We start from the raw sequence: 288,358 nt of genomic DNA, 5'->3' as shown, positions 1-288,358 counted from the left end.
CTATCCGGTCATATCCGGCCCCGGCCGGATATCAAAAAGTATTATCCGGTGCACCCCTACTAATAGTGAATAGTTGTTAAAATAGTGTATCGTTATGTTAAAACTGCTTGCATAGTTGATTTAAAAAAAATAATTTTCGCTTTCAGAAATAAGAAAAAAATAGCCATTGAATCAAAACTTTGAATGTTCTAAAATATTAGGATGTCGGATTTTCAATATATTTTCTAGTTTACGAGATCTAAACGGGACAGACGGACGGACAGACCACACAAAGCTTATAACGTATTTTCCCCTTTCAGGTGTTGCCAAAAAGTTGTGTTCTTTGGTGAACAATAAAAATGATTTTTCCTCCACTAGTGCGTCACACCCTGATGGGTTCCACTCGGTGTGGTTCGCACCCCCCCCCCCAAATTCCCCCAATGACGCTAGAGTAAGGGAGTGTAAGGGAGAGTGTGTGAAAGAGAAAGGAATAAAAAGGTATGGAGGCGGCTATTTTCACACAGAAGTTTTTTTTTGTGCTGAACTTAAAGAAATTTAAATGACCGTAAAAGAAGTGGATTTGATGTTCTGTTGTGTGTGTAGCCAGCTCTAAGATGCAGACAGTCAAACTAGGTTTCCATGTTATTGAGAAAGACATTGTGAGTAAAGTGAAATTCCCATTTCAGACCTTGCGATCTATAGGGCGGGTGATGTTGAGGTCATCTGTTTCTTTGGCCAATGGTTGACGAGCAGCATAACAACCAACCACCTTACTTACCCCAACTAAGGTCAGGTGGACTCAGGGGCGCCATAAGGATTCCAAAATTCAAAATAGAATGTACAATAAGCCTTCCGAACTGCCTTAAAGAGAATATGCTTCTATTCAATCTTTCTTTTAATTGAATTACTTCGGTTCAGAGTAATTCATGTGATAGGTTTAACTCGTATGTCAGATTTATTTCGTTTATCCGAGTTCAACCTACATAAATAAAATGTCTTCCCATAAATGTTTTATTTAGATTTGCAGGTGATAGAGCTCTTTTGAGCGTTAGTGTCAGAAGCACTAGGATTCATTTAAAGACAAACCAAAAATTCTTAGTTTTTTCATTTCATTGCTCTGTACGCTGTGCTCTTAGCAAGGCTTACGTGAACTCACTCTGTCTGTCTCGTACAAATCTTGTACAGGTTATTTCTACCACTTCCCATTTTCGGATCAAGTTGAAACTTTGCACATTTATTCTTTGTCGATGAAAATAGGCGAACCAATAAAATAAAATTAACCAATTAGTTAATAAATGATTAGTGGTCATTAATTACTTTTGTTTTATGTAGAAAAAAATAAATCTAGCAATATTAAGATTAATGTCTGTAATTGTGCGGTTCTTTGCATTATATAAGGTTTGGTTTTGATTTTGAAAATTTTGAATATTTTGCTTGTCCATTAACAATTGAAAACATGTTATCAAAGTAAAAAAAAAAAAAAAGTTAAACAAATGTCTACGGCTAATACATTCATATATTTTCGGGATCTTTAGCAGAGAGCGAACTTACTAACTAACACGTTTAGAATATATCAGCCACTAACTTGAGAGCCTGGTAATGACGAATTATTAAGTTACCCTGAAGTGTTCATTGTTTATTTAAGTTCTCGACTTCAGAAAGTCTACAATGTGGACTGCGTCAGGTCAAACCAGGGAGTCAATTTTGATAAATTCATTTGCTGTTTGCCAATCATTATTTATTGAGATATGAATCTATAGAATAGCGCCCCTTTAGACAGGTACCAATTACTACCAATGATTTACTTTTGATTGTTTAGTTTTAAAATTTGAGTGGAGCTCCAATTTTTTTTTTAGCTTTGAGTGTGGCTGAATGGTAAAGCGCTTGGTTTCATGTCGCGCACCAAAAAAACTATTTTTTTTGTCTGCTGATTTTAAGACTCACAGAAAGCTATAGCGTGTTACAGAAATTTCCCAAGGTTTTTTTTTTTTTTTTTTTTTTTAAAATTTGTAACATACTTTCTCCGAAACAAAAAGTTTTCTTAACAAACTTCATCATACGATTAGACGTGTGCTATGTATTTATAGAATATCTTTTGTTTAAAAACGTATTTATTTGGTGAATTATCACTTTGCTTCTTTATTATCTTTTCAAATCACAGAGGGGGTGTGCTTAAATAGTGTAATTTCGAAATACCAGCAAGGTAGTAGAATAGCCCAGTGTGACGAAATTCAAGCGCTTGGCCTATTTGTGTCGTTGAATGGGTCTCCTGGACGTCAACTAAATAAATATTTCCGTCTTCTGGTGGTGTTTAAGTTTTCACAATTTTGAGTTTAATCAAATACGGCTACTGACTATTTTCTATCAAGATTTTCTTCCTATAAAGACTTAGACCTACATTCGGAATGTCTTGCTGGAAATAGAAGCTAGTCGCATTTTTAGCGGCCCCCGTAAGGGAAAAAAGACGCTATTAGGTTTGTGCAAAATGTCCGTCTGTCCGTCTGTCACACTCAGATCTCGAAAACTAGAAGAGATATGAAAAATATTATTTCATCATTAAATCCGGCTTGAAAAGTTTAGGTGCAACGGCTACTTTTGGTTTTCTAAAAGCAAACCGTTTAATTTATAAAATTAATTATGCAAGCGATTTTTTCATAAAAATACACCAATTCTAAAACAATTACGTAAATGTAAGGGAGGCAATGTTACAATATGCTAACAAAGATAGACAATTTTTGTGTATTTTCAGTATCACTAAGTCAAATATATTTTAAAAATGTACACGAAATGTTTACAACAAATATAAATAATAGTTAAAGATGTTTTTTCTGGTCAACTAGCTGCTAAAATTAAAAGAAAACATTTCTGTTTGTTTATAAAGGCTAATAATGCACCTTGTATGTAAATATAACGCACATTTTTTTAAATGGACTTTTTACGCAGCGATTTTCGTGCAGTAGCGTAACGTCGCTACATGATCAGATGCTAAACCAATTCCTTAAACTTTAAAAAAAAAATCAGATTTTATTTATTTATTGTTTAGTGCCCCCATCCAAATAACAGAAGCTTATTTTTGTGCGTTTTGTCTGTTGGTCGGTCTGTCCGTCACGATTAGATAAAAAAAAACTAGAACTCTAAAAGCTATTGAAAATCTGATTTACACTTTAATGTTCCTCCCGTAACATCTCAATAGTTTTAAGTATCTAAAAATTGATTGTTCCGGATTTTTTTGTGCAAAACTAATCAACACCAAAAAATGTTTGTTTGCTCTTCTAATTTATATTACATTCAATTTCCATGCTTAAACGTTGCAAAACACATTATCAATAATATGTTGTTCCGTTTTTTATGTAAATAGCATATTAATGCTAAATCAAAATCTCTATACTGACTTATATTTCATTAAGTGTAAAAATGTTCCGGATATTGTTTTATTAAGCATGAATTATGCCTAATGATTGTTTGAAATCGCATAATTTACTAATATTACACTTATATTATTTGACAATGCGTCACTATAATTTGGTTATCAATATCAAATTGTTCCGTATTTTCATCTTTAAACAAATTTTAAAAATATCGACAATAGGTTGTTCAGGGCTTTAAAAAAAAGTAATTTACTAGAATTGATTACTGAAAATTACTTTTTAGACATTTATTTTTCTTGCTAAAACATAACATAGAAGTTTTGTAATCGATAAAGAAAGTTCCGGATTTTGTTTCTTACAAATCGTCGCCAGAAATTTCCGAATTTATTTAAAAATCTACTATCGCCAAATAATTGTTTGAACTCCCTCTTCTAATTAATTAACAAATAATCTTCTCATTTACGAAATAATGTTTTTACGGATTTTTATGAAAAATATTTTAACTCACTACTCTCTTACAGTACATTTAACTTTCTACCTAAAACATTATAAAATCTAATTATCGTTAATATTATGTTCCGATTTTTAAGGAAAACAGAATCCAAACACCAAAGTAAGGTATGAAAATCTCTCCACATGGCTGTAGTACATCTAATTTTTATACGAGACCATCCAAAAAATTTAATTAACGGTATTACATTTAACTGAAATTCTCTTTTTCTTTTATTATTTATACAAACATCCGGAACAATCTATTATATAAACTTTTCAATTGTGTTCATACCTAAAAATTATTGCGATGTTTTGAAACGTAAAATAAAGGTTAATCAATTTTTAATAACTTTTAGTTGTTGTTTTTTTATATTAAGATGACGGACAGACCGACTGACAGACAAAACGCAAAAACAATGCGGCTTTGATCCTCTTTAAATAAATTCTATTACAACTCAGTGCACCAATGTCTATGAACCCTCGTTAAATATCTCGTGTAAATAAAGACATTTTTTTATGGTACCGGTACTAGTCTATTGTGAGGTAATGGAATTTTTTTTCTTTGACGTCATATGAATGGACTCTTTAAATGTAATGTTAAAAGAACGCACTCGGTGCACCAATGTCTATGAACACTCGATAAATGGCTCGTAATAATAAAGGCGATTTTTAGTCTAGCTAGGCCGTGTGACGTAGTGTTTTTTTTCCTTTGACGTCATATGGAATGAATTCTTTAAATGAAATGCTTAAAGAACGCACTCGGTGCACCAAAGTCTATGAACACTCGATAAATGGCTCGTAATGATGAAGGCGATTTTTAGTCTAGCTAGGCCGTGTGACGTAGTGTTTTTTTTTCCCTCTGACGTTATATGGAATTAATTCTTCAAATGAAATGAAAAAAGAACTCGGTATAGTAATGTTTATTAAGCCTCGTTATGTGATTCGCGTTTAAAAAAGGAATGATATCTTGATTTAGATCTAATCTAGATTTTTTAAACTAGATCTAGATTTTTATTACAGTATATCTAGATCTGGATTTATATTCTAATTAAAATTATTCTAGATTCTAGATCTAGAATTTCTAGATCTAGTTTAGACTAAAATAGACTAGATTAAGATGTAGAATTTCAATTTCTAAACTTAAAGTGTAAAAAAAAAGTGTAGATTTTCATTTCCAAACGTTTTGATCAAAATTGTAATGTTTTAATATACTAAAACTAATCTACTATTTTTTATTTAATTTAAATTTAAATTTACGGCAAATGAATCTTTGAAACATTATTACTTTTGTCTATCAAAATTAAATCACCTTTTGAATATTATTTGCGAATATGCAGATCCGACAGGGATCCGACTTCGACGGGGGCCGCCTCTGAGTTTGTGTAACACAAACTCTCTTTGTAATCTTGTTTTTTTTAACATACTTTGTTTTCTTTAAACATATTTTTTGTTATCTAGATAGTTACGATTTATCAACCTCTTAGTTCTTTTCCAGTTAGTTGAAAATACAAGAGAACAGATTATACGATAGTCTTCAAAAGTATCATTAAAAACTATGAATAGTATGGTTAAAAATGCTTACAAAATGAATGTATGTATGTATGTATGTATGCATGCATGTATCTGTCTATCTATCTATCTTTCTATCTTTCTATCTATCTATCTATTAAAGGGAGAGAGGGATAGAGATAGAGAGAAAGATAAAGAGAGAGAGAGAGAAAGAAAAAGAGATAGAGAGACAAAGAGAGAGAAAGACAAAGGGAGAGAGAAAGACAAAGAGAGAGAGAGAGAGAGAGAAACACAAAGGGAGAGAGAGAGAAAGACAAAGGGAGAGAGAGAAAGACAAAGAGAGAGAAAGATAGACAAAGGGAGAGAGAGAGAAAGATAAAGAGAGAGAGAAAGACTAAGAGAGAGAGAGAGAAAAAGACAAACAGAATGAGAAAGACAAAGAGAGAGACAAAAAGAGAGTGAGAAAAACAAAAAGAAAGACAAAGAGAGAGAGAGAGAAACACAAAGGAAGAGAGAGAAAGACAAAGAAAGAGAGAGAAAGACAAAGGGAGAGTAAGAAAGACAAAGAGAGAGAGAGAGAGAAAGACAAATAGAGAGGGAAAAAACAAAAAGAAAGACAAAGAGAGAGAGAAAGGCAAAGGTACAGAGAGAAAGACAAAGAGAGAGAGAAAGTTAGAGAGAGAAAGACAAAGCGAGAGAGAGAGAGAGACAAGAAGAGAGAGAGAGACAAAAAGAGAGAGAAATACAAAGAGAGAGAGAGAAAGACAAAAAGAGAGAGAAAGACAAAGAGAGAGAGAGAAAGACAAAGGGAGATAGAGAGAAAGACAAAGAGAGAGAGAAAGACAAAGGGAGAGAGAGAGAAAGACAAAGAGAGAGAAAGACAAAGAGAGAGAGAGAGAGACAAAAAGAGAGAGAAAGACAAAGAGAAAGAGAGTAAGACAAAGGGAGAGAGAGAAAAACGAAGAGAGAGAGAGAAAGACAAAGAGAGAGAGAAAGACAAAGGGAGAGAAAGACAAAGAGAGAGAGAGAGAGAAAGACAAAGGGAGAGAGAGAAAGACAAAAAGAGAGGGAGAAAAACAAAGGTAGAGAGAGAGAGAAAGACAAAGAGAGAGAGAGAGAGAAAGACAAAGCGAGAGAGAAAGAGACAAAAAGAGAGAGAGACAAAAAGAGAGAGAAAAACAATGAGAGAGAGAACGACAAAGGGAGAGAGAGAAAGACAAAGAGAGAGAGAAAGACAAAGGGAGAGAAAAGAGAGAAAGACAAAGGGAGAGAAAGACAAAGAGAGAGAGAGAGAAAGACAAAAGGGAGAGAGAGAGAAAGACAAAGAGAGAGGGAGAAAAACAAAGTTAGAGAAAGACAAAGAGAGAGAGAGAGAAAGAGAGAGAGAGAGAAAGAGAGAGAAAGACAAAGAGATATAGGTAAAGACAGAGAGAGAGAGAAAAAGATAAAGAAATAGAGAGAAAAAGAAAGAGAAGTCAAAAGCTCATTGAATTATAGTGAATGTAAGCCTTTGTATAAAGGACGACTCTTGTTAAACGGTGAGTAAAACTTTAATATATTGTGCTGGTTTGCCGATTCGTAACAACAACAATATCAGTTCGCCTTGAGGAAGACCTTATAATATTCTCCTCTTTGTAAGTTCTTTGTTTTTCCCCTTCTTTGAACAGATCTACTATCTACTATCTATATTCTATATTGACAGAATGGTGACTGTTAAGGATAATATATAATATAATAATAATATAATTCATTACATTAATTGCTATATTTATTCGTAAGGGTGAGGTGCGGTGGCTGAGCGGTAAAGCGTTTGACTTCCGTACCGGGGTCCGAGGTTCGAATCCTGGTGAACTTTTTAATTTCGGGATCTTCGGGCGCCTCTGAGTCAAGCTCTTATTAGTTGAGGAAAAGTAAATGCTGGCCACACGACACCGTAGGTCATTGAAAAAGATGACCTTTACGTCATCTACGGATTCTACGCCATAGACGACAAGGTCTGATTTGTAAGGAATCGCCTTTGTGTCAAAGGTTTGTACTGTAATTGTAAGTTTAACATTGGCGAGTACCATGTGAGTCATTGATGGCAACTACGTCATTGAAACAATTGGTACTTTTTACAAAGCTTTTATCAACTCATTCTGTCTGATTGGATTATTTTACACGTCAGTTTTCCCCATTCCCATTCTACGATCAATTTGAAACTTTCCACAATTATTTATTGGTGATCACAACACACGAATAAATTATAAACGTAATCAGATTGTTAATCTATTAACTGTTATTAATTTTTGTATAGAATATATGGGAGATAAACCTTGTATAGAGAATTAGGTCGTTTACTAAAAGTTTAAACTAACAACAGACTATAAAACCTTCTAATTTTCAAAGGTACTTGAATAGCTAAGTGGCTAGCACATCGGTCTTCAATCACGGAGGCTTGAAACCTCTAGTTCGAATTCTGACTCGTTGACTCGAGCGACTTAAAAAAAAAAGAACAACAGCGCGTAAACCTTTTCGAAGATACTTATTCCCTTATTATTTAGTACTAAATGATTAGATGTTTTTTTTATTTTTAAATTGATTCGTGTATTGTTATCGACTATAAATATTTATGCAAACTTTCAACTTGTTCCGAGAACGGGAAGTGAGAGAAAAACGTGTTAAAATGTAAAAAGGGGACTAAATCCATATATATATATATATATATATCTTCTCTTCTCTTATATAATACAGACGTTACTTCAAAAAAGGAGATGATTACGTCCTACGCGTCATGCATTCAGTCATGCATGTTAACCAATGACTTAAATTCAGCCAAGTCACTGGTTTTCCTGGCTAGCTCAGGTAACCCATTCCATGCTCTAATAGCACTAGGGAAGAAGGAGTATTTGTACATGTTTGTCCTAGCATATGGGATGAGGAATGTGCCTAGGAATTATATACACATCTCTCACTAAGTAGCATTTTATTCCCCTTATTTCGAAATCAAACAATTTAATTAATCACCAACAATTAATAAACTAATTGTTTAATTTTTTGATTGATTCATGTCAAGTCATTGAATAGTTGCGTAAAGTTTTAACTTGATCCGAGAATGAGAAATGGCTGAAAAACATGTTCAAACTTTTTACCATATAGACAGACAGACAGACAGAGTTGATATTAATTTTGTAAAAAAAAATGATTTAAAGGATTTCAATAATTAACAAAATAAAATATTGGTAATATCGTAGCATATTCCCTGAAGGGAGGTGGTCCGAAAATCCCGGAAGAAAATGAGGGACACTTCTGAGCCCCCCCCTCCCCCATGCACGAGGCTCATCAGACCTGGACAAGCTTTTATAGCCCAATGCTATATTTAGGATATTGCTCTGTCGGTTTCTATTTTGTAGTCTTCATGCCAAGTCTCACGATGACACCTACATCAAGAAGAAAGAAAACAAAACATAACTCACGTTCCTTAAAACTATCCAAGACTTGTCGAATTCTGATTTGACATGTCGGTCAAGTCACTTAACCTTTATCTTTACCGAAATAGGGCCGGTTTATTTGCGTGAAAATAAAGAGCATTTGTTTAACTAGAGAATTTGAGACTCTCACTCCAACGGAATTTGATAATTAATAATTTTCAAAGGAAAGACATTTTCATTTAAATTGAAAAATACATTTGTGTGTTAGTTCAATACAAAACAAAATGACCGCCTATAAGTAAAGATCTGCATACTAGGCCTAACATTCGAGGTGAACAATGGTCCCTGAAACTTGATAGTTGAACTTTCACGCTTGTGAAATACCAACTTTTTGTCAACTGTTCTGAATAGTCGCTGGGCAACCAGAGATTGAATGCTGCTGCATTTGTTTGGGGGACACTATATATACGGCATCGCAATGACTAGAAATGTGGATGTACCTTGACTCTCAAGTAGCACCCTTGTGGTAAGTGTTTAAATCGTGTACATAAAAATGGTTAAAACTTAGATTTAGATTAATAGCTTTAGAGAAAGATAGACACAGAGAATAAACTTATATATTTTGTATATTGCGCTCAGTGCGCTATGGTCCAATCTCGTTTGTGTACCAGTGGGGGAGGGGGGAGGAGAAGTTTTTCCTTCGAGTCGGATGTCGAACCTCGAGCCCCTTCATAGGTAGCCAAGCCACACACACACACACACATATAAGAGAGAAAGAGATAGATAGATAGATAGATAGATAGATAGATAGATAGATAGACCTTAGCATTTTGTGGAGAGAGAGAGAGAGAGAGAAAAAAAAATCCAATTGTATATGTTTAAAAAATACACAGTACTCGTATTTCCATATTATGAATTTGATGCATCCTTTCATTTTTTTCCTACGATGTCACCCTTAGAATAATACTCAGAATGTTATTATTAGACCTATATTAAAAGGTATTATTAAATATAAAATTACTTACATAAGTATACGTCACATCTTCGTTGTTATATGTACAATAGAGACCATTTTGTAGATAGGCTTATTGTGGATAGTCATATAAAAATACAATGTTATATTTTAGATCGCCGAAGAACAGTCATGGCTAAATTGTTAGTCCTTGCTTTGGTCATAGCTGCAGGTAATTGGTTTCGTTACCTTTTCTTATTTTTTTTTAAATTTTAAAATACAGATTTTATGTCTCGTTTGCATTATTCATTCATTGAAAGAGCAATAGTAATCAGTGAATCATTCATCCTCTCAGTCCTTTAATCACTAATACTGAGTCAAGTCAGCGAGGCAGCCACTATTCAGGCAGTTTCAAATTGAATAGTTATTTTCTAACATACTTTTAAAATTACTTCTACTAAACCATTATCAACGTCATCAACACCATTAGCCTGATCATCCTATTGAACATTATTGACAATAGGAACTCATCAGTATCACCAATTGCAGCACGAATATCATCTGTTGAATATCATCTGTTGAATATCATCTGTTCTATCGAAACGTTGACTTACTTACACTTAGCTCCTCCTACGCCGTTCGGTGCACTGGGCGGCCAGCTGTTTCCACAAAGATCTGTCACTGGCAATATCTGAAGCCTCTTCCTACCTGGTGTCCACTGCCCTGGGGTCCTCTATGAAAGTGTGGCGCCAAGTTATACATCAGCGTCCCTGTTAGCGCTTTCCTCATATTGACTTCCATGCAGAGGCGGAGTGAGCAAAACGTGCAATTGGGTCAAGTTACTTTATTGGCGCCCCCCCCCTCCAGTTTCCATGAAAATCGCAAAGAAATATAAGCTTATACATAAAAGGTATTTAATAATATGGTACAACTAATCTTACAATGTAATACTTAACTAAAATATCTACAACAATTTTATTTTTTGGCTTCTTTCTGCGTGTTGCGCCCCCCTGAAGGTGTAGCTTTGGGCATTGTGCCCCCCTTTGCCCCCCCCCCTCACTACGCTTCTGCCTCCATATCATTGCAACTCTTGGTATGCGTAATTCATTTTGTCATAAAATATGACCTGAAAACCTCTTGCGACGTTCTGTCACAATCTCACTAAGTGGTCGACTCCCAGTTCGGCATAGGATTTCCTTGATTGAGACCCGATCAACAAAGCACCATGGCTAGAAATGGCGTCAGCAGAAATGCTATAAGAAGGGGCACAATGCATTGTCAATAGAATGACTGATCCTCTCTGTTGGCGAACTTCTAAAGTCCCTGAGGACTGGCAGAAAGAAGTGATTGAAACTTTGAGCTCGTAGAATGACTGATCCTCTCTGTTGGCGAACTTCTAAAGTCCCTGAGGACTGGCAGAAAGAAGTGATTGAAACTTTGAGCTCGTGTATTAAGGCCAGACTCCTCTCCACAGTTTATGGATAAAAACAAACATATTTTGTAGCTAAATGTGAACGATGGTGTTGAGGAATCAGCACAACGACCAACCTCCTTTACGTATTCTAACACGTCTCTGGGTACAGCCAATAAAATTTAAAATCCTAAAACGTTCAGATCCCTGCCAACTATAAGGATTCGAACAACTAAGCAATGGTCTTGAAACCTTACCACAAGGCCGATATTGGATAAAGATCATGGCTTTGATCTATACACACACTTAAGTGCCTTTCAATTTTGGTTGCTATGTGTAAACTAAATATATCAACTCTAACGGAAGTATTCTAATATTCTTAACAGTTGTGTTAGAGTCAGCGCATGCCGCCTGTCCTACCTGTACTTTCCCCACCTCAGTTACATGCACGTGAGTAGATATAGTTTCAGTATTTAGTGAAGTACTTACGCGATCTTACTGTATTGTGTCAATATATATTTGTGAATGGTTTTAAGAAGTGAGATGTTGTTTGTAAAATACCTCTATTCAAGTCAGATCTTCATGGAACCTGAACCAGGAACCTGGAAGGCTGATCTAAAAAACGGCTCTAACGATTTTCCTATAAATTTAACAATTAATATATGTCGCTGAGAAAATAATTACTAGCTCGTTGGACATTTGGGAAAACTCAATTTTGACCGTTATATTGTTTTCAAATAAAAAAAAATTGGCTAGATAGAGACCTAGATCAAGATCCAACATTGGTTTTGAAATGACTTTCGTGTTATTAAAGGGACAATTTCGGGCATTTCCGAATGTAAGCTTTAATGTTCAGGAAACTTGAGAGCATCGTCATCAAGGTCTGGATTTAAAGGTAAAGGCTAAGATTTATAGCATTGGAATAATCCAATAGAAACGTATGTTATAGATAATTGTGGTGTACCGATAAGAAAGTTTTATATTTTTTATTATTAAACTTAAAATTGCTGTAATGTATTGATAGATTATCTAAGCTTTACTTATATTTTACGTAAATCTAGGTTCTAGATATAGAAGTAGATCTAGAACTAGACTAGATCTCAAAGAGTTCTAAATCAGATACGAGTAATGAAGCTACCAATAAATAATGGCTTTCTCATATAACGACCACTGGCTTAATTGACAGAATCATTTAATTACGAAGCTGTGTTTCTAAATCACGAGTTTGATACCCGATTTGAGCTACATAAAAAAATAATTAACAAATATTTTATTTTAAGTTGCATACTGGATGTATTTGTCTTTTTAAAAATTATTTTAAAAAGTTTTTCTTGTTAGCTAATGATCAAATAGTTTATTTAAAACTGAATGGGCGGGGCATAGACCGGAAAAGGAAAAGCTGATGAAAGAAGAGTCAAGTGAAGATGGCGAAAGCAAGTAGACTTGAATGAGTTAAAAGTAGAATCCTATAACATCTTGTATTATACTTGTGTTTTGAATATTAATATACTGATGCGAAAATTATATGCATATTTCTAAATAAAATGTAAGTTTTATTCATTGTTAAATATAATCTGAAATTAAATGGATTTTGTTTTTAAATTTTACTTTTATGCCGACAACTAGTGCTTTTTTTTGTGACGGTACGCACTAGTACGGCGTACCGGAACCTTTTTAAATGTGAGGAACATTTTTTAATTTTTTGTATTTTAACGTTTATTTTTAATTTATTAGTAGTTCAAAGTTAGGCAATCCATCACTAAATACCGGCACCTATTTGTTTTCCACAAAAAAAGCAATGCGAGACAACAATATGTGAGATAGGATTAACGCTATTGACTTTGTTTACAGCCTGAGCACATTATGCATATTCTTTTCCAATTTGAAATACTGGAGCTCCAAACCTCACGCTTGCAAACCAGCTCCCCGCCCTCCCCCTTTTCAGCACTGTTTAAAAAAAAATAGGTTGTTTAAAAGAAGACATATGCTTAACAAACTGATTAATCCTTATTTCATTGATCTATATGCTTAATGAAAGCCCCGATCAATTGCCGCTAGTGGGTTTGTTAGGCGCCGTAATGAATCACCTCTTTCAGCTTTCTTATACACATCCCCCCTCTTTTGGAGTGTTATGTGCATGTTTCCAAGGTAACAATGAGGAAAAGAAAGCTGTTGTTTTCGGCTGACTGGTTTCTGATTTAAACCACGGCATGGTCTGTCATAATTAACGTTATTAGGAGAGTGGATCGAGAGACAAATCGGAAACAGTTCAGTGCAGATGTGTGTTTGTTGTGATTCTTGTGCAAATAATCATTTCATAAGTGTTACTACTAGATCTCCATCTAAGCTGAGTCTTTGTATAAATATAAATTAAACTTCAATTCAAGTTTGTTGACAAAGAGATATATTCATGCTTATTTCAAGTTATTGTAAGTTCAACATTTCAAATGTAACACACCTATAACTATAATTAGTTTGGTAGTACTAGCCGTTAATGTTTACAATACAAAGACCGAGTAATAACTCCTCCCAGGCGATCTTTAGTCGCCTACCTCTTTGGTATTAGTATTCCATTTTTAGGGCAATTCTAAATACTGGGGTGTCTGTATATTTCTGTATCTGAAGATTTAATTTGTAGAATGTCATTAAAAAAAGGGAGAATTTCCTTGTATGCTTTTAAATTTGTTTCTGTCCATTTTCAGTGCATTCAGCAGTTACCTAACTTGTTTAAAGACAATTACAACTGCCAATGGTTGCACAGATGCAGAGGTCACAGCTGCTACTACCGCTAGTACTAACACCCAGAACGCAATGAACGGCATGAAATGTTCAGGTAATTGTCTTCTATTGTCTTTCAGTTTAGTATTGAACACGAATAGATCGTTATCTTAACATGAGATGTGCTAAGTGAAACGATGCCAAACAGTATAGAACAGTGATGCCAAAAATACTTACCCCGGGCCACATCCGGCAAGCGATGCAGGTCTATCCGCCCCGTCAGAATGTCTCTCCATAATACAATAAATGGGAATGTAAAATATATCATTGTGAGTCATGGGCGTAGCCAGGATTTTTTTTCGGGGGGGGGGGGTTAGGGGAGGGATTTTTTCTCCCCCCTTCCCGCCCCCCTTCCCACACGAAAACAAAATATTTGTATGTATGTACGTGTGTGTGTACATAATCTTTATTACATTCTGACCCTTCATTCTTTCGGAACACGTTTATTGTGCCCTAGAAAAATTGTTGACTCCCAGCCATTGCTAGCAAGGTGGTCTGGGGGAGCGCTAGGAGCTCCCCTCCAGCGCGGGGCGGAGCCCAGCCGCCAAGAGCACTATTTCTGGTATTGAATGATAACAAAATGCATATTCTGAGGTAACAACAGTGCATTTTCCTGCTATTAAAAAGTCTTATTTCAAACCTAGTGTGCTATTCTTACTGACTTAGACCCTCCCGCACCGTTCGGCGCATTTGCCGTCAAGCTGTTTCCACAAAAAACTGTCACTGGCAATGTCTAAAGCCTATTCCCACCTTCTCTGAGGACCTCCATGAAAGAGTGGCTCCAAGTTGTCAGAGAGCATGTCCCTCAAACCTCATGCGACGCTCTGTCACAATCTTACTAAGGGGTCAACTTCCAGTTCGGCATATGATTTCCTTTATTTAGACCCGATCTCTATAACTGACTCCTAAAATCTGTCTTAGCCATCTTTGTTGAGCCACATTTAGTGTTTTTCAATTTCGGCAGATGACTATTCACTGCACTTTATTAATGGAGTCCCACCACTGGTATAAATGTGTAACCTCTCTTGAATACGCTCTTGGAATTAGGTGACTGTAGTTTGCTTTAGATTTTTTATCGAAAAGGGAAGTTTTATCATCTGTTGGGGGTTTTAAACTAAAAAATCTTTGGAGTTCTTATATTTATTTTTTTTTTTCAAAACCCAAATTTAGCTACGTTCATAGAATTTGATAACTGTAGTTTGCTTTAGAATAATATTGAAGATAGAGGTTTTCCACCTGAAAATGCTCTGTAGGGGGATTTTAATCTGGAGGAGAGGAGTTTAAACTCAAAACCCCCATATTGGCTTGGCTACGCTCAAATAATTTTACTGTTTAATTTGCTTTTTTTATATTGAAGAGGTATTTTTTAGCATCAAACCCTTCTGAAGAGGGATTTAAACTCAAAACCTCTTTTGGCAACGCTCATAGCATTTGCTTTTTTTTTTTTACATTGAAGTATTTTTTAGCTTCAACCCCTTTGGCTACGCTCATAGACTTTAGAGTGAGTAAATTGTTTTTTTTTTTATATTTTTTTTGAAGATGTATTTTTTCGCTTCAAACATTTGGAGTGCATAATTTGTTTTTTTTTGTTATTGAAGAGGGGTTTATCGTTAATTTTGGAGGGGGTTTTAAAATCAAAATCTTCCTTAACTGTGCTCATGGAATTTCGGGATTGTCGTTTGCATTTTTTTTTTGGTTTTGTTTGATAGAAGAGGGGGATTTAACTGCAGAAATCCCTGGTAGGGGGTTTTAAACTCAAAACCCCCTTGTAGGGTGTTTTAAATTCAAAACCCCCGGTAGGGGTTTTAAACTCAAAACCCCTTGTTAGGGGGTTTTAAACTCAAAACCCCCGGTAGGGGTTTTAAAATCAAAACCCCCTTGGCTGTGCTGGGGCAAGTGATGGTTTAGCATTAAAATCTCACCTAAAATAAACAAAATCAAAGCAAAAAATCAGTCACTAAAGTCCGTCTCCCTTTGAACCCCAACCCCCCCCGGCTACGCCCATGTTGTGAGTACACAATAAATAGAAAAACAAAATACAAAAAGTATGTCTGTGTGAATGCAGTGTTTGCATTGCAGCTTGTCATTCAGAAGTTTGTTTTGGTAAAGCAATTTGAAGCATCCAACTAGTTGCCATAGAGATAATGTGGATTACAATTTATTTCTAATCAAAATGTCGTCTGCTCTATTGCTTTTCCATTTTCGCAATGATGTGGCCCGCGACATGAATTCGGTCAATTTATTTGGCCCGCGGGCTGAAGAAAGTTGGGCGTCACTTAATTAGAATGCTTGAAGTTAAAAATGACTAGTGAGTCTAATATGCGTAGTTCCTTTCAATAGGCAGCTCACATTTTTACAAACTTTTTGCTTTGATACGAGAGTATCAAATCTGAAGCGGTTAACTTAATTTAATTTAACCTTTAATTCTTTTGACTTCCAATGGGGCCTAGGGCCGCAACAGTTCTTCACAATCGAACTATGTTCTGGGCGGTTCTCCTCAGCTGTGTCCTTGTCTAGCCTGCCGTCTTGTTCAAACGCGATAAGGTTAAATTTAAATATATTAATACAAACATAATGATGAAAGGCAATTGGACTACACAGGCTGGTAGACTGCGTCTGCACCTAACAGATACTCACGCCTAAACGACAGTCACTATCATGAAAAGAAAGTTAATCATTAGCAGACTTAGTGGGAGATTTTGTCGACTTAACTCTTTCTCTCCTAACTGACAATACCAACGTTGATTCCACCAGAATGTGGTAAATAATTACGGAGAGAAGGAGTTAATATCTTTTTTTTTAATTACAAAGCTTATATCCTATCCTTCAGTTTGTCTGTCTGATAAAAAAGTTTGAACACGTTTTTCTCATGTGCTCGTAGTTGTTCCATGTCTGTATCTATGTATAACAATTTGTGTTAGTAAGTGTGTCAATATGTGTATCTAGGTGTGTCTATATGTGCAAGTAGGCGTGTCTATGTGAGGGTCAAACAATTAATGAACAATTTAAACAAAATATTTTAATTTGCAAGTCCGGTCAATGTCTTTTTAGCTGCCCCCCAAATAGCCGCTATTATTTTGTACGGTCTGTCTTCCTTCCGTCTGTCTGTCTTTCCCATTTAGATCTCAAAAACTTAAAAAGGTAAAAAAAAAGTCGACATCCTCTTGAGCAAACAAATCAATAAATGTACTATAAGCAGAAAGCAGAAATTCTGGTACATTTGTTGTCTTTCTATCGAAAATTGTATTGCTTTAGAGAATCAAAACAAAATCATGGCTAGAATATTCATTGCACGTTGGCGGATCCGATGTGGCCCGCCTCTGAGTTTATGAGATAATACAAACTCTATTTGTAATATTGTAAAAATGAAATTTTGTTTCTCTTTCTTAGGTATTACTTTATAACATATAGACATATAATAAACATTAATTCTTCTTCTTCTTCATCGTTCTCATTGTTATGTTGGAGTGTTCATATGACTAGACCAATACATGAGATGAACTGCGCAGTGGTTTCCAAATCAGGGAGCTCTCCATATAGTTTTCTTTCTATTGGGGTGATTTGGGGCCAATGTCTTATACGGGCCTCTTGGTAGAGAGAGCAGTTTTGGAGGACGTGGTCGGCATTTTCTGGTGATACTCCACATGGGCAGATTTCACTGGTTCCAATTTTGAGCTTCCGGAACATGTGTTGTCGCATTCTGTTGTGTCCGGTCCTGAGTCGAAAGATTAGACGTTGGTCTTGTCGGGATAGCTTATAGTAAGCATCATCTTTCTTGTGATTTGGATGGGAGCTCGTCCATTTCTCATTTATTTTATTTACAATTAATTTCTTCATTTCTTCTGGATAGAGTGCAGAGTTTACTTGTGAGTTTGTTCTCCCACTCTTGGCGAGTGGGTCAGCCTTCTCATTTCCTGCTAGTTGTATGTGAGCTGGTATCCATTGAATAACAGTTAACAGTTAATAACATTAATTAATATTACATGTAATTTTTTTCTTATAGGTGCTGGCACAATTATGACCTCAATGGGACTTGTTCTTCTCTTCAGCTATCTTGCCCAATGGATCAGTGGAAAGACCAAATAAACTTTTTCTTAGTTCTAGATATAAAAAAAAGAAGGTCAAAACTGTTTCTGTTTAGAGTACATGATTTTAAATCTCTTTAAGTTTCTTCTCAGCTGGTTCTAAATGTTAACAATTAAAAAAAAATTATACTTACAAAAGTGTTTGTGATAAATATGTAATTTAAATAAAATATTTTATTTATAAATTGAAATGTAATTTTGTAAAATGTTTTCTTTCGCTTAATGAAAGGATAATTATTATCCTAGAAATGCGAAACAAAAAAAAAGTGTCAGACATACTTTTTGGACTTGTAATAAAACAAACGAACAAACAAACAAACAAACAAACAAAGGCTTGCTCTGTCTATTAATTTTATTTCATATTTTTTAAGGAATTATCCTTTTTCTTTTGGTGTAAATATTTACTACAGTGTCTTACCGAAGGTGGACGGGCGGGGCAGCCGCCACGTTTGTTGGAGCACCGGAAGCGCCAAAATGGGTATCACACCCGCTACATCAAATATACATTCTGTAGCTATGTTAGTCAACTTTGTGTTGTATTGCTGACTGGGGATTACAGTAGACACACTATTTGAACAAGGAGTGGAGGGGGGGGGGGTACGGCTGGCAGCCTCTGCACCTCATTGGTGGAGTGTGCAATAAAGTTAAGTGTTTTTGGTTTGGTTCATGAGAACAGATTTTAAAACAAGCAATAGAAAAAATAATACTTTTTAAAAAGCAAATCTTATCTAAGGCGAAAAAAAAAGGTTCATAACTGTAATTTATCTGAAAATTACATTGTGCCCTTCCATTTCTGTTATATAAATCAAAATTAATTAATTAGCTAACTGGTTCATTTTTGGATTGATTCGTGTATTGTTATCGACTTTGAATAATTATGCACAATTTTAACTTCATCCGAGAATGGAAAGGGTGTAATCGTGTCCAAACATAAAACGGGACTACAATCATATTTGTAAATCCACATCTCTCATTAAGTAACATTGATTCCCCTTATTCCAATATCAAATAAAATAATTAATCACCAACAATTAATTAATTAATTATTTTTTTATCGATTCATGTCTTTCAGGTTCAACAAAAAATTGTGCGAAGTTTTAACTTCATCCAAGAATGGGAAATTGGAGAAAAACTTGTTTAAACTTGTTACCATATAGACCAACAGACAAAGTTTTGTAAAAATGACACAAATACAATTTAAAAAATAGCGAAAAACATACACTCATAAAGTACCATTATTACCAAAATTATATTAACTCACTCCGACTATCGGACTGTCTAGGACTATCTAGGAGTATTTTTTTAATAATACTTTCTTTCTTTCAATCCCCATTCGGATGGAGTTGAAATTTTGCATAATTTTTACTGTTATATTTGGAAACACATTCCACACAAAACTAATAGCGTCTTTTCCCTTTTCGGGGCTGCTAAAAAGAACCATTTATTTAATGAACTATTTGTAAAAATAATTATTTTGTTTGGTATCTCGAACAAGGGAAAGAAATTGTACTTGGCTGAAGTCCCCATTAAATGTCGACGCTTTAAAGTAAGTTTGAAACAAACTAGATAATTATAGGTCTTCTGTTTTCATACACACCTCTTTAGCATATTGGTTCGAATGTCGGCTTGAGGAGGTTTGAGTCATGAGTTCGAATGTCGGCTTGAGGAGGTTTGAGTCATGAGTTCGAATGTCGGCTTGAGGAGGTTTGAGTCATGAGTTCGAATCCAGATAGTTCCACCTTTTTTTAATGCTTTTGAAAAACAATTACGTTAAAATTCCCCCAGATATCCCTCCCCCCCAACCGCCCATTTTCCCAACTGGTCAAGATAAGTGATAGGATATTGAGAAGGCTAAAAGCATGAAACAGAGCTAATCAAAACAATTGGTAATTTTTTTAAAATTCGAACTAATTTATTTTTGTAGGTCTAGATCTATTAGAAATTTAATTACATGACTGATTCAAACTAATTGATACTGCTACACTTTATAGGATGGCTGCCTGGTCGTGCGGTTTGTGCGCTGGACTGTCGTTCGGATTTATCGACCGTCGAGGGTTCAAACCCTGCCCGCTCCCATCTCCCGTCGTCCTGCGGGAGGTTTGGACTAGGAAGTAAACTATCTTCAACTCTGAAGGAACATCCGAAACATGCTTGCAAGAGAAAGTATTGATTGACATCTCAATAAATTTTCTTTTAAATTCGATAATATTATATAAAGTAAAATGGCGGCATTTTGTGTGAAGTTTAATGACATATTATGTATCTGTACAAAAGATTTAGTAAATGCTGGCAACTGACCACGCAGACACATTCGAGCCCCAAAACATCCCTAAGAAGATTCTCGTCACCCGAAAAAAAGGCAGTACTGCCGCTACTGCAGACCTGCCACATTCAGAGGCGTAGGGAGCAAAACGTGAGCCAGGGGTAAGAAACCTTATTGGCGCCCCCCCCCTCATTTTCCATGAACATCACATAGAAATATAAGTTTATAAATAAAAGTATTTAACTCTTTTTCTCCTAATCGACGATACCATCGTTGATTTTGACCTCATTAAATTGAATTAATGTTTAATGTTTTAAACTTGACTTTGAATTATATAAAAAGAGCATTCACAGCATTCATTTCCCTTTAATTTTATACCAAAATACAACATTTCCTGATAACAAACAACAAAGCTATTGAAGCCCAATCATAACAGGGGTAGTGAAATAGTAATGAGCAAATAAAGAATTCCTTCAAAATGTGGAAAACTAATTATGGAGAGAAAGAGTTAATAATAATATAATACAAATATCCTTAGAATGTATTACCTGATTAAAATATGTATAATAATAATTTTTTGGCGCCTCTCTGCGTGTGGAGCCCTTCTGATGATGGATCCCGGGGCATCGTGCCCCCTGCCCTCCCCTCACTACGCCTCTGGCCACATCATGAAAAAGTTTTTCAGTGGACGCTGTAATGAATTTTGTTTCTCTTTAACAAAGAAAGCTCGACCCTGGCAGTGCCAGAGATTGAGAATAAGTTCCTTTCAATTAAAATAATAATACACTGTTGAATCAAAGAAATATAAAAATGTTAAAGACATCAGAAATCTTCCATTTTTTATAGACGGCATGCTTTGACTACTAGATACTATAACGTAGCAAAGACCTACAGCCCAATATTTGACTCGGTAGGAACGGTCTGCGGCGCTTGCCCAGAATGTACCCTTGCTCGTCTTCTCTGAGCGTCTTCTTTACAAATGTAACCAAGACAAAAATACTGGAGGTCAGAACCGAACAGTTGAAATTGAAGTCGTCCTTTCGGACAACTGTAAGTCTTGAGCTTTACGTTCTGTTCTTTGATCATCTGGGGTGAGTACATGGCGCCAATCGTCTGTTGGTCAGTACTAGCCATGCTGTGGTTTAATAGGTTCTGGAATGCTCTTTTGAAATTTTTTATAAACTTCTGAATAACCTAGAGGCCAAACAAATATACATAAATACAAAATATCTATCTATCTATCTATCTATCTATCTATCTATCTATCTATCTATCTATCTATCTATCTATCTATCTATCTATCTATCTATCTATCTATCTATTGTTATATTGCCCTCACCGGTTTCTTCCCCAGTACAAATCCTCCTGCTACCCATACGATATTGTGACGGATATAATCCCACGGTGTCGTGTGAGAAACTCTAGGTCCGACTTCACTAAATCCTATCTTTGTGTCCTCAAAGTCTAAAGGTATTTCCAGGGTAAATGAGTAGTTTTTAGGTGTCTTGACATACAATAGGTTTCTGAAAAAAAAACAATAGCAACACAAATTTATAAATTGTTAATAATAATTGTTTCTTGATTGAGAATATCTTGTTGTGATAATATATCTTAGAAAATGATTTTTACAATACCTCTATTCAAGTCAGAACTTCATGGAGCCTGGAACCAAGAACACAGAACCAGGACGCGTCGCGGTTCTTACATACATATATAGCTGAGAAAAGAATTACTAGCTCGTTGGCTACATGTACAAACTCTAGCTTGACCAGGTTAATTTTTAAAGGAAAAAAAAAAGTAAATTTGGCTCAAGAACTAGATCTAGAGCAAACATCGGTCTTAAAAAAACTATCGCATTCTTGAATTTCCGAATGTAAGCATGATTGATTCAAGAGTTGAATAAATTAATGTTCAGGACAATTGTACGCTGTCTTCTAACTCTAAATTTAGAGACTTATCATTGGAGTTATTATATAAAAAGAATAACATGGCGTAGTCAGCCGTAGTGTACGGATAACTGAGATGTTTATTAAATATAATTACACTTAATATAAGCTTTGTTTTTTTAAAGTGTTTTGTTGTGTATCGCTTTTCTTATTTAAACTTAAATATAGTTACCTGAAGTAGCCAATGTCCACCCAAGCAATGTAATCAGTGTCCACGTGACCCATGTCCATGGCCATTTGTAGTGCGTCATATTTGGCGTTCATAGTGATGGGATATTCGGCTTTGACAGTGTTCGGTTTATGTATCGGATAATGAGGCTGAGAGAAAATCTTTTTGACCCTGTCCAAGTCTTTGAAAGAACCGAATTGAGACCTGTTGACTCTAATCAGCACAGTTCTTTCCGGAGGGAGATGAGATCGAATCTTTCTAAAGGAAATTTACATGTTTTGAAACAAAAACAGTTATGAACGTAAAAGAATGTAACCCTAACAATAGCACCTAACAATAGCACCTAATAATAGCACCTAACAATAGCACCTAACAATAGCACCTAACAATAGCACCTAACAATAGCACCTAACATTAGCACCTAACAATAGCACCTAATAATAGCACCTAACAATAGCACCTAACAATAGCACCTAACAATAGCACCTAACAATAGCACCTAACAATAGCACCTAACAATAGCACCTAACAATTACACCTAACAATAGCACCTAACAATAGCACCTAACAATAGCACCTAACAATAGCACCTAACAATAGCACCTAACAATAGCACCTAACAATAGCACCTAACAATAGCACCTAACAATAGCACCTAACAATAGCACCTGACAATAGCACCTGACAATAGCACCTGACAATAGCACCTAACAATAGCACCTAACAATAGCACCTAACAATAGCACCTAACAATAGCACCTAAAAACAAACAAACAATAGCACCTAAAAACAAACAAACAATAGCACCTTAAAACAAACAAACAATAGCACCTAAAACAAACAAACAATAGCACCTAAAAACAAACAAACAATAGCACCTAAAACAAACAAACAAAAATAAATTATTCCATCATACGCCTAAGCATAAGATTAAATTGATATGTTGTGCAGAACAGCTGAGGTGCCTTTTTCTACATTCAACTGTTTACACTTCTACACATCATCCTATAAAAGAACTGAAACAGACCCCTGTTAGATTATTGACAGTAAGTATATTCAGAGCACTGGTCTGTTGAAACAGCTAGCTAATTATAGTTATCCCCCATAGTCAAAAATCTATGAATTGAATTCTTTTTGACAACATTAACAAACTGTTCGTACAGAGAAGATCGTCATGTTTTGGCAGTAAGGACCATGAAACACTGACTATTTAATGCTGTTTTAGTTCATGTAAGCACGAGGGAGGTTTCATAAGGTTGCTATTGCCGGAAGTGCTAATGGATGTAAGCACTAGACTATCTATAGAATGCTTTCAATCTCATGCGACTCTAATTGCTTCTAACAACCAGTCCAACTCCCGCCTTTCACGTACCGCAGAGGCGTAGAGAGTGGGGCAAGGTGGCACGATGCTCTTGGAGCCCCCTTCGGGGGAGGAGGGCGCCACACGCAGCCTATATTTCTATTTGATATTCATAAAAAGGATGGTGGTGGCGCCAATAATGTACCTTACCCAGGGCGCACGTTTTGCTCACTACGCGTCTGAGGTGTGGCTCAGATATTTGTCCGGGGGAACTTATATTTCTGACAGAGGTATTGGCAAAGGCTACTGGCGCTTAAACCAGTAAGCTTCGGACGAATGGGGCACGTTAGCCTTGGTTGGCTACCCAACTAGATGAAGGTTAAATCTGAATCCAAAACTCTGCTGCTTTGTGATGTTCATGGAAAATGTGGTGGGGGCGCCAATAAAGTACCTTGCCCCGGGCGCACGTTTTACTCACTACGCCTCAGTAAGCTTCGGATAAAAGGTAAAAGGCTACCCAACTAGGTAAAGGTTAACTCAGAATCCAAAATTCTGCTGCCCTGTTAGTTGATCCCAACATGGGAAAGTCTGTCGTCTCATTAGTTGAGATGAAGCATAGTTGTCCACTACATGAAGCCAAGCCTAGGGAAAGACCATATGTACATAGACTCCAATGTAATGGGGTTTAAAAGAGCTAACTGGGTTATATACTAGTAAAACAAAAGTAAATTTCCCCATTCAGTCCTGGTGGTCTATAAGGCAGATGATGTAAAGGTCATCTGTTTCTGTGGCCTACGGTTAACAAAGGTGTCATGTGGCCAGAACAACGACCAACCGCCTTTACTTTTCGACCTACTAATGTCCACTAGCGGATCCAGAACTTTGGAGTGGGGGAGCGATTTTTTTCCAAACCCTAACGCCCAGTAAAGCCTAACCCTATGCATAAACGTGCGTACAGCACACACACACACACACACACACACACACACACACACACACACACACCACACACACACACACACATACGTGTGTATATATATATATATATATGAGAATAAAAAAAGCAGCATTTCTCAACCTTCGGCGAAAAACAAAACAACTGGCGCTATAAGGGGTTGTGGGTTCCGACGACAAAAGCGTTTTCTTCCTTATTTCACTGCAGAAACGCATTCTCCTGACAAGTACAGCTCATTATTAATCAATGGAGTTCGGGGCGAAGCCCCGACGCCAAAAGTATTTTCTCGCATTCTTCTCTGCAGAAACGCATTCTCTTGACATCTACAGCTCATTATTTATCAATGGAGTTCGGGGCGAAGCCCCGACGCTAAAAGCGTTTTCTTACATTCTTCACTGCAGAAAAGCATTCTCCTGTGAAGTACAGCTCATTATTCATCAATGGAGTTCGGGGCAAACCCCGACGACAAAAGCATTTTCTTGCTTTTTTCACTGCAGAAACGCATTCTCCTGACATCTACAGCTCATTATTCATCAATTCATCATTATTCATTCATTATTCATCAATGGAGTTCGGGGAGAAGCCCCGATGCTAAAAGCGTTTTCTAACATTCTTCACTGCAGAAACGCATTTTCCTGACAAGTAAAGCTCATTATTCATCAATGGAGTTCGGGGCGAAGCCCCGACGCCAAAAGTGTTTTCTTGCATTTTTCACTGCAGAACTTCTCCTGACCCAAAGCTCATTATTCGTACTATTCAAAAAGGACATTTTGAATAATGTTGTACTTGAAAAATATTGTAATATGAATTTATAGGCCCTTAATACATAGCAAAAAAAAAACAAAACGATTTGTTCCTTGAGAAGATAAGATACGCCACACATTTATATTTGGCCTTGAGGATCGCCGCCGAAAAAAAAATAATTCGATAAATAGTATTTAATAAAATGGAGGTATAAATTGTGAGTTATAGTCCCAAATTTATATAACTAGAAAAATATCAGATTGAGTAAAGTTTGTGAAAAGGCGACTATGAAAAGATTTCTGGGTTTATAACTCATCTCAATGATGACTCTTATACTTTAATAATTTCTGCTAAAGAATGCATTTGGGTGGGGAGACTCGATATAAGAATTTAATTTCTAGTATATATAAATTATATTAGTGACAGACGGGTTTTTAAATTTTGTAATTTCTTAACTACAATGCAAAAAGAAAAAGTATTGATATCGCCCCTCCCACCTGGTACAACCCTTTTTTATTTAAATTTGCTAATAATACAATTTGAGACTAGAGTGTGGTACGACGTAATATACAATGGGTCACATATCAATACGTAGTTTATATTATATAGATATTCAACTAATTTTGTTCACAAACTATGATTTCTCCATAAAAACGGACCGCCCACCCACACAAAGGGCTAAGGTGGGAAGGGCAGTAGAGGTATTCGCCCCCCCCCCCCACCAATCGACAAACAGGGAACGACATAATATAAAGATCGGTTAAATTATCAATATCATATGGATATATAATTGATTCTCGAAAGTGTATGGGGGGGGGCGGGATTGATACCATCGCCCCCTCCCGACCCCACCAAATCGGGTCGGCCGAGTGGGGGGGGGGGGGCGATCGCCCCTACCGCCCCCCCCCCTGTATCCGCCAGTGCTAATGTCAGGTACCCAATAGAGCTGGGTGGACTCAGAGGCGCCCAAAAAATCCCGAGATTAAAAATACCAGTCTTCAGCAGGATTCAAACCCAGGACCCCGGTTCGGAAACCAAGCGCTTCACCGCTCAGCCACTGCGCCTCCGGGTTATATACTAAAAACGGATCAATTTTTTGGACGAATGATAATATGCTCGGCTCAGTGGGTCTTGAGTTTGAGACTTGAAGAGGATTATCTTAAGACGTCTCGGGTATCTATCAAATTTAATTCGGGAAAATGTGAAGCATTTGGCTGTTGTGTTGCCCTCGTGACCTTCTCGTTTATTACTGAACTTAAGTGCCAATCAGAAACTTTATATAATTTACTTGCTCAAATTTTACCCCCACCCCGCTCTTTTTGGAAATGTGATACGTCCCTCTGTTGGTACACATGTACTTACTTGAGATGATTCATTGTTGTGTCATCTGTGACAAGAGCCACCAGTTTATTAGACATCCAACCGAAGGTTCTCATCCAAATTCTGTAAGTGTCAGTCGTGAATTTATTTTGCGACTTATCAAGTGGAATGTATAGTGTAACCATAGTAATCTCGTAAGGATTAGGATTCGACTTTTTGGTTTGCTAAAAATTGTAAAAGGAATTCGGATTTAGATTAAAATACAAAGAAAGCAACAAAAAACAAAATAAAAGCTTAGAAAAGTCAAGGACAAATACTTATCTTCTTCTTATATAATACAGACGTTACTTCAAACAAAAAGATGATTACGCCCTAAGCGTCATGCATTTAGTCATGCATAATTAACCAATGACCTAAATACTGCCAAGTCACTGGTTTCCTGGCTAGCTCAGGCAACCCATTCCATGCTCTAATAGCACTAGGGAAGAAGGAGCATTTGTACAAATTTGTCCTAGCATATGGAACGAGAAATGTGCCTTTTTCTTTGTGTCTTTCTGAGTATTTTATTAAATTTTGTTTTTGTATTTGAAGTATATGGTTCAGTGTTTTATGTAATGTATAATTGCTACTTTACTTTGAAGTCTTCTATCCTGAAGGCTTTCTAAATTTAGTGATTTTACTAAAGGTGTTATTCTAGTCAAATGTGAATATTTGTTTGTTATAAATCTCTGTTCTTTTTTTGTGTCTGTTCCAGTTTCTTAATGTTTTCTTGAGTTAAGGTGTCCCAAACAGAGGATGCATATTCTTTTATTGGCCTAACAAAGGTTAAATAACATTTTAGCTTTATGTTCTTATTTGATTTATAATTTATAGAAATTTCTGTTAATAAACCCTAATGCTTTGTTTGATGTTTTGATAAATTCATCAATATGGGGATTCCATGACAGTTTTTCATTTATTATAACACCTAGGTATTTGCGTTTTTAGTCTGTGTTACTGGTTTGCCATGAATAAGATAAGTGGAATTAATTTGTTTTAGTTTTTTTGTTACTCTTAACAACTGACATTTTTCTGGGTGGTAAGATATGATTCAATTTGATTCCCATTTCTGTAATTCATCTAATTCTCTTTGTAAAATTTCTGTACCTTGTGTTGTTTTTATTGTTCTAGAAAGTATGCAATCGTCTGCAAATAATCTGACTTTTGTTCCAAAACTAATGCAATTTTGTAAATCATTAATGTAAATTAAAACTATACTATATCAATGTAGCTGCAATATAAATGGCGGGAATGTTTGAACCCCAGTTGCTACAGACACATTATTTTTGTCTCAATTTATGACATGAATAGTAGATTAGGACATAGATTACCTCTTGATGTAATTTATGACATGAATAGTAGATTAGGACATAGATTACCTCTTGATGTAATTTATGACATAAATAGTAGATTAGGACATAGATTACCTCTTGATGTAATTTATGACATGAATAGTAGATTAGGTCATAGATTACCTCTTGATTAAATTTATGTTATGCATAGTAGATTAGGACATACATTACCTCGTGATGTAATTTGTGACATGAATAGTAGATTAAAACATAGATTAACTCTTGATTAAATTTATGACATGAATAGTAGATTTAAACATAGATTAGGACATAGATTAGGACATAGATTAGAACATAGATTAGGACATAGATTAGAACATAGATTAGAACATAGATTAGGACATAGATTAGAACATAGATTAGGACATAGATTAGAACATAGATTAGGACATAGATTAGGACATAGATTAGGACATAGATTAGAACATAGATTAGAACATAGATTAGGACATAGATTAGAACATAGATTAGAACATAGATTAGAACATAGATTAAGACATAGATTAGAACATAGATTAGAACATAGATTAGGACATAGATTAGAACATAGATTAGGACATAGATTAGGACATAGATTAGAAAATAGATTAGAACATAGATTAGGACATATATTAGAACATAGATTAGAACATAGATTAGGACATAGATTAGAACATAGATTAGGACATAGATTAGAACATAGATTAGAACATAGATTAGGACATAGATTAGGACATAGATTAGAACATAGATTAGGACATAGATTAGAACATAGATTAGAACATAGATTAGGACATAGATTAGAACATAGATTAGGACATAGATTAGGACATAGATTAGGACATAGATTAGGACATAGATTACCTCTTGATATAATTTATTTTTCTTTAAAATAGAAATCAATGAGCCACGAAAATCTGAAAACAAGAAAATCAAAAAATACTTAAAAATAAAACAATATCTCCTTTATGCAACTTATTGCTTTTCTCTTCAAAATAAATAAATGCTAGATTAAAAACAATGACATTTTTTTTACCTCGCCCGTTCTCCCAGAGAAAGAATCCTGGTTAAACGAAAGTATAGATCATAGACTTATATATTATATCTTGACTGGAAACCGGAAACACATTCCTATCCGCGATTGATCGATTCACAGACCTATAAATAAAGATTTTTATGTATGTAACTCTTTTTCAAGCTGTAAGGAAAGTCGCCACAATCAATCTTTTCTGTCTTAGAAAAGTAATGATTTATAATTTTTAAAGTTTAGAAATAATGCAAAATCATTTCTCGGATTTTCTTTAGAATCACAATACTATATATTCACGCAAATATATCAAACAAAGCCATTTCCTGTTGTTTTTCATTGAGATAACGTTTTAAAAATCCCGGAAATCGAAATAATTTATGTCTGTTATTTAATCATCTTATGTACATTTAAATAGATTGATTACCTAGACCTTTCTAGATGATGTATCTAAATAATAATTATGAGACGATAGCACTCTTATTTTTGATGTTCAATTACTAGATCTAGATCTAAAAATTAAATTACATGTTACATAGGTTAGGGTTGAAAAAAAGCTTTACTTCCTTTAGCTACTTTACAAAACAACGCCCTGTTTCAACTTTTAAAAAACATTTTCACGACATTATTTGTAGTTTTAAAACATCTCCATGTCCAGTCTAGATACAATATATATATAATCTATGGTAGAGATCTAGTACACTTTATAATATTCCAATGAAAAGCATTTAGATCTCGACTTAGAAGACGATACGCCAAATTGTCAGAAAAGCCTTGCATTTGGTAATGCCCGAAAGCGATAGTCAATTCAAAACCGATGTTGGATATAAATCTTCACCACTAGCCAAATTTGAATTTATTTAATGTTTTTTATTAAAAAAAAGATAACGGTCAGACTAGAGTTGATCCCCGTGTGTTCAACGAGCTAGTCATTCTTTCTCAGCATAATCCATCAACTGCTAAATTCTTAGAAAAATCGTTAGAGCCGTTTTAGAGATCATCGTCCAGGTTCGGCTCTCCATGAAGTTATGACTTGAATTGTAAATTTAAGACAATAAGTAGAATACATGTATTGGTGGATTTTGTCGTTGAGGGATTCTGTGACTTAAGCCCAGAGTCATTAAATAAAGTAGGGAAGGAACCATTCCCAAAAAGAAGAATGCGTGCTGTAATTCACGTGACCACAATAATCCAGCTGTGATTTGCTGTGACCTAGTATTTTGATTAGGTCATAAGACCAGTGACTTCTGCTGTACTGGCATGTTAGTCCAGTGGTACTCTGTGGTCCCAAAATATATTATCTAGGCTATTAACTAGAGCCTCTAGATAGACATCATTACTGAGACAGATAAGTAAATAATACTAAGATTTCAGTTGCAACAAAAAACAAAGAGTTGATTTAGAAACAAAAGGAATAGATCATGTAAAATAAAACAACGGAAATAAAGGCTATCAAAAGAAAATGAAATAATGAAACAAATCAAAATAGTAGGACAGGTTCAGTTCAAAATAATCAAAGAACCAGCATCACAGAGGCACAATAGAGGCTCATCTAAAAAAAACAAAAGGATGGTTTACAATACTATAATACATGTCATGACAATTAAATGACGTCATCCATGAGACACACTACAGTCTCGTATCAAAACAAAAGATGTCTTTTACAACAAAAATATATAGGGGAGGATAAGAGACAAAGTAGACTTTAGTTATACTATTTACATAAACCAACTTATTACTAACAAATAAATAAAGTCTACATAGCTCATTATCGAAACACTCTTCCCATAACAGTGGCACACTCCTCTTGAGTAATACAGTTAGAGCACAACAACACAAGAATTAGTTAAACATTATGGAGACTTAGTTCAAAATACACTGGTTAGCTCAAGGACTCAAGAGAGAGTGGCAATTGTAAACAGTTAACAGGGACTTAAATCAAGTACTAAAGGGGACTAACTCTTATTGAAAAAAGAGTAGCTACTTCTATTGTCCTTCTTGTCACACTTGCATATTTCACGATATAATTTTTTTTTAAACGTATATAAAGTAGTTTTGTGAACTATAATAATAATAAGAAGAATTACACCAAAGCTTGTCCTCGAGTCCCAAGATAGAGGAGGAGTCTAGTATTTCACTTGGCTATGTAACCCAGATGTAAAATTCTCCTTTCAGACCTTCTGGTCTATAGGGCAGAAGATCTAAAGGTCATCTATTTCTGTGGCCTACGGTTTATGGTGGCCAGCACAACGAGCCACCGACTTTACTTTTTCCTCAACTAAGGTCTGGTACCCATTAGAGCTGGGTGGACTCAGAGGCGAACAGGGATCCAGAAAATAAAAATCCCAGTCTTCACCAATATTCGAACCTGGGACCCCGGTCACTAGCGGATTCAGAACTTTAATCGCGTGTAGGATTGGCGTTTTCCATATTGAATGACACCCCGAAATGACAATTTTGTCTGTTTTAAGGAGATTTGCATCAGTTTTCCAAAGATTTTAATAATTTCAGGAGATTTTCATGACTTTTTCTTATATTTTATAATTTCAGTAGAATTCCAGGAGCCCTTTAATAAGTTAAAATGGTTTAATTTAATAATTTACACCTAGAATTCGCATCGCGCGGGGCCTATGAAAGTGCGGGGCCTACTGCGGCCGCATAGGCTGCAGTGGCCTAAGTAAGGCCTGAAGTTTGTAACCCTAGAGTAGCCAAAAGTGGTCGTGTTTCGACCTGAGGCCTGTGACCTTCAGTTGGCTGTGTAAGCCGGAAGTTTGTAACCCAGTGGTCAAAGGTGGTCATGTGTTGACCTGAGGCCTGTGACCTTTATTTTACTCTTGTAAATGTGTACTCTCCAGAATGAGACGATAATGTAACATATGACTAGGGCTGTGTGCCATATTATTTTTGAGTATCTTTTGTTTACTTTTTGTTGTGTCGGCCTGTGAGCTGATGGCCATTTATTTTTCTGATGTAAATAAACTTTGTAAATATGTTTACCTGCGACTTTGTAAAGTCTTTTGTTGCATACATTAGTTGAATTGTATACCTGGAGGTTATACCTAATAACCTAGGCATTACAAGAAGGGACGAACGTGCCAGCACACTTTTAACACTGATCTGTTGATCTAAAGTACCTCAGTCTAGCTATAATTCTAATAGAATATTTTTAGCTATACCCGCTACTAGGTAATGTGAACTGATTATATTTGTTCATGAATCCTCTTTAGGTCACATGGGGGCTCGTCACTTTTCAACATGACTCCTCTTTAGGTCACACGGGGTTCGGGGCGGAGTTCCGCTGTCAAACACTATTTCCGGTATTGAAAGCCAACAAAATGCATATTCTGAGGTATATACAGTGCACTATCCTGCTGTTAAAAATTTTAGTTCAAAAACCTAATCTGCTATTCATACATATTTAGATCCTCAGGCGCAGTTCGGCGCATAGGGCAGTCAGCTGCTTCCACAAAAATCTGTCCCTGGCAATGTCTGGAGCCTTTTTTCACCTGCTCTGAGGTCCTCCATGAAAGTGTGGCGCCAAGTTATACTAGGATTTCCCTGTTTGCGCTTTCCTCGTAATTGCCTCTATGTCAACGCAACTCTTATTATGGAGTCATTCATTTGGTTGGAGAACATGTCCCGCAAACCTCATGCGACGCTCTGTCATAACCTTATTAAGGGGTCGACTCCCAGTTCGGCAAAGGATTTCCCTGATTGAGACCCTATCTCTATAATTGACTCCTAAAATCCATCTTAGCCATCTTTGTTGAGTCACATTTTTCAATTTCGACATATTACTATTCACTACACTTTATTAATGGAGCCCACCCCCTGGTAGACATGTGTAACCTCTCTTGGCTACGCTCTTGGAATTAGGTGACTGTAGTTTGCTTTAGACTTTATATCGAAAAGGGAAGTTTTATCGTCAAGATCATCTGTTGGAGGTTTTTAAACTAAAAAATCTCTGGAGTTTGTTTTTTTTAACAAATTAAAAACCCTTTTAGCTACGCGCATAGAATTTGGTGAATTTAGTTTGCTTTAGAATAATACTGCAGAGAGAGGTTTTAACTTCAAAACTCTTAGTAGGGGGATTTTAAACTCGAAACCATCTCGAGGGTTTTTAAACATAAAAAGCCCTCTGGTGGAGGGGGGTTTAAACTCACCCCCCTCATGGCATGGCTAGGCTGATAGAATTTAGAGTGTGTAATTTGCTTTTTTTTTTTTTAATAAAAGCTATTTTTTAACTTCAAACCCCGCTAAAGGGGGATTTAAACTGAAACCCCCCTGTCTACGCTCATAGCATTTTTGAATGTGTAATTAGCTTATTTTATATTGAAGAGGTGTATATTTCTTTGACAAGATCTATTATCTCTATATCTATAAGATATGGCCATATTACAAGATCCCAGGGCTTGCAAAGACCTTCCTTCAGGAAACACTGGAAAAAAAACAACTTAAAAAACAACTTATATTAAGCGTAGTTATATCAATTAGTTTCGATCAGTCATGTAATTAAATTTGTAATAGATCTACAATAATGATAGTAAATTTTTGCGATTAGAAATATTTTTTATCAATTGTTTTTGTGAAGCGCGATTTCCAGCTGTTAACTTTCTGAATAAGCTATGATGCTATCGCTTGTCTGGACCAGTTGGAAAGGGGTGGGGGGGGGGGAGAAAGGAGGGGATATCTGGATGATCGCTTTTCAAATGCGTTGATTTAAAAAAAAAAGGTAAACGGCCTGAATTCCGACTCGAGAGCTAAAGCCTCAGTTTTAATAAGTCAATACACTAACCATTGTGCCAGGAAAAATAGAAGGTTTTATAGTTATCTATTGTTAGTTTCAAACTTTTCTCTCTACAAAGTATTAGGAGGACTAATTCAACTAATACCACTTTATCAGTTAAATACCATTGCTTTCCCTTGTTCGAGACACCAAACAAAATACTTAACAGTTAATAAAGCTAAAGGGTAGGAGAAGGTGTGAAGAGCGGATTAGATCATTAGACGAACAATAGTATCTGATAGATATCTGATAGATACCTGATAGATACCTAATAGATACCTGATAGATATTTGATAGATATCTGATAGATACCTGATAGATACCTAATAGATACCTGATAGATATTTGATAGATATCTGATAGATACCTGATAGATACCTGATAGATACCTGATAGATATCTGATAGATACCTGATAGATACCTGATAGATATTTGATAGATACCTGATAGATACCTGATAGATACCTGATAGATACCTGATAGATACTATACTGCTATGTTACAAGCTGACTAGAACTGGGTTCGTGGTCGAGAGGCTAAGTACGCTTGAACTTGGCTTGGCTTGGATACCTATGAAGGGGGCTCGAGGTTTGACACCCGACTCGGGCAGACTTGTGTTTACTGAGCACGGGTAGGTCCCTAGATACCCCCTCCCCCCACCCACTGGTCCCCAACTGAGATTGGACCAAAGCGCTCTGAGCATGCTATGAGCATGAAAGTAGCACTAAATAAAAGCCATAATTTATTTATTATTATATCGTCTCAAAATCATCTATATTATCTACTCTTTTTTGGGTTAAACATGTAACATACAATAGCAGCACGAAGGTACCAAGGTTATAAAGAGAAGAAGGTGACCCGACCTTCGCCCAGCAGTGACAGGGTACCAAACTAAGATCCACTTTCACACTCCCGCTCTCCCAAAAGAGCGTTACCGTTATAGAGTCGGACCTATGCAATGTTTTTATAATATTACACATTATAATTATGTTAATTATCTAGAAAACTCTTTAAAATAAATTTAAATTAGGTGTTTAAAACTGTAATCAAATAAGATCTCAGAAGTTTTAATAAACTTTACAATTCGATTGTTGTATCGGTGATAATGTAGAATTTAAAAGTCTATAAAGTTGGCAAAAAGTTGACAGCGTTTTGTTAATAGAATCTGATTGGTCGACCTGATTTATTTTCCGTCTTCTGAATTTATTTCTGTGTGTGCTCAGCGCTTGTATTATAGTTCTTTAACAAAATGAAGTTCAAAACAGGCGTATTGAACTAAATTAATAACTTATATATTAATTTTTAATGTTTTTTTTCAAAGACATTATTTTCGGCGGCGATCCTTAAAGCCTTAATCTAAATCTGTGGAGTATCTTATCTTTCAAGAAACACAACTGTTGTATTTGCAATGTACTTAGGGCCTATAAATTCACATAATAATTTTTAAAAGTAAAAACATTATTCCAAGAAGTCTTACCAATGAAACATGCGTCAAACTAGTCGAAAAACTGAAGAGCGTTTAACCCTCGTGCTGCTGGCGTCTTATACTGACCAAACGTTCTGTTGGCGTCTTATTCTGACCAAACGTTCTGTTGGCGTCTTATTCTGACCAAACGTACTGTTGGCGTCTTATTCTGACCAAACGTTCTGTTGGCGTCTTATTCTGACCAAACGTACTGTTGGCGTCTTATTCTGACCAAACGTTCTGTTGGCGTCTTATTCTGACCAAACGTTCTGTTGGCGTCTTATTCTGACCAAACGTTCAGTTGGCGTCTTATTCTGACTACAAAAGCCTACTACAAGAGGTCTCGCTTAACATGAAGATAATATTACGAGAAATACGCGTAATAAAGATTATCACTCACATTTCAGTATCGGCCATTTCCACCACGTACTTTATATAAACTAAATTTGACCTGCCTTTTTGAATAGGATGAACAATGAGCTGTGGATGTCAGGAGAATGCGTTTCTGGCAGTGAAGAGCGCAAGTAGACGCTTGAAAATAAACAAGTGTAGGAACAGGTCGATGCTGACTGCGTGTTATTTGATAGCAGTCACAAGGATAACTAGTAAGTTAGTTCCACAATTCTGGAACATTATGCACGAGTGTCATCAGTTAAGTACAAGTGTTTATTTGTGGTGAAATGGTGTAATGTAAACAGACGATAACAAAATTTTAAAATAAAATTTCGGAAAATTATTTTCAGAAATCGCTAACTCCCTCAACTGGGAGTGTAAAAAAATTAAATGTAAATTTATAACACAGCATGAATGTAAATTTAAAGACATTATACACAGTTAGCATATATATATGAGGCCCCCCATTCCCAAAATTTTGTGTAATGAGGCCCTCGATATGAAAAGGTTGCCCACACCTGCACTAGATGGACACACAACTTCTGAGCTACTTTACACACTATTAGCTTACCATGATGAGATAAATAGAAGTTTAGAATCCATACAAATGTTCCAAAGCTGGCCAAAAGTATGACAAAGTAGCTCCATTTTATTTTCCTATTCATATTTACATTACAAATACAAACTGGACAGTCTCTCGGACTCGCTCTCTTTCAACGTATAGAAGACACGTGCACTGTACGGGCTTGAAGAACGAATTCGTTGCCTGACCAATCCAGTCTTCACATCCAATAGTCTAAAACTAATAAAGAAGGAAAAAAAAATAGCTTCAACAAAAAGGACAATAATAACATCACAGCAGGTGACACGCCAACACCCCACCGAATGTGTAAACCAACTATTGTGGTCTACAGTCAAATAGGAACAAACAGAGAATCACATCAGACATGCAATACTTTGTCCGTTTTTGTTTGGTTACTTTGCATATTTGCCTTGCTCTGAAACAAAAAAGGGGGCTTGTTTAAAGAGGATCTATTTCAACTATGTCATTGGATCTAAGCCTAACCAAGTCTAGATAAATGTATTCTAGTTCTGGAGTCTGACGATAAACTCAACAAAGGCAAGAAGGCTTACTTGACTACGATTTTGTCAACTAAAAAAAAACGAAATGCTTAGAAAGTTTTATTCTGCAAATCTAAAAATTGCCAAAAAAAAGTGTCATATAACTTTAACAAAAAAGCATAGCTTATCAACACTTATCCTGTACACCGAATACACCAACAAAGCATAGCTTATCAACACTTATCCTGTACACCGAATACACCAACAAAGCATAGCTTATCAACATTTATCCTGTACACCGAATACACCAACAAAGCATAGCTTATCAACACTTATCCTGTACACCGAATACACCAACAAAGCATAGCTTATCAACATTTATCCTGTACACCGAATACACCAACAAAGCATAGCTTATCAACACTTATCCTGTACGCCGAATACACCAACAAAGCATAGCTTATCAACACTTATCCTGTACACCGAATACACCAACAAAGCATAGCTTATCAACACTTATCCTGTACACCAAATACACCAACAAAGCATAGCTTATCAACATTTATCCTGTACACCGAATACACCAACAAAGCATAGATTATCAACACTTATTCTGTACGCCGAATACACCAACAAAGCATAGCTTATCAACACTTATCCTGTACACCGAATACACCAAAAAGCATAGCTTATCAACACTTATCCTGTACACCGAATACACCAACAAAGCATAGCTTATCAACACTTATCCTGTACACCGAATACATCAACAAATCATAGCTTATCAACACTTATCCTGTACACCGAATACACCAACAAAGCATAGCTTATCAACACTTATCCTGTACACCGAATACATCAACAAATCATAGCTTATCAACACTTATCCTGTACACCGAATACACCAACAAATCATAGCTTATCAACACTTATCCTGTACACCGAATACACCAAAAAAGCTAGCTATTTATGTATTTTGCACTATGGATGAAAATCTCTGTTATTTTATTGATGAAAAGTAATGTGTATTCTTTTATGTATTGAACATGTCAGGCGCAGTACCAGAATGCGGATTCTTTTAGCAGTGATGCCCAAAATACCGCCCGATGGCCACATCCGCACTTTCATAGGTCCCGCGCTAACTTCACTAGTAAATTATTAAATTTAACCATTTTAACTTTTAAAATGTCCAGAAAAATAGACAAAATGGCCATTTTTGGTTGCCATTTAATATGGAAAACGCTAATTCTACTCGCGATTAAAAAACAACAACAAACATTGTCAGCTATCATTTAATACAAATAAAAGGGCGAATTTCAACCAAAACAGGAAGTTCCAATACTTAATTTACTGTAATAGTCACTGGCATATGAATATAAATCTTAATCTATCTAGATCTCTTACAAAAAAAAAAAATCAAAAGTGATATTTTGCTAGTCGATATTAAATCTAAAAGGCAGATCTGAATGTTTATCGGCTTTTTGTTGGAAAACTACCTTCTATTGTAGATGGATCGTAAAGTTAATTTGATTGTGATTTTGCACTTTGTAAAGTATGATTGATTTTTTGTAGACGTGGCCCGCAACACGATTGTCGGAAATAAAAATGGTCCGACGGCCGAATAAGGTTGAGCATCACTGCTATGAGTGAATATTAGTTGCATAGCAGATTACTAAGTAGAACAAAATTAGAAAGGTATTACTAGTTCAAGAAGCAAATGAACAAGCTATCTGATAGATGTGAATACATGTCAAGGTAAATCTGTTAGTAATGAAAATCATTAGCTGAGAAATATAACAAAGAGAAGAACTGATAGTTTGAAAAACTCCCCCCCCCCCAAAAAAAAAAACAACAAAACACTTCTCTCTTATAAAAGGCCGGAACACTGACCTGCAACGTCATTACCTGTCGGCAGTTTAGACCAATAGCTACATCGTACAGACCTGTGACGTGGCAACGAGCTATTGGTCTAAACTGCCCACAGGATGTGACGTTGCAGGTCAGTGTTCAGGTCTTCCATAACCATTGGTCTCGTTTAACCTGACCTGATTTCTGTAAAAATAAATTTCAAACAGATCTCCCATCCCCCTCTCGCTCTGCTTCTATCTCTCTCTGTCTCTATCTCTCTCTGTCTCTCTATCTCTCAAAAGAGAGAGATACAAACAAAGTCCATATCAATGTATATGCTAGCTTACCGCATGCTGCAAAACAATTGACTTGACAACACAATCCCGCAACAGGTGGGCTTGCAAATTGAAAGGCTATTTGCACAATCAACAAAGAAACGTAACTCCTTTGTTGAGAAGACCAAAGAGAAGACAACCTTACAACTGCTACTGAATCTACCACTATTCAGTGTTGAGAACATGTTAATGTGTACGATCTCAGCTACACGTTGTGTTGACACTCCACCAAGCGTAAAGTGAATAGTTTTAAATGTATTGCGGGTTACGAATATTTATTAGAATTCTATATGAAAGCTTAGCGTCATGTTTTATATGTGCTTTAAAAGTACAAATAGTAAACTGTATGATGGTATGTACATGATGTAGCCTAAGAAAAGCTTAGGCGCCAACTTGCCTTAGCTGACATAGAAGAGAGCACCTGGTGGCATGCTCAGAAAAGAGATACCTGGAGGTCACTCACAAAATCCGTTCCTGAAGACAGACGTATACGGCGAAAATAAAATCTTAATCGACTCCTGGTGGACAATGGTTATGCTTGCTCCGATTGTGTCAAAATATGTAGGTCGCAGCTGGGGCTGCATAGCCACGGGAAATACTGCGTTCCTCAGTAATCTTCGGACTAGAAGACATGTCTTATTGGTCTAAGCCAGTAGTTCCCAATTTTTCAAAAAAGGTTGTTGTTTTGACACAAAAAGGCGTAGACGTAGACGTTTTGGCGCAGACGTTTTGGCGCAGACCTTTTGGCGCAGACGTTTTGGTGCAGAAGTTTAGGCTCGCTTGTCAAGGGAGGCATCAACGAAAAATAAAAAGCCTTGGATCCTAAGCGGCTTCATTATGTACTTTTGTTGAAGTTTCGGAGGGCCGGGAAAGACCGCGTCACAAGCAGGATGCCGTGCTATGGCAGTAGTTTGGACATCCCTGGTCTAAATATTTTAAAGCTTGGCCTAATTTTAGTGCTTTATTATTATATTTGGTTTGTCAAGAATGGCTTTTGCTAGTTTAAGTGGTTGGTTGTTTGGAGGGGGGGTTGTCAAGGATAGCTTGGGTTAGTTTGAATTGTTGGGGCTTTTTATTTTTTTCAAGATTAGGTGGAAGATTTGTGTGATAATACTATTTACCATAGTAGTTGTTCTTATGATTATACTATTGACCATAGCAGTTGTTCTTATGATTATACTATTGACCATAGCAGTTGTTCTTATGATTATACTATTGACCATAGCAGTTGTTCTTATGATTATACTATTGACCATAGCAGTTGTTCTTATGATTATACTATTGACCATAGCAGTTGTTCTTATGATTATACTATTGACCATAGCAGTTGTTCTTATGATTATACTATTGACCATAACAGTTGTTCTTATGATTATACTATTGACCATAGCAGTTGTTCTTATGATTATACTATTGACCATAGCAGTTGTTCTTATGATTATACTATTGACCATAGCAGTTGTTCTTATGATTATACTATTGACCAATAGCAGTTGTTCTTATGATTATACTATTGACCAATAGCAGTTGTTTTTATGATTATACTATTGACCAATAGCAGTTGTTCTTACTTGTGCTAAATTTAATTTCGTCTTTGTTCCTTAACAATTAAAAATAATTAAATAAAATAGCTACAAAGCTTCAGAAATTCATTCTTCTGGCTTCTACAGTGCAAGAAGTTAGAGTACAAGTCAAATAAATGATTATAAGTGGGGAAAAGGCCGATACTTAGATATAACAGATATTCGAAGCAGTAGAGCTTTTAGCTTAGTAATGGGCTTGATTTCCGTAAGATTATCTTGTTAAGCAAGAAGTTTAGTGGCGAGTGTGTTTCGTTAGCGCCAATGAAGACAGCGGAACAAAGGTACTTCACTTGTTAGAAATTTGATCATTCTGACGAAAGAAAGACCTGTACATTCCTCGTTCCATATGCTAGGACTAATTTGTACAAATGCCTCTTCTTCCCTATTGCTAGTGGAGCATGGAATGGGTTGCCTGAGCTAGCCAGGAAAACCAATGTCTTGGCTGAATGTAAGTCATTAGTTAACATGAATGACTAGATGCATGACGCGTAGTACGTAACCATCTTCTTTTTTAAATGTATTATATAAGATAATATAAGAAGACTTTACGCATTGTCGCAGGCGTAATGAAATGTAGGCCTATTATTTATTTTTCTTTCTAAACATCTAAATACAATTAAATTTAAACATACATAATTTAAGACTGACTTAATGGTTCAATATTTGGCTTTGTAAACATGATCCAAGATCATGTTTATCTCGTACAAGGTAGATAACAATGACATTGTCATGCTCATTCAGTTTGCGACTCTCTTGATAATCACGTTAGTTCCACATATGGGCCTTTTTAAATAGCACATTATATTAAGGACATTGTAACAAGGAATGCCAAATGCTAGTTATCTCAGTTCTTCTATTCTGAAACCTCCACATGCAAACATAATCCCCCATACCAATCCATTCACTTTTTGTCTGAAATTTTAGAATCATGAAATTATTGTTTTCTATAGTCCTATTATATTTTTTAAAAAAAGTTAAAGAATAAATCTATAATTTGTCATTTATTAACCAATATAAATTTATACACACCTACACGATAATAAAGAATGTTATATATCAGTGGCGTCACTGTAATCGGTGTCACCTGAAACAGATCCCAACCCCAATATTACACTCCTTAGTGACGCCACTGTTATATATCATTTATCTTTACTATGTATTGTAACTCGTACTTCCTTAGATCACAAGATGATCACTAAATCACTCCAGTTACTTGTACATATGATCTCCTTCATTTTTATAACTATTATATTTTAATGTACAACATTTTGAAAATGTCAAAGGCGTTACACTTCTTTTTTCCAGATATAAAATATTGTACAATACATTCATAACATTTAATATCGCGTACAGAATCTCCACATAGTGAACGTCTGTTAGAATTATGTGATCGTCTTTTATCTAGTCAAGGGGGCACAAAAAGGAGATTGCTTCGTTTCGAGAATATTTGTCTTGGTTACCTCTCTTGGGTCCATAATCAATAGTAATATTAATTACATTAAGACTAAAAAAAAAAGAACTAGGATATAATTTGATATTTTAAAGTATTCAACCAAGTGGTATGTAAACGACATAATTAATATCTCTGGTTTTCATGTCTCTAGCATACACGCTGTGTTACTGACACTAGAAAGCTAGCAAATCGTTGCCAACTTTAAAAATTCTTAATAAACAACCAATTTAAACAGATACAATGTAAAGAACAGGTATGTCATACTATTAAATAAAGCTGAAGTATTTAATTAGAAGACTATATGGAAATCATATAATTCCAGAAAACAATTCTGTAAATGGATATTTAATTATTTACTCTCCCATCATTGGCCAATAAATCTGCTTTTTCATTTCCTTCTAGTTCCATTGTAGATAATAACTAATAGCCTCTTTTATAAACAATACATTTTATTACTATCCGCAATATGAAACTTTTTTTTTGACCTTCCGCCTCTCCAGACCCAAGAAGCTTTACTAATATTCATGTCACCACATGAGCTATCTATTGTCTTGTACATATTGACTAATTTAAGCTCTTCAAAAGATAATTTCGTCCCACGCATTTCATGTGTCAATCTAGTCATACGTGTTAATCGGTGAATTAAACTCTGCCAAGTCTTTGGCTTTCCTGGCAGTTTCATGTTGTAACGGCACTGGGGAAGAAGGAGTACTTGTACAAACTTGTCCTAGCATATGGGATAAGAAATAAGCCTTTATCTTTGTGTCTTTCCAAGCATTTTATTTTATCTCGCCAACCCCTCCCCCTCCACAGACTTATGCAAATATTCATCCGAGCGAGAAGAACTTCACAATTGTACTGTAGTTATCTAATGTAATTTAGTTATTTCTATGAATGCGATTTTTAAAAATACATTTTTAGCAGTTTTTTTTAAATTAATTTCATAGTTTGATAGTTCTAGAACAGTGATGCCCAACCCAATTCGATCTGCGGGCCATTTTAATTTCCAACTCTAGTGTCGCGGGCCACATGATAGAAAAGATACAAAAAAAGTAAGGAAATTGACTTGAAACTCTTTTATTTGAGATCCGAGGATCTAGTACTTACACTGAATTATTGGGATATATTTGAATTTTCTTTGTACGCTTCAGAAAATCGCGTTAAGTTCTGTGTATGTTTTGTTGTTATTGGTTTTTAATACAGCCACACTTTTCTTTCTCAAAACAAACATGTCGGCTAGCATGGTATGATGTTCTACAAAAAGGTAAAGATCCGTTCACTTTTCCTAGTAGATTCTATATTCTGAGTCCTATTTCATGAACACACTAATGTAAAATACAGTTTCAACATTTATTTTAGGGTGGGAAGGGGGGATTTTCTATATTTTGTGCCGACATTTCGGCGGGCCGGAAGGAAGCACGTCACGGGCCGGATCTGGCCCGCGGGCCGTATTTTGGGCATCACTGTTCTAGAAGATAAAAAAAAAATTTTTGAACATATCTGTAATCTTCTGGTACTTATTATGACCTAAACTTTAATCAAGTTTTTCTTTGTGGCAATATTGTTGTCTAGAACTAGACTATCTAAACTTTGCACCAATTACAACACTGGCTCAAACAAGACTATACGGATAATTAATTGGTCTGGAAACCACTGCTTGGTACATCTCAGCTATAGGATGGCTGATGTAAACCCTCCGACGTGTCAAATGAGAACGAGGAAGGAGAAGAAAAAGCGGCAACACTGTTATTCTTGAAAAATGCTTGACTTCAATTTTGTTCCCTACCTGGAGAAACGCCTCCGAATCGATCAAAGTGATATGAAAGATGAATAGAGATTTTATAGAAGGATCCATTGGTATCACTTACAAAGATATTATGAATGTCAGGTCTTGAGGTATGCGCCTTGGACTGTCGTTCGGACTTCTCGATGATTCATACCCTGCAGTGGCGTAACTAAGGGGGGGGGGATGGGGGGGAGAATTTTAAAATCCCCCCGGGCCCCCACCTTGGGGGGGGGCCCCAAATGGGTTTCCGAAATTTATTTGTAAATACATAAATTAATATATTTGATTGACAAATAGTGTCAACGGGTGTCTTTTTTTTTTTCAACATTTATGGATTAAATTTATCACAAAGACTAAACCTAGATCTTGGTCTATCAGTACGTTGACTTTGTTGACATTTTAAAAATATCTTTTCCCACAGAGATCAAATTAAAAAAAAAAATTAGTCCTACATTTTAAACTTTGTTGACACGAATAAAACTGCTTGATATACAGAAATTCCAGGTATTTTGTTACCTTTACTAATAATAGATCTAAATGGCGAGTATTTTGTGGCTACACTAATTAACCTTGAAGCAAAATTTACAGAATCGAGTATAACAGATCTTAATAATGCTAAAATTGTCCATTATTCGAGTTTGGCGTCTATAATTTCAGAATTAAGCTTCACACTCGAGTTATTACCCCTCTATTCATCTTTCCTCAATCCAATGGAAACTCTATTTTTATTTCCATCTAATCCTTTTGCTTTCGTACAAAAAATAAACAACAAACAATGACGTAATATCATAAAATATTAGCACATACTTCCTTTTGAAGTTATTATCACACCCTTCCGTTTAAAGTTTTTAAGAGTGATATCTACTAGCAGGGCCGGCCCTAGCATTTGCGGGGCCCTATGCGAAACGGCCTAGTCTGGGTAGGGATAAGCATAATGTCAAAATAATTTTTTTTTAATTAGAAAATAGGCCTACTTTCGTCTTTGCAATAAATTTTTATCAAATGAAAGCTCGCATTGCCACTTTTTATATATTGGCACCCCAAAATGTCAATTTCGTCTATTCTTCAGGAGATTTGAATAAATTTTGAAGAAGTTCAGGACTTTATCGTATATTTTGCCTTTTCATGAGATTTCCTGGAGGCCCTGGAAAATCAGGAGGTCGCGAAAACCCTGTTATTTTATATACGTTATAATGGTTTAATTTAATAATGTACACTTGGAATTAGCGCGGGGCCCATGAAAGCGCGGCGCCCACTGCGACCGCATAGGCTGCAGTGGCCTAAGACCGGCCCTGTCTACTAGGAACTTTAACAATTCGTCCATTTCTGGTTGTCTTGACTGGCACAACAAGTTCTCTAGACGTTGGTCTATAACTGTCTGTTTCGTTTGTTCCAACAGTTTGCAGTTCTTTGTCTTCATTGGTATCATAGTACCCAGAGATGTCTTCATCGAAACTCTTATTCAAAAAGCGTTGATTTCTTCTGTATGTTTTTTCATCGTTTGTCTTTATGATGTAAAATCTGGGTGCTGAATGTTTTTTTTATGACAACTGCTTTCTGCCATGTTTGACCTAGACGAACTCTCCGACAGAATAGTCTTTAGGTAGTCTTGCTTTTGCATCGTATTTCACTTTGCTTTTCATCTGTCGTTCGTTGAGTAATGTCTCTGCATTTTCAGCTACCGATGGTTTCAATAGTTTGTGATCAGTTGGAATGATTCCCTGATTCACGACTCGTCAGCAGTTGTGATGGTGAATACGGCAGTCCACTTATCGGAGTATTTCTATACTCGAGCATAACGAGATATGGATCTTTCCCAATTTTGTATGCTCTGAATCCTTTTGCTTTCGCACAAAACATAAACAACCAACTATAACGTAATACCATATAATATTAGCACAGAATCTTCTTCATGCAGTGGAAAATTAAGAATTTTTTGTCTATCTTGAATTCTGGTCAAAGCTCCTGCGCCCAATTAATATAGTTCGGAAGAAGCTACAAAAGTCTGGACTGCACATACGGGAAGCTGCTAAAGAAATTAGTACCCTTTCATGCTTTCTGCAAAATGATGACAAACTGATAAAAACCCAATCCATCGAAAAAGCAAAAGAAGGTAGTGAATATTATGGATTCCCTGAATTCAAACGTGTTGCGACAGAAGTGCTGGGCAGATTTCATATGGAGATGAAGGGCAGATTCCAAAGGCTGGAAAGAAAATGAATACCTTTGGCTTTCTTCTTGAACCAAGACACCTGTTAGAAGACACGCTTGTGACAAACTGTGCTACTTTTCCTGTTTGTATGATGAAATAAATGGAAAATCGCTTTTTCAATGATGTCGTTGATGCACGAGCACTTTTCATCAACAAACCAGTAATACAATCACCAATAGACATATTGAGGAAACAGGCTTCATATGGTAATTACGTGTGCTTAAACTTTGCAACCTCCTCCGAATACCGCTAACTCAGGCCACTTCCATTACGTCATATGAGAGATCATTCTCAAAGCTCAAGTTCATTAAAAACTATTTCAGGAGCACATTGACGCAAGAAAGGCTTATCATGGTTTTAATGTCAGTGAAGTCACAAATACTAGAAATTATCGATGTAGTTGATATTATAGATGTATTTGCTGCACAGAATGCACGACGTGAAGCGATATCAATTTAGATTTGTCACTTGTGAATTATTTAACTAACAAACAACGGTATTATTCATTAAAAGAGTCTTGATGATTACTTTTTGTTAAGTTTACTGATATACTGAACCAATTTGATTTGGGGCTTATTTATTTTTGCGTACATTATCTCATGTCATATGTCGAATGTCAAAATGCAAGGGGCCCCCAAAGATGTCAATCCCCCCGGGCCCCCAAATCCCTAGTTACGCCCCTGATACCCTGACGCTGCCATCCCCCGTCGTCCTGCGGGAGGTTTTGGACTAGTATGTAGATTATCTTCATCTCTGAAGGAACATCCGAAACATGTCAAACAAACAAAACAAACAAAACAAACAAAACAAACAAAACAAACAAAACAAACAAGACCTCACCTCGAATGAGGAAATTCGAAAAGGGATCATAACGCAATAGGACCTTACAATGAACTGGTGAGCGAAATACAAACCTGAACTTTAGGACGCTACGTTCACAGGGCTTTACTGGGAAACAATACCATAGAGGAATAGAGGAATAGATAGAGAAAGCGTGAGGAAGAAAACATCACAGAGTGGACAGGCCTGGTCAATCAAAGAGTTTTTGTCAAGGCTAAAAAAGGAGAACAAATAAATAAAATATGTTGAAAACAAATAACAATAACAAAGCTAACATTAAGCATACTTATATCAATTAGTTTAGATTAGTCATGTGATTACATGTTTAAAAATAACAAGGTTACAAAGACAGTTTGTGTGGAAACACAAACTAAAAATCGGACCCTGAAGTGGTCCACCCAGGCAGGTAAAATGGCAGGTTTCAATAATTTCAGAAAGAATATCAAAATGAAATTCTATCAAAGGCAAATGACAGAGAAGAATGGAGAAAGAAGGCTGACAGATCTTGTGTGGTGCCCCAGCGGTCAAGCAGACCAAAGGATAGGTGAAAGTGAATGTGAAGTTAGATGTGAACCTGGTTAAACTGATGTCTTATAATAAATTGAATGAATTGATTTAATTGTTTTGTAAAGGGACAATCTCTTATTCAAATCCTCAAGGAAATATAATGCTAGTGTTGCAGAAGAATTAATTTATCTCTATTTGCTAGTGTTCCTTAGCCACTATGCAGCGCTTAATTACTAATATTAATTGTTGTTTTAAATTATGTTCAGCTTAAATGCATACTAAATAGATTTTTTTCTCTTTAAAAATAAGTAAACAATTTTGTGCGTGTTTGAATGTAGTAGTATGACAGAACTTATTTAACTTAGCAATACAAATAAAAAAAAAAGGTAAATAGTCATCTCCCCTACTAAAGAGTTTTTTTTCTCTATTAGATTGTTTTGGGGCCAGTGTCTTGAGACAACTCTAGCCTTTGACCCTTGGGCTTCATTTCTGACTAGCACAATGTAAGTCTCGGTCTGTTAGAGAATAGCTCAGGTAGCAGGACACAAGTGGAAGTCACTGACAACACAAAAACTTGTTCAAAATTGACATTAGCTGAATGGAAATGTATATCTATGGTAATGAAATACCCCCTGTACGGTTTATGGCCATTGTAATAGGTTTATTTATTTTTCAAACCCTGGTGTTTACATACAGTTTTAAAAAAGATTTGAACAGTTATGAATTTAATCTGCAACACTGCGTGGCGAAAGACCAACGAAGTAGGAATAAGTAACAATGTATTATCTTTATATGTTGTGACAGGTGGGGAAATGTGACGTGTGTTTGGCGCGTTTTATGTCTAGGGGATGATTATTTTTAAAGCTATCACACACCAACCTATCAGCATATGAATCGGGAGCAGACACGCAACGAGACAAAGCAATGAAAGATAGATACAAAAGTTAAAAATGAAGAATATTTATTTACATAAATATACATATAAGAATAAAAGGGGGGAGGGTTTGCATCTATCTCTAATTAGTAAGGTATTTTGATCATCACTCTAGCACTTAATAAGAGAGCATGTCACTTTGTCCTCTGACTTAGCTGGTTGTCCTGTTGATGTCGCAGCTGGCTGTGTCCTAGCTTGAGGTTCTGCAGCTGGAGGTGGCGCTCTAGCGGATAGAGGGACGCCGGTGATATAGTTCTTGTGGAGTCTCAATCCCAAGTCCTAATATCTGTAGTGGGCACAGTAGGGCGGGTGGCCGGCTACCGTGGGCACAAGGTTACTGCGGGCAGAGCGGATCTGCCGTGGGCAGCGTAGTTGACAGGATATGTCCAGTGAGTTGCAGAGGGTTGGCGTAGCTATGACGTCTCACACAGACCTGAGTTCATAGGGACGTCGCACCTAATAGCTTGACAGGTGGGCTGTCGAATAGGCGGGCAATGCCGATAGCGCCAAGTGGTAGAGTTGAGTAGATCTCAGTAGGCAAGTGCAGTGCTGGATAGCACTAAGCACAACTGCAGGTAAATAGATCGTTGATCCAATAACTAGGCAATAGATGATTCTCGATAGCAAGTAAATAGGCAGGTAAGTAGGTAATAGGCAGACACCTGAGGGAGGCTGCGGATAAATAAAGAAAAGTTAGGACATGTCTCTCATACATCTTATCGATGCCCTCGACTGAGGTGCATTCGTCAGATTGGTAAAATTGCTTTAGAGCACAAGGGGGAGGTGATGACAAATGGGATTTGGAAAATAGATGGAAGATAGTAGCAATATAGAAATGTGCATAAAAGGGAAAGTAATAATATAAAAATGTACATAGAAGGGGAAATAATAATCTCAAATAAACAACACAGGTGGATAGAGAAAGAAAAGTGGGGGGGGGGTTGAATTGGGCGGTGGTCAGCGACCCAGATGATTGTTTACATATGACCGTGGGTCGAGAACAATGGAGCGCGCTTGAATGGTGTGTCCGTTCAAGCGGCGCAACTCTCATTAGGGTAAAATGAGTAAAGGGGAGATAATTCAATACAGGGGAGATAACTCATATCTCCTTTCTAAGCGCAGTATTAGTGCGATAGTAAAATCATCAAGGCGATCAACCGAGATAAAGGAAATAAAATAAGGTGTACAAATATATACACGGTTGCATCAACGATCAATTGAGCAACGTAGCATTAATAGATTAATGTAATACTAAATAAATACATAGGGCATGTTTATGTTTTCTACTTACGCCAGTGAGAAATACACAATGCACTAATTAAATATAAATGAACTAGGCAAAATACACATGATGATATCCAATGGAAATAGCACAAAAGTAATTAAGATGGAACTTGTGATTAAGTTCGGCTTACCACCAGGTATTCCTCTAGGAGTGAGAATAAATGAGATAGTCCAGACTCGATAGCTCAGCTCGAATGAGAAATGAAAGAGAGTCTGATTTGAGTTGGTTTACTTTATATAAGCCTGGAAAGTGCGGGCGGACACAGGAAATGCCCTAGGCTAAGATTTATCATACACGTGGGTGGATTTGACTCGAGGTGGGAGCCGCACCTTGGAATATCACGCGGTGTGTTGACCAGGGTAATCTCTTAGATCAAAGAGAGACGTGAGAGAAGGGGGGGGGAAAGGATTAGCTTGCATTCAATCCAAGGTGGTGTCAACCGCGACCGTCCTTCAGACATCCGGCGGGCAAGACAAAAGAGATTGTGTGTTTACCTTTCCCCGATCAAGGGCAGATAAATGAAAGGACGCGCATTACCTATCTCCAAGGTGGTCAACTAAGTCTAGCCTGGAGCGGAAAAGGTGGTGCGGGTGAAGAAATTGGGGTTAGGACGGGGAAATAATTGAAATAAAATAAATAAATAATGAAAAATAATAATTAATGCTGTGATAAATTTGAGTGACTCTGACAGCGAGTTTTTGACTTGTCACATACGCCGCCGCCAAGAAGGATCTATCGCAGAAAGATCCATAAAGTGCGAGCAGACTGATGTCACTCTAACTTTAAGATCAGTTGTTATCACAGCATTAGAAAAAAAAAACTGAAAAATAGGGGTAGTCATGCCAGGAGGAGGGTCTGTCCAAGATTGTCCGTGGTCTACTTCCCGTCCCTGAGTACGGAGTCACCTGGGTGAAACCTTTGGGGTTGCTTGGGAGAGTAGATTGGGCGATTGGATGAGTAATGGTTCCTTCCTGGGGCGGATTGGGGAGCGTGATTGGGGCTTAGGCGGGGTGCCCAAGGCACGTGTGCTCGTTGGGGCTTACCTCCGAAGCCGCTGTGAGGCGCTTCTTCACGAGAGTAAGTAGTCAGCTTACCTCGGTATCGTCTGACACGATCAATGTCGGAGAAGAGTGGCCTGATAAAGAATGTGGAGTTCTGCCTGAGAACGTCCCCACGAGTGCAATAATGTGGCTTACATCTTGGCTTCCTGACATGGTCAATGCCAGGGGAAGGTCGATATTGAATGGTGGCTGAGGAGCCATGGTGAGAAGTGTTTTCACGAGCGCGAGGGTTCGGCTTATCTCGTGACTTCCTGACACTATCAATGCCAGTGAGAGGTTGATTCGGAGTAGTGGCTGATGAGCCATGGAGAGGAGTGAGTCCACGATAGCAAGGGTTAATCTTACCTCGGGGCATTCTGACACTGTCAATGTCAGAGGAATGTTGCATGATTTTGGCTGAGTAGCCTGTGTCAAGTAGACCCTCACGAGCGCGGGTAAACGACTTAACTCGTGACTTCCTAGCAACGTCAATGCCAGGGTGGAGTGGTCTGAGCTTTGCTGATGAGTCGGGACTAGGCGTATTAGTGTGGCGACCAGGGCTTCCAACCTGCTGGTTGCTGCCACGTTTCTGCTTCGTCGATCTACCAATGGGCAGAGAGAAGTAAGGTTTGTTGACTACTCCAAGAGGAACATATTTTGAGCCTAGAATGAAGTCATACACTGGCGTGTCCATGACGGCGGCGTCAATGGTGCCATGTACGTATCTGCACTCCACGTGGACCCTCGCGACAGGTAGAACCTGCGGGGGAGTGCCACGGTCTATGGACTGGATTGTCACTGTTCCACCAGTGAGATCCGATGGGTCAATCAGCGTCTTATTGATAACCGCGCCGAACGAACAGCCTGAGTCGTATAGGCCCAAAACTTCGACACCGTTAGCCAGAATGTTCTCTACTCCCGGAGGAGAAGAGATGGGGTGAGGTAGCACTGGTGGGAGTTCTGGTTGGCCGAGATAAATGGCAGTGGGTTGAGGAACCACGGCCATCGTGGAGACGACGTATGTGTCCTCCTCTGGTTGGTCAAATGGATCAATCACAGAGGGTTGAGGGACTGGCGCCACCATTGATAGGGTCCGTGGGGCCTGCTGCTGCCGGTGTGGAGTGGGTCTACTGTCACGCGCGCCATGACGTGAGTCACGCTGAGAGTAGTTGGCCTGGTTATAGCGAGACTGGTGGTTGGGGCGGTTATTGTGGTTATGAGGGACTGATTGCCGGCCTGGTGCCTGGTTGGGCTGGGGAGTTTTAGGAGCAAGGTTGGATTGAGCAGGAGAAGTGGGTTGGTCTGTTTGCTGGTCTGTCGCGGTTGCTTTACCTTTTAAGTCCTTACGGGCGTTCAAGTACCGGTCAGCGGCGGAAGCTATGTCAGCGGGAGCTGTTGCTTGTTGCTCCTTGACATAAACTCTGACCTCTGGGGACATGCATTCCAGCAGCTGCTTAGAGAGTACGAGGCATGCTAGGCGATCAAAAGTCTCTGGCAATTGGCTGAGAGCGTGCCACCTGATAAGGTACTTGTCCAGCCTTTCGCAGAGGTTACCGTAGGTCTCTCTGCGTTCGAGGCGGGACCCTCTGAACTTTTTGTGGTAGGCCTCGGCGGTCAACTCGAACTGGACGAGTAGCGCCTGTTTGAGGGCTGTGTAGTCCTCTCGCTGGCCGGAGGGAAGTTTGGAGTAAACCTCGTAGGCTTTGCCTCGGAGGCATTGGGATAGCCGGAAGCACCATTTCTCCTCGGGCAGACCGTAGAAGCGTGCTACTTCCTCAAATCGGACAAGATAAACTTCGATGTTCTCTGTCTTGTCGTCGAAGTGCTCCATTGGCATGTGGGGCAGGCCGTTCAAGGAACTTTGAAAGGATGCTGGGCTAGCCGGGCGAGACTCGGAAGAAGCCTGGCGGGCGGCCTCGTTCTCTTTGTCCGCGGCTATCTTTTCTCTCGCTGTAATTTGTTGCTCTTTTTCTCTTTCTCGCTCTGTGACTTCTTTAGCAATAGCTATTTCAGCTTCCTTTCTTTCTCTTTCTTTAGCAATAGCTATTTCAACTTCCTTTTTTTCTCTTTCTTTAGCTATAGCTATTTCATTATCCTTTTCCTTCATTGCTAGCTCATGCTCCCTTGCTAATCTTCGTTCTTCCTTTTCGTCTTCCTTTCTTTTTTCTTCCTTTTCGTCTTCCTTTCTTTTTTCTTCTTCTCTTTTATGCGCCTCAAATTGTGCTCTCACGTATTCTTTCCGTTCCGCCTCATCGTCAAATATGGAGGCTGCGGTATCTTTCCATTCAGCTATTTTGTGCTTCATGTCAGAGTCCGCTTTCGAGCGTGTGCCGCTGGCCATAATGATGAGGGGTGGGTAATGAGAGGTACTAGGCTGGTGGAAGGGCAGATAGAATGGATAATAGGATTGAGCTAGAATTAAAGAAAGTGGGTTAGGGAGAGTGAGTCGCTGGATATAGGAAAGAGTGCAAAAGGAATGCGGTGTCTGCCTACGTTAATCACAAAATTCCTGCAAGAAAATATTACACATGAAATGCAATAATAATAAGTAAATAAAATATGACAGAAGTGACACTCTTGATAATGCGAAGTGATGATACTTATAAATATTCTAAGAAAAAATATTGATATGGAATTTAGTTATTGCTGCCTGTTCGTGCCTGCTGTACTAATGGGTTAAATCCCGGACGGGCCCCCAAAATGTGACGTGTGTTTGGCGCGTTCTATGTCTAGGGGATGATTATTTTTAAAGCTATCACACACCAACCTATCAGCATATGAATCGGGAGCAGACACGCAACGAGACAAAGCAATGAAAGATAGATACAAAAGTTAAAAATGAAGAATATTTATTTACATAAATATACATATAAGAATAAAAGGGGGGAGGGTTTGCATCTATCTCTAATTAGTAAGGTATTTTGATCATCACTCTAGCACTTAATAAGAGAGCATGTCACTTTGTCCTCTGACTTAGCTGGTTGTCCTGTTGATGTCGCAGCTGGCTGTGTCCTAGCTTGAGGTTCTGCAGCTGGAGGTGGCGCTCTAGCGGATAGAGGGACGCCGGTGATATAGTTCTTGTGGAGTCTCAATCCCAAGTCCTAATATCTGTAGTGGGCACAGTAGGGCGGGTGGCCGGCTACCGTGGGCACAAGGTTACTGCGGGCAGAGCGGATCTGCCGTGGGCAGCGTAGTTGACAGGATATGTCCAGTGAGTTGCAGAGGGTTGGCGTAGCTATGACGTCTCACACAGACCTGAGTTCATAGGGACGTCGCACCTAATAGCTTGACAGGTGGGCTGTCGAATAGGCGGGCAATGCCGATAGCGCCAAGTGGTAGAGTTGAGTAGATCTCAGTAGGCAAGTGCAGTGCTGGATAGCACTAAGCACAACTGCAGGTAAATAGATCGTTGATCCAATAACTAGGCAATAGATGATTCTCGATAGCAAGTAAATAGGCAGGTAAGTAGGTAATAGGCAGACACCTGAGGGAGGCTGCGGATAAATAAAGAAAAGTTAGGACATGTCTCTCATACATCTTATCGATGCCCTCGACTGAGGTGCATTCGTCAGATTGGTAAAATTGCTTTAGAGCACAAGGGGGAGGTGATGACAAATGGGATTTGGAAAATAGATGGAAGATAGTAGCAATATAGAAATGTGCATAAAAGGGAAAGTAATAATATAAAAATGTACATAGAAGGGGAAATAATAATCTCAAATAAACAACACAGGTGGATAGAGAAAGAAAAGTGGGGGGGGGGTTGAATTGGGCGGTGGTCAGCGACCCAGATGATTGTTTACATATGACCGTGGGTCGAGAACAATGGAGCGCGCTTGAATGGTGTGTCCGTTCAAGCGGCGCAACTCTCATTAGGGTAAAATGAGTAAAGGGGAGATAATTCAATACAGGGGAGATAACTCATATCTCCTTTCTAAGCGCAGTATTAGTGCGATAGTAAAATCATCAAGGCGATCAACCGAGATAAAGGAAATAAAATAAGGTGTACAAATATATACACGGTTGCATCAACGATCAATTGAGCAACGTAGCATTAATAGATTAATGTAATACTAAATAAATACATAGGGCATGTTTATGTTTTCTACTTACGCCAGTGAGAAATACACAATGCACTAATTAAATATAAATGAACTAGGCAAAATACACATGATGATATCCAATGGAAATAGCACAAAAGTAATTAAGATGGAACTTGTGATTAAGTTCGGCTTACCACCAGGTATTCCTCTAGGAGTGAGAATAAATGAGATAGTCCAGACTCGATAGCTCAGCTCGAATGAGAAATGAAAGAGAGTCTGATTTGAGTTGGTTTACTTTATATAAGCCTGGAAAGTGCGGGCGGACACAGGAAATGCCCTAGGCTAAGATTTATCATACACGTGGGTGGATTTGACTCGAGGTGGGAGCCGCACCTTGGAATATCACGCGGTGTGTTGACCAGGGTAATCTCTTAGATCAAAGAGAGACGTGAGAGAAGGGGGGGGGAAAGGATTAGCTTGCATTCAATCCAAGGTGGTGTCAACCGCGACCGTCCTTCAGACATCCGGCGGGCAAGACAAAAGAGATTGTGTGTTTACCTTTCCCCGATCAAGGGCAGATAAATGAAAGGACGCGCATTACCTATCTCCAAGGTGGTCAACTAAGTCTAGCCTGGAGCGGAAAAGGTGGTGCGGGTGAAGAAATTGGGGTTAGGACGGGGAAATAATTGAAATAAAATAAATAAATAATGAAAAATAATAATTAATGCTGTGATAAATTTGAGTGACTCTGACAGCGAGTTTTTGACTTGTCACATATGTAATCATGATCAAGTCGTTTAATGGTGTTTGTTGCTGAACATAAAATTTATATATGTGTCAGACTCGAATAGCCCAAATTTCAGTAAAAGAAATTATAAAAAGTCATTTCTCTATAGAAGAAGTTACGAAGGCTATATAAAATACAACCACAGACCTATATATACTACAATAAATATAGGTTTTTGATAGCTTGTTACGATTTATTTAGGTAGGTGCTGTTTTACTATTACATACCAAGTATCAGAGTTTAGAAAAACCCAGGTTTGTTTCTTGAGCAACGCTATTAGCTAACACCTCATATCATCTATCCATTATCTTATCTTATCTTATATAATACAGACGTTACTTCAAAAATATAAAAATCGAATAGATCTAGTAATAGTATAGATTCTATCTTGAGACTAGATTGCCGAGTCTAGCCTATGCTATGCCTATAGTCAGTTTTTATAAGAAAAAAGTCTAGATATTAATAAAGACTAAAGTTTTTTAATTATTAGATTATTAGAATTTTTAATTAGATATAGACATAGACATAAGACATAGATCTAATAATACTGTAATACGTTTACTATACTCTATACTTAATCTACTAAACTAGAGATCTATAGATCTATCTATAATATAGTCAATCTAGATCTATACAATATTCATTATAATACTTCTACTTATAATGACTTATTTAAAAAGTTAGTACTTAGACTTAGATCGATTTTAGTTTATTAATAGATTTACTTTGCAATGCCTAGACCTAAGAATAAAATTGCGAATGATGTCTATAATGACTGATTATTTTTTTTTTATTTTTTTTTTATAATAATAGGCCTATTTTTTTAAGTACAAAGTTTTATGGAAGAGGCAATATATTAGTTGTTTGAAGATTGTAACTTCTTAAATTCAGGCTAAAAATATCGAAGCCTACATTTTTACTCTCATTTCTAAATAGTCAGAAGAGATGGACTGACTCATAGTGTAGCTTGTGTACATCTGCAAAAACACAAACTCAGTTAGACTTTCAAAACTATTAAAAGAAAAACTTAGTGATTATTTTTACTGTATAATTCTATTAATATTCCTTTTTAGAATTAGGATATAAACAAAAATTTGTCATAAGACTATATCTAACAGAAAAAAAAAAATTAAACTTACATCTATTTATGCGGTTATTTATAGTTACCTAGTGTCACAACATGCAGATGGTATGACGTGTTGTTATGCCGGGGATTTTACTTGAATTCAATAATTAACAAAAAATGACGATCTAGAATCACAATTCACGATTCTTTGATAAAAAAAAACTCTGGAACTTTATTTAAATATAACGTAAGTACAGTTTATGTACAAATTACAAATCAATGAGCATGAAACATATTACAAAGGCTTTTCAAACAGAGCTCTTAGAAACGTGACTGTCTACAAGGACATTATTTTATCCACTGGCCTTACTTTCTTGCTCCCCCCCAATTCTCTGGCGCTAACTCTTTTCAAAAAATGTCTTTGTTTAATTTCAAATCAACCAATAGATTTCAGACATACTAATCACGTCCCTTGGGTAAATCCTGACGTGCTGTCAAGTGTCTAAATTTGAGGGGTAAATCCCGAGGCTCATGTCGAGGGCTTATATTTTCTTTTAAAAGTGAAATGTACAAACAATTCTATAATGTAATCTGTGACATATCCCCCCCCCCTCCATTTAGCATTTGTATGGTAATGGAAATGCTCATATGTATTAAAATTATTTAAATATACACAAAATACCATACATGAAATTATAGAAAAATGGTTGAGGTAACATATGACAAAATAAAGTCAACTTGGAGATAAAAAAAATGTAAATGCAGTGAATAAAATTATTGATGACTTTGGACACCTGTTTCACTATTCAAGTGGTTATGAAAATGAGACAATGCTTGTCATGAACAATATCAAAAGTTGTATAAAGCATAATACTTGGATAAATTAAATCTTGAATTGAATAGGTTACTTCTCTTCATGGTGCCTTATGATGAAATTAAAATATGACAATACAAAACTGATATACTACACCTGTGGAAGAAATATATATATACAATTATGTTAAGAATTAAATACATCTGGAAAGTGTGTCAGCGAAGACATTCTCACGTCCAGGAATTGTCTTGACCTCAAATTGGTAGTCTGTGAGTTGTAGACTCCAACGAGTTAAACGACTGTTCGCTAACTTCTTTGAGTTCAGAAATGCTAGTGGTGCATGATCAGTTAGGAGTGTGAAATGAGCACCTAGTAGATATCTGGAGAACTTGGCTATGGCCCATACAATGGCTAGACATTCACGTTCGATGGTTGAGTATCTGGTTTCAGCTGGTGACAACTTCCTGCTGATGAAAAATACTGGGTGCAAAGTCTCTTGGCATTTCTGTGAAGTGTCTTGGTATTTCTGCATTAGGCATGCACCTATAGCTGAAGATGAAGCATCTGTGGCGAGTTAAAATTGCTTCTCTGGATTCGGAAGTTTGAGAATAGTGTCTCTTGAGAATACAGCTTTAATGTTCTCAATAGTGGTATGTAACTTTGTAGACCATGGAATCTTCGTTGGCTGTCCTTTCTTAGTGAGTTCAATCAATGGAGCTATGAGTGCTGTGTAACCTGGTATGAAATGTCTGTAGAAATTACACAGACCCAAAATACTTCTCACTTGCTTTTTACTGGTGGGGACTTTGATGTCTAGTATGCGTTGAATAATGTTCTCTTGAGGTCTCAGCGAATTGTAGCTGACTTTATAACCCAGGAAGGATATTTCTGACATGGCTAGTTCTACCTTATTAGGCTTTATGGTAAAACCATGTTGTTTCAGTATGCTGAAAACTTCTTGTAGTCCTTTGATATGTTCGTTCCATGTCTTATGGAATATGCAAATGTCATCTATATATGACACTGTGTCAGAGCGATTGCCTAGTATGCTGTGAATGGCTCTATTAAAGGTGCTGCTGGCGTTGACTAGACCAAATGGCATGAAGTTGAAATGGAATAGTCCATAAGCTGTGGTGAATGCCGTAAACTGTTTGCATTCTTGTCTGACTGGTATTTGGTAATAACCTCTGGATAGGTCTATTTTGGTGAAGAACTTTGCCTCTGAAAATTTAGTCATAAGATCTTCAGGATTTGGCATAGGATATGAGTCGAGTTGGGTTATTTTATTCAACTGTCTGAAGTCGACACACATTCTTGGAGTTGTCGTTTGCTTCCGTTTGACAAGAACTATTGGTGCAGCATATGGAGAGTTGGAATGTTCAATGATTCCTTGCTCTAATAGTTGGTTAATTTCTTGTTTAAGAAAGTCTCTGTAGTGTACTGGTAATGGGTAAGGTCTTGCTTTTGTAGGCTTGGAATCAGTAAGTATTATATTGTGTTTCGCAATTGACGTTTTGCCTGGAACATCTGTAAATATGTCTGAATTTTCTTTGAGAATGGTAGTCAGTTCTTTCTGCTTTTGCGGTGTCATCGAATTGAGTTTGATGTCTTGCCAAAATTCAGTTTGTTTGGTAGTTGTTTGTTGCATATTGATGTCGTCAAATTCGGACGTGTCGTTTTCATCTTCTTCTGGTATGACTGCAAGACATGATATGGCTCTTTCATTTTGTTCTGGGCTTGTGGTACCTTCTGTTATTGTGTTATATTTTTGTAACATGTTGACGTGATAGATTTTCTTTTTGTTGTGTATGTCTATCTCATAGTCAACATCTGTTATCTTTCTGAGTATGGAGAATGCACCTTGCCATTTGATGAATAGTCTGTTGCTTTTGTCTGGTAGTAACAGACATACTTGATCTCCTGGTTCAAATTGTTTCAGTGTTCTGTTTCTATTGACTCTCATTCTGGTATTGGAGTTTGCTATGGCTGTGGCTTCATTTGCTTTTTCACATGCAGATATGACTATGTTTCTGGTATCTTGCACATGTTGAAACGCTGTCTTGGTTTCTGATGAGATTGAGTTTTGGCGAATAATAGCTTCTTTGAGGATTGCCATCGGTCCTCGTGGGTTGGCGCCATAAACCATCTCGAAAGGTGAGAATCCTGTGGTTTCTTGAGGACTTTCTCTGTATGCAAACAGAGCTGCTGGTAGCAATAAGTCCCAATTCTGCGGATTGTCGTGTGCTATTTTTGAAATGCACCTCTTCAAAGTACCGTTGAATCGTTCGCAAAGCCCGTTGCTTTGGGGATGATAGGGCGTTGTGAACTGAACTTCATCTTGATGTGGTACATGTTTATGAAGTCTTTGGTAATGTCAGCTGTGAACTGTGTGCCTCTGTCAGAGAGGATAACTTCTGGGAAACCAATTCTGGAAAATATTTCTGACAAAGCTCTGGTGATGTCAAGCGCTGTAATGTTGACTAGAGGTACTGCTTCTGTCCATCTTGTACATGTGTCAATCAATGTCAGGACATATCGATGGTTTCTTGCTGAAGCTACTGGCATACGACCAATCAAATCAACTGAGACTTTTTGGAATGGCTTGTCTGTCAATTCCATATCTTGAATAGGTGCCTGTGATTTGTTGTTCTTAGGTCCTTTGACTTGGCAAATATGACATGACTTCACGTATTTCTTGACGTCTTTAATGATACTTGGCCAATAAAATTCTTTGAGGATTCTGGCTTTAGTTTTGACTACACCCATATGGCTGGCGTGTGGAATGTTATGTCCTGTTGCCAGTATTTCTTTCCTGTATTTCTGTGGCACTATTATTTGCTGAACGGTATTGTCTTTATGCATGGCATTTTTCACCAGGAGGCCATCTTGAAAATATGGTTTATTTGGTAGATTCAGCTGTTTGTTTGCTTGAGCCTTCTGATAGAGTATTTGCAATGTTGGATCTCGCTTCTGTTCTTCTTTGAAGTCATCATGTGTGAAATATGACTTGTCTTGATGGACTTCAGTTTGACCAGTTAGAGTTCTTGTATCATTGCTAGAGACTCTGGGCATGTCGTCTTGTTCTTCAAAGTTCAACAATGGACATTCGGGAATTGGAGGTGGACTTATGACCGGTAGGGATGGGCTTGATGTAACTGGGGGTGTCCATGTTGAGTGTTCTTGATTGTTGCTGGCTACTGGACTAGTAACTGGTTCTGTTGCATTCTGCATAACTTGAGTAACTGAGGTAGCCATGTGATTATTTTGGCTAACTTGTTCAGGTGCCAAATGTTCTTGTTGTCTGGACATGGATCTTGTCATTACTGCCAAACATTTTTGACCTTGCTCTATGGCATTTGTCCATTCAGTAAGTTCTTGAGGAGTGCATTCTTTAACTCCTTCTATGTTTCCAATGATTAGGTCCACTGGTAGATTGGGTGTTACTAATGCTTTTGTTTGACCACTGAAGAATGGTGTGGTAACATAAATGATGGCTTCAGGTAACTTGCTGACAGTTCCGTTGAATGCAGTGGCTTGGACGTGGTTGCCTGTGAAACGGTTTGCGTGTACGAAGCGTTCATGTACTAATGTGGACGTGCTTCCGGTGTCACGAAGAACTTCCACCTTCTTGTCTCCTACAAAGCCTGGATACAATTTGAGACCATTGGACTTTGCAATGACTGTCATAGTTGAGTGCTCATTGTAATAGCTTCTGTTATATGAGCTTCTGTTTGGCATATATTGTGGTCTGGAGTCCTGTGAATGACTTCTGTAGCGAGGTTTGTTGTTATCTGGTTTATTAATTCCAGGTGCTTTGTTGAGATTGTATTGCTCTCTATTGCTGTATCTTTGAGTTGGTGATGTGGGTCTATCAAAATTTTGATTTTTGGAGACTGCCTGTTTTTTCCAACATTCATGAGTTTGGTGACCTTTTTTATGGCAAAATGAACATTCTGTGGTTCTGCTGCGGCATTGAGACGTGAAATGCCCTAGTTTATGACATTTGTTGCATTTGACTTTGTCATCTGACTTATATCTTGCATTTTTGTCTTGAGCAAAGCAGACAAAATTTTCTTCAACAGATGGTTTGACTGACTTGTTTGGATAGGCTGCTTTATATTGTCTGATGATCTTGGTTAATGTCTGTATATCAGTAGGATTTCTCTCTATAATGTAGGATTGAATATCTTCTGAGTGAGCATGGGTAATGTTGTCGATAATAATATGTTGACGAAGAGCTTGGTAACTTTCTTCTATTTTTGCCATGGATACCCATCTATCAAACCACATTGACATATTAGCTACAAAAATTTGAGGATCATCATTTTGCTGTGGCCTTTCATTATAGAATTTCTTTCTATAGTTGGCTGAAGTTGCTCCGTATTGGCGCAGTAGAGCTTCCTTGATATCAGAGTAAGTGCTGCGTTCATTGATGGACAGTTGTGAGCAAATGTTGACAGCTTTGCCAGTCAAAAGGGTGAGGAGTGAGCTCGACCAATGTGCTTCAGGTAGACCGGATGTTGTAGCTATTTCTTCAAATCTTATGAGATACGAGTCCATATTGTCAATGTTTTCGTTGAAAGCCGTTATTTTGTTCATTAATCTGTATTTGTCAAACATACTTGAGTGACCTTGAATTGGAATGCTTTCTTTATTTTCTTTATTTTGCCTTTCGAATTCCATTTTTTCTTTTTCATGTTGTCTTTGCTTTTCGGCGTCTTGCCTTTGTTTTTCAGATTCTTGCCTTTGTTTTTCAGATTCTTGCTCTTGATATTCTTTTTCTTCTTGTTTCTCTGCCCACTGCCACTGGTCTGACTTTGGGATTTGCTTTTCTTTGGCTAATTCTATCAATTCAAAGAATCGTTGTGTTCTAGAACTGGAAGCCATATTTATTTTTTTTTGGTTAGTTTCTTGTATTGGAGCAAAATGTTCGATATCTGGATTTTGGCTTTATCTCAGATATAATAATAATATAGATCTAGTGACAAAGTTCTTGAAGCCTCAATTTGCTAATAAATTCTTGACAGTAGACTTGTAGTTACTGGAGTCGTATGATTGATATATAGATCTATTGAGCCGATGTAATTTTTACTGGTTTAACAGTTGGTTAAATCTGGTCTTCTTTATAACGCCAGTTATTTGATTTACTGGTCTTTTTTATACTGCCAGTTATTTGCTTTACTGGTCTTTTATATTGCCAGTTATTATGTATATTGGTCTTATTCCTTTTGCCAATTACATATAATAATAGATTTCGTGAGTTAGACGTAACTCTAACGAAAATCTTTATAAAAGAATTATCGATAACCAACTGACCTGTTAAACACAGAAATTCTGTCCTCCGTTAAATAAGAATGAAGTTCCTTTGAAGAGTTTAGAAAATTGGTCCCAGATCTTGAATAAATCTCGTTAAAAGTTGTCCATGAACTTTTGTTCGTCGGAGAGTGCCAGATATGTCACAACATGCAGATGGTATGACGTGTTGTTATGCCGGGGATTTTACTTGAATTCAATAGTTAACAAAAAAATGACGATCTAGAATCACAATTGACGATTCTTTGATAAAACAAAACTCTGGAACTTTATTTAAATATAACGTAAGTACAGTTTATGTACAAATTACAAATCAATGAGCATGAAACATATTACAAAGGCTTTTCAAACAGAGCTCTTAGAAACGTGACTGTCTACAAGGACATTATTTTATCCACTGGCCTTACTTTCTTGCTCCCCGCCAATTCTCTGGCGCTAACTCTTTTCAAAAAATGTCTTTGTTTAATTTCAAATCAACCAATAGATTTCAGACATACTAATCACGTCCCTTGGGTAAATCCTGACTTGCTGTCAAGTGTCTAAATTTGAGGGGTAAATCCCGAGGCTCATGTCGAGGGCTTATATTTTCTTTTAAAAGTGAAATGTACAAACAATTCTATAATGTAATCTGTGACACCTAGTAATATAAAATATATTGAACTAACACGTACATTCATCATAATGCAGCCATGCGATTTTTCGTTTATAAACACAGCATTATTTAGGACCAATATTTTACAAAGGCTGCTTGGAGAAATCAGGTATACCCATTAGGAGAAAAACGACCCCTTTACTCAAGAAAAATTTAAGAAACTAGAACAGACACAAAATAAACAGTGACATTCATAACAAAATAATATTCAAATTGATTAGAGTAACACCTTTTTAAGTAATCATTTAAAGTTTAAAATCACTACAATTTTTTTCAACAATTACTTTGTGTATTAAATTGTGTATCGGAAAATGCCGGGTACATGAAATAAGCTAGTCCTAAAAAAACAACACAGATCTTGGGTAAAATACTCATAAAATAAATAAATAAAAAAGCGACTTCCGGCCCAATATTAAAGAAACGAAACGGACTAGTCCAACAAACCCTATTACTATTATAGATGTAAATATTTAAAAATACCCTATCATTGCCTTTGTGTTGTTGTTTTATTCAATTCCTACATTAAACTCAACGATTACGACGGAGGGTTTAGTTAATTATGTAGAATTTAGTGACCTCGCATTTGACTTCATGGAATTACATTGAACCTATTTACTTTTATATGGGGCTTGATAAGTAGCCTTTTATTAGTGTGAAATAAAAATAAAATCAATTATAGCTTTTATATAGCGCTACTTTCATGCTTATAGCATTCTCCGAGCGCTATGATCCAATCTCATTTGTGGACCAGCCGGTGGGAGTGGGGGGGGGGAGGCTTGTGACCTCTATTCTTTTCTCTCTCTCCCCCTCCTTATTTTTAGCTTCTTCCCACCTCCATCCCCGCCCCTCAAAACACTTGAATTTACTGGTATCTGTTACTTGTAGTTGCACGGCCCGCTTTATAACACTACCCCTACCAGACACACATTTCTTTTAGCTAGTCAATTCGATTGCCAGTATTACCCACACCACATACCAGTGGCGTAACTAAGGGGGGGAGAATTTTTAAATCCCCCCGGGCTCCCAACTAGGGGGGGCCCCCAAAGGGTGTCCGAAATTTATTTGTAAATACATAAATTAATATATTTGATTGACAAATAGGGTCAACGGGTGTCTTTTTTTTCCCAACATTTATGGATTAAAAATTTATCACGAAGACTAAACCTAGATCTAGGTCTATCAGTACGTTGACTTTGTTGACATTTTACAAATATTTTTTCCCACAGAGATCAAAGTTTTTTTAAAAGTTGGTTTTACATTTTAAACTTTGTTGCCACGAATAAAACTGCAAAATTTACAGAATCGAGTATGACAGATCCAAAAGTTATTCTTAATAATGCTAGAATAGTCCATTATTCGGGTTTGGCGTCTATAATTTCAGAATTAAACTTCACACTCGAGTTATTAGTCTCTTATTACCCCTCTATTCATCTTTCCTAATCCAATGTAAACTCTATTTTTATTTCCATCTAATCCTTTTGAGTTCGCACAAAACATAAACAACAAACAATAACGTAATATCATATAATATTAGCACATCCTTCCTTTTGAAGTTATTATCACACCCTTCTATTTAAAGTTCTTAAGAGTGATATGTACTAGCAGGGCCGGCCCTAGCATTTGCGGGGTCCTATGCGAAACGGATCGCGCGGTGCCTCATGGGCGTAGCCAGGGGGGGGGGGTTTGGGGTTCAAACCCCCCCCCCCCCGAAATGAGATCCACCCCCCTTCGGGAGTCGGAATTTAGTGACTGATTTTTTGCTTTGATTTTGTTTATTTTAGGTGAGATTTTAATACTAAACCATCACTTGCCCCAGCACAACCAAAGTGGTTTTGAGTTTAAAACCCCCTACCAGGGGTTTTTGAGTTTAAAACCCCATACCAGGGGGGTTCGAGTTTAAAACCCTCTACCAGGGGGGTTCGAGTTTTTAAACCCCTACCAAATGGGTTCGAGTTAAAAAAAACTACTAGGGGTTTTGAGTTTAAAACCCCCTACCAGTGGTTTTGAGTTTTAAACCCCCTACCTGGGGTTTTTGCAGTTAACTCCCCCTCTTCTATAAAACAAAACAAAAAAACGCAAACGAAAATCCCCTAATTCCAAGAGCACAGTTAAGGGAGATTTTGATTTTAAAACCCCGTCTAAAATTTACGATAAACCCCTCTTTAATATAAAAAAAAGCAGCTAATTTTTCACTCAAAATGTTATGAGCGTAGCTAAATTGTTTTGACTCAGTTTTGAGTTTAAACCCCACTTCAGCGGGGTTTGAAGGTAAAAAATACCTCTTTATTAATAAAAACAAAGCAAATTATACACTAAAAATGAGTGTAGTCAAAGGGGTTTTGAGTTTAAACTCTCCTCCAGTGGGGTTTGAGGATAAATTTAAATACATCTTAAGTGTAAGAAAAAAAGCAAATTACGCACTCAAAATGTAATGAGCGTTGCCGAAAGGGGTTTTGAGTTTAAACCCCCATTCAGAGGGGCTTGGTGCTAAAAATACATCTTCAATATAAAAAAAAGCAGTAAATTACACACTAAAATTATTTGAGCGTAGCCAAGCCAATCGGGGGTTTTGAGTTTAAACCCTTCTTCTACAGATGGCTTTTTTTAAAAGTTTAAAACCCCTCCAAATGGTTTTGAGTTTAAGATCCCTCTACAGAGCATTTTGAGGTGGAAAACCCCCAACAGAAGATTTTGACGTTAAAACTTCTCTTTTCGATATAAAATCTAAAGCAAACTACAGTCACTTAATTCCAAGAGCGTATTCAAGAGAGGTTACACATTTTTACCAGTGGCAGGGCTCCATTAATAAACTGCAGTGAATAGTCATCTTCCGAAATCGAAAAACACTAAATGTAGCTCAACAAAGATGGCTAAGACAGATTTTAGGAGTCAGTTATAGAGATCGAGTCTAAATCAAGGAAATCCTATGCCGAACTGGGAGTCGACCCCTTAGTAAGATTGTGAGAGAACGACGCATGAGGTTTGAGGGGACATGTTCTCCGACAAAATGAATTAAGCATAAGAAGAGTTGCAATGATATCCTAGTACAACTTGACGCCACTCATTCATGGAGGTCCTCATAGTAGGTGGGAAGAGGCTTCAGACATTACCAGTGACAGATTTTTATGGAAACAGCTTGACGTCGAATGCTGCGAACGGCGTGGGAGGGTCTAAGTCAGTAAGAATATTACATTAGGTTTTTGAAATAAAACTTTTTTAATAGCAGGAAAATGCAGTGTAGATACCTCAGAATATGCATTTTGTTGGCTTTCAATACCAGAAATAGTGCTTGGCTTCGCCCCGCGATGAGGAGATCCTAACGCTCCGCCAGACCCCCTTGGAGTCTACAATTTTATGAAAACAGCTTGATGGCAAATGCGCCAAACGACGAGGGAGGGTCTTAGTCAGTAAGAATAACACATTAGGTTTTTGAAATAGAACTTTATAATAGCAGGAAAATGCACTGTAGATACCTCAGAATATGCATTTTGTTGGTTTTCAATATCAGAAATAGTGCTTGGCGGCGGGGCTTTGCCCCGTGCTGGGGGAGCTTTTAGCGCTCCCCCAGACCCTTTTGCTAGTAGTGGCGGAGAATCTACAATTTTTCACTAACTCATGGAAGAACATATTCTAAGGCACAATAAACGTCTTCCGAAAGAATGAAGGGTCAGAATGTAATAAAGATTTTGTACGCACACACACACACACATAAATAGATATAATTGTTTTTTCGCCGGGGGGGGGGGGGGGGGTTGGGGGGGGGGGAGAAAAAAATTCACCCCCCCCAAACCCCCCCCCCCCGAAAAAAAATCCTAGCTACGCCCATGCGGTGCCTAGTTTGGGTAGGGATGAGCATAATGTCAATATTATTTTTTTTTAATTAGAAAATAGGCCTACTTTCGTCTTTGCAATAAATTTTTATCAAATGAAAGCTCGCAATGCCACTTTTTATTTATAGGCACCCAAAATGTCAATTTCGTCTATTCTTCAGGAGATTTGAATAAATTCAAAAAAAGTTCAGGACTTCATCGTATATTTTGCCTTTTCATGAGATTTCCTGGAGGCCCAGGAAAATCAGGGGGTCGCGAAAACCCTGTTATTTTATATACATTATAATGGTTTAATTTAATAATGTACACTTAGAATTAGCGCGGGGCCTATGAAAGCGCGGGGCCCACTGCGACCGCATAGGCTGCAGTGGCCTAAGGCCGGCCCTGTCTACTAGGGACTTTAACAATTCGTCTACTTCTGGTTGTCTTGACTGGCACAACAAGTTCTCTAGACGTTGGTCTATAACTGTCTGTTTCGTTTGTTCCAACAGTTTGCAGTTCTTGTCTCCATCGGTATCATAGTACCCAGAGATGTCTTCATCGAAATCCTTATTCAAAAAGCGTTGATTTCTTCTGTAAGTTTTCCCGTTTGTCTCTATGATGTAAGATCTGGGTGCTGAATGTTTTTTTATGACAACTGTTTTATGCCATGTTTAACCTAGACGAACTGTCCGACAGAATAATCTTTAGGTAGTCTTGCTTTTGCATTGTATTTCACTTTGCTTTTCATCTGTCGTTCGTTGAGTTGAGTAATGTCTCTGCATTTTCAGCTACCGATGGTTTCAATAGTTTGTGATCAGTTGGAATGATTCCCTAAGTCTTCTACTCGTCAGCAGTTGTGATGGTGAATACGGCAGTCCACTTATCGGAGTATTTCTATACTCGAGCATAACGAGATATGGATCTTTCCCACTTTTGTATGCTCTGAATCCTTTTACTTTCGCACAAAACATAAACAACCAACAACGACGTAATACCATATAATATAAGCACAGAATCTTCTTCATGCAGTGGAAAATTATTTTTTTTTGCCTATCTTGAATTCTGGTCAAAGCTCCTGCGCCCAATTAATATAGTTCGGAAGAAACTACACAAGTCTGGACTGCATATACGGGAAGCTGCTAAAGAAATTAGTACCCTTTCATGCTTTATGCCAAATGATGAGAAACTGACAAAAACCCAATCCATCGAAAAAGCAAAAGAACGTAGTGAATACTATGGATTCCCTGTAATCAAAACAACCAGAAAAAAGAAAAGACTTGATGGGGAGTTGAGTTCTGATGTAGGACTGTCAATAGAACTGCAATTCAAACGTTGCGACAGATGTGCTGGACAGATTTCATATGGAGATGAAGGTCAGATTTCAAAGGCTGGAAAGAAAATGAATACCTTTGGGTTTCTTCTTGAACCAAGACACCTGTTAGATGAAGACCCGCTTATGACAAACTGTGCTACTTTTCCTGTTTGTATGATGAAATAAATGGCAAATCGCTTTTTCAATGATGCCATTGATGCACGAGCACTTTTCATCAACAAACCAGTAATACAATCACCAATAGACATATTGAGGAAACAGGCTTCATATGGTAATTACGTGTGCTCAAACTTTGCAACCTCCTCCGAATACTTCTAACTCAGGCCACTTCTATTACGTCATGTGAGAGATCATTCTCAAAGCTCAAGTTCATCAAAAGCTATCTCAGGAGCACAATGACACAAGAAAGGCTTATCATGGCTTTAATGTCAGTGAAGTCACAAATACTAGAAAGTATCATGAAGTTGATGTTATAGATGTCTTTGCTGCACAGAATGCACGACGTGAAGCGATATCAATTTAGATTTGTCACTTGTGCATTATTTAACTTATAAACAAAGGTATTATTCATTAAAAGAGTCTTGATTACTTTTTGTTAAGTTTACTGATATACTGAACCAATTTGATTTTTGGGGCTTATATATTTTTGCGTACATTATCCCATGTCATATATCGAATGTCAAAATGCAAGGGGCCCCCAAAGAGGTCAATCCCCCCGAGCCCCCCAAATCCCTAGTTACGCCCCTGCCACAAACCTATATATATATTTTATTTATATATATATTATACCTTGCCAATACAACGGAAACAAATTCTTATCCGATAATGATCAGATCACAGACCTATATAGAGCCTATTATTAGTTCTAGATTGTTTTGTACGTAACTCTTTTTTTTCAAGGTGTAAGGGAAGTCGCCCCGAATCTAGGTAAATCGATCTTTTCTGTCTTAGAAAAGTAATGATATTTAGTTTTCAAAGTATCTAAAAATGCAAAAAAATAATTATGAGACGAGAGTGCTCTTATTTGCGATGTTCAATTAGATCTAGATCTAAACATTAAATAATAGTTTACAAAGGTTAGGGCTGAAAAAACAACAACTTTACTTCTTATAACTGTAACATATAACTTTTAACTTTCCAAAGGGAGGGGGGGGCGATTTCATTGGGGGGTGGGTGGGTGAACACCAACTCCCCCTGGCTGCACCCATGGCGTATGATATTGAATTATAGGAGTTAATACTATAAGAATATATCCAACATTGAGTTATGAGAATGTCCTTATGTCCTTGACATTGAGTTTCTTAAAAATACAGACTTTCCATCAAAGAAGAAAATACGTTTAGCAACGAAACTAATCATATTAATATTAAAAAAAAAATTCGTTTACATAAAGCCTGCTCTAAATAAATTAACAAAGCGCCTTAAATTATAAAAAGCAAAGCTTATCTTAGAGGACGAATCGCACAATCACTCAATACTGCAAGGCTTTGCTCACCTTTTTTGTATAATACAAAATTAATTGATGGCCACCATAAGATTATTTATAGGATTGTGTGACTGATTCCTGTATTGTCGTTGACTATGAACAATTGTGTAAATTTTCTACTTTCTACTTTTTAGTGCGTTTTAATAAAAGCACACACACACACACAGACACGGAGAGAGAGAGAGAGAGAGAGAGAGAGAGAGAAAGAGAGAGAGGCAGAGAGACATCTTCTTGTATAGTTTTGGAAGAAGTTGCCCCTTTAGATTCTCAACTTTTGAGGCCTCCCCCCCCCCCTCCTCCACGTATGTCCATATTTCCGATTCCATAGACTGCTACAAATCCACACAAGTGTTCCTTCTTTCCTAGTGCCCTTAGAGCATGGAACATGTTACCCGAATCGGTAAGGAAAACCCAATGCCTTCAAACAGAGCTTAAGTCTCTAATAACATGCTCGGCTAGATTAACACTGCGATACGAGTAGGACGTAATTATCTTCTCTTTCGAAGGGAAGTCTTATAATTTATCTGAACACCTAATATAATATTCTGCGTTAAAAACAAAAGGACAATACCACCTTTGTACAGCTAGCCAACCTTTACAAGAGCGGATGATTTTGATCTATTAAAAAATAAATGATTCATTTAAAAAAAAAAACACTTTTACCCTGCCCCAATGTCTTCTCCCAGAAAAAAAAATTTCCTTGTTAAGCGTTTATAAAATTCTATCTCCTTCCCGGCTACGCCCATGAGGCCTATAGATCCAGATGTAGAAGTCGGTGGGCGACATTCTCAACAAAAAGGAACTTTAGAATTTTGAGTACCTAGAATGAGCCCCGAGTGGATGATCGTCTCTAGGATTACCACAAGTCAAGCCAAGGATCAATGGCCTCCTTTCTCATCAGTCTAACAAGCTTTTGCCTCAAGTAGGATGTTGTCTGTTTTTTTTTTATGACATATTATCCAGCAATCATATTTAATTATATTTATGTATATCTTCTGGGTTAAATGTGGTGTTCGGTCCATAAATACCTGTTTAAACATATCAACTCACTCCTAAATAAGTTTATATATATAGTGTGTGGTCTTGCTGTTGAATACTGAAATACATGAAATAAACTCATAGCCTTATAAGCTTTGTTTCAATACATCACGCCTGATATGTAACGCACACGGTGACACAGTACCAGACTGGTCACGGCTAACAGGTTACATTAGAATACAAGCACAATTACATACATAAAACAGTGGTGTCCTTATACATAAAACAGTGGTGTCCTTATACATAAAACAGTGGTGTCCTTATACATAAAACAGTGGTGTCCTTATACATAAAACACTGGTGTCCTTATACATAAAACACTGGTGTCCTTATTCAAAAAACAGTGGTGTCCTTACATAGGGTGGGACATGAAGATCTCCCACATTTGGAAGGGGCACCGTATGTTTCATTCATTACTTCCTTTTCAATCATTGTAACATTTTGTCTTTCTTTTTCACAAGCCATCATGAATTGGACAGGTGAACATCCTGACTTTGTTTGAAGCATATATAATGAAAACAACCTATCTGTTTGAAGCACATAATAAAAACAACCTATCTATAATAGCGACGCTTTGAGCTCAGTCGAAATGTAGCTGTACCAGGCAAGAAAACAATTGTGAAAACAAATTAAAACAAAACTGTTTTTTTTAATATACTTTTCAAAAATATAAACATTGTTTTCTTGATAGTTGGGTTCTTTTGGCAGATTCATTCAAAAAGTGGGATATCTTTATGCCGCGCCCTGTATATAAACAGTGGTGTTGTATTTGAAGCTGTTCCTATCAGACCTGTTACTCAAAGCTTGTCAAATTTTTTTTTTTTTTGGAGAGTGTGTGATAGATCACCAAACCACAGTAGACAAAACAAACACATAGACTCTCCATTGTATTCAGTGACAATCATATCCACACAAGTTAAGATAAATATGGTCAAGTGTTTCTCAACACGTGAAGTGCCACAAACTGAAGAAAGGACCGGGGGGGGGGATGAACGTCTTTTTTTTTCCATCAAGAAACTGAACATCCGCTTGCATTGTTACAGACTAATATTGGGAAATAGATTTTAAAAAAACATATTTATTACTATTAATGTTTCAAAATGTAACACACACACAAAAATGGGACGTCTAGTTTTATCTTCTACATAGCACGCAAGAGGAGAATGAATTTTTGTAGCTCAAAATTCTGGAAACTGCTTGACACCCGAGCTCCGTCCAGGACTACTTCCAGCGCTCCCCATACAATCTCAAGCTTGTGCTTGAAGGTAAAGTTCTCTCTTAGGGTGGGTGGGCCATCACAAGGCAAGGTCTGAGAAACACTGAACTACTTCATTTGATTTATCGACGTCTTATTAATCAAATACTTTCCAGCGTAGTTTTTAACGATTCCTATCTTTTTATTTAATCCTTCTATGTAAGGCTTTGTTCTCTATTCTTTGTGATTTGTAACTCTAGACCCCCCCCCTTCCCACCCCACGTATTATAAACGCTGCCTCTACCTCTCAAATCCTAACTCCCAACTGCAGAGGAAATTATTGACCATACCGATGAAGAGAAAAATAAATATTTTTACAATACCTCTATTCAGGTCAGAGCTTCATAGGAGGGCGGAGAAACCTGGACTCGAAAAAATAACGGCTCTAACGATTTTTCTAGAAATTCAACAGTTATCTTCTTATCTTATATAATACAGACGTTACTTCAAAAAAAGAAGATGATTACGTCCTACGCGTCATGCATTTAGTCATGCATATTAACCAATGACTTAAATTCTGCCAAGTCACTGGCTAGCTCAGGCAACTCATTCCGTGCACTAGGGAAGAAGGAGTATTTGTACAAATTTGTCCTAGCATATGGGACGAGGAATGTGCCTTTATCTTTGTGTCTTTCAGAGTATTTTATTAAATTTTGTTTTTGTATTTGAAGATTATGGTTCAGTGTTTTATGTATGATTACTACTTTACTTTTGAGCCTTCTGTCCTGAAGGCTTTCCAAATTAAGTGATTTCACCAAAGGTGTTACTCTGGTCAAATGTGAATATTCGTTTGTTATGAATCTCACTGCTCTATTTTGTGTCTGTTCCAGTTTCTTAATGTTTTCTTGAGTTGAGGGGTCCCAAACGGAGGATGCATATTCTATTATTGGCCTAACCAAGGTTAAATAACATTTTAGTTTTATCTTCTTATTTGATTTATAGAAATTTCTTTTAATAAATCCTAATGCTTTGTTTGATTTTTTTGTTGTTTCATCAATATGTGGATTCCATGACAGTTTTTCATTTATTATAACACCTAGGTATTTTGCGTTTTTAGTCTGTGTTACTGGTTTGCCATGAATAAGATAAGTGGAATTAATTTGTTTTAGTTTTTTTGTTACTCTTAACAACTGACATTTTTCTGGGTGGAAAGACATGCTCCAATTTGATTCCCATTTCAGTAATTAAACTAATTCTCTTTGTAAAATATCTGTGTCTTGTGTTGTTTTTATTGTTCTATTTATTATGCAATCGTCTGCAAATAATCTGACTTTTGTTCCTGAAGTACTGCAATTTGGTAAATCATTTATGTAAATTAAAAATAGTAGTGGACCCAAGACTGTTCATTGAGGTACACCTGAGTTTACTGTTATCGGTGTTGATTTAGAAGCCATTTATTATTACAGTTTGTTCTTTCCCTATCAGAAAATCTTTAATCCACTGATGCAGTGGACCATTAATGCCGAAATATTTTAATTTTTTAAGCAAACTAGGGTGGTGAACTTTGTCAAAAGCCTTAGAAAGATCTAGTAAGATAGCATCTATTTGTTCACTATTATCTAAACCTTTTGAAAAATCATCAATTAGTCCTATTAGCTGTGTTTCACATGATCTATATTTCCTAAAGCCATGTTGGTATGGTGTGAGGACATTATGTTTGTCTAAGTGGTTTATGATGTTGCTACATATTATGTGTTCTAGGATTTTACATGTGATGCTGGTAAGTGATACTGGTCTGTAGTTTCCTGGGTCAGATTTTTCTCCTTTTTTAAATAGGGGGGTGACATTAGCTTCTTTCCAGTCCTTCTAGCTCATTGCTTAGTTCTTTGAGTAATCTAGCTGGAATATCATCAGATCCAGACGCTTTATTTGGTTTGGTGTTGGCTAATAGTTTTTGAATTCCATTTTCTTGTACTACTATATCTTCTATGTTGTCTACTTGGTTGAAATTCAGTAATATGTCTTTGTCTCCTGGGGCTGAGAATGCTGATGCAAAGTATTTGTTTAGGATGTTTGCTTTAGTTTCATTATCATTATGTATTATGTTCTGTTCATCTTTTAATGGCGCTATACCTGTTGTTTCCATTTTCTTAGACTTAATGTATGACCATAGGTTTTGTTGTTATCTTTAGATATTACATTGTTTATGTATTCACTCTGCAGCTGTCTGCTTACTTTTTGGGTTAAGTGTTTAATTTTTATATACTTTTTGTAAACTCTTTCTGCATTAGTTGATGTTGATGTATATTGCTAAGAAAAGAATTAATAGCTCGTTGGCATTGCGGGTAAAACTCTGGTTTGACTGTTATCATTTTTTTATGAACAACAATGAAATAAATTTAAACTTGGCAAGATATGTAAATCTAGGTCTAGATCTAAAATCGGTTTTGAAAGGACTATCATGGTTCTAGAAAGGACTATCGCTTTCGGGAATTTCCGAATGTGAAACTTTATTGATTTAAATGTTTAATAAATTAATGTTTAGGAAAATTAAGGGCATCGTCTTTTCAGTCTAGCTCTAAATATTTATCATTTCAATAATCATTTGAATATTATTATAAAGTGTACTAGATCTATACATTCGCTTACCCAGGATTCTTTTGCGGTGAGAATGGGGTAGAAGCAAGATGAAAGAAATGTTTCGTTTTTTAATTTAACATTCATTAATTTTTAAGAGAAAAACAGTCACTCTATGGATTTTTTATATTTTTCTTGTTTATAAACTAGGACATATATTACTAAGACTAAAACTAAGACTAAGACTAAGGCTAAGACTAAGACTAAGACTAAGACTAAGACTAAGACTAAGACTAAGACTAAGACTAAAACTAAGACTAAGGCTAAGACTAAGACTAAAACTAAGACTAAGACTAAGACTAAGACTAAGACTAAGACTAAAACTACTTTATCGATCCTTATGGAAATTTGTTGTGTTTACTAGGACTCTTTTCTCATATAAAGACAACACAAGTTTGAATGAATCAGAATGTCCTAAATTCTCCTGAAGTAGATGACTATCTTGAGATCTACATACAAAAAGAGAAATCAGAGTCAACAATGGCATTAGAAACATGATAGTTAACTATAGCGTCACGCTTGCGAAATGGTTGGTTTTAAAATGGATTTTTTTATTTGTCTACGGGTGAGTGGTTGCTAGGTAATGACAGAACAAATGTTGCCAAGAGTTGCCCCGTTTGTTTGGGGACAACTTCGATGGCACTATATAAACATATTTCCTATCACTTGGTTGACAATAACGCTGGACTTGGATTGATCATTAAAGTAGTGACGTTGTGGTGAGTGTTCATACCTCGTGCCCATTGAAAAGAATCTTTATCTATATCTTATTTCAATACGTTGAGTTGTGTTAACTCTTTGACTGTGGAATTAGTTCGATATAATGCACAATTTCTTTTTTTTATTTAAGATACTAATAGTTTTGTGTTGACACGTTCGTAGAAATAAACACAATACTATGCTCGTGATCAATAAACACAATACTATGCTCGTGATCAATAAACACAATACTATGCCCGTGATCAATAAACACAATACTATGCTAGTGATCAATAAACACAAAACTATGCTCGTGATCAATAAACACAAAACTATGCTCGTGATCAATAAACACAATACTATGCTCGTGATCAATAAACACAAAACTATGCTCGTGATCAATAAACACAAAACTATGCTCGTGATCAATAAACACAAAACTATGCTCGTGATCAATAAACACAATACTATGTTAATTTACGATGTGACAAATACCACAGACACACACACACACCACACATTTTTTTAATGGTAAAAAGTAAAAGTAACCCTTTCAAACCTTACGATCTAAATATAAAGCTCAGTTGTTTCCATGAACTATTGTTGACATTGTTGACGAGTACAAAAGAAATAAAAAAAAATGCCACCTTCACTCCATTAGAGTTTGATTCAGGGTCTTTCTAAACAAAAAAAAAAGTTAAAATTTCCAGTCTTCACCGGATTCGAACTTAAGAGCGCTCGGTTAGTAAGCCTATCACTTTGCAATCAGCAACCTTCTCGTAATATAGATTATAAAAAAAAATGAAACTTGGTAATGGAGGACGTCTTTGCTTTTGTTCTATGTTACACTGCCTCTATTGACAATACAGAATTAACATTGGACATGCACATTTTTACAGCACAGTTTATTACAGTACCTCTACTCAGGTCACACAATCGGAGTGGGCAAAACCTGGGTGGGTGGACACGGTTCTCGAAAACGGGTCTAATGATTTTCCAAGAAATTTCAGTTGATAAATATCGATGGGAAAAGAATTATTAGCTTATCGGCCACACATGGAAAACTCTCGTTTGACCGTTATAATTTTTCAAAGTATAAAAAGAAATTAATTTAAATTTGGCTTAGGATTAGAACATCTTTATCTTGGACAGATTACATCTTCGGGTATTTCTGCATGTAGAAGAGTCTGATAAATGAATGTTCAGGAACATTTTGGTACCGTCTTCTAGGTCTAGATGTAAAGGTCTAGCATTAGAATAATATACAGTCTAGTAGATTTATACATTCGCTTAACCAGAATTTCTTTTCCTTGCGGTTTGGGGAATTTAGGCGGGGGACAAAATGTTTTATTATTAAAAATATGTAATATTCATTAATAATTAGTAGAAAGAAATCATTGAATCAAGGAAGTGTTGTCGTTTGTTAAAAACATATTTTAAAATTTGTGTTTGTTTATTCATTTATCATTAATTTTTTTTTTTTTTACATTTTCCCATTAGATCACAGAGAGAGAATCATGGCAAAGTTGTTAGTTCTCGCCTTGGTCGTTGCTGTAGGTATGTGTATCGTTACCTTTTTGTAATTTGATCTGAGTTACTCAGTACTTTACTTAAGTTAGGATTATGTTCGTTTAATCATACATCACATATACCAAGTTCTAAGTGATAATTGCTTCATATTCCAAAGCGCTAAATCAATACATTTCCTAAATCAAACAAAGTATCAAACAAATTGACCCATGAATAACCGTTATCAATATCATAAACAGTATCCTTCTAGTTGACATTAAAAACATCATACATCTCTTCAACATCATTAACATCTTCAACTTCACCAGTATAATTGGCATCAAGATCCTCTACTCTTTTTTAACATTATTATTCCCAGACGCCTTTCTCATCAATCTTATCACGAGTCATCATCACTGTCGTCAATGTGTCAATCGTCATCAACGTCGCCGGACGTATAAACATTATCATCATGTTTAACATCTTTAACCTCATCAATGTCAACACTATCATCGCTCTCGTCAAAACTTTCTACCTCATTTATATTACCAACATCATCACTACCACAATTAATATCATCCCATTCATTAGCATTCATCAGTCTCAATAACATCATCAACCTCAGCAACATCATTCTTTCTTGATGACCTAGATCATAAACCCCCATGACAATGAACATCATCCTTTCTGGATGATCTAGATCATAAACCACCATGACAATGAATATCATCTGTTCTTCAGTTATCTAATGAAACAGGGAGCTACAAGACACCTGCGGATCCACCTTTGAAACAAAAAAAAAAGGGGGGGCGACGGGCGAATTCTCGAAGAGACATCATACAATTTGTGTTTAAAGCTATTTGCTTATCTTAATACTATATAGTAATTATTTATATTTAGTTTTAATTTGTTTGATCTCCTCCCCTCCCCACCCTCCACACTCTAGGAGTTTGTGGATAGTAGCACTCGTCGATTTGGTCTGAACAATGAACTGCAACGTCACAACCTGTGGGCAAATTAGACCAATAGCGTTTTGCCACGTCTCAGGCCTGTACGACGTGGCAACGAGCTACTGGTCTTCACAGCCCACAAGTTGTGATGTTGCAGGTCAGTGGTGAGGCATTCTGTGACGATTGGTTACGCCTCGATCCCCAAGTGACACAGATTTCTGAGCTACAGAAGCTATGACTGCTCAGTCTTACCACTGGTCCAAGAAGTTCCTAATCGGCCACAGTAGCTAGAAATAGCATATCAATCATATCAATCATATCAATCATATCAATCATATCAATCATATCAATCATATCAATCATATCAATCATATCAATCATATCAATCATATCAATCTCATCAATCATATCAATCATATCAATCTCATCAATCTCATCAATCATATCAATCATATTAATCATATCAATCTCAACAATTATATCAATCTCAACAATCATATCAATGTCAACAATCATATCAATCATACATGGGCGTAGCCAGGATTTTTTTTCGGGCGGGGGGGGGGGGGTAGGGGGGATTTTTCTATCCCCCCCGACCCCCCCCCCTTTGCGAACAAGATACTTTATATGTATTTATGTGTGTGTGTGTGTACATAATCTTTATTACATTCTGACCCTTCATTCTTTCGGAAGATGTTTATTGTGCCCTAGAATAGGTTCTTCCTTGAGTTAGTGGAAAAATTGTAGATTCCTCGCCGTTACTAGCAAGGGGGTCTGGGGGAGTGCTAGGAGCTCCCCCAGCGCGGGACGAAGCCCCGCCGCCAAGCACTATTTCTGGTATTGAAAGCCAACAAAATGCGTATTCTGAGGTATCTACACTGCATTTTTCTGCTATTAAACAGTTTTATTTCAAAAACACAATCCTTACTGACTTAGACCCAAATGCACCGTTCGGCGCATTTGCCGTCGGCGCATTTGCCGTCGGCGCATTTGCCGTCAAGCTGTTTCCATAAAATTGTAGATTCCCCGCCATTAGTAGCAATGGGGTCTGAGGGAGCGCTAGGAGCTCACCCAGCGCGGGGCGAAGCCCCGCCGCCAAGCACTATTTCTGGTATTGAAAGCCAACAAAATGCATATTCTGAGGTATCTACACTGCATTTTCCTGCTATTAAATAGTTTTATTTCAAAAACCTAATGTGCTATTCTTAATGACTTAGACCCTCCCGCGCCGTTCGGAGCATTTGACGTCAAGCTGTTTCCATAAAAATCTCTCACTGGTAATGTCTGAAGCCTCTTCCCACCTGTCATGAGGACCTCCATGAATGAGTGGCGTCAAGTTGTACTAGGATATCATTACAACTCTTCTTATGCGTAATTCATTTTGTCGGAGAACATGTCCCGCAAACCTCATGCGTTGCTCTCTCACAATCTACTAAGGGGTCGACTCCCAGTTCGGCATAGGATTTCCTTGATTTAGACCCGATCCTAAAATCCGTCTTAGCTATATTTGTTGAGCCACATTTAGTCTTTTTCAATTTCGGCAGATGACTATTCATTGCACTTTATTAACGATCCCAGCCACTGGTAGAAATGTGTAACCTCTCTTGGCTAGGCTCTTGGAATTAGGAAACTGTAGTTGGCTTTAGATTTTATATCGAAAAGAGAAGTTTTATCGTTAAAATCATCTGTTGGGGGTTTTCCACCTCAAAATGCTCTGTAGGGATTTTAAACTTTAAAAAAAAACATCTGTAGAAGAGGGGTTTAAACTCAAAACCCCGGATTGGATTGGCTACGCTCAAATAATTTTAGTATGTAATTTGCTTTTATTTATATTGAAGAGGTACTTTTTAGCTTCCAATTCCACTGGAGGGGAGTTTAAACTCAAAACCCCTTTGACTACACTCATAACATTTTGAGTGTATAATTTGCTTTGTTTTTATTATTAAAGAGGTATTTTTTTTTACCTTCAAAACCCATTTAGCTACGCTCATAACATTTTGAGTGCGTAATTAGCTTTTTTTTTATATTGAAGAGGGGATTTATCGTAAATTTTAGAGGTGGTTTTAAAATCAAAATCTTCCTTAACTGTGCTCTTGAAATTTGGGGATTTTCGTTTGCATTTTTTTTGTTTTGTTTTATAGAAGAGGGTGAGTTAAATGCAAAAACCCTCTTAGGGGGTTTTAAACTCGAACCCCCCTGGTAGGGGTTTTTAAACTCGAACCCCCCTGGTAGGGGGTTTTAAACTCAAAACCGCTTTGGTTTCGCTGGGGCAAGTGATGGTTTAGTATTAAAATCTCCCCTATAATAAACAAAATCCAAGCAAAAAATCAGTCACTAAATTCTAATCCCCCCCCCCTTTGGGGGGGATTTCCTTTGGGGGGGGGGTTGAACCCCAACCCCCCTGGCTACGCCCATGCAATCATATCAATCCACTTGTCCATTGTTTCATCTATCTATCCACATATCTCTCATTTGTTTTTCATGACCGGTGTAAGCTATAAAAATCATCCCAAAACATGTGTCCTTATTTTCCAGTTATGTTAGAGTCAACTTACGCCGCCTGCCCAACATGCGCTAACAGTGGTTCTACATGCGCGTAAGTATTTGAAATCTATGGTATAAAATTGTGACTATTATCTACAGTACTCAGAATGTGCGAAGTGTTCCGTTCCGTTCAAGACTGTTTGGGAAATACTGCCCTAGACTATCCGGACCCTTTTAATCCCAAAGCTGTATTTTTGTAGTTGCATATATCTCATTTAACTCCAGGACCAGTATCTTTCCCACCAGTCATGAACGGCCTTAGGCATAGCCAAACTAGGCAGCCGCCCAAAGCCTCCAATTGGTGGGGGCCTCACCCAGGAATCGAACACACATAAAAAAATCGCTAAACTTGGATCAATTCTTATACATAACAGAGCTCTAACTAGAGTAGCTTTAAGTCTCTTCTCTGACTTCAGGGTGAAACACTTTGTTAGATTACCCATGTTGCTTCCTTTTGGTGGAAACGTCTAAACTCCATTTCAAGTCTGATCTGTTGAAGGTTTAAGACATCTGCACAAATACGTTTAAGAAGCTTACGGAACCCTTGCATTTAAAAATTAAAATTGGTATTTATGAATTTCAGTTAATTATTGGTTTAGATTTAGTTACAGGTAGTTTTTGAAAAAAAAAATGCATAATTTTATTATTATTATTTTTTTTATTTTTTTTCTATGAAACAGATGACTTTCAAATCATCTGCCCTAATGACTGCAAGGTCTGAAAAGGGAACTTTACTTTTTTCTTTTTTTACTATTTATTTCTTTTTCACTTGGGGTCACCTAATTCACTTTGCTTAGGGCCTCCATTTACATAAGGCCCACCCTGCTTCTATCTTTTTACATTAAGGTGTTTGTAGAAATTAGTTTTATGAGAAATTATTTCAAAGAATAAATATGTTCAACAAACCATCTGGTGTTGTGTATTTAATCTAATAAGATAACTTAGCTGAGCTGTATTAGCTGAGAGCTTAATTAAAGGGAGAATGGGCAACTTATCCGAAACACTCCTCCCCCCTCCCCCATGGACAAAAAAAATAAATAAATCAAGCCGTCCGAACCGAATGAACGAGTCTCGACAATAGGCTAAGTTCTTGTACATCAATTCACTAGACTTGGGTCATCGATGGTTCTAAACACTTAATGCAAGCCCAATCCTTATAGAAGGCCTGAACACCGATCTGTTACGTCACAACCTATCGGCTGTTTAGACCTATAGCTCGTTGCGACGTCACAGGTCTGTACCACGTGGCCACAGGCCTTCTACAACGAATGGTCTCGCCTGATGTGACGTCTCAGGTCTGTACCACGTGGCAACAGGCCTTCTACCACGAATGGTCTCGCCTGATGTGACGTCACAGGTCTGTACCACGTGGCAACAGGCCTTCTACCACGAATGGTCTCGCCTGATGTGACGTCACAGGTCTGTACCACGTGGCCACAGGCCTTCTACCACGAATGGTCTCGCCTGATGTGACGTCACAGGTCTGTACCACGTGGCCACAGGCCTTCTACAACGAATGGTCTCGCCTGATGTGACGTCACAGGTCTGTACCACGTGGCCACAGGCCTTCTACAACGAATGGTCTCGCCTGATGTGACGTCACAGGTCTGTACCACGTGGCCACAGGCCTTCTACCACGAATGGTCTCGCCTGATGTGACGTCACAGGTCTGTACCACGTGGCCACAGGCCTTCTACCACGAACGGTCTCGCCTGATGTGACGTCACAGGTCTGTACCACGTGGCCACAGGCCTTCTACCACGAATGGTCTCGCCTGATGTGACGTCACAGGTCTGTACCACGTGGCCACAGGCCTTTTACAACGAATGGTCTCGCCTGATGTGACGTCACAGGTCTGTACCACGTGGCAACAGGCCTTCTACCACGAATGGTCTCGCCTGATGTGACGTCTTAGGCATTATTATTTTTGTCCTTTTGAGCACCGCGAGAAAAAAATATCAGTGATTGACGTCACTCGCGATTTATTTATTTTGTAAACAAAGTTCAAGGTTAAGCCTCCTGCACGCTAACTACTCGGCATTTGACTTTAATTAAACATAATCTTGTGCTACTGTCTTTTTTTTTGTTTTTACCTATCAGCTCCCTCCTTCTGTCCGGTACAAATTTTGTACTCCCCCCCGCTTCCTATTCTAAGATTAAATTGAAACTTTGCACGGTTATTTATAGTCACTAGCAAAACATGAATCGATAAAAAAAGTAACCAAATAACTGATTATTTCGTGGTAATTCATTATTTTTTATATAGAAAAAGGAAAAAAAATCTTACAATGTTGAGAAATATGGTTGTACATGTGCAGTTCTTTCCCTTGTATAAGCCCTTTTTTTATTTTGCTTTATTTTACATATTTACTTTAAAAACATGTTCATATGGTTGAATTCGGGAGTTTGAGTTTGAAGAGAAAGGATTATCTTACATCTTCTTTGTGTGTGTAAGGTGGTGAATATCCAGTTCGTTGAGCACTTTAAATGTTTGTGTTTGTGTATTTCCAGTTCGTTGAGCAGCTACATTGATTGCTTAAAGACAGTCACAACTGCCAATGGATGCACTGATATAGAGGTAGCTAATGCTGGTCTGGCTACTACTGGCGCTCAGGCTGCAAGAACTGTGTTACAGTGTTCAGGTCTATTTTTTTAAAAAGTATTATTCATAAAGATCATGACTATAACAACGACTTGACTTAATCTTAATATAATATATGTAAATATATGGATCAATCAGAGGCTGACCGCGAGGTATGTTGTTATTGGGCTTTTTAAATTATTGTTTAAATTGCTGACACAGAGATCATGAACAGTTTATTTTCTCAATAAAATGCTAAAAATTGTAAAAAAAAAAATATCTTTAAGAATATACTTTTTACTCTCTATTTGACGTTTATTTTTATTTACTTAAAATATAATATGTGTTTCCTTAATAAAGATTTTACTCAATATGACAATATGGAGGCGCGGTGGCTGAGCCGTAAAGCATTTGGTTTACAAACCGAGGTCCTGGGTTCGAATCCTGGTCGACTTGTCTGGGATCTTTGGGTGCCTCTGAGTCCACCCAGCTCTAAGGGGTATGTTGGGGAATGTAAAGCTGGTTGGTCCTTGTGCTGGCCACATGACACCCTCGTTAACCGTGGGCCACAGAAACACATCATCTGCCCTATAGATCGCAAGGTCTAAGAGGGGGACTTTACTTAACTTTTTTTATAGTGGCAATATAAGTTTATGCTTAATGTTAAATATTTTTTTATGTATTCCTCAGGAGCTGGTACATTTATGGCGTCATTGGGATTTGCTCTACTCCTGAGCTGTCTGGTTCAATACTTGAGTGGCAACACATACTAGACTCTCTCTTCCCTAGATAAATAATATAGCATTTTTTTTGTTACACAATTTTAATCTAGATGATACGAAATAAAACCAATGAACTTGTATATGGCAAAATAGATATTTAATTAAAATATTCACTAATTGGATTACAAACTGAACAAACAAATTCTCTATTGCGCTTACCTTCATTGAATGGGTCATTCTTATTCTAGAGGTTCACATTCTCAGCGTTGGCGAAATAAAAATGAGTGTTTACAGAAAAAGAATGTCTGTGCTTTTGTGTCTTTTTACAAAGTTTATATCAACTCTGTCTGTCTGTAGGGTAAAAAGTTAGCTAAGAAAAAAAAAGAATCGGTTAAAAAAACAACAACCAGTTAATTAACTTATCGTAATTAATTATAAAATTTGATATCTGAAAGGAAAGAAATTGTACTTGACTAAAGTGGTAGTATAAGCTGAAGTAGTCCTCTTTATAGGTCGCAGGTTTAAAGTAAGTTTAAAACAAACAGTAGATAACTATACAATTTTCTATATTCATAAGCACTTGACTAGCAGAGCGGTTAGTATGTGACTTGAATGCTCATGTCCCCTATTTTTTAAATAAATGCTTTTAAAAAGCAATTACAGTAAATTTCACTCAGATAGCCATTTCTTACTTTCTTTCTCCCCCCCCTCCTTTTCCCAACTGGTCCAGATAAGTGATACGATCATAGAATACTGAGAAGCGAAAATCATGATATAGCGCTAAAAAAAAAACAATTGGTAACAATATTTCTAATCGCACAGATATATTGTTGTTGGTCTAGCTCTATTACAAACTTAATTAGATGACTGATCCAAATTAATTGATACAACTTCACTTCGTATAAGCTTTTTTTTTTCTTTAAAGTATTTTCTTTTTAAAGTTTTCTTGTTTTAACACCTAATTTGTTGCATACAATTGAATGGACAAATATTAGAAGAAAATGATTCATTTCAATATCCATATTGATCATAACAAGAGATGAAAAATCAATAACAAGATGACACCTGCGTAAGCTTGGCATCTGCTGTCATGAGCGACTTAAAGAAAATCTGAAAGAGTAAAATTAGCTATAAAGTAAACTTAGAAATGTGTTTTTCGTTAGTGGTCTCTCTGAAAGCTGAGCTCTGAGGCTGTAATACAAATTCTTTGAACGGAAAATTGCTGGGTATCAGATACCAGGAAAAGAAAAACAGATGAGTTTGTACTTTCACAAGTCAACACTCGGGTTGGCAAAAAAAAAAAAAAAAAAAAAGAGGAACTCCTGAATACTGTGAAGAGACGAAAACTGAGCTGGTTTGGTCATATCAAAAGTCATCCCTGCCAAAAGTCATCCTTCAAGGTCACATAATTTATTACAATGTTAAACTAAGCGACTAGATGGTTACGACATTAAAAGTAGTATCAAGGAATTATGCAAACATTTCTATCATAAACCAAATTTACTTCCAATATCTTTTTTTTTATAAAGTAGAACAATTGAATCTTTCATATTTTAATCGAAACGGTGCTCTCTAACATAAAACAACACTAAAATAAAAAAGCCCACAAAAGAGGCAAGAGGGCCCATAAAAGAGGCATATAAAGCCCAAAAAGGAGGCAAAGAAAAGAGGCATAAGTCCCAAGGATTCCTATGATGATAAAGCTAAAATTGAATAGAGCAAATTCTGAGGTTTTCTATAGAGAAAAAAAATATTAAAAAATAAAAATAAATGGAAATATATCAAAAGTGATTACTTCCATATAGTATGTTGCAGCCAATGCAGTTGGCATGGAAATTATAATTTTTTAAGCAAAATACTAGATTATGGTAGGAAAAACGCAAGATTGGGTACGACTGAGTGCCTATATATATGTGAGGTTTGACAAAATAATGAGTTAATAATGAGAATGAGTTCCAAACCTTTTGTTCGTGCACTGAAAAAGCCCGCAGACCGTAGCTTTTGAGGGAGAAACGTCGCATCACTAGAAGCGCTAAGTCCATTTAGCGCAGGGCTCTCTGAGGGAAATATTAAAAACTGAACTCATGTATGCGTCAGTACGGTCAGTTGATGCAATGTATTGTATTTTTACATTAAGATGAGAGGCTATATGAAATCTTAGAATATAAAATCAACAGTACTATCGTAATCTTAATAAGTCCGAATAGAAAACTGTATTCCATCATTTTCAATTGGTGACTGAAAGAGTACAATAAAACGCTTAAAAAGAGTGACAAAAAAGTTATTTCTACCGTATACATCAATAAATTAGCCGCTGACACCATGTTTATGATTGTGTACAAATAAATTTCTGTGAGAACGTGTTTAGCAAGAGCCATTAACATAATGGGAATAAATGAAGGGAATAAATGAAATAATGCAAGGTCTTACTGCTATTCAACGTGGCCACTTTTGTCGCCGCCTCGTCGGTCCATTCTGTGAGGGCAGACCGACAATTGCACGAACGATAATATAGCCTGTGTGTCCATTGCCCAAGATGTTGCATTCAGTTAAATAACCAAACATTAGAAGAAGTACCCCAAGGTCAAACGTAACAAAAGGATCACTAAAAGAGATAGTAGAAAACCCAGTTTGTAACTAGCTTCCTCTGTCGTCATCAAACTGGAAGTTCTGCAAGAGTAACATCCGCTTCTAAGAAAACAAAATTAAAACTGTATTCTACGCTGCTGATATTTTTTACAAAGCTTATATCAACTCACTCTGTCTGCCTGGTTAAAAGTTTATACATGTTATTTCTCCCACACCCAATCTCGGATCAAGTTGAAATTTTGCACAATTATTTCTATATCTGACAACACGACAATCAATAGAAAAAAAAAACAACTCCTTAGTTAGTAAATTATTGGTATTTAATTATTTTCTATGGTCATCTCGAACAAGGGAAAGAAAAGGTTCTTTACCAACCCTAACCCTAACCCTAACTTTAACCCTAACCCTAACTTTAACCCTAACCCTCTACTTGAACCACACCGAGGCCTTTGATGATAAGTTATTAGCGGCACGGTCATAATTATTCTAATCAAGACGCGCGAACAATTGATGCGCGAACAATTGACCTGATACCATTTTGTTCAATAGTCACGTTTGTAACTTTGTTTTGTTACAGAACTATAATTCAAAGCTCTAAAAAAAATATTTCGGAAGTGGGAGAAGAAATTAAGTTAACCTAATAGCCCTAAAATAACTAAGATAAATTCCTATTCAATTACATAAACTGTGACGTCATATTTGACTTTTCTGTTTTAAAACGACATGTTTTCGTCTGGAAAGGGGAGAGTGCGGTAGAGTAAAAACCATTAATCCTCGCTCCTTTTTATAATTTTTTGCTAATGATTGCATTTTGGTATTAAAGAATAGGGGTGGGGCGACTTGATAAAAGAATTTAATTTATAGCATATATAAATTATATTAGTGACAATGCTTTTTTTTAAATTTTGTAATTTCTTAACTAAAGTACAAAAAATAAAAGTATTGGTCTGTCCGCTGGGCGGAAGGTGATTGCATGTATCGTCCCTCCCACCTGGTACAACCCTTTTTCAATGTTATATTTACTAATGATAAAATTTAAGATCAGAGTGTGTGTGCGACATTATATATACATTGGTTAAAACCTCAATATGTAGCTTACATTATCTAGATATTCAACTAATTTTGTTCAAAATCAATAATTTTTCCAAAAAAATAGGACCACACCATCCCCATACAGAGGGCTAGAGTGGGGAGGGCAGAGAAAGCAATCGCCCCCCCCCCCCCCCAACTCACTGACTCGGCTAAGATACCAGAAGTGTAGCGACATAATATAAAAATTATATTGTAATTCAATTAATTTTGTTAAAAAACTATGATTTCTAATTAAAATAGGACAGCCCCCCCCCTAAAGGGTTTAGGTTTGAAGGGCAGAAGATGTATTCGCCCCCCCCCCCCACCCAATCGGCTAATAGGGGAACAACAGAATATAAATACCGGATAAAATATCAATAACAAGTTTTTATTATATAGATATTTAAGATATTTAATTGAATCCGTTAACAAGCTGTGATTTCTACAAATAAATTGAACCGCCCCCCCCACTCGAATGTTTATGTCGGGAGGGGGGGCGGGTTTGATGCCATCGCTACCTTCCCATCCAACCAAATCGGCCAATATACTAGAGGGGGGTGTGTGAAATAATCTAAAAATAGGTTAAAATATAAATAATAAGTATATATTATTAACATAACTAATAAATTCGTATACAAATTGTGTAATTTCATTACTAAAATTCGTCCGCCCCCCCCCCGATCGCCACTACCCCCACCCCCTGGATCCGCCAGTGATGCACACTTAAGAACAAATGACATGAAGATGCCCATGATACTTATGTAATGGAAACACGACTCAATTACTGCTTGTCTTATCCCCTTGTTTTCTATAAAGAACAACACTATGTACACTTATCTGTTAACTTATCGCTAAATTCCGATGGATTCATGTTTTGTTGAAGACAACGAATAATTGCCTACAATTTTTAACTGATCATAGAGACGTGGTGGCTGGTAAAGCGCTTGGCTTCCGAACCGAATCCTGGTGAAGACTGGGATTTTTAATTTAGGGATCTTCGGGCGCCTCTGAGTCCACCCAGCTCTAATGGGTACCTGACATTAGTTGGGGAAAAGTAAAGGCGGTTGGTCGTTGTGCTGGCCATATGACACCCTCGTTAACCATGGGCCACAGAAACAGATGACCTTTACATCATCTGCCCTATAGACCAAAAGGTCTGAAAATTTTTACTTGATCCGAGTATTATAAGTGAGAGAAATAGTGTGTACAAGATTTGTACTAGACAGACAGAATGAGTTAATTAAGCTTTGTAGAACACACGAACTATTTTGGTTAATATATTTAACATCAATATATTCTTGAAGGGCAGCATACATTAAAAAATAACTTCGCACGTGACCCGTGGGCCACGTTTGAAAGCGTTATATTAATTATCTGGCTGTTTGATAATGTTCAGCTTGCAATGTGCTAGACCTGGCTGCACAAATCTTGGACAGCGATAACATCTAAATATCGAGGAGGAAGAATACATGTCCTTACAGTGGTGTGCTATCATTACTATTAATTTGTTCGATTCTAATTTTCATTTACAGTTTTAAAACAGGTAAGTGGTGAACAAATAGACGATTATAATATGTAACATTGTGTTTAGGATAAAAGACAGTTACTGACACATTGTTCAGATATAAGTGTAACCAACTATAAATAAATAAAGTGTTTTTTTTTGTATATTTTGTTTTACCTAGCATCTATTTATCATTCCGTTAAATATATATGTTAAATTTAACAATAATACACATAGTTGTAGTACATACATTTATATTGCTTCAACTAATTTTCCACCAAAGTTCAATTTTAATAAAATACATTTAGATAAATAAATGATCCTGACATTGAGTTGATAACAAAATCTAGCATTAAATATAAGCCGTCAGAGTTACCAAACATTCAGTTGTTGACTTAGCATCGAGTTATAAAATAATCTGTATGAATGACCTAGCATTGGGCTATATGACAGAATCTTATATTGAGTTATATGAGTGATCCAAATGTATATAAATAACTTATCTTTGAGTTACACGAATGACGTAATGTTGAATTATTAGAATGACCATATCATTGAGTTTTATCAATCAATGAAATATTGAGCTATTCGCTTGAATAATTTAAGTTCAACATTTTTGGCTTAAAATATTCTTTTGATTGGAAAGCAGTCAATCCTATCAAAAGATTACGATTACTGAGAAAACTGTCCTCATTTAATGTTAGTGGAAAGACCTTGGCTATTTTTTATCACGCTCACATCTGCAATATTTTAAGTTTTATTTAATATGACTGCCTGGTATGGCAATCTGAGCATTAAAAAAAATAAGCTCCATAGAATCCTAAATGCTGCTGGTAAAGTCATTGGCAAGAAACAAACCCCATTTGGGCAGTTGTTTGACACAAACATCCATAAAAAAGCTATAAAGATTCTAGAAATAATAAAGAATCACCCTTTGTGTCAGGATTTTGTGATTTGACCATTACAAAAGAGATACAAGACACCGATAGCAAAGACAGACACAAAACATTCTTTTGTTCCCCTGACAATCAAATCATTAAATAGAAACAATTTGATATAAACTTTGTCCCATGTAAATTATGAGTGAGTCAGGTGTGAATGTACATTTTGGTTTTTAGTTACAATGTTTTGTTTGGTGTAATGCACACACTGGCGGATCCAGGGGGGGGGGCGGTAGGGGCGATCGCCCCCCCCCCCCCACTCGGCCGACCCCCCCGGGGGGGGGCGGACGAATTATGAATTTTAGTATAGAATTCACACAATTTGTATACGAATTCATTACTTATGTTAATAATATATACTAATTATTTATATTTCAACCTATTATTAGATTATTTCGCTCTCCCCCCCCTCTAGTATGTTGGCCGATTTGGTGGGGTCGAGAGGGGGCGATGGTATCAATCCCGCCCCCCCCCCCATAAGCTTTCGAGTGGGGGGGCGGTCCAATTTCTGTGTAGAAATCACAGCTTGCTAGCAGAATCAATTAAATATATATGTGATTAAAACTTGTTACTGATATTTTAACCGATCTTTGTATTATGTCGTTCCCTGTTTGCCAATTTATCTCTACTGCCCTTCCCACCTAAACCTTTTGAGGGGGGTGCGGTCCTACTTTAATGGAGAAATCATAGTTTGTGAACAAAATTAGTTGAATTAATATATAGATTTATATTATGTCGCTCGCCTTCTTGTATCTTGGCCGTTTCGGTGAGGTTGGGGGAGGGGGAAATTGCATGCACTGCCCTTCCCACTCTAGCCCTCTGAGTGGGGGGGCGGTCCTATTTTTATGGAGAATCATAGTTTGTGAACAAAATTAGTTGAATATCTATATAATATAAACTACATATTGATATGTGAACTCATTGTATATTATGTCGTACCACACTCTAATCTCAAATTTTATCATTAGTAAAATTTAAATGAAAAAGGGTTGTACCAGGTGGGAGGGGCGATTCATGCAATCGCCTTCCCCCATCGGACAAACCAATACTTTTTTCTTTTTGTATTACAGTTAGGAAATTACAAAACAAAAACATCTGTCACTAATATAATTTATATATACTATAAATAAATTCTTATATCGAGTCGCCACACCCCTATTCTTTAATGCCAAATGCAATCTTTAGCAGAAATTATTAAAGGAGCGAGGATTAATCGTTTTCACTCTACCCCCCCCCCTCCCATTTCCAGACAGAGTTTATATAATTTCACATGAATTTATCATAACTATTTTAAGAAAGACTTTGCATTCAAAAAATTAGAATTCAAACGAAATTTTTCAGTATAAGAGTCACGATTGAGATGAGTTCTAAACCCAAATCATTTTTTCATAGTCGCCTTTTTCTAACCTTTACTCAATCTGATATTTTTCTAGTTAAATAAATTTGGGACTATAACTCACAATTTATACTTTGATTTTATTGAATATTATTTATCGAATAATTTTTTTTTGGCGGAGATCCTCAAAGCCAAAATCTAAATATGTGGGGTATCTTATCTTTTCAAGGAACAAATCGGATTTTTTGCAATGTATTAAGGGCCTATAAATTCATATTAGAATATTTTTCAAGTACAACATTATTCAAAAGACCCTTTTTTAATAGTATGAATAATGAGTTTTAGGTCAGGAGAATACGTTTCTTCTGTGAAGTATGCAAGAAAACTCTTTTGGCGGCGGGGCTTTGCCCCGAACTCCATTGATAAATAATGAGTTGTAGATGTCAGGAGAATGCGTTTCTATAGTGAAGAATGCAAGAAAACGCTTTTGGCGTGGGGGCTTCGCCACGAACTCCATTGATGAATAATGAGCTGTAAATGTCAGGAGAATACTTTTCTGCAGTGAAAAAAGCAAGAAAACGCTTTTGACGTCGGGGCTTCGCCCCGAACCCCACTTGAAAACCTTATAGCGATGCCCCAGTTGTTTTGTTTTTCACCAAAGGTTGAGAAATGCTGCTTTTTAAAAGTTCTCATATATATAAATATATATATATATATATATATATATATATATATATATATATATATATATATATATATATATATATATACGCACGTTTATGCATAGGGTTAGGGTTTACTGGGCATTAGGGTTAGGGTTTGGAAAAAAATCGCCCCCCCCCCACTCAAAAGTTCTGGATCCGCCAGTGATTGCACAAATTGTAAGACAAATTTCCTTACGGACAATAAAGATTATTATTATTGTTATTATTATTATTAAAAACCAAAGGAAAAATTAATGTTCAAAACATTTCCATGAGCGTCATTTTTACAAAATCTCTCTATGTTCACTATCAAATTATTCATAGTTCGCAGCTTTTTTAAAATCCAAATATTTATTTCATTACATTGTGTACATTACCATTTTAAGTAACAACTATGTAATTTTAAAGTCAATATTGAAATACAATATCAAAGAGATAGAGATAGTAAGAAAACAATCCCCGCCCCCTACCGCCTTCCCACCGTGAAAGAATCTTTGTTAAGGGAATGATTAGACCTACTACACTTTATAATATTCCAATGATATCAATAATGCCTTATAGTAGGAAATTCCTGAACGCGATAATCCTTTCAAAACCGATGTTGGCTCTAGATCTAGACCAAGTTCTCTAGCTAAATTTAAAAATTTCTTTCTTTCTCAAACTATGAAAATCGTTAGAGCCGTTCTAGAGATCCGTTGTCCAGGTTCCACCAACCTAGGTTCCATGAAGATCTGACGTGAATAGAGGTACTGAAAAAAATACAATCCAAGATAAGAGATGCTATTCTGTTATTTATGGTCCCCCCAGTCTGCCAGTGTTCCCAGGCACAATAATAACTAATAACTCATAAAACCTGAGTTAGGCAAAACAATAAATGTATTGTTCTCAACACATAGAGACTCCATATAAAGGCTTCTTGTTTTACAGCTACAGCTAAAGGGCTGTGTCAGTGTTGTTTGTCATTACAGGATTAAGAGCATGGAGCATGTGAAGGGATTGTCTTTGTTTCGGTGAAATGATCACGTGACTTCTGTGTGCTAAATTTAGGGACAACACCACCAACTGTTTTTTTTTTTAAACTAAAGGTTTTATAAATGCTGAGTGGTCCCTGTTTCAATGCTAGACCAACACGCTGGTTTCGCCTTTAATATCAGATTTTGCATGCCAATTAATTCTCTTTTATTTTTTTTTACAAAGCTTATATCAACTCACTCTGTCTGTCTGACTGGTACAAAGTTTATATCAACTCACTCTGTCTGTCTGACTGGTACAAAGCTTATATTAACTCTGATACAAAGTTTGTACACGTTATTTCTTCCACATCCAACCTCGGATTAAGCATAAAATTCGCAGAATTATTTCTTTTACCTAACAACACAAGAGTCAATAAAAACATTAGCTAATTAGTTAATTAATTATTGGTAATAAATTATTTTGTTTGAACAAAGGAAAGAAATTGTAATTGAGTGAGATAATGGTATAAGCTGAACACAAACCTGAAAAATGTGACGAGACTATAGAAACAGTAGATAACTATACAATCTTCCATGTTCAAAAGCTCTCCACTAGCAGAGTGGTTGTGTTGGCTTGAGAAGCCTGAGAAAGCTTGAGTCATGAGTTTGAATTTAGGTTGTTCAGCCCTTTTTTATTTTTTTTATAAATGCTTTTTTATTATTAATCTAGATCTATTACAAATTTAATTACATACATGATCCAAATTAATTGATACAAACAAGCTTAATAAAAGGTTTGTTGTTTTCTTTAAAATATTTTTTTTTTAAGTTTTTTTTTTATATTATTTATGTTATTTGTGATTGTTCTTTTATTTTTATAAAAAGTTTTTTCGATTTTATTCTTGAACGAAAAACCAAAAAGACAACTGTAACTCGTTTAATAGAGTAAACTTTGATTATGACCAATACAATCGGGTGCTAATATGAAATCTCTCAATCTCTAGTTCTAAGACACAAAACTAAAAAAATATATATTGATTCTAAGCGTTCACTGGCACATTGTCCTATCATGACTGTCACAGATTACATTATAGAATTGTTTGTACATTTCACTTTTAAAAGAAAATATAAGCCCTCGACATGAGCCTCGGGATTTACCCCTCAAATTTAGACACTTGACAACACGTCAGGATTTACCCAAGGGACGTGATTAGTATGTTTGAATTCTATTGGTTGATTTGAAATTAAACAAAGACATTTTTTTGAAAAGAGTTAGCGCCAGAGAATTGGCGGGGAGTAAGAAAGTAACGTCAGTCGATAAAATAATGTCCTTGTAGACAGTCACGTTTCGAAGAGCTCTGTTTGAAAAGCCTTTGTAATATGTTTCATGCTCATTGATTTGTAATTTGTACATAAACTGTACTTACGTTGTATTTAAATAAAGTTCCAGAGTTTTGTTTTATCAAAGGATCGTTAATTGTGATTCTAGATCGTCAATTTTCTTAACTATTGAATTCAAGTAAAATCCCCGGCATAACAACACGTCATACCATCTGCATGTTGTGACATATCTGGCACCTCCGACGGGACAAAAGTTCATGGACAACTTTTAACGAAATTTATTCAAGATCTAGCACCAATTTCTAAAACTCTTCAAAGGAACCTCATTCTTATTTAACGGAGGACAGAATTTCTGTGTTTAACAGGTCAGTTGGTTATCGATAATTCTTTTATAAAGATTTTCGTTAGAGTTACGTCTAACTCACGAAATCTATCATTATATGTAATTGACAAAAGGAATAAGACCAATATACATAATAACTGGCAATATAAAAGACCAGTAAAGCAAATAACTGGCAATATAAAAGACCAGTAAATCAAATAACTGGCATTATAAAAAAATCCAGTAAAGTAAATAACTGGCATTATAAAAAAGACCAGTAAAGCAAATAACTGGCAAAATAAAAGACCAGTAAAGCAAATAACTGGCATTATAAAGAAGACCAGTAAATAATCATTTGTGCAGCACAAAGTAAACAGAAGACCAGATTTAACCAACTGTTAAACCAGTAAAAAGTACATCGGCTCAATAGGTCTATATATCAATCATACGACTCCAGTAACTACAAGTCTACTGTCAAGAATTTATTAGCAAATTGAGGCTTCAAGAACTTTGTCACTAGATCTATATTATTATTATATCTGAGATAATGCCAAAATCCAGATATCGAACATTTTGCTCCAATACAAGAAACTAACAAAAAAATTAAATATGGCTTCCAGTTCTAGAACACAACGATTCTTCGAATTGATAGAATTAGCCAAAGAAAAGCAAATCCCAAAGTCAGACCAGTGGCAGTGGGCAGAGAAACAAGAAGAAAAAGAATATCAAGAGCAAGAATCTGAAAAACAAAGGCAAGAATCTGAAAAACAAAGGCAAGACGCCGAAAAGCAAAGACAACATGAAAAAGAAAAAATGGAATTCGAAAGGCAAAATAAAGAAAATAAAGAAAGCATTCCAATTCAAGGTCACTCAAGTATGTTTGACAAATACAGATTAATGAACAAAATAACGGCTTTCAACGAAAACATTGACAATATGGACTCGTATCTCATAAGATTTGAAGAAATAGCTACAACATCCGGTCTACCTGAAGCACATTGGTCGAGCTCACTCCTCACCCTTTTGACTGGCAAAGCTGTCAACATTTGCTCACAACTGTCCATCAATGAACGCAGCACTTACTCTGATATCAAGGAAGCTCTACTGCGCCAATACGGAGCAACTTCAGCCAACTATAGAAAGAAATTCTATAATGAAAGGCCACAGCAAAATGATGATCCTCAAATTTTTGTAGCTAATATGTCAATGTGGTTTGATAGATGGGTATCCATGGCAAAAATAGAAGAAAGTTACCAAGCTCTTCGTCAACATATTATTATCGACAACATTACCCATGCTCACTCAGAAGATATTCAATCCTACATTATAGAGAGAAATCCTACTGATATACAGACATTAACCAAGATCATCAGACAATATAAAGCAGCCTATCCAAACAAGTCAGTCAAACCATCTGTTGAAGAAAATTTTGTCTGCTTTGCTCAAGACAAAAATGCAAGATATAAGTCAGATGACAAAGTCAAATGCAACAAATGTCATAAACTAGGGCATTTCACGTCTCAATGCCGCAGCAGAACCACAGAATGTTCATTTTGCCATAAAAAAGGTCACCAAACTCATGAATGTTGGAAAAAAACAGGCAGTCTCCAAAAATCAAAATTTTGATAGACCCACATCACCAACTCAAAGATACAGCAATAGAGAGCAATACAATCTCAACAAAGCACCTGGAAACAATAAACCAGATAACAACAAACCTCGCTACAGAAGTCATTCACAGGACTCCAGACCACAATATATGCCAAACAGAAGCTCATATAACAGAAACTATTACAATGAGCACTCAACTATGACAGTCATTGCAAAGTCCAATGGTCTCAAATTTTATCCAGGCTTTGTAGGAGACAAGAAGGTGGAAGTTCTTCGTGACACCGGAAGCACGTCCACATTAGTACATGAACGCTTCGTACACGCAAACCGTTTCACAGGCAACCACGTCCAAGCCACTGCATTCAACGGAACTGTCAGCAAGTTACCTGAAGCCATCATTTATGTTACCACACCATTCTTCAGTGGTCAAACAAAAGCATTAGTAACACCCAATCTACCAGTGGACCTAATCATTGGAAACATAGAAGGAGTTAAAGAATGCACTCCTCAAGAACTTACTGAATGGACAAATGCCATAGAGCAAGGTCAAAAATGTTTGGCAGTAATGACAAGATCCATGTCCAGACAACAAGAACATTTGGCACCTGAACAAGTTAGCCAAAATAATCACATGGCTACCTCAGTTACTCAAGTTATGCAGAATGCAACAGAACCAGTTACTAGTCCAGTAGCCAGCAACAATCAAGAACACTCAACATGGACACCCCCAGTTACATCAAGCCCATCCCTACCGGTCATAAGTCCACCTCCAATTCCCGAATGTCCATTGTTGAACTTTGAAGAACAAGACGACATGCCCAGAGTCTCTAGCAATGATACAAGAACTCTAACTGGTCAAACTGAAGTCCATCAAGACAAGTCATATTTCACACATGATGACTTCAAAGAAGAACCAGAAGCAGAAATTAAAGAAACTTATACTCAATCAACTTTGGCTATACCAGACAAAAGTAAAACTGTTCAATCTGACTCTATCACTCATACAAGTATTCCTCATTTGAAAGAATATGAGTCAACTAACGAAACCATTACAACAAAGAATATTGAAAGTCAAAGAATAGTACATGAACACATGAAATCAAGACAGTTTGATCAAGGAGATAAAGTCAAATTACTGTTACCAGATTTCAGTAACAAACTGTTTTACAAATGGCAAGGTCCATTTACCATCACCAGAAAGATTTCCAACCTGCTTTATGAAATCAATGTCAACAAGTTTACCAGAGTATTTCATGTTCATATGTTTGAACATTACCATGAAACAGATAATGAAGACATCAAAGCAGAAGTTGAACATTTTACAAGCTTAGCAACTATTCCTGAGGAAGAAAAAACATCATCAACACCCATTCCTGAATTAGATGTTTCATTACCAGCATCAAATCAAATTGACATTCCCAAGGTCATCACTCTGAATGACAAAGCACTACAAACAGTGAAGAACATTAAAGTGTTTACAGACCATGCAGATTTCTTTACCAGTGTTTCTGAGACATTTCCAGTACTGCAATTTGAAAGAAACTCAGAAAGCAATAACATTGATAACACCAAGTTTCATCCTCCTTCTACTCAAGGGGCAACTTTTCTTCAGAAAGGAACAAATAAACTTCTTCAACATTGCTGTATTGACCGATTGAACTCAGACATGTTCAGTCATTGCTCTATTGAACATTATAACGCAAAGCATTCTGCTACCATTGTTCTACAGCGTCAAAGTTCATCAACCAGAAAATTGAGTTTTGGTTTCGGATAGTTCTTATTTTCACCAAACTCAAACGCGGTTCAATCAGACATTATCTGTGAGATCAATATGACATGGAGTCAACAGCTTCATAAACTGAAAGTCCTTTTCTTCAAGTTTAGAAAACGCACATGCACATCCATGTCGGCAATTCAGAAGGGTTCCGAACTTTACATTTCTACTCTACATATGTACTATAGCATATTTAGTGCCACTTGATCCATTATCATTCATACTCGTCAAGGAAGAACAGTATTCAGTTGTACTTAATCAATTAATTTGTCTACTCATTTTTTCCACAGGAATTCTATATCAGATGTTGTATTTATTTCAGCACCAAGCAACCCAGTGAGGAAAGTCACTCATTTAAGATACTTTGTTTATTATGTTTCAGCATCTTTGCATATGACATGCATCAGACATTTTAATTTTTAAATCATGAGCATTTTATTTCAGGTATTTTATTTCAGGTCGAATATTATTGCATATATCCTGTTATAATAGTACAGATACATGACTTATTGAGATTTATTTCACATTGAGTATTATTTTTTCAGAAGATTGTCATGTATACATCAACTTTTTCTATGTCAATTTTTCATATGCAATATATTTTTCCATGTACACATTTTCACATTAGTACTAACCAAATGAGTTATAATGTCATATTTTAATTTCATCATGAAGCTTCATAACTTATTCAATTCAAGATTTAATTTATCCAAGTATTATGCTTTGTACAACTTTTGATATTGTTCATGACAAGCATTGTCTCATTTTCATAACCACTTGAATAGTGAAACAGGTGTCCAAAGTCATCAATAATTTTATTCACTGCATTTACATATGTTACCTCAACCATTTTTCTATAATTTCATGTATGGTATTTTGTGTATATTTAAATAATTTTAATACATATGAGCATTTCCATTACCATACAAATGCTAAATGGAGGGGGGGTAATATGTCACAGATTACATTATAGAATTGTTTGTACATTTCACTTTTAAAAGAAATATAAGCCCTCGACATGAGCCTCGGGATTTACCCCTCAAATTTAGACACTTGACAACACGTCAGGATTTACCCAAGGGACGTGATTAGTATGTTTGAAATCTATTGGTTGATTTGAAATTAAACAAAGACATTTTTTTGAAAAGAGTTAGCGCCAGAGAATTGGCGGGGAGTAAGAAAGTAAGGCCAGTCGATAAAATAATGTCCTTGTAGACAGTCACGTTTCGAAGAGCTCTGTTTGAAAAGCCTTTGTAATATGTTTCATGCTCATTGATTTGTAATTTGTACATAAACTGTACTTACGTTGTATTTAAATAAAGTTCCAGAGTTTTGTTTTATCAAAGGATCGTTAATTGTGATTCTAGATCGTCATTTTTCTTAACTATTGAATTCAAGTAAAATCCCCGGCATAACAACACGTCATACCATCTGCATGTTGTGACAATGACCAACAGGCAAGCACAACAGCGTTCTCATTGTTCTTGTATTCCATTGGAAACCATCCTTACAAAGAAACATCAATTTACATACGACGAAAATAAGGTCTATTCTATCGAACTACTATAATCAAATTTCCACAACGTTATCTAAATTTTTTTTATTTATTTCTAAAGTATATCTCTATCCCCATTGATCTGTTATATCCTTTATCTTTAATTCGTTTTATTACCTTCATTGATCTTTCATTTTAATTTTCTTTAATTTTTCATCTTTTTTTCTACTGTCTATCTTGTATATGTTATTTTTCATCTCCCTTTCTGTGACATTTCTGTAATATATTTTTTTTAATTATATTTTTTAGCCATCTTTGTCTCATATTTCATGTATAATCTATTAGTATACAACACCGGTTTCGCACGTTGATTTTTCCAGGTCAACTTTTTATTTTGAACACTTACCCCCACCACCCTTTTATTTCGTTTTTTTAAAAAGTCTAAATGAAACGTACTTGAATTTGTCTCTCACCAATTACTTTACTTTTGGCCCTTGAATTCTAGTATCTGTTCTCTACATGCCTACCTATGACCCTTGAAATCTAGTATTACTTTTCTACCCCCTTCCCCCACCCGCCCGGTTATGGATGTTTCATTGGCACATGCTTTGGTGTGCGTCCTAGTTTGTAGTATCGATGGTCCCGGTATCGAACCATGTCATGCCCCACCGTCTTTATTCTGGAATTGTGCGCTAGGCTGTATTAACTCTTTCTTTATTGCCTGTTTCCGATAGAACTATTCATTTTTCTCATTTGTATTTCAATATCCTGGTATGATTAAACTTCAATAACTTTTTTGTTTGTAATCAGTAAATGTTATATTTGGTATCGAATTATAGGGAAATGCATGCTCTTTTTACATAACACAAAATAAAGTTTATAAATCCAGAAATTAATTAAGTTTAATGGGGTCAAATCAACGTTGGCATCGTCAATTAGGATAGAAAGGATAGAAAGATTTAATGAATAAATAAATAATAAAATTATGGCTTTTATATAGCGCTACTTTCATGCTTATAGCATGCTCAGAGCGCTTTTGGTCCAATCTCATTTGTGGACCAGTTGGGGGGAGGGGGTATCTTGGAGAATGTTTTCCTTGCTACCTTTAGGTGCTCAGTAAATACAACTCTGCTTGAGTCATGTGTGGAACCTCTAGCCCCATTTATAGGCAGCCAAGGCAAGCCAAGTTCAAGCGTACTTAACCTTTCAACAAACGAATATTTATAACTTGCTTTTTTTTTTTATTCTAGACGAAATGGATAAATATAAAGGAATATCCTTAACATATAAAACAATCTTAGGCCATGTCTCGACCATAAATTCTCCAGCACTATCTAAATGGGATGCTTGATAATAACCTCATAATAAATCCCTTTTGGCCCCCCACAACCTTAAAAAAATCGTATATATTATCTTTGATTGTTCGTCAGCTTCTCAAGTCAATATGGAAATTTATGTTACATTTTTTTTGGCCGTAACTGATTTCGAAAAGAGTTATTCCTGGTGTAGACCTATGTTGTGAAATTTAGATCTAGTTCAATAGGCTATCATATTTACAGTAAGAATTTTTTGGTTTGTACCGGCCCCCTAAAAGGAAAAAGATGCTATTAGTTTCGTGTGGCCTGTCTGTCCGTCCGTCCGTCTGTCCGTCCGTCCCGTTTAGATCTCAGAAACTAGAAGAAAAAATGAAAATGGACATCACGATATTTTAGATCGTTCAAAGTTCTGATGCAGCGGCTTCTTTTTTCTTTTCCGAAAGTGAACCATCTAATTTTTTAGATCATTTAGGAAACAAATAAAAAAAAAAAACATCACTTTTCAATGAAAAACAGGTAACGTTTTTAAAAAGGTCACAGACTTCTTCATTAATAAATCAAGCTTCATTCATAGATTCGCGCATTGGTACAAATAATTTGCATCTAAGGTCACAATGAAAAATGTCTGAACGTATTATTATAAAATATATTTTCCATTTAGTAACTAACTCATTGAATGGAATACTGATTGAAATGTTGTTTAAAAAAAAAAGAATTTTAATACGAACTTCGTTTTATTTATAAGTTAAAAAAAAACAAATTACTTTTATAGCGCGCAGTTTTATACACTTGTCAGTCTAATTAAAACTTAATAGAGCCCATATATATATATATATATATATATATATATATATATATATATATATATATATATATATATATATATATATCATAAATGTATTAATAATTTGAACAAAATTTTTATTAATAAGGCAATAACTTATCTTCTAACAGCTTAGGGGTGCAGATTTATTTATAATGTAAACAGTAGTATCATATTAAGAAGTGAATCGGATACGGATAGCTTAGTAAGCCTACACTATTCGTTCTAGATCTAGACTTAGATCGACATCTAGTTTGTATGACAAATGGCAATGGAGATATTAATTTTTATTTTGCGAGGGGAATATCTGGCAAGTCTTTCAAGTAATTTCTAGCTAGCTCACTGCCTAACTAAAATAGGTCAAGAATTTTTTTTTGTTTTGCCAATTTATCCAATTTTGTAAGAAGAATAAATCTTTTTTAGTTTCTCAATATTACATGTTACATGTTATTAATATTGAATGTATGGATAAGGTTAATAATTATTATTTTTAAAAAATACAAGTGTACGCAAAATGAATATATGGAGATGCTGTGGCTGAGGGGTAAAGCACTTGGAACCGAAAGTCCCGTGTTCGAATCCTTGTGAAGACTCTAGGTGGACAACTTCTGGAGCCGATTTTGAGTTTGTGTTTCCACAAAACTGTCTTTGTAACCTTGTTTAGTTTTATATCTGTAATACATTCTAGAATTATATTATAGATTACATATAGATTACTTCTTAAACATTAGATAAAAGTAATAAAATACTACTTCAGATGCAAAAGACTTCATACAAATTGTTACGGATGAATGTGTGAATAATATTTTCTTTACTTATCTATCAATCTCTATATGTAATTCTCTTCATGGCTCAAGAGTTTGGACACCAAGTAATGGAAAGATCACTCTTTTATTTCTGCAAGTGGGACGGACTAGAGTTACCCACGTAATTTTAGAGGTGAAAAAAAAGAGGGGGGAGAGAACAAGTAGTATTCACTCGTCACTAAATAGCAGGGCCGGACTTAACCATTGTGACCAAGAAGTCATGGAAAGAGAACAAGTAATCTACTCTGTATTCACCCGTCACTATTTAACAGGGCCGGCCTTACTATTGTAGGGCCCAATGCGAAACGGATTTCTGGGGCCCAGTTTAGGTAGGGATACGGAATTGAAAATTAAGAGTTTGTGTTAGAAAATATATTCGTCTTCACATTTTATTCATTCTTTACTACGCACAGAATTACTACACAAGACTTATATTATATATATTATAAGAATTCTGTTTCCTACGAAGATCACGCTCAATAGCAAGAATTACCAAATGTTTAATTCTATTTACGATAATTGTTGACCTCAAGTAATTCTTGATTAGTTTGAGGTACGAGAAACTTCTTTCATTAGATTCCACAATTACGTGATATTGCGGGTTTCTTTTATCACGCGTAGGATTCGTGTTTTCCATATTGAATGACACCCCAAAAAGACAATTTTTGTCTATATATTTCTGAAAATTTGTATGAGTTTTCAAAAGATTTTTAATAATTTCCGGACATTTCCAGGACTTTCTCGTATATTTTGCAATTTCAGGAGATTTCCAGGAGCTCCTGGTAAATCAGGAGGCCGCGGGAATCTGTTATAAGTTATAAAATGGTTTAATTTAACCATTTATTTATTTAATCACCTAGAATTAGCGCCGGTGATATAAAAGTGTGGGGCCAACTGCGGTCGCATAGGATGTAGTGGCTTAGGGCCTGCCCTGCCATACGCCGCCGGTCGACTAATATATTATAAATGTCAGTTGGAACGTATGCGCGAATGACGGGAAGGGTGTTAGTTGGAAGATAAGGACAGAGACCAATGTGTGAGATATGCTCTGAGAAATACAAAAGTGTTGTGTATGTGATGACCAAGCTATTTTGTTTTCATTGCTGAACCCGAGGGACATCTAGACCTAGTAAGTAAACTAATGTACTTTCTAGTCTATTAAAAGACAGCCTTGTGTCCGTCTTGACCAAGTGTTTTCTTACAGCTGAATCCAGGGACACCTAAACGTAGTGAGAAACTAAGGTAGTTTCTATCAGTGGCGTCACTAGGATGGGTGCTGTCTGCACAGGGTGTCCCCCCCTGCCCCCCTCCTGTTTTTTTTTCGTTTGTTTGTTGAACTGTAATACATTTAGTTTATAATTACTTACGTTATTTGAGTGTTCAACAACTATAAAGTGAGTGTCTATTCAATTTTAGAATTCATTTGTTTATTACAATTTATCTACAGTTCACTGGGTTAGTGTAGTCATGTGAAACTCTGCACTGATCCTTAATCTTTGGAATCGAGGACATTGCCATTTATCTTTAGTTCAATTTTGCAACAAGGCAACCATAAGTAAAGTACATTTTTTTTCTGGATTTCAAACTTGAAAACTTAACATAATCCTAATTAGAGTTAATGTCTTTAACGATTTTTTTTTAAATAAAATTTCCCGTTGTGAAAGTGTCGTCTGTTGCTTCGGCTCAAAAAAAATTTAATTTTAATTTCAAAAATTCTTTTTTTAAATGATGATACACGTAAACAGATGGTAACAAACGGGTGAAGGCTTTGATAAATGATTTGGCGATATTCTTTAAGGTTTCAGTGGCATATGAATCATGCACTGTTAACTTTTTTTTTCAAGAATAACCTTTACTGCCTTTAAATCTGTTCTCAGTCATTGTATTTCTGTTTGAATGTCGCCTTTTCGAAATGTCGTCGTTTGTTAAACAGTGATTATTGGCTGGCATCCTGAAATTAAGGTGCTAGCTACACATTCAATAGATTAAATTAATTTTTTTTTTTAAATCAAAGCAGTGTTCATATAATATTTGCAGCTGGTATACATCTAAAAGTAAGGTTTTACGTTTTCCTTGTGATATTAAGAATGATATTACCTTTTAAACACTTTGATAGAATTTCAATAAAAATTTAAATATGTTTAGTTGAAATGAAAAAAAAAAGTAAATAAACTCATTTATTAGTAGTCAATAACATGTTCCAATAATTTTCCACTGTCGTTTTTTTATTTGTAAGTTATTCCCAAAGTGTATTTTTTACTTGGGTGTCACCACCTCCCTCTAACGGGTGTCACCCGGTGCGGAACGCACCCCCCGCACCCCCCCCTAGTGACGCCACTTTAGAGCTAAATGAAATAGAAAGCTGTTCAACAGATATTCGGCAATCTCAAATAAAAAACTCTATTTGGTTTTTTGATTGTTCTGAGTGTTTCCTGATCTACAAGGTAAACCAAGAGAAAATGTGTATAATTAAACATTTAGGCTATAATGGACCACATTCACCAATCGTAAATAAACACATTTAACCACGTCATAATATAGATAAAACAATGAAAAATACGTATCACGTGACAGCCTTTATCCATTACATAATTTGTATAGAAGATATATAGAATAACGTGGCTAAATGTCTGTTTATGATTGGTGAAGGAGGTCCACTTCGAGCGAAAGGAAGTGCTTGGTATGTGATGATAAATAATAATACAAATATGAGGATTTACTTTTCTGTAAATATTCGCACCATGAACTTTGATCCACAAATCAGCACGGCTCAACGTGTTTCGGAAAACTTTTGTCCTTCCATTTTGGTTTGATGTCCACAAAGTTTGGCGAATTTTCGTTTTTACCTCTTCAATGGTATGCGTCTTGTTACTGTACACTTTACCCTTTAAGTTATTCCACAAATTAAAATAGGATGATATGGGGGCGCTTTCATCTTGGCCACACTGTATATGGGATGAAGCTATCGTCTGTTTTATTGAAACTCTCCCCTCCCGCACCTCTCTCTTCGACCCCTCCTAGCCTTATCTCAAAAATATGCTTTAACATGTGTTACAGGATCATACAAACAAGGAAATGAAGTAGTGCCCTTAGAGCAGGAGAGATAACAGATTAAAATATAATCTTTTTTTTACTATCGATAGGACACGTTTATCTCGCTGTGTCTGTGTGCGCAGTTTGGGAAATGTTTACATCAGTGCATTTTAAAATTGTTTAAGCAAGTATCACTCTGTGCGGGGGCCTTTTGGCTGAGTGGTTAAAGCGCTTGGCTTCTGAATTTGGATTCCTGGGTTCGAATCACGGTGAAGACTGGGGTGTTGAATTTCGGGACTTTCAGGGCGCCCCTGAGTCCAGCCAACTCTGATGGGTACCTGACTCTAGTTGGGAAAGTAAAGGCGGATGGTCGTTGTACTGGCCACATGACACCTTGCTCGTTAACCGTTGGCCAAAGAAACAGATGACCTTAACATCATTTGCCTTCCAGATCGAAAGGTCTGTACTTTACTTTTTTTTTGTTTTACTTTTCTCTCTGTGTATTACCAAACGCTTGTGACATATATAACTGATGTCAGATGTTGGAACAAAAACCTGAGGGGAACAACTCTCGCAACCAGACAACCAAAGAAGCAAATGAGAGTTGAACTAAACAAAGTAACCCTTTCAGATTGTGCGACAGGTGACGTAAAGGCCATCTGGTTCAATGGGCGACGGTTAACGAAGAAATCATCTGGCCAGCACAACGACCCACCTCATTTACTTTATCCCACTATGGTCAAGTACCCAGTAGAGAAAGGTGGACTCAGGGGCTTCCTACAAAAATTCCGAAGTTAAAAATGTTATTTTCAAAGAGCTTCGAATCCGTGATCCCTCAATTTTGTAGCAAAGTGCTTTAGCATATGACTAGAACGTCCCCCGAAAAACAGAAAAAAAAATTACAAAACAGGCACTAAACTCTACCCCCCTCCCATAGGGTAAGAGAAACACAATCTAACTTGATTTGGATCAGTTTCGAAGAAACAAAGGCTGTAGGATGGACATAAACCCAACTGAAGAGATTTGCCCACAGTCCGATGTGGAAGTACTTTTGCGGCCCTATGCTCCACTGGGAGTATAAAGAATGACACCAATTCAAGTAAGTCATCACTTGATTATAAGCAGTAAACTAAAGAGCCACTGTCAACAAATTGTACATTTTTTTTACCGTGTACTAAGAAAGAAGTGAAGTCACAATAATGAAGCTGTAGAAATTATAATGAACTAATTTAACTATAATTATGTTATGTAATTTTTTTTTTTACTTGTTTAGTAAATGGGTTTACGTGTTTTAAATTTTCCTTCAAAGTTGAAGATAATCTACATCTTAGTTCAAACTTGAAGACGGGCGACGAGGGATGGCAGGGGGCAGGTGGGGTACAATCCCAGGTCTATTGAGATAACATAAGGACAGTCCAGCGAGCATACCCCACGACCAAGCAGAATGTGCATACGTGTGCAGTTTCCTGAATATATGTCACATATGTTTCTATAGAATGCCCAAAAGCTCCAGGCAAAGTGAGAAACGATTCATTGCCTACTTTACCTAGGCAATGTATAGAATGCCTAGGTATTCTATAGAACCACTAGAACAGCTTTGGGCAATGTGTGAAATTTTGATCTCAAGTATTTTATAAATAATATAAATTTCTCGAAATGGTAACAGAGCGTCGCATGAGGTTTGCGGGACATGTTCTACGTCAAAATGAATTACGCATACCAAGAGTTGCGATAACATGGAGGCCTATACGAGGAAAGCGCAAAAAGGGACGTCCTCGTATTACTTGGCGACACACCTTCATGGAGGACCTCAGAACAGTGGACACCAGGTGGAAGGAGGCTTCAAACGTTGCCAGTGACAGATCTTTATGGAGACAGCTTGCCACCCAATGCACCGAACGGCGTAGGAGGACCTAAGTCTAAAGTAATTATGAATTACTTTAGCGTTTGCACATGGACAGTTTAACCCTCTCAATGTCTCGGTATCTTTTAATATTTCATTTTAGTCTAGTTAGAAATATAGACATAGGTTTACAAAGATATCTTTATTCTTAAGAAATCCTGTGGTTTATTTGTGTTTTCTTTTCTTTTTTTTAACTCATTTATATTGTTACGAATCTCACTATCCAGGCTCTCTGCAAACTGCACCATACACCACCAACTTAAAGAACTTGACAACTCAGGGCTCCAAAGTAACGTAACACTTTAATAGTTGATAAATAACAGCCAATAATCTACAATTGGCAACACGTACACTGTACAAATATCTCGAACCAGACAGAACGCCGCTCGACGTTTCTAGGTGGTCAGATGACTACAACTCTCGTGACGCCCCTGAGCTCTGTTCACAATGGCGATCCTTCCCGAACCGTCCTGTTGACACTCGACTCGGCTGACCGTTGTAGCTCGTCACGGTTGACCGCTCGTCTAGAGCTGGCCTGGGGTGATTTGCGTCGGCTGACTACACACACACCACTACCCCCATCTGTGCCACCACCAGGTTTATAACAATATTTAATGTACACATCAGAGGCGGCCTTAGCAGAGCGCAGGGCCCTGGGTTAGTGTCATATGCGGGGCCCTGAGCCTATATATATATATACCGAAACACATCACGCTAACGGGCTCTTACGTTTTTGCTACCTTACGTAGGTACTGAACTATTGATTCTAGACGAAGGACTGCTTACGATCCGGCTGAAGAAATCTGCAGGTTATGGGAGTCTGAGCTGTCTGGGACTAAGAGCAGTAAACCCATTTTCACAATCTACTTTTAATTTCGTTACGAAATAAAAATAATGTGAAGGGCACATTCTCCATGTGTCACAGTAATAACAAAACTAAGACCCGCAGGCCGCGGGTCATATCCGGCTAGTATAGAATAAAGACAATCAAGATCTATCCACTATTCACCTTGTGAGTTGTGACACAGGCAACATCTTGTTAGCCCAAAATCTTATTCCTATTTGAATCTAATTATTAAAACTGTCAATGAAATACAAACCCAGGCTTAAAATAACAAATGTGTAAGACAAAGGATGAGCCAACACGTTCAACTCTGTGTGTACTCTGGCTCGCTGCTTTCCAAAGTGAGTTCTAGAACTCTTTCATTTTTATGCTTTATAACAATTTCGGAATTGTTTCAGAAGCAGGAGGATTCGTCGGTTGGTGATGACTTCAAGTAGGCTAAAAAAATTATTTCTTTTACATTATAGGGATCTTTTTTTTTCGTTAGTGATGATTCAAAATTGTGTAGTTGTGTAGCATATTTCAGCTAGCTGCAAAGAGGCTATATTTGATCTCATTTTTGTAGAATAGTTATAAAATTAACGATCTCTTAGAGACAGCATGAAAATTAATAAATAAATGACATTTCATTCAAATTTGCCTTCTCACGCTTTTTAATTTAAGGAAAAAAAAAGCGGGGGGGGGGGGGGTGCTGGCGGATTTAAAAAAGAAAACTTAAGAAGAAAAGGGTGCGGTAGGCCAAAAAAAGGTTGCTTTAGATCAGTGGTCTTCAACCTTTTTTGGCCTACCGCCCCCTTTTCGTATTTTTTCTATAAAAAAATCCGCCTGGGCCCCCCCACTCTAAGAAAAATACTTATGAAGAATCGTGAGAAGCTGAATTTGAACAAAATATCATCTATTTTTAATTGTGTATGCTGTCACTAACACTTATCCTGCAGGGGAGATGACCGCATGCCTAAAACGATCTTCTTTGGCGAGCTTAGAGGAGGACAAAAGAGTTAAAAAAAACAAAAAAAAAACAACACATTTCAACTGGTCAGCAACTTTACTAATTTTTTTAACATTTTTTTTTCATTTTTACCGACACTACTTAAATCCTACAGTTGGCAATACTGTGGTTACAAAAAAGTGACCTTTTAGTGTGCTACTAATATACAACAGTAACTCCGATTTAGTACATTGCGTAAACCCTAAAAATGTAATATGTTATGTACATTTTAAATAACTTTTTTTTAAATACGCCGCCAGCTTTTAGATATAAGTATTTTATTACTAGGTGGATTTTTATTAAGGATTTGGAAAAAGTTTAGGGGCCTCCCCATATTTCAATCCGGCCCTAGGCCTAAGAACATGACTAATCCGGCCCTAGGCCTAAGAACATGACTAATCCGGCCCTAGGCCTAAGAACATGACTAAGACTCGGAGTATGTTTAATCTAATTTTCTTAATCAGTATGTCACATTAGAAACACTAAACGTTTTCCTAAAAACAAAAATATATAGGCGAAAAAAAAAAAGGGGGGGGGGGATGCTAAAATTTAGTGATTTAATGAAACGGCACAAAAGTGTAACAGACCAAATTTATTTTTGTGATTTGCCATCTATAAGGAACAGGTGTTGGAAAGATTCCCGTCTACACAATTTTGATGCACATTTTATTTAATTAATATGTAAAAGCGCATATGTTTATGTCAGACTTGGATTCATTTGCAACCCCATGCACTCTACGCTCAATGTCGAAACTGTGCCCTGGATTATGTCACGGGTTATACAAATCTGAACTTTTGACAAATTATTGAAATGAAGCGTATATCTTTTCATTACATTCTTTGAACACTAATTTGTTCTTTTCGACTCATGTTACAAGAGCCATTCATTTTTTTGACATACTGCCCAGACAAACATTTTCTGGCCCATAGAGCAAACGATAATAGCAACATGCAGTGAATCCAGAATCAATTACTTCTTTTTTTTTAAACAAATTAAGGAAATTACGCCTTAGCAAAACAAAATAAATTAAATGTCAATGTTACAATGAAGGGAGCTTTTTACGAGTCTATTTCATAATGAAGTTTACACAATTGTAGTAATAAAGCTACAGCCACATACGAAATTTATGAGTAGATAATGTGACCACTTGCAACTCTTTTAACAGAAAATAGTTATGATGGATGATGTGAAAACTTGCAACTCTTTAACAGAAAATAGTTATGATAGATGATGTGAAAACTTGCAACTCTTTAACAGAAAATAGTTATGCTTAAAGAACTGGAAAATGGCTTATTGCGCCCAGGTCCGTGACTACTTGGGGCCCACTAAAACAATCGCTTATTCTTTTAAGAGGACGTAGAAGTATTGAGTGTCATATGTCAAGCATTGACTGTCACATATCTAATATTGAGTACCATATTCCAAGTATTGAGTGTCATATGTCAAGTATCAAGTGTCATATGTCAAGTATCAAGTGTCATATGTCACGTATCAAGTGTCATATGTCAAGAATTGACTGTACCTGATAGGCCATCAATGTCATCCGCGAATCGCAAGTTAGTAATTCTTCCTCCAATGCTTAAAGTAACTTTATAGCCTTCAAGAGCATCTTCCATTATCTTTTCAAGGAAGATATTGAAGAGTGATTGTGACAGTAGGCAGCCTTGTCTTACTTCAACTGTGGTTTTAAGCCAGTCCCCGATATTATTGTTGAAGTACACCGCACTGGTGGCCTCCTTGTAGAGGCTCTGGATAATTTTAATCTATGTTTTTATTTATGTCGTACTTTTCAATTGTCGTCTAGAGTGCCCCGTGCCATACTCGATCAAAAGCTTTGTTGAAATCACTAAAGACATGGAAAAGATTCTCTTAGTGTTGGAAGTATTTTTCACAGAGTATTCTGGGAATTTAGGTTTATATGATGTCCAATGATATAGTTTATGATGTGTCATGCGGGTTGCTTAAATCTTATATATATATTATTAATTATTACAACTTAGCCTTAGCCTCCCATAGAACGGCAGGGGATAGGGGGTAGCCAAGGTTTAAACCTAGGAGAATAATGAATCGACCAGACAGCCATCCCTTTTCATGCAGGCATATATTACTATATATAGAAATTATAACTCATTTCTATATACATTAACAATTGGTTGCTTCTGTGTTTTGGGTTGTAACTAGAGTAATGCATTGTCAACAACAGGTGCACGGTCAGGCTTGTTATTTCATTGCTATTTGTATTTGTATTGGGGATTAATACAAAGAAAGAAACGGCTACTGTTACTAGTTGTTAGCCTAGATCAACACACTAGCGGATCCAGAACTTTGGAGTGGGGGTAAGTTTTTTCCAAACCCTAAGCCTAACGCCAAGTAAACCCTAACACTATGCATAAATGTGCGTACATATACATATGAGAATAAAAAAAAAGCAGTGTTTCTCAACCTTCGGCGGAAATAAACAACAAAAAAACAGTCATGTTGAGACCTTTCTCTTGCAAGCTTAGGGTTCTGGGGGAGCGCTGTAAGCTTCCCCAGTAAGATTCGGCGCGAAGCCCCGATGCCAAAAGCGTTTTCTTGCATTCTTCACTGAAGAAACGCATTCTCCTAACCTAAAGCTCATTATTCATTCTATTAAAAAAGGACCTTTTGAATAATGTTGAAAAGTATTCTAATATGAATTTATAGGCCCTTAATGCATTGCAAATAAAACCGATTTGTTCCTTCAAAAGTTAAGATACCCCACATATTTAGATTAAGGCTTTGATAAATAACATTCAATAAAATTCAAGCGTAAATTGTGAGTTATAGTCCCAAATTTTTTTAACTAGAGAAATATCAGATTGAGTAAAGGTTGGAAAAAGGCGACTAGGAAAATATTATTTGGGTTTAGAACTCATCTCAACCGTGAGTGTAATACTGAAACATTTTGTTTGAATTCTAGCTTAATTATGATAAATCACATAAACTCTTTCTGGAAAGGGGAGGGGTGGTAGAGTGAAAACGATTAATCCTTGCTACTTTTTATAATTTCTAGTAATGATTGCATTTGGCATTAAAGAATAAGGATAGGGCGACTCGATTTAAGAATTTAATTTATAGCATATATAAATTATATCAGTGACAGATTTTTTTTTTAATTTTGTAATTTCTTAACTATAATAAAAAAAAGTATTGGTTTGTCTAATGGGGGGAAGGTGATTGCATGTATCGCCCCTCCCACCTAGTATACCTTTTTTTTATTTTATATTTACTAATCATAAAATTTGAGATTAGAGTGTGTGTGCGACATAATATACAAATGGGTTCACATATCAATACGTAGACGTAGCTTATATTATATAGATATTCAACTAATTTTCTCCATAAAAATAGAACAGCCCCCCCCCACTCAGAGAGCTAGAGTGGGGAGGGCAGTACATGCAATCGCCCCACCCCCCACCCGTACCCCACCGAATCGGCCAAAATAACAGGAGGGGAGCGAGATAATATAAAAAAAATATATATATATATTAATTTAATTTTCACAAACTATGATTTCTCCATAAAAGTAGGACCGCCCTCCCCCACTCAAAGGTTTGGATGGGAAGGGCAGTAGAGGTATTCGCTCCCCCCCCCCCCATCGGTCAACAGGGTAACGACATTATATAAGGATCGGTTAAAATATCAATAACAAGTTTTAATCATATATATATATTTAATTGATTCTGTTTGCATGCTGTTATTTCTATAAATAAATTGGACCGCCCCCCCTCAAACGTTTATTTGGGGGGGGGGCGGGATTGATGCCATCGCCCCCTCCCGACCCCACCAAATTGGCCAACATACTAGAGGGGGGGGGCGAAATAATCTAAAAATAGGTTGAAATATAAATAATTAGTATATATTATAAGGGTGCACCGGATAGTACTTTTTGATATCCGGCCGGAGCCGGATATGACCGGATAGTAAAATTTGATATTCGGCCGGGGCCGGAGCCGGAGCCGAATACCTAAGTGTCTTGTAAATAGCTTGTATTGCAGAGCATTTTACGAAACTGTTAAATAACATACCTATATTGGTTGGTATTATTTTTTTTCCTTTTATATACCTTATTAATTTAAACTCTGTTACTGATTGATTTATTCAAGCTTAACAGTATTTATAAACAAAAATTAATCTGTGTAGCATGTACGAGGCCACCAACCATAAAGGCTGTGTGTTGGAGGGTCAATGTAAAATATGTTAGTATATATTTAGCTAGTTACTAATTTAAATCTCTCATCTGGCTTGTATGGTGGTTGGATGTATGTGTTCAAGAATTTCTGACCAACAACTGGTCATCAGACTTGTAATTTTAAGTCCAAAGACTGCTTCTGGTTCTGGTTTCAAGGGCTTAATACTGATAGCTGTTAGTTAATAGTTGGAATCTGAAGCGTAGTAGGTCATATATTTATTAATCCATTTACGGCAAACGATATTTTATTAACAGCAGGAACATCTATTATACCTACTCATAGCCTGAGCCTTAAATGTTGCGAAGCATAGATTTAATTGTAGTCTGTAGGCCTATAATTGGTATCTATGTTTAGATCTACTGTTATATAGATCTAAGAAAATCAGGAAAATCAACTATAGAAGAAAAAAAACAACTCATTCACACCCTCCGTACCAAAAAAACAACATAAATAGACTCTGTGTTCGACTGATAGTAACAATCTGGTCAGATAGACGTAGTGAGCCTACACATGTAGTCCTAGTGTAGTGTGTATAGATGATGGTGTTGACCATCACGCGTTTTTGTTCTTGGGCATTCGCAATAGTGTTTAGTGTGCAGGTGAAAAAAGATAACACATTGGCATGGTCAGTCAAGCATAGGCCTATAGATAAATTATATATGTACCTTAGTTACAGAGGTCAAGTGTTTCTTAATATTCCAGCATATGTTTTTCTTTTTTTGCTAGATCTAATTGTGGTGCTTTAGATCAATTTATTTTCTGCGATGTTAAATGTTACTGTAAGGTTTTCCTTTGTATATTAAGTCAATAGATTAAAACAATGATATTAGGTTTCTTTCTAAAAGTTTTAATACAAGGGGAAAAAATACATACACGCACACATGCACATATTTGTTTTATTTTATTGTGCAACGAACGTGTGTTCAGCGCCCTAAATGACATTTCTCTCCAAGTAAACAAACTTAGTCTCATCATCTAGTCACATCTAGACAGTGTCAATATTTCTCAACAATCTGCGTTAATCCATTCTGGCTTAAGAATGGTCAATGTCTATCAAAACATTGTCATGGATTAAACAAATAAGAAGTTGAGCGTGTTGAGTCTCTTGAGCCCTCCCTTTAAAGATACCCCTTTGGCTTGTAGTCCCGCCCCTAATAAAAATTCTTCTACAAGTAAACAAACTCAGTTTCCTCATAAGATGTGACCTCTAGAAAGTGTCAACACGTTGACATCTGGCTTAATGTGGTCAGCTGCCTATCTGGGAACTCAATGTTATGGACTAAACAAACAAAAGGAGGTGGGGGTAGCTCATCTCTACCTCTGGAGATATACCCGCACATCTAGACAATCAGCTTGACATAGTTAAGAAATATTACATGGTTACTAGACCACTCAAAGGTCAAGACAAGCTTTTAAAGTGTGCCAGACATCGCTGCTACGTATGTAATACGAATTTATAATGTAAAGTCTAGTCCACCCCCCAATAGCAAACCTAGTTCCCTCGTGTGACCTCTAGAGAGTGCTTACGTCCATCGTATCTGACTTGGGTTCACCTGTCAACATAAGTAATAAATTCGTATACAAATTGTGTGAATTCTAAATTAAAATTCGACCGCCCTCCCCCCTTTCGTGGGTCAACATGATATGTGACTGATACACGGCCGTATGTGATTTCTGGCACGTGCTCTAGCCATGTTGACTTTGTGTGTCATGTGATAAGTAGTGCTGCAAATAGGAGATCGAACTGTTGGTAGATATATTTTTTCTCAAAGGTTTAGTCTGGAGAACTAACAAGTCAAAGATAGTTTAATGAAATTGCATTCATTTTTTTTATTCCATCTGATTATTAATATAAGTTTCTAATTTATTGAGTGACTCACCCATCACTAATTGATTGACTGACTCACCCATCACTAATTGATTGACTGACTCAGCTTTCACTAATAAATTGACTGACTCATCTATCATTAATTGATTGACTGACTCACCTTTCACTAATTGATTGACTGACTCATCTATCACTAATTGATTGATTGACTCATCTATCCCTAATTGATTGACTGACTCATCTATCACTAATTGATTGACTGACTCACCTTTCACTAATTGATTGACTGACTCACCTTTCACTAATTGATTGACTGACTCACCTATCACTAATTGATTGACTGACTCACCTATCACTAATTGATTGACTGACTCACCTACCACTAATTGGTTGACTGACTCACCTATCATTAATTGATTGACTGACTCACCTATCACTAATTGATTGACTGACTCATCTATCACTACTTCTCTCAATTGCTGTGGATAAAAAAGGAGATGGCTAGAGAATTATAACAGTAAAGATGTGCATTTTTTTTAGAGAGATAGATTTTGTTTTTGTCAGTACTATATATTCTTTCCAGTCGAATCTATGTATATTTGTAAGCAAAGCAAATGCAAAGTTCTTCTTTCAGACCATGTGGTCTATGGGGCAGATGATGTTAAGGTCATCTGTTTCTTTGGCCAACGGTTGACGAGCAGGTTGTCATGTGGCCTGCACTACGACCAACAGCCTTTATTTTCCCCAACTAAACTCAGATACCCATTAGAGTTGGGTGGACTCAGGGGCGCCCTAAAAATCCTGAAATTCAAAATCCCAGTCTTCACCGAGATCCGAACCTAGGACCTCAGTTTAAGAAGCCAACCACTAAAGCACCGCGCCCTGATGTATATTTATAAAATGAGTTATATTCAAGTCTGTTTAAAAAGAAGTCGGTTCAAAATGAATTACAGTTAAACATACAGAATTAAATACGCTTACATTGTTTTGATTGCAGGAGTATTTAGGGCTAGAAATCAAAGACACCTTATTAATACAAATTTAATGTTAAAACAAAACAAGTTCGCTTTGGAAGATACAAATAAACTGTTGGGCCAGAACATTACAATACTGCAAAATTTCACATTATCGGATTTTCAATACATTTTTTAGTTTTTTTTAACCTTTAAGCACAACGGACAGACTGACAGTTGGTCGGACGGACTGCCAAACAGACAGACAACACAAAACTATCCACTTTCCCCTTTCGGGGACAGCTAAAAAAGGAATAAAGATTACATTGTTTTTAGAGCACATCCTGTTCAGGAGGGTAACTTGAACTAGATTAGTCATATGAGTTCTGTAGGAGACAGTACTGGTGTATACTAGCTGTTCCCCCTGCGCTAATGTGGTTTTGTATTTAGTTTGTCTGTTTGTCACGTTTTTACTTTTTGAATCCATCCCCCCGCCAAAAAAAAAGTGGGAAATGAATTAATGAATTATAGGATATTTTGACTCTACTTTTACCTTATCTCGATCACAACACACGAAACACAGCATTCTGTGTAAACACGCCATTTGTCGTGCTGTGGTTACTGAACGCAGTGGCGTAGCAAGGGATTTTGGGGGTGTCTGGGCAGGGCGGCCTTAAGCCACTGCAACCTATGCGGCCGCAGTGGGCCCTGCACTTTCATAGGCCCTGCGCTAATTATATGTGTAAATTATTAAATTAAACCATTATAACTTATATATAATAACATGGTTTCCTCGGCCTCCTGATTTTCCAGGACCTCCTGGAAATCTTCTGAAATTGCAAAATATAACCTACGAAAGTGCTGGAAATCTCCGGAAATTATTAAAATCTCCTGAAAACTTATTTAAAAAATCCTGAAAAATTGACAAAATTGTAATTTTGGGGTGCCAATTTCACGCGCAATAAAAAAAACGACATTGTCAGCTTTCATTCAATAAAAATTTATTGCAAAGAAAAAATGAATTTTCTAATACAAAATTTTAATTTTGACATTATGCTTATCCCCGCCCATACAAGGCACCGCGCAATCGGTTTCGCATAGGGCCCCGCAATGGTTAGGACCGTCCCTGTGGGTGGGTTACCCTCTTTAGGGGCCCCTGCATTTTGACATCATGACACGAGATTATGGTGTAATATTTAATATTTAATTAAAAAAAAAATCCAATACTCATTTGGTGACCCCCTTCTTTTTATTCTTCTTCTAGCCAGCTTTATTGCTGCTGAGCTGTGAGCTCTTTTGCAGACTGTGCCAAGGAAAAAAAGTGTTTGCTGTTTTCTTCAGTTGTTTAGCACTGCCGTACAGGGTGTTGGTTATGTTGGGCTGTAGTGGAAGAAGGGTCTGCCTAAGGTGGATTAGGGAGGGGCATTCAAAGAGGATATGGTTTACGGTTTTAAAGGGGTTGGCGCAGTGTCTGCAAAGGGGTAGTTGTGTGGAGTTTATTTTGTTCAGGTGGTAATTTAATAGTGGTGTATGCCCTGTTCTTAGTTGGAAAATTGTAGATTGTTCTTTGCGGGGGAGGAAGTTGATACTGTCCAGTTTGTTAGGCGTAGTCATTTCTTTGTTCATGGCTCTGCCTATGTTTCCTGATGCCCATTGGTTGAGCCACTCCACTTGTTGTTGACTAACATTGACCTTAGGGTGAGGTAGTTAACAGGTCTATCTGGTTGTTCCACAGATGAACCTTCAAGTGGGTGCCCGTTTGGATTTTCAAATTCTACACCCTAATCCCACCATAGCTACACCTCTGACTGAACGAAGACCATACAGGTTTCCTGCACACTTTATTCGACCAACTTCTTCAATTAGTAAGTTTAGGACTAGCGTAAACTAAAAACGCTAAAAAACCTACAGAAACAAAAAAATAAGTAAACAAATAAAACGAAATTAAAAGAGAAATCAAAATTAGGTTGAGTAAAAAAACAAAACAAATAAAGTCCATAAATAAGAACTACTTAATATATATATATATATATATATATATATATATATATATATATATATATATATATATCATGGGCGTATCCAGGGGGGGTTCATGGGGTTCACGAAATGAAATCACGGAATTAAGTGACTGATTTTTGCTTTCATTTTGTTTATTTTAGGTGAGATTTTAATACTAAATCATCACTTACCACAGCACAGCCGAGGGGGTTTTGAGTTAACAACACTCTACCAGGGGGGTTTGAGTTTAAAACCCCCTACCAGGGGGTTTTGAGATTTAAAAAAAAACCTATCAGGGGGTTTTGAGATACAAATCCCTCTACCAGGGGGTTTTGAGTTTAAAACCCCCTACAGGGGGGTTTGAGTTTTAAACCCCTACCAGAGGTTTTCGCAGTTAAATCCCCCTAAATATAGAGAGGATTTGAGCCTCTCAAGCCCTCACTCAAATGGAGTTTGATGACGACGATGATGATTAAATGAGTTGTCACGCACCAAGAGTTTATGTGCGAAATTTCAGATCAGTAGGCATGTGAGAAGTTGTCGAATTGATTTTTTTAACCTTTTAAAATTTGAAGTTTTGACTTTTTAGTCTATGATAAAAGGTGAGCTAATAATAGGCATTAAGAAACATTCCCCCATGGAAATAATGAATAAATTTGTCAATTTAGGGGCTATACACAGTGACGCAGGTTCTGGGGGTGTGGGCCGCACTGGGTCCCCATCCTAGTGACGCCACTGTTTAAACATGATACGTTTGTAAATATGACTTTGTTTACAACATAAAGTAACACCTATGGCCGAGGAGGGGCATGACATTATTTTTTACTCTACCATTGATCTATTTTTACAAAGCTTCTATCAACTCACTCTGTTTGTCTGTCTGGTAAAAAATGTGTACATGTAACTTCTCCAACACCCGATCTGGGATCAAGCTAAAGCTTTAAACTTTATTAGAGTAGACAAGGCATGAATGAATCAATAAACAAAACAAAACAAAACAATTAGCTACTTAACTATTGGTGATTAATAATTTCTGTTTGATTCCAGCAAGGGAAACTAATACTTTGCTAAATTTGTAGGGTTTAGTCCCCTGAAATAATGGTAAACACCATTTCTCCCTCACGCATTCTCCAATCAAGTTGATAGTTTAAACCAGTGTTTCTCAAACTGTTTCGTCTGGCGGCACAGTAAAAAAAACTACAAAAGTTTCGCGGCACACCACGAAGAGAACAGTTGTTTTATAATAAAAAGAAAAAAAAAATTAGGCCCTACCTGTTTTTAAGTAATATATTTAATGTTAAGGGTGTGCCTGTTTTTTTAGAGCAAATGTGATCTAATCGAGGCTCCAGAGTCGACAAACAAACTCACATTTCATCGTCTATTGTAAGAAGTCTCTCTCTTTTCTTAGACTTTGATTTCAGTCAGTGCTCAAAATCCAAACTCACAAAACCATGAAGATGCAAATGGAAGAATTATTTTGATTGCTTTTAAACTGATTGCAGGATATAACTTGTTGATTGAAATCTAAAACACATCCAGGCTTTTCTCGGCAAAACTTGACTTAAGAACGGCATCGTTTCTTTAAATCAATTAGCTTCTCTGCTTCTTCAGTTGTCAAATTTGTAGCTTTATTGTTTCCAAATGGATAACTGACCCATCCATATTCATTACTTCCAAGTGTTGAAAATTAATGCCACAATGCTGACTGCAAGTGTGTCAAAGTGTCCAGAATTTCGGGGGTGATTTCTTTAGTTGAAGCACATTCATTGTAAGTAGGAAAGCAGTCGAAGACTCCTTTCGAGATCTTACTTTGTCACAAAGACAATTTTTCACCAAATGATTCAGTTTGAGGATGCAGTGATGATGGTTTACGATGGTCCTTGAATTTAATTTGTCAAATAAATCAGAGAGAAACGTCACATTAACCACCAGATCTCGTCATGAATAGAAAATCCAACTTGAAATCAATCCCTTTTCTGGCAGCTTTAGGTAGTTCGTAAGTGTCTTAGCTTGTTTATTTTGTTGAGCCCTGATGTTTTCAAAAGTATTTCTTCGGTTGCGCTTTTACAGCTCTGGATGTTTTGTTTTCAAGTGTCTCTTCAATTTGCTTGAAACAAGCGCCTCATTCGACAGAGTTGCATTGCAGATCAGACAGAATGGTAATGGTTCAGAAGATATGAAACCATATCTGGTGTAATCTTCTTTGTACCTTCGTTTGGTTCCTTGCTTTTCATTTAACGCTTTCGCAGTTTCATTCTTGCTAACATATTTCTCCATGGATAACAATGAATAAGGCTTATTATTAATTTGTTATTATTAGCATACACCTAACCAATTTACTTGAAACACATCGCTTATTATTATCGTTACCAATTCGAGAACTGCTGTGCGTCTGCTAAGGCGGCCAACATTTTATTCATTATAATAATATATGTATAGTGGACAATTCCATAGCCTGAATAGCTAACATAACATAACATAACATAATAGCCCTTTCCGTCATAATGGAAAGATCCACTACTACTACTGGTCATTGCAAGTGGAGATGTCATCGCAACGTAAAATCAAAATTTAATATTAGGCAGACCTGTGTAACGCTGCACGTGTGGCGTTCTAAAAAACTCCCTCGGCACACCTGCAAATCTTCGGCGGCACACTAATGTGCCGCGGCACACAGTTTGAGAAACATTGGTTTAAACGATTATTTATTGTACCTAGCAAAATATAAATCAGTAAAAAAACAACAAACAACCAATTAGCCAGTTAATTATTGGTAATAAATAATAGTTTGATATCGAGTAAACGAAATAACTTCTACTTCTAAGTTCTCATCTTCTTGTTTGAAGTAACGTCTGTATTATATAAGATAAGATAAGATACATTATTGATAGATATAGTTTCAAGGACGGAGTTCTTCCGCTTAGCTACGTTTTTTTTTTTTTTTTTAGTATTTTTCAATATTTTTTTTTTTTTAAATTTAAGTTTAGCCATGTTTTTTTTTTCATTATCATCATCATCATCATCATCATCGTCAACGTCTGTCCCTGACTTTCGTCGTAGGGGGGGCGCTGTGACAGTTCGCGTAACCAAATCCCTCCACTTTTCCCTGTCAGCAGCTGTTCTTAGCAGGGTATCAAGAGAGAGGCCGGTCCATTCTTTTACATTGTCCAGCCAGCTTATCTTCGGACGACCATATTTTCGCCCTCCCTCCACAATGACATCACCTTTGTAATAGTTAGTATAAAGAGAGAGATGGGGAGATGTAGACAGAGAGAGAGAGCTAATGTTATATTGACTAAAAAAAAATTCTTACTACAAAGTAAAAATAAATTGCAATAAATTACATTATAAACCATGTCGTCTCTCTTTCCCTCCCTTGCTAGCTCTCTCTCTCTCTCTCTCTCTCTCTCTCTCTCTCTCTCAATTTCCACTGTTTGGTTGTCATTAACATTTTCTCCATGTAAGCCATGACAAACATCTGACTACAGTCTGCGCGCGCTGAAAAGCACGCGATTATACAACGCGCGTAGAAAATGTCGCTTAGGGAAAAAAAAGTGTTGGGGTGGGTAAAGAAGAAGGCGGGACTTCCTGGCGGACATTACTATAGCATCAAATTTAGTGGCGAAAACGCGAATCTTGTAATGTGTCGTTTATTAGCATTGATTTTCTGCACCCATCCTTTAGCATGTCATGGCCTACTTTCTAGACTGTGTGGCTATATATCTACATCTGGAACATGAAGGCTTCTAGAGGATGGCTATGGTCTTAGGATGTTCATTTCAGTCATAATACGAAACTGTTGAGTAATTCTTTTTTTTTTTTTCAATTTTATTTATTTACAAAGGCCATGACTAACTGGTTGATGTATTCACCACTCAGCGCTAATTCTTTGACTTGGGATGGCCGCGTAGATCTGAAAATGTAACCTTTCGTTACATTGTGCCTAGAATAACTCAATTTTATCTATGATTCAAACGGCAGATGTTAATTTTACATATAAATATTTTGTATTCGTGGTTTCGTCTTAGTGCGTTCTATAAAGCATAAATTTAAATGCTACATAGCCAATAGTTCTATTTCCACTTTTCTCATGACTTATCTCTCGCTTAAACAGACAAATAAACAAGAAAACATTTAGAAATAATTTTTTAAAAAAAGATACCTCATTTACCTCATTTATAGAGCGATTGTTTTTCTCTTAAAATGAATAAAATGAAACACTAATGAATGCTAAATTAAAAAACTGAACATTTTATTACCCTGCCCTGGTTAGTCCTGGTTAAGCGAATGTATAGATCTAATACACTTTATAATGTTCCAGTAATAAGCATTTAGATGCGCAAAATGTTCCTGAAGATTAATTTATTAAACTCTTAAAACAATAAAACCTTACATTCGGAAATTTCCGAACACTATAGTCCTTTCAAGAACGCGATAGTCCTTTCAAAACCAGCCAGCTTTTAATTCTTTTCTCCGCGATATACATCAACTGTTCAATTTCTATGAAAATCCTTAGAGTAGATTTTGAGATCAGCTGTCCAGGTTCCTGGATCCAAGTTCCATGAAGGAGTGACTTGAATAGAAGTATTGTAAAAAGGCTGAAATATAGACAAAGAGGACTAATTATTGCAACCCAACAGTCTGACATGATGTAACTACAAATAAGATGATATAGTTTAATTCTTACTCTGACACTTACTTTTGCTACATTTGGGTGGCTGCCTGATCATGCGGACGTATCGATAGTCCCTGGTTCAACCCTGTCCGTCGTCCTGCGGTGAGGTTTGGACTAGGAAGTAAATTATCTTCAACTCTGAAGGAACATCCGAAACATGTACAACATTTGACAAACATTTCTCTTTACTCGACGGAATACAAATATCACTAAGTAAATGTTCTTAACCAATCCTACAATAACAGCAAGTCTTGCTTAATGAAATAAAAGACCTGTATTCAAGTCCCAAGATGAATCAGGAGTGCATTATTTTACGTGGTTACACAGCCCCTGCTGCGACATAAATATTTTGCCAGAACCAGCGCTAAGATAATCATTGTCCACCGGTGGATTTTCTTTTGGTCTCAAATGCATATTTTGCGGCCTTTGTAAGTGATCTCCAACTGTCTTCTTCCAAAGCCGCCTGCTGCCAGGTGCTCTCTCCTATGTCAGTTAGAGCAAATTGGCGCCTTAGCTGGTCTTTATAGCATTTCCGTGGGGCCCCTGTTATCCCGACCGCCTTTTAGCTCACCTTTCTAGTCATTTTGTAGGCTAGTTATATCAAATACTGTATCCACTCTAGCCAGCGCCGAGTATTTTTACAGTGATAATTGGCTCGCGTAGGCCATTACCAGTCTTTACTCTAAATGCCGTCCACAGTGACACAGAAGTCTGAGACGATTGTGAACAACATATAGCTGTAGGTTTTAATTCGCAGTTTCCATCTCTTGGACTTGCTTTAGGCTTACTATTATATTTTGATGCATTTACAAGATGGCCACCGGAAGTTCTGGTTGTTTTTGTCTTGTCTTTCTTTGGTTTTCCTTCAAATTTGAGGCGTCCATTTTCAAAGTTTGAAACAAGCCGTTGTTTTGTAAAGTAGATATAAGCAGTAAACTGTTTTTTTTTCAACCCTAACCTATGTAACATATAATTTAATTTTTGGATCTAGATCTAGTAATTGAACATAAAAATAAGAGTAATTCTCATAATTAATATTTTGCAATTTGCAATCTAGAAAGATCTAGGTAATCAATCTATTTAAATGCCCATAAGATGATTAAAATCAACAACATGAATTATTTCGATCTAGGATTTTTGAAACATTATATCAATGGAAACTAACAACGTGAAATTATAGTTCTGTGATTAATAGCTCATTCTTAAGAAAATCAGAGAAATGATTTTGCATAATTTCTAAACTTTAAAAACAAAAGATCAATTCTTTTCTAAGACAGACTTCCCTTTGAGCTTCAAAAAGAGTTACGTACATAAAAATCTATAGGTATATATATATAGGTCTGTGAAACAATCAATCGCGGATAAAAATTTGTTTCCGGTTTCCAGTCAAGATAAAATATATAAGTCTATGCATTAGACTTATCTAAAATAAATATTATTGCACTTAACTACTAGATCTAGAGATTTATTTGTAAGTTATTACAAATTATAATATGAGTTAAGTTTCACTTATTTAGGATTATAAAATATATTTGACACTTGGGCGTAACTAAGTATTTATTATTTAGGTACCAACACCAAGTGTCAATGTGGCGTTCTTGACATTGTTTTAGTTGCACTTGAACATGTCCATTCACAGATATTGACGCCATATTTGCCATTTACGTCACGTCCTGTTAGTCTCGACCTAAGTCTAGTTCTAAAAGACTTAATTGCTAATAGCTGTGAAGCAACAAAAAAACTAAAACAAATTAATTCCACTTATCTTATTCATGGCAAACCAGTAACACAGACTAAAAACGCAAAATACCTAGGTGTTATAATAAATGAAAAACTGTCATGGAATCCACATATTGATGAAACTACAAAAATCAAACAAAGCATTAGGATTTATTAAACGAAATTTCTATAAATCAAATAAGAACATAAAACTAAAATGTTATTTAACCTTGGTTAGGCCAATAATAGAATATGCATCCTCTGTTTGGGACCCTTCAACTCAAGAAAACATTAAGAAACTGGAACAGACACAAAATAGAGCAGTGAGATTCATAACAAACGAATATTCACATTTGACTAGAGTAACACCTTTAGTAAAATTACTAAATTTAGAAAGCCTTCAGGACAGAAGGCTCAAAAGTAAAGTAGCAATCATACATAAAACACTGAACCATAATCTTCAAATACAAAAACAAAATTTAATAAAATACTCTTAAAGACACAAAGATAAAGGCACATTCCTCGTCCCATATGCTAGGACAAATTTGTACAAATACTCCTTCTTCCCTAGTGCTATTAGAGCATGGAATGGGTTGCCTGAGCTAGCCAGGAAAACCAGTGACTTGGCAGAATTTAAGTCATTGGTAAATATGCATGACTAAATGCATGACGCGTAGGACGTAATCATCTTCTTTTTTGAAGTAACGTCTGTATTATATAAGATAAGAAGATAAGATAAGCTTAAATAAAACAACTGAAACTGTTCCTTTGTGCAGACTGGGTTCTCTAGTCTTGAAAAAAAAGAACGTATATATTGAAATGATGGACGCCATCATCAACACTTAGATTGGTTGGTAGGCCTACAGTAAATGCATTAATGCGCATTCTCTCTCTCTCTCTCTCTCTCGTTCTCTCTCTCTCTATATATATATATATAGAGAGAGAGAGAGAGAGCGTAGCCGGGAGGGGGGTTGCGGTTCAACCCCCACCCCTAGAAATGAATTCCTCATCGGAATTTAGTGACTGATTTTTTGCTTTGATTCTGTTCATTTTAGGTGAGATTTTAATACTAAACCATCACCTGCTCCAGCGCAGCCAAGGGGGTTTTGAGTTTAAAACCCCCTACCAGGGGTTTTTCAGTCGAATCCTCCTCTTCCATAAAACAAAAACAAAAAAAAAAAAGAATGCAAACGATGATCAACAAATTCTAAGAGCACAGCTAAGGAAAATTTTCATTTTAAACCCCCCTCCGAAGTTTACAATAAAATCCCCTCCTCAATATAAGACTATCCTTACTTCAGTTACTAGATTCTATGGGCTTAGCCAAGAGGGGTTTTGTGTTTAAAATGAGAGTAGCTACGGGGATTTTGAATTTAAAAAAAACAAACTCTACAGAAAAAAAAATGATTTTGACGATAAAACTTCCCTTTTCGATATAAAATCTAAAGCAAACTACAGTCACCTAATTCCAAGAGGGTAGCCAAGAGAGGTTATACATTTCTACCAGTGGCTGGGCTCCATTAATAAAGTGCAGTGAATAGTCATCTGTCAAAATTGAAATAGATAGACTAAATGTGGCTCATCAAAGATGGCTAAGACGGATTTTAGGAGTCAGTTATAAAGATCGGTTCTCAATCAAGGAAATCCTATACCGAACAGGGAGTCGACCCCTTAGTAAGGTTGTGACAGAGCGTCGCATGAGGTTTGCGGGACATGTTCTCCGACAAAATGAATTACATATAATAAGAGTTGCGATGACATGGAGGCCATTACAAGGAAAGCACCAACAGGGAGATCCTAGTACAACTTGGAGCCACATTTTAATGGAGGTCCTCAGAGCAGGTGGGAAGAGGCTTTAGATATTGCTAATGACAGATTTTTGTGGAAGCAGCCAGCCGCCCAATGCGCTGAACGACGCGGGAGGATCAAAGTCAGTAAGAATAGCACATAAGGTTTTTTAAATACATCTTTTTAGCAGGATAATATACTGTAGATACCTCAGAATATGCATTTTGTTGGCTTTCAGTACCGGAAATAGTGCTTGGCGGCGGGGCTCCGCTCCGCGCTGGATGAGCTCACATCGCTCCCCCAGACCTCTTTTGCTGGCGTTGGCGGGGAGTCTACAATTTCTCCACTAGCTCCAGGAAGACCCAGCCTAGAGTACAATAAACGTTTTCCGAAAGAATGAAGAGTGAGAATGTAAGAAAGATTAAAAGATTAATATGTACACACACACACATATTTTTTTTTGAGGGGAGGGGAGGAGAAAAATCCCCCCCCCAAAAAAAAAAAATTCTGGCCACTCTTAATATACATAAATATTAATGATGGACACTAAAAAATTGATGGCTTGGTACAGTAGATGTATTAATGTATTTAGGTCTTAATCTGTTAAAATGGCGGACGACTTGACCAACACTTAGAATGCCAGATAGGCCTATACTAAATATATTAATGCGATGGGACTGTAACTTCGAGTTGAAGAAGAGAAGTTATTGATTCAGTTAAATGATACTGTATTGACTCTTATTGTTCCTTCAGTATCCTCGGGGCTTTGAAACCAGTACTTTAAAATGTTATTGATTTTTCCGTGAGTATAATAAGGCTTGTCTTTGATTTCTAGGAATATGGATAGTGCAGTATTTTACATGGCTATGTAGAGCCAGCTTTGACCGATAGATTATGCCTTACCCAATGTTATTGTTAACTGAGGAGTTGCTTTGAAGTCTCTTTTTTTGCAGTCGTTTCCTGTTATTATTTTTCTGTAGCTTTGAAACGTGGGTCTCGCGGATATTTGTAAGAGTTACCTAGTTGTCTCTTTCAGAAGCCAGAGAGAGAGAGAGAGAGAGAGAGAGAAAGAAAAGAGAGAGAAACAGACATTGATATAGAAAATAGAAAACAGAGAGTAAAAGAGTGATAAAAGAAAATGAGAGAAAGACAGAGAAAAAGAGAGAAAGAAAAAGAGAAAGAGAGAAAAAGAGTGAGAGAGAAAAAGAAAGAGAGAAAAAAAGAGAAACAAAAAAGAGAGAAAGAGAGAGAGAGAGAGAGAAAGAAAGAGAGAAAAAAAGAGAAAGAAAAAAGAGAAAAAGAAGGTTAGAAAGAGAGAGTGCGAGAGAGAGAGAGAGAAAGAAAAAGAGAGAAGAAGAAACAGAAAAAAGAAATTAAAGAAAGAATAAGACTATGCGTGATGAAGACAGTGAATAGCTAAAATAGTAACAGCTGTTGGTAGAAAATGAGCTCAGAAAGGAGTGTTACCTCGCAAAGGAAATGTCATGTCATCTATTGTTTAGAAACCTATATCTAAATGACAACATATGCCGTCACTTCCCTTATACCTTCTTATCCCTGCTGGGAGGGGGGGGGGATCATTGGGGGCACCATTCTTTTACGTCATCGTGTCCTGAATCTCGGACCTTGGAGACTGTAAATACTTGTCCGAAGGATAGACCGGCCTGTGCGCAGATATACTGACTCCATTAACCCATTGGCGTCTTTGTTTCCCGAGAAAACACATAAGAAATAAAAAATCGCTAAATTGACAAGGCAGACACGCAACGGATGAAGTACGACTCTGTCTGTGTGTATGTGCGTGCGTGTGTGTGTGAGCTGTTCAAGGCGTCTTGTCAAGAACGCTCACCTTGCATTGATTTCTCTTGTAATCATATCTCTAGGCAGTGTATCTTTACTCATATCTGTAAACTATGAAGAAACTGGCATTGTTGTACACAGACTGGTATACGCCTAAATGGTGATAGATTTATTATATCTGGTGTATTCACAATTTACTTTGAATAGTTTCTGGGTTACCTTCTTGTGAAGTTTGCATAATGTAATGTAATAACTGAAGGAGGCAACTCAACGAGGAAACGATATTTATTTACATAATTTACATTTTACACACACACACATAAAACAACGTCTGCCTTGAATATGAAATGCACCAAGATACCTGTGTGTTGTCGCTGAATGAACTCTTTATGTTGTCTGTTGTATTTATGTGTATTTTTCTGTTGTGTTCTCTTTATATGAGAAAAGAGTCATTGTAATCACAACAAATTTCCGTAAGGATCAATAAAGCAGTCTTAGTCTTAGTCTTAGTTTTAGTCTTAGTCTTAATCTTCATGAGCTCTAGACTTGGGCGGGACTTGTTCTCTTTCTTCTAATGTCAACATCTGTCTCAGTCTAGTGTCTAATAGTGCGCACCTTCTGCATTATCTTGGATGGCGGTGTGCATGGCAAGGTTATAACAGTAAGTTGGCCGAGCAATCCTCTAGTCGACCGGCGGCGTAGCATACGCTATTTTGCAGGGCCGGCCTTAGGCCACTGCAACTTATGCGAACGTAGTGGGCCCCGCACATTCATAGGACCCGCGCTAATTCTAGGTGTATAAATTATTAAATTAAACCATTTTATAACTTATAACAGATTTACCTCCTTTCAATTTACCAGGACCTCCTGGAAATCTCATGAAATTGCAAAATATACGAAAAAGTCCTAGAAATATCCCGAAATTGTTAAAATCTTTAGAAAACTCATACAGATCTCCTGAAATATATACACACAAATCGTCATTTTGGTGTGTCATTTAATATAGAAAACGTCAATCTTACGGTCGATAAAAAAACATTATGTTGTTGTGGAATCAAATGAAAGAAGCTTCTCGCGCCTCAAACTTATGAAGAATTACTTGAGGTCAACAATTCTCGTAGATAGATTAAAACATTTGGTAATTCTTGCTATTGAGCGTGATCTATGTAGAGTTCTTATGATATACTGAATGACTTCGCTACACGCAATAATACACGTGTAATAATTCTGTGCGTAGTAAAAATGAATAAAATGCAAAGCCGAATATATTTTCTAATACAAACTCGTATCCATACCTAAAACTGGGCCCCGCGAAATCCATTTCACATTGGGCCCCACAATGGTTAAGTTCGGCCCTGCTATTTAGTGACGGGTGAATACTACTTGTTCTCCCCTTTTTTTCGCCTCTAAAATTACGTGGGGTAACTCTAGTCCGTCCAACCTGCAGAAATAAAAGAGTGATCTTTCCATTACTTGGTGTCCAAACTATTGAGCCATGAAGAAAATTATATTTATAGGTAGGCCTACTGCTTCATTCAAATATTAAGGACATTTTCATTGCTTTGGAATTTATTTTAAATTGAAGCGGATTTTCTTTTCTTTTCCAGTTATACAATTGATCTTGTTTTCGTGTTTCGTTTATCTACTTTCTTAGTACTGATACTTAAACATCATTTTATATTCGAAATTGAGCTTTTTTTTCGATTTTTTGTAATGAATGAGTTAAAAATGTTGTTCTCCTCGCTTTATTTTATTCTTACTTAAAAATTTCTATAAAATAAAATCCACACTACAAAATTATTAGTATTAAAGCATAAAGCTCAACAGAATTGTTTGTATAAAGCTTGTTGCAAATCACTTCGTCTGTCTGGTACCGTTCTACACACCTTTTTTATAACACTTCTGATTAGTTAATTAATAAGTAATAATTGATTTTTTATATATAGAGAAAAAGGAGCTAAATCTTACAGTATTGAGAGAATATCCAGTAAATGTGCAGTTTTTCGCCTTATGTAAAATTATTTTTTTTTATACTTTTTTTTTTTAACATATACTTCAATATTACACAAGAAAATTACAATAGGAAATAATAGGAATAATTATAAATATTTTTAACATTATATAACATTCCATCTTGTTTGCATGAATTGATAAGAGACAACACGCTATTCTAAGCTGATTTTGAAACTTTCCATTACGTTTTGTTTTATGCATTTTCCTTTTTTTTTTCTAATATTAATGAATTTATTTTCTATGTGGCTTAGTGAAAAAGAATAATGCTCACCGCAAAATTCTAGAAACATGATAGTGGGCATGCAGTATCTCAATAAGGGACAATACAATTAAACTACATATGCATCCATTCTTTATATTTTGAATACATTCATCTTGACACAGACTTACTATTTTACTTCAATACCATGGCTTGAAATCTCTTTACTTTGAAATGAAAAGTTTACATATCAAATTCTGTCCGATGTAGCCTATTATGGAAGTGTCTACTAGATCTAGTTATTTAAACCTAAATTCTTACTTCAAGCTGTTGTTAGAGCTGACAAGTATAAAAATATTATCCTTTGTAGCGTCTGATTGGTATTACACTTTATTGAACAGCAGAATCTGATCCTTTCCTATTGTTGACATGTCAGCCATGTTTTTATTTCTAATTCCCCCGAAAAAAAAAACTTTTAGCAAAGAAAGGAGAGCTCCTTTTGGTATATAGAGCTGGGCCGGGACAATATATGCTTACATTTAGTTAGATTCCAAAAACTGGACATTTAAAGTTATTTTGTTTCTGTTGTTGTTTTTCTCATTGTAATAAAACTGACTCCTGTGCTAGTCTACATGTCTACATCAAGTCTAACTCTCTACTATCACAATAGGCTGAGGTAGAAGAACGAAATGAGAGAACAATGGGGAAATACGAAATGGAGAGGTAACTTCTACTCTACCCCCATTTTGTTTTTTGTTGCTCATATTTTTTAATTTTTTTTTGTTAAAGTCAAACCTAATCTGTTGAAGTGATTCTTAAGTCCGTGTCTTCCTGTTGGGCACCACAGGACGTGGACCAGAAGAACTAGTATAGTGTTCGCTGTTGACATAGACGTACTGTGCCAATGGCGTTGCTTCTTGTGTTTTGGCTGGGATGGCTCGTTCTTTGTTCTAGCCTTTTCTTGCTCTATGTCAGTTTACTATTATTGTTCGACGTGGGATAATAGAAATTCATATTTGCCTTGGTTAGGGCTCAGGCTTGGGACTTTGTGATAGAGTTAAGCTTGTGTAGAGCTTATCTGCGAGCTGTGTATCAGCTATGCCCGGGCATGCTACCCTGCCTCATAGTGGCGCCCGGGTGGAAACGATCGTAAGAGGAAACGATTAGGGTAAAGGGTGTCTTAGTGGGTGCGAGAGCATCCTCATTGCACTGCGCAGAGTTGTAAAAAAACTCCCTCAACCTTGTCACAATCCAGGCGCTGTTCCTCAAGGAGCCGTTACATAATTGGCGTGTCCCGCACAGTTAGCCTGGTATAAAAAAGGAAAATGTACGCGGTCTGTTACCGCGAGTTTGACCCACCCGTCAGACAGAACAGTGTACATTGCTCTCATTCAGGCCGGTGAGATGGAGCTTTTGTTCACTTTTGCTGGCCTAGAGTTCCAAGAGCCGAAGGCTCAACTCTACCTGACAGTTTAAGAAGAAGAAGAAGAAGAAAGTATAAGCTATACCTGGTCTTTGCTCTTTAGACTGAGCTTGATCCTTGTTTGGTTGTGGGCCGTGTGGGCCCGGCTTATATCGTTATCAATAATCGTTACGTAATAATATACTTTCAACTGAATGATTACTTAATATGTAATAGTGAGTATTTGCTTTCTTTGACTGCTATGTACGAGCTGTTACTTATATCTTATCATGAAACATTTGCTAATTAATGATTGTTGTTAAATACTGTACGCTCGTCCGTTTGCATTATTTGTTGAGTTTAATTTCGTTGATAGACTTTGGGGAGCCCGGCCAGAAGGACCAAAGCAAAAAAAACAATAATAATAAAAACAACAACCCTGCCAATCTGTATAAATAAATTATGGCTTTTATAGCACTACTTTCATGCTTATAGCATGCTCAGAGCGCTTTTGTCCAATCTCAGTTCTGGACCAATGAGGGTTGGGGGATCTTGTTGAAGATTTTTCCGTGCTGCCTTTAGGCGCTCGGTAAACACAACTCTGCTCGATTCGGGTGTCGAACCTCGAGCCCCCTTGATAGGTAGCCAAGTTCAAGCGCACTTAGTCTCTCGACCACGCTTCCCACTATATTGTATATTGTTTAGTTTTACAAAAAACAAGCGAAATATAAAAATACTTAGAAAAAACAAAAACAACGGTCATATTAGGGAAAGAACTACATATTTACAACCATATCTCTCAATATTGTAATATTTATTTCCCCTTTTCGATATCAAACAAAATTAATTACCACTATTTAATTAACTAATTGTTAATTTTCTTTTGATTGATTCATGTTTCCTAACACTGTGAATAATTGTACCAAGTTTCAATATGATCCATGAATTGGAAGTGAAAGAAAAAACGTGTTCAAATTTTTATTAGACAGACAGACAGACAGACAAAATGAATTGATATAAGCTTTGAAAAATAAAACAGCTCAAAGAAAGTGCTTTACACTTCTATTTTCTACCTGGCGCTTTTCAAGTCTTGTCAAATTTCAGCCTGTATCGTTTTTTGGTCCCAACTTTTCTGAACAGCCATTTTTTTTTTCTTTTAGCTGCAGCGAGATTTACAGCTTAATAATGATTGTCCAGTTGGAAAGGAGATCTGCTAAACACATAAGGAGAACCTTACTTCCGACTCAAACATCTGCATGCAAAAAGCAGATAAGCGTCTAGCATTATCGACCTTGCTGCCGGGAATGCCCTTAAAGTGCCACACTGTTGTGTTAACATTTGTTGAAATTGGACTGACGACATATTTGTATTGTTTTTGTTACACTTTCCCTGTGTTTATACATTGTATATTGAACTTATTTGTTAGAATATTGCATTATTGATTGTTCTTTACAGGGTTAAACTTTGGACCTTAGAACAATGTACAAAATTAAACCATGCACACATACTGTCCTGTAAGTTACTTTCTGTCTAAGAAGCTTGCAAGCAGATGAACGACCGTTAAATATTTTTTTAACTGTCCTTATCTTGGAACGAGGTGCAGAGGTGGCTACTACTCTGCCCTTTTTTTTTAGTCGTCTCAATGGTTCGGGTTTACACCCTACCACCGTCGTCCTGCGGGAGGTTTGGACTTGTCTTCAACTCTGAACAACCGAAACATGTAACAAATTTTATTAGAGATTTTAAAGGCTCTCTTTCCTTGCCAAGTGCTCTGGACTCATGGGGTACCTATTGATTTTTTAGTGATCTGTTTACTTCCTCTCCAAGCACGTCACTCTCACGCCAAGAATTTCTGTGAATCGTTTTTTGAAGAAGAATATTGGAGACCTATTAGACAACTTCGGTTATTTTTAGCAACAGGCAAGGCGTCTTATTACATGACAAATAAACGACAACCAACTAATAATGATAATTAAATCAGTAATTTGCGGTACAACAACTAATATTCGAGGTTTTAAACCGCAAGGATTCTCTCTTCTATTTTTAGTTTATCTTTTGAAACCATAGCTTCCAGCAAGTGTCAGTCACGAGCTAGGTACACGTCAACCTGGAGGTTCTTAGACCTCAACTTAGACTTTGACTTAGACTTTGACTTAGACTTTGACTTAGACTTTGACTTAGACTTTGACTTAGACTTTGACTTAGACTTTGACTTAGATCCTCCAGCACGTAAGGCGCATTGGGTGTCAAAATCAGCTGATGCTTCAAGCAAAAGGGCTTAGAAATTTAATTCTACGTTGATAATAAGTGTAAAAATTGTATCAGACACAGACCTAGGACATAGAAAGTACATAGTTACTCAACACTTACCTATGTTTTGTATACTGGATACACAAAATAGATAGCTATTCATAGTTACCCTAATAGCTGAAAATCTTCAATACATTGAAATGTTTAAGTCTTTAGTTTTCAATGTACCATGAAGAAATAAAAAACTTGTAAAAGTCTTCTCATAAGTAATAAGTATTAAAAAAGAACCATCGTTCAGCAATGAATGGAAAGACAAAAAAGAATGTTTATCAGTTTTTTTTTAGATTTCAAAATAGCGTATGATAGCGTCCATAGGAATCACCCTGGAAAATAGCAAGAAAATAAGGAATCTTGCAACAATAAGGTGTGTGGGGGAGCGCCTCACTCAGAGTTGTCGAACGCTAAGTGTTGATCTGTATTTCTGAACTTCAGAAACTCTTTCTCCTTGCGTCTACAACTAATTATTTTTCTCATTGTAGGTTGATTACAAGTCAAATAGAATTTAATTAAGAAGGACTGGAACACGTTGATACTAAACTTCCACATTCGAGATAGTTTTTATTTTTTATTTTTAAAAGTTGCATTTTGGAAAATTTCATTTTTACCACTTGGGTGGGTGTTACCCGGTGCGGTCTACACCCCGCAGCCCCTAGTGACGCCATTGCATCAAATCTGTCATTTGTATTTAAGAAAACTTCCTCTTTCAGAACTTGCGATCTACAGTGAAAATGATCTAATCTCCATATGTTTCTTTGCCAACGGTTAACGAGGCTGTCATGTGGTCAGCACAATGACCAACCTCTTTACTTTTTTCCCAACTAATGTCAGGTACCCATAAGAGCTAGGCAGACTAAGAGACACCCGAAATCCCAGTCAGAAATTCAAAACCAGGACTTTGGTTCGGAAACCAAGCGCTTTACCATTTAGCCACCTTCATCATCAATATTTAAGCAAAAGAACATTCTGTAATGTTTTAAGGAAACCAATTGATAATCTTTCTCTTTTTTTTTTTCAGCGACTCATTGGCAGCGTTCAATATAAAATATTTCTGGTTTACATTACAAATAAAACAGACTGAAAAATAAACAGGCGTACAAGTCATAGTGACCAAACAGAACAAGAGTCAAAATACAGGAATTACTTGTGCCTAAAGATGAACAATTTTGTCAGATAAAATGCAGCGAGTGTTGAGAATTATCTTAGTCGTCGTGGTACTGGCGTTTGCCATGTTTTTTTTATCCTCAAGAAATCGAAGTGGTGAGTAGGTCCTAATGTACTCTTTCTTACTTCCACTTGATGTCTGTGCCCTCTAGTTATGACTTAGTGCATGTTTTCCAAACCGAATAGGTGTCCTGGAATAATTTAACTAATAAGCCACCATTTGAATTAATCTCTCTCACAAAGAAAACATTAAAAATTATTTGAAAAAAAAACAACTACTAAGCTTAGTTGGATCAGTCATGTAATTAAATGTGTAATAGATGTAGACCAACAACCAAAAATATGTGCAATTATAGATATTGTTACAAAGCTTATAATAACTCACTATGTCTGTCTATCTGTCTGACTGGTAAAAAGTTTGTACACGTTATTCCTCCAACACCCATTCTTTGATCAAGTTGAAACTTTGCACAATTATTCATTGGCATAGAAAATGCATGAATAAATAAGAACAATTTACCAATTAGTCAATTAATTTCTAGTAATTAATTATTTTGTTTAGAACCAACAAGTGAAATTAATCCTTCAGTATTCACAGATACGGCAAAATATGTAGTGTTTCGTCCTTTTAAATAATTGAAAACATTATCTCTCACACACCTATTCTTTGTTGAAATTTAAACAAATATTTATTAGACCTTACAAAACATGAATCAATTAAAAGAAAATAAATTGTAAGTTAATTAATTATTAATTATTATTAATTAATTAATTAATTATTGATAAGTTATCTTTGATATCGAATATCTTCTACACTATTGAGATATATAGTTGTTCCTCCCATTTTTTTTTACTGTAGATAAGCTTTGTATTTTTTTTAAAGGATTTTTTGGCGGCCCCCGAAAGAAGAAAAGACACTATTAGTTTTTCTGTGGTCTGTCTGTCTGTCCGTCCGTCCCGTTTAGATCTCGTAAACTAGAAAAGATATTGAAAATCCGATATCATATTATTTTAGTCCATTGAAAGTTCTGATGCGACGGCTACTTTTTTTCTTTTCTGAAAACGAAATTTTTTTAAGATCAATTATGCAAGCAATTTGTTTCATAAAGAATACACCATATTTACAACTATTTACTATTAATAGTAACAAACACTGGAGGTTATTTAGTAAGGGAGATGATAATTTACCATATCATTAGCAGATTTATGCAAACGGTTTTAGATTTTGTGTCAAAAAATATTATTTTTTTTTACAATTGTATTGCTAAGTTAGATAAGTTATGTCACACTAACTACAACATTTACAAAAAAATTGTTTCCTTTTTTTTTATAAGAGAAACTATTTTATTTAGTATGCATATAAGTGGAACATAATTTAAAACAACAATTAATAAGTAGGTTTTCAGATTTTCGCAAATAACACCTCGCGGAAGGCAATCCCAAAACTATATACGATAATGTTAGTTTTTTTTCTTGAGGCTTTGAATAAGAGATTAACCTTTTACACAAAAACTTTGTTAATCATTATAAGGCATCAGTTAGGCCATGTTCATATTCAACTTTACATTTACTTTAACCTATCCCTTGCTCTGCTGAACCGTTGGAGCACCACACAAGATCTGTCAACCTTCTTTCTCCATTCTTCTCTGTCATTTGCCTTTGATAGAATTTCATTCTGATAATTTTATGAAAATATTAAAACCTGCCTTTTTACCTGCCTGGGTGGACCACTTCGGGGGCCGATTTTGAACTTGTGTTTCCACACAAACATCTTTGTAACCTTGTTTTGTATTATGCTTGATACCAATTGTTTTTGTTTAGCACTATTTCATGCTTTAAGCTTTCTCACTACGCTATGATCCTATCACTTATTTGCACCAGATAGGAAATTTAGAGAAGGGGAAGAAAGAAAGGGACATCTGGGTTGATTTTAGCGTGATTGGTTTTTAAAACATATACCTTTGTTGTAAGGTGAAAGAAATAATTGTGACAAATTCAGTTTGATCCGAGATTGGGTGTGGGAGAAATTACGTGTACCAACTTTTTACCAGAAAGTCAGACGGACAGATTGATATAACCTTGACAAGAAAATAAAACATGTTCAGTTCAATAAATCAATAGAACTTCTCTACACTCCTAACTATTGATTAATTATTGATTAACAGCCGATAGAACGTAAGAAATCACAGTACCATTCAACGTTCTCTGTTACTCTGACAACCAATTCAAGGCGTTCTGTGCTTCGGTTGTGTCTGGTGTATTGTCTTCATGTTCCTTGACCAGTGGAAAGTGCAATCTTTTGAAGCCTATGGAAACGTACACAAACCTAACCTGTGACCGAAATTTTTGTTACAAGTAACTACAAGTCCGCGGTCTATAGAGTACAATCGCTCCCACAAATTAATGTTATTCTTTTTATTCTTCCCCTATATTTGAATGCTCATTCATCACAAGTTTTTCGCGGAGGATGCGTTGCAAGACCATCCGCGAAAACAGAATTTTCGCGACAGATATTTTTTATGTATTTAAAGAGTATTGGACCTTTAAAAATCTTGGTAACCCACTATGCATTAAAACGTCATTCTAAAATGGAAGTATCTGTGATATGCAGTCAGTTTCCTAAATAGAGTCTTTCTTAAGTTGTGATATTCTGCCAAGTCACTGGTTTTCGTGTCTAGCTCAGGCAACCCATTCAATGCTCTAATTGCACTAGAGAAGAAGGAGCATTAGTACAAATTTGTCCTAGCATTTGGTACTAGGAATGTACCTTTATCTTTGCCTTTTGAGTATTTTATTACATTTTGTTGAGCCACATTTAGTTTTTTTCAATTTCGGTAGATGACCTTTCACTGCACTTTATTAATGGAGCCCATCCACTGGTAGAAATGTGTAACCTCTCTTGACAACGCTCTTGGAATTAGAAGATTGTAGTTTGCTTTAGATTTTATATCGAAAAGTGACGTTTTATCCTCAAAATCATCTGTAGGGGGGTTTTAAACTAAAAAAAAATTTATGAAATTGTTTTTTTTTAATTGAAAACCATATTTAGCTACGGTGACTGTAGTCTGCTTTAGAATAATGTTGACGAGAGAGGTTTTCAACCTCAAAACGCCCTGTAGGCATGAATTCATGGTACTCACTGAAAACTATCTGGGTGAATGCTGAACCGCAAGACTTAAAGTCAAAGCCTTAACAGCACAATTAAACAATGAATAAGAAAAAATATTTAATTGGGGAAGAAATGACCGGGGGATGAAGTGACCTGGGATGAAATGACCGGGGGATGAAATGACCTGGGATAAAATCACCGGGGATGAAGTGACCGGAGATAAAATGACCGGTCACCAAATAATCTTCCTAGCTATAGTTTCGATTACACCAAAACAGAAACACACACTATATAACAAGGTGAAATAACAATTATTTTGTAGTTTTTCTTTTCGTGAATTTCAATTGTATAGAATGGTTGTATAGAATTAATAGATTCTGATGTAACCACTATTAAGTCTGTCGTACTTTAGTTCAAAACAGGGGATCGAAAGTTGATGCTGAGGAGACATCATTCACCAAGAAGCATTATGGGCAGAACAGTTCCAACATGTGTTAATACCAGTTTCAGTCGCTTTCAATTGTATTCGTGCCCGTGGCTTAAATCATAGCCCATTTTCGATGTGGTTTCTGGAGGACACGAATTGGATCATGTTCCCTACTACACAGAAGTCTCTGGCTCTCCTGTCATAGAGTAAGGATCATGTTCCCTACTACACAGAAGTCCCCTGGCTCTCCTGTCATAGAGTAAGGATCATGTTCCCTACTACACAGAAGTCCCCTGGCTCTCCTGTCATAGAGTAAGGATCATGTTCCCTACTACACAGAAGTCTCTGGCTCTCCTGTCATAGAGTAAGGATCATGTTCCCTACTACACAGAAGTCCCCTGGCTCTCCTGTCATAGAGTAAGGATCATGTTCCCTACTACACAGAAGTCCCCTGGCTCTCCTGTCATAGAGTAAGGATCATGTTCCCTACTACACAGAAGTCTCTGGCTCTCCTGTCATAGAGTAAGGATCATGTTCCCTACTACACAGAAGTCTCTGGCTCTCCTGTCATAGAGTAAGGATCATGTTCCCTACTACACAGAAGTCCCCTGGCTCTCCTGTCATAGAGTAAGGAAGAGATTTTTGTTGCACTGCGTTACGACTGTGGATAAATGCTATATGCTGGACTTAAAGACGTTAGTTTTTAAAGTAAGTTGTATATTATTGAAGAAGTAAAAAGTAAAGATCCCCTCTCGGACCATGCGGTCTATAGGGCAAATGATGTTAAGTTCATCTGTTTCTTTAGCCTATGTTTAACAAGGTGTCATGTGACCAGCACAACGACCAACAGCCTTCACTTTTCCTCAACTTATGTGAGGTGCTCATTATGGCTTGGTGGACTCAGAGGTAACTTAAAGTTTCTGAAATTGAAAATCTCAGTTTCACCAGGATTCAAACCCGGAACATTTCGCTTTACCACTTAGATACCGCGTCTCCTGTATTTTGTTTAAATGATTAATACTTCACTTGTGTTTCTCAACATATGTACATGAAAGTTGAAAGCTATGGACTGTGGGTATACAATTGAAAGATATTGTCATTTTACTTAAAAAGTAGTTTATTACAGTTCTATTTAAAGTTCGGCATTCATGACACCTGCATTGCCTACTAGCTTGCTGGAGCTACTAACTAACGTCCGCCTAACGTCCGCATATTCAACATCCCTGTGTCCTATAGATGGAACACTGTGCTTTGATCATAAATTAAATTGTTTATTTTAATAATTCATTTATTTGACTTTTTCATGAATATAAGCTGGAATTTCCATAGCGTGTTTAAGATATGGATCTCCGGTCTAAATGTAATTTTAAGACCACTTAAAAATTCCATGTGTTGCCAATTAGCTAGTATTATTTTTCCAGAAGATAAACATTAACTGTCTCATTTCTAGGAATATCGATAGAGACCTTATCAAGATCCGTGTCCGCCCACTCACTCACAACCCATAAAGAATTTGCAAGCTAATAAGAGTTATTGTAAAAAAGATACCCACACACACCCCAAACCCCCCCCAACACACACACACAAACACTCTTTGTTGTACGGAGACATGGAAAATTATAAAAAAAATCTCTTGTTTCGTTTAGCGTGACACTTGGAGGAAGTGATATTGAGAAATCAGATATCGAGTCAGTAAAGCAGGCATGTCATACTCATTAAGGTGTATGGGCCACATAAAAAACTTACAATGACCTGAAGGGCCGCAGCCAATATCAACTGGAAAACATAGAATACTAGTTTTATTTAAATTAGAAACAAAACAATAGAATACAAAAATTAGCTAGCTACATTTCATTCATTACAAAATGACTATGATTATTTTAGTTCTCCTGATGCTTGACATCTTTTCTAGCATACAAGCTAATTAATGTCAAATTGAAGTTTGTTTGCCAATGACACTTTCATCACTGATAAAAAATTTTGATCAGATAATCTGGTGAGGTGTTTTTGTAGCAAAAATTCTGGCTGCAAATTTTCGCACTTCAACTTAGTGTTCAGATAAATAACTGTAAAATTTTGGCACAGCCACTTAAATATATCTATATCTATATCTATATATCTATATCTATATCTATCATGGGCGTAGCCAGGGGGGGGATTGGGGTTCAACTCCCTCCCCCCGAAATGAAATCCCCCCCCACCCCACTTGGGGGGGGGGTCGGAATTTAGTGAATGATTTTTTGCTTTTATTTTGTTTATTTTAGGTGAGATTTTAATACTAAACCATCAATTGCCCCAGCACAACCAATGGGGTTTTGAGTTTAAGACCCCTTACCAGGGGGTTTTGAATTTAAAACCCCCCCCCTCTTCTATAAAACAAAACAAAACAAAAATGAAAACAAAAATCCCCTAATTCCAAGAGCACAGTTAAGGGAGATTTTGATTTAAACCCCCCCTCCAAAATTTACGATAAACCCCCTCTTCAATATATAAAAAAATTAATTACGCACTCAAAATGTTATGAGCGTAGCTAAATGGGTTTTGACTTAGTTTTTAGTTTAAACACCACTTCGGCGGGGTTTGAAGGTAAAAAATACCTCTTTAATAATAAAAACAAAGCAAATTATACACTCAAATTTTTTTGTGTGTAGTCAAAGGGGTTTTGAGATTAAACTCCCCTCCAGTGGAGTTTGAAGCTAAAAAGTACCTCTTCAATATAAATAAAAGCAAATTACTCACACTCAATTCTATGAACGCAGCCAAAGGGGTTTTGAGTTTAAACACCCCTGCCAGGGGAGTTTGAGGCTAAAAAATACATCTTCAGTGTAAGAAAAAAAGCAAATTACGCACTCAAAATGCTATGAGCGTTGCCAAAAGGGGTTTTGAGTTTAAACCCCCATTCAGAGGGGTTTAATGCTAAAAATACCTTTTCAATATAAAAAAAAGCAAATTACACACTAAAATTATTTGAACGTAGCCAATCCAATAGGGGGTTTTGAGTTTAAACCCCTCTTCTACAGATGGCGTTTGTTTAAAGTTTAAAACCCCTCCAGATGGTTTTGAGTTTAAGATCCCCCTACAAAGCATTTTGAGGTGGAAAACCCCCAACAGATGATTTTGACGATAAAACTTCTCTTTTCGATATAAAATCTAAAGCAAACTACAGTCACTTAATTCCAAGAGCGTATTCAAGAGTGGTTACACATTTTTACCAGTGGCAGGGCTCCCTTAATAAACTGCAGTGAATAGTCATCTGCCGAAATTGAATAATACTAAATGTACAGTGGCTCAACAAAGATGGCTAAGACAGATTTTAATAGTCAGTTATAGAGATCGGGTTTTAATCAAGGAAATCCTATGCCGAACTGGGAGTCGACCCTTTAGTAAGATTGTGAGAGACGGACGCATGAGGTTTTGCGGGACATGTTCTCCGACAAAATGGATAACGCATAAGAAGAGTTGCAATGATATCCTTGTACAACTTGACGCCACTCATTCATTGAGGTCCTCATGGCAGGTGGGAAGAGGCTTTAGATATTACCAGTGACAGATTTTTATGGAAACAGCTGGACGTCAAATTCTCCAAACGGCGCGGTAGGGTCTAAGTCAGTAAGAATAGCACATTAGGTTTTTGAAATAAAACTTTTTAATAGCAGGAAAATGCACTGTAGATACCTGAGAATATGCATTTTGTTGGCTTTCAATACCAGAAATAGTGCTTAGCGGCGGGGCTTCGCCCCTTGCTAGCGCTCCTCAGACCCCATTGCTAGTAATGGCAGGGAATGTACAATTTTATGGAAACAGCTTGATGGCAAATGCTCCAAACGGCGCGGGAGGGTCTAAGTCAGTAAGAATAGCACATTAGGTTTTTGAAATAAAACTTTTTAATAGCAGGAAAATGCACTGTAGATACCTGAGAATATGCATTTTGTTGGCTTACAATACCAGAAATAGTGCTTGGCGGCGCTGCTTCGCCCCTTGCTAGCGCTCCTCAGACCCCATTGCTAGTAATGGTAGGAAATCTACAATTTTATGGAAAAAGCGGACAGTGATTACGCCTGCGTTGGATGTGGCAGAAACAATACAATTTCCTCAGGCAGTGCAACACAATTTTTTTCCTTACTCTATGACAGGAGAGCCAGGGGACTTCTGTGTAGTAGGGAACATGATCCTTACTCTATGACAGGAGAGCCAGAGACTTCTGTGTAGTAGGGAACATGATCCTTACTCTATGACAGGAGAGCCAGAGACTTCTGTGTAGTAGGGAACATGATCCTTACTCTATGACAGAAGAGCCAGGGGACTTCTGTGTAGTAGGGAACATGATCCTTACTCTATGACAGGAGAGCCAGGGGACTTCTGTGTAGTAGGGAACATGATCCAATTCGTGTCCTCCAGAAACCACATCGAAAATGGGCTATGATTTAAGCCACGGGCACGAATACAATTGAAAAAGACTGAAACTGGTCTTAACACATGTTGGAACTGTTCTGCTCATAATGCTGCTTGGTGAATGATGCACCGAAAATCAGCAAATTTAAAATAAGCATTTTTTTTTTTTGCATTTCTAACCCCAATCATGGTTGGTGTCCCATCCGTTGCTAGATTAGCTAGCTGTAGCAAAGGTAAATTGTACTGCAATATCATATCCTGTAATTTTTAAAAAATATCTTCACTTGTTGTGGTGTTATGCATAGAACAGAGCTCAAGTAGTTACTCGTGTATCTCAAATTTCCTTTCAAAGGCCCTTATGAATATAGCCAAGTGTACAAAACCAGTTACATCAGAGGACTCATCGAGAGACTCATCGAGAGACTGTGAAAATAGATAAAAATCAACTATTTTGTTATTTAAGTTTTCACGCGAGCTGACTGACACGTCATTTATTCTATCTGCCACAGTGTTCCTAGTTAACGTTATTTCTATGAATGCTTTCACCATTTCTGGAAAAATTACTTCCACAACTTTAACGACACACTCCTTCATAAAATCACATTCACTAAATGATTTGCTATGGCTTTCAATTAAGTTTGACAAAATGTAGCTGGCTCTTGCTGCAGACTCACTCTCGCTGTTCAGTTTAACAAATACTGTTTGTTGCCTTTTAAAACTATTTTTCAAATCCAGTAGCTTGTCATCCCTCATTGTCCAGGTGTAAGCATCATATGCCTTTTTGTAATTAGCGTAATGTCGTTTGACATTGTACTCTTTGGGCACACTAATGCAGGAATTGCACATTAAGCAGTGAATACCGATGTGCAGGAGTCATTGAACTCCCATCTTTCTTGAGACGATCTATTTTCGTCCTTAGTTTTTCTTTTAGTTACTGATTCTTCATTATTCTTGGAAGTTAAATTGCCTTGTGACCGCAGACAGTACTGAATAAACTGAATATACAGGGGTCCTAGTAGCCACTTAAATAAAATAGAACTAAAATATTTATCACTGGTTATTAATATTGTTTGTCATGCCTGCATTAAAGTCAGGCCAGCAGTTACGTTTTTTTTTTATTTTTTTTATTTTAGCGTTTCTTTCTTTATAGTTAAGTTTGAGTACTGTCCTAATGTTTCTAGTAATCAATGAAGACTACAAGATGAATATCGCCGTAACTTAGCCAACAGAGAGCTTAAAGAACCTCAACGAAAGGAGTAGATAAAACACTAGTTTAATGATAGAACAACAGTAGTGCGGTAACAAATATTCAACTCGAGTACTCAGTAATAACTAACACTTCTTTCTTGTTTATATTTGAAGTTTAATAATGAAGAAGTATTTATTGTCTTTTCTTTATAAAAAATATTTTTTGTTAATGTTTTTCTTGTTTAGCACTACAAAGTAAAATAATCAAAGTTCTTCCTTTTGTAGCATAATTTTAGCTTTGTCATCATAGGGATCTAATAGGAATCCTTGGGCCTTAGGCCTCTTTTCTTTGCCTCTTTTTTAGGCTTTATATGCCTCTTTTTTGGGCCCTCCTGCCTCTTTTTGTGGGCTTTTTTTTTAAATTGAGTACTGCAGAGAATACATTGACAACAACACACAAGACACTAAGTTAAGTTCACGGTTTACACAACAATAAATGTTAACATTATTCATAAACTGTCCACACTTGAAGATCACCAGGCTGTCCATTGTCCTCTGTTGTAGACGAACGAAGATAGTGGAATTCTTTCGGAAGGATCTGTCCAAACGGGCATATTTTTTCCCATTGATTTTGATAATGATTTTATTTAAAGCTTGACATCAATCAGACAAATATTACACCTAAAGCCCATTTCATTCCATCTTCAGTCACACTGTATACATAATATAAGAGTTGATTCACCGAGTCTCAATCGTTCTTGGTTGTTTCTGTTTCATGTTCTTGATTTTGGCAGTATTTCCTAAAGGCTGCACACATTCTGAACGTCTTTGGCTTTCAAGCTTCCGTTTTGTATTCGCCTCTATTCTTTCTCTTCGTAGTTGTTTCTCTTTGTCTTGATCAGTTTTTAACTGCTCTCACATTCCTTCTGACCTCTTTTTCTATTCTCTAAGAGCCATTTATTTAGCTCAATTCTGATTCGTTTAGTTGGTAGAAGGGAACTGTAATAAAGCGTCCTTGAGACTAATTAATTGAATTGAAAATCTCTAATACACAATCAGGGAAACGTAGCTATTAGAAGTAGCTAATTGAATACACTTCAGTTTTTCACTGTGTCAAAGTGAGTCACTTGTTTCCGTCTAACTAAATGTCTTTCCTGTGTGTATGTTAAAGTGCGGGTGTGTTTGTGTTCGATACGCAAAGCGCTGTATCATAGACCGTTTTAAAATATGTGTTGTTTCTATTTTAGAACTTTTTTAATCCGGATATTAAAATAATTTGTTTTTTCTTACGATCAATTTCTCTAGAAGATCATCCTAGGGATGATAATAATCCATAATCAGGCACTTAGTTCCTTCAGCTCTAGACCTTAGAGTGACGCAGTTTGGTTCAATTTTAACAGTCCCCCCCCCCCAATCAAAAGACTAGTAATACACAAATATAAACACCCCACCCACTCATGTGGCCCCTAACATGCAGGCCTGAATAAAAAAAAATATTTATAAAAAATGGTTATATATTAAGTCTAATTGAGTGTAATTGAATCAGTTTGTGTGGATCAGTCATGTGATTCAATGTATTTTAATAGATCTAGACCAACAATAAGAAGTCTGTGCCAATTGATATCGTTTAGTGCAGTCTCATGCTCTTAGCTTTCTTAATACGCTATGTTTCTATCACTTGTCTGGACCAGTTGAAAAGGGGGAAGAGGCATGGGAATTATGGGACATCCTCTTAATGTTACCGTGATCGCTTTTTAAACGCGTAAATTTTTTTTTTTAAACTCAAGGCTCAAGGCTCCTCAAAGGGACTAATTCAACATAAGCCACCATGTCTGTCAAGTACAATTTCTTTCTCTTGTTTGATACCAAACAAAATCATTAATTACCAGTAGTTCATTATTAAATTGTTTTCTTTTATTTTGATAATTGTTTTGTCAGATATTAAAAATTTCAACTTGAACCGAGATTGGGTGTGGGAGAAATAATATGAACAAACTTTTTGTCAGACAGACAGTCAGATGGATTGACTTGATATAAACTTTGTAAAAACACTGCGTATTTGTTCGGACGATCTCTAATGCTCCTTCACTGCAGCACTACACACAATATGAGCGATGTTGTCCCTGATTGATGAAACAATTGAAGCTGTTCTACTTCCGTGTTAACAGTTAAGTCAGCTCATTACATTGACATTGTTATGCTTTCTGTTATAGGTACAGATTTCACATCAATCCACGTCACATTTCTTGAGTAAATCGCTACACACTCAGACTATTTGTTCAGCCTTTCGTTATCGCCAGTAAATGAAACCCATCCTCATGAACTAGACTTTATACTTTAGTTATTAAATTATTTCATCATTCCCTTGACTTTCGTGGTAAGGGTGCCGTCACAGTTGACGTAACCAAATCCCTCGGCCCATGGGCGTAGCCAGGATTTTTTTTCGGGGGGGGGGGTTTTCCACGAGGAAAAAAATTATATGTATTTATGTGTGTGTACATAATCTTTATTACATCCTGACCCTTCATTCTTTCGGAAGACGTTTATTGTGCCCTAGAATAGGTTCTTCCATGAGTTAGTGGAAAAATTGTAGATTCCCCGCTATTACTAGCAAGGGTGTCTGAGAGAGCGCTAGGAGCACCCCCAGCGCGGGGCCGCCGCCAAGCACTATTTCTGGTATTGAAAGCCAACAAAATGCATATTCTGAGGTATCTACACTGCATTTTCCTGCTATTAAAAAGTTTTATTTCAAAAACCTAATATGCTATTCTTACTGACTTAGATCCTCCCGCGCCGTTCGGAGCATTTGACGTCAAGCTGTTTCCATAAAAATCTGTCAATGGTAATGTCTGAAGCCTCATCCCACCCGCCATGAGGACCTCCATGAATGAGTGGCGTCTGACCCTTCATTCTTTCTACTCTAAAATAGGTACTTTCTGGAGTTAGTGAAAAAATTGTAAACTCCCCGTGCTTCCTAGCAAGGGGGTCTGGGGGAGCGCCGGGAGCTCCCCGAGCGCGGGGCATAGCCCCGCCGCAAAGCACTATTTCCTGTATTGAAAGCTAACAAAATGCATATTCTGAGGTATCTACAGTGTATTATCCAGCTATTTCAAATACTTTATCTACTATTCTTACTGACTTAGACCCTCCCGCGCCGTTCGGCGTATTTGGCGGCAAGATGTTTCCACAAAAATCTGTCACTGGCAATGTCTGAAGCCTCTTCCCACCTGCTCTGAAGACCTCCATGAAAGTTTGGCGCTAAATTGTACTAGGATATCATTGCAACTCTTCTTATGCGCAATTCATTTTGTCGGAGAACATGTCCAGCAAACCTCATGCGTCGCTCTCGCACAATCTTACTAATGGGTCGACTCCCTTTTCGGCATAGGATTTCCATGATTTAGACCCGATCTCTATAACTGACTCCTAAAATCTGTCTTCGCCATCTTTGTTGAGCCATATTTAGTGTTTTTCAATTTCGGCAGATGACTATTCACTGCAGTTTATTAATGGAGCCCAGCCACTGGTAAAAATGTGTAACCTCTCTTGAATACGCTCTTGGAATTAAGTAACTGTAGTTTGCTTTAGATTTTATATCGAAAAGAGAAATTTTATCGTCAAAATCATCTTTGGGGGTTTTCCACTTCAAAATGCTCTTTAGGGGGATCTTAAACTCAAAACCATCTGGAGGGGTTTTTAACTTTAAAAAAAAAGCCATCTGTAGAAGAGGGGTTTAAACTCAAAACCCCCGATTGGATTGGCTACGCTCAAATAATTTTAGTGTGTAATTTGCTTTTTTTTTATATTGAAGAGGTATTTTTAGCATCAAACCCCTCTGAATGGGGGTTTAAACTCAAAACCCCTTTTGGCAACGCTCATAACATTTTAAGTGCGTAATTTGCTTTTTTTTTCTTACACTGAAGATGTATTTTTTATCCTCAAACTCGAACCCCTCTGGTAGGGGTTTTAAACTTGAACACTCCCTGGTAGCGTTTTTTAAACTCGAACCGCCCCCCGGTAGGGGGTTTTAAACTCAAAACCCACTGGTAGGGGGTTTTAAACTCAAAACCCACTGGTAGGGGGTTTTAAACTCAAAACCCCTTTGGTTGTGCTGGGGCAAGTGATGGTTTAGTATTAAAATCTCAACTAAAATAAACAAAATCAAAGCAAAAAATCAGTCACTAAATTCCGACTCCCCCCCTTCGGGGGGGGGGATTTCATTTCGGGGGGTGTTTGAACCCCAAACCCCCCCTGGCTACGCCCATGCCTCCGCCATTCCCGGTCAGCAGCTGTTCTTAGCAAGATATCAAGAGAGAGACCAGTCCATTCTTTTACCTTATCCAGCTAGATTGTCACTGGACGACCCTTTTTTTGAGCTCCATTCATCATACCTTGAAGAATGACTTTTGATAGTAAGTCTTTTCTTGCAATGTGATCAAACCAGCTCAGCTTTTGTCTCTTCACAGTATTAAGAAGTTCTTCCTTTTTCCCAGCCTTAGCGTTGACTAATAAAAATAGAAACTACTAGTCGACTCGCGCGTAGCATACGCCGCTATTTAGTGGCGGGTGAACACTTCCTGAAAGACACAGTTGTCCAAATGGGTGCGTTTGGGCAAACGACTGTGAGTGAATGGAAGGAAGAAACTCTGGAGAGAGCAACATACAATTGTCCAGGACTGAAAACAAGTTTTGAAAGATACAGGCATATCTTTTTGAACGTTTGGCCTTGTGCTTTATTAATTGTCATGGAAAAGGCTAATCTAACAGGGAATTGTCTGCGTAAAGTTAAAGGCAAATTTGAATCTGATGGAGTCAGGGATATCCGGGGAATAAGGACAGTTTGTGAGGTAGCAACTGCGATAGTTTTACACTCCAGTACGTTGCAGTGAATACAACCGCTAAATAGCAGGGATATGGAGACGTTGACCCGGATTGTAAGCTCGAGGAGGGTCATGCGACCTTCTCGAAAGTGAATAGTGATAGTAGCGGGAAGTATTTGAGACATTGCCACAATTTCAACCTCGCCACCATAAACGCCGGAAGTATTCATGTAGGCAGCGTATAGTCGAGCAGAGTGTATGACTGTGCTTTTTTAAAGTAAGAACAACGGACAAGGCGTTCCCATAGTTATCCCAATATTCGCAAACAAAGCTTACAGCCATCTTGCGAATATCGACAGCAACAGTTTCGTCGATAACATTTTTCCCAGAAATATATAGCTGATAGAGATAAACAGTTTACTTGATGCAGTAATTTCGACTACATTGAAAGATCTGTAGACTCCACGAAATATATGTGAAGCGGTGGCCATGGTTGGGCAATACGAAGGGGCAAAATCAAAACAAAGCTACAGAAAAAAACATGGAACTATTTTAATGACACCAGATATTGACGTGTGTAAAAAAAATACATATATATATATATATATATATATATATATATATATTCAAATATATTTAATGTATAAAGAAAAATATTTCTTGTTCTCTCTCCCCCCCCCCTCTATTTTTTTTCCTTAACCGTGCTCTCTATCGCCTCGATAGTTACGTGAGGTAATATAGTCCGACTTGCAGAAATAAAAGAGTTATCTTTCCATGACTTTATAGCTGTGTTAGGCATGGTTGCGCCATGAAGAGAATTATATATATAGATTTTGTCTTCTTTTCCTGGTATCTGATATCCAACTTTTTTTTTTCTGTAGTATTTACTCTGAAAGGCTTGGATTCTTCTTTCAGCAGCAGCGTTCACGACAATATAGGAGTACAGAGACCACTAATGATTTATGTAGTTTTAATTCTACTGGGAATCTAAAGTTACTCTTCCAAATTTTCCACAGTTTGCTCATGGTAGCGGATGCCAAGCTTAAAAAGTGTTTTTTTTTAAATCTCTTTTATTGACCTGTCATCTCCTGTTATGTTGAACCCTGGGTATTTAACTGGGTTATAAAATGGTGCTATACATTGTCCTACTTTGGCTTTGATACTGTAGTAATATCTCCACACATACAAGCACATATACACGCGCATGCACTCACACAGATGTTCCGTGTCCCTTGAAAACAATGAATAAATATCTCAGTGTGTCTGTATATCTATCGCGTTAACTTCGTAATAAAAAAAAAAAAAGAAATCGAAATGTGTTCAAAATACATTAACTCTTTCTCTCCTAATTAACGATACCAACGTTGATTCGACCCCATTAAATTAATTTTTGGTTTGATAAACTTGTATTTGTGTTATATAAAAAAGCATGCATTCTTCTAAAATTCTATACCAAATGTAACGTTTTCTGATTACAAACATAAATGTTAATTGTAGTTTAACCCTAACAGGGTAGAATGTACAACAAATGTGAAAAATGAACTATTCTTTCTGAACATGGAATCTGAAGACGGAGATAAAGAGTTAAAAGCTAGAGTGAAAAGGAAATTAAGCACGAATGAGTATTTAAAAGAGGAAGTAGTACTATTATCATCCTCTACGGACAACTCGACATTGGCTCAAAAAAAACTGGTCGCCCCCACCTCCATTACATAGATGTAATAAAACGGGACCTTAAAACAGTGAACATCAACACTAACCATTGGGAAGACCGCACTAGTTGGAAAGAGACGGTGACCAAGAAAGCTATAGACAGCGAAAGAGCATGGGCCTCAGCTCAGGAAGAAAAACGGACAATGCGAAAAATGGCCAGCTCCTCTACCACCGAAGCAAAAGCCACCTTAACCGGGACGGGAGTGTCCCAAATAAGACTCCACAGCCACATGAGGAAGTGTGCGATATGAACCATAGTCGTTCTACGACTGAAGGAGGCCAATGAGTACTATTGTGTTCTATACTGCATTAGTATGTCGGCGATACCATAACGCAAATGGACTAAGTTGTGAAAACAATACTTATTTTGGAAGCTGTAATCTAGAAAAGGGCAAAGTTTTGGTAGGATCATTTTTTTTTTGTATTTTTGTCCATCCCATTAATGTGTCACTCAGTTAGATTTGTATGTAGTATATAGTTTTGAAAAGCTTTAATATTAACTCACTGTCTGTCTGTCTGGGCTGAATCTAATTCACATTACTTCTCCCACTTCCCATCTCAGATCAAGTTGAATATTTACACAAGTATCCAATGACAATACCTGAACTGATCATAACGTCAACCAATTAGTTAATCAATTAGTAAATCAATACGTAAATCAATAGGTTAATCAATTAGTTAATCAAATATTTCATCAATTAGTTAATCAATTAGTCGTAATTCATTGATAGTACAATGAGGTCAAACTCTTGAAACTAATAACTAACAGGTCTATGAATCCTTCCATTTATATAACAATTGAAATACTTCAATGTGTCTTGCACTTTGGTCTTCTGTCATGAAGGTTTTAGTTCTCAAGATCGTATTCAGACTTGATAAACTTTTTTTTTAAATTGAATTTGAAATGGCAGCGCGGAAACCTTCTTGCAGATACCCCCTCCCCCAACTGGTGGACAAAAGGGATAAAACTCTAGCCCACTGAGTATGCTGCAAACACGCACGTTGCTACAAGCAAAAACAATTCCTGATCTATTTCCAATCGCACACATTAACAAATTTTTAAAAGTCTATTGTAGATTAGTTACATAATTGATTCGAAATAATTGGTTACTAAAAATAAGCTTTGTATTTTGTTGACTTTTTTTTTTTTTAAAGTATTTTTCGTTTTTATCCTCTTGTTTGGTTACACTTTGTGCAGACGTCTTGACAGGCCGGAGAACGCCACATCATGGTAGGAATATGATCCTTTTGGCTGGCAACGTTTCATTGTTACGGAGTATACAGCGGCACAATTTTCCATAGAAATGGATAGGATGGGCCATGAAATCCAATTAGTGCTAATCAGAGCGCCTTGTACCTGGACCTGCTGTAATTGCGCCAGAAAACGTTAACAGAACGATGACAGGATGTCAACCTTCTGACAATAAAACAAACAAAACGGTTGGAATAGCGTTTGAAAGAGAAATATCAGTTCAAGTCTTCTTTGACATGTATAGCGAAGCACATAATCTGTTGTCCCTTGAATAAAGACAAATGACTGCCTTCACCCCTCCTAGTGGAACGCCGCTATTGTATTTTTCGCTAAGGTGCTAGAACTCAATTGTAGAAAAAATATATGAGCCCTACTAGAAACACATCTCACGAACTTTTTGGTCCAACAATAATTTTCTCTAGTTTTTCAACCAACTGATAGACGGGTCTGGATAGGTCTATATTTGGGGAGAGAGAAGTTTTATACGAAAATAGCACCCATAATGCAACCTCACTATCTCTCCTGGTTTAATTTTCTTCACAGCCATCTGTGTCACTTAACCGGGTCAATCTCTGGTGTAACCGAGAAATACCTGACTTAACCAGGCCAAGTCTCACTATAGTCAGTATAATGATAAGATTATGGTAACGTGAACTTATTCTTAATATTGCCATTGAGTCCGTGTATTTCTTTTTCCTGCAGGATCCAATATTGCCATGTTTAGTGACCCTATGTCAACAAGAAACCAAGTAAGTATGTGTATGTATATATATATATGTATGTATGTGTGTTTGTGTGTGTGTGTTTGTGTGTGTGTGTGTTTGTGTGTGTGTGAGAGAGAGAGAGCGTGTGTGTGTCTACGTGTGTGTGTGAGCATGTGTAAAAGCTTGTTTTCTTGTCTAACGTGTAAGAAAGATAACTGCTGTAGAAGTTCATAAGGGCCACGCCCACCAAGCTGTAACCAAATAACTTGCTATATCCGACACAAAGCTATTGTTTACCTGTATGCACTATCCTATATTTTAATTTTGCAGTAGGTTACTTTCAGGTCTTATCTATAACTTGTAAAGAACAGGATGTTTTAAAATGTAAAAAAAAAAAAAGTAAAGTTCCCCTTTCAGACCTAGTGTTCTATGGGGCAAATGATTTAAAGGTCATATGTTTCTATGACCCACGGTCAACGAAGGTGTCATGTGGCCACCAACCGGCCAACCGGCCAACCAGGTACTCATTAGAGCTGGGTGGAGCTGGAGGCACCCTGAAGATCCCGAAGTTAAAAATCCCAGTCTTCACCAGGATTCGAACCGGGAACCCCCAGTTCGGAAGCCAAGCGATTTACCGCTAAGCCACCGCGCCTTCATTGATTCTTGTGATGTCAGGTAGAAGAAATAATTGTACAAAATGTCAGCTTCATCCGAGGTTGGGTGTGGGAGAAAAAACGTGTACACACTTTTGGCAGACAGACAGAGTTGATATAAGCTTTGTAAAAAAAGTTTACTGTCTATGTTAGTGTGTTTGTAGCATAACCAATTTCCTCATAAAATTAACAAAATAGAGAACAGAGTCCTTAGAAGAATACATTGTATTGCACCGAGTTATCATAGCCTTACAGAGGTTGAAAACCACCGGCAAGTAAATCTAGTTGTTTTTTTCTTAATTGGAGATATAGAAACGACATGGTCCTCGCTCCAAAAGCCTTGCTAGCTAATCCCAGACGGTTCTTTATATCTTAAGATTCAATTCTCATTTCCTCATCCTCATCATCATCAATTAGAAGTTTAACCTCAATCACTGTGTTTTTATTCGGTACCTCGAACCAATCCTTTGGGGATTTATTCTAATTTTCTGTGGGTTTTTTAATTAAGTAATTTACCTTATTGGTGATTTTTACACTGAAAGTATATCACAGTTATCTGCCCTTTGTCTACACTTTGACTTTTAAGATCCCGTTTACTGTATTTGAGACAAATATAATACAGGAAGAGGGGAAAAGAAGAGAAAGTGTTATGAGGAAATGCGGTAGCAATATAATGAAACTTAAAATAAACGTTAAATGAAAATATGGAGATTTGAAGACATTTTGAAATAAATGCACACAATAGATAATGTTATGGACGAAACATCACAAGGTCCATGTTCTCAATTAAATTTTAAAATACACACAATAGATAATGTCATGGACGAAACATGACAAGGTCCATGTTCCCAATTAAATCATAAAATACACCCAATAGATAATGTCATAGACGAAACATCACAAGGTCCATGTTCCCAATTAAATCATAAAAATTACTTTGTCCCACAAACGAAAGAGCTTACACTTTTGAGTTGAGCTTAAAAATACTAATTAGAATTTAGTTTATTAAAATACTTCGCTTATTAATACCTTTCTGTACACCGGTGTTCTGGATTGTATCTTGGGGTGTTATATAAATTCATTTCTATTTCATCAACTATTCTACATTAGCCAAAGAACATTACATTTAACAATATAAGCTTCATCCAGACTTTCTACTAGTGTAAAGGATGTATTTATTACCACTTTAGGGATGTCTGTCTCCTTAGTTATATATCTCTAATACTTTTTAACTTTCTTCTAAGCTATCGCCATATTGTTCTTCTTGTTCGCCTATTCTGCTACGTCATTCGTCTGTCTTACTACGTCACCACTTTTACCGTCACTAAAAACAATACACAAAATATTAACATACTCTCTAACCCCACTAGTACACAACACCTGATACACCAAAAAAAAATCTTTGCTATTTCTGAATTTGCCTCCGTGTAAAAGACTTAACCTTGCGTTAGATGGCTTCAAATCCTTTTACAAGTATACTCGGATGAGCGTATAACAGCACAATAAGCTAAAATACCATAACAATTTCCCCAATGCAATGAGAGCATTCTCAGGGCCAGTTTTCACATGAAGTGCGTCCCAAGTGATTGCATTCTCTTATGTTATTTCAGGCCGAACGACTCGAACCCAAACCTTACGAAGTGACAATAATAACTCTGTACGTTCCGCTGGGCAAGTTTCAGAAAGGAGGCGGCGGAAACTTCTACACCAATGACAAATACAGAGGCTGGATGCAGACGTTTGGTTGGTTATCCAACAAGCTTGTGGCCTTCCTCACTGATGACGACACGTACAATTACTTTAAGTAAGTAGGTCAACCCATTACTTTAAGTACTTTAACCCATTATTTTAAGTGCGTTGTTAGCCCGTAACTTCCATTAAGTACTTTAACCCATTACTTTATGTAACTAGGTTAACCCTTTACTTTAAGTAAAAACGTTAATGCTTTAAGTACGTTGTTAGGCCATTACTTCAAGTAAATAGGTTCATTCATTAATTTAAGTACGTTGTTAACCAATTACTTCAAGTAAGTACACTAATCCATTACTTCAAGTAACTAGGTTAACACATTACTTGATGTACGTTTTTCATCCATTACTTTAATTAATTACCTTAAACCATTACTTCAAGTAAGTACGTTAACCGATTACTTCAAGGCACAGCGTTTTATTTATATCGACAACACCAGAGGCGATAATGAATTCTGACTTTCTATAGGGTCTGTCGTTTTAAGGAATTATTTGTGAATTAGAGTACCTAGACTAAGACTATATGTAATACAATACTCAGAAAGACACAAAGATAAAGGCACATTCCCCGTTTCATATGCTAGGACAAATTTATACACATGCTCCTTCTTCATTAACGCTATTAGAGCATGGTATGTGTTGCCAGAGCTAGCCAGGAAAACCAGTGACTTGGCAGAATTTTGGTTATTATTTATTTTGTATTTGAAGATTATGGTTCAGTGTTTCATATATCATTGCTACTTTATGTTTAAGTCTTCTATCCTGAAGGCTTTCTAACTTTATTGATTTTATTTAAGGTGATACTCTAGTCAAATGTAATTGTTCGTTTCTTATGAATCTTACTGCTCTATTTTATGTCTGTTCCAGTTTCTTAATGTTTTCTTGAGTTCAGGGGTCCCAATCTAGATATGTATATGCTATTATTGGCCTAACCAAGGTTAAATAACATTTTAGTTTTATTTGAGTTATAGAAATTTCTTTTCAATGGTTCCCATCCATCAGAGAAAAATTCAGGGTCCTAACGTAGGTAAGATTCAATTTTTTAATTTTTTTTTTTAAAAAGGGGGGTGGAAATTTTCTACACTTTCTGTTGACGTTTCGTCGGGCCTGATGAAACAACGTTGAGGGTCGGATTAGGCTCGCGGGCCGTATTTAGGGCGTCAGTTTACAGTTGAGAATATTTGCGTGAAATTCTCTCCATGTGCATAAACTGTACACAGTGACTTCCCTATCATTAAATTACATGTGTTACCTGGTGGTAGCCTGACTACGTCATTAACTTCTTTGGTGTCAAGTTTTAAAGATCATCGACCAGGAACATCTTAAAGAATCAAATGTTGTAATAAAACACACATTAAAACGCACACATATAGGCCTACTTGAAAGGGAAAAGACGCTATTAATTTTGTGTGAAATGTCTGTCCGTTCGTCCGTCCCGTTTAGATATCGTAAACTAGAAAAGATAGTGAAAATCCGACATCATAATATTTTAGTCCATTCAAAGTTCTGATGCAACGGCTATTTTTTTACAACTATTCTCTATAAATAGTAACAGACATGGGAGGCTCTTTAGTAGGGGAGAAGACTATTTAGCATATTTTTAACAGGTGTATATATGTGGTTTTAGACTTTTTGTTAAAAATATTTTATTTACATTTGTATTGTTACGTTATGTAAGTTCTGTCCTATTAACAACTATATTTACCCACAAATGATGTTTACTTTTAATAAGAAAAAAATCTATTTAGCATGCATATAAGTTGAACATAATTTAAAACAACAATTAATAAGTAGGTTTTCATATTATCGCGTGAACTGCAGTACTGTACTACCGCCATAGAACACTTAACTAAAGGAATTTTTCTTTTATGGAAATGTTGTTTTCCTTTTTTTTTTTGAAGATTTGAATAATAGATTGACCCTCTACAAAACAATTAGATCAATTAGATATTCACTATAAGACATCAGTTAGGCCAGGTTCGCATTTAACTTCACTTTCACCTATCTTTTGGTTTGCTGTACAACTGGGGCACCACACAGATCTGTCAACATTCTTTCTCCACTCTTCTCTGTAATTTGTCTTTGATAGAATTTAATTCCGATGTTCTTTCTGAAAATATTGATACCTGCCTTTTTACCTGCTTTGGTTCACCACTTCGGGGGCCGATTTTGAGTTTGTGTTTCCACACAAACTGACTTTGTAACCTTGTTTTGCTTCTGTTGTTGAGCTTTTAAGTGCTGTCCTGAGTTATAGGAGGAATCAGATTTTTCAAAGCTTTGGAGGATTGTTTTCCCATCGGTTAGAAAGACAATCTGACTGTGTGGGGTACTTAGATGATTAGCTAGCATGGTAGCAGCTAGTTCTAGTGCTTCCCTTTCTGCTCTGTGGCTGTCAGAGAGCTCTCCAGTTGCAATGGATAGGGCATATGACGGTAAAGGCCATCTGTTTATAAGGCTGAACTTTAATGGGTGTCATGTGACTAGCATAACGACCAACCGACTTTACTTTCCACCATTAGAGTTTGGTGGACTCAGGGGCATACTAAGAATTTCGAAATTCAAAAACACAGACTTCAGCAACATTCGAACCCATCAAGCCCATGGGAAATGGTATCTGGAAGAAGGTTTCCGTGCAGCCTTTTCAAAAGCAAATAAAAAAATGTGCTTGAATGTGAATTCGAACTCGTGCCTTCACGGCGAAGGGCCGACGAGTTTTCAAGTATTCCAGTACTTATAGGAATAGAGGTTTTATTACTCATTTGTTACTTTAAAAAATTTAGCTTGTTTGTCGGGGTGAAAGTTTAATTAAAGTTTGTAGTGTAATTTTGCTTTTTTTTTCTACAAAACTTATAATGTCTGTCTGGTTACAATTGTGTACACGTTAGTTCTCCCACTTCCCAGTATCGGATCAAGTTGAAACTTTGAAATATTATTCATTGTTCGGAACATCAATTGAAAAAAAAACAACCAATTAGTTAACTCGTAATGGTAATTAGGATACATTTTTATTGATATAAATAGGGAAATGAATCGTACAGTATTGATACATATGTATGTATAATGCGAGTTCCTCCTAGAAAAGGTTAAGCACTTGGCTTCTAAACCTGGGATCCTGGGTTCGAATCTCGGTGAAGGCTGGAATTTTGAATTTCGGGATTTTATGGCGCCCCCGAGTCCATCCAACCTGACTTAAGTTGTGGAAAGTAAAGGCGGTTAACCGTTGTGCTGGCCACATGACACCCTGCTCGTTAACCGTTTTCCAAAGAAACAGATGACCTTAACATCATCTGCTCTAGAGATCGCAAGGTCTGAAAGGGGAACTTCCCATCACTACTTGTAATCACGGTTTTACATTCACATATTCCTTAATCTGTTGGACCTATGGGCATCACACCTGATCTGCCCATAGTCTGGTCTCCATTTCATAACCTTTCAATAAAAAATTAGCTTTTTATATGTAATCAATCGCTATAATAATAATAAGACATTAAACTATTTCTAGACAAATTCGATCTCATCTCCCACCGGAGAGGACTGTGCTGATCAGAGTCAACAGATCTGAGCTTAGCTCTTTCAAAGACTACGACAGAGTCAATCAGATTTATTCAAAGCCCGACTACCCCAAGCATCACCCCAACACGGTCAACGCCAACTACTCCCTCACTATGAACGCCAAGTACGAGGTGTTGCAGATGGCCATGGACCTGGGTCACGTGAACACCACATACATAGCTTGGTTGGATATAGGATGTCTCAGGTATTGGAAGAACGCTGTGGCTTGCACATGTGGCGCTAGTGTCTGGTACCCTGTGTGTGTGTGCGGGTGGGGGGGGTGAGTGCTACGTTGTAATACTAGACGTAACTCTTCACCTCTTCACCTTCACCTTAGTCTGTTGAGGTACCACACCTGATCTTTCGACCACCTTTCTTTATTCCTCTCTGTCTTTTGCCTTGGAAAGAACCTCTTTCAATGGCAGATCCGTCCATTCTTCCTCCCATCGCTTTCTCTGTCTGCTTCTTCCTCTTTTTCCTGGTACTGTTCCCTGAAGGAAGGTCTTTGAGAGCCCTGAAGACCTTGTAATGTGGCCATAGAGTTTTAGTTTTCGTTTTTTTTTTTTTACAATAGTTAGCAGGACATCGTGGGGTTCAATGGCTGCAGTAACCCTGTCTCTAATCTCTTCGTTTGTGATGCGGTCTTAAAACGTGATACCAAGGACCCTTCCGTAGCATCTCAATTCCATTACTAGGACTCTCCTCTTTAGCTCTGCAGTCAGCGTCCATGACTCGCAAGCATAAAAGAATGTGACTAAGACCAGGGAGCGCATCAGTGTAATTTTGGTGTAATTTTGGTGTCGAGGGCTATGCCTTTGTCTTTCCATTATATTTTGAGTTTTGCAAGTGCTGCTGTTTACTGTGCAGGTTTCGTTACCTAATCTGAGAGGATAGCTCCAAGGTATTTAAAACTACTTATATTTGTTAGCTATTCACCTACAATGCTGATGCCCTTTTAGAGCCCTGTTGGCTATTGGTTACGATTTGTTGTTTTTTTTCGGCATTTATTTGCCAACTAGATTTTAAGAGTTCTTAATTAGCAGTGTAGGTCTAGTATTAGATCTAGGTGTCCATATAATAAAATATTAATAAATAATCGCACAAGTATGCATTGCCTGCTGCCCGAATTACTAACAACGTGAAGGTGAAGATGAAATTTAAAAAAAAACCTATGACATTAAAATCCAACCAGATTTCCCTTTCTTTCGCTCCCCCCCCCCATTTTCCCAACTGGCACAGTCTGCAAAAGAGCTCACAGCCCATCAGCCAAACGTTGGCTAGAAGGTGACGAAGAATAGCATAGTGAGACAGCTAAAAGCATGAAATAGCGCTAAGAAAAACAATTGCTAAAACATATTTTAGAGGCACAGATTTATTGTTTGTCGAAATCTATTACAAATTTAATTACATCGCTGTTCCAAACTAATAGATACAACTACGCTTAGTGTAAGCTTGTTTTTTTTTAAAGTATTTTTTTTATTTTTCTGGTTAGAAATTATGTAAGCCTAAAATTCCCCCCCCCCCCCTGGGTTATACAATACCAATTGTTTTAAGCCACTTGCATTGTGTTGCACGCCAGATGTATAACTCCGAAATTCGATCCCAGGTATCAACCAGGTTAATGTGCCCATGAATGCCATCTTGTCGTCCGACTTCGTGATGGATGATTGTGTTTTAGGGTAGGGTCGGCCTTAGGCCTAGGCAGACTGGGCAGCCCTCTAGGGTCTTCGATTGGTGGGGGCCTCGCACAAGACTACAAACATTGCGAAACTATGTATCAAATATCAAATATAGCAGAGCACCAGGTCTCTACGTCTTTTAGACTAGCTCTAAGTCTCTATCGGACTTTAATGACAAAGGGTGAAATCTACTTGCTAGAATACTTATGTTAGAAGACCCTTGTTGTTGTTTTTTATAAATTGCATAATTATATTTTTGTGGAGTTTATTTTTATTTTGCTATTACTTTTAAGGTCACCAAATTCACTTGTCTAAGGACTCCAAATACCTAAGACCGGCACTGTCTAGTGTAGAATTATATTAAGGTGAAATGGTTAGTACATATATCGAAAATATTGTTGAAAGAAACGCAAATTAAATAAGCATCGTTTGTAATTTAGAGCTAGTATTACACCGCTTGCATTCTTTTTACAATACCTCTATTCAGGTCACAACTTTATGTAGGGCGGAACCTGGGCGCTGATCTCAAAATCGGCTCTAGCGATTTTCCTAGAAATTTAACAGTTGATGTATATCGCTGAGGAAAGAATTACTAACTTGTTGGTCACACGGGAACAAACTCTGGTTTGACCGTTCTCATTTTCAAGTAAAAAATAAAATAAATTTAAATTTGGCTTTAGGCGCATTTTAGGCCTAAATTGGATTAAAAACATGACGCCTTAGCCGTAGTGTACCTACAACTGAATTGTTTATTAAATTTAAAGTTGTTTAAAATATTGACAGATTATCTAAGCCTTGTTTATATATATATATATACAATATAGATTACGCCTAGATGCTAGCTCTAGAAGTAGATCTAAATCTAGATCTAAATCAGAAACGTGAACGGGAAAATTGGAAGAGATTTTTTTTCAATAACTGACAAAATAATTAATGTCAAGCAAGCCATATCAAAAGATCAGTGAAACTATCAGAGGAAGGTATGACGAGAGGGAATGTGTTATTTCTGTGTGAAAGAGTAAAATCCCTTTGTTTATCCTTGTGTAAAAAAAAAAGAGAGAGAGAGAAGGAGAGAGAGAGAGAAGGAGTGAGAGAGAGAGAAGGAGAGAGAGAGAGAGAGAGAAGGAGAGAGAGAGAGAGAGAGAGTTTACTTAGTCACGTGTTTGCTAGAGTAGAAGAGGATTAGAGGGTCTGGGTTTTGCCACATTAATTTTCTTTAGTTATTAACCTTGTTATGTCCTGGATATTCGGAGTTTTTGTGGTTCATCAAGTCTGCATTATTATGTTAAATAATGTGTGATCCAAATTATAGTATTTCTAATTACCCCTCTATTGAGCCGTTTTGTCATAGAGTTTGAAGTGACCCCCTTGAGCCAAACAAAAGAAGCTGACAGTTACCTACTGAATTTAAAAAATTACTTGTTCTACAATTCAAAGAGCATGCACATTTGATTTTAGATGCTGAAAAGAGAACACAAATTACCATGAGGTAATCATAGTAGTTCTTGTACAAGCACTTCCGTATTCTGCACACCGGATACACCAAACTAACTTGCTATTAACGGATTTGCCTCCATGTATGAAGATCTCCAAATTCTTTTTCTACATAAAATAAAAAGTTTTCAACATCTTCCCACTCTACTGCAAATACTGATTGTACCAGCAAAAAAAGGGCAGCAAAGATAACGATTACTGAAAAAACTGTCCTCGAAAAGGCCTTGGCTATGTTTTATCACGCACACATCTGCAATATTTTAAGTTTAGTATCACTGCCTGGTATGGCAATCTGAGCATTAGAAATAAACTCCATAGAATCCTAAATGCTGCTGGTAAAATCATTGACGAAAAACAAATTTGTCAGCTGAGACAAACATCCATAAAAAAGCTAAAAAGATTCTAGAAATAAAGAATCACCCTTTGGGTCAGGATTTTGTGATTTTACCATCAAAAATGAGATACAAGACACCGATAGCAAAGACAGACACAAAAACTGTTTTGTTCCCCTGGCAATCAAATCATTAAATAAAATAGAAACAATTTGATATAAACTTTGTCACATGTAAATTATGAGTGAGTCTGGTGGGAATGTACATTTTGCTTCTTTCTAGTTACAATGTTCTGTTTGGTGTAATGCACAAATTGTAAGACAAATTTCCTTATGAAAAATAAAGAATATGTTTATTATTTTTATTTTTATTACGTCCACAGAAATATGTTGGAAGAAAAGATCAGACCCAAAAACAACATTTTCACACTAGAAGTCCCTCTGGATTTTGAGGACGGGAAAGTCGCGTTCACTGAAGTTGGAGGTCGAGATGGTCTCAGAAACTTATCCCCCTGGGAGTACATCCAGCAGAACCAGGTCTGGGTGGCTGGAAGTTATTTCATTGCAAAGAAAACTGTAAGCCAAGTTTCTATTTCGTCAAGCGTTAAGTGTTAATTAAGTTTAGTGCAATGTTAAGTTTAGTGCAATGTTAAGTTTAGTGCAATATTAATTAAGTTTAGTGCAATATTAATTAGGTTTATTGCAATATTAATTAAGTTTAGTGCAATATTAATTAGGTTTAGTGCAATATAATTTAAGTTTAGGGCACTATTTATTAAGTTAAATGCAATATTAATTAGGTTTAGTGCAATATTAATTAGGTTAAGTGAAATATTAATTAGGTTTAGTGCAATATTAATTAAGTTTATTGCAATATTAATTAAGTTTAAGGCAATATTAATTAAGTTTAATGCAATATTAATTACGTTTAATGCAATATTAATTAAATTTCATGCAGTATTAATTAAGTTAAATGCTATATGGGGTTGTATCTATAAATTGTTGATGTATGTCGTAATACTGGCTTACTACCATATCAATATAGTTTGTGATAAAGTGAAATTCCTCGCGATTCATAGGGCATATGATGTAAAGATGATGTAAAGGTCAGCTGCGAGTCTCATGTGACCACCACAACGGCTCTTACTTTCACCATGTATTATCTCACCTCATTTCCGCCTGTGGTCCATTCTGGGGTCTACGGCCACCAACCAACTTCCTCCAGGCGTCAAAGTTCTAGGCGAGTCTCTCCAATTGCCCCACACGTCTTGCCCATCTGCTTGACATCCGCTTTGGTAGCAAGTGTTGCCAGGTAGCCCTTAAAGTTGGGCGGCCTTGATAACCCGAAATCAGACTTCCAAGTCTTCGCTGAGATTCGAATGAGAAACTCCTCGTTTTTTAATCCAATAGCTTTAGTCCTACCACCCTGTTACCACGCCTCTGCCACTCAAAGTGTAGTGTTACAATGCTGTGCTACTGGCGAAGTAGAAAGATATGTAGTAGTACATATGTAGTAACACTCTGTGTTACGTTTCTTTCTGTGCAGAGAGATATGTCTCACAGGAATGGGTTGTCTTCTCTTTCATCGGGGGCCAAACAGGCACAAATCTTCCTTTTGCAAATATAACATTAAGCTGTATGATGACACAGTGGTTGGTATTCATTATATGTTGATTGTATATTAAAGTAAAGAGAATGTATTAGTGTTAATTGCACCTAAAGTTAATTGAGTCGGGGAATCATCTACAAGAATACAAAAAAATAAAAAGAAAAAAAAAAACACCAATTTTAAACAAATCTAATTTACTATTATTAATTTATTAATAATAATCTCAGAATACATCCATATGGTAAAGTGGTTTGTATGGGAAATTAACGAATTGGCAAAATAAATAAATTTTTAGTTTATATTTCAGATTCAGTAGTTAGGGTTAGGGTTTGGGTTTGTTTGATGCCCCATGCGATCCACACCATTCGTACATTGCTAGCTCCTCCTCTGTCAGCAAGACATCAGGGCCGCCTTAGGCATAGGCAAACTAGGCAGCTGATTAGTGGGGGCCTCGCGCAGGGCTCAAACTATTTTTTTTAAAGAAGAAAAAGTGAAATATGGGTCCAATGTATTTGCCTGAGAACTCTCTATTTTAGTTAATTTGCTTAATTTTATGTTTTTGTTGTTAATTTTGTTTCCTATTACAATTGAGGTCACCAAATTCATTTTACCTAGGGCCTCAAATTATCTAAGGTCGGCCTTGAAGGCCTCCCTACTTTTTATAATAAAGATTATAAATACAAAAGCTTTTTTTGTTGTCTAATAAAATAGTAGATGGTAACAATGGTAATTGTATTATATATATTATATATTGCTGAATGTTGATGTGGGTACAGCCTCTTTAGAATGTCACTGAAAACCTTGGCGCCTCTTGTAAAATAGCCCCCAAGTGCCACGACTCGTAAACAGGGTGGTGATATGCCATGTTGTTAGTCTTACACAACTCCGCATTACCCGCGTAACATCTCAGCACTGAACCACGTAGATAGTATTTCCTGATCTGAACAGGCTGATATATATATTACAGATGTCAGTACGGATATTTGAGATGTGACATCATTGCTTGACATATCTGTGCTGATAACTTTTGACATTTGATTTCATTGAATAACTCACATTTACATCATTATAAATTGTAAACTAAGTAAAGTTTCACTTTCAGAACTTTGGGACTATACATCCGATGATGTAAAGGTCATCTGTTTTTGTGGCCTACCGTTAACAAGGATGTCATGTGGCCAGCACAGCCGCCTTTAATTTTCCCCAACTAATGTCAGGTACCCAGTAGAGTGAGTGGGAGGACACTGAGGCGTAAAAAGATCCCGAGATTAAAAATCCCAGTCTTCACCAAGATTCGAACCCACGATCCCCGATTCGGGGGCCAAGCGCTTTACCGCTGAACCACAGCGCCTCTATTCATAGTAGCTATTGTTTTTAGATTATATTAATTTAAAACGTAATTTTCAAAACGATGATTTGTTATTTATTTTCAGGTCATGCTAAAATTTATCAGATCTTATCAAAAAGCCGTCCAGGTTTTGTTAAAGGACAATATGGCCAGCACGGACCAGCAAGTGATTGGTTCCATGTACTCACCACAGATGATCAAAGACCAGGAGGTAGAGATTAAAACGTACAGATGTTCAAATGGACAGTACGGACTGTACAGCTCAGATATCCAATATTTCTGTTTAGCGTACGTCTGTAAAGAGGCGGCGGAGTTGCGGAGAGCCAACAAGACCTTACAACTAGCTTAAGAGGTCTGCCTGCTGCCAATTTAATTTGACAACTAGTTGAGAATCTGGTCGGCTGCTACCAACAGAAATTTAGAACTAGCTTAAGAAAATGATTGCCTGCTGCCAATGTAACTTAACAAATAACTTAAGAACATGACTGTCTGCTCAAGTCTGCTGGTACTATCTACTAGAGTCTTGCTTGAGTGCTCCTTGTTGTTTCGAAAGTAATGGATTTTAAAAGTTTTTTGTACATCTAGCCACTTTTTTCTTAATGTTTCAGTTTTTTATTGGGATAAGATTGTTTGATTATTAGGTCATCAATGTACATTCTAGTTGTGGACATTAGCGGAATGCTGTATCCACTAAAATGGGTTACAATCGATGTCCTCATCCTCTTTCGCAATAGTCAAAAGTTGTCCAAGGACGCCATTATTATTAGCGTCTCAAATGATCCTCCAGCTGAGATGGTTTAATAGCGTCCTTACTTTGTTGCATAATAAGCACATAGACAATGAAGATAGGAATGAAGACAAATTTCAAATAATCAACACAGTTGCAGTCTACATTTCTTTTTGGATTGGTCCATGTTTCACCAAGACACAATTAATAGGCATATATTTAAATACGATGTTAACATTTATAGTCTTAAAAATTAATTCGAATATCAGGGTTGAAATTTAGAGGATTAATTAAGGTTCAAATCATATGTGTGTATGAGTTAGCTCCGTTAATAGGAAAAAAATGTAAAGACTAGACCTGCTTAAATGAGATTCCATTACCGTAGAGTCGTAGACCTCCATTTACATCTCATAGTCCCCCAATTAATTTTGTTTCACCCTCGTTGCCCCCTTTAAAAGTCGTCATAGACCCTTGGGCATGGGCGTAGCTGGGGGGGCGGTTCTTGGGGTTCAAACCCCCCCGAAATGAACCCCCCCCCCCGAAATGAAATCCCCCCCCCCCTGGGGGACGGAATTAAGTGACTGATTTTTGCTTTCATTTTATTTATTTTAGGTGAGATTTTAATACTAAATCATCACTTACCACAGCACAGCCGAGGCAGTTTTGAGTTAAAAACCCTCTATCAGGGGGTTTTGAGTTTAAATCCCCTACCAGGGGGTTTTGAGATTTTAAAAACCCCCATCAGGGGGTTTTGAGATACAAATCCCTCTAGCAGGGGGCTTTGAGCTTAAAACCCCCTACAATGGGTTTTGAATTTTAAACCCCCTACCAGAGGTTTTTGCAGTTAAATCCCCCTCTTCTATAAAACAAAACAAAAAAAATGCAAACAACAATCCCCAAATTCCAACAGCACAGTTGAGGAAGATTTTGATTTAAAAACCCCATCCAAAATTTACGATAACCCCCCTCTTCAATATAAAAAAAGCAAATTACACACTCAGAATTCTATGAGCGTAGCCAAAGGGGTTTTGAGTTTAACCCCCCTCCCCCTTCCAGTTGGGGTTTGAAGCTAAAAAGTACCTCTTCAATATAAAAAAAAAGGAAATTACACACTATAAAATCTATGAGCGTAGCCAAAAGATGGCTTTTTCTTTAAAGTTTAAAACCCCTCCAGATGGTTTTGAGTTTAAAATTCCCCTACAGAGCGTTTAGAGTTGAAAACCTCTCTCTTCAATATTATTTTAAAGCAAAGTCACCAAATTCTATGATCGTAGGTAAATGGGGTTTTGAATTAAAAACAAAACAAAAAAAAAACTCCAGAGATTTCTCAACAGATGATTTGACGAAAAAACTTTCCTTGTCGATATAAAATCTAAAGCGAAATACAGGCATGTAATTCCAAGAGCGTAGTCAAGAAAGGTTACAAATTTCTACCAGTGGCTTGGGCTCCATTAATTAAGTGTGAATAGTCTTCTGCCGAAATTGAAAATCATTAAATGTGTCTCAACAAAGATGGCTAAGACAGATTTTAGGAGTCAGTCATAGAAATCGGGTCTAAATCAAAGAAATCATATGCCGAACTGGGAGTCGAATCCTTAGTAAGGTTGTGACAGAGCGTCGCAAGAGGTTTTGCGGGACATGTTTTCCGACAAAATGAATTACGCAAAATAAGAGTTGCGGAAACAGCTTGCCGGAAAATGCGCCGAACGGCGCGAGAGGGTCTAAGTCAGTAAGAATAGCACATTAGGTTTTTGAAATAAAACTTTTTAATAGCAAGATAATGCACTGTAGATACCTCAGAATATGCATTTTGTTGGCTTTCAATACCAGAAATACTGCTCGGCGGCGGGGCTTCGCCCCGCGCTGGGCGAGCGCTGCGAACTCCCCCAGACCCCCAGATTAATCCCCCCCCCCAAAAAAAAAAACCCTGGCTACGCCCATGCCCTTGGGGGTATAAATAGACCAGACCACTTTGGGAATCACTGATTTAGGCCATGACTGCTAAGAGTTATAAAACAACAACAATAACCAAAAAAGTAGACGTGTAATATAATTAACTATGTATTGACGTCTAGTCATTGATCAAAATTGTAACATACATAGATTGCGACAGAATTCCTAATGATGAATTGACTGTGTAAATTGTAAATTTACATGTTTTAATTTTTGTTTCTTTATCTTTTCATTACATAATCCAATGAATTCACTTTTCTTTTGAGTAACTTGATTGAGAAAAAAATGAGATGATGCACTGACCCACGATCTGGCAGATCCACCCCGGAAGTTAAGTTTCCCTTTCAGAACTTGCCATCAATGGGGCAGATGATGTAAACGTCTGTGGCCCAGGGTTAACGAGGGTGTCATGTAGCCACCTCAACGACCAACCCCCTTTACTTTTCCCCAAATTAATGGTAGGTACCCATTAGAGATGGGTGGACTTGTGCCATAAAGATCCCGAAATAAAAAAAAAATGTCGTCTTCAATAGGATTCGAGCCCGGGACTCTCAGTTTGGAAGCCAAACGTTTTACTACTCAGCCACTGCGCCTCCCCACAGACAATATAAAGTACCTACTTGTTCAAATCTCCACACAGTCAGCCTCAGAGCATCTATGGTTGATTAATATTTGATCACACGAAATGTTTTTTTTTTTATTACTTCTATAGTTATCAATTATCAACCAAGCTTGTCTCTATGTATATTAAAAGAAGGAAGACATCCAGATTTGTTAACATTCTGGAGATCCACATTTGTATTGTATATATTTATTCATCAAGATTTATACCACCCACATCTCTCATTCCGCTGATTTTCTAGAATCCCCTTCCCCAGATATTCCTCGAATTAAGAATAAAATCCGTGTGAACATAACATTGACTGAATCAGTGATGCTCAACCTACGACCTGTGGGTCATATCTATTGCAACGCAAAAGTCTCCGGCTTGTAAAAGCTTCTACTTGATCCAAATCCCACTTTGGCTCATGTTGCGATTGCAGTTGGAGAAGACGAACATGTTTATAGTTCAAACCAGCTGCTCATATTGATCACCTGAGTTCAAACCTCATTTGTTTCAAAGCTATTTTTTTCTACAAAAGAATTCCCATTGTACTATTCGCGTAATTAAATCTAATGTTTGTGTGTTGTTGTTTTTAATTCATGATTGTTACATCACATTTATGACGAAGATTTATTCTTTAAAATATGACATTGCGAACTACAAATAATAGTCCACGGCAAATAAAAATACATGAAGTGACAACTAACACACTGTTTTTACAAGACATATATCAACTCAATCTGTCTGTTTGTCTGTCTGGTAAAAATTAAGAACACGTTATTTCCCCCACGCCCATTCTCGGATCAAGCTGAAACTTTACACAATTATTTATTTAACTTAACAAAACAGAAAATGAAAAAAAAACTTTGTCAATTAATTACTGGTAATTAAATATTTCGTTCCATAGCAAAAATGGAAATAAATCCTTCAGTATTAAGAGAAATTGCTAAATATGTGAGATTGTGTCCTTTTTACAGATTATACCCATTATTTTTTCCACATCTATCCTCAAATCAAGTTGATCTTTACACAATTATTTAATATAACTAACAAAGTAACGAAACTACTGAAACATAACCAATTAGCCAATTGGTAATTAATTACTTTTTGATACCAAAAAAAAGGAAATAAATTTTACATTATTGAAACAGTTGTAAATGTGAAGTTCAACCCTAGAGATAAGCTTTTTTGTTGTTGTTATTTTAAGTATGTTATATTTCGCTTGCTGTTATGTGGGCTACATATTGGTACAATCAAACTTAATGGCTCGATCTCCGCAGTATTTTTAATTGAGGATGTCTAATATAGATATGTGCAAATATTTATGATTTTGTTTGTTGGTCATGCAAAGTATTTAATTAATAGATCAAAGGCAATAGAAATATAAAATATATTATTTTTAATGAGTTTGATTCATTGCAATGTCACATTTTTCAAAACGTATTAAGTTTTTTTTGTTTTGTTTGTTTACAAAGCTTATATCAACTCACTCCGTCTGTCTGTCTGGCTTAAAATTTAAATGCTTAATTTCTCCCCTTTCCCATTCTCGGATCAAAAATAGTCCATAACAAAACATAAATCAATCAGAAAATTAACCAAATAATCTATTACTAAGTGGTAAATAATAAATTTTGCATGATATCCAAAAGGAAATAAATATTAGAGTATATATACTATATAGTCAGCTGTAAATCTTACGTTCTTCCCCTACAAAAGTCTTTTTAAAAATATTTCTTGTTTATTTAGCTATTTATGTGAACCAGTCAGTCTTCTTTCCCCTGGATAGATTATTTACTAAAGGGCAGTAACTGTACATATTTTAATAATTTAATAAACAATATATAACCTGACTATTTCCCTTTGAAAAAAAAAAAAAAAAAAAAGCCTTATGGCTTTATATCCCCACCAGACAATCACACCAAATTTGAAACTGCTGTAAAATAAATAATAATAAGAAGAAGATTTGTACGTTAGTAAAAGCCCCAATGTATTATTACCACTGTACCCTGAGATAGGGAGAGGGATTTTTTTTACGTTGCAAATTTAATAATGTTGTTTGATTTAAGAAGAGCGGTATCAATAACATTTAGACCTGGTGGATCACCTAGTGGACCTAGTGGATCACACTTTTCGTGCTGTCCAATTTGTAGCTCATCTGGTTGGTCATCAGTTTGTGTAGAGCTAGCTTCTTCATCATCATGATCTTCTTTTCCTTGACTTTTCGTTGTATATCCTTATATATAATTCTCTTCTTCCCTCAAGAGTTTTGTCGAGTAGTAAGGAGTAAAGGAAAGATCACTCTGCGGATAGTCCAGGAGAAAACACAAGAGTAGTGTTCAGACTACGGATGGCTGCTATGCATTTTATCCATTCTTAACTATGTACAGAATTAATTTACGAACCTTGCGTGTAGCAAAGTCATAGAGTATATCATAATAATTCTGTTTCCTACATAGATCACGCTCAATAGAAAGAATTACCAAAAGTTTCAATCTATCTTTGAGAATTGTTGACCTCAAGTCATTCTTCATTATTTTGAGGCGCGAGAAGATTCTTTCATCAGGTGACACAATTACGGCTGAGGCATAATGTCGGGCGTAAGATTGGCGTTTTTCATATTGATGACACCCCAAAATGACAATTTTGTCTATATATTTCCGTATATCTTAAGGACTTTTTCGTATATTTTGTAATTTCGGGAGATTTCCAGGAGCTCCTGGCAAATCGACAGAAGGGCGCGTTGTAAGTTATAATATGGTTTAAATTAATAATTTATACACCTAGAATTAGCGCGGGCCCTATGAAAGTGCGGGTCCTATGAAAGTGCGGGAACAACTGCGAACGCATAGTTTGCAGTGGCCTAAGGCCGGTCCTGCAAAATATCGGCGTATGCTACGCCGCTGGTCGACTATGATGATCACTTTTGTAATCCAGAGGACTGAGGGCTTTGCACTGGGGTTTTATGCCTCTTCTTGTGGCTGGTGAGACCTATGTGAGCCCGGAATGTTTGGCTGCACACTGGGCAGGATATTCCAGCTGGAGCTAATATCAAGTGGTGGGCAAAAGTTAACTTAAAAGTTAGAAACATTTAGTTTAACTAAAAAATAATAATTAAGGCCATTGTTTAACTAGATAACAAAAAGTTTAGTTAAAATCGTAGTTTAATTAATTTTTTTAGTTACTAATTAAAAAGTTTAATTAAAATTTGTACAACTTTTCAACATGTGGTCAGGGTTGAAACACACATCCCTGTTTTCTGGTCATGTGATATCAATAACTTTGATTAGCAAAAAAAAAAAAAGAATGCAGTTAACAACTATTTAGTCAGTCTTCATTTGAAGAAAGTAAAAGTAAGATGCTGGTAGAAGCTATGGGAGTAAATATTTGCAACTGAAAGTAGCAGTATTATAAAATGTTAAACATTTTTTGCCAAAAGCTTCTATGCAATATTATGAATGAGGTTGTTCCCAATTTGTTTGTGAGCCACGTGGAGGTGCTTAAATTCTGTTTCTAGTGGGAATCTGATTAGTGAGTTAGGTCAATATTTAGTGGTTTTAATCAATTCATTTGCGGCAAACAATATTGTTTAACTGCAGGAATATCAAGTACACCCTTTTTATAGTCTTAAGAAATAAGACGTATTTTTGAGATCTAAGTCTAAATCGACAGCTAGACCTATATAGATCTAAAAGCATTAGGATAACCAACTCTAGAACAAAAAAATCTTAATCCACATTCTCTCTGACCATAAAGTAAATAGACTGTGACCAACTACCCTGCATTTTTTTCATTACGCGTTATGCAATATTGTGTAGAGGTCAGACAAGAAAATAACACACTGGCGTAGCTAGTCAAGCATGTTCGTAGATATATCTTTACGCTAAAATAGTTACACACCCTCCTTGCCCAAAAAATAAATAGACGGTGTGTCCGACTGATTTTAACAAACTGGCCAGATAGACGTACACGTGTAGGCCTATACTGTGTACTGAGTGTGCAGTCCATAATGACAAGACCAATCTGTTTTTTTTCCCTTGCGCGTTAAACGGTTATGCAATAGTGTTAGTTGTATTTTTAGTGGTCAGACAAGAAAATAGCACCTAGACATGATTAGTGAAGCATGTAGTTTACACGGTAAAATAGTTATACATGTCAAATGTTTCTTAAAACTCCAACGGTTTGGTTTCTATTTTAGTTAGGCCTACTAGATCTAAATTTGAAATTCTAAATCTGTTATTAAATGAGATTTTAAACTTTAGTAATATTTTCCTTTATATAATAATTTAATATAATTTTTTTTAAAAGAGTACCATTCTTTTCTAAAGGTTTTAATTCAAGGCAAAAGTACAAGCACACATATTTATTTAGACATCTTTTAATTTTATTTTATTGTGCACTAACGTTTATGTAAGAAACATACTCCTTAATACTGATTTTATTATGGATAAACATTTCTACATTGGCATACTGTCGGATGATTATATCTATATGGGTCTAGTTCGACACAGCACCCTCCCCCCACCCAAAAAAAGTTATTTAAAGTTTAATTAATTTTCTCCAGTTTAGTTTAACTATATTTTGAAATTCAAGATAAACTAATAGTTTAACTACTTTATTTTAGTCGAAAACTAGTTTTAGTTTAACTACTTTATTTTAGTTGAAAACTAGTTTTAGTTTAACTTTTAAAAGTTAGTTTAGTTCCCATCACTACTAATGTCAAAGGCCTTGCTTTTCATCTCGTCTCTTCTTCGGCCAGCGCTTTTTTCTTGTCCTCAGTAATTTGTGCGCCAGTTTTCACAGCGCGACGCCATGATGCTCTGTCATGTGCCTCTGTCTCCCAGGTGGCTGGGTCTATGCTGAACGCCTTCAGAGAAGCTTTGAGGGTGTCCCTGAAGCGTTTTCTTTGTCCGCCTTGAGAGCACTTTCCTTCCCTTAATTGGCAATACAGGAGTCGTTTAGGGATGCGGCGGTCTTCCATTCTGCAGACGTGTCCTGCCCATCGCATCTGGGACTGCATCAGGATTGTGTGGATGCTTGCAGACCCGCTCTTCGAAGGACTTACTTTTCTTTGTAGAGATGCTGTGACAGTTTGCGTAACCAAATCATTTCTTCCTGCTCTCTCCACTGAACATTGGAGGATGACCTTTGACAGAGAGTCATGTCTTACATCAAGGCCGACCTTAGGCATAGGCAAACAAGGCAGACACATAGGGCCTCCGATTGGTGTGAGCCTGGCAGAAAACTATTTTTTTTTTAAATTGCAAAAGCTGGATCATATTTTGAGCATAGCAGAGCTCTGTCCCAACTATCCTAGCTGTTAGTCTCTTCCTTTGTCCACTTGTTAGACTACATATGCTAGGGGACCCTTGTTGCTTCCTTTTTGGTTTGTTAGACTACATATGCTAGGGCTGGGGTCGGCAACCTTTTGAGTTTGAAGAGCCAAAAATTACAATTTACAAAATTTCAACGTTTTTAAAGAGCCACAAAATTTTTTACTTCCAAACAATAAATAGTACTCGCATAAATAAAGTTTTTCGATTAAAAAAAAAACATGGTATTTATTCATAAGAAAAAATACCAAATTATCTTAATATAAATAGTGTTTTTCACATGCAAACTTTTTCACCTGACTGTAGTGGCCCGAAAGACTATTCCATGCGTGGAATAAAAGCCTGTCCACTTTTGTTGCGTTACGTACATCTCTGGACCTTCAATTCTTCCAACCTGATGTTCAATGTACATTTTCCACTCCACAAAACATTTACCTTTTTAAATCGATCAATTGCAACTCTGGAGATCCAGAATCAATTCCAAATGGCTCAATGTGGATTTCGTAAATTTGTGTTGAGAGGATTTACTATAAATGCTACAATTGTTTTGAATCGCTCAAATCTGTCAGCAAATTTATCTTTAATTTTTCTTTATTACTGTGCTGAAGTAACTCGTGTCAACAGTTTTACTGGTTTTGTCGCAATATTGCTTTACAAATTGAAAATGAAGTAATTGACCGCTCTGAATATCTTCTGCAAAAAGAATACATTTTTCTGCAAAACAAACCAATTCTTCTACCAAAACATAAACTGTGTTTTCCTTTCCTTGCAGTTTTAGATTCAGCTCATTTAATTTCACTGCTTAAAGTAAAATGCTTGCAACCATTTGTCGTTCTCTTATTCAGAGTGATTAATGCTTTTTTCATTTAATAATGTATTTATTTCATTCAAGCACAAAGCAAGACGTTTCAACACCTTACCTTTGGAAAGCCACCACACTTTATTGTAAAGAAGGAGTCGGAATACCGAGTCTCCGTTTCGTTAAGAATTCTTGAAACTAACGATGGTAGAGTGCTTTTGACAAGATGCTATTACCTCAACTATTTCGGCAGGAAATATTTGGGCACAAAGCGCTTTTCGATGTATTATGCAGAGAAAGTTAAAAATTTGGGGGTTTATTTTGCGCCAAAGAATCGTAGTTGCCTCTTTATTGTTTCCTGTCATACTTTTTGCTCCATCAGTTGCTATTGAAACGATTTTATTCTATCGATTATATTGTCTTCAATGTATTTTTGCACGACATTAGCTGTATCTTTGTCACGAGAAAGGTATCAATCCTAGAATTTCTTCTTTAGGACTTTTTGAAGACATATACCTGACAACAAGGCCAACTAGTGCTGTGTCTTTTATGTCGCAAGACTCATCTATATCACGTGATAAGGCAGAAGAAAGTTAAATATCTTCCACCTGCAAATAAGTTACATTTCAAGACGAGGGGGAGGGGTGCGCTGAAAAGCGAGTACAAGTGGCTGAGAGATAGAATCGGTGCCTAATAATCGAACCAGAATGATTTTTAAATGTTTTTTTTCTTTTGATAAAATAAATAATATTTGCGCATGGAGTTAAAGAGCCGCAGCTTAACATCCAAAGAGCCGCATGTGGCTCGCGAGTCACAGGTCGCCGACCCCTGGACTAGGGGACCCTTGTTACTTCCTTTTTGGTTTGTTGGATTATCATGACATGTGCGTGAATATGTTTTGAAACGTTACGCTACCTTAATCGTATTCAACGTTTTTAGCTCTATATGAATTCAGTTTATTATTGGCTTATTATTTGGTTAATTATTTAATTACAGGCAGATTTTGAATAAATTGCATAACTTTATTATTTTGATGTTTATTAATTAATGGTATCTGATATCCAGCATTTCTCTGTAGCATTTACTAACTAAGGCTTGGATTTTCCTTTAGTATTAAGAGACTATTAAAGAAGATTACAGTGTTATTTTTATTTCAAAGCCAATGTTATTTTACAGATTTTCCACACTATGCAAACGACAGAGGATGCCATGCTTAAACGGGTTTTAACTCTTTTAGTGATTTTTATTTATCTCTTTATAAGTTTGTAGTGAATTATTTCTTCTTTATCTTTTTCTATAGCTGGTCTTTTCTCTTCTAGCCAGCTTTTTTGCTGCTGAGCTGTGAGCTCTTTTGCAGACTGTGCCAAGGAAAAGAATAGTGTGCTGTTCTCTTTAGGTGTTCAGCACTGTGTATAGGGTGTTGGTTATGTTGGGCTGTAGTGGAAGTAGGGTCTGCCTAAGTTGGATTAGGGAGGGGCATTAAAGAGGATATGGTTTATGGTTTCATAAAGGTGGGTTCAGTGTCTACAAAGGGGTAGGTGTGTGGGATTTATTTTGTTCAGATGGTAATTTAACAGAGATGTGTGTCCTGTTCTTAGTTGAAAGCTTGTAGATTGCTCTTTGTGGGGTTGGAAGTTAATACTGTCCAGTATGTTTGGCGTGGTCATTTCTGTTTACATATCTCTGCCTTTGTTTCCTGATGCCCACTGGTTGAGCCACTCCTCTTTGTGAGCCTACACTAAATACCTGGTCATAAATAAATATTCCTTCACAGCTTTCCGCAATCTTTGATACATTCAGTTAGTCCACAACGAGGAGGACAGTGCACTCCTAACTTCAACTACCTTTTCATTTCCCAATCTGACACCATTTGGGATTGTTTCTACACTGTAAAGACGTGCAATCTCGCCATGTGTTCAAGTGCATTTTTTGCATTGAAGATTTTGGGAGAAGCGGTGGCTGAGCGGTAAGGCACTTGGCTTACGAACCGGGAGTCCTGGGTTTGAATCCTGGTGAAGATTGGGATTTTTAATTTCGGATCTTTGGTCGCCTCTGAGTCCACCCAGCTCTAATGAGTGCCTGAAATTTATTGGGGAAAAGTAAAGGCGGTTGGTTGGTGTGCTGGCCACATGACACCCTCATTAGCTCCAAAAACAGACGACTGTTTACCTCATCTGCCCTATAGATCACATTGTCTGAAATGGAAACTTTATTACGTATTAAGATTTTGACATTGATTGGCGAATCTTCAAACGGCGAAGTTAAATATAGAGTGTATTCTCACTTCTCATTTGATTTGGTATTTTCAGTTATTTAAATGCATATAATCTTATTGCATAAGTTGAAAAACATAATATAACCAGGTCATGATACAAATGTTATATGGTAATGGTTCGCGTCCTTCAAAGGCTTATCCTTATCTTGTATGGTATATGGCACCTTTGTCAAATCACATTACATGTTTCTTATCTTGTATGTCTGAGCACGACACGTAATAGTCAAAATCAATAAGTTCGACAAGGGAGGTTATAGTCAAAATCAATAGGTTCGACAAGGGAGGTAAACTGAAAGTGTTTCCTTATTGCAAAATGATAAAATGTTATCACGTCGCATATAAATTTATAAGCCAATAAAATGATCGATATATTTCTGATTGATTTTTTTTTCTTGTTGTTGCTTTTAGTATCAGAGAAGTTGTAAATTTCTACATGAAATAAATTTGACAAAATCTCTTCTATTTCTTTGATGACAAAAATGTAGGTGGTATTGTATTAAATAATTATATTGTATTATGGGTAACAAGGTATCCGTATTTCAATCATGTCGTGCGGTCCTATGAGAGACAGAACGGAACAGGTGAGTGAGCAGGGAACAAAAGAGGAAGGGGATTGAGGAGGAAAGAGAAAATGAAGAAATAAAGGGAAACAGAACGCCTGCACGTGGTGAGGATGTAAGAAAACCTTGCTTACCTGTTGCACCGTTCCACAGGGGGAAACACTGCCAGGTATCTACTGAGACATGAGAACCATGATGAACACTGACAGATACCTAGAGACGTGAGAACCATGATGAACACTGCCAGGTATCTACTGAGACATGAGAACGATGATGAACACTGCCAGGTATCTACTGAGACATGAGAACCATGAAGAACACTGCCAGATATCTAGACACGTGAGAACCATGATGAACACTGACAGATACCTAGAGACGTAAGAACCATGAAGAACACTGCCAGATATCTAGAAACGTAAGAACCATGATGAACACTGACAGATATCTAGAGACGAGAGAACCATGATGAACACTGACAGATATCTAGAGACGAGAGAACTATGAAGAACACTGCCAGATATTTACAGAGACCTGAGAACCATGATGAACACTGACTGTTATATACAGAGACGTGAGAACCATGATGAACACTGAAAGATATATAGAGACATAAGAACCATGATGAACACTGACAGATACCTAGAGACGGGAGAACCATGAAGAACACTGCCAGATATCTAGAGACGTAAGAACCATGATGAACACTGCCAGATATCTAGAGACGAGAGAACCATGAAGAACACTGCCAGATATTTACATAGACATGAGAACCTTGATGAACACTGACAGATATCTAAGAGACCTGAGAACCATGATGAACACTGACTGATATATACAGAGACGTGAGAACCATGATGAACACTGACAGATATCTAGAGACGTGAGAAGCATGAAGAACACTGACAGATATCTAGAGACATGAGAACCATGATGAACACTGACTGATATCTAAGAGACCTGAGAACCATGATGAACACTGACTGATATATACAGAGACGTGAGAACCATGATGAACACTGACAGATATCTAGAGACATGAGAACCATGATGAACACTGACTGATATATACAGAGACGTGAGAACCATGATGAACACTGACAGATATCTAGAGACGTGAGAACCATGATGAACACTGACAGATATCTAAGAGACCTGAGAACCATGATGAACACTGACTGATATATACAGAGACGTGAGAACCATGATGAACACTGACAGATATCTAGAGACGTGAGAAGCATGAAGAACACTGACAGATATCTAGAGACATGAGAACCATGATGAACACTGACTGATATCTAAGAGACCTGAGAACCATGATGAACACTGACTGATATATACAGAGACGTGAGAACCATGATGAACACTGACAGATATCTAGAGACATGAGAACCATGATGAACACTGACTGATATCTACAGAGACCTGAGAACCATGATGAACACTGACTGTTATATACAGAGACGTGAGAACCATGAAGAACACTGCCAGATATCTAGAGACATAAGAACCATGATGAACACTGACAGATACCTAGAGACGTGAGAACCATGAAGAACACTGTCAGATATCTACAGAGACCTGAGAACCATGATGAACACTGACTGTTATATACAGAGACGTGAGAACCATGAAGAACACTGCCAGATATCTAGAGACATAAGAACCATGATGAACACTGACAGATACCTAGAGACGTGAGAACCATGAAGAACACTGTCAGATATCTACAGAGACCTGAGAACCATGATGAACACTGACTGTTATATACAGAGACGTGAGAACCATGAAGAACACTGCCAGATATCTAGAGACATAAGAACCATGATGAACACTGACAGATACCTAGAGACGTGAGAACCATGAAGAACACTGTCAGATATCTACAGAGACCTGAGAACCATGATGAACACTGACTGTTATATACAGAGACGTGAGAACCATGAAGAACACTGCCAGATATCTAGAGACATAAGAACCATGATGAACACTGACAGATACCTAGAGACGTGAGAACCATGAAGAACACTGTCAGATATCTACAGAGACATGAGAACCATCAAGAACATTGCCAGATATCTAGAGTTAAGAGGAAATTGATGAACACTGCCTGATATCTACAGAGACATGAGAACCACGATGAAAACTGCCAGATATCTAAAAAGACATGAACACTGCCAGATTCCTTGATTATGATGCAAGAGACTGATTCTTTCTGTTAATTGGAGCCAAAGTACGTGAAGGCTCACCAACGATTTCAATTGCTATTTTTAAAAACATAACTATTACGTCACCGTTCCGTTAGTGGCCGATCTAGTCCTAGATTTGAAAAGGAAACTTTGCCAGCGGTGGATGAAATCATTTCGCCATCTTTTTTTTAGCACCATCTATTTCTTGTTAAATACGTGATGAAGCTTAGTTCTGTCGATGAAACAGAAAGAGGTTCAGGTCTCTACACTTGGGTTGAATTCTTTTTAATTTGGGTTGAATTCTTTTTAACTTGGGTTGAATTCTTTTTAACTTGGGTTGAATTCTTTTTAACTTGGGTTGAATTCTTTTTAACTTGGGTTGAATTCTTTTTAACTTGGGTTGAATTCTTTTTAACTTGGGTTGAATTCTTTTTAACTTGGGTTGAACTCTTTTTATTTTTTTATTTCCAAAATGCCGGTAACTCTTATCTTTCTCTATTCCTTTGCCGTGTCTAGTTCTATTTATGAAGCTTGCATTAAGTTTGTATCCTGTACTTGTCCATAGTTTCCGTTTAAACTAGGGGTTAGTGTATCAGGACTCAAGCTTTAATGACAGAATACCTGAGGGAATAAAGGATAAATTCACAAGACTTTAGATTCTAAGGAAAACATAACTGGGGATTTGTTGGCTTGATATTTATCAAAGAGGGATTAAGACAGACATTGATTTTAAAGTTTAATTTCAATGTGTAAGTAGAATCCTATTCTAAAACATTTATATATTTTACAATCGGTCAGAATCTATCTATCTATCTATCTATCTATCTATCTATCTATCTATCTATCTATCTATCTATCTATCTATCTATCTATCTATCTATCTATCTATCTATCTATCTATCTATCTATATATATATATATATATATATAGAGAGAGAGAGAGAGAGAGAGAGAGAGAGGGAGAGAGAGAGAGGGAGAGAGAGAAAGAGAGAATGAGAGAGAGAGAGAATGAGAGAGAGAGAATGAGAGAATGAGAGAGACAAGAAACAGAGAGAAAGGTATACATATGCATAAATATATATATATATGTTGGATAGGGAAAGGTTAGGAAAAAAGGGGTTGATCTGATCATCTGACCACACCATCCTAAACCTTACTCAACCAACAGTTACTTCTTTGATTAGGCACAATAATGTGGTCAAAGTTCATCTCAAGTTTAAAAGAAAATAAATCGGCCAAGTTTAAATAGTTGACATTTTAAAGGTCTAAAGAACAAACTGGGTCACGTGATATCAGCATTCATCATTGGCTCGATGTGTATCTGTTTAAATTCACATTGATATTTAACACCGTCATCGTCGAAGAGATAAAGTAAAGATTCCATAACTGATTCCAGGATACGTTTCGAATAGTATTGAAAAAGTACTTCACAGATTTTTGAATATCCCAATTTGTTTGTTTAATTATTTACCATGATATTGTTACTATTTTCATCTAAAGACTGACCACTGCCCACTTTACGAGAACATATAAACTAATAATAAATCAAAACCAATATGACATTTAAATATGTATACAACTTCTCGTACATTTTTCTAAGCTGCGAAATCGCAGTGCTTTGGACTATGATATTTTTGTCCAGGGTTTTAGCCCAGGGTTTTAGTCAAGAGTTTTTATCCATTGTTTTAGCCCAGGATTTTTGTCCAGGGCTTTAGCCCAGGATTTTTGTCCAGGATTTTAGCCCAGGGTATTTGTCATGGCTTTCTTTAAGATAATGAGCTTTACTTCATTGGCCAATAACGCAAAAATGAACGTTTCATTTCTTAAAACGTAGCATTGTGGGTAATAGAATGTCATATTCTTTTTCTATTCTTTTTTTGTTATAAAGAAATAAAAAAAAACTTCTTTAATTTATAGTATAACAACATGATTTTTTTTAAATCTGACTTTTCAAAATTTTCATTTGAAAAAACATGTAATCAGGAACAGGATGGTAGTTGATATCGTTTGAGGTTGTACGCTCAGCAATGCATTCTATACGCACTGAAATGCGGGTGCTGTTTAACTAGCTCTTCCCCTAGGGCCGCCCTACAGAATAGTTCTCCTATTTGTGTTTAAGATAACATTGACATAAAATCAATTTAAAAAAAAGTTTGTAAATCTAGTGACGTATCAATAGGGAGCAAGAAGCGCCGCCTATGCCATCCAGGATCTTTACCGCCTTCTTACAGGAGCAGGATGTATGCAATGAAATGGTGAAGTAGCGAATGTTGGTCTTAAGGGAAATCAAAACTGTTTTGGAGAGGACCTTGAAATCAAGACTGTTTTGTAGAGGACCTTGAAATCAAGACTGTTTTGGAGAGGACCTTGAAATCTAGACTGTTTTGGAGAGGACCTTGAAATCAAGACTGTTTTGGAGAGAACCTTGAAATCAAGACTGTTTTGGAGAGGACCTTGAAATCAAGACTGTTTTGGAGAGGACCTTGAAATCTGAACTGTTTTCGAGGGGGGTCTCGTTGATAGTATACACACTTGGACATTGTAGCTTTTGTCTCCACTCTAGCCTGGGGTGAGGAGGGGGCAATATTAGTGGGAGGGGGGGGAATTGTCAGAGGTAACAAAGACATGGCTTCACCTCATTGGTGATATGGAAGATCAAGGGTTTAACAGTACTAGAGAAAAAGGGAGATAGCTGTAATTATTTATTTTAAAAGGTTGTCTCCCTTCGACGCTAAGCGGTCCTATGGGCTGAAGATGTTAAATAGACATGAGTATACAACGTAGTAGAATAACGGTTATCAAACGCAAGCGCAACCACCATCGTCCATGACTTTCTCCCCACAGACCAGATACCGTGGGATCTTTCAATTACGAAAATGGGCCCAAAGACTCAAACCCTCAAAATTTGAGAACTGAAAACAAGCAAAATATAAAAAACATTAATAAATAAATAAAATACTTTAAAAACAAAGATTATATTAAGCATAGTTGTATCAATTAGTTTGGATCAGTCACGTAATTTAATTTGTAATAGAACTAGACTAACAATATTAACTATGCGATTAGGAATATTTTTACCATTTGTTTTGGTTTAGCTCAATTTCATGCTTTTAGCAATGCGCAATGATCCTATCACTTGTCTGGACCAGTTAAGAAAAGGAAGGGGTATAGGGGAAATAAAGGGGTATCTGGGTGTTCGCTTTATAAATGCATTTATTAGGGAAAAAAAGGTGAACGACCCCTGAATTCGAAATAAGGGCTCAAACCTCCTCAAGCCAACACACAAACGTCTGTTATTGCGAAGGGTTATGAAAATAGAAGGATTTGTAGTCATCTATTGTTCGTTTCTAGCTTTAAGGTGGCTACCTTTTTATCTCTACAAAGTAAAAAGAGGAATAATTTAACTTTTTCCTCCATATCAGACAAGTACCATTTCTTTCTTGTTCGATTTCAATCAAAATAATTAATTACCAATAGTTAATTAACTAATTGGTTAATTTGTTTTATTGATTCTTGTGTTGTCAGGTAAAATTTCAGCTTTTAGCCTAGATTAGGTGTGTTGAAAATAACGTGTACAAACTTTTGACTAGACATGGGGTCGGCAACCTTTTGAGTTGGAAGAGCCAAAAATTACAATTTACAAAATGTCAACCTTTTTAAAGAGCCACAGAAATTTTTACTTCCAAACAATAAATAGTACTCGCATAAATAAAGTTTTTCGATTAAAAAAAAAACATGGTATTTATTCATAAGAAAAAATACCAAATTATCTTAATATAAATAGTGTTTTTCACATGCAAACTTTTTCACCTGACTGTAGTGGCCCAGAAGACTTTTCCATGCGTGGAATAAAAGCCTGTCCACTTTTGTTGCGTTACGTACATCTCTGGACCTTCAATTCTTCCAACCTGATGTTCAATGTACATTTTCCACTCCACAAAACATTCACCTTTTTAAATCGATCAATAGTGACTCTAGAGATCCAGAATCAATTCCAAATGGCTCAATGTGGATTTCGTAAATTTGTGTTGAGAGGATTTACTATAAATGCTACAATTGTTTTGAATCGCTCAAATCTGTCAGCAAATTTATCTTTAATTTTTCTTTATTACTGTGCTGAAGTAACTCGTGTCAACAGTTTTACTGGTTTTGTCGCAATATTGCTTTACAAATTGAAAATGAAGTAATTGACCGCTCTGAATATCTTCTGCAAAAAGAATACATTTTTCTGCAAAACAAACCAATTCTTCTACCAAAACATAAACTGTGTTTTCCTTTCCTTGCAGTTTTAGATTCAGCTCATTTAATTTCACTGCTTAAAGTAAAATGCTTGCAACCATTTGTCGTTCTCTTATTCAGAGTGATTAATGCTTTTTTCATTTAATAATGTATTTATTTCATTCAAGCACAAAGCAAAACGTTTCAACACCTTACCTTTGGAAAGCCACCACACTTTACTGTAAAGAAGGAGTCGGAATACTGAGTCTCGGTTTCGTTAAGAATTCTTGAAACTGACGATGATAGAGTGCTTTTGACAAGATGCTATTACCTCAACTATTTCGGCAGGAAATATTTGGGCACAAAGCGCTTTTCGATGTATTATGCAGAGAAAGTTAAAAATTTGGGGGGTTATTTTGCGCCAAAGAATCGTAGTTGCCTCTTTATTGTTTCCTGTCATACTTCTGGCTCCATCAGTTGCTATTGAAACGATTTTATTCTATCGATTATATTGTCTTCAATGTATTTTTGCACGACATTAGCTGTATCTTTGTCACGAGAAAGGTATCAATCCTAGAATTTCTTCTTTAGGACTTTGTGAAGACATATACCTGACAACAAGGCCAACTAGTGCTGTGTCTTTTATGTCGCAAGACTCATCTATATCACGTGATAAGGCAGAAGAAAGTTAAATATCTTCCACCAACAAATATGTTACATTTCAAGACATGGGGGAGGGGTGCGCTGAAAAGCGAGTACAAGTGGCTGAGAGATAGAATCGGTGCCTTAAACTCGTTAATCGAACCAGAATGATTTTTAAATGTTTTTTTTCTTTTGATTAAATAAATAATATTTGCGCATGGAATTAAAGAGCTTAACATCCAAAGAGCCGCATGTGGCTCGCGAATCACAGGTTGCCGACCCCTGGACTAGACACAGAATGAGAGGAAATAAGCTTTGTTTGTTATAAATCTAATGTCCATAGAAGCACGCATAACAAACAACTGTAAATTTGCTATTCTGCATACACATGATTTCAATTCACGTTGAGGGGGGAGTGTTAGGCACACGAGTGGCGCTTCCCTTTAGCAGAAAGTTCACATGGAGCCAACGTTGCCTTCTTATATAAGACCCTTGACCAAATGGCAGTATTTTATTCAGAGGTCAGAAAAGGGAGATTTTACTTTCACCGATCTCTCCTTCCTGGGATCTCTCATTAACTAGATAATTATTGTATCACTTTCGTGGTACGTGGCTCATTGAGCCCAATTAGGTTTTGCCTCTTACCGGGAGGCCGGAGACCAAGCTCTCGAGGAATCTTAAGTATTCTTTCGTAATATAGCCCCCTTCGCCAAATATTATTTTGTGTGGGAATATTCAAAGAAATCAAGGTCTAATAACGCTTTAGTCATAATTAACATAGCTTTGGCATGAACTGCTATGACTTATGCAAGGCGCGGTTTTTCTTTGTCAATTCTTTAAGAGATTTTAAATATTTTTGAGGCAGGGGGGGAACAAATCCAATAAACAACAACCCCACATCTGTTTCACCGTCAAGTCACCCTGTTTGTCGCGCAGTCACGGGGTAACCAACCTGAAGGGTATTTCTACACTTCTGCAGGACACGTGGGGTCCCGTGCCTTGATTTGCTTGTTGGTTACTAATAATAGAACACCTAAGTTTAGCAAGAGCTACCGCCGCAAACAAAAAGCTTGACTTCGTACTGAGAGAAATCTAATGTCACTATTTGTCTTCGGCTTGGAAGGGGATGCAGAGTGCTAGGGGGGAGGGGAGGGGGAGTACAACAAAAAAAGTAGAGTTCTCCTTTCGGAACTAGCGATTTATAGGACTAATGCTGTCATAGGCCATTTGTTTCTGTGGCCCACGGTTAACGAGGGTGTCATGTGGCCAGCACAATGACCAACAGCCTTTACTTTTTCCCCCAACTAATGGCAGGTACCCATTAGAGCTGAATGGACTCAGAGGCGCCCTGAGGATCTCGAAAGAAACCATCACCTGGATTTTAACCTTGGTTCGGAAGCCATGCGTTTTATAACTCAGCCACCAGGTAGTTAGTAGTTGATAAAGGTTCCCCCCCCCTCACCTTTTTCAGATCTTGCGATCTATGGGGACATTGGATGTAAGGGTTACGGTCATTTGTGTCGATGGACGAACGTTGACGAGAGTGTCATGTGGCCAGCTCAACGACCTACCACTTGTACTTCCCATCACATGTCAGGTAGCCGTTAGAAATGGGTGCAACAAGGGACGTAGTAAGAAATTCCAAATTTCAAAAGCACATTCTTCACCAGGACTAGAGCTCAAGTCACACGTCAGTTTTGGAAACCAAGCTCTTTACCACTTAGCCATTGACAGGGAGTAGGAAGGGGTATTGGTAGGGACGCAGGGAGTATGGTAAGGGTTCGATTAGCCACTGCTAATGCAAATCATAAGAAATAAATAAGTTTTGTTTTATTTTAGGTAGACATGATTTCGAATATATTTTCACAAGTGACGATAACACAAAGAGGTGAGAGATTTATAGTCTGAGGGGCAGAGGAAAGGAGGTCGCAATGAAAGAGGTAGTGTCGGGAGGGGGGGGGACATAAAAAGTTTAAGGGTCGGTGGCGGGCAGTGGAAATTAAAGGTTAAAAAACAAAACAGGAAAAAATGTGTCTAAATTAGTGTATTGCCAGACAAAAAGTGTAGGTGACAATTACATCACGGAAATAACCAAAATGAATCTTAGTAACAAAAAAAAAAAAATAAGAGTACCCTTTCCAATTTTTAGACCTATAGGGTAGATGATGTTGTCTGTTTTTTTTTATGGCCGAGGAAGTCAAGTGGCCAGATCAACGGCGTACCGCCTTCACTTCCTCCAAGTAATGTCAAGTATGGGTTAGAGGTGCGTGAACTGAGGGGGTCTTCTAAAAATGTGGAAATTGAGAATCTTCAGTTCTGGAAGCAAGTGTCAGTAAATAAATTAAAGTAAATTAGTTTCAAATGTACTTAATTTTAGGTTAGTACGCATAATTAAAATCTTATTTACAGGTTTGAAAAATTTTCTTTTATACTTTATACATTGAAAAACCTCAGTCTGCAGCTCATTGACAATAAATTTACAATAAGAAATAAATATTTAAGATAGGTAAGCTTCAGATTTCGTTTCAGAAAGCAGTTATCCAATCCAAATTCCGATAAAGCCATAGAACAGATAGAACAGAAGCAATCTATAAATAGATTTACGCTTTCCCGATCAGTATCGCAGGAGATTTGGGCTTCGGCGTTTTCAACTTTATGTCGTTCACTTAGAAAAGTCTTAATAAAGCGCAAGACTTATGTTCATGTCAACACCCCCTCCGCCCGAACTCTGTTATTGAGGAGGAAAGGTGAGGCTATTGGCTGAATCGATAAACGATAAACGTAAACAGCAAACAAAGCTTTATTACAAAGCTTTTATCAACTCACTCTGTCTGTCTGTCTGTGTGTCACAATTTGTGCACACGTTATTTCTCCCACTTCCCATTCTCGAATCAAGTTGAAACTTTACACAAATATCAACTGTTCCTAATAAAACATGAATCAGTCAATAAATTTATATTAATTAGTTAATTAAATAGTGGTTGCTAATTAATTTTCATTTATATTGAAAAAGGACTCTATCATAAAGTATTTAGATATATGACTATAAATGTGAAGTTCTTCCCCTTACAATTTTTTTTTTCTTTTATTTGGCTTATTTTCATCTATCATCGTAATACCCCCCCTCCCGGCATCAACGAAATTAAAACATGTAATAAGTTCCCAATGGTAAATAGATATGAAAGAAAAGGGGATTCCTGTCCCTAAATGTTCACGCTCAGCTGCGCCTCTGACTAGAGCTTAGCGCACACAAGTCACGTGGCAAAGTTTACTCTTGACACTACCATACATTACAAATACATCTATTAGCCAGATCTTGTACTCTACACACACAAAAATGTACGCAGAAACGTCAGTCTAGGCCTACCACTCTTCCAGATAGTGCAGAAAGTCCACAGGACTTACACACAGTGTTAAATCTAGATCTATATCAGTTTGACTTTCTTATGTACAAAAAAAGTTTTTAAGAATGTAATCATGACCTGTTAACATTACAGGTCGTATGCATTATACAAACAAAACAACACAGTTACACACATACACAATACTGAGCAGATCCTTGGTTCAAATCCTACTTATCACTATGTCTGTAGGCGTGGTGTTAAAATTACTTTGATTAGAAATGTCATAGAGTTCTTTAGCATATTTTACATTCGCATCTGTTTTAACTCTTTATCTACGGAATTATTTTTCCACCTTTGACAGAATTGTTCATTTTTAATATTACTGCATTCTATCCTGTTACTATCAAACTTAAATAACATGTTTGTTTGTAAGTAGAAAGCGTGAACCTTGGCACAGAATTATAGGAGACTGCCTGCTCCTTATATAGAACACAAATTTTAGTTTATAGAACCAAAAATAAATTTAATTTAATGGGGACAAATCAACGATGTTATATTTAATAAGAAGAGACAGAGTTAATACTAAGAGGCCTAACAATAGTTGCTAAGAGGTAAAGGAGGTACATTTGTTTTGTGTACTCTAGGGCACTGCAGAATCCAAAGCTCTCTCTTTTGTTCGTAGCTCAGAATACATAAAATAAAATAACTTATATAAAAATAATTGAGCAACTAGAGATTGTTTATGCAATGAGACATTGTTAAATTGAAAGCTGAATTCTCAATGTTTAGTAAGCAACAGTTTGGCGTCCTTTGCATTGTTTAGTTTCTCGTGAAAATCTCCAATAGTCATAATAAGGGGCTGCCAATTAAAGAGCCCATGTTGAATAAGTTTAGCATACATTTAGCAAGGAAAAATCGCTGATTCCTTCTTCACCTATCAGCCTTTGAGACTGGCGTGCGCGGTCGCTGAAGTAGATCACGAGGTAGGGGGGGGGGAGGAAGGGAGTCCTATAGACGCGTGCCGAGAACTTGAAAAGGGAACGAAATGGCGAAGAGAAAGACAGGTAATATTAAACAATATAGAGTGGTGTCCATATTAACGTAATAACAATAACACTAAGGCTTGTTTTCCAGTACGAAGATTAGTGAGGAATGCAGTATTTCCCGTGGCTGCACAGCCCCAGCTGTGACCTACATATTTTACCACACACAGGGCAAGCATAACCACTGTCCGCAGGTGGTCAATTTAGATTTTCTATTCGCAACCTAATAATAGTGCTACCATATCAAATTTCTCTTTAAAAAAAAAATTAATTAAAAATCTGAGGGTTGAGTGTGACTTAAAAAGAAAATTAATAATTTTTAAAAAATTAATAAAAAAATGAAGCGGTTTTATTGAAATAGCGGACTGAGTGGTTAAGCGCTCGGCTTTTGGATTCCCGGGTTCAAAACTTGGTGAAGACTGGGATTTTCAACTTCGGGATCATTGGTTGACATTAGTTGGGGAAAAGTAAAGGCGGTTGGTCTTTGTGATGACCACATGATACCCTGCGAGTTAACCGTTGGTCAACGAAACAGATGACCATAACATCATCTGTCTCATTGATCGCAAGGTCTGAAAGGGAAACTTTACTTACTTTATTGAAAGGATTATAAAATCTGAACTTGTCAAGGGAATAATTGGATCACAATTGGATGTAGCGTAGTTGTGTCCTCAGAGACTAGGGGCTTTTTTTTGTGTAGGGGATTCACCTTGCCAATCTGAGACCAGTCGTTATAGCAGACCTCAACACTGACCTGTAGTCTGTGGTCGATGGAGAACAATAGCTATTTGCCGCGTCGTACAGACCTATGAAATGGCAACGAGCCGTTGGTTTCACTTCCCACAAGTTGTGACGTTGCAGGTCTGCCTTCAGGCCTTCTATAACGATTGGTGTCGATGTGACCTAGATAAAAGGGGGGGGGGATATATATTTCTGCCCCTGGCTGTGTTCGTGCGGTAGATCACACTGCAGTTATCAACACTACTGACTAGTAGGCCTATGACTCCTTAACTCGCTAGATCGCCCTCCGAGTCTCTAGAACTAACTTCATTGCTTAATCCAATGTCTGCCTACTGTTTATTTTTCTTTATCTCCCCAAATCCATCTTGTTTTCTTTGACATTTTGTTTTTAGCCAAACAAATATACCCGGAATTTCATCTTGTCATTGTATCTATGTAAATATGCAACACTTCCGCTAGTAACTTACAAAACCAGAATTAAACACATGATTGCATTATTAAATAGCAGAATGTCACGTCAATCATAATATACACCTTATATGAAGAAAATCACATATAAATGGTGAGAAATATTTTAATCATGGCTAAAACTGAAATTTTTAAAATTGAGATTCATAAATACAAGTTCAGATCTCTATGTCCTTGACCTAACCTCTCGTAGGGCAGCAGGCGATGAGAGCTATAAGGTTTAGAACTCGGGACCCTCCAGTGGACAGTCCAAAGCGCATACCACCAGACCAATCGTTATATGGGCCTGATTGCAGAATTGTGACGTGTCAACGATTGGGCAGTCGAAAAAGCTATCGGTCTCGACTGACCACTCTTTACCATGTCCCAGGTCTACTATAACAATTGGTCTCGATACCATATAGCCAGGCAGCCATCGCTAGACTGTCAACCAACCCTTCTCTTTCCAGAGATCATTGTCACGGTGTTCATCGAAGCGTGTAGGAACACAGGCGTGACGTAATATTCAGTAAAGAAACATAAACAGAGGTCAGAAGTACCCTTGAATATGCACCCTGTTAGCTCCTCCCCCTCTTTCCCCTCACCTGTGACATGGGCCAGAAAACGGTAACACTATGTGCCAACAGGATAACTGTCACTGGCTCTCAATATCAGTAACCGAACTGCGTTCAAGGAATAAATATTTTTCTCAATAACATTTTCAATTTGGGATTAGTAAAAACAATATTAAAATAAAATATAACATTAGGTGCATTAGGTAAGTAATGGTAAAAAAACAATAAAGATAGGTTAAAATAGTGGGTTAAAAATTACATGGAAAATAATTTTTTTTAGGAAAGTAAAAAGTAAAAAAAATGGTAAAGTGATAAACGAAAATTGGCACACACACACACACACACGCGCACACACACACCCATACAGACACACAAAGTATCTCAAAGTAAAATAGATCTTACTACTTCTGTATAATGCCAGTGAGTGAGAGAGAGAGAGAGAGAGAGAGAGAGATGAAGAGATTAAGGTAATTTCATATATAAAATGTAGAGAAAGGGCAAGCTATAGTAATAGAAAGAGTAATATGTATATCTTTATAGGCCTTTATCTATATATATCTATCTATCTATATATATGTAGTGAGAGAGAGAGGGAGAGAAAGAGAGAAAAAGAAAGAGAGAAAAAGAAAGAGAGAATATAAGAGAATGGATAAACAAAAAGAAAGCATTACATATTAAACCACTGGAAAAAAAATTACAAGCTTAAAAAATACGTGTAAGTCACCTCAGCCTACTCAACATTCTGTTGTATACGTGTAAGTCACCTCAGCCTACTCAACATTCTGTTGTATACGTGTAAGTCACCTCAGCCCACTCAACATTCTGTGGTATACGTGTAAGTCACCTCAGCCTACTCAACATTCTGTGGTATACGTGTAAGTCACCTCAGCCTACTCAACATTCTGTTGTATACGTGTGTGGTGGGTTTGGCACAGAAGACAACTAAATTCTAAATGATGAAAGGAACTCGTAGGACGATTTCAACTGTTTATTATGCATTAAAGACCTGCCAAAGGCAAACATAAAACATAATTACAAATAAACATAAACTAAACATAATTAATAAGCCTAAATGGTTAGACCAAGTTGTACACACAACATCAAAGTCTAAATACTAAATCTTAACAAAAAACGAAAAGAAAATCATATAGTGTAAACCAACCTCTCTTATTCAAACACAAGAGAGATATGGAACACCCGAAACATTATAAAAATAAAAGACAATGTAGTTCTCTAAAAATAAATCAACTAGTTGTTCTACATAAAACTAATATACATTGTTTGAAGAGTTTCGCTCTTTACTTTCCTTACAAAAAAACTACAATTAAATAGAACAAATCTATACACTCACAAATACAATGTTTCTTAAAAGCTAGTATGTAAACACTTGTTGTAAAAATACATTTACAAGATCGACAGTTAACATTCTATTTAGAATACTACAGGTACGCATTTCAATAAATGAATTCATCCACATGCTGGCTTCTAAAAATAAGAATAGTCCAAAATGAACAAAAACCGCGGTAGTGATATTCTATATAAAGTACTAATTAAAATTACAATCTACAATATGAATAAGTAAAATGTGATTACCTGCAGCCATACGTGAACACATGGTGTAGAACCAAGCACAAAAGGGAGTGGAGACGACTTAGGTCCAGTAACGTACGGACATTACAGCGATAAGAGATGCTGGTCGAATGGGGGGATGTCCACGTTGTTCTGCCTTTTCATGCGCGGACACAAGAAGCCATCCAGGGGGAAAGGTCACGTGGCTATAGGGGTGGCCGGTGCAGCCCAAACAAGCATCCACTCCACTATATTATACACATACAAGGGACATGCATATACACATACAAGGGTCACGCATATACACATACAAGGGACACACATATACACATACAAGGGACACGCATTTACACATACAAAGGACACGCATATACACATACAAAGGACACGCATATACACATACAAAGGACACGCATATACACATAAAACGGACACGCATATACACATACAATGGTCACGCATATACACATACAAGGGACACGCATATTCACATACAAGGGACACGCATATTCACATACAAGGGACACGCATATACACATACAAGGGACACGCATATACACATACAAGGGACACGCATATTCACATACAAGGGACACGCATACACACATACAAGGGACACTCATACACACATACAATGGTCACGCATATACACATACAAGAGACACTCATACACACATACAAGGGACACTCATGTACACATACAATGGTCACGCATACACACATACAAGAGACACTCATACACACATACAAGGGACACGCATATACACATACACAGGACACTCATATACACATACACAGGACACGCATATTCTTGTAAAAAATATTAATTATGAACGTTAACACAAACACACTCATGAAAGCCTACACACACGGACGCACACATACACACGCACACACACACGCACGCACACGTGTGCATACAAATTAAGAGCCATATTTTAGCAGATTCGATCATCTCTTTCCTGCCTGGCGATGGCACCTATCAGATCTTATCTTGAAGACTATAAACTCAATATGGACGTCCCTGTATGACTGCACTTAATTAAAGTTGTATATCTTACGATCGATTAGTTCTGATTTACTATCGAGACTGTTTCCACTCGATCACTCGATCAACTTTTGATCAAACGTTCAACTCGATCTGCACCTCATCGGTTGAGTGTGGCAGTCGGTAATCAGAAGTTTCTTTGTCTATTAAAATCTACTTTTTGATTCCATCCGTTACAAATTTCAGAAGGTTTACCGTCTCAGTACTTTATTGGCAAGGATTGTTTCATTTCACATAACAGAGATTTACTAAACATGAGATGCAGTTTTTACCGTATTTAATTTTTGTTTTAAGTTACAAACATTTGTCACGGCAAACAGTTTAATGCTAAAGAATCCGGGCGATTTACATTTATTAAATACGAGATTTTAAAGATATACATGTTTTTATTTCTTTATAAAAACCTTCACTATTTTCTGGCTCTTCGTTAGCGTCGCTGTTTGATAGGACGTTTACCTAGTAGTCTTTGGTCATTTCGTTTGTGTCACTGTTTGAAAGGACATCTACCTAGTGGTCTTTGGTCATTTCGTTTATGTCGCTGTTTGAAAGGACGTCTACCTAGTGGTCTTTGGTCATTTCGTTTGTGTCACTGTTTGAAAGGACGTCTACCTAGTGGTCTTTGGTCATTTCGTTTGTGTCGCTGTTTGAAAGGACGTCTACCTAGTGGTCTTTGGTCATTTCGTTTATGTCGCTGTTTGAATGGACGTCTAACTAGTAGTCTTTGGTCATTTCGTTTGTGTCGCTGTTTGAAAGGACGTTTACCTAGTGGTCTTTGGTCATTTCGTTTGTGTCGCTGTTTGAATGGACGTCTAACTAGTAGTCTTTGGTCATTTCGTTTGTGTCGCTGTTTGAAAGGACGTCTACCTAGTGGTCTTTGGTCATTTCGTTTGTGTCGCTGTTTGAAAGGACGTTTACCTAGTAGTCTTTGGTCATTTCGTTTGTGTCGCTGTTTGAAAGGACGTCTACCTAGTGGTCTTTGGTCATTTCGTTTATGTCGCTGTTTGAAAGGACGTCTACCTAGTGGTCTTTGGTCATTTCGTTTGTGTCGCTGTTTGAAAGGACGTCTACCTAGTGGTCTTTGGTCATTTCGTTTGTGTCGCTGTTTGAAAGGACGTCTACCTAGTGGTCTTTGGTCATTTCGTTTGTGTTGCTGTTTGAAAGGACGTCTACCTAGTAGTCTTTGGTCATTTCGTTTGTGTCACTGTTTGAAAGGACGTCTACCTAGTGGTCTTTGGTCATTTCGTTTGTGTCGCTGTTTAAAAGGACGTCTAACTAGTAGTCTTTGGTCATTTCGTTTGTGTCGCTGTTTGAAAGGACGTCTACCTAGTAGTCTTTGGTCATTTCGTTTGTGTCGCTGTTTGAAAGGACGTCTACCTAGTAGTCTTTGGTCATTTCGTTTGTGTCACTGTTTGAAAGGACGTCTACCTAGTGGTCTTTGGTCATTTCGTTTGTGTCGCTGTTTAAAAGGACGTCTAACTAGTAGTCTTTGGTCATTTCGTTTGTGTCGCTGTTTGAAAGGACGTCTACCTAGTAGTCTTTGGTCATTTCGTTTGTGTCGCTGTTTGAAAGGACGTCTACCTAGTAGTCTTTGGTCATTTCGTTTGTGTCGCTGTTTGAAAGGACGTCTACCTAGTAGTCTTTGGTCATTTCGTTTGTGTCACTGTTTGAAAGGACGTCTACCTAGTGGTCTTTGGTCATTTCGTTTGTGTCGCTGTTTAAAAGGACGTCTAACTAGTAGTCTTTGGTCATTTCGTTTGTGTCGCTGTTTGAAAGGACGTCTACCTAGTAGTCTTTGGTCATTTCGTATTGAACATCACTTCAGAGAACTTTAAATGTTCCATAGATCAAGCCTCCTTCAGTGTTCAAGTTTCGAGTCATCACAACGACATTGGAAAAGGAAGGGGGGGTATACATACGACCAGGCCGTTATAGCAATAAGAATATAAGAGTTATCTTTTACTAAATTACTTCGCTGTTCTTTGTCATTTTTGAACTCAATGATTTGTAGGACGTTATTAGAGACAAACAATGACGAATGCGGATGAGAATCGAGTTTCATTTCACCACACGTCGGCCAACGTGTTTACACTGACTTTTTTTTTTTTTAAACTGTAATTTACATTTTTTTCCATAAATTGTTTTCTTATATTTTACCCTCAGACCTAATGTTCTAATTGCAATTTAAGTCATTGTCTACCCTAGAAATGATAATAGAGAGCGATGACGCAGGTAAGTTTATTTGTATCACTCTCTCTCTCTCACTCTCGTTCTTTTTCTTTCATTTTCAAATAACATTCTTAATAAATATCAAAGTATTTGTGTTTCTTCCCATTTTTATAATAATAATAACTTTGAAAAATAGAGACATATAAACATACAAACAGTATCCAAAAAAAAAAAATTCAAACATTAAAAAAAAAAGTTGGAAATCAAGAAACCGTGTGTAGCAGTTTAAAATAATGATATTTCCAATAAAGGGCGGTAACAACGGACCTGACAGACATTTTCGTGATCCTGAACGTTCGGAGGAAGAGTTTCACCTCCTGTCAGAGGGTGGTATCGCTTTAGACTTATCATAGCAATATAATTATTTTTTCAGTGGACAATCTTTTAAAATGTGTTTCAAAAATAATAATAAAAAATGAATTTAAATAATAATAATAGAAAATGAATTTAAATAATAATAATAGACAATGAGTTAAATGCGAATTGGAAGATTGATGAAAGACTCAGATTTGACCTCTATAGAAGACCGTGACAAAGCGAGACCAGTCGTTCTAGAAGGCCTCAACACTGACCAGCAATGTCACAACCTGTGGGCAGTTTAGTCTAAATTGTCCAACTAGGTTGTGATGTTACAGGTCAGTGTTCAGGCCTTCTAGAACGATCGGTCCCCGTCAAAGCCGTTGTGTATCGGAAAGGGGGGGGGGTCTGTTAAAGTGCCTTCATCTCTGCCTGTACCTGCGTTGAGCGGTATCATCTCACTGGCTCTCGAATATATGACCTGTAGTCTCTGCTGTAGTCTCTGCTGTAGTCTCTGCTGTAGTTTTTGCTGTAGTCTCTGTTGTAGTCTCTGCTGTAGTCTCTGCTGTAGTCTCTGCTGTAGTCTCTGCTGTAGTCTCTGGTGTAGTCTCTGCTGTAGTCTCTGCTGTAGTCTCTGTTGTAGTCTCTGCTGTAGTCTCTGCTGTAGTCTCTGCTGTAGTCTCTGCTGTAGTCTCTGCTGTAGTCTCTGCTGTAGTCTCTGTTGTAGTCTCTGCTGTAGTCTCTGCTGTAGTCTCTGCTGTAGTCTCTGCTGTAGTCTCTGCTACTACGTGTTGTCCATACAAGTGGCCAACTTTCGCCGGAGCAGATCTTGAAAGCGTTGACGGAGGTCGCCAGCATTCATTTCACTCGTTCTGTTGCCTGATGGGCAGACTTAAGGCATCATAGACTTTTGGGTACTTCTTGAAATTTCCTTGAAAAAAAAAAGGATAAGAAGTATATACAATGATCCAGCTTAGTGTTAAGTTTAAATTAACTGTTTATATTTAATTTCTGTTCTTTTTTTAAGAACTTATGGGGTATGTTTACATACTAAATAAAAGCTAAAAGTATGACATAAAATCTAGTTCCGTTTCTTAGTTGGAAAAAAATAGTGTGTAGAAATTTGAATAATCAATTCCAACCCATTGATTGTGTACAGCATAAGTATTGTATGTATCTGTGCTTTAACTATGTGGTTTCGTTAATAAATCTGAAGTACACATTTTGAATCACTTAATCAAGAAAAAAAAAAGTCACATAGCAAGTAGGCCTAATATTATGGATACTTATTTTAGACTTAAACTTTTAATCGTTTTTTATTCGCAATAGTTTGTTAGACGTGTTTAGAGGTCGATATCTTGATCTAGTTACGTTTTTTTTAGCATTATGTTAACTACTAATTTAAATCAATGCACATATCAACATCTAATTATTTTATGTAGGTTAAATTACAGTTGTAGCAGACGATATCTGAGCCTATAGAAATACGTCACAGGATTTAGTGCGTCAGAGAAAGAGATTGATCTTCCAATTTAACAAAGCTGTATCATTTTCTTCATTAAATGGGTATTTATTTACTTTTTCTACCATACAAATATCAGCCTAATTATTTCTTTTATACTTCAACCATACCCATTTTTTACAGTATCACATACAGCAATGACGCAACAATACAAATTATCTTAAATATAAAACTATTTCATTGCTAATACTGCTAATATATTCCTCTGCGTAATCAATAAACTGTTGAAAATGTACACAAATAATAATGACAATATGGTTTTATACGGTATCATCGGTATGATTAGACTGATAACACTTTGTTTTTATGGAATAGTACATGTTTTAAAAATAAGTATTTACAACCAAGAAAAGTAGACCTCTTGGTAGCCGGACTTATAAAAGGACAGTGGAGAAAATATGTTTTCGACACGCTTCATTGGCCGCTTGGGATGCAGAAGAATTGTCCACTCCAATGGAATCCATTCTCTACGGCGTCACTGCCGTCGTCGTCTGGTCTTCGCAGAGGTTTGAAATATATCGGCCTCCCTGTCCCTCGTGCATATTCTTTTTGGCCATCTCTATTATAGGACATTGTTAATATTTGTGATTTTGACCTAAATGAATATAACTAATTATTACTGATGACGTTTTTATTCTGTGTTCAATCGAATCAAATTAGTAGGTGAACAGTAATGACCATAAATAAAAACCATTAATAATTGCAAGTCATAAAATAGCCACAGAAAACTGGTTTCTAACAAAACTAGTAATAGAGACAACGAAAGTATATAAATTCAATTTAAAGAAAAAAGCTTAGTGTAATTGTATCAATTAGTTAGGATCATTCACGTAATTATATTCGTAATAGGTCTAGACTAACAATGTTAAATCAGCGCGATTAGAAATATTTTTTTACTGTTTTTTTTTTTGAGCAAAATTTTATTCTTTTCCCTTTTTTTTGATACACTATGATCCTATCACTTTCTGGAACAATTTAGAAAAAAGATGGGAGGGGGGTTACAGAAGGGAGGGGGGATACAGAAGGGGGTATTAGGGTGAATGTTAACGTGATAGCTCTCTAAAAATGCATTTATAAAAAAGAAAAAAAGAAAAAGAAAATAAAGTTACATCACTGTTCACTGGAGGTGCTTATGAATAGAAGGTTTTTATATTTATCAGTTGTTAGTTTCGTACTTTAAAGCGGTAACCTATTTCTCCCTACAAAGAGTAAATGGAACTAATTTAGCTTATACTACCTTATCAGGCAAGCACAATTTCTTTCCCTTGTTAAAAACAGTCAAAATAATTATTTATCAATAGTTAATTAAATAATAAATTAAATAATAGTGTAATATTCTCTTTTATTGCTTTTTTTCTTTGTCAGGTTAAAGAAATAATTGTGAAAAAATTTCAGCTTGATCCAAGAGTGTGGACGTATAAAGTATACAAACTATTTACCAGACAGACAGACAGACAGACAGAGCGAATTGATATATGCTTTGTAAAAACAAAAAAGAAAGATATTCATCTTTAGCTATTTTAATAGATTTGAAATAAGTTCTGCACATTTTGTTCATCAGGACTGTTCATGAGAGTTTTCTTCTTGTCAGGTTCTAATGTTTCCTTTCGCCTTGGCGGTAAGAGACTTTCCATCCCCAAGGAAGACAAAGAGAAGTCTCTGCTGACTCCAGGCAAAGCCAGTGAGTCGTCCAACAGCTCAACTACCACCGAGACAAAGAATGACAACGGCTTTTTCGCACACGTGGACTCTACCAGGACCGCCACTGCCACAATAGTCACGGAAACTAGTTTGTCAAAAGAAGCGGCTGCCAAGAAAGAATTACCCGCCTCTGAGAGCGCCCATTCGGCTGCCAAGAAAGAATTGTCCGCCTCTGAGAGCGCCCATTCGGCTGCCAAGAAAGAATTGTCCGCCTCTGAGAGCGCCCATTCGGTTGCCAAGAAAGAATTACCCGCCTCTGAAAGCGCCCATGCGGCTGCCACGAGGAATCACTCTTCATCATGGGCGTCTATTTCGGCCGGGGGCGCCGGTCACACGAACGGTCACCAAACGGATACAGCACCAGGGACCAGCAGAAATAGCAGTACGGATGACATCGGCAGTGACATCATCTACTTGCTAAGTCAAGCCAGGAAAGGAAGTAAGTCTCCTTGTTTGTCTTCGAAACAGAAGGGGTTTGATACAAAACACTCCCAGTACAGTCTCGAAGTCGCCTTTCAAATTTAGAAATCCCTATTTTTAAAAGCGGTGGCTAAGAGGTACAGCACTTGGCTTCCGAACCGGGGTCCCGGGGGCGAATCCTGGTGAAAACTGGGATTTTTAATTTCGGGATCTTTGGGCGCACCTGAGTCCACCCTGCTCTAATGGGTGCCTGACATTAATTTTGGAAAGTAAAGGCTGTAGGTCGTTGTGCTGGCCATATGACAACCTCGTTAACAGTAGGTCATAGAAACAGATGACCTTGACATCATCTGCCATATAGAATAATATAGATCTCAAAGTCTGAAAGGAGAACTACTTACTTTTAACTATTTTTAAAACTATCAAAAACAATTACTTTGAAGTTTTAAGATAGTATCGACAGTTGTAATTTCTAGCACTAAAACTAAGACTTCTTTATTGATCCTTATAAAATTTGTTGTGATTACATGGACTCTTTTCTCATATAAAGACAACACAACAGAAACATTCACATAAATAGAACAGACACAACATAAAGAGTTCATTCAGCGACTACACACAGACATCTTGATCCTTTTCATGTTTCCTGATCAACGAATGGCGTTGATATAGTCTGACCGAATAAGGAACGAATGAGTTTTGTACAGCTCTGTTCTTGTCTTGATTAACAGAAGTCGCTCACTTCGCGACGACGTAACGTAGTTACGATGGAGCGGGGGGCTGTTGTCTTCCAAGATTTTTCAAAAAGTTCATTCAAATATGGTATTGTTGTGCAAGTGATTTTCGTTGCCCTTTCTATAGTGTTTTCTAAGCTGCCAAACATGTAAACATTTTTTTTTTGCAGTATAAGAGAGACTCATAAACATATATAACTATTTCGATCTGGCGTTTCATCTATCAGTGGTGAATAGCAGATTTAACTTTATTTAATTTTAGGAAATTATTTGTGTGAATTTTCTAAAGCGACATATGCGAAGTGCTTCATCAGTAGAAAAACTGTCATGCCCACAAAAATCATGAATTGTTAAAATTATTCTTTTTTATGGTGTAAATATGTACGAATAAAAAAAATATTTAAAATTATTTATTTCATAGTATTTTCTTTTCTTCTATTTGTTAAAAGGAAAGGGATGGGGGGGGGGACATTTTTTATTACATAAGTAAACATTTTCTATGACATGGTTCTCACACTTTGCATCCAGCTACCAACACTACTTCAGCCCATGTCAAGTCTTATGCCAAGCAAGAGTATATCTGTTAACACATATGTGCATTCACCCATACAAGTCACGAGTGCCAATCAGATGACAAGATGACACTGAAAACTGAACTATTTTTTTAATGCAATCAAGATACTTGTGGCATATAAAGATTGACCTACTGTAGTTAGATACATATTGCTGATGTTACCAACCATCTAGCACACCCATTCTGGGAGCAAGTTGAACATTGAAACAAGGATTTATTTGACCTAGCAAACATGAAACAATACAAAATAACAACTAATTCTTCAATAAATTCTTGGTAATTCATTATTTTGTATGATATCAAATATTGGAAATTACTTCTAAATTATTGAGAGATACAGTTATAAGTGCGGAGTTTTTTCACTTTGATTAGGTTTTTTTTTAAAGGATCTGTTTTAATTTACGGTGATTTTTTTTTTTTTTAATTGACTTTTGATCTACTCGGAATGTTACTAATGGACACAGGGCCGGTCTTAGGCCACTGCAACCTATGCGGTCGCAGTGGGCCCCGCGCTTTCATAGGCCCCGCGCTAATTCTAGGTGTAGTAATAAAGTTGCAAAATATATGCGAAAAATTCCTGAAAATCTCCCAAATTTATTAAAATCTCCTGAAAAATAGACAAAATGTCATTTGTGAATGTCATTCATTGCGGAAAACGCCAATTCTACGCGCGATAAAAGAAAAAAGGCATTGTCATCTTTCATGTAAAAAAAAAATGTAATAATCGGGTGAATTTTCACCTGAATCGGAAGTTCCAATACTTTTTTTTAATTTTTATAGTCACTGACATATAAATATGCCACATGTTGCAAGGCTCGTAAAGTTAAGTTAATTTGATCGCAATTTAGTACTTAGTAAAGAATGAATAAAATTCAAAAGTCGATTTTTTTTCTAATTCAAAATCTTAATTTTCACTTATTATCCGTATTCCCACCCAAATTAGGCCCCGCGCAATCAGTTTCGCATAGGGCCCCGCAAGTGTTAGGACCGGCCCTGAATAGACAGTTATGCTATAAAAAATCACGAGACAGCTAATCGCTGTACTTGCTATGCACTTCACTTGTAGACTGGGCCTCAGAGTCGGACGAGCATTCTATTCAAATAAGAAACAAATATATATACTAGCCGGATATGACCCGCGGCGTTACTTTGGGTATTACGAATCCAGTTGATTGGCGAATGCTTTCTTCACATTTTTTTTTGTTATTATTTTGCCACGAAAATAAAAGTGTGAAAATGGGTTTACCTGTTTAGTCGACATTTTCATATCAAATATAAAATACTGTGAAAACGGGTTTACCCGATGAGTTAAAAAAAAAAAAAAAGGTTTGTTCTTTAATAGAGATAAATTACGTATTTTATTTTTAGGGCCCTTCGTTTGTGCGAGGGACATTAAATATACACTACAGTCTAGTTTTATCAAAATTGGTAGAAAGGTTTTGATTTCTATGCGGGACATACATACATGTGTAAGTCTGGTGTGAATGTATATTTTGGTTTTCTATAGTTGTAATGTTTTGTTTGGTGTAATGCACAAATTGTAAGACAAATTTCATTATGAATAATAAAGATTATTATTATTATTTTATTATTATTACATACATACAACTTACATTCCACGCAGCTGATGTATCCACAGGAGCGGCAAGTGCCGATACAGTCTGAGTTAAGCTGCGTCGTATATATATATATTGGACCATCGAACGACGGGGGAATGGTATCTGATAGAAGGCTTCTGTGCTGCCTTTAGCTCCGTTGTTAGGTAGCCAAGCCGTAGACAAGCGGTTTTGGCCTTTCACACAAGCATCACTAGTATAACTATTCAAAGATTGCGTTCTTTTTTTTTTTTTTTTTGCATGTAACAATTATGTGAAATTCTGCGCTCATTTTATAAAGTGTATTCTTATCTTATCTTATATAATACAGACGTTACTTCAAAAAAAGAAGATGACTATGTCCTACGCGTCATGCATTTAGTCATGCATATTAACCAATGACTTAAACTCTGCCAAGTCACTGGTTTTCCTGGCTAGCTCAGGCAACCCATTCCATGCTCTAATAGCACTAGGGAAGAAGGAGTATTTGTACAAATTTGTCCTAGCATATGGGACCAGGAATGTGCCTTTATCTTTGTGTCTTTCAGAGTATTTTATTAAATATTTTGTGAAGCAACACATGGACTCGATACAGACCTTTAAGAAAACTTTTTTAAGATTATTTTCTTGACACTTTCAGAGTTCATTCTCCTCCAATGTCGAGTGCAGAAGTTACATAAATCTTCTTTTATGTTTGTTAAATTTTCGAAAGCGCCTTGCGCCTCCATTATACGTTTCAAAGTGCAGCATATGACATCAAATAGTTACTATTATTATTAACAAAGCATATTCCGTCTTTCTTGCACAAAATGTGTACACGTTATTTCTCCCACTTCACATTCTCGGATCAAGTTGAAATCGTGCACAAGTATTTATTGTCCGTAATAACACACGAATCAATCAAAAATATATACCAATTAATTAATGAATTAGATGATTAATTTTGTTTAATTTTAAAAGAGGGAAATAAAACTTTCAACATTGATACATTTTGCTGTTGTACAGTTCTTCCCCTTATATAATCTTTGTTTTTTTTTTGTATAAAGTATTTCTTTTATTTATTATTATATTAGAAAGGAACGAGTATTCATTCTTTGTCGCTGCCAGGGTCGAGTTTCGTTCACTGGCGGATCCAGGGGTGGGGTGGTAGGGGCGATCGCCCCCCCCCCACTCGGCCGACCCCCCCCCTCGGACGAACTTTAGTATAGGATTCACACAATTGGTATACGAATTTATTACTTATGTTAAAAATATATACTAATTATTTATATTTCAACCTATTTTTAGATTATTTCGCCCCCCCCCCACTCTAGTATGTTGGCCGATTTGGTGGGGTCGGGAGGGGGCGATGGTATCAATCCCGCCCCCCCCCTACACTTTCGAGTGGGGGGGGCGGTCCAAATTGTTTGTAGAAATCACAGCTTGCTAACAAAATCAATTAAATATCTATATTTTTAAAACTTGTTATTGATATTTTAACCGATCTTTATATTATGTCGTTCCCTGTTGGCCGATTGGTGGGGGGGGGGGGGCGAATACCTCTACTGCCTTTCCCACCTAAACCCTTTGAGTGGGGGGGGGGCGGTCCGTTTTTATGGAGAAATCATTGTTTGTGAACAAAATTAGTTGAATTAATATATAAATTGTATATTATGTCGCTCCCTTTCTGGTATCTTGGCCGATTCGGTGGGGTGAGGGGGGGGGGGGCGACTGCATGTACTGCCCTCCCCACTCTAGCCCTCTGAGTGCTGGGGGGGCGGTCCTATTTTTGTGGAGAATCATAGTTTGTGAACAAAATTAGTTGAACATCTATATAATATAAACTACGTATTGATATGTGACCCATTGTATATTATGTCGTACCACACTCTAATCTCAAATTGTATCATTAGTAAATGAAAAAGGGTTGTACCAGGTGGGAGGGGCGATACATGCAATCGCATTTCCCCAATTGGACAAATCAATACTTTTTTTTTTTGTATTATAGTTAAGAAATTACAAAATTAAAAAAAATCTGTCACTAATATAATTTATATATACTATAAATTAAATTCTTATATCGAGTCGCCCCATACCTATTCTTTAATGCCCAATGCAATCTTTAGCAGAAATTATTAAAGGAGCGAGGATTAATCGTTTTGACTCTACCGCCCCTCCCATTTCCAGACCAAAGTTTATGTAATTTCACATAAATTTATCATAATTATTTTAAGAAAGACTATGCATTGGAAAAGTTAAAAAAATTAAAACGAAATTTTTCACTATAAAAGTCATGATTGAGATGAGTTCTAAACTCAAATAACAATTTCATAGTCGCCTTTTCCCAACCTTTACTCAATCTGATATTTTTCTGGTTAAATAAATTTGGGACTATAACTCACAATTTATACTTATATTTTCTTAAATACTATTTATCAAAAATTTTTTTTTTCGGCGGCGATCCTCAAAGCAAAAATCTAAATATGTGGGGTATCCTATCTTTTCAAGGAACAAATCAGTTTTTTTTTTGCAATGTATTATGGGCCTATACATTTATATTAGAATATTTTTCAAGTACAACATTATTCGAAAGGTCCTTTTTAATAGTATGAATAATGAGCTTTAGGTCAGGAGAATGCGTTTCTGCAGTGAAAAAAGCAAGAAAACGCTTTTGGCGTCGGGGCTTCGCACCGAAGTCCATTGATGAATAATGAGCTGCAGATGTCAGGAGAATACGTTTCTACAGTGAAAAAAGCAAGAAAACGCTTTTGTCGTCGGGGCTTCGCCCCGAACCCCACAAGAGAACCTTATAGCGCTGCCCCAGTTGTTTTGTTTTCGACGAAGGTTGAGAAATGATAAAAAAATGAGAAATGAGAAAAAAAAGCAAAAAAACGCTTTTGTCGTAGGGGCGTCGTAGGGGCTTCGCCCCTACTCCATTGGTGAATAATGATCTGTAGATATCAGGAGAATGCGTTTCTGCAATGAAGAATGCAAGAAAATGCTTTTGGCGTCGGGGCTTAGCCCCGAGCTCCATTGATGAATAATGAGCTGTAGATGTCAGGAGAATGCGTTTCTGCAATGAAGAATGCTAGAAAATGCTTTTGGCGTCGGGGCTTCGCCCCGAACTCCATTGACGAATAATTAGCTGCAAATGTCAGGAGAATACGTTTCTACAGTGAAAAAAGCAAGAAAACGCTTTTGTCGTCGGGGCTTCGCCCCGAACTCCATTGGTGAATAATGAGCTGCAGATGTCAGGAAAATACGTTTCTACAGTGAAAAAAGCAAGAAAACGCTTTTGTCGTCGGGGCTTCGCCCCGAACCCCACAAGGGAACCTTATAGCGCTGCCCCAGTTGTTTTGTTTTCGACGAAGGTTGAGAAATGATATATATATATATGTTTGTGTGTGTGTGTGTGTGTGTGTGCGCGCGCGCTCTACGCACGTTTATGCATAGGGTTAGGGTTTATTGGGCGTTAGGGTTAGGGTTTGGAAAAAAATCGCCCCCCCCCCACTTCAAAGTTCTGGATCCGCTAGTGGTTTCGTTAAAGAGAAACAAAATTAATTTTAGTCCCTTTATCAGTGTCCACTGAGGAATTTTCTGGTGATGTGGCAGGTCTGCAGCAGTACCGCCTTCTGATGTTCTTCTTATTATTATTATTTGTATAGCCTTCTCTGGTCCTTTAATTAGGTATTTATTCACAATGATCTATTCCTCCAATAGTTTGGAGTCTTGGACGCAAGTAACACCATATCCACGTTGTGTTTTTGCAAAGATTGTTTACCAGCCTCGTTATGGTTCTTGTTTCTCTAGCTCGGACCTGATCTTTCTGCAGTTTTAGAAGTATTGATAATCAAGAAATAACAAGTATGCAATGGACAAATAAAGTTTCAATAACAAACAACTTAAACTTAGTAAACGTGATACATTTCTAGGTTATACCTTTGTGATTATAATCATTTCATTTAACACGTGATTGGGGAGGGGAGAAAATAGCCACCCTGTTCATTTGTTTACACCCTCATTCATAATACATCAATTTAAAGTGTTTCAATCATCTTTGCACACACTTTGTAATACTTATATTGCCTGAGGGCGATTATACAATTCTTTTACAAGGCTTCATCAGGAGTGCCCAATATAGAGCGCTTATTGTGTTCTTGTTTGTTATTGTATTCGTAGAGCACTGGTCACTGGACACAAAGACCATCTGGAGTGACCCATTTTTTTTGTTTGTTGTTTTTTTTTTGTCCGGCGTGTCGTTGATACAACGCGGCAATACACACCAGTGTCATGTAATAGTGGACACATCTCAATGCCTTAAGGCACACCGATTTCACATTTATTGAACATCTAGGGACTTTTGTGACTCTTGGATATTAGAAAGAAAACAACTTGATAAGAGCTTAGATAACTATTCGACCAAAGCATTAGTACAAAGAATTAGAAAACGGATTCTCTAAAGCAAGAAATTCTGGGAGCCGAAGAGACTTCTGTGTCTACACCAGGTGAGTGAAGATATGGTACTCTTCCTTTAGGTCTCTCTCTTACTGTGTCAGTGTGACTTTTGGTACAAACACACACAGTGTATTAATAAACTAATCAATCAAAACACCAACTGGTATGTGATTGAGTGTCGCGTAGGATGCAATCATTTTTTTTTAAGTAACGTCCGTATTATATAAGATAAGATTAGTCGCAATAAATTAATTGTGCTCTAATTAGAAAAAAGGAAATGAATGCTTGCAGTATTGACAGATGTGGCAGTGATGTTGTGGTTCTTCCCCTTAGATACTTTAAAAAGTATTTCTTATATTTTGCTTGTTATTTCAATTGTTTTCCTAAGATATACTAATACCATAGTAAAATTATATTATTCAAGGGTTGTCTCTCCTAAAAATAATGTTTTATTTGTTCTCTTTGTAAGTTAGTTATAAGTAAAAGCTTCTTTTAACCCAGTGTGTCTCAAACTGTGTTCCGTGAAACACTAGGGTTTCGCGAGGCCTGAATACTCAAAATGTGCGAAGTGTTCCGTTAAGGAAATAGTTTTGGAACCACTGGTTGTAACCTACATGGAAATATTACAACAATAAACTATTTTGAACATTTTATTAAATGAAAAGAAAGCTGTATTGAATACAATGTACATTCTCTGTAATATGTAATTGGTTACATTTAGAATGGATACAATGGCTGGGGAAGGATGTATACATTTAAGCAGCCAAAGCTCTTTGCTTACATACTTCTTTTAAAAAAACAAAGTTTCGCATTTAGAAGACCAAAAGTAGTCATTGAACTTTATTTTTAGTCTAAGCACAGCAATGGTGAAATTTTGATCACTCGCACACATATAAACACACCCACACAATAGTTTCATAGACTTGACTAGACATTGGCATGTGACTTTGAACCATATATTTCTTCTTTTGTTAAGGGCGACAAGGTATTCTTACGCAGTATAGTTGTTGTTTTTTCTAATGGAATCCAATGCTTTGCAAAGTATCGAATGTTTCCCTAACAACACCGTGTGTGTGGCGATTACATTTTATGACGTATCGATTACGACGATCACAGAAACAAATTTAAAAAAAATGAAGCCTTTGATTTACAGAACCATATTTTATGATGTAATCTTCAAGCCGTCATGTCGAGATAAGTAATTGGATGATCTGCCTACTCGCCTTGCCACTGAGTGGTATTTCTGCGATGTATTTATCCACTTCAGATACTTTGAACAAATAATTTATGCTGTCAAAGCTCGTTTCCCATTAAAGTGTCATGCTAAAAGTATCATACTAAAAGTGTCATGATAAAAGTGTAGTGATAAAAGTATCATGATAAAAGTGTCAAGATAGCCATAAACTAATTTATGACACAACCAGGGCTCTTTGATCTAGTCATTGGTGTCTATCGATGACATTCATTTTCAAATATCCTTTGGTCAGTTGGACCGCTGAGCACCAAACCAGATCTGTCAACCGCAGGGGCGGACTGGGTATCGAAATCGGCCCGGGCATTACCATATAAACCGGCCCACAAATGAATGGCATGTCATATCATGGGCGTAGACAGGATTTTTTTCGGTGGGGGGATTTTTTTTCTACCCCTCTCTGCAATGTATATGTATTTAATTAATCTTTCATTACATTCTTACCTTTCATTCTTTCGGGCGTTTTTTTTAGCCTAGAATATGTTCTTCTTTTAATTAGTGGAAAGACAGTACACACCACCGAGGCTAAGAAGTCAGAGCGTTCCCCCAGCTGGCCCCGGATCTAAGCATTATTTCTTTTTTAGTTTTAAAAAATGCATATTCATATGCATATACAGTGCAATTAGCTTGCTACTCTTCCGCTACAAAATTCAAAAACCAAATCTACTATTTACTGCACTTAATTAATGGAGTCTAGAGACTGGTAGAAAATGGTAACTATAGTTTTGCTTTAGTTTTTGTATTGGAGGGGAGGATAACCACAAAACCCCTTTTAGCTAAGCTTAGGAAATTCGGTGACTGTAGTTTATTTAAATTGGCTGCTCTGTGGCATTAAGTAAAGTTTCATTTTCAGACAATGAAATCTGGGGCAAGTGATGATTTGAGCCCCCCTCCTCCAGGCTACGCCCATGTGTCATATTATAGGTGTAAGCCTAATTCACTTCAAAATATATACAGTTTTATAACGCATCAAAAACTGTATGTATGCTTGCGTAGGATTACATATTGTATTTTATTTATACATGTATGTAGTCTGAAAACTATAGCCAATACAATAGCAGCCTTAATGAGTTTGAAACACTTTGGTATTACTTATAGATTACAGACGTTTCTTCAAAAGTAAGATAGTTAAGCCCTACGTCCTGCGCATTTCATGTGTCAATCTAGTCATGCATGTTGTTCTGTGATTAAAAAATGCTAAGTCAATGGTTTTCTTGGCTGACTCAGGCAACCCATTCCATCAAAAGATAAGAGAATGCAAAACGGTTAGAGGGGCACTTACAAGTACATTCTGAAAAAGGCGAATTGTATATGAACAGATTATAACACATTATTTAAAATATAAATATACATTTTCTTTCATTAAATATTGGATGTGGCAGAGCTATAGGCCTATTAAGTATTAACATTATTATAAGAATTTCCATCATTAATGACTTCATATTTTGAATACTAGCATATATTTGCCATTGATTATAATAGTAAAAAAAAATTATTTCTATCTAGGTTGTCTTTTTTTAACTAAACAATTTTTTAAAATCCTTAAGTGTAGTATTTTTAGATCAATGTTATTAAAAATAAACAAAAAGAAAACTTATTGCTTTTTCTGTACACATCTCAGAAAGAAGAACTCTATACGCATATTGAGTTGTGAATAAGTTGGGTGGTTTGCAATTTCGCGGCTGTGTGTGTTTAAGTTAATTCCTATTAAGTATTGTTGAAGAGCTTCTACTTCTTCTTCCTCAATCTCATTGTTATGTTGGAGTGTTCAGATGACTAGATCAATACATGAGATGAACTGCGAAATGGTTTCCAAATCATGGAGCTCTCCATAAAGTTTTCTTTCTATTGGTGTGTTCTGGGGCCAGTGTCTTGTACGGGTCTCATGGAACAAGAGATCGAACAGTTTTGAAGGACATGTTGTCTCATTCTCTTGTGTCCGGCCCTGAGTAGTAAAATTTGACGTTGGTCTTGTCGGGATAGCTTATAATAGGCATCATCTTTCTTGTGATTCGGATGAGAGCTTGTCCATTCTCATTTATTTTATTTATTATTAGTTTCTTCATTTCTACAGGATAGAGTGCAATATTTAATTGTGAGTTTGTTCTCCCACTCTTGGCGAGTGTGTCAGCCTTCTCATTTCCTTCTAGTTCTATATGTGCTGGTATCCATTGTATCCGTTAAAGAGCTCATTGTCACCCTTTTTTTTTCTGCGTTATATCAATGTTTTCTAACTTAACCTCTCTCATCCCTCTTTTTCGTTAACTGACAATGGAACCATCGAAAGACGAGGGAGGGAAGGAGCAAAAACAAGTAGGAGTGCCATCAAACATCCATGCCGACCAGCCAAATGATTAGGCCAAACACAACCTCGAAGACATCAAAGCAGTGTTGAAGTTCATGCCGCTCTTGCATAGCAAAAAGTACGGTCTAATGCGTAGGCTACAGTGTAAAGTGCAATTTTTTTGATTTTCTTAAAAAAAAAAGTAATTGTAATAATAATAATATAAAAAAATAATAATAAAACTGTTCGGGAATCTGTGTCTTGCAGTTGTCAATTTTTTTTTTTTTTAAGTTGTCTTCATTAAAAAAACATTTTCTTTGGTCGCGACCAGACCGGCCCATTTGGTACCGGCCAACCGGCCATTTTCACGTTTGCCCATATAGCCAGTCCGCCCTTGGTCAACCGTCTTTCTCCATTCCTCTCTGTTCTTTGCTTCAGATAGTATTTCATTCACTGACAGGCCTGCCCATGTTTTTACAAACCTTATATGAACTCAAGCTGTCTGTCTGTCTGGTAAAATGATTATACACGTTATTTCTCCCATACCTAATCTCGGACCAAGCTGAAACTTTGCACAATTATTTCTTTTACATGCCAACAAAAGAATCAATAAAATAAATGAACCGATTAGTTTAATGATGGTTTACTGAGCGTTAGGGTTTACTGAGCGTTAGGGTTTACTGAGCGTTAGGGTTTACTGAGCGTTAGGGTTTGGGTTTACTGGGCGTTAGGGTTTGGGTTTACTGGGCGTTAGGGTTTGGGTTTACTGGGCGTTAGGGTTTGGGTTTACTGGGCGTTAGGGTTTGGGTTTACTGGGCGTTAGGGTTTGGGTTTACTGGGCGTTAGGGTTTGGGTTTACTGGGCGTTAGGGTTTGGGTTTACTGGGCGTTAGGGTTTGGGTTTACTGAGCGTTAGGGTTTGGGTTTACTGGGCGTTAGGGTTTGGGTTTACTGGGCGTTAGGGTTTGGGTTTACTGAGCGTTAGGGTTTGGGTTTACTGGGCGTTAGGGTTTGGGTTTACTGGGCGTTAGGGTTTGGGTTTACTGAGCGTTAGGGTTTGGGTTTGGAAAAAATCGCCCCCCCCACTCCAAAGTTCTGGATCCGCTAGTGATTGTTTCTTAACTAATAAAACTTAAATAACATAGTAACTTCTTTGTGAACAAGTCTTAATACAACTTTTATTATAATATGGACACTAAATTAAGTTGATATGAGATCAAATACTAGATTTTAGTAATAATATTTATAACAAAACCTCACTACAGTAACACAACCAGTCAGTCACACGTTCTGGAGTCGTCTCCCCTAACTAAAACCAATGACGACACTGCCACCTATCCTGCATCGTTTACAACCAAACGCTAATCTCTTCCCACCGTCACCATAGAAACACACACACACACATACACTCTAGAATACTCATAGTATACAATAATATACATTGCTCAATTTTAGTTCACAGAATTATTTAGAGAGAAAAAGATATCGACAGGCCCCGACGTCATTTCCCTTAGAATGACATCTTTGAAATTTGATTTAAAATCACGCGGCTAGACGGAGCGACGTTCTACTTAGACACATCGTTATCTATGATGTTGTAGAGACGCACTTTTGGTAACCTCTAGTGAACGCGCAATTATTCAACCAATCTTCTGATCAGTACAAATTCTACAGGCCAAGATTACACAACTTTTCAAACATAGAAAGACAACAAAAAGGGAAGGGGGGATTTTAAAACGGCAAGAGAGGCGGAACTAAGCGTTAATATCGTAAGAGAACCAGCTCCAACACTGATTATTTGCTGAGCTCTAGGGGTAGTGTAAATATTCTTACAACCCCGAAGTATCCCTCTGTCGAATGTAGACTTGCGCTGATTAAAGTAGTGCATATATTCAGCTGTCGACTATAAATGTAACACTACACTTGAGACGTTGCTTATGTATAAGAGATAATGAAAGTCTACACACGTTAGGACAAAGTTACATTTCAATCAACACACAACTAGTTTCTACAGTTCTAAGATTTTGTTTCAATTGATATTTGGGAGGAGGTCTGTATTTAAATATGACAAAATGGAAGCGAGCTGCGAGGATGTTGCCACAACTCTGTCCTTTTTTATTGTAAGGTCGAAGCTCTGTTATCATTAATACCCATTAATACATAACTTTTTGTTACAAATACCCCTTCACCTAGTTCTTAACGAGCATAGTAAGGTTTGTCTTCGAGTCCGAAGATCAATGAGGGATGCAATATTTCCTGTGGCTACGCAGCCCCGGCTGCGACCTACATATTTTGCCACAAGCAACGCAGGCATAACTATTGTTCGCCGATGGTCGATTTAGATTTTTTTTTTCGCAATCTGCGTCTGTCCTCAGCAGCGGATTTTCTTTGGTCTTAAATGTGTATCCCGCGGTCTTCGTAATAATACAGATAAACCCTTATTACGTAATCGCTTTACGCGTGTAAGTAGAGCAACGGGTTTGTAAAAAAATATTTTGAAGGGTTTATTCTCTATTTCTTTTTTTCTTCTTTTCATTGTTGTGGCCCGCGACACGAGTGTTGGAAATTAAATGGCCCGCAGACCGAATAGGTTCGGCATCACTGATCTAAAATATCATGATGTCCGATTTTCATTTTCTCTTCTAGTTTCTGAGATCTAAACGGGACGGACGGACAGACGGACACACAGGCTACACAAAATTAATAGTGTCTTTTTCCCTTTCGGGAGCCGCTAAAAATGTAAATTGAAGTTCCCTTTTAGACCTTGTGGTCTATAGGGCAGATGATGATATATACATTACGATGCAGATAAACATGTATTGTCAGAGCATTAAGGCTCAATCCCCGTAAAATACCCAAACATTCACCTAGACTTGAAGGTTTAAACATTCTAATTGAATAAGTCTTCTTGTTCTTCACAGACCAGTTTTACACACGAATTTTGTTCTATTGTAACTATGTTCAAATCTTTAGTCGTCTGGTAGGAACGGAATGTTACAGCACTATCGCAATCGCTCTGTTCTTGGGAACTCTTTTATTCTGAAGGTCGATGAACTGACGGACACTTTCAGTTTGCCCCAGTCTTTTATGGGTTCCTTTCTGCTCAGTTCCCGATCACACAGATGTATTTTAAGACTTTAAAAAAAAGATTGCAAACCAAAAATTTTCTGACGATTTTTCGAGAAATTTGACAGTATGTTTTGGGGAAATAATTAATAGCTCATTTGCCACATAGGGAAAACTCTAGTTTGTCCGCATGGGCGCCCTCAGGGGGTGCAAGGGGGATCACTTGCACCCCCCTGGATTCTGAGTAGCCAAATTCTAGTCAATTTTTCGCACCATCAAATCAATTAACTTCTAAGTAGCAACTGAACAAGTGGTGCTTCCACTGGTTGATGTAGTAGCAGAAATAAGTAGATTAACCTAGGCGTAAGGAATGGATGGCCAACCATGTACGTGCGCGTCTCTGAATTCTGAGTAGCCACATTTTAGCCATTTTAAAAATATTTTATAATGAAATGCATCTTCCAGATCTGTTTTGTTTTTTATTACGTAGATGTAGATTTAATTAGAATGCATGGTTGTGCAAGTTCACCACCATGTACCCCCTGCGGGCGCCCATGCATTATTGATTCAAGAGTTTAATAAATTAATGTTCGACTTCTAAGTGTAAATCTAAAGGCCTATCATTGGAATATTATAAAGTGTAGTAAATTAACAAGTAATTCTTCCACTGAAGTACAGTTGTAAAGATATGCTATTATTGTAACTAGAATAGGCAAATCTGTAGTTCATGTCATGTGTACACGGCACGGCCCGGTTTTACCAGTCAGTCAACCATTATGGCCGCTTACCGTTGGGTGCCCTCAGACAGGACAGTGGTGAAGAACCCCATGTCCAGGCCTGGTGGTTGGATAAAAGCCTTTCTAACCATCAACGGGATAATGGGGCCTCCGGCGCCGATTCCCTACTGGACTTCATCGAAGGTAGTTCATGTCCGACCATGTACGATTTATTCTAGGCTTGCAATTCTGTAAAGGATGTCAAATGTTCTATATCATGTTAGCCGTGACGATTTGTTTACTTTGCACATAGCTAGGTTATTATGAATGCCACAAGGTCGACTTTCACAAGAAATTCTGTATTGTGATTTAACAGAAGGCATGAGAGCTGGTCGTCCACTGCCAAGGTATACTGTTGTATGCAAACGCGACATAAAGCTCTTTAAATCGGCACTAACAGATGGGAAAAACGTGTCACTGGATAGATCCACATGGAGAGCGAGCATAAAGGAAGGGTCCCAAAATGCAAATGCCATTCACAGTGGTAGTAGAAAGAAGGCTGAAAGTACAATGGATTGGCTTATTTAGTCAAACAAGAAATTGCAAAGGGAAAAATCGTCTCGAGAAGTAAAACGACACAATTATTTTTTATAATATTTAGAATCTAGAATTATTTTTTTTTGGCCAGTTATCTTTCGATGTGAAAATACAAGAAAGTTCTTCACATGTCATCATTGGTGTCGAAACGTTGATTTAGATCAACGAAGCACTGTCTCACGTCATTGTACAGTCCAGACATGGACAAACTACTCGGTCAAGGCTGCCCCGTGATGGCTAGCATTCTTTTTCTGTAACTGTCCCTAGTCATAGCGTTGGTGCTAAATTTACCTCTTTTGTGTGAGACACAATGAACTGAAAAAATACAAATCCATTAGAGCTTTAAGTCTCAACTTAGATCTTTGACTGTTTGGCGGATCTTAACGACTGCAAGTGAAACCAGACAAACTGCACATGTGTAGTAAATGTCTCTCCTCTTGTTTCTGATTTGTCTTTTCATTGTCGTCAATTATTCATCTGTTCTTGAACCAGTTTCCATGGTGTTGCAGTCTTTACAACTTAACATAGTGGCCGCTCAACAGCATATCAGTAGTCACATTAATGGCATAATCAAAAACCAACTTGACCATCCTGAGGAACACGTCAGAGATGTCATCTTGAGGAAGGAGCGACTGCTGGCAGAAAAACTTGATACCGAATATTGAGTTGCTGCTGCCTAGAATTCGCAATCGACAGACACATTGAGCAAAAACCACAAGTTTGGATTTTGGGAGTTATTACAGAACACGGCTTTACATAACATATCTTAATTCTTATGTCTCGCTTTACGAGCAATGATAATGGTCAGTTCAACTTGTTTTGTCTTCATCCTAAAGCGATGCAAGCGATGCAATGCGAAAAAGAATATTAGAACTACACGATAAGCGTTCATCGCCAGCTTGTCCATAGCGACGAAAAGCTCTTCGTGTAGTTAAGTTATTGACAGTTTCGGCAGCCACAGTCAACGTTTGCAGTTTTTGTTTGATCGAACGTAAGCAAGCACTGGCCTCACGGATACAGTTCACGTGTTTAGTTTCTTATTTTTTTTTACTTCATGCAAAAAAAAATGACTGTGCATTTAATATCGATAAGGTACAGTATGAGGACACAAATAGGGTAGGGGAGGGGTTAGGACAGTTCTTTTCTTTAGTACTATAACAAGAAAGTTGAGGATACGACTTTGAGCCATGAGTGGCAGCTTGAAGTTGAAGCCCCTGAGATTTGTAGCACTGACCTATGTTGCTTTAACTATAAACTATTCACTCGCACTTATAGATTTACTTGGAGTATATAATTTAATAAGCTTAATATTGATTACACTGTCTGACATTTTTTTTACATGATCGACAAGTTGTCTCCGAAATGAGGCGAAGTAGGTCGAGGGGGGGTGGAGGGGTCTTTATGCTCGTCAAGCGATGGCATTAAAACGAACGAGACACAATCAGTATGTAGGTTTGTTATACATAATTGCAATGCACGTGATTCATTTGAACTCTGCCCAAGGCATACATTAGTAGGGCAAACACACCCTGTCACGTGACGTCAAGTGGTGACAGTAGAAGCATGTAATACTTTCTTGTAAAGGCATCACATTGACAGAAGAAATAAATCTAGCGTTTACGTCCCCTTTTAACTATCATTCTTTCAATCTAATACTTGATTCAGACTGACACAAATTATGCTGGAAAATATACACCATTTTTATGACGTATTTATATAATTGACTAGCTCTTCTGTCATCATCCGATTACATATACATCCGGTGACGGACGAAATAACTAATTTGCAATGTTAAATAATAACTTTTGCTATCTCGAACCTGCAAACCTTGAGTAGTTACGGTTATCTATGCAGAGAAATTGATACGCTATGTATTTTTAAAATTATTTTTTTTATATAAATTTTTGGTACTGAACAATTTGAATTTCTTCAAGCTCGCATCGTTTCATTATTTAGTCGGTAACAATGATCTTTCACTCAGTGGCGTAGCTAGGAATTTGCCGTCATTTGGGGGCCCGACCTCTTTGAGGCCCGGGGGGCTTGACCTCCTTGAGGGCCCCTGCGATTTGCGTAATATTTAATGTAAAAAACCCCCACTCATTCGGGGCCCCCCGGGGGATTTTCTAATTCCCCCCTCACTCCCCCTAGCTACGCCTCTGCTTTCACTATCGCGTCGATGTTCAATGTGCTTATTTCCAAGTCTCTCCCAGTCTTCCTTTATTCAGTTTAAGTTTTTCTTTAGTTTAGTTTAGTTTAGTTTAATTTAGTTTAACTCTTTATTAATTCTCCATATCGCTTTTTCTTCTTTTTTTTATTTTTAAAAATATATTTCATTGCTTCAATAATTTGAACCGGATTATAAAAATGAATATGTGAATAAGGAACAGATTGCTGAGATTAACTTTAATAATCATTTTCACATATGTACACCCAGAAATAGAGCAAAATAACAGACACAAAAGACTCAATGTGGGATCTTCTTGACATTTTACAAACTATAAACATTTCGAATTTCGATCCCTAATTAGTCTCTAAAGTCTAGTAAATAAATTTGTATGAATATAGAAATGAGTTCAAAGGTAATCGATATTATTATACGTATTTATTTCGAATTACATTCGCGCAATGTTGAATGTATTATTGAGGCTACATGAAGTCAATTCTTCTCTCGACACTGATTACATTGTGCAATCAGTGTTATATTCTGACAGAGAGAGGATCAAACGACCTTAGTAGTAGGGGGGAGGGGAAGTGTAGCAAAATCAAAATAGAAATGTCGTCAACGAAAAGGCTAAATGACCTCATTTTTATTCCTCCGGGTGGCATGCTATTCCAAGTTCTGTCAACACATAGAACCACATTTAGGTAACGCTCCTGATTACAGCAGTGGCAGTGAAGAAACGCGAAACACTAAAAAGCGGAGATCCAGTCTAAGCCGATTTTCTTTTTCGTTTCCAGTATCCGTGTGGGAGTTACCAAACTAAGATCTATGTCTAGGTCTATGTCTATGTCTAGGTCTATGTCTGTGTCTATATGTATGTCTATAGCTATATGTATGTCTATGTCTATATTCTACTAATGTATCGCTGACTTCATTTAGCTGGTGTATCATTTCTACACTTCTGTATTTGCTAATCAGGAGAAAAGGGGGGGGGGTGAAGTTGTAAAACCCATGCTTCAAGAAAGTTTATTTTCAGTCTAGTGAAGCTTTCATCATCAATTTCATCACTATCATCATCATCAAACTCCATTTAAGTTAACGCTTGAGAGGCTCCAATCCTCTTTTGCAAAAGCCCTGGACAAAAACACTGCTGTTATGCGTAACTCACGTAGGTGACCCTACAGGTCAAGAACTTTCGGCTTTTCAGACCTGCCCAGACGGAGCTCAGCAAGTCTGGGGCAGTCCAAAAGAATAAGACAACAGCTATAGATCCTTGCGCTTAGACCTACAGGTCGCCATTTTATTTGCCATGGATTTGTATTGACTAATGAATTTACTTATTTTAAACAGAAATTGTTCAATTATTTTGAAAAAGCATCACACTTAGTATATAGATATCCGCCAAGGAAAACAACAGTTTTCTAATAGCTTACAAACTACTGACTGCATCGTTAGAGGATTAGTTCTTCAGAGATAAAACATGGCGTTTCAGTTAATACAGTTTTAGCCATTAGGGTTTATTGACATGCTTTCCATTTGGTTCATGGTCGGTGTGTTGATGGTCGGTGTGTTGATGGTCGATGTGTTGATGGTCGATGTGTTGATGGTCGGTGTGTTGATGGTCGATGTGTTGATGGTCGATGTGTTGATGGTCGATGTGTTGATGGTCGGTGTGTTGATGATGTTGGTAGATCACGATTGTTGTGTAGATCAATGTCGTCTGCGAGCTCGGACCAGACACATCCAACAGAACAAAGTACAGTAGATAATGAAGAACTCCTGAGAGTCAATTAAACAATAACTTGATTAAATAATAAGGGCACAGTCTGAGTCGTCTCTAATCTGAAATCCGGTCTCTCAGGTCTTCGTCCTATCCGTTGGTTCTCTATTTCTGTTCTTACTTCTTAATGGTCCGTCACGTCACTAAGGAAAAACCCAATTAAACCCCAACTTCTACGCGTCTTTCTATTGCGTCATTGACATATATATATATATATATATATATATATATATATATATATATATATATATATAGAGAGAGAGAGAGAGAGAGTTGATTGAGATAGGCAAGAGAGATGATAGTTTGAAGATGATTGATGGGAGTGAACGATCTGGAAAACACGCGCCAATAAGCAGACACAATATTATCAATGTAGACACACACATATCCATTACAGAAAACAGACCAAAAGAATTTGGAACAAAATTACGGTTGGTTAGAATGAAAATATAAATCGATGATACAAAACTGATCTACTTCTATACATATTTGGTCGTTGTGCTGGATACATGACATTCTCGTTAACTGTGAGCTTTACATTATCTGCTCTATGATCGCAAATTTTGAAATGTTAACTTTAACTGTATCAAAGACTAAGAAAAAAAAAAACTACGCTAAAGCTATTCTAGCTTACGACCCAGAGCGCTATCGCTATTGTTCAAAACATGACAAGCTAACCTTCATCACAATAAATAACTAGCGTATTGTATTCAACTAAAGCAAGGAATGATCTACACAAAACGCAGTCGATTGACTATTCAGTTTAGTGTCCTTTATGTTTTTACCTATTATCCACTGTAACCCAAAAGACCTGTTTACGTTCTTGACTGATATATGAGGTCAGGTCTGTACACTCTTGACAGGAGTGTCACATTAAGGCAGTGACGGGGTCATCTCCCTTTCTTTCTCTGACGTAGGGAAAGACTTTCAAATGTGAGCGTTTATCATTCCATTAAAACCCCGTTCCCCGCTCCCTTTTTTTATCCCGACCCCTTTTTACTGTGACCCCACTTACTCCGATCCTTAAATTTCCCCACCTCCTTATATGTGTATGGATCCATTGAATGTCGTTTTGGACCAGTTTCGCCTATGATGTAATTTTTCAGCACTCAAGTTATAAATATGTTAATTGTTAAAGGTCACACCCACACACGCACACACATACACAGGTAACACTAACACCTGGAGATATATATAAATATACACAAACTCGCCTCCCGAACATCTTCTGGTGCGACACACTTACGCAAACACACTCTCGACACACCAGTTTGGGTCATCCATTAAACTACCGTAGCCCCTCGCAGGAAAGCAAACAAAAAACGAGGGGGGAGGGCTGGACAAACGTTGACTGTCCACCATTGAAGTTAAGCTCTTACAATAGCATGGGGTAAGTACTGTCACTTTAAGCTACCTAGAAGGTTGACCCCTGCCAGCACCCCGACAGTGACAATTTTCACCTCGACTCGAACATTGGCACTACTCTGTTCAGCAAGCGTCACCAGCAGAGAAATTTTATAAACAAATTCTGCACTGCGCGCTGGGACAAAACATTTTCACTAAAAGTTCAACTCTTGGATTCTTCCTAGTCGTCTGCTGTGGTGCCCGTGAAAAGTGATCGCAATCTTAATGACAGAAGCAGTTTTCTTAATGGATCGATTGCCATAGTATGTAGTGAAAAGCATTTTTCGATTTTTTTTTATTTTTAAAGATATTAATAGTATACATATATTAGCAGTATATTTTGTAATCATTTTGTTTACATAATTTTTCATGACAAATCTAATGTGTAGGTCAAACACACTTGTGTAGCCCTATAGTAGGGCTTTTATATATCTGAATAATTGTTCATGAAATAAGACAAATGTGTTAACATGTATGATCTTGGCAAAAGTATCTAAAAAAAACTAAATTCTATTGTCTTGCTACTAATTTAAGATATATCTAAGACATAGGGCAGGGCTTCTCGGTTCTATAGCAACATATTATCAATTATGAGAATGTACATAAACAAAAGCATTAATTTTTTACCATTTTCTCCCCCCCCTCCTTTTTGAGCAAACTGAAAAAAAAATGTCATAATCTATTGTTTTAAAATAAAAGTGGACAATATCTACATGGTGTGTAGGAGGTCATGATGTGTGTAGACGATTTCAACTTTTCCATTACCTTAAAAACTATATAGGCTACAAGCAGCAAATTAAAAACGATTACTTTGGTCGACATTAGGTTGCTAATGACGTTAATGCAGTGATTCTCAAAAAAAGATTCAGGTAATTTAAAAGTTTATTTGGTTATTTAATCCGTAAAGTAAAGAATAGTTTACAGTAATTTCTAATACAACTACGATTGCGGTAAAGAAACACTACTTTTTGGTTTGAATATAATGATGCATATAAACAGAATCCAAGAGATGTAAGCATGTTTCAAAGAGAAATAGAGAAGTAATAATATAAGGAAGTGTTATACTTTCAATGTAATCATCTTACATTACTAATTTATTAAATTAAGAGAAACTTAATTAGACCATACATTTCAACAAGTCGTTAATTGAATCTTTAATTCTCTTAAGCTTCTTTAAATGCAATCGAGATTGTTAAGAAACAAATATGCCATTGCATAACGAAATTGTGAAATGCTTTAGAAATTAAATTAAATAAAACATGTTGTAGAAAAGGTTTTCACATATATGCAAATAAAAAAGCAAATTGTTAATTGAGATTGGAAAGAGTTAATGGTAAAATAATACAAACAAAAATCTTTTTTTTTTAAATAATTGTCTAATCTTAGTTCCCCAAATGAGCAGTTATTAAAACGACCGTATCGTATTTATATTGTAGTGAAAAGATCCTATAATTACAAAGTATCTTATAATGAAGCAATATACATATTAAATAAATATAGTTATGTTTTAAATCAAACTTCGCTTCAATTGCTTCTGTATTCCTTGCATGTAAAACTTTTTGTTAGGAACACATCAAGCTAATGCAATGTTTTCTTGCTGGATATAAACAGACTAGCTTGTTTTTGTCTTGCACAGTCGATAGGAAAGGGAGAATCGAACTTGCATATGTTAGGAACAGAGCTGATGGCCATACCGTTTAACAATGACTTTCATAACTCGTAGAACTGAAGTGCTAAAAAAAGACCTAACTGCAATTTTTCCCTATTTAATATAACACAAGAACGTCTTCAGACCAGATATACTTGAATGTTAACATCTTGAGCACTAGAATCTATTTTCTTAGATTAGTAAATGAACAATGGTTGGACTACTCGATAAAGTCCCAAAAGGCTCGCGGAGTCCGTGAGCACATAGACAGACATGTTTGTCTATCTATCTTTATGTCTGTCTATCTTTATGTCTGTCTGGTTGTCTGTCTGTCTTTAAATTCATTTAGTAGCGCCTAGCCAGGTTGTCCGTGGTCTTCTATCTTCATTTTTTTCATGATAAAAGTTATATTCTAGCTATTTATCACATGCGTCTCTATTGTTGGGGTCACTAGGTGAGGCAAGCCATTAACCCCTTCTAGCTTATGTCGATTCTTAAGAAAAAATAATTATGCTCTTACTAAATAAAAAGAAAAGTGTACTTAATTGGGTGTCACTCCCTATTGGGTGTCTTCAAATGCGTTCGAACTGTTCTTTACCTCTGTCGCTACTCCGCATGCCAGCGGTGCTCTCTACTTTGCAATGTTTAAAGACACATACTTTAAATTTTAGTATCTGAAAAGTTTGATGGGTCATGGCTAGAAAACTGTTAACTTTAACAAGTAAGAAATTTATAATATTGCATTTTATATATTTTTTTAAAACTTTATTTATAGAGTTCCTTTATAAATTACTCTCATTCTATTGTGTGTCTGCATATCCTAGCTTCTCTTTCTGTTCTCTATGAATTTGATTTTTATTTGATTTATATTTGGTAAGCTTCTCAGTGCATATATCTATTTCGTTAAGATTTATTTGTCATCCTGATTTATTTAACTATACCAAACGTAAAACAATAATTTTACGAAGGTCAATTTGAGAATCACTGCATGAATAACGGAACATCCAAAAAAGGATAATCATTCTTTAATACTCAATATGATTAGTTTGTAGCTGTCAGTGTTTAAAGCAAAATGAAACAATTAGTAATGCTACGTCTTAAGATAAATGTAAACGCATTTGTATGGGAAATGTTTTAATCAGGAACAGAGACTCCTGACAGTGATGACATCACAATGAGCGCCCATAAAGATCGAGCATTCGCATCTGTCAAGGCAGTTGACAGATTGACTCCTTTAGAAGACGCTGATAGGGAGGAGGGACCTAGCAGCATGCGTGACGTCAGCGGAGACAAACCTGTCAGCTCAGGTGAGATCAATGGATCGGCCACTGTCAAAGGTTCCAACTCTCATTTATTCCACACCGCAGATGAGACAAAAGATTCGAAACAAAACAAAGTTGATTCTCAAAACTCTTCACACGGAAATTCAAAGGGCAGCCACCAATCTCTTTCCTTAAACTTTTTTTCGAAGTCTCCAGAAACGCGCCCGCTACTTTCCTCATCTTCGACCTCTCCGACGTCGCCAACATCTGCTTCGCCATCGCAAACACCAGCATCTACAGCCCCAACGTCAGCAGTCACAAACTTCCATTCGAACAGTTCCGAGCCGTCCGCTTCCCCAGAAGAGGGCACCCCGCTGTCGGATGTGGAGAAGCTGAAACAGAAAATCAACTCAATGACGTCAGCGAACGCTTTGGGCAACGGCAAAAGCTCGTCCCATCCCGAGTTCCACCACCTGAAATCCGCCATGAAACACAGCGGGGAAGACGGGAAGAAGGGGAAGCGGAAGATGAGCTTGCTGGATACGGTCATGCGCAGGGTGAGCATTCACCGGAAGGACTCCACCCCTTCGGGTAGGATAGCGACTTTTTTCTTCGGCTCTGCCGAGGACGCCATGAAAGAGGACAGTGAAGAGGAAGAAGGTAGAGATAATGGAGATACAGGTAAGTCTAGTCCTTTTTTATGCAAATTCTCGATAGCGATTTATTTACACATTTGCTAGCCAATTATTTTATGAAAACATCAGTTATCTAGCGTTTCGCTGTGCATACAAATCATCACTTTTAGACATTATATCTTTTTTTATAAAAAAAAATATATACTAACTCCATATTTAAACATAATATTTACGAATGCAATTTATTTTCCTTTGTAAATATTTTGATTATTGCTTTGTATTCGTGTCGGACGTTTATTCAAAGATGATTATCACGTCTTATCGCAAACGTCCTGCAGGAAGAATAAATAGTTCAAACTCGTGAGCGTCATTACGACAAACCACACAATGAGGCAGCCGTGGCCATATTTATGTATCATTAGCTATGAGGTCCTGACAGTTTAAGCAAAATGTTCCCATCTTTTTTTCTTTTTAGTGACTGACCTCAAATTGGTTTAATGAATAACTAAGAATGTCACAAAAATATATAAAAACCCCTCTCAAGTCCATGGAAGGGTTGTCTATTTATAAGTAACTTATGTATGATATTAGCTAAGATAAGAAAAGGGATAAAGTGTTACTTTTAGAAAATGTTGATACATACTGCTTTTAGAAAGTTCTGCAACTATTAGAAATTGTTGATAATGTTGATACGTCTAGTTGAAACTGTTAATTCTATTTTTAGACCTGCTTATTAAACATGACACCACAAACAATTCTAAAACTGATTACTCTAGTTGGTAATTGTGTATATCTATCGAGTTTGCAATTATTTTCATCTATCACCATTAATGTCAAAAAGACAGAAGTGTTGCACCGATATCCTCCAAATAAAGCTGTCACAGAACCAGATATTCTCATAGATAGCCAGAAACTAGCAAACGTCTATCTGGGAAGCACCATATCAACAAACGCCAACCTAGATGATGAGGTAGACTTCCGTATTGCTCGTGCCAGTGCTGCTTTTGGCAGACTTCAAGGACAAGTGTGGCAACGGAGAGGACTCAGCATATCCACAAAACTGCTGAAAGTTTACAGTGCTGTTGTTCTCCCGTCACTCTTATATACATCATAGTCCTGGATCCTATATTCCCGACACACCAAAAAGCTAAACTCCTTCCCCCTACGCTGTCTAAGGAGTATTCATAAGGTGTGTTGGTCCGACCACATACCAAACACAGAAATCTTAAAGCTGTCCCATATGCACAGTATCAATGCGACAGTAAAAAGGTCCAAACTTCGATGGGTGGGACATGAAGTCCGCATTCCAGACAATCGCCTTCCCAAGCGACTACTGTACGGGGAGTTGTGTGCAGGAAAGCGATCTTAGGGAGGTCAATACAAGCGCTACAAAGACACTCTCAAGAGCTCCTTCGAGGAGTGCGATATCAACATTCACGGTTGGGAAACACTAGCTCTCGATCGCCCCTCATGGCTTGAAGCTGTGAGTCTCGGAGTCTCAAGATTTGAAGCAAGAAGTGTGGCCAGGGCGAAAGAGTGCCGAACCAACAAAAAGCTGAGACAAGAAGCAGGCCTATCTACAACTGACCTAACCCACGTATGCGGCCCGGCCGGCTTTTTAAAGCGAGGATTGGACTTTACAGTTGTCTTCGAGTTCATGGAAAATGAGAAATGTGCTCATCTTCGACCACGAAAGAAGGAGCTATATATATATATATATCTATCGGAATGTCAAGGACGCTAAATTGAACTTCACTGTTGCCAACTGAAAAAAAAAAGAATCTTGCAATAATCTTAATACTATCTCAATACGAGGCAATTGATATTCTTAGCAACTCAGAAAGTCACAAAGATAAAGGCACACTCCTCGTTCCATATGCTAGGACAAATTTGTACAAATGCTCCTTCTTCCCTATTGCTATTAAAGCATGGAATGGGTAGCCTGAGCCAGCCAGGAAAACCAGTGACTTGGCAGAATTTAAGTCATTGGTTAATATGCATGACTAGATGCATGACGCGTAGGACGTAATCATCTTCTTTTTTGAAGTAACGTCTGTATTATATAAGATAAGATAATTTTTTTCATTTTCTTTAATTATTTGCCTTTTATTTTAAATAAGTGATAGATTGAAAGTCTAATGCTTCCTCGTTATTGAAACTGCTTTGGGCTACAAACTAAAGAGCTCGGAAGATTTGATTCTGCAGGGCTAAAAATTGAACAAAAAAACAACACCATATCCGCACTTTCTTTATTTTGTACACCAGATACGCCAAAACGCTTAGCTATTTATAGTTTCTCCGCCATGTATGAAAATGTCCAATGCTCTCAGTAGATGTGTACACTTTGATTTTGTCTTCCGTTTTGTCCTCATAATTAGCGCAAAGCGTTTTAAATAATTACAACAGCACAACCTTTCAGACTGACTTCCCTTGGACAGGTGACTGGTAATATTAGAGCAACATTGGGGCGGGTCATGTAAGTCGGGTCATGTTATAATAGTAAGTCTATTTAAATGTGGTAGAGATCATTGTTGTTCAATAGTAGTCTGCTTTGAAGATGGTTGTTTAGTAGTCTATTCTAAGAGTGATATAGAGATCACTGTTGTTTAGTAATCCATTGTTGATTAGTCAATGATTAGTAGTCTATTCTGAGCGTGGTAGAGATCATTGTTGAATAGTAGTCTATTCTAAGTGTGGTAGAGATCATTGTTGATTAGTATTCAAATTCTGTATTTAACATTGTCTGTTCTAAATGCTAATTACCATCACCACTTTCATATTACATTTCTCACTGATCTATTGACATTTATAACAACCATTAAACCACTTGCACATTCTGGACAAAGTAAAACTACATTTTGTTCTGTAAAGGTCCGTAAGAAAAGTCTCTGGGAACTGGGTCGGCTTAAGGTAATCGGAGGCCCTATGCAATAGAAAAACAAAAAATTGGAGACCGAAAAATATTCAATGAGTTAAAAACTAAAAAACCTTTCTAAATTATCAAATAAGTTAAATTCTTAAGCGCCGTAGCACGGTCCATTATCATCACATATATATAACATTTCGATATTTCACTAATAGGAAGAGAATTTCTTCTAATACCGGTATATACCAGTATATATAGAATAACAAGAAGATCTAAATATTTTTTTAATAAACCTTGAATTATATAAGAGATTTTGTGTTTGACTAGTAGACAGAGCCATAGAGTTTTTCCATGTTTGAGGTTTGATCTGTTTCGAAATTTTGTTTTCCTAAAAAAATAGAGTCCTATGCGAGGCCCCCGCCAAGAGTCTATAGGCGTCTGCCTTGTTCACCTATGCCTAAGGCTGGCCATGGTGGGAACCACTAAAAGTTCAATTCAAGAAATGTTTCAGTTTAGATCTAATCCATTTATTCTTATCCACAATCTAAATTCTATTTTACCAAGGTCAACGTTGGTGACCTTCGTAGATAACATTTTTTTCTAAGTTCAAGACTGAGTTCTTGGCGTGGCATATTTCTGATAACCTTTTCGGTAATAGTTTAGCTGTTAGGGTCACAAAGTTTACCGGTAGTAAGACTTATCAGCTAACATTCCTAGCAAATATTTTAATTCATGCGATCAATGTCAACATTAAGTCGTCATGGTAACCGAAGCTATATTTTAAAAAATTAAACAAAAGCGGCTCAATTTTCTTTTCAATATGTCGTACGTTTTGAATGAGTTAAAAAAAAGATTCTTTAAAATTTCATCCAGATCTAGCCTTTCGCTTCACTTGACCCCATGGTTTGTTTGGTAACTAAAGTTTCACAGCATTTTTTTGTAATTTGTAAAAATCTATCTCTCGGTAAGTAGACTGTTTTGATCTTCATCTATTGTGATGTATGTTTATCTTGCGCTTGTCGTTTCCTATCAAAACATAGAATATATACACAAGAAGCTCTTGTATGTCAAAGTTATGATTAGTGTGTTGTTAAATCCCAACGGCCAGTCTATTTGCCTCACATAAACGTAACCAAAAATAAATACAAATAATAATAATAATAAAAAGCTATTACAAATGTCACCCTAACCTCTTCATGCAGCTCGAAATATGTGCATGTATGGCACGTGACCTTCGCAAAGAGAATATTCTTTTTGAAATGAAATATGCTAATTTTATACACACATACAATTAAGTTTGAAATCGAACGTTTAATCGTGTCACTCATATCCATGTCACCCCCCCCCCCACCATCGCGATGACCATCAAGTTATTCGGAGTAATTACAATGACCATCGAGTTATTCGGAGTAATTACAATGACCATCGAGTTATTCGGAGTAATTACAATGACCATCGAGTTATTCGGAGTAATTACAATGACCATCGAGTTATTCGGAGTAATTACAATGACCATCGAGTTATTCGGAGTAATTACAATGACCATCGAGTTATTCGGAGTAATTACAATGACCATCGAGTTATTCGGAGTAATTACAATGACCATCTATTGGAAACGTGACTTTTTGTTTGTTATTAAGACATAAGTATGTGTGTGTGCTTGCGTGTGCGCGCGCATATAAAAATGTAATTCGCATTTCACCCTCTACACTACCTGACCAAAAAAAAAAAAAATTCACAACCATTAAAAAGATTACAGATTAAGTAAAAATATCTTTATTTTTTCTCTTCAAAGTCAGCAACAAACACCATCCTATTGTAAATTAATGTATGGTCATTCTTTTATGAATGCCGTCTAGGTTTGAATTTGCATGTAAGGCAATGCGTGAGTACATACAAGCAACGATCCCTTGGAGGTCTAGTTTATATAACAGTTGCAATTGTAAACTTATTGACCGTGGTGGCTGTTTTTTAAGATCATAATGGACTTGTCACAGTGAACGTTCGATGAGTGAGTGGCCAAAAGAAATAAAGTTTAACTACACGGGTTATAAACACATTTCTTTTACATTTGTAGAAGCTCTCGACTGAATTCATTCCTATGGAAACTAAACTAATTTCTCTCCACTGTCTAGGTGTTTCTGGGTTCTGGTGAAAAAAAAAACAACCCAACAAAACTCGGTCTTATCACACTTTATTCTTTCTCTGATAAATGTCTCGACAAAATACTTACGCACTTTCCTGTCTTTCTTGCAGTCTCTCTGACTGACCTATACTAATATATGACTAACCTATACAAATATATACATCAGTAAAAAAAAAAAAAAGTAAAGTTCCCCTTTCAGACCTTGTGGTCTATAGGGCAGATGGTGTAAGGATCATCTGCTTATGTTGCATAAGGTTAACGAGGGTGTCATGTGGCCAGCACAACGACCAACCGCCTTTACTTTTCCCCAACTTATGTCAGGTAACCATTAGAGCTGGGTGGACGCCAAATGATCTCGAAATTAAAAAAATCTTCACCAGGATTTGAACCAGGGACCTTCGGTTCGGAAGTCAAGCGTTTTACCTCTCAGCCAGCGCACCTCCACATTCACCAGTGACAATATGGAAATGCTGGGAAGGATATTTTTGTATAGACATATATTATAATTACTTTAGCTAAACCAGCTCATTGATCAGATACAATCTACTTATATTACTCAGACCTGGACAACAAAATGTAACCAGTAGTAAAACATGAAAAACTATGAACGAGTTACAATCACCACGTCCATATTTTTCCATTTATGTAAATCATCGTACACAAGATCACACACCCAGCAACGCTTCGCTAATTACAAATAAATATTTTAATTTTCACACGTCTTTTTATTTTCCCAACTATTTCATAATCACTTACCTACTTTCCAGATGTTGAGGGCAAAGGTCACAGCGACGAACATGGGCACCACTCTGGCAAGACAGCGGCCGAGAGGAAGCAACACCAAGTGGCCATCTTGAAGTGAGTTGTCTCTCCTTGTAATACCATTGTAATTAGCGCCATAAAGCATTCTTTAAGTTAGGGTAATTGTTAATTTTACCTGTACTAACTGCCTCCTTCTTCTTCTTCTTCTCTCTCTCTCTCTCTCTCTCTCTCTCTCTCTCTCTCTCTCTCCAAATCTTGTTATAACTAAGCACTGAGAATGCCTTCAATTTGTACACACTTTCACTAAAAGTACAGTTATGTTTTCTCAATGTGTTGCTATTGACGTTGTTGCATAAAAAAACAACCCTAAAACAAATCAATAATCTGTAGGAGAATCATTATTGTTATTTTTATTATTATTATTATTTGGCCTGTGAAAGTGGGCGTGGCTATATTGTATTACACAGCTCCTATCACTCTCTCTGCTGTCTGTCAAGTTCACTTTTTGTTCGTTCATTATCCCACCCTCATTTATTGGATCAAGTTGAAACTCTAGACCAGGGGTGGGCAACATTTTTGTATCGAGGGCCGCATTAAAAAAAAGTTTGGTAATGGCGGGCCGCATATATATATATTTATATATATATATATATATATATATCTTAGAAAGATAAGCTTGCTGTGTAGATTGTCTTTTAATTCATACATACGCTGTATTACGATTTTTTTAAATTGCTGTTGTCTTTTTATATCACAATATCCCCACAAAAATACAGTTGTACTTAATGTGCAGTATTTTACTTCTTACACTCGTGCATAATGTTCCGGAACTGTGGAACTAGCTTACTAGTTGTTACCTCTGTGTGTGACTGCTGTCAAATTACAGTCAGTCAACATTGACCTGTGATTATACTTGTTTAGTTTCCACAAAAAAATGCTTGCTCACTGAATGAGACAATTTATGTTCCGGAAGTAAAATGTCGGGACGAGCGAAGCCTTCCCTTGTGGAGCATCACCAGAGAATGCTGACCATGTCCTTCAATGGTGCATACTAAATCAAGGGACCTGAACAAGACTCTCCAAAGACTATTTGGAGAACTGCCTTATCTGGAAACCACTACACGGTTCATCTCAGATATAAGATTACTGATCTGAACCCTCCAACGTTTAAAATGAGAACGAAGAAGAAGAACAGATGTATGTGTGCCCAAATAGTGTGAACAGCAGCGAAGATTTTTTTTTTTAAATGTGGAAATACAGCTTCTGGCACCCATAAAACTCCCGTGGTAGTGCTGACTGGAACTTCTCTTTGCTTTAAGTTATGTCCTCTGGAGCTGAATCGGCTTCTCTTAATAAGTGTTGTACTTTTAATCATTTCACTTAAGATAGTTTCACCTTTCAGCAAAGGAAAATGACAAAAACTATTTTTTTTGCTTGAATTTAGAAATGTTTGTTGTTTGAATTTAATATGCATTTATATTTCATATGTAAACAATCAATTGCAATAATCATTATAGAGAACATGAAATTTTGTCTTCCATTCTTCATTAGAAATATTGGTAACAAGGTCACAGTCAATGTCCTTCAAGTCACATAACAATTTCTTCCTTGAGTTTTATATTCTTCTCCTTTGCCTTGCCCATGCTAAGTTAGCGGATACATTGGATTGTTTATTTATAAATCAGAACTACCCGTGGTTAACACCCCTAGCTCTATTAATTTTCTTAATATTTCTAGAGCAGTGATGCCCAACCTAATTCGACCAGCGGGCCGTTTTAATTTCCGACACTCGTCTCGCGGGCCACATGACCGAAAAGTTTCAAAAACGAAATGAAATTGTTCTGAAACTATTTTGGTAGAAATTGTGAATTTAATATTTAATTAATAGGTTATTTGACATATTTTTACGCGTCAGAAAACAGCTTCATTTCTCTACTTCAAATGTGAGCAACAGTGAAGATAGCTTTACAACCGACTAAATTTTTTGGTCTCTTTTTGGTAAATATTCACATGGATCCTACAATCTCTAGGCGTAGTTAAACAATATTTTATTTGCGACACAAACCAATAATGTCGCCATATTTATTTTATAGTGCCTTTTTTATGTTGTCGTTTTATTAAAAAGTCACACTTTCTGTATACAATAAATATGTTGGCTTATTAACGTGTTTAACAAAACAAGTAAAGATAGGTTCACTTTTCCTGGTAGATTCTACATTCAGAGTTCCAATGCATAAACACACAAATGTTATAGATCATAATATCAATCTATCGGAGAAAAAATGAGGGTCCAAACGTAGGTAAAAATTCATTTTTCAACCTTTTTTTGGAAGGGAGATTTCTACACGACGTTTCGGCGGGGCTGATGGAACCACGTCGCGGACCGGTTCTGGCCCGCGGGCCGTATTTTGGGCATCACTGCTCTTGAGCTATAACAACAGTATAATATATATGCAACTTTGTGCAAAGTTTCCAGTTTCAAGTTTATGGTTCTCAGTAAAAAAAAAAAAAAAAATCGAGCTCCATCAGTTGTTACAATTTTGTTCCAAGCCTACCCAACACTCAGACATTGTGTCTTGAATTAAGTATTTTGATGTATAGCCAATAAGCATAATCTTAGTTTACTTAAAACTTTTTATAACGAGACAGTTTCAATAATTTATATAGATATTTTTTTTTAATATTTGCATTTTTATTTTTATATAGTGTGGGCACACCTTATTTCTGTAGGTGTCTGCGGGCCGCATAAAACACCTCGGAGGGCCGCATGTGGCCCGTGGGCCGTAATTTGCCCTACCCTGCTCTAGACTAATATTTATGGTACCTAAGTAGAAACATGAATATACATTTAAAAAAATTACCAATTAATTAATTAATTATTGGTAATTAATACGCTTGTTTGGTATCGAACAAGGGAAATAAAAGCTACTTGTTGTGATATGTGGCTGAATATGTGGAGTTATTGCCTGCATTATGTTTTATATAAGAAATTTCGTCCACATCTATTATCGGATCAAGTTGAAATTTTGCACTTCAATTTATTGTACCTAATAAAACATAAATCAATAAAAAAACAAAACCAATTAGTTAATTAGTGGTAACTAATTTTGTTGGATAAAAAGTGAGGTTATTCCTATATTTAAAAATGGAGTAATAATTTTGCGATTCTTTTTCTTATTGTTTATTTTGTTATTCGTCTGCTATGAACTTTAAGTACGAATTAACGCGCTTGAAAAAGAGACAAGATTAAAAGTAGCTTCCATTACAGATTAAACAGCCACAAAACCAGATACTATTGCTATTTATATGTCTGATTCACGAGCAGGTTCATTCAATAGCAATATTTTGTTAAAAATATTGTTGTAAATCAAAGGAAGACAACTCAGTAAAGTTCTACTGTGAATAAATACGTGTGTATATTCACCAGAGCCAACACATAACAGCCTTCTACATCCAAAGGCAAAGGGTCTTGTTCCTAATTCTACCAATCCTTTCTCCACCAAACCTGAATACGGACCAACCCCAGCCCTCTCTGCTTCGCTCCAGGTCCCTACTACAGTCCTCAGGCAGCACAAAAGATGGCTCCTTTGTTCCTAATAATTGAGACTTTGCTTTATCACTTGAGACACTGTTCTTTCCTCTCATACAGCGTCTTCCTGTTCTGGTTCAATAGTGCGCTCGTACGCACCACATGCACTGATGCAAGGCCGGGTTACAAAAGTATCATGACCACCACAATAGGAAGATATTAAAATAAGTCGACTACATTTATCATATTGTTATTGTATGTATGTGTTTGCCGACTCCTTCATTTCCTTCATCATTACCATCATTAACATCATCATCATCACAAATATGATTATCTGTGTCACCGACAAACTCCGTCCTGTTTTTAACAAAAAAAAATTGTGTAAAAATAAATGGGAAATACCTATTGTTTGTGTTTCATTAAGGGAGAACTTATTTATGATACTGAGTGGTCTCTACGGAGTGGTCATTGTCATACTTGGTGCGGTGCTTCCCATCACTGAAATATTTGTCAAGAACGAGAAGGAACGATCTTTTGAGGTACAAGAATTGGACATTGCTTTTAATTTAATTGTCATTCTGTTGATAGATAAAATAATGTGAATGCAAAAACTTTTGTGCGTGAATGTTGAAATATATGCACAATTTCAGCAGCCTACCTCGTGTCCGAATTAAATCCTCCAAAGCAACATTAAAATTATTGTGGACTTCCCCATGGGCCGTAATTCCAGCAAGCTACTCTTTGTTACAAAGCTTTTATCAACTCTGTCTGGCAAAAGATTTCGCATGATTATTCGAAGTCGATGACAATACATGAATCAGTTTTTAAAAGCCATTCAATTAATCAATTAGTACTAATTAATTATTTTTTGTTTTATATAGCAGAAAGGGAGTTAAACACTGTCATCTTGAGATAAATTCCAGCAATTAGTTGTGCTTTCCCTTAGACAAGCTTTGTTTTAAAAAGTGTTTCTTTCCCCTGTTTTCATGTTGATTTTAACATCCGGTTAAAGTTCTCTAAGCGAATTCAGAAAGAGAGAAAAAGAATGAACAAATATATATTCAAAGAAATGCTGTGGCGATAAAAGGGAACCAAAAGTAAAGAGAAAGATTTGGAGAGGATTTTGAATGAACAAACATACCATACAATCTCTTGGACGCCATAGTAAAAGATCCCTGTTGCCAACTAAATAAAAAAATTACATTGCGCTACAAGCGAAAATGTATTTCATTTTACAGCGCTAAAAAGTACAATTATTACATGGTTGATTGGAGTGATTTGCATATCCATACTTTGTACACCGAATACACCAAAAAGCCTGTATGTATTTACAAATAAAGCAAAAAAAAAAAAAAGTTCTCCTTTTCAGACTTTGCGATCTAAAGAACAGAGGATAAGGTCATTTGTTTCTTTGTTCAACGATCTACAAGCAGGGTCTTAAAGGGTCATCCCAACGACCAACCGCCTTTACTTTCCCCCACTTAAGTCAGGTACCTATTAGAATTGGGTGAAAACTCAGGGGCGCCCTAAAAATCCCAAAATTCAAAATCTTAGTCTTCATCGAGATTCGAACCCAGTACCCCAAGGTCGGAAGCCAAGGCGCTTAACGACTCAACCACTGCGCCTCTTAAAGAGAAATAAGTTGGTAATAAACGAAAAAAAAAAGGGGGGGGGGGAGGAAACTAAATTCCTTTAGTTTTCGTTAACAAAAATTACGTAACGGAAAAAGTAATTCTTGTATATTTTACATTTCAAACTATGTGTCTGAATCATTTTGCAATAAAATACTTAATTCTAAAGTACGTGTGGTCTACGTAACAAAACAACTAAAAGACACATGTTATGTCCTATTTTATGTCCTATGTAATGTCCCATGTAATGTCCTACGTTATGGCCTATGTTATGTCCTATAATTTTTCAGGCCTTCTATCTGTACCTCTACATCGTCAGTATCATATTTCTGGTGTATGTCTACGCCTACCTGCTGAGACGGAACAGGTTGAAAACCGAGTTTCTGACCAGGACGCTCTCCAGGTCTCTCTCCTGGACGAGAAACTGGGCAAAGTCCTGGGCCAAGGCGGACGAGGCCACCAAAGGGAAGCTCAGGAAGAGGATGACCTCTCTTGATGTCGACAACCACCACACTGGCACATTCTACCTCCGATTAGGAGTCCTGGGTTCGTATCCACATTCTAAACTTTTTAATTGTTGGAAATAGTTAATTCATAAGTTTTAATAACTTAATACCATGTTAAATTTTAGGATATCTCTAACAATACGTCCTTTCAAATATTGCCAGATGTAGACATGATTAGGCTCTAACCTATTAAAGATATTGAACCCTTTGTTGAGTTTGTTTTCGTTTACTGCTGTCTCCGAAATGATTGAAAATATACTTGTAACCATTTTCGGGACCCCAAGCAAGCAGGGGCCCTAAGCTATGGCTTATGTTGTTTATAAGTAAATCTAAACTTTCCGAAGTACTTTTAGAAGCAGTAAAACCTTATATATCAAACCCGTTACAAAGGAATGTTGGTCATCAATATTAGCTTACAACATCGCCAAGGTATTCCTATATCCCTATTATCCATGTTAACAGTGTCTACACAGAAAATATTTTTAGCAATTAGAGACATCCATTGAACAAACCACCTGACCACACAATTTGACCATACATTGAGAAAACCCACTTGACCACACAACTTGACCAAGTAGACTTGTCCACGCATGAAGTAGTCTATCGATGGGTCGCTGACTGAGAACTGGCCAGAAATTTGTCATTGAGACATTCTGACGACCTACAGCATACTTTCTTAAGAATAACAAGTAGTGGAATGATCTACAGTTTTGGATCGGCCTATCCTTCGCAGAGCAGCAAGACGAATGGTGTGAAGTTTTGAAAGAGTCAACATTGGTGCCCCCCCCCCTCCCACTGCTACTAGACAGAAGAAAAATTATCTTTTTATATTAATGAACCGAGATTTTGTTTTTGGTTGTTTTTCAGGCTTTGGCATCGGCTCCATGATACACAGTGGTCTAAACTTTGGCAAGTTTTTTGCAGTCACTGAGGCAGCTTGTCAGGAGGCGCTGGACGCGGTCAAACCTTTGTTCCACCTTGTGTTTACTTTCTTTCAGTTGTATTTCATCTTTATGAATTCTAAGGTAATCCTCACCATTCTTGTATACTACAGAATTCAAGTGTGAACAAAATGTTTTAAAACCTTTAACTTAGGCAATCTTTTCTATTCGTAAATAGAACCATGTACCATATGACTACGCAATCACAGTTGCGACATACATATTTTGTCCCATCTGATGCAGTCAAAGTCGTTGTCCGCCGGAGGTCTATTTAAGTTTCTGTAGCTCCTCTATTCGGCAAGCACTTTTCTTTGGGCCTCATGTGTGTATCCCGCGACTTTCGTCAGAGCTCACCAAGCAGGGGCGGACTGGCTATATGGGCATTCGGGCAAATGCCCGGTGGGCCGGTACCTAAATGGGCCGGTAAAACCACAGTAATCATCTTTTTTTTTAAAAAAAATCAGGTCTGTTTTTTAAGATAAGGGCAGCATGGATGCCACTACGGCACATATTACATTGTGGAAGGTTTTCTAGTATTCTCTTACAAAAGAGGCCCTCTGAGTGAAGTATTTATATTCACTGTATGCATGTGTACAGCTATCGATACATTATCAAACTTGACATAATGATTTTTGAGGACAGGTAGACCTAGAATTGGACGTCCATCATATAATATACAATTTATGGGCCGGACGAAATAGAGATGCCCGGGCCGATTTTGACACCCAGTCCGACCCTGTCACCAAGTGTCCTCTTTAGAGGCCATCTGCTGCCAGCTAATTTCCTCTGTGTCACTGAGGGCAAAATGGCGCTTCGCTTTAAGCAACCTTTTTCATGTCTAATGTTAGGCTATCCAAAATGTTCAACACCACAGAGCATGGGGATGAAAGGGCGCGCGATTTCCTTTTTTTTCTTTAAATACATTTCATCAGCTTAGAATTTATTTATGAAATCTCTTCTCAGCCATTATGTAACCCTCCTACATGGTAATAATGAGACCTCTATTGCCTATATGCATCCATGTTTTAAACAGATAATTATTGTCCGCTTGAAATATTATAGTAAAAATGTAAAGTACCTGATTCAGACAATGCAGATGATGTAAAGGTAATCTTTTTCAAGGATTATCGAGAGTGACATGTGGCCAGCACAACGACCAAACGCCGTAACTTCCCCCACGTATTAGAATTGGGTGGACTCATGGGCGTTCTACAAATCAATGTATTAGAATTGGGTGGACTCAGGGGCGTTCTACAAATCAACGTATTAGAATTGAGTGGACTCACGGGCGTTCTAAAAATCCCGAAATTCAAAATACCAGACTTCACCGAGATACGGAAGCCATGGGGTTTAATATTCAGTCACCACGCCCCCATATAATAAAGTAATGTTCTCTAAGTACTAAAAAAATAGTAAGTTATTTATGTTGTTCAAACATTAAACTGTTCATTTTGCTCCAACTCTAGATGTGTATTCACCGCTACAAGAGACTTGCCCGCTTTGGTCTCATGCACATGTGCGCCACCAACATATGCGTGTGGTTCCAGTCTATCGTGGTGGAGACCCTCCACGTCATTCACATGCACCACCACAACAGCCAACACAGCGACCACGGCAGCGGCGGAGATCACGGGGGAGGCCACGGGGATGCGACCTCCCACCCCGACGACGATCACGGGCACGACGACCACCTGGGGCCTACCGCCTCCCCACATAAGATTCTGTCGACGACCATCAAAGTTGGCAGGCGACTTCATGCAGGTTAGAAACTCTTGAAGATCTGCGTTAGATAGTTTATCTAGACGTTTATATATATATATATGTTGTAGAATGATTTAGTTCATCCACTATTCCGACATGCTGACCTTTGACACAGAACACAAGAACAAGGGGATTATCCTACCATTGAACTTTGGACGTCATTCACAAATACTATAGCAATAAAAAAAAGAAATAAAATGCCTGCAACGTTGTCCGTCGGGGGCGATTTAAGTTTCTGTTGCTGCTCTTTTCGGCAATGACTTTTCTTTGGGGCCTCATGTGTGTGCCCCGCAACCTTCGTCAGAGCTCACTTCTTTGGCTTGCAATGCACAAGCTCTATGCGGCTGCAGTGGGCCCCGCACTTTTATATACCCCGATCTAATTCTAGATGTAAATTATTAAATTAAATCATTATAACTTATAACAGGGTTCCTACGGACTCCTGATTTTCCAGGAAATCCTGGAAATCTCCTGAAATTGCAAAATATAAGGAAAAATCCTTAAAGTATCCTTAACTCCTGAAAACTCGTACAAATCTTTTTAAAAAATAGAAATGTCATTTTGGGGTGTCATTTAATGTAGAAAACGCCAGTCTTACGCGCTTTAAAAAAAAGGCATTGTCAGATTTCCTCTTATAAACATGTAATGCAAAGACTAATTTATTTTGTAATACAAATCTTAATTTTCACTTATTTTCCTTATCCCTATCCAGACTTGGCCCCGCGCAATCCGTTTCGCATAGGGCCCCGCAATTGTTAGGGCCGGCCCTGCTTGTAATGCGTCCTCCCTTTTTCCTTATTGCCCTTAAAGCTTGACACGTGTTGTCTCAATCAGCCAATCAACGATTAGAAGAGTTCAGTTTTAACTTGCATGCGCTACTAGTTTAACCCATAGATACACATACAATGTAATTGTCTTCTACTTATGAGCGAACATCTGTAATTTATAAAGAAGAATAGATCTGAATCAAAATATTTTACTGAGTAGAAGCTTTTTTATAGGTTGATTCCTGCGTTTCCCTGCACCTATCCCTTAGTTTATTGGACGTTAGGCTAAGGTTGCGTTTTCGGACAGCAGGTCATCGTGGGGCGAACTAGCCATTATGATCCCGTTTCGAATGTCCTCCTTTGTGATGCTTGAAGCCTAGTCTCTTTGTGTGACATCAATTCCAAGGTGTAAATGAATGTTGAATGGTGTAAGGTTGCAGAATGCGAATGTCGTGTAATGCTGGGTTCTTGCTTCCTGAAGTACTCTTGACACGTGACAGGACAAATATTATAAACTGACCTAAGTCCGTTTCAGCAGACAAATATGAAGTTTATTTTACTACAATAATAATAATACTGCACTCTTTGTTAGTGCTACAAGTCAAGAAATAATAAACAATCCTATCCGCATAACAGCGGTATCAAATGTATCCAATATATGTTAGTTACAAATCACGTCCGCATCTCAGCGGGTAACACTGTGTAGAAATATAGATCAACTAATACATGTCTCAAAAAGACCACTGGCAACTACTGCCCACAAGTTACTTTCTAACTGAAATTACTTCAGACTTTTCTAAGTCGCTACTGTCCGTTGCGGACTAAAATATTACTTGACCACACGGTCCAAAGGATAACACTTGACTTCTAACTTGACTTCACTAGCCTGACTGACTGCTCTCAAAGTCAACTTTATTCATTTTACTTCCTGTTTTCTACATCAGGAATTCCACGTGTCTTTTAAACTCTTAACATGACGTGAACTTTAGATCATGCAATGTCAACTAAGACTGTGACACATGGCTAGGATCCTTCTCTCAATTTCTGCTGGCGAATATTTTTAAATGTAAAATACACGTCTAGGTACCACTCAAGCTTTGTCAGTTTTTGATTTCTTCAACTTTCAAGTCTGAAAGGGTTAACAACACATACACAATGTAGGCATCCTGCTTCCTGGCAAACACTTCAAATGTGTGTGACAAATCTGCAAGTGCTAATGAACAATTCAAAGAAAATGTATTGATAGACTTCCATTCTTCTCTTTTGTATTTTTTTTATCCTTTACGGTCACGGCAAAATAGTGAGTTCACTTGGGAGAGACTCTGTAGGAAGTATTTGACTTTCACTCTTTGACTGCATCTTTATCTACATCTTTGACTACAAATTTATCTACATCTTTGACTACATCTTTGACTACATCTCTGACTACATCTTTGACTATATCTTTGACTACATCTCTGACTGCATCTCTAACTGCATCTTTGACTACATCTTTGACTACATCTTTGACTACATCTCTAACTGCATCTTTGACTACATCTCTGACTGCATCTCTAACTGCATCTTTGACTACATCTTTGACTACATCTTTGACTACATCTCTGACTACATCTCTAACTGCATCTTTGACTACATCTTTGACTACATCTTTGACTACATCTTTGACTACATCTCTGACTGCATCTCTAACTGCATCTTTGACTACATCTTTGATTACATCTTTGACTACATCTTTGACTACATCTCTAACTGCATCTTTGACTACATCTTTGATTACATCTTTGACTACATCTCTGACTGCATCTCTAACTACATCTTTGACTACATCTTTGATTACATCTTTGATTACATCTTTGACTACATCTCTGACTGCATCTCTAACTGCATCTTTGACTACATCTTTGATTACATCTTTGATTACATCTTTGACTACATCTTTGACTACATCTCTAACTGCATCTGTCATTACATCTTTGATTACATCTTTGATTACATCTTTTACTACATCTTTGACTACATCTCTAACTGCTTCTTTCACTACATCTTTGATTACATCTTTGATTACATCTTTGACTACATCTTTCACTACATCTCTAACTGCATCTTTGATTACATCTTTGACTACATCTTTGACTACATCTCTACATGCATCTTTGATTACATCTTTGACTACATCTTTGACTACATCTTTGACTACATCTCTAACTGCATCTTTGACTACATCTTTGATTACATCTTTGATTACATCTTTGACTACATCTTTGACTACATCTTTGACTACATCTCTAAATACATCTATAACTGCATCTTTCACTACATCTTTGTTTGTGGAAGTTTTTGAACCGTCATTCTCCATTTCTCTTTTTTTTTGCCTTGAATCTCTTTCAGACCTGTCCAATCTTTAATGTTGTCTTTCCATCTCTTGATTCTTATTTTTCCTGTTACTGTTCCCTAACGGAAGGTCTTTCCAAGCACTGAGAACCGTGTGAAATGGCCATAAAATGTTAGTTCGCTTTTGTTTACAGTTGTCATCAGATGATCGTGATGTTTCTAATCTCCTTCATTGTGATGATGTTTCTAATCTCCTCCATTGTGATGATGTTTCTAATCTCCTCCACTGTGATGATGTTTCTAATCTCCTCCATTGTGATGATGTTTCTAATCTCCTTTATTGTGGTGATGTTTCTAATCTCCTCCATTGTGATGATGTTTCTAATCTCCTCCATTGTGATGATGTTTCTAATCTCCTCCATTGTGATAATGTTTCTAATCTCCTCCATTGTGATGATGTTTCTAATCTCCTCCATTGTGATGATGTTTCTAATCTCCTCCATTGTGATGATGTTTTTAATCTCCTCCATTGTAATGATGTTTCAAATCTCCTCCACTGTGATGATGTTTCTAATCTCCTCCATTGTGGTGATATTTCTAATCTCCTCCATTGTGATGATGTTTCTAATCTCCTCCATTGTGATGATGTTTCAAATCTCCTCCACTGTGATGATGTTTCTAATCTCCTCCATTGTGGTGATGTTTCTAATCTCCTCCATTGTGGTGATGTTTCTAATCTCCTCCATTGTGATGATGTTTCTAATCTCCTCCATTGTGGTGATGTTTATAATCTCCTCCATTGTGATGATGTTTCTAATCTCCTCCATTGTGGTGATGTTTCTAATCTCCTCCATTGTGGTGATGTTTCTAATCTCCTCCATTGTGATGATGTTTCTAATCTCCTCCACTGTGATGATGTTTCTAATCTCCTCCATTGTGATGATGTTTTTAATCTCCTCCATTGTGGAGATGTTTCTAATCTCCTCCATTGTGATAATGTTTCTAATCTCCTCCATTGTGATGATGTTTCTAATCTCCTCTATTTTGGTGATGTTTCTAATCTCCTCCATTGTGATGATGTTTCTAATCTCCTCCATTGTGATGATGTTTCTAATCTCCTCCATTGTGATGATGTTTCTAATCTCCTCCATTGTGATGATGTTTCTAGTCTCCTTCATTGTGATCATGTTTCTAATCTCCTTCATTGTGATGATGTTTCTAATCTCCTCCATTGTGGTGATGTTTCTAATCTCCTCCACTGTGGTGATGTTTCTAATCTTCTCCATTGTGATGATGTTTCTAATCTCCTCCACTGTGGTGATGTTTCTAATCTCCTCCATTGTGGTGATGTTTCTAATCTCCTTCATTGTGGTGATGTTTCTAATCTCCTTCATTGTGATGATGTTTCTAATCTCCTCCATTGTGATGATGTTTCTAATCTCCTCCATTGTGATGATGTTTCTAATCTCCTCCATTGTGATAATGTTTCTAATCTCCTCCATTGTGATGATGTTTCTAATCTCCTCCATTGTGATGACGTTTCTAATCTCCTCCATTGTGATGATGTTTCTAATCTCCTCCATTGTGATGATGTTTCTAATCTCCTCCATTGTGATGATGTTTCTAATCTCCTCCATTGTGATGATGTTTCTAATCTCCTCCATTGTGATGATGTTTCTAATCTCCTCCATTGTGATGATGTTTCTAATCTCCTCCATTGTGATGATGTTTCTAATCTCCTCCATTGTGATGATGTTTCTAATCTCCTCCATTGTGATGATGTTTCTAATCTCCTCCATTGTGATGATGTTTCTAATCTCCTCCATTGTGATGATGTTTCTAATCTCCTCCATTGTGATGATGTTTCTAATCTCCTCCATTGTGATGATGTTTCTAATCTCCTTCATTGTGATGATGTTTCTAATCTCCTCCATTGTGATGATGTTTCTAATCTCCTCCATTGTGATGATGTTTCTAATCTCCTCCATTGTGATGATGTTTCTAATCTCCTCCATTGTGATGATGTTTCTAATCTCCTCCATTGTGGTGATGTTTCTAATCTCCTCCATTGTGATGATGTTTCTAATCTCCTCCATTGTGATGATGTTTCTAATCTCCTCCATTGTGATGATGTTTCTAATCTCTTCCATTGTGATGATGTTTCTAATCTCCTCCATTGTGATGATGTTTCTAATCTCCTCCATTGTGATGATGTTTCTAATCTCCTCCATTGTGATTATGTTTCTAATCTCCTCCATTGTGATGATGTTTCTAATCTCCTCTATTGTGGTGATGTTTCTAATCTCCTCCATTGTGATGATGTTTCTAATCTCCTCCATTGTGATGATGTTTCTAATCTCCTCCATTGTGATGATGTTTCTAATCTCCTCCATTGTGATGATGTTTCTAATCTCCTCCATTGTGATGATGTTTCTAATCTCCTCCATTGTGATGATGTTTCTAATCTCCTCCATTGTGATGATGTTTCTAATCTCCTCCATTGTGATGATGTTTCTAATCTCCTCTATTGTGATGATGTTTCTAATCTCCTTCATTGTGGTGATGTTTCTAATCTCCTCCATTGTGGTGATGTTTCTAATCTCCTCCATTGTTATGATGTTTCTAATCTCCTTCATTGTGATGATGTTTCTTATCTCCTCCATTGTGATGATGTTTCTAATCTCCTCCATTGTGATGATGTGTCAACCGGCTGGTCATGCCGAGCTACCAGCATAGGTCGTCGGTGGCTGGAGGGTCAATCAGGAGCTGCTGTATCGGACACATGTCCGATGTAGCAGCTGACTGAGTATAGCACCTGTGTAGCCCTGGCGGGCTCATTCTGGACATCCGAATGGCCCGTCCCCTTGTTGGACTCGATGGCGGGTGGGGAGCATTGGTGCCGAATTAACCAAAATATATATGGACAAAAAAACACACACAAAACTACTTGCCCCAGACCTATGTCTGGGCAAGAAACGACGAATTGACGATAAAAAAGAGGAGGTCCCAAAAAGCTGTGCCACCTGGCCATCATTTCTGGTGGTTAGATGCACAGAGGAGGGAAAAAGCCTGACCAAGTTGAGCCCTTTTATTATCTATAAGGGACTCAAGTCAGTAGTGGGAGAGCCCAAGAGTGTGTCTAAGCTACACAAAACAATGGAACTCCTTGTAGAAGTAGACAGCAAGACACACTCTGATGGGCTTTTAAGATGCAGAAGACTCTGTGATCTCCAAGTGGAAGTCATGCCACACAAGAGTCTGAACACCAGCAGAGGTGTAATCAGCTCTAGGGACCTACTGGAATGTTCCGAGAAGGAAATAGTGGAGGGCATTGAAGGAGTCACCCATGCCCGGCGCATTACCAGGCGCAGGGAGGGTTAGTAACAGTACTGATTAACAGTAGGCTGGTCTGGTACCTGGAAAGGAATAAAGTGATCTCAAACTACCAGCGCGGATTCCGGCAGGGGCGGACAACAACTGACCACCTGGTAAGGCTGGAAGCTTATATTAGAAATGCATTACTCAGAAGAGAACATCTAGTAGCTGTATTCTTCGATATAGAAAAGGCCTATGACACAACCTGGAAACATGGCATTCTACGTGACCTGGCGCTTATGGGGCTTAAGGGACACCTCCCCCGTTTTGTGGAGGAATTCCTGAAAGATCGAAAATTTCAGGTCCGAGTGGGCAACTCCGCTTCTGACACTCATGACCAGGAAATGGGTGTACCCCAGGGCAGCATTCTGTCAGTCACCCTGTTCAACATTAAAATAAATAGCATCATAAATGCGCTGTCCCCTGGCATAGAGTGCTCTTTGTATGTTGATGACTTTGTCATTCTTACTTATGGGAAAAACATGAACACCTTAGAAAGGAAATTACAGTTATGTTTAAACAAAATTCAGGGTTGGGCAAACTATAATGGTTTCAAATTCTCAGACTCCAAAACAGTTAGTATGCATTTTTGTAATCTAAGGGGACTCCACCCAGACCCTGAACTATTTATACACAAAAAGAAGATCCCTGTCGTGAAAACTACAAAATTTTTAGGCCTCACCTTAGATTCCAAATTTAATTTTCTCCCCCACATTAAGGAACTTAAGAAGAAATGCCAAAAGTCATTAAACATACTAAGAGTACTCAGCCATACGGACTGGGGAGCTGACAGAGATACCTTGCTGCTGCTCTATCGGAGTCTAATTCGATCCAAGCTAGACTACGGATCCATAATATATGGAGCAGCAAGGAAGTCGTACCTAAAAATACTGGAACCAATACAAAATGCTGCCCTGCGTCTCTGTCTCGGCGCGTTTCGTACATCACCTATCCCAAGTCTCCATGTGGAGGCTGGAGAACTCCCCATGGATATAAGAATGAAAAAGCTTGCAATGCAGTATATAGTCAAGCTAAAATCCAACCCCACGAACCCTGCTTTTGACTCCATATTTAACCCCACAGAGGTAGAATTATACAATCGAAGGCCTAACGTCATACAGCCGTTGGGCCTTCGAATGAGAGAACCCATCCAAAATTTAACCCCACCCATTGACCAAATCTCTAAAATAGAAACCCCTCAGAATCCTCCTTGGCTAATGAATAAACCCAAATTAAATTTATCCCTCCTTAATTTCAAAAAAGAAAATACAAACCCAAGCATACTACAAGTCCACTTTAGGGAACTGCAGGAGAGCTACGGAGATTGTGGCACCATCTACACAGACGGATCCAAAATGGAGGGAAAGGTCGCGTGTGCCTGCTCCTTTCGGAACAAAACAATCTCCCGTAGACTCCCCGATGGTTGCTCCATCTTTACGGCCGAATTGCACGCAATGTTGCTTGCACTTATGGCCGTAAAAGCATCAGAAAGGAGTAAATTTATAAACTGCTCCGACTCCAAATCTGCATTGCAAGCTTTGGGGCGGATGAAGACTGACATCCCATTGGTACATAAGAGCCTGAAGCTGTTGGACCAAATAACAGCCGACCGTAGGGATGTCACCTTCATCTGGGTCCCCTCCCATGTTGGCATTGAGGGAAACGAAGCCGCAGACAGAGAAGCAAAGAGAGCCCTAAATCATGCGGTGTCAGGAACCCAAATTCCCTACTCGGACCTGAGACAAAGTATTGCCTCTGCCACCTATCGAGAGTGGCAGAACCGATGGGAGGCTGAGACTCACAGTAAACTCAGGCAGATTGTGGCGGATGTCAGGTGGCGGCCCACATCTAAGGGTCTGACAAGGCGTGGTAGCACAACCATGTCCAGACTTAGGATTGGCCACACCTACATCACGCACTCTTTTGTACTAAAGAGAGAGGAGCCCCCACTTTGCGAGTACTGTGACGCTCGCCTCACCGTGGAACATATCCTCGTTGATTGCCCCAGATACCAGGATGTCAGGGCGAAATATTTTAGACCCACTAATCTAAAAACACTATTTAATAATGTCGACCCTGGGAAGGTACTGGGCTTTATTCGGGAAGTGGGGCTATCTACGAAGATCTGATTTATGAATTTGTGAACATGCACTATTTACATTAGATTTTTACCAAATATTTAAATTTTTACTACCTTTACTATTTTAACTGTGAATAGACCTTGATTTTAATTATATGACTGTATAGAATCTGGCCCTTGTTGTTTAGAGAGAGAGAGTGGTCCTTGAGGGACTGCAGGCACGACATGGCCTAAATTGTGCCGATGTGCCTCAAATCAACAAATCAACAAATCAATCCTTCATTGTGATGATGTTTCTAATCTCCTCCACTGTGATGATGTTTCTAATCTCCTCCACTGTGATGATGTTTCTAATCTCCTCCACTGTGATGATGTTTCTAATCTCCTCCACTGTGATGATGTTTCTAATCTCCTCCACTGTGATGATGTTTCTAATCTCCTCCACTGTGATGATGTTTCTAATCTCCTCCACTGTGGTGATGTTTCTAATCTCCTCCACTGTGATGATGTTTCTAATCTCTTCCATTGTGAAATGTTTTTTTTTTTGTGTGATGCCTAGGATCTTTCTAAAGCTTGTCAATTCCATTTGACTGTAAATTTAATTAAAAATAAAAAGGCAACTATCCAGCGGTAGTAAATAAGATTTAATATGAAGATTAACTGTTTCGCATTGAGTTAGTGTTAAAATTATAGCTATTTCTTTGGTTGAGTCAGAAAACTTGACATTATTTTATAATGTGAGATTGTTCTAATTGAAACAACACACTTAAGTAAATCGTTATATGTCTTTTAATTTATGTCTCAGCGGTCAGTTCTTCGTCTAATCATCACGATGTTAACTCCAGCTCATCGACCTGTGAGATGTCTGGCATGATGAACGATGCCGTCGAAGCTGCTGGACCCTATCTGTACCCATGTACCATCGAATACAGCCTCATGTGCGCCGGTAGGTTCAACGGGGTTCAGACCAATCTTAATGAGTGAAAGACTAACTAGTATACTCTGTCTGAATTATTGTTCATTTGTTTTCATTCTCTTTAAATGCTTTTAATATTTGAAAATAAATAAATATGTAATATAACCCAACAAATGTATTATTGCATGCTATAAAGCTATGTTACTGGGTTTTTTTTAGTTATTGTTAAATAGTGTAGTAATTTCTATTCAGTAATATTGATTACATTGACATTTTATACATAATACAGAAGACAACACAGTAATTGTGATGATATCCGAGCGAGCACTCGTCCTTACTGTTTTAAACTCTCTGCTGCAAAGTTTATGCAAACTGTTTTTTTCAAACGCAGTATTAAAACAAGATTACAAAGAGAGTTTGTGTTACACAAACTCAGAGGCGGCCCCCGTCGAAGTCGGATCCCTGTCGGATCTGCATATTCGCAAATAATATTCAAGAGGTGATTTAATTTTGATGTAAAATGTTTTACACGTTTCGGATGTTCCTTCAGAGTTGAAGATAATTACTTCCTAGTCCAAACCTCCCGCAGGACGACGGGGGATGGGAGCGGGCAGGGTTTGAACCCTGGGCCATCCATAAATCTGAACGACAGTCCAGCGCGCAAACCGCACGACCAGGCAGCCATCCGATGGTCAAAAGTAATAATGTTTCAAAGATTAATTTGCCGTAAATTTAAAATTAAATTTAATAAAAAATAGTAGATTAGTTTTAGTATATTAAAACATTACAATATTGATCAAAACGTTTGGAAATGAAAATCTACACTTTTTTTTTACACTTTAAGTTTAGAAATTGAAATTCTACATCTTAATCTAGTCTATTTTAGTCTAAACTAGATCTAGAAATTCTAGATCTAGACTCTAAAATAATTTTAATTAGAATATAAATCCAGATCTAGATATACTGTAATAAAAATCTAGATCTAGTTTAAAAAATCTAGATTAGATCTAAATCAAGATATCATTCCTTTTTTAAACGCGAGTCACATAACGAGGCTTAATAAACATTACTATACCGAGTTCTTTTTTCATTTCATTTGAAGAATTAATTCCATATAACGTCAGAGGGAAAAAAAAACACTACGTCACACGGCCTAGCTAGACTAAAAATCGCCTTCATCTATAAGAGCCATTTATCGAGTGTTCATAGACTTTGGTGCACCGAGTGCGTTCTTTAAGCATTTCATTTAAAGAATTCATTCCATATGACGTCAGAGGGAAAAAAAAAACACTACGTCACACGGCCTAGCTAGAATAAAAATCGCCTTCATCATTACGAGCGTTTTATCGAGTGTTCATAGACATTGGTGCACCGAGTGCGTTCTTTTAGCATTTCATTTAAAGAATTCATTCCATATGACGTCAAAGGAAAAAAAAAACACTACGTCACAAGGCCTAGCTAGACTAAAAATCACCTTTATCAACACGAGCCATTTCTCGAGTGTTCATAGACATTGGTGCACCGAGTGCGTTCTTTTAGCATTTCATTTAAAGAATTCATTCCATGTGACGTCAAAGGAAAAAAAAAACACTACGTCACACGGCTTAGTTAGACTAAAATATGTTTTCATTAATACAAGCAATTTTTTCGAGGGTTAATAGACATTGGTGCACCGAGTGCGTTCTTTTAACATTACATTTAAAGAGTCCATTCATATGACGTCAAAGAAAAAAAATTCCATTACCTCACAATAGGCTAGTACCGGTACCATAAAAAAAATGTCTTTATTTACACGAGATATTTAACGAGGGTTCATAGACATTGGTGCACTGAGTTCTAATAGATATTATTTAAAAAGGATCAAAGCCACATTGTTTTTGCGTTTTGTCTGTCAGTCGGTCTGTCCGTTATCTTGATATAAAAAAAACAACTAAAAGTTATTAAAAATTGATTAACCTTTATTTTACGTTTCAAAACATCGCAATAATTTTTAGGTATGAACACAATTGAAAAGTTTATAAAGAAAAAGAGAATTTCAGATAAATGTAATACCGTTAATTAAATTTTTTGGATGGTCTCGTATAAAAATTAGATGTACTACAGCCACGTGGAGAGATTTTCATACCTTACTTTGGTGTTTGGATTCTGTTTTCCTTAAAAATCGGAACATAATATTAACGATAATTAGATTTTTTAATGTTTTAGGTAGAAAGTTAAATGTACTGTAAGAGAGTAGTGAGTTAAAATATTTTTCATAAAAATCCGTAAAAACATTATTTCGTAAATGAGAAGATTATTTGTTTATTAATTAGAAGAGGGAGTTCAAACAATTATTTGGCGTTAGTAGATTTTTAAATAAATTCGGAAATTTCTGGCGACGATTTGTAAGAAACAAAATCCGGAACTTTCTTTATCGATTACAAAACTTCTATGTTATGTTTTACAAGAAAATTAAATGTCTAAAAAGTAATTTTCAGTAATCAATTCTAGTAAATTACTTTTTTTAAAAGCCTTATGCGATTTCAAACAATCATTAGGCATAATTCATGTTTTATAAAACAATATCCGGAACATTTTTACAATTAATGAAATATAAGTCAGTATAGAGATTATGATTTAGCATTAATATGCTATTTACATAAAAAACGGAACAACATATTATTGATAATGTGTTTTTGCAACGTTTAAGCATGGAAATTGAATGTAATATAAGTTAGAAGAGCAAACAAACATTTGTTGGCGTTGATTAGTTTTGCACAAGAAAATCCGGAACAATCAATTTTAGATACTTAAAACTATTGAGATGTTATGGGAGGAACATTAAAGGGTAAATCAGATTTTCAATAGCTTTTAGAGTTCTAGTTTTTTAAATCTAATCGTGACGGACAGACCGACCAACAGACAAAACGCACAAAAATAAGCCTCTTTTATTCGGATGGGGGCACTAAACAAAAAATAAATAAAATCTGATTTTTAAAAAAAGTTTAAGGAATTGGTTTAGCACCTGATCATGTTGCGACGTTACGCTACTGCACGAAAATCGCTGCATAAAAAGTCCATTTAAAAAAATGTGCGTGATATTTACATACAAAGTGCATTATTAGCCTTTATAAACAAACAGAAATGTTTTCTTTTAATTTTAGCAGCTAGTTGACCAGAAAAAACGTCTTTAACTATTATTTGTATTTGTTGTAAACATTTCCTGTACATTTTAAAAATATATTTGACTTAGTGATACTGAAAATACACAAAAATTGTCCATCTTTGTTAGCATATTGTAACATTGCCTCCCTTACATTTACATTGCACAAACCTAATAGCGGCTTTTTCCCCTTACGGGGGCCGCTAAAAATTGATGTTATCTCTCAGTTTTTTCAAAGACGATTTTTTTTAAAATTCAGTACTGAAGAGATTACATTGTCAACAACACATAAGTTTACTTTTTACTTAGTTTATAGTTAAAAAAAAAAAAAACCTTCTTGCGAATTAGGGGATTTCCACAATACATTGTGAATATAGTTATCTCCAGTTTGTTAACATTTTAGTTAGAAGGTCAAGCTTACATTCTTTAAGTAATAAATACTAAAGCATAGTAAAGGAAAAGAAAAGGTATTGAGAAATATGGGGTTACATAAGGTAAACAAAAGATTTAAAAAGAAGACGATTGAGAGAGATTTTTAAAAGAAATATAAACTAAACTATATCACGAACGCCATATAAAAATAAATCCCCTTTGCCAACTAAGTAAGGATATTACAAGCGAAAGGTATACTAGACACTATGTGTTACTGTTACAGGTCTACTTACATTGTGTTACTGTTACAGGTCTACTGTACATTATGAGTTACTGTTACTGGTTTACTGTACATTAGGTGTTACTGTTACAGGTATATTGTATATTATGTGTTACTGTTACAGGTATATTGTATATTATGTGTTACTGTTACAGGTATATTGTATATTATGTGTTACTGTTACAGGTATATTGTATATTATGTGGAAGAATGTGGGTAACAAGCCCATGCGCCATCACCCCTCCGATTCTGACGACGATGACCACGAGAGAGTGCACCGAATGAGTGTGGACTGCACCAGCAGCAGCAGAGGCCTGTTTCTGGGTATCCTGATGATGGTCGGCACCATCATCTCCATCATTGCTTTTTACATGCTGGTCAACTCGGAGAACATGCAGGTACAGTAAACATGTTCATAATGTATCCAGCTCTGTTCACTTTGTAGGGTTTGTTTGGGAAAACCATGATTTCAAGTGACTAGTGTGATAGTGAGTGTGTTTGTTTGGTTGACAGTGTTTTGTGTGCACGAAAAGACTTTAGTGACTAGTCGACGAGACTTAAGTGAATAGTAGACGAGACTTTAGTGACTAGTCGACGAGACTTTAGTGACTAGTCGACGAAACTTTAGTGACTGGTCATATTGAATGATTACACTTAAGTCGTTTATGTATGATTGTGAAGATCTTAGTTAATCGATAACGAATAGAATGACAGTAGAATTCCGGAATGGTTAGTCGTTACGAGGGGCTGACTGGGTATATGTGAATTCGCGCAAATGCCCGGTGGGCCAGCACCCACTGAGACTGTTGGGCCGCCGCTGAATCGGCGCGATGAAACGATTTTATATTTTACCTAAAAAGGATTCCTGGGACTGTCGTGATTTACCCATGCCTAATTTGTGTAGACTTTGAAGGAAAACAATTAGCTGAATCTTAAAGCAAATTTGAAAGATCTGCAATAGCATCAACCAACCTTATCGCTTGACTGTCATAAGCTTTCAAAGCGAAGCTGGGACTTAAATTCCATCTTCGAGTTCCTGGGAAATGAGATTCTGTTCGGTCTCTAGGATGAAGTCGTAGCTTACTAATTATTTTACGAAACAGTTTAAATATTATGTTTAGAGTTTATTGACCAAAGCCTGTTGGAAAGTGACAGGTAAACTCTTTTATTCCCCCACAGCAAATTAATAAATTAAACTGTGCTAAATATCTTTTCAGACTTCTGTTGATGTCTTATTTCACACAATGACATCTAAGATGGTTGTTTTTTGCGTAATTTAATTATGGTTGCGTCTAATTGGCGTTGGTAGTGCTCCTTGATGTTAAGTGTAGAGGGTTACAGCTTGTCAACTTTTCTCAATACTTTTGGGTATGATACGATTTAGAGATGAACTTATTTTAAAGACCAATGAATAATAATTATTGTATTTAAAAAAGTTACACCTCTTTATATTTATGGCTGATGGATCTTTACTAAAAGTACCTAGAATCTCTTTAGATTTAAATCGTGAAAATATTTTACCTGGAAAAAATATTTAGTAGGCTTACATTATTGTAAGGGTCGCGGTGGCTGAGTGGTTAAGCGCTTGGCTTACGAACCTGGGGTCCTAGATACGAATCTCGGTGAAGACTGAGATTTTGAATTTCGGGATTTGTAGGTCGCCCCTGAAACCACCCAACTGGGTACCTGACATTAGTTAGGGAACGTTAAGACGGTTGGTCGTTGTGCTGGCCACATGACACCCTATTCGTTAACCGTTGTTGCATGGTTTATAAAGGGAACTTTTTTTTTACATTTTTATATTACGGATTTGTTTTCTATAAAAAAAAATGTTTTTGACATGGACAATACACCTCTACAAGTTTATTCTGTTTTCTCTTTTTGACCAGTTGTCTGGGCTAATACTGACCCACCTGTCAGAGACGTTTATCTACACAGTGACTTTGATCGCCATTCTGCTGGCCGCATGGAGAATGAAGAACCTGACCTTCCACAACGAGCACGAGATTGACCTGGAGGACATTCTGGTGCTGATCTCTTACACTGGTCTCCTGGTCTTCATCATCTTCAGGTACACTGTGGAGTCCTAGTGGAAGACTTCTAGAAATAGCTTTGTCAAGAGTAACGTCCTTTAGTTAGGCACTTAGTATAGAGATGCACTAAGAGTCGACGGACTTTGAAAGCGACATTTAGTGACGTCACCGATAGTGTGTGTGTATTGGAGTGGGGGTTAGCGTGTTTATGTTAGTATTGGGCAGTTGGTGTTAGGACTTCAAGGTGACAATATTGTATTACGGACAAAGACGCGACATGTGACCTTTATGTATACAACTTCATTCAAGTATCTAACGGTTTGGACTTATCGTATTATGCTGATAGGCTTTGTTGTTTTAGTAGTTTTTAACGCGTCTGATACGCCCGGACAAGAAACTCAAAACATCTTCTGAGTAATCTGTCGAAGCCAGACAGTCATTATGCAATTCCAAGACCAAAGCCTATCACACTTTTATATTCATCCATTTAGTGTCCCAGTTTTAGTTCCTCGGTCAGATCATAGAAAAAGTTAAGTTACCCCTTTCGGACATTGTGAACTATAGGGCAGATGATCTATGGCAGTGATGCCCAACCTTATTTGGTTTGCGGGCCATTTTAATTTTCGAAATTCGTGTCGCGGGCCATATCACCAAAAAGAAAAAAAAAATACAATAAGCCTATTTTTAATAGTTTTATTTGTGGACCTACTTACACTAATTAATGTGATGCATGAAGTTTATCCAAAACCATTTTCTGAATATCTGACTGAATAAATGATTGGTGTGAAGCGTGGTCGAGAGGCTAAGTACGCTTGAACTTGGCTTGGCTTGGCTACCTAGAAGGGGGCTCGAGGTTCGACACCCGATTTGGGCCGAGTTGTGTTTACTGAGTGCCTTAAGGCAGCACGAAAAACCAACTCCTAGATACCCCCTCCCCCCCCAGTGCTCCACAAATGAGATTGGACCAAAAAGCGCACTGAGCATGCTATAAGCATGAAAGTAGCACTATATAAAAGCTATAATAATAATAATTTTTAAAAAAGTCGGAGCACTGAATCTAAATGTTCATCCGTGAGGCGATTACGTCACTTGGTTTTCACCCGTTTCATCATTGAGAAAGTTTGTTCCCACAAATAAGTGCTTGAAAACATTGGGATCATCCTTAGCGCTTGTTTTCGAAGATTTGGAAACTCTTCTGCAGGTAACATGGAGTAGAAGTCAATGGTCTGCATCACTTGAAATGTGTCAAGCAGGGATGTCTGGCTTTGTAAGTCAATCAGTTCCAGTTTGCTGATCCGTCGGAGCAGTTTAAACATTGGCAGCAAACGGATTTTCAAAAAGACGGATTTCATGTTTTAAATTCTGAAACTCCACAAAACTTTCAATGAAATAATTCATCAAGAGCCTCATCAGAATCATTTTCTTGTCTCTTTTTGTGAAATATTCTTGTCAATCCCCCCAATCTCTAGTCGTAACTTGGCAATCTTGTCGTCGCGGCTCAAACCAAGAATGCCACCATGTGTGTTTATGTGTTTGGCTTCATAATGCCTTTTAATGTTATGTTCTTTAAAAACAGCCACACTTTGTTTACAAATCAACATGTTGGCTTACTATCCTATTCCACAAAAAAGTAAAGATCTGTCCACTTTTCTTGAAAGTTTCTACATTCAGATTCTACTTTTCGTTTCTCTCCCATTTCATTCAATCACAAACATTAAACACCGACGGTACCAATCGCTGTGATAGAAAAAGAACACGACTCAAAACGAGGCATCAATGATCTCTGTGTTGCACACACAAGGTGTCAAGGACACGGCTAGCTCAAGACAGTAGCGGAATTTTCCAAGAATAAAAAAAGTTGTCTAGTTTTATCGCCATTGAAAAAAACAAAACAACACTTGTGTTCTTACAATAAAAAAAAAAATATTGACTATGAATATTAGAATACCAAACATAAAGATGGAATTCATCCAAGAATGAGTGAGAATCAGAATCCTAACTTAAAGAGAATATTTTTCAACATTCTAATTTTTTATTTTTTTTTTAATTTTTACATTTTGTTCCAATGCTTTGGCGGGCCGGATAAAAGCACGTCGCGGGCCGGATCTGGCCCGCGGGCTGTAGTTTGGGCATCGCTGATCTATGGTTATCGAGGGTGTCATGTGGCCAGCACAACGACCAAGTAAAAATCCAAATAAATCCATGTCTCAAGACTGGAGTCAAGACCCTTGGTACGGTAGCACTTGCCACTTATAATTATATAAATATTTTCTTTAAAAATAGGTTCCTACTGACTTTTTTGGTTTCTCTTAATGATTCAATTATAACCGATTCTCAAATAATAGTTTAAGGTTAATAAACTACACGTATTAAGTACATTTAATATAAACTTAATGATTATTGGTTGTGTTTCACCCAGTATTTTAAGTTTATACATTGGTTATGCTATAAAGAATAAACAATCCAACTACCCACCATCGTTAACAATTGGCCATAGTAAAAGATGACCATTACATCATCTGCCCTATAGATCGTAGGCCTAAGATCTAAAAGGGGAACAAACTTTATAGTAAGACATAAGAAATGATAGTAAATTATATATATATATTGTTTACAGTCTTGTAGCCTCTATCCTGCATACGCCTGCAGACACCAGGTCAGCGCTGACTATTTTGTCCAACATTTTCATGTTGCTACAGTCAACAGCGCAGACACTTTTTATGCTGGCCGGTGACAGAATGACCGCGTCGGATGAGTTGCAGGTAAGTCTAAGATTGCAAAGTGTTAAGGGGTTGTTTGTCAAGCATAGCTGGCATTAGTTGACTAGAGAACAGCATGATGCTACACTAGACCACATATTCTCTTTACATAAGCCAATATTTCAAAACAAAATAACAGATTGTCCTACTTTTTTTTCAAAAAAGAATTTTAAAAACAAATATGTTCAAACTTTTTGTTAGTTGAAAAAAAAATCAAATTCCAAAAGTTTAACTTTTTATTCCAATGATATATTTAATATGAATTAAAACTTGTCACTACAAAGTCAATGGGAAAAGATGGCTGAGTGGTTAAGCATGTGGCTTCTGAACATGGAGTCCTGGGTTCAAGTCTAGGTGAAATCTGGGATTTAAATTTTGGGACTTTTAGGATACCCCTAATCCAACCAACTCTAATGTGTACCTGACTTTATTTGGGAAAAGTAAACACGGTTGGTTGTTGTGCTGGCCACATGACATCTTGCTTGTTAACGTAATTTCTCGCAAGGTCTGAAAAGGAGACTTTACTGTACTAGAAAGTTAAGGAGATTCATGTTTTTATTGTGACTTCAAGTTAAAGTGAGGCATGCTGGGGGAATGGTAAAGCTCTTGGCTTCCTAACCTAGATGTCCCGATTTCGAACCCCACTGAACATCAAGAGTTTATGAACGTCCCTGATTCCACCCAACCGATTGAATACCTGACAAACACGTTGATAATTAACGGAGGTTGGTTGTTGAGCCGGTCACGTCATAACTTACCTGTACACCATTTGCCTTAGTAACATAGGAGCTTTGCATTATTTGTCCCAAAAGATATCTAGATTTGAAAGGGGTACCCTATACTCTTTTTTTTACCCACAACCCTTTTTTACCCACAACCCTTTTAACCCACAGCCCTTTTAACCCACAACCCTTTTTTTTACCCACAACCCTTTTTTTTTACCCACAACCCTTTTTTTAAACCTCAAATTTAAATGATCAATAGTCAATTCAATACACTTTAACTATTTGTTTCAGCAAAGGAAGAAACCAGGGCGTGAGTTTATCACATTTTTACTCATCTCCAACTTTGCCATGTGGGCAGTGAACACTTTTGAAACACAGACCCCACAACACAATCCTATACAGGTTAGTGTTTAATAGTACGCCACAGGTTTAAGGGATATAAGCAAGTTAATTTTTATGTTCTTATGTGAGTGTGATAACAAACAGAAAAACATCGAGATGATGGTGTCATTACTAAGCAAGTTACTAAAATAAAGTTGCCTTCTCTAAAAAGAAAAAAAAAAAAAGATTCCTTGCCAGTGGTACGAATGAGTACAATTACATGGGAAGAACTTGGCTAAATATTTTAAAGTTGCCTTTGTTGCCTCGCCGGTTCTTTAACTTTCATAATGAGAAAAAACAAATGCGGCCTTCATCGGGAAGGAAGTTTACTCCCACTTCTGCTAGTCCCGGCAACTGTCAGAACATGCTGGTTGAGAATTGAGTAACACTGTAAAGAGGTCACTTCTTCTGGAAGCTTTACAGTTCTGAGTTTGCTAAAGTACACATCATTTTTTTTTATTTAATACTCCTTTTCTTTTTTAAAAAAAAGGTTTTATTAACTCACTTTGTCTGTTTATCTGTCCGTCTGTTTATCTGTCCGTCTGTTTGTCTGGTACAATTTTTGTACAACTCGAATCAAGTTAAAATTCCCACAATTATTTCTTTTTTTTTTAATGAAAAAACAAGAATCAATACAAGAATACTAACCAATTAGTTAATTAATTTCTGATAATTACCTTTTTTTTGGTACAGAATAAAAAAAAGGAAAACAATTGTACTTGACAGATGTACAAGTTGGTAGTAGTCCCCTTTAAATTTTGTGTAGAGAATTATGTCCTCACTTAAAAGTTTGAAACCTTCGCTGGCACATTGGTTAGTGTATTGGCTTGAGGAGGCTTGAGGAGGCTTGAGCCCTCGAGTTCGAATTCAAGTCGTACACATTTTTTTCATAAAAAGAGATCACGGTAACCTTCCCCCCCCCAGACCCCCCCTCCTTCTTACCTTCCTTTTCCCAGCTGGTCTATCACGTGATAGGCTCGTAAGTCGTAGCGTATTGAGAAAGCTACAAGCTTGAAATTGCGCCAAACAAAAACAATTGGTAAAAGTATTTCTATTCGAACAGATGTATTATTGTTAGATTGTTAGTCTGGATCAATTATAAATTTAATTAGATGGCTGATCTAAACCTTTTGATACAATTACACTTAATATAAGCTTTGTTGTTGTTGCTCTTTTAAAAGATTTATATATTTTCCTTGTATAATTATTATATGAAAAGCACATTTACATTGATAATATATATTTAATCAGGTGGAGTTCTATGGAAACGATGCATGGGCAATCTTCACCCACGTCAGTGTCCCCTTGGGCATCTACTACAGGTTCCACTCCACTGTCTGCTTCAGCAACATTTGGAAGAACGCCTGGAAGATTCGGAAACACGGTCATGGTCACGGCTAACTTATACAGATCTCCATTTCACACTATCTCAGCCTTCATTATACATGTAGTTCACTGTGATCAAAAGTGCTGTTCAATGCTAGGTTTTTCTCCCAAGATCAAGTGATATCTGTAAATCATTGAATTTTAATTATTAAGATTTTTAACTATGTATATTTCTTCAAAGATTATTTACACTTTTATATTTCCGGTAACACTATCTTACCGGCTTTCTCCCTTTCATTTCTTTCCCACAATGCTGTCTGCTAACTTCAGGTCCATCAACTTTTCTTTCTGTTGTTTCGTTCCTTGCCTGTTTTAACTTCATGAAGGACAATAGCTACGTAGATAGACACGTTTAGTGTGAATAGTAACTGAGATGGCATCTTTCAAGCACTAAATATAAACTTTATCCCTGATATACTTTTTGAAATTTTGTATTTGAGTCATTGATGTGATAAGAATTGGTCCAGAGACTTGGCTGCCTCTACTGATCTAGATCTAGATATAAACCTAAAGTATATAGATATAGGGCCTAGAACAAAGATATTATTATATTTCTATAGCATAGCATTTGCTTATTAATTTAAAAAAAAGACAGTATAACAACTTTAATTTAATAAACTCTATGATCTGATTTATAAGTTTAACCAGGCTAGTTCAGTCCACTTTGAAATAGACAAAGTAAAGATTGTAACTGTGTTGTTTTTTTTTCCTTTTTACAAAAATTATGTTTAAACGCACAATTAAGATGTCTGGACATTATTCAATTTGTAGTGCCTTAAACCCTAACCCGAACAATGTACAGCTCAAATTTACCATAAGCTTTCATATCTATAGTGTGAGTGTGTGTGTGTTTCATGTTGTAGATCATCCTAGTAAACAAATGTCTTTTTTTTATATTTAATCTTGTGTACATTTTTGTTGGTTGATGAATCTATGCCTAAATAATAAGGTTAATTTTGTTTGTTTATTTTTGCTTACATTGTTATAACTTAAATGTAAATGGTGGAATGATGCAGTTTTGTCTGTTTACATGATTTAGAGGGACGACAGACAAATGTGTAAAGTGTTGGAGTTGTGCCTCTTAATGGATCAATGTTTAATTCATGACCATGTCTGTTCGTATGAGTGTGTTATGAATATTCTCCTTTATAGTCAAATGGAACTCATTTGTACTGAAGATAGGAATGATCGAGGGAGGGAGGATTTACTTGAAAAGTTAAAAATGTGAAATGTTTCCTTTTGATACAAATAATTTAATACAATAAGTATTTTAATATTTGTTTAACTATAATTTAATAATATCTATCAAATCAGTTCTCAATTTTCTTTTATCATATAGTTTGCCCAGCTGTACTTCTTTCAGTCTTTGAATCAACTCTTTGTTAACAAAGTGTGATCATTTAAAAAAAAAAATCTTTGTGGAATAAAAAAAAATGAGATTTAAATTGTGTCAAAATATGTGCATCTTGTGAAATTGAATATAATTTGACATTTGACACCATTAACAAATGACAAACAGCAATAATGAATCATTCCAAAACCTATGTATAAATGATTATTAACTCCAAAATGATATAGTATCATTGACGGCATGAGGATTTTTTCATACTAATAGCAAATTTTAGAAAATTGATGTTATATTTGTCTGTTAGAAAATTTGATCAGATATTTAAAATCATTATAACCCCAGTTACCTGATTGTGTCATCCATAACTTTTTAACATAATGGAAGGAATGGGGAAGGGGGGAATAAAGCAGAGGTCTACAGGGTCCTGTCCTGGCCTGCAGTGTAAGAGCTTATTGTGTGTGTGTTCATGTAGATTTAATACAGATGAAAATGATTGAAAGTGACTGTTTAACTGTACCAGTGTTTTAAATATTCTTGTTATAAATCAAACTATTTAAGGGAATAATCAAGAAGTGAAGTATTTATTTATTTGTGGTTTAAAAAAGAATGAGAAAAACAGGAGTCATGTCTTTTTTATTTTTTTTATTTCATGAAAGATAACTCATTAAATAAAATGTACACACAAAAAATATTTATTTTTATGGCTCTTTGCTCATTATGCAACCTGTGACTGCAACAGACCTAACTTTATGGTGGAAAGAGATTGAGAAAGAAACATTGAATGAGAAATAGGAAAGACAGAAGTAGATGAGGGATAATGGAAAAGTACCTGTGACAGGTTAAAAAAACAAAACAAAGCTGCCACAAAAAAAAAATAGCCGACAAGTTCTTTAGACATAGTAAGATATTAAAATAAAAACCCAAATGAGAAAATAATAAAACACAAGTTGAATGCCTTTATTCTTTGTGTAAAAACAAGTTTTTCATGACATAACAATAACAAAAGAATCACATTTTGAAAGTACAGATATCTCCATATAATTTATGAATTAAAATAGGACATGTAAAATACAATCATTCATTAAATAATTTGAAAGATCAATATAAAAATTTGAAATTCATATCCATAATCTATTTTAAAATGTAAAGTACCACTACCTCCATGTTTATTAGGCTATGCTGTTAACTTTGTCACAACACAAAATGTACTAATATTTGTTAGTCCCTTTCACACTTGTAGTTAGTTGTATCAGCTAGGGTTAACTACTAATAAAGCAGTCTTTCCATTTCACCTAAAGGTACACTATATTAAGGCTACCACTAGAAACTAGTAACATTTTTATATTGTACAAAAGTAGATACATTTCAAATTATTCATAATCAGGATCAGATTATCAGACTTGATAAGGCCCTAATGCTATTTGAGATATGGGGTCCCTTGAAATCCACAAAATGCAATGTATTCCTTCACTTTTTCTTCAAAACAATTTTTTGGAAGGCTCATGTGAGTGGAGGCGGCTAGAGCTTATGTTGACCATAGGTAAATTCAGCGCTGTTCATAACCATTGTAGGCTTAATGTATATACTATGTTGCCATACGTGAGCATACAGGGATTGAATTATAGATATTGGTTCAAATGAGCATCTTCAACAATAAGGCAAGGCTGTGGCAGGAGGTTGGAGTGTGATAAGGATGAAGTGTAGCCACTCTATTTTATAGTGAGCTAAAGAATGTTCCAAATATTATGACATTGAAAGCTTGTTAAGACTTCAAGCCTGTGATATTTGCTGAAATGTCAAGCACTCAGTAGAGCAGGTGCACTGTATACACAACAGAATTTGAATCATAGACCTGCATCACACTTTAGATTAGCTTGTCAGCAAGCATGTATGTTACTTAAAAATAATATCCTATTAGTTTATTCATTAGTCAAAACATTTGCTATTAAATATTCATAATCATTAAAACCGAAATGTAAAATATAAAACAATTACATACATGAATTTGTCATGAAATTAGTTGGGAACACCTACTAATGCAAATCACCTAGAGTTTTTTGCCAACTTAAAATAACATACATATGAATAGATCTAATTGTTTTTAATCTTAAAAGTACATATGTTTTTTTTGTTACAGCACTTTTTATAAATAATGTTCATCTTGCATAGGGTCAAAAGATGTATTCCCCTTAGTTCTAAAACTATTACTTTATATTCCATTCACCAGCATTGCAGAATGTGAATTTTTTTAGTAGGCACACAGGAAAGTTTTGTTGGCAAGAAACACAAAATTCCACCAACAAAAACTTTGGTGGATGAGGCAATGATTCCAACATGAACATCATGTGAGCATTGGCCGTGCGGCTCAAATCACTAACCTATATTGTATAAAACAAGAGCTAGATAATATCAGTTTATTGTGTGAACTCGTCTGGGTGGGTGGCTACTGCGGTGCTTGGGTGGAGAATAGTTGGGAGGGTCAATGGCCTCACCGAGTTCATTCAAGTACAAAGATTCGTAGGAAGGTGGAAGCTCATTAACATCAGGCAAAGAGTCCGAATCACTTCCTTCAGGATGTGCTGATTGATTATTACCTGGGGTTTGGTTATCATTTTCAGGCGTTACACTGGGATTGGGGTCAGTTGGATTAACGACAACTGTTCTGGTGCTCTCCTCCACCTCATCAGAGCCAATAGTTGTCAACCGAGTCGTTTCTCTGACACTACTGACTCTCTCATGATGGTCCCCATTCGTGTTTTTGTTTCTGATGCAACTACAACATCTTGTTGCGCGGAGTATAACAAAAGTCAAACCAATGGCAGCCAGAACTGCACCAATGATGCCAGCTATCCTGATGATTTTCTCATTGGAAATATCTAAAATATGAAGGGGAAAAAATATAAGATGTTAAAAAAATATTCTACTCAATTGTAAACCATTACACTATTTTTTAAAATCTAATATCGATACAAGGAGGCACAGTGCCCAGAATGGTTAAGAACTTGGCTTCTTAACCACAGGTCCCAGGTTGAAATCCTGGTGAAGACTGATATTCTTAATTTTTTGGATCCTTGCCCCCCCCCTCTAAGTCTACCCCAGCTCTAATGGGGACCTAAATTAATTGAAAAAAGTAAACGTAGTTGGCTATTGTGCTGGCCACATGACACCCTCATTAACTGTGGGCAAAAGAAACAGATGACCTTAACATCATCTGCCCTATAGATCAAAAAGTCTGAAAGGGGAACTTTTTTTTTTACTTTAATATCTATAAAAGTTTTAACATGAAAATTTTTTACAAAAAAAAAAAAAATTCTTAAAAGGTCTATATATGAAATGAATGAGGTGTGGCTGAGTGACTAAAACTGCTAGGCAATCTATCAGGGAGCTTGAGTTTGAATCCCAACTCTAGCTAAGCTGAGTGCCTAAGAGAGCATGGAATCTTCTACAAAGTTCCCTACATATCCATAAAAGATATTCAACTAGTGAGAAAGGTTAGCTTGCTATATCACAAAAGACATGCTAGATGAAGTAGGATGCTGTTTTGTCAACACAACTTTTACAGGTAGAGTATATTTAATATACTTTATATATTTATCTATCTGTGGACCATATGTTCTCCTTAAGGTGAGTGCTGACAAATGGGTATAATACACTGAACTACAGTTATATATTCTCCCAATAGAAAATTCAAGGATAAAAACATTTAAGTAATTATAAGTAAGTAGATTTTGCACTGTTTCACAACTTGAAAAATTTTTTTTTAATAATATTCCATTTCTTCAAATTTTAAGACAATTTTATTTAAACAATTATTTATAGTAATTGATCTTTGTTAAATTTTAGCTCAAGACATGCAATTTAGTCTAATGACAAACAAAAAATTTGTTAAGGAAACAAAATTAAAAAAAAATGATTGTGATTTACCCCCCTTTACCACCCTGCACATTAAATGAAAGCTACAATTACAAAAGTAGAAAGAAAAAAAAAATTATGAAGAATACATCTAGTTTTCAAAACTTTCATTTTAAACAAATATCTACCAATATTTATATGTATATATTTTTTCGTGAATATAGCTCCTCCTTCGTGATCAAAGATGAGCACATTTCTCATTTCCTATGGACTCGAAGATGGCTGTTGAACATGGGAGAAGAGAATTTGGCTTGTGCGATGAAACATTATTAAAGTGAAGGAGATTTGCGCTGCATCAGCCTCACTCTCTCACCCCTTGCCAGCTGAATCCAGAGGCAGAATAGAGTCCAGACAACTGGAGCTGGTTTGGGGTGCAGAGGATGACCAGTGAGCTTTACATGTCCCACAGTGCTCCAAAATGTTCCACTGCATTTGCTAGGTGATGCCTGATGGCCCTGATAGTCCAATTAGACTTGAGCGCCATGCAGCCGCAACTAGACTTCACATGACAGAGACCATAGTTTCACTAGATACTAGCTCTGGCTAACCCTCACCTAGTTTAGCCTGTCAGTCGAGACGGTTTGCCGGGGTGTGGCTGTTGCCACATGCAGACAACTGTTTGGAGCCACAGGTGAAAGCTGGGCTCTGAGTGGAGACCAAGGTCAATGAGCTGCTCAGAGAGTCCGACTGCCCAGTTGACAGAGGTACTACTCCTCCAAAAGAACCCCACACCCCATTGTGAATAATTATAACATTAAACATACAAAATTATAATATAAGAAAAGGCACAATAAAAAAATTACATTTTTGTGAAGAATACATCATAGAAAGCTTTCTCTTGCCACTTTCTTCCCCTCGCTTATAGACCACACGCAGCACCTGCTGGCTACTAGTGTATGCTGGTTTAGGGTTTTTATCACAAAGCTCATCAAGACTTTGAGAATTTTCTGCTTTGCCTAAAATAAAAGAAGTCAAAACATTATTTAATGTAATATGTGAAAAAAAAAAATCATAAAATTCTGTTAGCAGAATCATTTGCAACAGATAAAAACTCACTTGGACATCTGTTCAAATATAAAATTCTTAAGAAAGCTAATAAGATTTTAAACATAACAAAACACCCTTTAAGTTACAATTTTAACATTTTAGACAAAGCCCTGATCACAAAAAACAAACCAATACAAGATCTCTTTTGTTCCTTTGTCAAGTAATTAATGAAAGCCAACTTTTTGATGCCACTGCTATAAATCTGAAGTAATATAGTACATTTTATTTCACCACATTTTTGTTAAAGGCAATGCAAAATGAGTAGCCTCCAAACCGAAACAAATAATTATTGTTATGCCTCTGACACTGCTAAGGTTCAAAACTAATCAGAGCGAAACAACTTCCTTGTAGTCCTCTGAACACTGTCCAAGAACAGGTCATTTATGTGACAAGTTTAATTGTTATGCATGAATGGGCACATGTCCTTTCAACACAGATGATTTTTTTAAAAAAGGGAAAAGCAATGTGTAGGAGGAAATAAGTACTCGAGTCAACACCTAGGTACTTATAGAATGGCACCATAGACACTGAGATATCTATTCATATAAATAGAAGAAATTTGTTGGTTGATAGCTAATTAACCAACAGCCATGAGTGTAGCAGATTTTATAGACTTTAGTGTCTACAATGCTGAAAAAAAAATTATGTTATTTTAAGTCACAATTTGAATTAAGAAACTTTTACTCTTTCTGCCTGTCTTCACACATTGTGTGAAGCTGAATTTATTCAGGTCCTGAGTATTTGTTTGAAATTCTAAATAATATAAGGGCTCAACAGGTTTTTCTAAGTTCTAATTATGCATTTTGTTTTCGCTAATATATACAATCATACATGTTTGGCTGCACATACTTAAATATCTAAGTTTAAAAGAATACTTAAATAACGGTTATTGTAAAATAAATAATCACCACTTTAAATGGTATTAAAATTGGGAAGATACAAACAAGAACATTTAGACTATATATTACAAATATGTCCTTTTCATTTCAATGGTCAAATCCTCAATATGTAGATCTAATAATTACCAAAATCTATACTAATAGAAATTGCTTTCTCAAATAGGATATACAGTTGACACTTAATATGACAGTTATGAAACCAGAGACCAAAAACCTCAGATTTCCAAAAGGCTAACTGTAGTTCAATGAATGTATGTCAAGAAATGTATATTTTTATGTAACATGATATTCTCTTAGACTTTTAAAATGAACAATAGATGAAAAAAGGGGAAACTTTACAAATACAAATGGTACTAAATTACAAATTAAGCCTGACCTACATTCTAAAAGAATACATACTACAGTAAACATTAAATATATGACTTTACAATGGCACTGCATTGGATTACTGAGTGTGTTGGATTACTAAAAGTGTCAGATCATGAAATGTCGGACTATCAAGAGTCAACTGCGTATCCAGAACATCACTGACCATCAAAAATTTCCAAACAATCATCACTTTTTAAACTGAAGATTGGAAATGACAAGGTCACAATTTCATTTTTGTCTGAAGCAGAAATCAAGAAAGTGCATTCTTCTCCTCTGGAGATAGAAAAAAAATGAAAAGTCAAAATAGAACTTTTAACTTTTCTTACTGTCTATATAAGTTGATTATCTTAGCAGAGCAGTAATAATTAGAAATTTAATAACTAATACAAGATATATACAAGAAACAAGGAGGTATAAACAAGACACAATCACTAGAAATAAATTTGACACAATCACTAGAAATAAATAAAATTGACACAATCACTAGAAATAAATTTGACACAATCACTAGAAATAAATTTGACACAATTACTATAAGTAAATGAAATTGACACAATCACTAGCAAATTGACACAATCACTAGAAATAAATAAAATTGAGTACTTGTCTGAGGTTAAAAAAGGGATGACACTATCATTCATCTGGTATACTGTGGGATTGTGGTAGGCAAACAATTCCGTCACCGGGGACCGACAAGAACACACTACTGCAAAATAATTATTAAAAAAATGATAATAAAAAAAAAGAAATTGTTATAATATTTTGGTTCTATTACACTGGAGAAACCGCAATACAGAAACAGCTCAGACCCTAATAGAAGAATCAATAAGAGGAGATAACTACATACAATTTTACAACAATGAGGTTACAAGCGTTTCTCAATAATTTTATCTCCATATATTATACTAATACATGGTAAAGACTACATTTAAAAAGATTGTTATCTTGTATATCACGAGCTTGCCTAGTTTGCCTATGCCTGGCCGTGGATGCAACATCCAAATCGTTTGGAGATAATTTATTCTGTCCAACTCTTTTTTATGTCTTTGTGTGTGTGTGGGGGGGGGCATTAAAAAGAAACAAATCTAACGACTGATTACAATCTCTTAGATATTTCAAGAAGTGGTTGAAGGTTTCACGAATACAACCGTACTAATACCTAGGTACTTTATTTTATACTGTATAATGGATGTAACATTCACTTTCGTATTGGCCAGAATGCCCAGAAACAATATCACACGCCAGATGGCGCAAGTCGAGGAGAAAACAAAAAACGCACTGTTCTATGGTAGAACTGGCCAACATTCATGCATTATGTAGTCCCACGCCCACAATTAAGTGCAGATGGGCGAGTCCCTGAATCGTAAAGCATTGTTAAGATTATGTATCATTGAGAGAAAGGATCGTAGCGCATCGTTGTGAAAATAGGTGTTTCATATATTGCGACAACAAATCATAGCACATCGTTGAGACAAAAGATCATAGCACATCTTTGAGAAAAAGGATCATAGCACATCTTTGAGACAATAGATCGTAGCACATCTTTGAGAAAAAGGATCATAGCACATCTTTGAGACAATAGATCGTAGCCCATCTTTGAGAAAAAAAAAGATCATTGCTCATCTTTGAGAAAAAAAAGATCATAGCACATCTTTGAGACTAAAGATCATAGCACATCTTTGAGACTAAAGATCGTAGCACATCATTTAGAAAAAAAAGATCATATCACATCTTTGAGACTAAAGATAGTAGCACATCTTTGAGAAAAAAGATCAAAGCACATCATTGAGAAAAAAGATCATAGCACATCTTTGAGAAAAAGGATCATAGCACATCTTTGAGAAAAAGGATCATAGCACATCTTTGAGAAAAAGGATCATAACACAGCATTGAGAAAAAAGATCATAGCACATCTTTGAGAAAAAAAAAAGATCATAGCACATCTTTGAGAAAAAAAAAATCAGAGCACATCTTTGAGACAAAAGATCGTAGCACATCTTTGAGAAAAAAGATCTAGCACATCGTTAAGACAAAAGATTGAGCACATCTTCAGGATCTAATTTTTGAATTTCAACAGCAAAAAAAATTAAATTGTTTCAATAAATGTAATTTCAAAATGTGCATCTTTAGAGATTTCAAGATGAATACAAATGGTCAATGCCTATGAGTAACCACTGATTTAAATAATTTTTCGATAGCCAGAACTTGATACATTTCAAAACACAGTTCTAACATCACATTTAGACATACATATTTCCCAACATACACACAAAACATGTAAACATCCATGCTAACCTTCACATATCTCAACGACAAACACAGGAACATGCGAAATGCACACACATATATACACACACACACAATTGTGATGGTTGATTCAAAAGTTTAAAATAAAGTGGCTATGCCAAAAAATATGTTTGCTGTTAAGTCTCTCGTGTCTCTTTTTTTTTTTTTTATAGTATTGCTCTTCTATCTGGTTGACGTTTATGTATGTTTATATATTGGTTGAGGTTTATGTATGTTTATATATTGGTTGAGGTTTATGTATGTTTATATATTGATTGAGGCTTATGTATGTTTATATATTGGTTGAGGTTTATGTATGTTTATATATTGGTTGAGGTTTATGTATGTTTATATATTGATTGAGGTTTATGTATGTTTATATATTGATTGAGGTTTATGTATGTTTATATATTGATTGAGGTTTATGTATGTTTATATATTGGTTGAGGTTTATGTATGTTTACATATTGATTGAGGCTTATGTATGTTTATATATTGGTTGAGGCTTATGTATGTTTATATATTGATTGAGGTTTATGTATGTTTATATATTGGTTGAGGTTTATGTATGTTTATATATTGGTTGAGGCTTATGTATGTTTATATATTGGTTGAGGCTTATGTATGTTTATATATTGGTTGAGGTTTATGTATGTTTATATATTGGTTGAGGCTTATGTATGTTTATATATTGATTGAGGTTTATGTATGTTTATTTATTGATTGAGGTTTATGTATGTTTATATATTGATTGAGGTTTATGTATGTTTATATATTGATTGAGGTTTATGTATGTTTATATATTGGTTGAGGCTTATGTATGTTTATATATTGGTTGAGGTTTATGTATGTTTATATATTGGTTGAGGCTTATGTATGTTTATATATTGGTTGAGGTTTATGTATGTTTATATATTGGTTGAGGTTTATTTATGTTTATATATTGATTGAGGTTTATGTATGTTTATATATTGGTTGAGGTTTATGTATGTTTATATATTGATTGAGGTTTATGTATGTTTATATATTGGTTGAGGCTTATGTATGTTTATATATTGATTGAGGTTTATGTATGTTTATATATTGGCTGAGGCTTATGTATGTTTATATATTGATTGAGGTTTATGTATGTTTATATATTGGCTGAGGCTTATGTATGTTTATATATTGATTGAGGTTTATGTATGTTTATATAGGCCTATTGGTTGAGGTTTTTATATGTTTATTAATTGGTTGAGTTTTATGATATTTGTACTTGTCGATAAAACTTACCTAGCTCAAACAGACAAACGCTCACAAAGATACTGGCCAGGCCATGGGCCCCAATTCTCCTAGTCAGCCCCTTCATGCTTTGACTGGGCCCCTATCAGGGATGCCTTACATCAGGAAAAGGAAATCTTTCCATGGAAGGGTAATACTCGTCTGTTTCATATTCTGCTTATAGAACAACAACACAAGTTAGAAGTAGAGTGAATGTGATTTCTTATCAGCCATGCTTAAGATAAGATAAAATAATAAGATAAGATAATAAGATAAGATAAGGTAATAATATAATATAATAAGATAAGATAATAAGATAAGATAATAAAAATAAGATGATAATACAAGATAAGATAAGATAAGATAAGATAAGAAGATAAGTAAAGAAGATAAAATAATAAGATAAGATACGATAATAATATACGATAATAAAATAAAAAGATAATATATCAAGACAAGATAATAAGATAAGATAGTGAAATAATTGTACTGGTCCAAGCAAAATGGAAATTCAGTTTGACTATAACTCTCCACCTCAGCATTACTAGTATAACAACAGCAATATAGAACACGAACAACATGTCTATAACTTCTACAGGAGAATACAACTTTTATCAATCTTAGGCTCTCTTCCAGCCCGGGGTTACCAGACGTCCGGCGCAAGTACGACAAGTCCTCCTTTTATAAATCGTGTCCTACGTCCAACAGGCACTGGTCATAGGTGTGAATTTTATTTTTTCTGCAATACCATTATATCAATCTATCAAATGTACTCCTTCCAATCACCTGGCTTACTCATGCACAGTTTTAAAAAAAGCAGATGTATGACAACCTTTGTCTTTGTATTTTAAAAGCTATTCCAAAGAAACTTGTTCCCCAGAGCCCCTCAGAAACTATGATTATATCAACTCACCTTGTCTGTCTGGTAAAAAGTTTGAGCATATTTTTCCCCCATTCTCGGATCAAGTTGAAACTTTGCACAATTATTTAATGTACCTGTCAAGGCATAAACCGATCAAAAAAAAAATTAAATAATTAGTTAATTAAAGGACTGGTGAGAAATTATTTTGTTTGAAGTCGAAATAAGGGGAATAGCTGCTACTTAATGAGGGATATGGATGTATATATATGCATTTTTTCCCCTTACTACGTTTTGACATGCTTCTTGTTCCACTTCCCATTCTCGGATCAAGTTGAAATTTTGCACAATTATTCATAGTGGATGACAACACAGGAATCAATCGAAAAATTAACTAATTAGTTAATCAATTAGTACGAATTAATTAATTTAGTTTTATATGGTTGAAAGGGAGCTAAACCCTGCAATTTTCAGATAAATGTCATTAATTAGCCGTTTATTTAAGATAAACTATGTTTTAAAAAAGTAATCTTCATTTGCTTTTTTTTTCGGACCAAATACTAAAGCGGGAAGAGTTTATCAACGCACTGTGGACAAGAAAGAGACTTTTTCATTCATTAGGAAGCATTCTTATCAAAAAAAGTAGCTCTACAGTTTGTGTACAACATAAATTTAAAAAAAATAATTTAAAAAAAAAGTACTTCCTTTGTACAACTTATTGAACGATTGTTTTTCTCTTACAAATTACTGAATGTTACATCTAAAAACATTTTTGTAACCCTCCCATCCTCTCCCCAAGAAAGAATCCTGGTTAAGCGAATGTAAAGATCTAGTACACCTTTACTATTTCAATGATAAGTATTTAGATCTAGACCTAGAAGACAAAGAGCACAATTTTTATGAGCGATAATATATATATATATATATATATATATATATATATATATATATATATATATATATATATATATATATATATATATATATATATATATATATATATATATATATATATATATATATATATATATATATATATATATATATATATATATATATATATATAACTGTTGAATAAATAAAGCCTTACATTCGGATATTCCCGAACGCGTTAGTCCTTTCAAAACCTATGTAGGATCTAGACCTAGATTTAGCCTATAGCCAAATTTACATTAATTTGACTTTGAAAAAGTATAACGGTCAAACTAGAGTTTTCCCCGTGTGGCCAGCAAGCTAGTAATACTTTCCTCACCGATATACATCAACTGTTAAGTTTCTAGGAAAAATCGTTTAGAGCCATTTTTGAGATCAGCGTCAGGCCACCCTCCAGGAAGAAGTGACTTGAAAATAGGTATTGTAAAAAAAAAAAATACCTACTTTATACAACTTAAAGAGCGATCAATAAATGTAACTTGCTCAAATAATACGATACGATACAGATGCACACATACATCCCATTAATAATAGCGCAAAATGTAAATGCAACAAGTCTATTATACAAACCCGCCTTTAAAACATTTTACAATAGTTCAAGCGTAGGTGTAGGTATTGTGTTTGGTTAAATTGTAAAAGGCAAACTTTCCGAAGACCTCAAGGCAGCTGTTGCCCTTATTATCAAATATTTAAGATGACTCTAACACCAAACTTCTTCTTCTTCTTCTAGCCAGCTTTTTGCTGCCGAGCTGTCAGCTCTTTTGCAGACTGTGCCAAGGAAAAAAATAGTGTGCTGTTTTCTTCAGTTGTTCAGCACTGCCGTACAGGGTGTTGGTTATGTTGGGCTGTAGTGGAAGAAGGGTCTGCCTAAGGTTGGATTAGGAAGAGGCATTCAAAAAGGATATGGTTTACGGTTTCATAAGGGGTGGGAGCAGTGTCTACAAAGGGGGAGTTGTGTGGAGTTTATTTTATTGAGATGGTAATTTTAACAGAGGTGTGTGTCCTGTCCTTAGTTGGAAGATTGTAGATTGCTCTTTGCGGGCAGGAAGTTAATACTGTCCAGTTTGTTAGGCATGTTCACTAACACGATATAACATACATGTATTTAGATTATATCATACATCGCAACCAACTGAAAATACAAGAATGCGGCTTTAAGGAATAATATGCAGTGAAGTTATTGTAATATAATACTATTTTATGGGGGCATAGTGGTTGAGTGATAAGGCACTTCGCATCTAAAGAGAGGGGTCTCTGGACCGAATCCCGGTCGAGAATGGGATTTTGAATTACGGGATTTTTAGGACGCTCCTGAGTTCACTGAGCTTTATAGGGTACCATCTGGAAGCAGATGCCAAGCAGATTGACAACACGTGGGGACGGTTGGAGAGACTCACCCAGTATCCAGACGCCTGGAGAAAGCTGGTGGGTCGCCCTAGCCCCAGGCAGAACCACCGGAAGAGATGGTCTGAAAAATATATTTCTTTTTTACTTTCTTTGTTTCTGTTGAATTACTTGTACCTGTAGGCAGGGCCGGTCCTATAGATTGCGGGGCCCTATGCGAAACGGATTGCGCCCAGTCTGGGTAGGGATAAGGATAATAAGTGAAAATTAAGATTTTGTAATAGAAAATAAATTCGTCTTTGCATTCTATTCATACTTTACTAAGTACAAAATCACCCCGAAATGACATTCTAGTCTGTTTTTAAGGAGATTTGCATGAGTTTTCAGAAGTTTTTTATAATTTCAGGATATTTTTATGACGTTTTCGTATGTTTTGCAATTTCAGGAGAATTCCAGGTACCTTTTAATAATACGTTAAATGGTTTAATTTAATAATTTACACCTAGAATTCGCACGAGGCCTATGAAAGTGCGGGGCCCACTGCGGCCGCATAGGTTGCAGTGGCCTAAGACCGGCCCTGCCTGTAGGTAGGATTTTCTGAGTATTTATATTGCTTTTGAGAAAGACTGACAATATATTTTCTAGAGAGGATAAATTGATTTTCAGAGCTTGTATTATTTACGATTTGTTTTCGTTTCCATGTTTTTTTGTTTTGTATTTATTATTTCAAGCTTTGTAATAAATTACTAAAAAAAACAACAACAGGGTAACAAAGAAGCTCAAACTCAAAATCTCCCCCGAATGTGGTCCGCTCAGACACTTAAATGTCAGGTTTCATGTAGTTCAAGTTTTGAGTCAGAGACTACAAACTTTATTGCCCTTGTCAAGTTGAGAGCCAATCACTTTTAAGGCCTCCACATCAATTCTGCAAACATCATATGGTCCAAAGATTTTAACTGAGTCAGAGCCAAGAAACTCATGGTAGGCCACATAGCCTCCTCTTCCAGAGTAGAAATGTTTTTAGCTGAATATCTGATTTCAGATGATTTAATTTTTAGGAAGAAGTCAGGGGAGGTAATAAAACTATCTGACGAAAATGTATTAATTTTAATTAATAATTAATAATGATCAGAGTACCAGAATGTTCTATTTTTTACTAAATAGTTAGTGGAGGTAATTAATAATCTTAGGGGAGGTAATTAATAATCTAAGTTAAATTTGACTCCCGTTGCTAGAGATTTCTGCAACGTTCTAGCTGTACCTTATTTACCGGGAGTAGATTTATAGGGAGAGACAATAAGTGGGGTCGCTCATAATGATCCAAATATCTATTCATACAAATAACATGGAGTTGGTTCTAAAATTTAATTGTATAATTTCGTGTCTATGTATAGGACATAAGGAGCACGTGAGCCACGGCTGGCTACCCACGTAGGAGAAGGAAAACTCTGAATTCAAACCTCTGTTGGCTTGCAGCTTTACCCAATCATTGGAAAGACTTCTGGAGTCAACCCTGAGGAAAAATCAGGAGCTGGCCACCCTGGCAGAACCTGCGACGCCGCTGACCCCATACTGTATCGGCACTGCGTTCCTTTGGATACATCAGCTGGGTGGAGAAGGTGGACATCGTTCCCACAGCTAATGCCCAGGCATTCATCTCATTTCCATGAGATGTTCCATAGTCGCTTGGCGACTGAAGGAGGCCAAAGATGTATCAGTTTTTATGTATTATTTACAAATAAAATTCCAAACTAGAATTTTTAATGTTTACGCTCAGCAGACCTAATATATCCAGCTAGGATTAGAGGAATCAAGTCGGCAACATTAGTGAATGGGAGCTGGTAGGCCATATTCACCATACAACATTAGCAGCTCACTCGAATTCTTGTACAACTCACGTGTGGTTGTGTTCATGTCGTGTGGTTGTGTGCGACATGTGTGGTTGTGTTTATATTTGTACAAATAAAACTTATGAGCGTGTTTTTCTTCGTACTCATGTGTAATAAGATTGTGCAGTGTTTCGTAGGCCTATACATAAAAAGATAGATCTAAAGCTACTCTTCGAAAAAAGATTTTTGTACAAGGAAAGTTTCACAGGGGAATTTTCCAACGAAGCAAAAAAAAATTATGAAAAAAATGTTGACTTACTCCAGTGAAGAGGTTAATTCTATTCTAAATTGAGAGAATTAAACGCTATCTGTCATCTTATCGGTGCCTTGTCACACTCGGGTTGTTGTGCAACTGACATCGGGGGAGGGCAACTTATCTTAGGGCATAACTCAGTGTTGTAACCGCCTACAACTAAATGTGTAACGCGTGGGCTCCTGTATCTCACCTGTAACATAGCGCACACACACACACACAGCCAAAGTTATGACAGTTTGTTGTTGTGTGCGTGTGTATAGGCGGGTCTTGTGCTGCAGGGTTCAGGCCATGCCACAGTTGCTGTACAATTGGGATCAATTCGTTTTACATTAGCTAACTCCGGGGCGGGGTGGCTGAGCCGTAAAGCACTCTGCTTCCGAATCGAGGGGTCTCGGATTCAAATCTCGGTGAAGACTCGGATTATGAATTTCGGGATTATTAGGACGACCCTGAGTCCATACAACTCGAAAGGTTACCTAACATAAGTTGGGGTAGATTCGGTAGTTGTGCTGGCCACATGACACCCCTGTAACCATCGGCCATAGAAAGAGGTGAGCTTTACATCATCTGCCATAGATCGCAAGGTCTGAAATGGGTGATCTCCCTTTTATCCCCCTCAGCAATGGTAATGGACCTCATTCACCAATCGTAAACAAACAACATTTAGCCACGTGATTCTATATATCTTCTATACAAATTATGTAGTCCATAAAGGCTGTCTCTAGATACGTATTTTTCATTGTCTTAACAATATTATGACGTGGCTAAATGTGTTTATTATTTACGATTGGTGAATGAGGTCCATTGATTTATGAAAGTTAAAAAACAACATGTTGAAATTATACATACATGAGCAGCGAGGCGTGGAAAACAAGATTCACAGCGGGTTTCATTTGTACACACAGCGTTTACATTGCGACACTAAGCAAGCAAGTGTAAACATAGATCGAAAGCATATAAGCACACATGTCGTGACCTACATTACATGCATGCCCCTTACACAACCTGTCTTTTCTTTGAGATCGATAACACAACAGTTTACACAAATGAAAGGTACCCAAAGGCCAAACAATATACACACATATTTATTCAATATCTCGGAGGCGTACTGGGCACATCTGCCCGCCAGGCACGTTAGCCTATTGCTTGATTGGTGCCCTCCCCCCGCTTTCCAGAAACATCATCTAGTAATATAGGCTTTCGTTTAAAATGTATTTATTATAAGAATACATTACAAACAAGAATAAAAACAAAAAAAAAAGAAGAAGCTTAGGCTTATATTAAATGTAGTTATATCAATTAGTTTGGACAAGTCATGTAATTAAATGTGTAATAGATATAGACTAACAATAATAAATCTGTGCGAGTAGAAATATTTTTTCTTCACCAATTGTTTTTGTTTAGCGCAGTTTCATGCGTCTCGCTTTCGCACTACGCTATGATCTTATCACTTGTCTGGACCAATGGAAAAATGGGGGTAGGGTGGTGGGTAGGTTGAATTTTACCTTAATACTTTTTAAAACTGTCTATAAAAAGAGGGGGGGGAGGAGGAAAGACCTGATTTCGATCTCATGGCTCAAGCTTCCTCAAGCCAACTTACTAACGACTCTGCTAGTAAGGTGCTAATGAAAATAGAACATTGTATAGTTTTCTATTGTTTGTTCCAAACTTATTTTAAAGCGGCGACCTATAAAGGGGACTAATTCAGCTTCGATCTTGATCTGTTAGAGACTAGTAGATCTAGCTCTAAATGGTTAACATCTCTCTCTCTCTCTCTCTCTCTATATATATATATATATATATATATATATATATATATGTGTGTGTGTGTGTGTGTATGTGTATAGGCCTACTATTTATTTCCAATATAAACATTTAATAAGAAAATATATTAATATAGATCTAAATCTATGTATAGATCAAAAGATATAAAAATATAGACTACTTATATAGATTTAAATGTTGATCTGGGTCTAGATGATTAGCTCTAGGGTCTAAGACAGTGGCATCGTAGCATCCATGGCGCGAAGGGGTTCAATGAACCCGGGCCCACAGTCTCTGGAATACCAACCATGGCGCAAAGGGAGTTATTGACCAGTTGGGGCCCAAGTGAGCCTTGGGGGTGACACTAAACTGAATACTTAATACTTAAGTCATAATTGCACTTCCGTAAAGTCAATTAATAAGTATAACCTTAAAAGTCTTATTTGGGGGGAGGGGGGCACCTGATATTCTTGAACCCGGGCCCGAGGCTACCTTGCTACGCTACTGGTCTAAGATACGGTATTTTAGGCCTATAGAGATCTATCATCTAGATTAGATATAGATCTACGCGTAGCTCTAGATTTGAGTCTAGATGTAGAGTTAAATCTATAGTGGATAGGTCTACTCTTGAATGATATGTGCATTATATAGATCTATGATCCAAAGATCAGAATACAAAGACTTACCATAATTTATTTATCCATAACTGCATAAGATTTGTAACACATCATCCACCGACTATGGTAGAGCAGACGATAACACGTTGTGTCTTCTTAACACACGGCCTTAGTCACCTTTAACTTTTTTTAATCGTCACCCAAGCGAACAATCATATCCTAGTTCACTACACTGACGTCAGCCAGACGAACGTTCAATAACTCGGGAATCTCCTGGTCAAAAAAAGCCGATCCTTCAAAGTACAGCGTAATAACACATCGTGTTGAAATGTAAAGCTATTTGACCCACTACACAACTAACTGTCCAGAAGGAATGCACTTAGGGTCGTTGGAGTCTAATTAAAGTCACTCGAAGAGATTGGGTTTGTCGTCTCGGACTGAGCGTGTCGCGCACTGCTGCAAAAAAAAGTAGGTCACATCGGATGTGACTTACAGCTGACCTAGTTGTGTTTCCTCCAATCACTGTTTATGTATTAGAATGTTTCTGTTTGTCTGTTGATCATATTCAGAATTCAAAAACTAACAGTGTACCTGTAGTCCTGTAGTTTGAATTCTACAGAATGGAGAAGGTGAGAAATAGTGGATTATAGTCAGGGCCGGACTTAGGCCATTGCAACCTATGCGCCCGCAGTGGGCCACGCACTTTTATAGGCCGAGCGCTAATTCTAGGTGTAATTTATTAAATTAAATCTTTATAACTTATAACAGGGTTTCCGTGGCCTCCTGATTTTCCAGGAGCTCCTAGAAATCTCCAGAAATTATTAAAATCTCCTGAAAATTCATTAAAAAAATATCCAGAAAAGTAGACAAAATTCAATTGGGAAAACGCCAATCCTACGAGCGATATAAAAAAAAAACGCATTATCAAATTTCATTTAATAAAAATGTAAGACAAAGACTAACTCAATTTTTACACACATTTTAATTTTCATATATTATCCTTATCTCTACCCAGACTGAGCCCCGCTGAATCCGTTTCGCATAGGGCCATGCAATGGACCTCATTCACCAATCATAAACAAACATTTAGCCACGTGATTCTATATCTCTTCTATACAAATTACGATCGAATTTTAAATACACAATGGCTATCATGTGATAGTTATTTCTCTTGTTTTATCAATATTATCACGTGACTAAAAGTTGTTTGTTTACGATTGGCGAATGAGGTTCATTGTTAGGACCGGCCATGATTGTAATACTTTTTATAATAGGCGAGTAAGATTGGAGTAATTTGGCTACTAATTTGTATGTAAATAAAATGTAGCGTGCATGAAAGAGGGTCAGGTAAAAGAAGGTATTGAAAATGTTATATAAATTTTCAAAATTTTTAGGTTAATTATCTCATTGCTATAAGGACGATTAGGTCAATAATTGTAATTTAGTAAAATGACTACTTTTGAAAGATGTCACATTTTCCTGATTACATCCCTTTGACTAGAAGGAATAAAAGGGAAGGTCCCAAGGAAGTCAAACAAGAACAGAATGTTTATTTGTTTTGAATGTTTCGGATGTTCAGAGTTGAAGATAGTTTACTTCCTAGACCAAACCTCCCGCAGGACGACGGGGGATGGGAGCGGGCAGGGTTTGAACCTGGGACCATCGATAAATCCAAACGACAGTCCAACGCGCAAACCGCACGACCAGGCAGCCATCCGAAGGACTTTTACACTTTATAATATATAATATTTCTACATTATATAATTCAAATCAGTGATCACACCCCAACATCTCTCCTGTGGATCATTTCCGGCATATGACAAAGAGACCAAACCCTTAAGATAGCTGCGAACAATTTAATATTAAAGTCGCAGTAGTTAAGTTCCATTTGGATTCATTTATTGGGTCTCGTAAATTGAAATGACCCCAGGAAGAAAACAGAATTGGCACTTTCGTCGTTTCTGTATTTGATTGAAGTTTCCAAATTGTATTAGAGAATGTGAATATTTCAAGTAAAGATTTTTCTAAAATATAAAATGTTTTCGGTTATGTCGACATTGCTGAGAGACTTCAAAGTTGATATATTCAAAAATCTTACACTCAAATATAGTATTGAAAAATTAACTTACAAAACGAAACACATCAATGAGCTTGAAATGTCGCTCCAATGTACATTTCTTAATGTCTGAAGAACTTGATGTCGTTGTGCTGGCCACATGACACCCTCGTTAACCGTGGGCCACAGAAACAGACCTTTACGTCATCTGCCCCATAGATCGCAAGGACAGAAATAGGAACTTTAATTTTTTTGTTTAAAGAGCTTGTAGGCTAATTAGATATATACTCACATACAAGAAAATATAAAAAAACACAAGTTTAAAGTGTTTATTCAATGTTTAAAATTAAGTCTTTTCATGACATAACAAAAACAACAACAAAAGAATCACAAATACTGAAAGTTCAGATATCTGCAAACAAATTAAATAGCACATGTCGTCTTAAGAGCTGAGCCAAAGGCTCTTCGAGCTCAAAGTTTGAAAAAAAAACCTGTTTGGACGCCAAACAGTAAAAAAAAAACAAAAAAAAAAAACAAAACCTGTGGGAACACAGTTCTGTTTGAGAGAACTCGAGAGATACAAGAGTCAATGCCTATGTAAAGCATTGCTGTTTCCAATGCCTTTGGCCCCCGACGCATGCTTGGCTGCACATGGCCGAAGGCCGAGGACACCGGGAGCCTCCGCCATTTTCCTTCGTTCTACCAAGCTAACCGTGGGGGACTCGCCATTTTGTGTAACGGTCCCTTGAGGAACAGCGAATGGATGTGTGACAGGTTTATGGGGACTCTTATGCAACCCCGCCCGTGCAATGGGTGGACTCTCGTCTACCCGTGGACATCCCCACGGGAGTCTTGTGTTGCTACCCGTTTAGCCTAACCACTTCCTCTAATGGTCTTTTCCAAACGAGCGCCACGATGAGGCAGAGTAGCGTGTCCGCGCATGTCAAATCCAACCATAAAACAAGAACTTCTAAGAAATGCTTTTTAAAAAATTTATTATATAAAATATAGTTATATCAGTTAGTTTAGACAACAGTTTTAGACCAACAATAATACATCTGTGAGATTAAATTATATTTTTACCAATTGTTTTGTTTAGCTCAATGTCATGCTTTTAGTTTTCTGAGTACCATATAATCCTATCAATTATCTGGAACAGTTGTGAAAACTAAATGTTACCGTGATAGCTTTTCAAAGGTATTTATATAAATATAAAAAAAATTGAAAGACCCGAATTCGACTCGACGGCTAAAGCCAACACATTAACCAATGTGCCAGCGAAGTGCTTATGAAAATATAATGTTTTTATAGCTATCTATTATTAGTTTAAATTTTAATGCAGCGACCAATTTCTCTTTACAAAGTAAAATAGGACTAATTCATCCTATACCACCACATCAGTCAGTTACAATATCTTTCCCTTGTTCGATACCAAACAGATTAATTAAGTACCAATAGTTAAATAACTAATTGGTGAATTTATCTTATTGATCCTTGTTTAGTCATTTAAAAGAAATAGTTGTTCAAAATTTCATCTTGAATGAAAATTGGATGTAGGTGAATTAACGTGAAATTACATTTACAAACTTTTCAACAGACAGACAGAGTGAGTTGATATAAGCTTTGTAATAACTTGAAATAGTGAGGTAAAAATGAAATTATTATTCCATACACCGTGATGACATTAAAAAAGCAGGTACCTCTATATATAGAATGTTGATTATAAGTTAATCTTGGTATTGCTTTCTCGCAATACAGTTGTAAAGGTAAAGCATTTTAGAAATATAACATTTTCGCGGTTATGTCCCCTAGACTAGATTGTCGAGATTTTAAGACATCAACGCCAATCCTTTTCACACTGGCGTCAACTAAGCAGCCTTTTCGTTTCACATAGTGGAACTCCTTATTAAGGCTACCATTACAAACTGGATGAATACAAACGATTTTCAGTAACCTTTTAATAGTACACAAAAATTTAATATCATTCTTCTTACGATTCATTACCAGAACCGGATTTAGAATTGATGAGGCCCTAACGATGTCACATTCTATCGATTACATCCCTTTGGACAGCTAGATGGCATATCAGGACAAGTCTTAGGGCAGTCAAACAGGAAGGAATAAACTAATATATATATATATATATATATATATATATATATATATATATATATATATATATGTGTGTGTGTGTGTGTGTGTGTAAATTATATAGTTCAATGAGGTGATCACCAACATCTGGCCTGTGGATCAAATCCGGCATATGGTAAAGAGATCAAACCCTTTATAATATTCGCCAACCAATTAACGTCTAAATTATAACACTTCAGTTCCTTTGGATACCCATTTTTAAATGTTAGGACCCTTGACATCTCGGATCGTACATTGATATGACATCAGGCATCAAATAGATTGGCACCTCTAGTATAAAGCGGCTCGCAAAGACCTTCCTTCAGGGAACAGTCCCAGGAAAAAGAGGCAGACAGAGAAAGCGATGGTAAGACAACATAAAAGAATGGACAAGCCTGCCATTGAAAGAGGTTCCAACTAAAGCAAAAGACAGAAAGGAATGGAGAAAGACGGTCGACTAATCTTGCATGGCGCCCCAACGGCCCAACAGACTAAGGGATAGGTAAAAGCAAAGTAGATCTATTTCATATTTGACATAATTTAAATTTTCCGAATTTTATTTAACAATAATGTTAACGAAGTAAAGCCTTTAAAAAAAATAACATTTTCTCGGTTATGTCCCCTAGACCAGATAGTCGAGATTTTAATTAAGACATCAAGGTCTTAGTATTCTTCCAAACTTGTTTCTGTCTCATGACCTAACAGGTAACGAAAACGTAAATTTGTAAGAAAAACTAAACATGTTTCAATTATCTCATTAATTTAGAATATCATAACATCTTTCACTTTGAACTTAAAAAATGCCTAATCAATTGAACATTTCATTATTATCAGGTATGCTCTTTGTATATAAAGATGTATTATGCGTTTAATTTTTTAAATATTTTTTCTGTTATATTTAAGCACTGCCATGTTAGTCAAACGTATCTGGCGCGAGATTCTGCTATGGAAACTGGTGTATAGATTGTGATCGTTCTAATGGGGAATCTCTTCCATCCTTTCCAGTGCACTGAACTCGGTTCTGTTTGGTACATCAAGGCTTCTGTTTTACTTCCTTATTGGCACCATTAGTTACATTCGTTACCATTATCTCATTAGTTTCACCCCGTGCGACAAACTGCGGGCCCGCGGCAGGACAACGCACTGTGCAATCAGTCATTACGCCAACACACAGCAAAGTCTAAAACTGCAGCATTCTGGGTTCTGAATATAGCTCTTATAGGACTGCGTCCAGCCCCTAGTGAAGCCTTGGGTCATTGGAAAGAATTTCTCCCAACTGTAATGAATAAAACAGACATTCAAATTTTTCAGCCTGGCGTTTACGCTATGGCCGATAGAGTTCTGGGTTTGTTGCACACTTTCTTTCGCATCTGGTTTCGAGTGAACGATGTCCGGTTCAGGGAATCTCTTCAAAAAGTTATTATTCGATTTGTAATGTCCTGACGCGCGGTGCCTGAGTGGTCTCGGGTTCCAATTCTGGTGAAGACTAGTTTTTTTTTCTTTTCACGATCTTTAGGGCGCCTCCACACAGCTCTAATAGGTACCTAATTTAAGGACATGTGCTGGCCACATGACATCTTCGCTAACACAAAAACAGATGCCCCAAGGTCTGGAAGAGGAAGTTTATACATACAACTAGTGTCCACGGCAACACTGCCCTTATCTCTGAAGACTAAAAGACGACCAATTAAAAAAGTCTTTTTGTGCGATGACGTAATTGACTGGAAAGTTTGGTCCTCACTACCAGACTACAGTATTAAGAGATATATGGCTGAAAATGTAGAGTTCTTCCCTTGGAACCGATTTGCCTTTTTTTTAAAGTAATATTTTTTTATTTTGTTAGTTTACAATTCCACCTGATCTGACCATATAAGAAGATGTATATGATGGTCTAATGCAGTGATGCCCAACCTAATTCGACCAGCGGGCCATTTTTATTTCCGACACTCGTGTCGCGGGCCACATGAACAAAACGTAGGCGATATTGACCTGAAACCTGTAGATCCTGTGCGTCATTAATTAATGGGATATTTGAAATTTATCTTTTTTTTCCCCGAGTCAGAAGATGGCTTCATTCCTCTACTTAAAATATCAGCAACATTGTAGCTAGCTTTACAACGGAGTAATTTTGTTTGGTAAATATACTCATCAATCCTCCTATTTCTAGGCTTATTTTAACAATCTTTTATTCGCGGCTCAAACCAAGAATGCCGTCATATTTGTTTCATAATGTCGTTTATATGTTGTTAGCCACACTTTCTTTATAAAACAAAGATGTTGAGGGCCCTAAGCCCGTAACGTAAGTAAAGATACATTTTTACTTTTTTTTTTTGGAAAAAGGGGGGATTTTCAACACTTTGTGCCGACATTTCGGCAAGCCTGATGGACTCACGTCGCGGGCCGGATTTGGCCCGCGGGCCGTACTTTGGGCATCACTGGTCTAATGTTTAGTGGAAATAATATAACGCAAGTATACATTTGAATAAACTGGCCTATTATCTAAGAGTATTTTTACGAAGCTTATGTCAACTCTCTCTGTCTGTCTGGTAAAAGGTTTGTACACTTTATTTCTCCCACACCTAATCTCGGATTAAGCTGAAAATGTATTTCTTTCACCTGACTACACAAGAATAACACTGATTAACCATTTAATTAATTAACTATTAGTATATAATTATTTTGCATGGCATCTTCAACAAGGGAAAGAAATCGTACATGACAGATGTGGTGGTATAAGTTGAATTGGTCCCCTTGAAGTTTCTTGAGCCCTGAGTGAACATTGTTTATGCATTTAAAATACGATCACGTAAACATTCACAGGATGCCCCTTCTTCCCTCCCTTTTCAACAACTGGTCCAGACAAAGGATAGGAGCATTGCACATTGATAAAGCAAAAATCTAAACAAAAACAATTGCTAAAAATATTTCTAATCGCGCAGATTGTAAGTCTAGGTCCGACATATATGTAGGCCTAATCACAAGACTGATCCAAACTAATTAATACAATTACACTTAATATAAGCTTAGTTATTTGAAAAGTATTTTCAATGTTATTCTTGTAGTAGAGATCCACCATACTTTGCCAACCTCGCTAAGCACTTGTTGATCAACCCCTGTCGGAAGTTTCAAAGCGCCCCGAAGCAGCCTAAAATAAAGCACACGCATTCACTCATGCGCAGTTCACGTGATTCTAAAGCAGACGAGTAAACAAAGAGAAAAAAACTCAATTGAATACGTCGAGTTAAACCCAGACTATTAGGTTGATTATGTTATAGCCAGGACGATGATCGATACTGGAGGAGAAGCATCGAACATCTGCAAATATATAAAATAAATAAAAAAAAAAACAGACACAAATCTGCAAATCCGTTTGGTTACAGTATCGTCTTAAGAAATGAGGATCGATTCCTTTACCTTTCAGTAGATCAAAATGTTTTTCTTATGGTAGAATTACTTTTTCATTCCGTTAATGCATCGCGGTGCTTTCATAAATGGACATAAACACTTACGCACACACTATTTAAACACCTAGACACATTTTTTCAAACATTCACACATTTTTTTATACAACACATAGTCTTACTTTTGAAACACTTACACACATTTTTGATAACTTACACTCACTTTTGAAACATATTTTTTTTCGGAAGGGGAGATGATCGCAAAAGTAATCCAAGTCTGACGTGTGCTTAGTATTTCTCTTAACGAAAGCGTTACTTTTTAAATAGAATATATAGATCTACCTGTATTTACCTTCATCTATCTCTTAGCTTGTTTGTTCGTTGGGGAACAAACGATGAAAAAAAAAAAGTTTCCCTTTCAGACTTTGTGGGTCTATAGGGTCATCTGTTTAGGCCTATGTGGCCTACGGTTTACGAGGGTGTCATGTAGCCAGCAAAACGACCAACCACCTTTACTTTTCCCCTCTAACGTCAGGTTAAGAGCTGGATGGACTCAGAGGCGCCCAAAGATCACAAAATTAAAAATCCCAGGATTCGAACCTGGGAGCTCCAGTTCAGAAGCCAAGCGCTTTACCGCTTAGCCGCCGCACCTCAATCACTGTAATTAACTGGAAATATAAATGGAATGGAAACAAAACTAGACACAAATTGAGATGTGAAGTCTTTCATCCAAGATGTGTCCAACTAGACACAAATTGAGATGTGAAGTCTTTCATCCAAGATGTGTCCAATAATATCTACTTTGTAGAGTGTCTCTAATATCTACTTTGTAGAGTGTCTCTAATATCTACTTTGTAGAGTGTCTCTAATATCTACTTTGTAGAGTGTCTCTAATTCCTGATGACATTCAACTGCTAGAAGAAATATTTTCCAACCTGGCAGATTTACAAATTAATTAAAAAGTAACAGAATGAAAGTCAACCTTTAACTCTAATCCCATTACAATCGTATAGGCATTTTCGATTTTGTCTGCATGTGATTTGTGGAGGAAGGTTTGTAAACAAAGTTGTCCTTGAGAACCAATGTATTCGTAAGTTTATACTTAACTCTAATTTTTTTTTTTAATTCTCTCTTCATCACTAGTTTAAACATCTGCTTTAATCATCAACTGAGATTTAAGTTTAAAAATACTGAAATGAAAAACATCTTCAGTACATCATTTAATCTTCTTTAACATTGAACTTAAGTATTAGTTCTTTCAAGTCTGGGTTTTTTTTTTTTGGTTTTGCTGGTCCAGTCTCTTGCTGATAAGATGGGATCAATATTTAACTAGCAGCCAATAGAACAATGAGTTGTCCTTAACTGGAGATATAGACAATCTAGATTTGTGTGGGCTTGGTGTAATTAAACAGATAGGCAATTAGAACCAAATATAATGAGAGAGAGAGAGAGAGAGAAAGACAGAGAGAGACAGAGATTATGTTATCAACATTTCCTACCTACTGTTAACGTCAAGTTAGCGAACTAATTTTAATCATCCATTCTCCAATTCAATTTGAAATATAAACTCTTCCTCTTCCTCCATTCGTAATGCAATGATCCATTTCATTAAAACAAATGTAAGTGTAACGTTTAGAAAAAGACATATCAGACAAAAATAGAGAAAAATCAATGTCCTCAATAGTTAAGAACTAAAAAAAAATACAAGCTAGATCTTAAATGGACATTTTTTTTTTCAATGCTGGAAAAAAGCTTAAATTGCATAGCTCTTCTTCCTTATAATATTTCTTCTAAATCTTAAGTTTCAAATATTGAACAAAACTAGCATATGATCTACAAATCTTTCTAATCAAACTAACTACAATTATCTGCGGTTTCCTTGTCAATTACCATTAGTTTCGTTTCTTACTTTTGCACAATTACATATCCTGACCAGACGTCATGTCAAGTTATTCATCTAGAGTTCATATTTATTTTCTTTAAAAAAGACTCACTATTTTTCTTTAGTTTATTTTCTTTTAAATTCTTAAATAGTATTCACCAAAATCAACAATCCTTGAAATACTTACTCTGGCGTTCAACAAGCAGACATGGCCCCGCAATTTACATTAAGCTTATCTCTATCAGTCATGGCTCTTGTCACAGGCTTTTAAAAGAGGTTAGCATATTCAGTGTAGGCCTAACGTACGATTGACGTAACTTTAATTAGTCCACCACTAGCACCTAATGCGTTTGCTGTATAAAAAATGTTAGTGTAATGATCTAATTAATTGTAGTAATAGTTCTCAGAACTGTCAAATTATCTCAGATGTAGCAGTAGCTATCAGAACCTTCAACATAGAACGAATGAGTAGGTATTGTTATAAGAAAGTTAAGTTAGTTTTTTTTTAAATAATCAGAGCCAAGCCTATTTAACATTCGTTCCCCTAACAAATGCATTTTAAAAGCATATTAATTAAAATCATTAAGATAAAAAAAAAGGACGCGGAAGTTTAATCAAAAGTGAATACATTGAACTTACATTTAGTAATATATGAATTATATAGGCTTAGTGTATTTAGTTCGAATTCCGTTAATCGGAATGTTACTGAATTAGAGTCTAAACAATTTAATTCTCAGTTGTTTTTAAATACATTTGTGGAAAACAATGAATAGGCCTACCATATTTTTGAAATGGTTGCCTGGTGGTGCAGTATGCGCGCTAGACTGTCCTTCGGTCCTCTCGACAGTCCCGGTTTCATACCCTGCCGGCTGTCATCTCCTGTCGTCCTGAGGGAGTTTTGGGCTAGAAATTTGATTATTTTCAAATAACATCCAAAGCATGTACAACAAAACAAACTTAAAAAATATTTTAGTTTAGCTTCTTATAAAAGAAAATCTGGCAATACTTTACATAATGGTCTGCTAAGGATGACGATGTGCCATGAGGGTCTTTATTTTAATATTCTTATGTAACCTGGTTACGACGTTTATAAGCATCTCTGCATTTTAAAACAAACTTGTTCTTCTCTTTCCCCGCCCCTTTTTCTGAAGACTGGTAAGCATAAGGATATAAGTTCTATCTATCTATCTATCTATCTATCTATCTATCTATCTATCTATCTATCTATCTATCTATCTATCTATCTATCTATCTATCTATCTATCTATCTATCTATCTATCTATTTATCTATCTGTCTGTCTGTCTGTCTGTCTGTCTGTCTGTCTGTCTATCTATCTGTCTGTCTGTCTGTCTGTCTGTCTGTCTGTCTGTCTATCTATCTATCTATCTATCTATCTATCTATCTATCTATCTATCTATCTATCTATCTGTCTATCTGTCTATCTATCTATCTATCTATCTATCTATCTATCTATCTATCTATCTATCTATCTATCTATCTGTCTGTCTTTCTGTCTGTCTGTCTGTCTGTCTGTCTGTCTGTCTGTCTGTCTATCTATCTATCTATCTATCTATCTATCTATCTATCTATCTATCTATCTATCTATCTATCTATCTATCTATCTATCTATCTGTCTGTCTGTCTGTCTGTCTGTCTATCTATCTATCTATCTATCTATCTATCTATCTATCTATCTATCTATCTATCTATCTATCTATCTATCTATCTGTCTGTCTGTCTGTCTGTCTGTCTGTCTGTCTGTCTGTCTGTCTATCTATCTATCTGTCTGTCTGTCTGTCTGTCTATCTTTCTATCTAT

The 288,358-nt window shown here is 36.7% G+C and overlaps 7 protein-coding genes and 1 long non-coding RNA gene across 19 annotated transcripts; 4 read left to right on the top strand and 4 right to left on the bottom strand.

Moving 5' to 3' along the window:
- Positions 1 to 8,726: 8,726 nt before the first annotated feature.
- Positions 8,727 to 18,140, top strand: LOC106057847 (uncharacterized). The gene is made up of 5 exons (XM_056015332.1): positions 8,727 to 9,284; positions 9,886 to 9,942; positions 11,508 to 11,571; positions 13,824 to 13,954; positions 17,903 to 18,140. The coding sequence occupies exons 2-5, from the start codon at positions 9,903 to 9,905 to the stop codon at positions 17,983 to 17,985; spliced, it is 318 nt and encodes a 105-aa protein (XP_055871307.1). The 5' UTR covers positions 8,727 to 9,284; positions 9,886 to 9,902; the 3' UTR covers positions 17,986 to 18,140.
- A 1,731-nt stretch (positions 18,141 to 19,871) lies between these two features.
- On the bottom strand, positions 19,872 to 36,613 carry LOC129923616 (uncharacterized). Its single transcript, XM_056015321.1, has 6 exons — positions 36,295 to 36,613; positions 28,916 to 28,968; positions 26,724 to 26,905; positions 22,366 to 22,620; positions 21,587 to 21,770; positions 19,872 to 21,441 (listed from the first exon to the last, which is right to left on the bottom strand). The coding sequence occupies exons 1-6, from the start codon at positions 36,386 to 36,388 to the stop codon at positions 21,136 to 21,138; spliced, it is 1,074 nt and encodes a 357-aa protein (XP_055871296.1). The 5' UTR covers positions 36,389 to 36,613; the 3' UTR covers positions 19,872 to 21,135.
- Positions 36,614 to 75,445: 38,832 nt separating this feature from the next.
- Positions 75,446 to 84,091, top strand: LOC106050416 (uncharacterized). Its single transcript, XM_056015333.1, has 5 exons — positions 75,446 to 75,503; positions 76,984 to 77,040; positions 80,478 to 80,538; positions 82,998 to 83,128; positions 83,758 to 84,091. The coding sequence occupies exons 2-5, from the start codon at positions 77,001 to 77,003 to the stop codon at positions 83,838 to 83,840; spliced, it is 315 nt and encodes a 104-aa protein (XP_055871308.1). The 5' UTR covers positions 75,446 to 75,503; positions 76,984 to 77,000; the 3' UTR covers positions 83,841 to 84,091.
- A 4,766-nt stretch (positions 84,092 to 88,857) lies between these two features.
- Positions 88,858 to 169,615, top strand: LOC106073776 (uncharacterized). 8 transcript variants are annotated; one of them, XM_056015324.1, is made up of 7 exons: positions 88,858 to 88,992; positions 135,062 to 135,303; positions 152,811 to 152,857; positions 155,076 to 155,269; positions 158,716 to 158,970; positions 162,653 to 162,845; positions 165,312 to 169,615. In XM_056015324.1, the coding sequence occupies exons 2-7, from the start codon at positions 135,222 to 135,224 to the stop codon at positions 165,573 to 165,575; spliced, it is 1,035 nt and encodes a 344-aa protein (XP_055871299.1). In that variant the 5' UTR covers positions 88,858 to 88,992; positions 135,062 to 135,221; the 3' UTR covers positions 165,576 to 169,615. The 8 variants fall into 8 exon arrangements, with proteins under 8 accessions (XP_055871299.1, XP_055871302.1, XP_055871304.1 ...); XM_056015327.1 differs by lacking the exon at positions 88,858 to 88,992 and adding an exon at positions 103,419 to 103,504; XM_056015329.1 differs by lacking the exon at positions 88,858 to 88,992 and adding an exon at positions 105,599 to 105,867.
- Positions 115,452 to 123,363, bottom strand: LOC129923617 (uncharacterized). Its single transcript, XR_008775568.1, has 3 exons — positions 122,840 to 123,363; positions 122,534 to 122,738; positions 115,452 to 115,665 (listed from the first exon to the last, which is right to left on the bottom strand). It is a non-coding gene; the product is annotated as an uncharacterized LOC129923617 (long non-coding RNA).
- A 10,649-nt stretch (positions 169,616 to 180,264) lies between the features above and the next one.
- On the top strand, positions 180,265 to 260,255 carry LOC106062757 (proton channel OtopLc-like). Of its 4 annotated transcripts, none has more exons than XM_056015136.1 (15): positions 180,265 to 180,412; positions 195,451 to 195,519; positions 197,256 to 197,379; positions 198,927 to 199,475; positions 229,377 to 229,467; positions 233,325 to 233,439; positions 234,822 to 235,077; positions 235,905 to 236,062; positions 237,445 to 237,739; positions 247,098 to 247,238; positions 251,189 to 251,400; positions 252,892 to 253,073; positions 255,653 to 255,797; positions 256,811 to 256,921; positions 258,152 to 260,255. In XM_056015136.1, the coding sequence occupies exons 3-15, from the start codon at positions 197,376 to 197,378 to the stop codon at positions 258,299 to 258,301; spliced, it is 2,409 nt and encodes an 802-aa protein (XP_055871111.1). In that variant the 5' UTR covers positions 180,265 to 180,412; positions 195,451 to 195,519; positions 197,256 to 197,375; the 3' UTR covers positions 258,302 to 260,255. The 4 variants fall into 4 exon arrangements, with proteins under 4 accessions (XP_055871111.1, XP_055871110.1, XP_055871109.1 ...); XM_056015135.1 differs by lacking the exon at positions 180,265 to 180,412 and adding an exon at positions 190,717 to 190,876; XM_056015134.1 differs by lacking the exons at positions 180,265 to 180,412; positions 195,451 to 195,519; positions 197,256 to 197,379; positions 198,927 to 199,475 and adding exons at positions 220,083 to 220,319; positions 222,843 to 223,643.
- Positions 196,267 to 196,671, bottom strand: LOC129923757 (serine/threonine-protein kinase fray2-like). The gene has a single exon (XM_056016281.1). The coding sequence runs from the start codon at positions 196,669 to 196,671 to the stop codon at positions 196,267 to 196,269; it is 405 nt and encodes a 134-aa protein (XP_055872256.1).
- Positions 260,256 to 260,570: 315 nt separating the features above from the next.
- LOC106072225 (uncharacterized) lies at positions 260,571 to 277,532 on the bottom strand. Of its 2 annotated transcripts, none has more exons than XM_013232565.2 (6): positions 277,139 to 277,532; positions 269,420 to 269,581; positions 266,465 to 266,567; positions 266,025 to 266,134; positions 264,350 to 264,502; positions 260,571 to 262,510 (listed from the first exon to the last, which is right to left on the bottom strand). In XM_013232565.2, the coding sequence occupies exons 2-6, from the start codon at positions 269,493 to 269,495 to the stop codon at positions 262,044 to 262,046; spliced, it is 909 nt and encodes a 302-aa protein (XP_013088019.2). In that variant the 5' UTR covers positions 269,496 to 269,581; positions 277,139 to 277,532; the 3' UTR covers positions 260,571 to 262,043. The 2 variants fall into 2 exon arrangements, with proteins under 2 accessions (XP_013088019.2, XP_013088020.2); XM_013232566.2 differs by lacking the exon at positions 277,139 to 277,532 and adding an exon at positions 275,538 to 275,693.
- Between the last annotated feature and the right edge of the window lie 10,826 nt (positions 277,533 to 288,358).

The sequence above is a fragment of the Biomphalaria glabrata genome, chromosome 17, assembly GCF_947242115.1.
Source record: "Biomphalaria glabrata chromosome 17, xgBioGlab47.1, whole genome shotgun sequence".
Taxonomy (NCBI): Eukaryota; Metazoa; Mollusca; class Gastropoda; family Planorbidae; genus Biomphalaria; species Biomphalaria glabrata.
Note: the sequence above shows the minus strand (reverse complement) of the source record. Positions and strands in the feature narration are given on the sequence as shown.

Excerpts from the sequence above, each read along its gene's own strand:
- LOC106057847 (XM_056015332.1), top strand. The coding sequence starts at position 9,903 with ATGGCTAAATTGTTAGTCCTTGCTTTGGTCATAGCTGCAG. Across the intron at positions 11,572-13,823 it reads CCCACCTCAGTTACATGCAC|TGCATTCAGCAGTTACCTAA; the intron begins GTGAGTAGATAT and ends GTCCATTTTCAG. Across the intron at positions 13,955-17,902 it reads GAACGGCATGAAATGTTCAG|GTGCTGGCACAATTATGACC; the intron begins GTAATTGTCTTC and ends TTTTTCTTATAG.
- LOC129923616 (XM_056015321.1), bottom strand. The coding sequence starts at position 36,388 with ATGAATAGGAAAATAAAATGGAGCTACTTTGTCATACTTTTGGCCAGC. Across the intron at positions 26,906-28,915 it reads AAAATAAATTATATCAAGAG|CAAACCAAAAAGTCGAATCC; the intron begins GTAATCTATGTC and ends TACAATTTTTAG. Across the intron at positions 21,442-21,586 it reads TTGTACTGGGGAAGAAACCG|GTTATTCAGAAGTTTATAAA; the intron begins GTGAGGGCAATA and ends TTTGGCCTCTAG.
- LOC106050416 (XM_056015333.1), top strand. The coding sequence starts at position 77,001 with ATGGCAAAGTTGTTAGTTCTCGCCTTGGTCGTTGCTGTAG. Across the intron at positions 80,539-82,997 it reads AACAGTGGTTCTACATGCGC|TTCGTTGAGCAGCTACATTG; the intron begins GTAAGTATTTGA and ends GTGTATTTCCAG. Across the intron at positions 83,129-83,757 it reads AACTGTGTTACAGTGTTCAG|GAGCTGGTACATTTATGGCG; the intron begins GTCTATTTTTTT and ends TGTATTCCTCAG.
- LOC106073776 (XM_056015324.1), top strand. The coding sequence starts at position 135,222 with ATGCAGCGAGTGTTGAGAATTATCTTAGTCGTCGTGGTACTGGCGTTT. Across the intron at positions 135,304-152,810 it reads ATCCTCAAGAAATCGAAGTG|GATCCAATATTGCCATGTTT; the intron begins GTGAGTAGGTCC and ends TTTTTCCTGCAG. Across the intron at positions 158,971-162,652 it reads TTGGATATAGGATGTCTCAG|AAATATGTTGGAAGAAAAGA; the intron begins GTATTGGAAGAA and ends TTACGTCCACAG.
- LOC129923757 (XM_056016281.1), bottom strand. The coding sequence starts at position 196,671 with ATGCTGGCGACCTCCGTCAACGCTTTCAAGATCTGCTCCGGCGAAAGT.
- LOC106062757 (XM_056015134.1), top strand. The coding sequence starts at position 222,875 with ATGAGCGCCCATAAAGATCGAGCATTCGCATCTGTCAAGGCAGTTGAC. Across the intron at positions 247,239-251,188 it reads ATACAGCCTCATGTGCGCCG|GTATATTGTATATTATGTGG; the intron begins GTAGGTTCAACG and ends TTACTGTTACAG. Across the intron at positions 251,401-252,891 it reads TCAACTCGGAGAACATGCAG|TTGTCTGGGCTAATACTGAC; the intron begins GTACAGTAAACA and ends CTTTTTGACCAG.
- LOC106072225 (XM_013232565.2), bottom strand. The coding sequence starts at position 269,495 with ATGAAGGGGCTGACTAGGAGAATTGGGGCCCATGGCCTGGCCAGTATC. Across the intron at positions 266,568-269,419 it reads CGTTTGTCTGTTTGAGCTAG|TAGTGTGTTCTTGTCGGTCC; the intron begins GTAAGTTTTATC and ends ATTATTTTGCAG. Across the intron at positions 266,135-266,464 it reads CCTTTTTTAACCTCAGACAA|AGGAGAAGAATGCACTTTCT; the intron begins GTACTCAATTTT and ends TTCTATCTCCAG.